General features: G+C 39.9%; 1 protein-coding gene, 1 long non-coding RNA gene and 1 other non-coding gene across 3 annotated transcripts; 1 reads left to right on the plus strand and 2 right to left on the minus strand.

Annotated features, from left to right (window-relative positions):
- Window positions 1-9,654: 9,654 nt before the first annotated feature.
- On the minus strand, window positions 9,655-20,283 carry LOC124970967 (histone-lysine N-methyltransferase SETMAR). Its single transcript, XM_047534581.1, has 2 exons — window positions 19,840-20,283; window positions 9,655-10,898 (listed from the first exon to the last, which is right to left on the minus strand). Exons 1-2 carry the CDS (start codon window positions 19,951-19,953, stop codon window positions 10,110-10,112), a joined length of 903 nt encoding a protein of 300 aa, XP_047390537.1. The 5' UTR covers window positions 19,954-20,283; the 3' UTR covers window positions 9,655-10,109.
- LOC124970969 (uncharacterized) lies at window positions 20,131-204,859 on the plus strand. Its single transcript, XR_007106240.1, has 4 exons — window positions 20,131-20,192; window positions 32,943-33,074; window positions 92,345-92,459; window positions 204,780-204,859. It is a non-coding gene; the product is annotated as an uncharacterized LOC124970969 (long non-coding RNA).
- On the minus strand, window positions 90,678-90,760 carry Trnae-uuc (transfer RNA glutamic acid (anticodon UUC)). The gene has a single exon. It is a non-coding gene; the product is annotated as a tRNA-Glu (tRNA).
- Window positions 204,860-288,358: the final 83,499 nt, after the last annotated feature.

Below are 288,358 nucleotides of genomic sequence, written 5' to 3' on the forward strand. Positions count from 1 at the left end.
TGCTCTCCCCGTGGTTTGGTGACTGGAGCCCCTCACGAGGTTCGTAGTTCCAACCTTTCCTACACATGGCTTGGTTGGGTTCCTTCTGACCTCATGTGCCCTGGACTCTTGTTGTCTCTCTTTTTTTTTATAAATCTAGTTTGAAAACCAGGGACCTGATGTATCTCATCAGCTTCCTCCCCTAACCCTCCCTTCTCCCCACACTCTCTGATCATTCTGAGAGATGGTCCCTGGACCAGGCCTGACTTGGGTTAGAAGTAACTGGGGGAGATTGTTCAAGATGTGCTTTCCTGTGCCCTCCCCCTAGAAAGCTAAGTTTACCTACTAACACACGAGGCCTGGGATTATATAGTTTCACATCCTCCTTCTCAGCCCTAAGCTGTGGGGCCTCTTGATTCTGGGGAGCTTTAGTTGAATTATCTGTAAAATGAGGACTATGTTGAGCTCTCCTGCAGGGGAAGGAAGGGAGGGTTACCAGGAAGGAGGAGAGCAGCTCCTGGTAGGCACTACCGCGTCCATCTTGATGGCCCTATTACTGGAATTTCCTTATCCTCTGTTTCCTGACTCCCTTCTGAATAACAGAAAACCAGTCGGGAGGAAGGCAAGGCTGAGAAAGATGAGCCAGGCCCCTTGCGTGGGCCTGTTGCAGAGCTGTCATTTGACATTCTGAAGGATCCTTCACTCTAGAATTCTGTAAACAGGGCCCAGGTCTGAAGCCGGTCACATGTGATTCAGGAGCGATTTTTACTTTTTAGTACTTTTGACAACGAGGACAGAGGCCTCACCACAGGATTGAACGAAGAACCTTGACAATAGCTGGTAATGTGGTGGGCACTTACTAAATGTGAGCAATGACCTCAGCTTTTGGCATTTGTTGGGATTGAGAACCTGAAATCAGCCTGCTTGCAGTTTCTTGATCTATATAAGGATCTGCTTGACACATGCTTTCTTGGCTGGAACCTGTGGATTTTGCAATATGAATTTGGAGCTTTGGGACTTTTATGTCCTATAATCCCTATAAGACTCTTGTAAGTCGGGTTTGTGAAAAGGGATAAATGATGACTTTCTAACCTGTAATGTTCCCATGAGGGGCATTATTTATAAATGAGTAAACTGAAACTGGGATTGGAGTATTCCTAGTGAATTTTTTCTTAAAGAAATAGTGCAAAGAACACTTATTATATATATTGTAGCAGTGTCCAGGGAAGAGACAAGGAATTTAACCAGCCTCAGAAATATGAATATATTGGCAAAAAGACAGAAATACTTAAATAGAAATTAAAAAAAGTGTTTAAAATGGGGAGAGAGGGACAGGAATTGTGAGTTAGTGGTACAGCCCTCGCCTAGTATGAGAGAGGCACTGGGTTCAATCCTAAGCACCACATAAAAATAAATAAAAAAAGGTATTGTGTCCATCTACAACTAAAAAAAAAAAAAAGAAAAGAAAAATTAAAGAAAGTAAAATGGGGAAGGAATCCATTTGCTCTTTGGCCAGTGGCAGATGACAAATGAATACTTGTCATAATTTAACCCATTGCAAATGACAGGTGCTCAGGCCTCCCTTGCTTGTAGCCTTACAAGTCTCCCAAGATTTTGAATTTTTTTAAAACTAATTTTTATTTGATATAATTATCATGTTCTGAAAACAAAACACTTTTTATTCATTTGGTAGATTAAAAAATAAAGATGTGGGTGTGTGTGTGTTTATCTGTCTACAAATCTGTTTTTATCAGGACTAGAGGAATACTCCCGCCTCCTGGACGTACGTTCAAAGCCTCTTGCTCCATATTCCTTTTCTTTTTTGATTTGTTCCTTCCACTTTCCTTTTCAAACACCCTGGCGTCCTTCCTCTCCCTGCCTCGTCACCCTAAGCACCCCTGCTTCAGGCAGGCGCACACTCGAATCGACTCGCTGTGTCTGCACTTCTGATCAGACTCTCCTTTGTGTCGTCGCTCCTCTTTTCTCCTTTTCATGTTGTCATCGCAGTGGCAGAGCCTGTGGTTGAGGTGCGCCAGCCTGGCAGGATGCCGGTGCACTTCCTGGCAATCGTGCCAGCCCCTGTGTTCTTTCTTCTTTTTGGTGCAACCAGCTAGGAAGGGGACGTCTCTCTTACGGAACTTCGAGTCAGTTTTTGACAGTCAGATATTCAGAGAGGCATGCCCTGGAGTACGTGCTGGAGCACGGACATCTCTTTCCGCTGGGAATACTGCGTGGGGGACGTCAACCTGTGCACAGAGAGAAGAGAAATGAAGCAGTTGCAGATGTCTATCTTTTTTAACTTCACCTCAGCTTTTGAGAAGAAAGCATCAAAGCGGTAAATGCTCCGTGTCTGAGGCCGTCATGTCCTACCAGAAGTTTCTCCTCTGTGTTTGAGAAATGCTCAATTCATCCAGTTACATAAGCAGAGTCTGCAGAGCCTTCTTCAACTCAAATGTTCTCTTAACCCTGAGTGTAGTGCGTTTCTTGGTTCTGTCCCTGTGGCCACTTACATACTTACTCTGTTTTTTTCTGTCTTTACTGGTTAAAGATACTGTTTTAGTCCTTTTCACCACTGTGACCCAGAGACCCGACAGGGACAGTAACAACATAGAGGAGAAGAAGTTTATTTGGGGCTCTCGCTTTCAGAGTTCTCAGCCCATATAGATGCTGCTCCATAGCTCTGGGCCCAGGGTGAGGCAGAACATCAAGGCAGAGGAAAAAGACAACCCCAGTACCACCTCCAGCTACACCCTGCCTGCTTACAATTACTACCCAGTTAATCCCTATCAGTAGACTAATTTCCTGCTCGAGTCATGTCACCTTTTAAAGTTCTTACATTGTCTCACAGGTGAGCTTTTGGGGACACCTCATGCCTAAACCATAACACTGTTACCTCTTACTGCATTACTCTGAACAGCCTCCTAAGGGCTCTACCTGAATCCTGTCTGACAGCTTCCCTCTGCCCCAAAAGCAAGTCCTCCTCCTTACTGCAGCCATATTTTTAAATATAAATACCGTGTCATCCTCCTTCTGCCCAGATTCCATCGTTGGCTTCCTGTGTACTCTCCTGAAGAACATAAGCCGTAACATGCATTCCTAAAAAGACGCAGCTCACAAAGAACATGGCGAGGCAGCAAGTGGTAAGCACCGTGCGAAGGGGTGGAGATTAAGTGGCGCTGCTGTCTGTGCTTCCCACGTGCCCAGCAGTGGTGCTGCGGGTGGGTCTCAGCAGGGCATCCCCTGGACGCTGGCTCCAAGTGCACAGTGCCAGGCACCTCCCATAGCTGCTCAGTGAGAATCTTTAGGAATCTGGAGCCAAGCAGGCTGTGTTTTCTTTAGCAAGCCTGCTGGGAGGTTTGGATGGGTGCCAGAATTTCAGAACAGCGGTGTTGAGGACGTCGTGCGCACTACCGCATCCCCTGAAAGATTTCCTCTTCTCATTGCCGAGAGTGCCTTCAGCCCTCGTACCCAAACCTCTCTCCAGCGGCAGACTGTAGCAGATGACAGGTCGGGACAGGGAAGTGGAGGCCCCACCCGGGGCTGCAGTGTGGAGCAACCCTGAAGGGCCATCTCACTTCAGAGCCCGTTGGGGGTCAGCTGGGATGAGAGCCCCCTCAACTTTGTCCAGTCTTCCTCCTTCCATTCCATTCCACAGGGGTTGATCCTGGCAGCATCCCATACTAATCACCTTCCTGTGCTTGTCCTAAGAGTCTGCTTCCTCTGGGGCCTGTTTAGGAACAGGAGAGCTATCCACATGGGCCAGGTTCTAGAAGGAGGACGAAGGAGAGACTGGGTAGTAGGAGAAAGGCAGGCTCCCTTATTTTAGGTACTTCGCAGCCCTGTAAACAAGCCTGGAGATGAAGTTTTAAGACATTCCCGCAATATCCAAAACAACATCAGGACGAGGAAAACAGAATTTTCTGCAAAGAAGGCAAAGGAAAGTACAGCTCTAAGTAAAAGTCACACACTGCAAGGCCCTCAAGGCCAAGTTAAGCCACCGGCTCCTGAAGCTTCCTCCAGAAGGTAACGCCATTGTCAAGGTGAAGGTGAAGGAGAGCTTGGGTTTTCAAGGTGGGCCTCAGAGAAATGAAGGGAAAGAGAGGTGAGGTGCAAAGGCAGGCAGGGACTGTCTGGTCAGGTTTAGAAGTCTGGTTGTCACCATGAGTGACGAGCAGTCATCAGAGACTGAAGAGTCCAGAATGCATTGTAGGGAATGGATAGACGGGAGATGTCACGGCTGGAGGCTGAGATGCTGTGAAGGAGGAATTGACAGGGGTGTAAAGTAGCCTCTGTTTAATAATTTGACATCCATACTTGGGCTCTTATACCAGCCTCGCCAGGGAAGTGGATTCCTTCCCGCCCTCAGATCCTTGAGGCAAGGAGGGTCTGTGGGAGAAGCACATGCAACATGTGGGAACATTAAGTCACAAGTATTTTTAGGGAAATTCAGCAAGAGCATCCTCACAAGGATGAAGACTGTAATGGGCTGACAGAGCTGGCTCCATGAGAATGTTCTAGGCCAGACTCTAAGGAAAAATGACTAAACAGACTCCCATGTTGCTCCGAGACTCCATGTTATGGAGGAAATAAGCTTCTCCCATGGGAACACCCCACCTCTGTACCCATCACTAATTACTTGGTATGACATGTTTAATAATATACAATGGCAACTCCTATGTAGTAAAGAATTGCTCTCTTTTGATTCCTATTGCTCCTAAACAATGTACCATGTGAACAGTGATTGTGTGGATGTTAGTAACCATTCTTTAGTTTGTACCTAGGTAAGGGTCAGTTTGACCCACTTCCCCCTCTGTCGATGATCTCATGATGTTAATGTGTAATTTCGAATCATAGCAACAGACACTTATGATTAATCTGATTTTTGGTATAAGAACCCCTACAACCCTGTGGTAGGGGCTGTTCTCCCAATAGCCATTTTTTGGGGCATTGTGTGAGACAGTCAGCCGGCCGGCTTAATAAAGACTCTCAAATTTGGACTTCTCAGTGGTGATCCATCTGTTCTTAAATTGTGCCCCATAACCAAGACCATACAGGAAGCTTGGGTTTTATGTGACTGAAGTTGGCAAAAGTATGGGATCTGTTTAATCATCTTTGCTCATGCCTGGGCATGCAGCTCACCCAATGGTGTTCTGATTGGCAACAAAATAATGACCTGATTCATAAGTCCTTATATATTTTCCCATAAAATTTGTTTTTCATGCCTTTCAGTGAAATTATAAATTGTATTGTTATAAATTAGATTTTTACGTAGTTGTTCTGTTCATGATCATACCAAATAACCATCTTTTTTGAAGCAATGTAGCTCTTTGATAGTTTTTTTTTAATTTAAGAAAACTTTGCTGAGAGAGTTGACAACCAACCATTAAAAAAATTTGTTTTTGTACTGAGGCTTGAACCCAGGGACATTTTACCACTGATCTATATCCTTACTTCTTCTTGTTTTTTTATTTCAAAACATGGTCTTGCTGAGTTGCTTACGGCCTTGCTAAGTTGTTGAGGCTGGCCCTGAACTTCCAGTCCTCTTGCCTCAGCCTCTGGAGTTGCTGTAATTACAGGCATGCGCCACCATGCCAGGCTGAAATCATGAATTTTATATATCACGCTCAAATATTGTAACAGGGTCATATATGATAAATTATTATTTCAGTTGGGTATTGTAGTACATGCCTGTAATTCCAGTGACTGAGGCTGAGACAGGAGGACTGCAAGTTTGAGGCCAGCCGTAGCAACTTAGCAAGACCCTCTCTCAAAATAAAAAGGGATAAGGATGTAGTTCAGTGGTAAAGCATCTCTGGGTTCAATCCCCAGTAGAAAAAAAAAAAATTCACACAACAAAAACATTTTAATTTCATCATATAAACTACTATCACTACTGTAATTTTCTCCAGCTCTATACTAAATATTAAATACTAATACTAAATGTATAAATATGCAAATATAAAAATAATATGAATTGTTTAATATTGCAAAATATTTCTCAGCCTCCATGTGCAACTGTGATGAATACCTTGCTGGTTTGTGAATACCTTTGAAATCACAAACAGGAACAGGAAGAAAACTGACGTCCTACATGTAAGAAGAATAGACACGGTCATTCAAGTGTCAGTCGTATCCATGTCCAGAGAATGGGTCTGGCAAGTGAAGAATAGACTTCTTTTCTTATCAAACCAAGCCCTTCTGCTCTTCCCACTCTGCCTGCAATCCAAGCACTGTCCATCTCTGATGGCTATTGGCCCATCCACAAATGTCACCCAGCATTAGGCACAGTTGTTTTGTTTTGTGACAAGCAAGTGGAGAAGCATTTGGATGGGGCCTAAAGTGTGTTAGTCCTGAAACGAACATTCAGAGTTACAGACTGCCAGTTTCCAAGTGAAAGGCACCCACGTGGGACACTATCCTCCTCCTCCTTCCCTTCCTCCTCTGCTTCCTCTTCTTAAAGTAACTCCTAAACCCACCCCCCACCACCCCATACCCCAGCAACTGCTGAGCTCCTCTATCAACCATATTGCCTATTCTGGATATTGCATATGAACACAATCATACTGTATATGATATTGTGTGTCTGGCATCTTTCATTTAGAAAAATGTTTCCAATTTATGCATGATGTTTTCAGTTTCAATGTTTTCAATTTATCCATCATGACATATATCATCATTTCATTCCTTTTTATGGTCACATAGTATTCCCTGCATGGATACCACATTTTGTTTACCACATTCATTCATCAGTTACTAGTCATTTGGGTGCTGTTCACTTTTTTGCTATTAGAATGATGTTGCTTGAAAATTAATGCACAAGTTTTGTTGTGTTTTGTACCAGGTATTAAACCCAGGGGCACTTAATCACTGAGCCATATCCCCGGTCCTTTTCTGTATTTTATTTAGAGACAGGGTCTGGCTGAGTTGCTTAGGGCCTCACTAAGTTACTGAGACTGGCTTTGAACCCGTGATCTTCTGCCTCAGCCTCCTGAGCTGCTGGGATTTCAGGTGTGTGCTTGGGCATGCACAAGTTTTTTGTGGACATGTTTTCAATTTTCTTGGCTATAGATACTGGGACTTATAGCAACTCTACTTGTTTTGATAAAGGGTTGAGCTACTTTACAAGGTAGTTGTCCAGTTATGTGACCCCACCAGCAATAAATGAGGGTATGCAGGTTCCAATTTCTCCACATCCTGGTCAACAGTTGTTACTTTATCTACAGCTAGCCTAGTGGGAATGAAGTGCTATCTCACAGTGGCTTAGATGTGCAAAGTTATTATCCCTGATAACTGATGTGCTTACTGGCTGTTTGTGCATCTTCTTTGGAAGATGCTATTTTTCTTGTGCCTTTCTTTTGATAGTAGACTTCAGGAAAGTTTCAGATTGACAGGAAAACTGAGGGCACAGTTCAGAGCTCCCATATACCCAGACCCAGTTCACCCTATTATTAACGTTAGTTACTGCACATTTCATTACATTCCATCTCTGTGGTACATTTGTTATGATTATAAGCCAATATTGACACATCATTATCAATTAAAGCCCAGAGTTTTATTCCTTGGTTTCACCTGTGCCAGTACCCCAGCCAGGGTACCACATGACATTTTGTTGTCATGTCTCCCGGCTCATCTTGGCTATGGCAGTTCTCAGACTTTCCTTGTTTTTGATAATCATGAACTCTGTAGGATGCCCATTTTAATTTATCATTTTTCTCATGACTAGACTGGGATTATAGGTTTTAGGGAGGAAGACTTCAGAAATAAAATGCTATCTTTATCACATTATATCCTTATCACTGTTTTATATTATTTTATGATAGTCAAGCAGAAGCATTTTTTTTAATGCTTTCTCTCAAAAGTGTTGCCATTTTAAAGAATATGTCAATAAAGCAAATGCAGTTAGCTTGGTGATTAGAGATGACTGGCGTAAAGGGTCTTTGAACTTAACCTTAGGCATGGGATTTCCAAGACTAGGTGCTATTTAAGAATAAATTAAAAAAAAAAATTCCTTTGTCTGGCAGAGGCATCAGGGTGCTGGAGGTTTTTGTGTCCATCTCTCTCGACTGGAAGATTGTCCTCTGTGAATATCCCTGAATTGTAGACAGTGGTACTCGGTAAGGGTGAAAGGAAGTAGGAAGCAGAGTCAACATTTTCATCCTGACAGTTTCCTTATTGTTTGTGAAGTGGCTCAGTCACCAGGAGAACTTCTGGGGAGAAAGGCCATTTTGGAGAAAAGGTTATGAGGTACTTATAGAAAGCTGAACTGTTTTGCAGAAATCAAAGGAGCCTTTTCAGGTTGGAAGGGAAGACTTTAGAGTAAGACTTTGACATCCTACCCTCGTAGTTGGGGCATTTTATGCATGTTCTACTCTCTTTCTTTAACAGGGAATCATTCCTGTTAATGTTATGTGAATATGTAAACCCTACCTCCTTGGAAAAAACTCAGCTTTATTAAAATAGGAGTCACGTATCATTTCACTAATTTAAAGCACACAACTAGCATAATATTATGCAGGAATAGGGTGTTATAACTAAGATGGAACTCTATGATTTCCCTTTTGAAGTGCAGGGTCTCTTCATGGTAGGTTTTCTCCACTGAAGAAACCAGGTTATTTATTAAATAATACTGTAGGGGCTCAAATAACTCTTTCAAAATGTCAAATTAACCCTCAGAGAAACTATATTTTTGCAATATTGTTGTTGTAAGGAAGGTAGAAATCTTTGTTTTCCAGAACTTTGCGATTAAACCTCCATGTCCTTCTGTGGTGTTGACAGGGTTATTTTTGTGTTATTAATATATGAAGTGAGGCTGTTTGAAATTTTGAAACATAACTTTACAAGGTCTAGAGTACAGCCAACTGTGGCATGAAAATTTTACAACGTGCTTCCTTCGATGCCTTTTAGTTATAACATGGAAGTCACTTTCATGGTTACATTTTTTGTCATTGGTGGTGGCTATTAGGGTTTCAGTGGGTATTTTAGTCAGCTTTTTCGCTGCTGTGACCAAAGGACCTGACCAGAACAACTGTAAAGGAGGAACGGTTATTTGGAGGGCTCACGGATTTAGAGGTTTTAGTCCATAAAGGCCAGCTCTATTCCTCAGGGCTCGAGGTGACGTTGAACATCATGGTGGAAGGGTGTGGTAGAGGGAAGCAGCTCGCATCATGGTGATCAGGAAGCAGAGAGACTCTACTCTCCAGGTACAAATATATACCCCACAGCCAACCCCCAAAGAACCACTTCCTCCAGCCACACCCCACTGCCTCTAGTTCTGACTCAGTTAATCCCATGCGGGATTAATCCAATGATTAGGTTAAGACTATAAACCAATCATTTCTCTGCCAAACCTTTTGCATTGTCTCGTGAGCTTCTTGGGGACACCACATCTAAACCATAACAGTGGGTGATAACTAATCATGCCCTTTCTTTAATGATGTTTAAAAATGAACAAGAAATAAGATGCACGACTCAGACAGAAAAAAATCAGCCTTATTACTGATAAAATCAATTGGAAAGAACCAACTTTAGATCTTAAGGCTTAGGTGTGCACTCACAAGCGTTTTCCTGAATCATGATTAGATTTGGTGCAAGTGTACAGTAACAGTAGCTTAAATAAAGGAGAGACTGTTTCTCACCAAAGGTATCAGATCATAACCAATAGCATTTTCTACAGTACCAGACACCTATGCTCTTCTGTTTTTGTTGATTTCTATTTGTGACCCTTTCCTCGGGTCAGTTTGGAGTTTAGAATGGCTGCCCTGGCTCCAGCCTTCGTGTATACATTCCAGCTTACAGGACAAAAGAGAGGGAAGGACACAACATTTTTGCTTCTGTCCCATAAGCTAGAACATAATCACCTAGCCACATCTAACTAGGAAGGCAAGTACTCTGGTTAGTCATTACCTAGGTAAAAATGAGGATTCTATTGTAAAAGTGGGGAGGAAGGAGATTGGTGGACAAGTTGCAGTCTCTGCCACATTCCTGAGTTTAAATGATGCAGCCAGGCTGACAACCACTGGCCTCCTGCAAGCTGCCTGGCACCAGCAGACGTCCCTCCAGGGAAGGTGCTGACGGGAGAGGAGGGCAGAAGTGGGTCCTGCCAGCCAGGCGTGCGGGTGGGAGCTGCCGTCCTAATGGCTGTCTGGCTCTCCTAAGGTGCGGAACAATGAACTGTCGTAGGGCAGGAAGGCGCCGCAGGACCTGGCGCCGCAGTAACAGGGTTTCCTCGGTTTCTCGTCATCTGGCCCTTCCTTGTCTTCACCGTCCACTTGATTAAGAAACCTTCCCGAGTAGTCGTAGGAGAGTTCTTCTCCTGGCAAAATGTCCTTGGCTGCAAAAAGTGCCAACTTGGGCACCATGGAGTCGACTCGGACGGGAATCATCAGGAGGTTGGGCTCACAGGAGTGATTGAGGAACCTTCCCGCGTTCCCCACGTGGGTGGGGTCCACGAAGGTCTCCATCACTGGCCCGGCACCGACGTGCTCCCGGACGGCGAGGATGTAGTTGGGGTCCCGAGCAGTCTGCGCGCGCGCTCTGCGCCGCGCCTCGGAGGGTCCCAGCACCTCCCCCGCGTACTCGCAGACGAACCTCCCCGCGGGAATGCGCTCCAGGGCGCGCAGCCCCCAGCCCTTCCTCTCGGTCAGGAACACCTGCAGCGGGAACTGCAGGCCGCGCTGCACCACCCGGTTGCCGCAGCGCTCGCCGCAGCCGCACAGGACGTTGCACTCGAAGACCGGCCTGGCGTGCTTGGCGTCCGAGCCCAGATCTCTGAGGCGCCCGCCGCCATCGTAGTGCTCCCCGCCGCGCAGGCAGGAGCAGGTGCCGGGGACGCAGGGGCCCGCGACGCACGTGCACCCGGGAAAGGTGATTTCAGCGGGGTCCACATCTGCTCCGGGTCCCAGCACGTGATCCGGGGTGTACTGTAAAGACAGACGGCGAGCGGATTTGCCAGGTCGTGTATTTCACACACACACACACACACACACACACACACACACACACACGTATATGCACACACAAATATATGCACATCTATAGATATATATGATACACAGCACACACGTATATGCACACACAAATATATGCACATCTATAGATATATATGGTATACATCGGGTATATATTATACATGATATCATGTGGCTTTTGGCTTGGAGACTTCCTAATTCTAGCCTACATAAAAGTTAGGACAGAACAAAACAAAGCTAACAAAACATAATACACTAAAATACTGCCTGAAAAGCTGTCTCTCCAATTTAAAAGATTTTGATTTTTAGATTTAAGGTGTGTGGTTTTATTTTAGGAATAAGGATAACAATGAGAAAAAGATACTTTCTCTCTAACCAGAAATTGAAAGCTCTGGAACTGATTTTGTTGCCCTTTTAACTTTTTTCCTAACTCAGGATGTTAGGAAAATCTGGGCTGAATTTCATGTTTGCATGCAGTTCAGTGTTTTGTCTTAGGGTTTGCTCTCTTTATCAGATAATGCATATACATGTTTTTTTGTCATTTACTTCAGGTCCTTTCTGGGGGTCAACTGACAAGTCAGTTGCAGACAAAATTTCAAAAAAGGTATTTTTCACATAGATATTAATAAATTCATTATAAATGGAATATATATGTAAATTGCTGTTATTAAAAGAGGGATAATATGAACTTATTTACTATTTTTGGTCTTTTAAAAGTACCTGCACTTTCAAAACATGTTCATAAAATGTCATGGAAAACCCTAAGGCTAAGATCTGTGTGAATCCCAATCTCTGGTCACTTCCTCCCTGTCATTGTGACACATATTTTCAAACCCTGAAGACTGAAGTATCCTTCAGGAGCCTGGCGTGTTTATTTATGTAGAGAATAATTCTTGCTTATATGGAATTTAACCCATTTATTTATACCTGCTTCCTTCCAAAAAGGACTTAATGAGATTTACAAAGAGGTAAGATAAATGAAGAACTGGTAAGAAGAGTGAGGTGTGCTATGGACCTGATAAATGTCCCCCAAAGGCCCATATCCCCCTAAAGCCTTGAGAAATGACCCACAAAGGCTTGGCCTCCAGCCTGTGGTGCTACTGGGAGGTGGTGGGACCTTTAAGAGGTGGGCCTCCTGGGGGAAGTTAAGTCATGGGGGGTGTGTCCTCACAGGTTATTGGGACCCCAGCCTCTTCCTGTCTCTCTTTTGCTTGTCACTCCCACGAGGTAAGTAGCCTCCTTTATAAAGTGCTTCCACCATGATGTTCTGCCTTATTACAGGCCAAAAAGCAATGGAGCCACTGAACCACGCACTGAAACCTCCAAAACTGTGAGCCAAAATAAACCTTTCTTTTTTTCAAGTTCATTATCTCAGATATTTTGTTATAGTAGCAGAAAGCTGACTAACACAAAGTGAGAGGGGAAATAAAAACAAGCCAGTACATCGATCTTAGACATACAATGTGTGTAACAGAAACAGGCTCTCAGTTCCACCTAAGTGCAGCCATTTCCAGGATGGATGTATGATTAGATGCAAGGCTTGCTCTCTCTGTAAGGGGTAATCTCACTGCCTAGAAACAGCACTGACTTTCCAGTATTGGAACCTGAGAAAAATTCCACCTGTGTCCTTCGGAACCATTCTTTTCCAGGAAGTGGTTTCCCGGGACGAAAGTCCATTGGCCTGCTGTCCCTTGTAGTTGGGTTTGGGCAGTTCTGCAAGGCACCGGCAGCACGGCCTTTCATTTGAGGATAGATTTTAGAGCTCCGGAAGGAATATGTGCACAGGCACATCCTTCATTAGTGGAGTCGGTGCTCCACTGATACTCCGCCTCCCCACCAGGCTTTGACAGGCACTGAAGAGCATGCAGTTCCACCCTGCGGGGGCTCCAGCGCACCCAGGCAGCAAAGTGCAGAACCCTATGCTTTTAAAAAAAAATGCTGCGCCAGGAGCGGGGGAGGATTGACATCTCCGGTGAGATGGGGAGGGTGCTGGTGGGGGTACCTGAGGGGGCAGGCTTAAAAAGTGACGCGGGGGTGTGAGTGAAAGGCCTGTGTGTGCTTCTTACAGCATTAGCTCAGCAGGGATGCTCTACAGGGATGAAGGCAGGCTTGGAGAAAGATGCCCCCGTCAGTCAAATTCAACCAGCGCCAGCCATCTCACATCTCTCACAGAAGTTACTTCTGGCTTTTTCAAGATTCAGAGTTGAAATGCAAATGGCCACCCAGGCATTGTAAGAGGGACTCTTCCCGCCGGCCTTTGCAGTACTGAGGATTGAACCCAGGGAGCTCCAACACTGACCTACCTCCCCAGCCTTTTATTTTATTTATTTTTTTTTAAGTTTTGAGTCAAGCAAGGTTTTGCTGAGTTGCTGAGGCTGGTCTTGACTTACGATCCTCCTGCCTCAGCCTCCTGAGTCACTGGGATTACAGGTGTGCACCACCAGATCTGACAAGAGGCACTTATAAAATGAAGATTTTATCATCTCTTTGTGAAGTTTTCATGAAGAATTCTTTTAAATTGATTTTTAATGTACTACAGAAATCACTAAACTCTAAAATATTTTTTGATATAGATAATACCTTTAAAATCAATTCTGACTTATTGCAGTGTTCTAACCAGAAGACCATATTATTTGTTGCTGAAAAATAGTTTCATTTGCTTATTTTTACTTACAAGTTCAGAAAAATGAGAGTTTAAATTTTTTTGAAAAGATATTGTATAAAACATATTATTTTAAAAGATTCTAAAATGTGGGGGCTGGGGTTGTGGCCCAGTGGTAGAGCACTTGCCTAGCACATGTGAGGCACTGGGTTTGATCCTCAGCTCCACATAAAAATAAATGAATAAACATATTGTTTCCATCTACAACTAAAAACCAATATTTTTAAAAAAGATTCTAAATATAATATTTTTAAGGGATGGGGGTGTATCTCAGTAGTAGAACACCTATAGCACGTGAGGCTCTGTTCAAAACTCAATTCCTGAAGTGGGAGTAGGGTGGGGAGGAAAGTGATATATATATATTTTTAATTCTGCAGTTAAATTTGAAGCACAATCTAACATGCTTTAGGGCCCTTGGGTTTCAACGACAGTTAATTCCAAATGAGCTGCAGGTAACTTCAGAGGATAAGACAGGCTTCTAGGTGCATTTCCTGTTTAAAAAGAAGACACTGTTTTCACAGATGTGATCACTGACCCTGACACAGGACGGGTGCGGATCATTTCACCTTCATTTGTCTCCATCTTCTCCGTAACGTGGACAGCGCTGCGTGCCTGGCAGCCCTGGGGACGTGTTTCTGCCTACCCAGCCTCCACTCCTTTCCTTTTGATGCCACAGCCCCAACTCTTTGTAGAGACATGCTTGCAGCTGTTTGGGGAGGAGGCCCCGCGTGCGCCCGGGAGGACGCGCCCACCTGCTGGCACGCGGCACCTCCTCCCCGGCCCTTTGGCCACGCGGCCCCGACTGGCTCCCTGGCAACCTGGAGCATGAGGCCACGGTCCACGGAGCCCGCAGGAACGTCCGCAAAGTCAAACTCCTGGAAGTTGCGGGAGCAGCAGGAGCCATTGTGGGCGCGCCCTCAGGATGGACAGGCCGGGCTCCCGCGCAGCGGCCCGGAGCCCATGGCCCTGAGCAAAGGGCTGCGGCTGCTGGCGCTCCTGGAGGCCAGGATGGAGACTGCCTGCTCTTGGAGGCCTGCTAGGTGGCCACGCTGGGCGGAGCTGGTGTTGGCACCAAGGGGTCTACCTGGGGAGAGAGGCAAGCAAGGAAGCATCACTAAAGAAAAATAAAGAAGTCGTTCATTCCCGGTCCACCGCCGATTCTTTCCCGCGGTCTCGTTGCTGCAGGCGGCAACATCTCTTCCCAGCAGAACCCTCTCTGCTTTGGCCTCTATGGTTCGGATGACGGTCCCCGTTGGATGGGGATCTAGACCTGGTTAAACAGAACATGGCTCGTTCTTTGCAACACTGCTCAGTTGATGGGAGGGCACGGGACCCGAGTTGGGACCTGAGTTGGACCCTGCGGCAGGGTCTTGGGACTGTGCTGAAACACGTGGAGGAGCAGCGTTGCGGAACCAGAGTGTCTGCCTGGCATCCTCACATCAGCCACATAGATGGATGTACTGAATGGGCAGCTGACCCCAGGAAGGGGAAGCTGGGGACTCAGAGAGAACGTGGCGGGAGGCACACCCGATGGCATGGTTAGAGGCTTGGATCCAGGCATGCCTACCCACTTCTGGACTTCCCTGTTACGTGAGGCAGTTCATTCCCTCTTTCTCTTGAGGTAGTTTGTGTTGTGTTTGTTTCTTGCAAACAAACCAGTCCTGACTGATACAGCAGGGTGGAAGTTGAGGATGGTTCTAGGCAATGGCTGGAAAACTGAGTCAAAGATGTCAGTGGCCAGAGAGCAGTGAGGTGTCCAGATGGAAGGAGAGACTGGAGCAGGGTGTGCTGGAGGCCACACAGAAAACTAGTGACTCCCAGGCTTGGCGGTGCATGCCTATAATCCCAGCTGGGGATCCAGCTTGTGGTAAAGCACCTGTAGGTTCAATCTCCAGTTCCAAAAGAAAACAAAAACAAAAACAAAAACAGAAAAGACAAAGAAAAGAATACTCATGACTGTGGCCGGGAACACTGTGAGAGCTTCCTAGTGCAGAATATGGCCTGTCCTGAAGGATACACATACAGAGCCAGGCCCGTAAGCATGGTAACTGGGCACATGACTTCAGATCAGCAGTGATAAGACAGGGATGATACTCACTCTTGGGGTGGTAATCATGAACTAGATAGAAAACATGGTACTCAGTGCTGGGCACTTGTTTTAAAATTTTAGCTTCTCCCAATTCTTCTAGGTATTATTTTTAGATGTAATATTTGTAACATATTTCTGGCAAATTAGCCCCTCTAAACAATTCTTGATCTATCTCATAGGCTGCTGTAAAGGAAAATAAAATGAAAGAGTCCATGTAAAGAGCTTACTCCAGTGGCGGGCACATAAGTAGTCAATAAAAAACACACAGGCAGTGTAGGAGGACGGTAAGGGAGAAGGTTCTGGAGTTACACTCTCCAGCTCCAAACAGCCAAAACTGGGTCTGGGAATTACTTTCCTATTACTTATCCATTTGGAGTGCTGAAAAGCCAAGCGCTGACCCAGCCCAGACTTCTTTCATTCATTAACAAACACTGCTTTAATACCTGCCATGGACACGTGCTGGGATGTGGAACCAGCCAGAAAGCCACAGAGGAGAACATGAAGAATGGGATTTTTATCATTTCTTGCACTGTTACAACAGAAGCTTCTTTGTGTGCATCCAAGTACTGAATTGCTCAGGCAAGAGGAGGGAACATGCCAAATGGTCAATGCAAAACGATGCCCTGGAAACTGGATCCTGGAAGCGCCAGGTGGAGGTTTCAAGTGTTTTTTTTTAAAAGAAAATTGAGAATTTAAAAAAAATAACAATAATTACCCAAGAAGCCCAAATGGAAACAGGAGACAGCATGTTGAAGAGTAAATCTACTTTGGTACTCTTGCCCACAGTAAGTTCCTTCTCTGAAGCAGATCAGCCTTGATTGACAGCTTGAACTTCGGGTTTGAGTGTTCCTGAGTGCAGGGCTACACTCCTCTGACCGTACTGTGAAGTTTGTGTCTTTTACACCAATAGAACAAGCATGGTCATGAGGTCTGGGATGGGCCTGATGATGGGGTGGGTTCCTATCCAGAGTCCTGGGCGCAGGGCAGGGGCTGAGGAGCTACTTCCTGATTGCTGGATTGCAGGTCTTGATAACCTTTAACTGGAAGTTTGGCTTTTGGAGTCACATTCTGTATCAAAGCCCCAGAAACTCGAATATGACCCACATGATATCCTGGGCTTAAAACCTGTGCCTCAATTCTGGATCTTAAAAAGTGCTGTGAAAATCTTCTTTCCTTTTTTGGTTGCGCTGAAACCCCAGCTACAAGAATCTTTGTACTTGGCCTCTAGTGTCATAAGTTTGTTTTTGCTCCAAGCAGTTATTAGGAGACTGCCAGCCACATAATTCTCATCAAGGTCCGCTTGAGACCTTAAAAACAACATTTGAAGCTGGTTTCAGAGACCTGAAAAATGACTACTTCTGACTCTTAGCTCAAGAAAATCAACTAATTTGTTTTCTCCTTGGCTTTCCACACTGATGACACGATGGTATGCTTGTTTCCAACTTGAACATTCGAATGTGCTTTTTGCCTTTTCCGCACAGTCCCAAAAGCAAATCAGACACAAAGTTATTTTTACCTTGCGTTTTTCATGCCTTAATTCTTAAGTGTGCATACTTCTGTGAAGAAAGGGTTTGGCAAAAACAAGCTGTTCTGACCTTTTATAAGACTGGTTTTGTGCTCCCTGAATATATGGAAGAAAATTAGCTGAGGTGGGCTGGGATGTAGCTCAGTGGTGGAGCGCTTACCTAGCATGTGCGAGGCCCTGGGTTCCATCCTAGAACCACAAGCAAAACCATTACTTGGACACACTGTAAGGCTTGTCTTTCAAGTGTATCAAGCATGTTTTTGTTTCTGGGTAAGACTCCACTCCTTGGGGAAAGGATCCTATCTTCTTGTACTCTCTATCCAGAGTTGTGCACACAAACAGGTAGCTAGAATATGGTCGGAGTGTGTTTCCATCTCTCGATTGTCATTTTTGCCATCAACAGCATGTCTGAGATCAATAACAAGACTTCCCATTGTCTTTTTCCTCCCCCATTTAAAAAAATACCTTTATTTTATTTATTTATTTTTATGTGGTGCTGAGGATCGAGCCGAGGGCCTCACATATGCCAGGTAAGTGCTCTGCCACTAAGCCCTGGCCCCAGCCCCTTCCTCCCCCATTTTAAAACAGACAAGTACTTAATTTAATGTGCATTTTGAAAACTATAACTAGCACATCAAACCCCATAATTTATGGACATTAATGATTATGATGATTCTAAAGACGATACATGAATTAATTCATTCTTGTGTTAATTTCATCCTTAAGATAAACTGAATTATTTTATTTTTTTTAGATGAGGTCTTCCTATGTTGCCCAGATGGTCTTGAACTTGTGATCCTCCTGTCTCAGCCTCCTGAGCTGCTGGGATTATAGGTATAACACCACCACACTCAGTTCGAAGTGGCACAAATACTTAGTTAAAACTAATAAAAGATCACTCAGTTGTTAACTCTTTGAGGGCAGGAAGAACATTTCTTTGCTCATTGTGTTCTCTGGGATTCAGCTCACCACCTTACATACATTTAGTTCTCAATAAATATTTGTGGAATCTAATTAATGGAATAGAACTGTCATCTATCGTGTTAAATGTCTCTAAGTAAAAATGAAAAAACCATAAGGGCAACCAAGCCCTTTCTACACCTCTTTGAAGCCCTAGGGTGGAAACTGTGATTCTCATCAGCTTATGGGCCTAGCCTAACAGTACCTGGCCCATTACAGACACTCCATTATGGTTACATAAAGAAACACATCAGTGTTCAGACCAGAACACTGCATCCAGCAACATCTGGTCTTCAATAATCTTTTAGGAATTAGTGTTTCACATGGTGCCAGCCATTTGCATTGTTGTTAACCATATCCTGCCAATACAAATACTGGCAGTTGTATTATTGGTCTATAATACAACTATAGATAAAGGTTTATCAACATCTATAAAGAATATTTTAAAAAAATTAAATCATTTTCATTTTACAGATGAAAAACTAAGGCTCTGAAATAACTAAGATAGCTAAGCTCTGAACCTCACTCTCTCAACATCACTTCACTTTGACATACTTTTTAAAAAAATTTCTTTGTCCTTGTGAATTCCTCAGGCAACTTTTATGCCAAGATCAGAGGGGTATGAAAGTTAGAGAAAGGTCTTTGAGATAGCAATAGTAGTGAGCATTATTGAGTTCTATCGGCAGACCAGGAATTTTACTGTAATTCTCAAAGTCTTTGGGAACAGAGGTACTATTATTTAAACGGAACACTGGAGGATTTTAATGCTTCACAAACGTAATTTGTGTTTGTCTAAGACCTCACAGCATGAGGAAGACCTTGGTTAAGACTCTAGGGGCTGTTTTTAACATTGGGAGAGATCTATTAATAGGCCTTAAGCCTTATGTCACACATGAGGCACCTGAGACCAGAGAGGTACATGATTTTATTTTCCCCGGATGCGAGAATGCAGTCAGTTGCATTCTGAGGACAGGCCTGGACAAAAAGCCAGGTTGTAAAGGATCTTTCCAAAGGACCTCGGGAAGCCTCTAGTTTTTCACATCAGGCAATTGCCAGTCTAGGGAAAGAAGAGGACAAAATCCTTGCTAAGGTCTTAAAGACAGGTTTATAGAAAAAGACCCAAGCCTGTGCATTTCTGAACTTTTCCCAGGAGTCAATAGCCGCGTGGTTGGGTAAGAAAAAATGTCTAGCTAAATCGCCTGCAGAGTAAGTTTGAGAAATGCCACCAGGTGGGGGCGCTGCACGCCTACCTGTCACAACCATCTAGCCCCGCTCCTATGACAGTGCGCCGGGCCCGCCCTCGGGGACTGCCCGCAGATCTCTTGGCCGTCGAGCCCCGCCCCTTCGCTCCATCGGTCGTCTAGCCCCGCCCCTGCCCTCAGCCCTCTCAACCGCCTGGCCCCGCCCTCGGGCACTGCCTTCAGCTCTTAGCCGCCCAGCCCCGCCCCTTCGCTCCGTCCATCAGTCGTCTAGCTCCGCCCCTGCCCTCAGCCGTCTCGGCCGCCTAGCCCCGCCCCTATCTGGAAGGGCGTCGGCCCCGCCTAGGGGACGGTCCTCAGCTCTCTTGGCCGTCGAGCCCCGCCCCTTCGCTCCATCCATCAGCCGTCTAGCCCCGCCCCTGCCCTCAGCTCTCCCGGCCGCCGAGCCCCGCCCCTACCTGGAAGGGCGCCGGCCACGCCCCCGGGGGCCAGGCGCTCACGGGCAAGTTCTCCAGGCCACGCGCTACGTCCAGCTCTGTCAGGGCCTCGGTCTCTTTCTCAGACGCTGCCATCCCGAAAGGCCGCTTTTTCGCCACAACTTTCGGGAGCCCTTAGCGGCCTCACGCGGCGCCACCTGCGCTGACACCCTTGAGCCCCGCGGAGGATGCTGGGAGCTGTGGGCCCCGCGTCCCCGCTGCCTCATGGGAGTTGTGGTTTTCCCGCCTCTCCCCTCAGCTTTCCTCCAAGTGCTTGGTCTGGCTCCGCTTGTTCTGAGCCAAGTGCAAACCAGCTCATAACAAAACCGTGTAAGGTACGGACAAGCCCTGGGGAGCACGAAATGGCGTGCTCGGAATTTTCCTGCGAGCGCTGGGGAGGGGCCCTGTCGGGCGTGGACCTGGAGAGGCCGCTGCTGCAGGTGTCCGAGGCTTGGCAGACGTTTGCTGGAGTGGAGGGAGGGAGAAATGCACGCCTGGGCTTTTGAAGGCCTGGCACTTGCTGGGAAGTTGGATGACGTGAGCTAGTGCTTGTGCCCAGGAGGCAGAATAGCCTTTTGGGGTCCCATGGGGATTTTGTGTCGGTAGAGCCCACTCCCTGATGGAGGTGTCAGTTCCCTGAAGCTTTCCCTCCCTCTCCCAGACCTGCGCAAAAAAGGTAGGAAAGGATTCCCAGTCTCCAGATTTCTGAATCCAGTGGAATATCGCAAGCCTTAGCTAATCTCGCGGTTCTGATGTCTTGCTTCTCCTAGGATTTTTTTTTTTTTTTTTTGGCACCAGGGATTGAACCCAAGGCCACTTAGCCATTGAGTCACACCCCCAAGCCCCTTTTACAATTTATATTTAGAAACAGGATCTCACTTGATTGCTTAGGACCTCGCTAAATTGCTGAGACACATTTAGAGCCTTCAATCCGTCTGCCTCAGCGTCCCGAGTCGCTGCACCGTGCCCAGCTGCTCCTAGAAACCTTCCCTGGTAATTCCTGTGGTACCAGCGTTTTGACTGCCATTCAGTCTTGCTGTCCTTTTTTTTTTTTTTTTTTTTTTTGGTACCAGGGATTAAATTCAGGGGCACTCGACCCCTGAGCCACATCCCCAGCCCTACTTTGTATTTTATTTAGAGACAGGGGCTCACTGAGTTGCTTAGTGCCTCACTTTTGCTGAGGCTGGCTTTGAACTCTCCATCCTCCAGCCTCAGCCTCCTTAGCCGCTGGGATTACAGGCGTGTGCCATCATGCAGTGCTCACAGTCCTGTTTTTAAATATATATTTTTAGTTGTATATGGACCCAATGCCTTTATTTATTTATTTATATATTTATGTAGTGCTGAGGATTGAACCCAGTGCCTCACACGTCCTAGGCAAGCACTGTATCACTGAGCTCCAACTGCAGCCCTCTTGCTGGCTCTTTCCTCTTAGTTTTGTCAAAAGACACAATTTACAGCAGGTTCAAAATCTTAATTAGCTTTATTTTTGATCCCAGAACTGGGCAACCCTTCATTCCATCCAACAGAATAAGCATTCTGATGTGCTGAGCAGAAGAGATTTGTTTTTACAGAGAAGGGCTGGAAAAGGGAAATGATGAACAAAAGCAGATTGGTTATTCAAAGTTACTTTGGATACAACAGAAAAGTAAGCAATTAGTTAAATCAGGTTACTTTGTGTGTTGTAAAGATTAAGGCAGAGGAAAGTCATTATAGATATTTGGCTGTTATCTCCAATCCCTGTTTTCTCCAGAAGATCAGATAAGCAGCTTAGTTTCAGCCGAGTGACTGTGCACCTTTAGCTGACTGACTCCATTTTCTTTTATTTTTTATTTTTACTGCCAACTGAACCTAGGGCCTTCTGCACACGCACCCCCAGCCCTTTCTATTTTATTCAGAGACAGGGTCTTGCTAAATTGCCAAGAGTGGTTGCAAACTTGCCATCCTCCTGCTTCAGCCCCCAGGGTAGCTGGGATTACAGAGAGAAGTTACTGCCACCGGCTCCATTTTTATTTATAGTCGAGTCCCTTGTGGCCCATTGCAGAAGCTTAGTTCAAACCAATGAACTCCTATAATTTTTTTTAAATATATTTTTAGTTGTAGATGGATATAATTTCTTTATTTTATTTATTTATTTTTAATGTGGTGCTGAGGATCGAACCCAGAGCCTCACATGTACGTGCTAGGCGAGCGCTCTACCACTGAGCCACAACCCCAGCCCCTGAACTCCTATAATTTTTATCAACAGTATCCTTTTATTGTTTTCCTGCCTGGCTCTTGAAAAATGTGAATGTCACTCAGGGTTGGTTATTTTCTCACCTTCCCTAAGCTTTAGTAAAAACATCTACTCACAGGCCTTCAGAGATAAAGCATCACAAGGTCAGTCTTCAAACCCGATATTTTTCCTCCCAGTTATGCATTTCCTCTCAATTAGTGGGTTTTCCTGTAGGCTCGTCAAGCTCAAAACTACCTGAGTTCTTTCACTTCATCCTCCAATTCTCATAGTCCCTGGAACTCCTTAATACGCTCACAGGTGAAAGCCTCTTACTGAACCACAGTGGGTGGGGGACAAGAGAATCACTTTGTTTTAACTTAAGCGATTTTGGTGACTCAAAGTTACTTTGGTACAACAGAAAAGTAAGCAATTAGTTAAATCAGGTTACTTTGTGTGTTGTAAAGATTAAAGCAGAGGACAGTCATTGTAGATATTTGTTATTTTGCTAGTCTTTGATATTTGATATTTGATCATGAGTTTGTATCTAAGTGTGTATATGGGCTACTGATTAGAATTCAATGCTAGGCTTACTCAGGGATCTGGTTTTGATATCTTTAATGTGGGGTAGAGCTGGGGGTAGTTCAGTGGTAGAGCCTACATATTAAAGGACGTAGGTCTAATCCCTAGCACTGAAACACACAAACAAAACCCCCAAAGACAGTAAAAAGTGAGGCAGAAAGTAAAAGGTGATAAAGCAATCTGAGATCATGATCCTCACTCCTGTTTTTCTCACCCACATCCACTTCAATAGCATAACATTTTTGGTGACTTGATTTTTCCCCAAATCTTTTCTGAGCATTTCAGTTAGTTTTCCTAAAGGAAGGGACTCTTTGAACTCATAGTTCATTATTTCCTCAGATAATAATAATAACGGTTATACCTGGCATTAATAGGTTTGGGAGCATACATTAAGATCAGATTTATAGGACTGGGGTTATAAGTGCTTGCCTAGCATTTGTGAGGCACTGGGGTCCAGCCTCAGTACCACATTTAAGATAGAAATAGAAGTTATTGTGTCCATCTACAACTAAAAAAAAGATCGGACTTATAAAGGCAGGTGTCTGTGAGTAGGTAATACAGTCTCTTAATTTTGCACTGAAGTTCACATCTGATATAAAAACTTTTTTTTTTTTGAGAGCAAATGTAAAGAGGAAGATGGGAAGATGATTCTGTAAGAAAAGAGCCAAAGTGTGAAGATGAGGATCTCAGGATCTGAACTCAGACATGCCTAAGTTCATGTTCAATTACTTTATCAGTTTCTGATCATGGATAACTTATAGCTTTCGTCTATTGAGTTAATCTGTGCTAAAGACTGTTTAAGAACATTATGCATACCAACCCACCTACTTACCTCAGTGTCCTTGAGACAGCCACCATGGAGTCATTTTAGATTCAACTAAGCATTCAGACTAACAGGACTATTATTGGTCACGCTTGGCATTAGGCTGACTCCAAGTTTATAGAGGAGGTGCCACAGCCTACCAGTAGAGAGGCCTCAGATGTCCCTTTTCTGTGAGAAGAGTGCTTGCAGCTGTCCACACAGTAGATCACAGAGCTACCTGGGAGCTTTTTTCTTTGTCCTTTTAGCAGGTGGCCCAGTTGCAAGGAGAAAAGATCCTCCTTAATGGGATCTGAGCATGAGAGCACCCTGAATGAGCCTGACCCTGTCGGAGGCACAGATTTCAGATGTCACCTCGTAAATATTTCATCAGAGTTGTGCAGTTGCTTTCCCTTGACAGGGGAGATGGTCACTGACACAATACAGTTTTCTGCTTTAGAGTCATAGAAAGGTTGTGGTCAAGGGTTATGGAACTTCAGAAGTGGTAAAGATTCTAACTTGGGAGACCATGAAAGCTTCCTGGGCAAGAGGCAATTTGCCATAGGCTTGAAGACTGGATAGGGTTTGGGTCAACTAGAAAAGGGCATTCCTGCTAGAAAAAGCAACAGGAGAAAAGGAACAAAGAGAAAAGTGGGTATAGGAAAGAGTAACTTCTGACTGACTGAAGATTCTGTTTGTTTCATTTTTCAGGAATTCTGAACCATAAGGGAATTTTGCAAACATTCCAAGAACGCGCTGTTGTTTCATTTTAGGAAAAACTTCTGAACTCTGATTATGTGCACAGCACCGTTTACCAGTTTGGGGACCACACACATGAAGAAGATGTGGGGCAGCAGGAACACTTGTAATCTCACAAACAAATGTCTACCTACGTACATAAAGTACTAAGGGCAGTACGAATCTTATACAAAATGCTGTCGTGCATAACTAGTTAGAGCAAATAAAAAAAATAAATTAAGAGGAATTATAGGAACTGCGAGGAAAAAAACCTCTCGCTGGTATTTTAGAGCATTATACCACTTTTGTTTTTGCCTTTTCTTGGTAGTACTGTCTACTGTTTGGAAAAATGTCTGGAAGGATCCTTTTTATTTTTCTGTGAAGCTGTCAGTGATGGTGCTTCAGTTTAATTTGTTTTTATCTTGCTGGCAAAGGATCCACACGCATTTTATAGTGTGAGATTAAAATAATGAAAGGCTGTTTGCAGGCTGATATAACCCACCTTCAGAATGCCAAGCAGTCTGTCTTTCATTGTTTCCAAGTCTAAAAACCTACCTTGCTTTCTGTGGACACCTGCTCCTTACTGACCAGGGGCCTTGATCTTCAGAATTTGTTCTGAAAACCATCAGAACTAGATGGTGAAAAACGTGTATCCCTCTACATTAATCAGTTGCCCAAATTGACTGCTGTGAATAGGCCTTGGACTTGAATATTACATTGGCTATTCAAATTGCTTTTGCCTTTTCATGGGCAGAACAGAAACTAATCTGGTCAATAATAGAGAAAGAAATTAAAGAAGAAGAAAGCAATGCAATAGAGTAAAACTAACATTCTATAGGTTGAATTATCTTTGGCTAGATTATGGGATGTGACTATATGACCGGTTATTATTTTTTTTCAACAAAAATGATCTATGAGATGTTTTAACCATTGCTCTTGGGGGCGGGCAGGGGGCAGGCTTTTGTGTTCTGCATGACTTTATTCTGAAGTCATTCTTTCATCAAAATTTCATAAGCATTATCTGAAGTTAATCTTCTGGGATATGCTCCATCACTAGTAATAAAAGGTCTAAAGTTAGCAGGACATATATGTCTGTTAGTGTCAATGGCTGCATGAATAGCATAGTTTGGAATATCTTGGCTTTCCAATAGGAACTAGCACAACTAGATATTAAGTAGGCACAGATAGGCACTGGATCCCCTTATCAAGTAAAATTGTGTAAATGAAATAATTTGGAATGGAACAATGCATAATAGTTGAACTTTGGGGAATTTCTCTCCAATTTTGTGCTTATTTCCCTGTGAGAACATGCAAGTCCCTCCCACCAATCTATCAGTGCGTTACCTGGTGGTCATGTTTATATTGCATGATTAACCCCTAACCCTGGCTCATGATTTTGACCTCTTGGTGACTCTTTTTATGAGGTGAGCCCAAAAAAGAGATAAGACTGTAATTTGGTAGCTGAGAGGTAGCTTTATTTGGTATATGTATGGAGAAGTAGATGAAAGTTCTTTTTTCTAGAGAAAAATTAAGCAGATAAGTAACAAGGAAAGGAAAGATTTAGTCCCTGGCAGCTGTCTCTTTCAGATTCCAGTCCCTTTTTTTCCCTTTAATTAATTATTTATTTTTTTGTTTTTTACAGACTGCATTTTGATTCATTGTACACAAATGGGGTACATCATTTTGTTTCTATGATTGTGCATAATGTAGATTCATACCATTCGTGTAATCATACATGTACATAGGGTAATGATGTCTGTCTCAGTCCATGATTTATCATACCCCCCTCTCTCATTTCCTTCTACATAATCTAAAGTTCCTCCATTCTTCTCTCATTCCCCACCCCTCAACCCCTTTTATATATATCATCATCCACTTATCAGGGAAAACATTTAGCCTTTGGTTTTTTGGGATTGGCTTATTTCACTTAGCATGATATTCTCCAATTCCATTCATTTACCTGCAAATGCCATAATACTATTCTTTATGGCTGAATAATATTACATTGTGTATATATACCAGAGTTTCTTTATTCATTCATCTGTTGAAGGACATCTAGGTTGGTTCCACAATGTAGCTATTGTGTATTGAACTGCTATAAACATTGATGTGACTGCGTCACTGTAGTATGCTGACTTTAAGTCCTTTGGGTATAAACCGAGAAGTGGGATAATTGGGTCAAAAGGTGGATCCATTCCAAGTTTTCTGAGGATTCTCCACACTGCTTTCCAGAGTGGCTGCACCAATTTGCAACTCTACCAGCAATGTAAAAGTGTGCCTTTTTCCCCACATCCATGCCAACATCTATTATTGCTTGTGTTCTTGATAATAGCCATTCTAATTGGAATAAAATGAAATCTTCAAGTTGTTTTAATTTGCAGTTCTCTAATTGCTAGAGCTGTTGAATGCTTTTTCATGTATTTGTTAATCACCTGTGTGTCTTCTTCTGTAAAGTGTCTGACCAGTTCCTTGGCCCATTTATAGATTGGGTTCTTTGTATTTTTGGCATAAAATTTTGTTTGTTCTTTATAAATTTTGGAGATAAGTGCTCTATCTGAAGTGCGTGTGAAAAGATTTTCTCCCACTCTGTAGGCTCTCTTTTCACATTATTGATTGTATCCTTTGCTGAGAAAAAGCTTTTTAGTTTGAGTCCATCCCACTTATTGATTTTTGCTTTAATTTCTTGTGCTTTGGGAGTCTTGTTAAGGAAGTCTGATCCTAAGCCAACATGATGAAGATTCAGACCTACTTTGTCTTCTCTTTGGTCAGGGTCTCTAGTCTAATTCCTAAGTCCTTGATCCATTTTGAGTTGAGTTTTGTGCAGGGTGAGAGATAGGGGTTTAATTTCATTTTACTGCATATGGATTTCCAGTTTTGCCAGCACAATTTGTTGAAGAGGCTATCTTTCTTCATTATATATTTTTGGCTCCTTTCCAGTCCGTTTTTGATTCACACACTGTATTTGTTTTCTTTTTTATTGGTCCTTTTTAGTTATATGACATTAAAATCAATTTTGATATAATTATATAAGCATAAAATATATCTTATTCTAGTTAGGACGCCGTTCTTGTGGATGTACATGATGGTGGGATTCATTGTGATGTTTTCATATGTGCACATAGGAAAATTATGTCAAATCAACAGACAGATTCAATTGTCTTTCTTTTTCTGTTCCCCTTCCCTTGCTTCCATTTCCCATTGTCTAATCTACTGAACTTCTTTTCTTCCCCTCACCCCACCTGATTGTGTGTTGGCTTCCACCCATCATAGAAAACATTGGACTTTGGCTTTCTGGGGCTGGTTTATTTCACTTAACATGATAGTCTCCAGTTCCATCCATTTACTGGTAAATGTCATGAAGTCATTCTTCTTTATGGATGAGTTATATTCCATTGTGTATATGTACTACATTTTCTTTATCCATTCATCTGCTGAAGGGTACCTAGGTTGGTTCCATAGTTTAGCAATTGTGAATTGAGCTTCTATAAACATTGATGTGGCTGTGTCACTGTAGTATGTTGTCTGGGTATAAACCAAGGAGCGGGATAGCTGGGTCAAATGGTGGTTCCATTCCAAGTTTTCTGAGGAATCTCCATACTGCTTTCGAGAGTGGTTACACCAATTTGCAGCCCCACCAGCCATGTATGAGTGTACCCTTTTCCCCCACATCCTCGCCAACATCCACTGTTACTTGTATTCTTGATAATTGCCATTCTGACTGGAGTGAGATGGCATCTCTGTGCAGTTTTAATTTGCATTTCTCTAATTGCTAGAGATGCTGAACATTTTTTCATGTATTTGTTGGCCATTTGTATTTCTTCTTCTTTGAAGAGTCTGTTCAGCACACTGGCAATTCCTTTTTTAAAAATATTTTTTAGTTGTAGGTGGACACCTTTATTTACTTATTTTTATGTGGTGCTGAGGAGGGACCTCAGTGCCTCACATGTGCCAGGTCAGTGCTGCACTGCTGGGCCGAACCCTCAGCCCACGGCATTCTTACGACAAAATTCTCCTTTAAGTTGAGGTGAAATCAGAATGATTTCTGTTACTTTAAAGACTTTTGACCAGTGAAGGTATGCTGCGCATTCATGATGACATTTTTACCATTATTATTATTATTATTGAAGAGCATGGTCTAGATAATTAGCTTTTATGCTCTGTAGGGAAGTTAGTTATGTCTACAAATTTGTGTTCATTGTAATGGTAAGCTATGCTTTCTAAAAAAATCACTTTGCCTCTCTCATGTGTTTTCATTAAAGAATGCCTCCCCCAAATAATATGGAAAGAAATTTACATCAGAAAGTAGTAAAAACTGTGAAGTTCGTATCTAATGGAAGGGAAAATAATACAGTAATGATAGTTAATAGTTACATTGCACATAATTTGTGCCCAGTATTGTTGAAAAATAGCAAAAGTGTAAAGTAAATTGGACAGAAAATAATGTCTTTCTTAGTAGCTGAAATTTTTTGTCAAAGTGTAGGGCGTATGGATCATTTAACCAAAAGAAAAAAATACGGCAAGTGATTAAAATAACTTGAGAATTGCGTCTTACAAAATTATGATCCTCTGTTATTGATGCTTTCCAAAAGGTAGTACTTTATGTTTTTGTGTTCAGGCTGCTAGTAAATATGCTTTCAGCAGAATAAAAAAACTCTTTCATCTTGTCCAGTGTTTTTATCTTGCATTATGGTTTTATGAAATCCATAACTTCCCCTGTTGATATGACAACAAAAAACATAAAGATAAAATCATGATCAGAATATTGTTTGTGTGAGTACATTAGCTGTCATATCCGGGGTTGATGGTTATTGAATATTCCATAATGGTATGCTGTCAAGGGGAGATGGTTTGATAATTGGTGAAGGGGTGAAAGAGGGGAATTGTGTATTTATTTAACCTCAAATGCCATCAGCAAGGAATTAATTTCACTCGTGAGAAACATATGAACAAGTTTATATTCAGATGCGAAGTCTCTGAGACTCAACCTTGGAAAAGCACAGCTTGGAGTTGTTTTCACATATTTTCATTTTCATTTCACCTTCTAGATAGTAAGCTTTTCATACTGCCTGGACATTTTCACTTGTAAACAGAACTTGTGAATTTTTTAAATTGGATCTTCCAATTTTTAATTTTTTTTTTTTTTTTTTTTTTTTTTTTGTGGTGCTGGGGATTGAACCCAGGTCTTGGGCATGTGAGGCAAGCACTCTACCAACTGAGCTACCTCCCCAGACCCAATTTTTAATTTTTAAATTGGATCTTCCTTCTCATCTATAATAAGACACCAAGTCAGCCTCATCTACATGTATTTTTTTGTTTTTTATTTGTTTTTTTTTTTTGTTTTTTGAATCCAGGGATTGAACCTCCAGGCTCTAACCACTGAGGCACAACCCCAGCCCTTTTTTTTTAATTATTTTTTTTTATTGTAAACAAATGGGATACATGATGTTTCTCTGTTTGTACATGGCGTAAAGGCATACCATTTGTGTAATCATAAATTTACATAGGGTAATGTTGTTTGATTCATTCTGTTATTTTTTTCCCTTCCCCCCCACCCCTCCCACCCCTCTTTTCCCTCTATACAGTCTTTCCTTCCTCCATTCTTGCCCCCCTCCCTAACCCTAACTCTAACCCTAACATTAACCCCTCCCACCCCCCATTATGTGTCATCATCCACTTATTAGCGATATCAATCGTCCATTGGTTTTTTGAGATTGGCTTATCTCACTTAGCATGATATTCTCCAGTTTCATCCACTTGCCTGCAAATGCCATAATTTTATCATTTTTTATGGCTGAATAATATTCCATTGCATATATATATACCACATTTTCTTTATCCATTCGTCAATTGAAGGACATCTAGGTTGGTTCCACAATCTGGCTATTGTGAACTGAGCAGCTATGAACATTGATGTGGCTGTATCTCTGTAATATGCTGATTTTAAGTCCTTTGGGTATAGGCCAAGGAGTGGGATAGCTGGGTCAAATGGTGGTTCCATTCCAAGTTTTCTAAGGAGTCTCCACACTGCTTTCCAGAGTGGCTGCACTAATTTGCAGCCCCACCAGCAATGTATGAGTGTACCTTTCTCCCCACATCCTCGCCAACTCCTGTTGTTGCTTGTATTCTTGATAATCGCCATTCTAATTGGGGTGAGATGGAATCTTAGGGTGGTTTTGATTTGCATTTCTCTTATTACTAGAGATGTTGAGCATTTTTCCATATGTTTGTTGATTGCTTGTAGATCTTCTTCTGTGAAGTGTCTATTCATTTCCTTAGCCCATTTGTCGATTGGATTATTTGCATTCTTGGTGTAGAGTTTTTTGAGTTCTTTATAGATTCTGGAGATTAGTGCTCTATCTGAAGTATGATTGGCAAAGATTTTCTCCCACTCTGAAGGCTCTTTCTTCGCATTGCTGATAGTTTCCTTTGCTGAGAGAAAGCTTTTTAGTTTGAATCTATCCCAGTTATTGATTCTTGCTTTTATTTCTTGTGCTATGGGAGTCCTGTTGAGGAAGTCTGGTCCTAAGCCGACATGTTGAAGCTCTGGACCTACTTTTTCTTCTATAAGATGCAAGGTCTCTGGTCTGATTCCGAGGTCCTTAATCCATTTTGAGTTTAGTTTCGTGCATGGTGAGAGATATGGGTTTAGTTTCATTCTGTTGCATATGGATTTCCAATTCTCCCAGCACCATTTGTTGAAGAGGCTATCTTTTCTCCATTGCATATTTTTGGCCCCTTTGTCTAGTATGAGAAAATTGTGTTTATTTGGGTTTGTGTCCGTGTCCTCTATTCTGTACCATTGATCCACCTTTCTATTTTGGTACCAATACCATGCCGTTTTTGTTACTATTGCTTTGTAGTAGAGTTGAAGATCTGGAATTGCGATACCCCCTGCCTCACTCTTTCTGCCAAGGATTGCTTTAGCTATTCTGGGTTTCTTATTCTTCCAGATGAATTTCATAATTTCTTGCTCTATTTCTGTAAGGTACATCGTTGGGATTTTAATTGGAATTGCATTGAATCTGTATAGCACTTTTGGTAGTATGGCCATTTTGACAATATTAATTCTTCCTATCCAAGAACATGGGAGATCTTTCCATCTTCTAAGGTTTTCTTTAATTTCTTTCTTTAGTGTTCTGTAGTTCTCATTGTAGAGGTCTTTCACCTCCTTTGTGAGATTGATTCCCAAGTATTTTATTTTTTTTGAGGCTATTGTGAATGGGGTAGTTTTCCTAATTTCTCTTTCTGAAGATTCATCACTCATGTATAGAAATGCCTTAGATTTATGTGCATTGATCTTATATCCCGCTACTTGACTGAATTCACTTATGAGATCTAAAAGTTTTCTGGTGGAATTTCCTGGTTCTTCTAAGTATACAATCATATCATCAGCAAATAGGGATAGTTTGAGTTCTTCTTTTCCTATTCGTATCCCTTTAATTTCTTTGGTCTGTCTAATTGCTCTGGCTAGAGTTTCAAGGACGATATTGAATAGAAGTAACCCGAGCCCTTTTTATGTTTTATTTAGAGATAAGGTCTTACTGAGTTGCTTAGGGCCTTGCTAAATTGCTGAGACTGGCTTTGAACTTGCAGTCCACCTGCTTCAGCCTCTGGAGCCACTGGGATTACAGGCGTGTGCCATTGCACCCAACTTACATGTAGTTTTGAAAGCAAAGATATGTGTATTTTTTAAATTTTATTTTTTAGTCATGTTACAGAGAAATTCAACCAAACATCTAATATACAAGTGCCTATACATTTATTTCAGAAGATACCTCCAAATATCACCTGAGAGTATAATCCTTCTTATAATTCAAGAATCTCTTAACTTTTAGAGCCCTAGCATCTTTAGCGTTCGGGTAGCTTTCCAAGTACAGTTTTGGCATTTGGAACCGTAAAGGGACACAAACAGCACATCCCGCCCCTTGTTGAGCAGAGAGGCAATAAGCACAATGAGGAGATAATAGAGTGAGGGAAGGTTTATTGCTTTGCAGCCAGATAGCTCCCAAAGTGACTGTCTTCCTCAACACAGGTGGTAAGGGGATTTTATCAGGGAAATGTATGCATATTCATATTAGAGAGACTCCGGTCACAGGTGAGGTGGGCGCATGCCTGGGCACGCTCAGCTCCAGACTGTACTTCTTAATGCATCCCATGTTCAGAAATGGCAGACAGAATATCTCCTGGGTGGAGAATTCAGCATTATAATGAGCTTAGGATGAGCAGGATTCACTCTAGGTCACCTACAAGAGTGCCTTGGAGTGCCTCCGTGATTTAGCTGGTTCCTTGTGGTTAACTCTGGACGGCCTGATCTGAAACACAAAAACAGCTAGAAGGGATATTAATAGTCATTGAAAGGGTGGCTGCCATCCCCCCACCAAGCACAGGAGTTTGAGGCTAACAGTTCCTGTCTAGCAGCTAACTAACACAAGGTGAAAGGAAATGAAACCAACCAACCAAACTAACAACCAATAGGAAACAAATGCAAAGCATTTTGCTCAAGTGTCCAAGACTAAGTTGGTGAAAATATTTCTGGAAAAATGATTTCTTTTTCTTTTTAGATATTTCAAGCAGGAAAAAGTTGGAGTACACCAAACCAGGAAAACAATTGGTGTAATAAGAATTCTATGACGAAAAGACCCTTTTGTTTTTCAGTATCTTAGTAATTGTTAATGTGTTTAAGTCAACATCACTGCTGTAAGTAGGTGGATCTTTACATATGAAGACTCTTTTTTTTTCTGTCTCTCTCCTTAGACCCACAGTCCAATAAAGCCCGTAGGCAGTTCCATGGGGTTGACAGGCAGTCTTATTACCTCATTGCACGAGATCTTCAGTGTCTGACTACAGGGTCTGAAATCCCCATTGTTAGAACTTTCACCATTTGAGGTAAGTACTGCTTTTTCCATCCTATGTTCTTTTAGAACTCCAGTATTCTTGGGAGTTTAAAAAAAAAAGATAAACACATTTATATTTTATCATTGCTTTCCTTTTGACAAAGTAACACCTGATACACTGTAAGACTTTAGAGAAATTGGTGAGAAGGAAAAAAATGACCATCATATCAAATTAATTCTTATTGAGCACTTGCCTCATTTTCTAGCTCTATCCTCAGATTTCTCTGAGGATAAAATTGTTTTGTATCCGCACTGTTCAATATAATAGCCACCATCCACGCTGAGTATTGAATACTTAAAATAGGGCTAGTATAATAGAGAACTCCATTTTAATTATGTTAAATTTAATTTAAATAGCCACATGTAGCTAGTAGCTGCTGTATTGGACAGCACAGTTCTAGACACTATACAAACACTACATATATTTAAAATTAAATTCTTGTGACAATTTCATCAAGTCTTATCACCACATGGCACTATATCTGGGGACTGAAACGCAGATAAATTAAGTAATTTTTAAAAAATCTCCCATGTGCATGAGTGGAAGAGTGAAACTTGGGCCTAGATCTGAAACTCTGGCTTTCTCAAGATAAAGTTGCTCACTGTGCTGCTAAGCCACAGCCATATTCAGAGGCTGCCTTTCTTTGGGCTGCTGTGGAGGAGGTAAGGGATTAGAAAATATAAAATTAAAAAATACATGCAATTTTTAAAATCTTATTTGAAAGTACAGTAATTTATGTAGTGAAAGGCATTATGTAGCTTGAGAGATGCTTTTCCTAAGGGCTGTGCCCTTGGGCTTCGAAAATACAATCAGGTTCATCTGCCTCAAAGGAAACATCGATCTCACTCCTTAATATTCCAGTTTTGGAGTCTGATGACAAGGAACAGTCCATTAAGCTACTGAGGTTTCTGCCTTGTGACATTCAACTGTTATTGCTATAATTTAACTAATTGCGAGCTACCTGGGAGAGGGGCTGAATGGTGTAAATCTACTGAATGTATGATTATGTCTCTCTTGGTAGTAGTAAAAATGCTGAGAAAATCACCAATTTATGAATGGCCATAGCAGTGATTTCTAGTTCTGTTCTCTTCATCGTTTTGTCCTTTTTAATAAGTAAATGGAGATAATATTGCTCTATGACTGTTTCACTCAGCCAAAATTGGTGGCTCTTTGAACTCTAGAACCTTTCAGCTTTAGCATAGAAGGTCAGGAGTTTATCTTTATGGGGAAGCGAACTTTATTTGCAGTAGTAGGAGGGATTTTTCAGTGTGGTTACAATTTTAACTCTTCCACTTTCAGTTATATGCTGTAGATCTAGTGGCTAATGAATGATTGGTCATATCATTCAGCACTGAATTCTGTCTCCTGATTCTGATTCTGGCTTTAATCCCCTCAGTTGGAAACTCTGATTTTTCATTAACTGTAAATTTTAATTTGCAATGATTTTTTTTTAAAACCAAATATTTTCAAACATATTTGCTTTAGTGAAGTTTCAGCTCTGGAGGATTAAATTTCATGTTTTGGAATTTACCCATGAGCTCAGTTTTGGAGAATATTGAATATAATTTGCCTTTTATACAGCCTGGAAATTACAGGGTTGCTGACACAGGAAACCAGTTCTCACTGTAGATGAAATATGTGAGTTTTTCTTTATCTCTTTGTCAATTAGGGAAAATTTTCCCCTGAAGAATGTTTTTGGTTTTTGTTGTTGTTTTCGGTAAGTTAAACAAGAAGTTCAGATTGTGCTTTCTAAACCCTTGATTTTATAGATATTTGTTGCTGGGCTTTTACCTTAATCAAACCTGGCAGTACCTGTTCAGGTGAGACAGCCAATTTTACCTTTGCTCTGGAACTGAATCCAGCCATCTGCTCTAGGTTTGGTTTTCAGACACAAAAGGGGAAGTACAAAGTATAGCCAACTTGGTGGTGACAGTGGGTGGGGAATGGAATTGTTGTGATTGACAGGGTCCTTTGGGACAGACCAAGAGATGAATCAAATACCATGTGATCTAATCTTCTAGATGCCTGTGTTTAGTTGGAATTTTAATTTCTGACTCAACCATCTTATTTCTGCTGCTTGGGTGAAGACTCTTTCCCTGACGCTTTGCATCATTTACATACTCTGGGGTCAGGCACTCTGTCAATTGGCACTGAAGTAGATATTTCACCAAACAAAACGTGTAACATTTGATCAATGTCTTGATGACGTGCTCTTCGTTTCAATCCATGTGGTTTTTTTTTTTTTAATGAGAAATAACTGTGGATAGCATTTGTACCAATACATCTCTCTAACAATTAATAAAAATTCAGAAATTTTATTTTAGAGGAATATAGTTATGTTTGAACGATTATAATTTTATTCTAAGCTCTCTGCAGTAAGTCATATTCCAGTCCTATTTTTGCAACCAATGAGTTGTTTTACTTTTCAGTTTTGTATTTAGGCAAGTAAATGAAGCTACTGGAAGGTCCTTAAACATAGATAGCTATTGGAAGCAATCTTGTAGCTAAAGAATTACCATGTTATGAGTGGGCGAGGTAGGTGAGGAGAGGTGAGAGGGCAAGGGAAAAGCCCTCAGAGGAGGTGCAGGAGACCTATGGTAGAAATGGAACACAGAAACACTTTTAATCCAGATGAGAAGCAGGGAGACAGCATGCATTTGGGAATGTGGCTTATACAACCTTACAAGACAAGGATATTTCTTGTTTGCCTTTTTTGAAAAGTATCAGAACTCAGGCAATTCAGTTTTCAACTCTGCACTTGGAAACTTAATTTGCCTTTCCCTAAAGGTCAATACAAAGAACCCATTTTCTGCCAAGGACCAAGAGAGCATGGAATCAATGAAAAAGTGGTAAAAAGCTACTTTATTTTCTTCCCTTGGAGAAATATAAAATGCTTACTCACTAAACATGAAACCAAGTTATCTATTATTCACTGTAAACCTTTTATGGAGCAAAATGAGGCATAAATTATTTATTTTGCATTATGAACTAAAGTGGTAAAAAAAAGGAAAAAGGAAGCCACTTTAGAGTGAATCAGAATGGGAGAGAAATGCAGAAGGTTATCCGGAGCTAGAGAGAGATGAAGGGAGGGAGGAAGCAGGGCTGGGGGAGAGAACCAGAGAGCAGGAGCCAGGAGTCCATAGGATGGGAGGACAGAGAAGAGCAAGCCGTCTGGATTGTTTCTAAGTCAAGAGCAAGAGCTTACATCCCCCACAATGGTCCAGCCTGTTGTTAATATGAAACTACCGTCAGTGTTAACACATCTAAAAATTCCCCTTTGAAATTCCTGATTTTATTTACACTTAATAATTGAGCATTTGCAATGTACTACTTACAAAGCCCCATGCTAGGCTTATGGGGATTATTTTTATTACACTTACTGGGCACAAGCTATGTGCTAGCCACTGGACAAAGCCTTTTATGTGGACCATTTCATCTTCACAACAATCCTGTGGGGTACGCAATATCACCTCCTCTCCCTACTCTGTGTGACGTGTAGAAAAAGTGAGTTTGTGGAGAAGTTAATGTTGATAAGACAAATTTTTAGTGTTCTGATTGGCAGTATTCTCTGATTTCCACTGTGTAAATCCACCTGGCTGATTTCAATCCACCAATGGTTTAACAACAGACTTGCAAAGTTTTCTGAATATTAAAACATTAGCATTGCATTGGCGTCAGTAGGTATGGCTGGAGTACCTTCAGCATACTTCTGAAGGTGGTTGTCCACATGCTCTCAAAATACGGAGAATCTTGTAGAGGATATAAGACTATATAATACGAACTAGAAAATAAGAGGACCCAGATAAAGGGGCATGGATGTTTAGAGCAGAGTTTCTTTTCATCATTCCTTGTTCATTTTCATTCGTTGTGAGAGAAGGTTCTGTGATGGGGCTGTTTTAATGTGTTTTGAGGAAGGGGTACGATTTGGAGATGTGGAAGTGGGGACAGGCGAACTGGAGGGTGGTGGGGAAAACATGAATAAACCACCTCAGTGTCCCTCTTATTCTTAAAATATGCCTTGGCTCTGCACGGCAATACCCTGCTCAACCACAAGGTGGCGGAATAACCCCATTTTTTTCTCTATTTAACTACAAATGATAAAATACCCATTTTATGTGAACTGGACAAGACAGTTTTTCCTTGTGGAAAAAAGAGGGAAGAGTTCAAAAAATGCTTGTAGGAATTGTGATGAGGAATTTCAGAGAAATAATTTCTTTTGCTGTGATCTGTTTAGAGAATTTACACATTTACAGAATCTTAAGAGAAATATATGCGAGAGGTCTAACTTGATAATGTATGAAACTCATGAGTTTGACAAAGATAAAAAATGCTGTCCAGAGATACAAAACTCAGGAACAAGTTTTATTTGAGAACTAAGAATCAGGTATGTCATTAAGTTTCCCTGTGATTTAAAAACTCAAACCAGAATAATTTAAATTTGTTCACTAGATTTGAATGGCCACACTGTGCCTGTCACTCTGCCAATGTGTGATTTGCTCATTATGACTTAATTATGACTTTCAGTATGTTTATATCTGCCAGTAGTTGCAAAAATGCAACTTAAACAGTTGGGGTACAAGTTTTAAAATGTCTTCTTTTTATCTGCAACACATTTAATTCAATGCTAGAGTCATTTATAATAAGAAAGATTTCCTTTATCAATGGTTCATTTAGGTATTCAATACATGTTTATTAAACATCTGTGTGTTGGCGGTTGTACTCGGTGATATATTGAGTGGTCATTTAACTCTCAAAGTGCTCTGGCTAAAACTTTATAACCACATGTTTCACCCCATGTAGGTAATAGTAACAAAGAAAATGGGTTTGAATTAAGACAAATGGTAGATCTGGTCACAACAGCGGAAGAAGGATTGGAATGGGAGGTGGAGGATGTGATTTCCCAGCACAGCTTCAAGCACAGAAGTGATGGAATTAAGACATATTTGATTGAAGAAAAGAGCAAAAGCCCCTGACTCTTAGGTTCCTTTCCTGTCTTTCCTCAAGTTTCTAAACGTTGGTGCAGTTATGTGAGAACAGCCCTCAATACATCCTGAGTGCCCGGTTTGCATCACAGTGGCCCGTGTTGTCCTCAGTCTTACAGAGCCTGTTTCCTCACCCATAAAATGCCAGTCTCATATGATAGACCTGAACACTTAATTAGGCAGGCAATGTAGGACATGCTTTGAGAGCAGCAAGCAACTTTTTAAGCGTCGTGACAGAGAGGAGATCTGAGGACTCCTGCTCAGCACCAACTGAGAGGGTTCTGCCTCCAGCTGCTCTTTCGCCTTCCGTTTCTTTCCCAGGTTTTCCATCACTACCCTTCTCTCCATCTCCTCCCCAACCTCCGACTCGTTCTTTTTTTGTTTTTGGCAGTGCTGGGGATTGAGCCCAGGGCCCAAACACTCTACCAACTGAGCTATATCCCCACCCCTCACTTGTTCTTAATGTAGTTCAGTTTTGGCTTTGGTTAGTTTAGGCTAGGATAAAGTCTAAAATAGCCCTCACTCTGAATGCAATGACATTATATCCCACCAGGAGCAAATTATGCTATGTACTGTATGGAAAAAGCTGCAAAATAATGAATGATGAGGTACAGTTGGTAGGAAGAACAGTAACACTCTTACAGCTTGAGGTCCTCTTGATTCCCATAGAAAAACAGTAAATAAGGAGGGAGTAAATAAAGGGAACTTTGCAAAGTCCCCAAACCATCTTCCTTGGCGGGTAGAAATTAGATTTTATTTAAAAATACTGTGCTCTACAACTTCTCGACTTTGAATGAGGTGATTAGGTTGCAATACTGAGCTAGGTTAGTTAGGGGGACTAATTAGATGTTAACCTTCTGGAAACAACTGGTTTTGGGATGGAGGCCAATCATAGTAATTCTTTCAGAATGCTTCTATATCCACTCAAAAGCTTTGAAGTATTTATTTTTTAAGTGAAAGCGCACACAAAATAATAATTTCCGGTTCTTAATTCTTTGCCTAAAGCCCAAGTTATTTTTGTACTATGCCAAGAGGAATGTTCAGTCCATGCAGTTTCCCCCCTTGTCAGGACTATTTGCTAACTGCTTAGCTACATGCACGGAAATTAGGAAACTGGCATGTATGCATCAGTGATGAAGCAATTAGGAACATGGTTTCTATTCTTTAATATTCCTCACCTTTCCTAGGTGTTTTCTTGTGAGGTAGTGCCGAATGGTCATAGATGTGGATTGAAGGCAATGGGGCCCTGAACTCGCAGGAGTCATTATTTTACCTTTACTTGCACTATAAAAATTTTCATGATGCTGTAGAGTTAGAAGAGGGAGCTCAAAGATGGGGAGGGGGTGGGGAAGCAAGTGTGGGTGCCAGAAGAGCAGCATGAATTACCCAAATATGTGAATTATCAGAGAGGCTCAGAAAGCATCTTCTTTCCCTATACTGCAAGATTTGCTAATTTACTTTACTCTTTGCTTAGTGGATGTAAAATTTTCTAAGCATAAACAAGCGGCTAATGCTGAGCCAACAAAGTGACAGAGAAGATCATTCTATGCTATAAGAATCCATTGTTCCCAAAATGCACTTAGGCCTCCTGGGTTGGGAGGGGAGCTCTCAGGGGCTCTGCAGGATATTTTTTTTTTTTTTTTTTTTGGGTGCTGGGGATCGAACCCAGGGCCTTGTACTTACAAGGCAAGCACTCTACCAACCAAGCTATCTCCCCAGCCCCTCTGCAGGATATTTTAAATATTCAGGGGAAACGCAATGGTACTCAACATTCGTGCAAATTGCTAGCTGAGGATAGTTCACAGTGTCAACACTGATCTCGCTATATTCCTTTCAGTGAGGCCATATCTTTGGGCAGCTGGGTGTTCGGTGATTGCTATGATTCAAAGCAAGTACTACTAAAAATGTGTGGCATAGGAAATGAGGGACGGCATCCAACCTGATTCCAAAGTTAGAGAAGTTGTCAGTTGACCAATAAGCACACATATTCCATTAGTAAGTAAATGCGGTTAAGAGTAAAATAATTTTTATAGTTTATGTGAATTATCCTTCCAAACGGCTATTCTTTCTCAGTCATAGATGGTTATTAAGTTGTTTGGGGCCTCTGGACAGTGTAGAAAATTTTTTCAGACGCTAAGAGTCACCATGAGCAAAAAAAAAATGCTTCATCCTATAATTTAAATCTTAAATGCTGTTTTTGGTGGCCTTTTTCTTTCTAAAAGCTTTTTTGTTTTTTCTCCTTTACCTAACAAATAGATATTTTACACATGCGATCACATACCTCTTTAAAAAGTATCTCCATTTCTTCACACCCTCTAGCTTCTCTCCTCCCTCCCCTTCCAGATGAGGCAGGCCAACCTAACGTGTGTCCTTGTGAGTTTTCCAAGGACGAGCTTCTATAAGACATCTACATGTCTTGGTGATTTATTAATACACAGACGGGGGTGGTCACTGCTTTAGGAAAATGAAGTCATATTATGGCAGTGCATCTTGCCTTTTCTGTCACCATATCTGGGAGACCTCGAATTCTTTCTCTGAAATTTTTATTTAGTAATTTTAATACTTTTTAATTTTACAGGTATGCCATGTATATTGTGGAAAGAAAGTTAACAGAGAGGCAAAGTTGAAATCACTTATAATTCTACCCCTTTCCCCCAAGTTAATTATCACTAATATTAGAACTTGCAGACTTCTTATGTGTAGTGTAAAAAAAGTCCTAATGTTTGATACACATAAATATGTGCTTTATGAATCAAAGATTAGTACATGGTTATAAAATTTGATTAATGCTTCAGGCATGGTGGCGCACACCTGTAATTCCAGTGACTGAAGAGGCTGAGGCAGGTGGATGGCAAGTTCAAAGCCAGCCTCAGCAACTTACAGAGGTCCTAAGCAACTTTGTGAGACCCTGTCTCAAACATTTTTTAAAAGAACTGGGATGCGGTGCAGTGGTTAAATACCTCTAGGTTTAATCCCTGGTAGCAGGAAAAAAAAATCACAGTTCTATTAATGTAAAATACCTAAAGTCCTCTCGTGTTCATTCCATGTCTCCAAGTTAATTTCTAGAACTTTTAAATTTCATGTATAAATATATGTAAGTACTTTTTCCCTCTTCTGAATGGAATCGTTTCATGTCAGTATAACCTATAAACTATCTCATTCTTTTTAATGGTTGCCTAGAATTCTGTTAGATGTTTCTGTTGTAATTTATTTGAATTTATTTTCCTATAGGTAGACTTGAGGTTGTTAGTAGCTTTTCATATTCCAAATAAGGTCCTAATGAATATTTTTTTATTTGTATCTTATATGTAAATGAGAGGATTTGGGAGGTCAGAATCCTAGAAATAAAATTGTTAAGACCACAGGTATTGTACATTTTACATTTTGGTGACTGTGACTGGTTTTCCAAAAAGGTGAACTGATTTATAGTTTAAATATGTAGGGGATTTTATCAGTGATATTGTTCATTTTTATAAATGTTTTCCTGGCTTCTGTTGAATTAACAGAAGTTGCATTAATTTTTTTCTCAACCTTATTATACCATCTGAAATGTCTCTCTATGTAATTGGGCCCCAATTTGTGAAGTTGACATTCTAATACTGTGAAAGTCATACACGTTCAGTAGAAACAGCACTTTAAATTTTGAATTTTGATCTTTTCTGGGGTTAGCAATATGTAGTACAGTCGTCTCTCATGATGCTGGGTAGTAGCCAAGTGCAGCTTGTCGTCAGTGGCACAGGGCACATAGTGCTCCTCTACAGTGTACTGTGTTAAGCTGTGATGTTAGGAGGTTAGACGAGTCAAATGCATTTTCAACTCTTGCTGTGTTTTCAGCTTTCAATGGGTTTATCTGTGTATAACTACATCATAAATTGAGGAGCATCTATATTCGATGTCTATGGTTCAAGTAAATTACGAAAATCATTTTTTTGGAATATTGTATTTAAAGGTTTAGTTCTGACCACTTTTTTAGACCATGGAGCTTAGCAAATATCATTTGACCAAGTTTTAGGATTCAGTGAATTGAAAGAACTGAAAAAAATTCATTATATCACCAGGTGTGATGTCACACACCTATAATTGCAGCTGCTCGAGAGGCTAAGGCAGGAGGATTTCGAGTTCAGAACCAACCTCAAATAACTTAGTGAGGCCCTAAGCAACTCAATGAGACCCTGTCTTTAAATAAAACCCAAAAAAGAGCTGCGGATGTGGTTCAATCCCTGAGTTCAATCCCTGGTACCAAAAAAATAAATTTTTTCATTATGTCTTTTATTTTTATTGTCAAAAAGTGCTTGATGACTCTTATTTGCAGTCATTATAATTGTTATAAATGAACATTAAGAATTATGTTAATGAAAGGTATAATGGATCTTAAGGAATCTTACAAGAAGGTGAAATATATTCTTGCCATATACTGGGCTGTGGGCCAAAGTAGTGGCTATTTCTCCAGTTATTTCTCATTTCTCATTAGTATGGGTGACAACTTTAGATTTATTTTCATGATATGCTCTGATAATCAACTTGAAACTTTTGCATTCTTGGAAATACCATACATTCCTCAAGTAACTACTGACCACTTACCAAATATGAGGCACTATGAGGTACTGTGGTGGGGTATGAATATGAGTAAGGGCCAGCATGTGTCCTTAGAGAGCTTATGACCATGACATATCTATGCAAGCATGCAGGATAAGTTGAAGAAAGTACTAAATACTGGAAAAGAAGTATTAATAACATGCAATTTGCACTCATGTAGAGATACTAATTTTCCTTGGGAAATTTCATTGTCAAAGATTAAACATAGCCATATGTATTTTTTCTTATTATAATCATGTATCCTCATTGTGAAAATTTCATAAATTCTAGAGAGTCACAAAGACAAAAAATCAGTTGTAATTTCACATAACAGTTACCACCATTAGTATTTTGGTGTTTGGTCTTAGCCACTTTGTTATTTTAAGTAGTTCTATTTGAAAAGTACTATGTAAAGGTATTCATTCTGGGCATAATTCTAGGAATAATGCAAATATGTTATGTGCAACCCCTTGCTATTAGTGATTTTTGGGAAGTAAATACTACTAACTGAAGTTACCATAAGCACAAGTTATTTTATGAACAATAATGATTTGGCTATGCTTATGGAGGTAACTTTACAGTTGTACCCAAGCATGAAACGACATCACTTGGTGGCTTAGGAACAGGAGAATCTCATCCATATAGAGTTCTAAGAATGTGATAAATTCTGCTCAGACACAGAAGTTAGCCTCTTTTTACTTGAGAGTACTGTCAGCTGCTTCCTAGAGTATTGTACATAGGACTGGAAATTTAGCAAATCTATCACATTCCTATAAAAGTTGTCACATAAATCTTTATATTTTTATGAAATTCCATTTACAGTTGAAGTAATATATTTCTTACCCTTACCTTTTCTCATTTAAAAGTGCATGGCCCATAACTCCAAATAGCAAATGCTTCTTTACATGTTTTGTTGGAATCTATGGTACCTCTTTTCCCTCTAGAAGATTTGTCTGCACCCCTCCTCCTCCAATTTGAAGTAATTATTGATACTAGTACAAATTCCTTGGTGGAACCTACCTTTAGACATTTTTGGTGTCAAGAATATATTTCACAGGAGCGAAAGATGGGTCAAGGATAAAATGTCACATGGATCATTCTCACGTACACAACGGGAAGCTGATGGCAGGGCTGGCTGTGTGTGCAAAACTTTCGAGAAGCAGAGCAAACCCATTTTTTTATCCTATCCCACCTTATCTTTCAGCACTTCCATTCTTAGCTTTCCATTGGTATTTTTTCTAGATTTCCTGCTATGATCTGAATGGTTGTGTCCTCCCCTTCCCCAACTGATATGTAGAAATCCTAATTCCCAAGTGATAGTATAGGGAAGGTGGTTGAAAGGAAATTAGGTCATGAGGGCAGAGCACTCATGAATGGGGGGATTAATGCACCTATAAAAAAGGCCCCAGAGAGATCCTTTATCCTTCCTCTATCTGTGGACCCAGAGAGAAGGCACTGCTTCTGAACCAGCAAGTGGCCCTCAGCAGACATCACATCCACCAGCCTCTGGAACTATATGTTCTTTATAAGCCATCAGTCTGTGGTGTTCTCTATGGCATCTTGAATGGACCAAGCCACCCACCCTGCCCTCTCTAGGTGGTAGTTAATACTTGTACTTTTCCCTTCATCAAAATTCACACACATACATACCATGGACCACTTTCTTCATTACTGTGTTGGAAAATAAACCAATGAACAGATCCCTCTAAAGATATTACTTAGAATATTTTAACTTGTTAACATTTGGCTTTTATTGAAATTTAATGGGCAATCTCTGTAGATACAAAGCTCTAGCCAAGAAAACACAAGGACACGGTGTTGAAATGTCTGATGAGTTGGAGACAGAGCCAACATTAAAGACCCTTCAGTTCATCCTAGCGACAGCCAGGTGGTTCTAGCTGAACATACACTTCTGTTTTGACAATAATAGAAGGGGAAATATTCTTTGTGTCTTTGAACACAAATAGGCACTTGGAACTTTTCATGAGGTTTTTGTTTATTTTATTGTTGTCTTCAGAAGTTGAACAGGGGGGCCGATTTCTTAAGAGATTTAAACTAAGAGGAGCAAACTGAGTTTGCGTATCTACAACCACCTTCCCCTATCACTAATTGCCTAAAGACACTCAGGGGAAAGTAACCCAATGCAGAGTATCCTTACCTTTTGGGTCTACAGTCTGAGCCCAAAATGACAAAATATGTATTCTGAAAAAGAGAGGCAGTCATATAATTCATTTTGTTCTCAGAATAAAGAAGTATAGTCCATGATCACAGATTGAGCCTTTAGGAGAGCAATAAAAATAGTTTTGACAGCCATTTCCAATAAAAAAATAATTTTTCATTGGGTGGAATATCCAATCATTGAAGACATTTTTGGATTTTTATTTGGCAGTGTGTTTGGAGATATTAAATCTTGAAAGGCAGTCATGGGAGAAAGGAATCTATGATTGATTCAGGACAAAAACCTGACACCTTATTTTAAGAGAAGGGTTTTATGACCATAGTTTCAAAATAAGATTTTCTTTTAGAATCTTTTTTCTAAATACAAATTGACTGAGAGACATTTCTCCTACCTCCCACTCTTGTGAGGGTATCATTATTTTTACTGAAAGTGCCATTTAGTATAAAAGGGTTGAAATTGTAATAACTGTGGTCTAAGAGCTATTCATGTTGCCATAAGGATTTTTTTGCTACTCTCTGTACCAAACAGTTCCATTTTTTTGTCTTTGCTCTGGTAAGGCAGAAATTGGGGAGTGTTTGTGTGAATCGACTTTGATTCTAATTAATGACTGTAGAAATTAAATAGGAATAGTCATGCATTAACTCCTCATTCATCCCCCCTGTCCATTTCTTTGCCTTAAAAAACAACATTTTAAAGTCTTGGTATTATATCTTATTGTGGCCAGGCATGCTTTCTGGTAAAACTGAAATAAAACCTTTTTGCTCCTATTCATTTGAATGTGATTTCTTTCTGGGGCTGGATAAGTACATTGATTTTATGTTTCATGGAGATTAGTGGTTTAACAAAATGATAATAGGGATTACTGATTCTCATTTTTCTACATTGTTATTGGATTTAGCTGTCTTTTTAACCCACGCTAAGTCTTTAAAGATGTTTTCTTTTTTCTCTAAACAACGTTAAATAAAATGTATAATGATAATGACAAATCAGGCATGTTAAGAAAACAAAATTAAGATTGTAGGTTTTTGCCAAAAGATTAAAGCCAGTTTCTAAGTACCTCTATAATCTTCTGTATTCTGGCTTGTCTCTGCTATTCCACTGAATTGTTCTTTCTTTGCAAAATGTTTTATGTTGTTGTTTGAAAAGGAAATATGTTCATATGGATAAAAACTTAAAAGAATATAAAAAAATGTGTGTTAAGGAGTTTCATCCACCTTCCCTGCCCCCCTGCCCTGTTGCTACTTTTCTTTGTTCTCTCGTCTCAACACTTTACTCTCCAGGCAGTAACTTTGATTAGTTTCTTGTAAATCCTTCCAATTTTCCTTTATGTAAATACATATATTTATTCTCCTTTGCACCTTCACTTTTAATACACCAAGTTCACTTAGATTTCTCTGAACCCTTCTAGTTGTTATTTCTTCCAATTATTTCTCTCACCCTTGAGTTGTAACTGTTTTCCCAATCTTTATTTTGGCTTTTTTTCTGGAGAAGCCTTTTCTATTCATTGCTGGCCCTGCTGCTTATTAAGTAGGTGAGTTAAGTAAACTTCCCATTCTTCTGGCTTTTTCTCTCTCCCACAGTGGAATCAACACTTTCCGTCATCCTTTCTCTGAATCTCTGAAAGTGTAGTAACCTCACAGAGAGTGTCCTGTACAGCTGTCTGTCTGTCTGTTCCTCACACTGCAAGTCTAGGTCTTTGCGTGTCATGCGTCTCCTGCGTGGAGGATACGCTTCCACGGGCACGTGATGGTCTTCATGATGGAGGCTCTTCCTACCTGTGCAACCTCTACCACACATGCTTTTCTGCCTGCCCGAAATTCTCATTCTCTGCTAAACCACTTGTTGTTAGGGGTTGAATTATGTCCCCTGCCTTCCACCACAGATTGGTCCTACTCAACATGTGTGAGGAGGACCTTTCTTGGAAATAGGGTCTTTGCAGACGATCAAGTTAAGATGAGGCCATTGGGGTGGGCCGTAATCCAGCATGACTGTGTCTTTATAAAAGGGGAAATTTATACACACACTCACACACGTGCACACACACACCCAGGGAGAATGCCACCTGACGGTTGCACTTACGACGCTGCAAGCTGAACAATACCCAAAGCTAGGTAGAAGCCTGGGATAGATCCTTCCTTAACTGAGACGATGGCTTTGCACACACCTTGGTGGTGGGCTTCTAGTCTCCAGAACTGTGATATGGTACATTTCTGTTTTTAAGTTACTCCGTTTGTGGTGTGTCATTAGGGCAGCCCAGGAAATTAACATATAAAACTTTTACATTTTATCTCAAGTACCACCTTCTTTATCAAGTCTTTATCACTTAAGAGATTCCTGCTTGTCTTCTTTGTTCTTTTCTCTATTGGATTATCTTGTTTTATTAAATAATTTAAATTAAGGCACTTTAGGTTAAATACCTCTAGACCATGAGCTACTCAAGGGGAAGCATTCTGTCTTTTCATTTTTAAAATCCATAATACAAAGGGGTCCATAATACAAAATGTGGACCAAGAAAACCCAGGTTCAATGAACTGAGTAGTCTAAAGCTTTTCTAAAGCCCCAGGTGTTCTTGATTAGATCCTAGGTTCCATGAGCAGTGCTTTTATAAAATGATTCTTGACATTGTTCTTTTTTAAAAATTTAAGGGAGGGGTGGGGGTTTGGGGGTCAGAAGGATAGTCGAGTGAAACAAACATTATTATCTCATGTATATATATGACTGCATGACCGATGTGATCCTACAATATGTACATCGGAAAAATGAGAAATTATACTCTATTTATGTATGATTTATCAAAATGTATAAATGCATCCTACTGTCATGTACAACTAATTAGAACAAATAAAATTAAAAAAATTTAATTGACAAATTTATAAATATTTATAACATGATGCTTTGAAATATGTATACATTGAGAGATGGCTCAATAGAGCTATTTAACATCATCATCAGCTCATCTATTTAGCATTTTCTGATGGTGAGAACACTGAAAATTATTCTGAATAATTTTCAAAATTGGAATTGCTATTTTTTTATTGATGACTAGTGTCCTCTCTTGTGTGTATGTTTTTACTACAGTTGGGTCACTTCTTTAAAGAATATAGCTTTAGGGATTCTTTAAAGTCAGCTCTATGATATAGTTAAAATTACCTTTAAAAATATCTCATAAAGTATAGTACATGCAGTTTTTTGGTGTGTATACCATCTGGTACACTAACTTTTATGCATTCTAAGGTTGAGAATCTTAGGAAATTGGCTTCCTAAATAAAGCCAGGAGCTGGGAGAAAGTGGTCTCATTTCAAAAATTATCTTCCAGCCTGCAGAGGTGGCATATGTAGCTTGGATCATATTACGAGTCTCCTCTCAGAGTATAAACACAAAATGGTTTTTTTTTTTCTTTTTTTCTTTTTGCATTTATAGCCTCCAGCTCTGCTGTGATGAACCTCTACCTCCCACAGAGAACGCAGTCAAGCTCAATTGCATAACTTTTCAGGCACTCTGATTAGAACAGCCTCATTCCATTTCTTTACAGCTCAGTCCTTTTCATTTAAAATCCTCAGTCTCATCTTTAATTTACAGATTTTTGGCCTTAACAACTCTGGTTACTGAGCCCCACAGAAAGTGTGGTGGCTTCCCCAGTCTCTGCTGACATGTGTTCCACACTTCAGTATGTTCAAGTCTGATGTCCTTTGGACAATGAAGGTGCTTTCAGGGTTTAGCTATGTTGCATGACTGATTCCAGTTGGCAGCTGCATGTCACATTCTTTTTGCCCTAGGCTGTGGGCATTCATCCAGAATGTAGCCCCTAGTTCTATCTACTTCCTCTTGCAGGCATGAACAGGATTCATTTTTTTTATACTTATTAGGAAGTAGTTACTTGTTAGAGGGAGTAGAGTTAGTCCTTTCCCAACTGGTAGTCATACTATATCTATCTGATGTTCTTTCCCCCTAAATCAATAATATTGTCAGCAAATCCATTGTCTAGTCTGATGTCTACCTGTAGTAAAAAAAAAAAAAAAAAAAAAAAATAGACCATTTTCATTCACTCTCATTCTCTCTCTCTCTTTAGCAATTGCTGATGGTCTGCTAGCTCTCCCTGCCTGCCTCTCCCCAGCTCTGTCACCCGCTAAACTGCTGTCTTTAGATGTGTCTGTTTTGCATATTTCTTATAAATGACATCATATAGTATGTCAGTAACCCTGTGTGTCTGATTTCTTGCACTTGGTGTTAACATTCTCAGGGTTTGACCATATTGAGGTATGCATCACTACTTCATTTTCATGGAAAACAGAACCATAATCCATTGTGTGGACACCACATTTTGCTTATCTGTTCATCAGCTGATGAATTTGGCTTGCTTCCACTTTTTGACTATAAATAATGCTGCTGTGGACATTCATGTTCAAGTTGTTGTGTAATCATCTGTTTCCAATCCTCTTTGGGTCCATGCCTAGGAGAGGAATTGCTGGGTCATATGGAAACTCTGTTTAACTTCTGGAGGAGCAGCCAAGCTGTTTTTCAAAGCGACGGCACCATTTTACATTCCCACTAGCAACAGATGAGTGGCCTATTTTTTCCACATCTTTGTTAACACTTGCTATTTTCTGTCTTTTTAATATGGCCATCCCAGTGAGTGTGAAATGCTTTATCTCATTGCAGCTTTAATTTCCTTTTCCCTGATGACTAATGATGCTTAGCCTCTCTGTGTACTTCTTTGAAAGAATACCTATTCTAATCCTTCGTCTGCTTTTTAAATTGAATTTTATTTTTATTGAGTTGTAAGAGTTTCTCATTCTTTTTTTCTTTAATTGAGACATAATAGTTGCACATTTTTCTTGGGTACATTTTGGTAATTCAATGTATGTATACATAAGCAAATCAGGGTAATAAGTATTCCCAGTTCTTTGAACATCCATCACGTTTATGTGTTGGGATTTTGCACTCTTCTCTCCGAGTCATTTGGAATACATCCTAGGTGACCTTAACCAGTGTTAGTTACTGTATTGTGCTCAAGAAGAGGCAGGGTGCCACTCCTCCCCTGTCTTGCTGCCCCTTGTTGAATACCATCCCAGCTCCCCCTCCCTTCCCAGGTCTGATGCCCATCTTCCCTTCCCTTCTGTATTTGTTCTTGTTACTGATCCTTCTTGGTTATATGGTTGCAAATATTTTCTCTTGTTCTATGGGTGGCCTTTCTCTTTCTGCATAGTGCCTTTTGATGCATACAGTCTTAAATTTAAATGATGGACAACTTACCTCTCTTTTGCAGTATTCTTGTGCTTTAGGTTCCAAAAAAATTTTTTTTTGACCCAGGATCTTATCAAGGGTCATTTATCACCTTTAGTTGTCATAAGACTTTGTGAAGTACAGTTCTCCAGCCTTGAGACATAGACGGACCTGAGTGGTGTCTTCTCTTTTAGCAGCAGTATTTTCTCTAGATTTCTAATTTGCCCTCTTTTTTTTTTTTAAGTTAAGGAATTTATAAAATTAATGAGCTTTTTTGTTGAAATCACATGCATATATTAAATACATAGAGCAAGTGAGAATATGATAACATCTTTCCTCATTTCAAAGCCCAAGCCCCCAGCCATTTAGAAGGCAACCACCATTGCCTGGTTGCTCTGAATTCTTGCAGAAAAATCTCTGCAGATAAAAGCATGGAGATAGATACACATCCCTCAGGATAAGTAGAATTGCAGCACGTATTCTTTGTGACTTGCCTCCGTACTTTCTAATTTCTTAGAGATAATTGTGCATCAGCACACATGAAAGTACCTAATTCTTCATCATGACTTTATAACATTCCATTGTATGGACATCTAATTGTTGACGGACAGGTAGGCTGTTTCCAGTCTATTAAAAATACACATTTGACCTCCTGAAAGGCCTTGACCTTTTATTTTTACATTTTGAAGGTTTGAATTGACAGAATAAAAAGGTTAAGAGCATTTGGATGATTTTATTCACATACCTGGCTTTTAATAAGCTATTTCAGGTTGTCATGACTTTCATGTAGTACTTCAATGTAATGCTAATCAACTTAATCTGTCAACTGAATGGCTGATGACTCATTCTGTGTTGAAATAGGAATGTCTTAGCTGTGCAGGTTGAATTAGAACAATTTTTCTCACAGTATCTGTGGTAAGAGAGTATTGGCTTGTTTTTTTTTTTTTTTAATTTAGTTCCTTGCAGACCAATACTTTTATAAAATGTAGAAAAGTAAATTATCTGATAATGAATTTTAAACAATGCATATAAAATACAAAGCCCATATGATTTAGTATAATTGTTTTTAAAATGTGGTGTGATATGCACATTTTTCTTTTCTTCTCCTCCCTCCCTCCCTCCTCCCCTCCTCCCTTCCTCCTCCCCTCCTTCCTCCCTCCCTCCCTCCCTCCCTCCCTCCCTTCCTTCCTTCCTTCCTTCCTTCCTTCCTTCCTTCTTTCTCTCTTTCTTTCCTTCCTTCCATTTGAAGTCCAGGTCTCATGCATGCTAAGCATGTGCTCTACCACCAAATTACACTCCCAGCCCCTCAATCATTTTTTCAGATGTGAAATGGACAAAAAACTTTGAGAACAGCTCATATAGAGAATTTCAATTAAATTTAGAACTGTTTGTTGTTTCATTACCATAGTTATACAAAATGTTATAAGCAAAACACTGTTTCCAAGTACTAAATTGCCTATGACATCCACTTTGAAAGAATACCATATACATCAAGATACAACATTTTCAATGTGACAAATAAATTGCCTTTTTGTTTGTTTAATTATCTAATCTCAGTTGAATTGATAACAATTCTATTTGTAGGAAATGATGGATTTCTAAACTGTTTCTATGGTCTGTTTTGAAGACACTCCAATTAGAGAAACCAGTCTTATGAAAATATTTGATAACTATTGGAGAAGAAATTTCAAAACAAGGTTAGCAAGTTCAGGATATTTCTTTTAAATCTTTGCTTTAAAGTAAGCAGGTGATCCTGTATTTTCAAAATTCATCTTCAGTTTTCATCCCCAGTGAATTCTAACAATTTATCCTTTAAAATCGTAACTAAGTTTATATGACTTCTCAATGAAAATATTATGTCTGAAGTATATGAATTTCTTTGGGATGGATCCCCTTCAAATGGAAAATGCTATTTAGAAGTTTTATCAAATGAATACAGTATTTGGTACAGCATCCCGGTCAGCACCTAACTCAGTGGTAGAGTACTTGCCCAGCGTGTGCACAGTCATGGGTTGGGTCCCCAGTATTTTTAAAAGGCCATCACCTCTTTCACTGGTAATTATTGGTAAATTATAGGGCGTGTCATAATATGTTCTTTCAAGCTTTTAAATTTTGCTCTTGTCCTTTGATCTCATCTACCATCAAAAAGACATTGAAGTCCTTTCTATGAAAACATTAAAATTTTAAATGCAAAAAATGTCAGACAAATAAGCAAGTCTGGGCATGCAATTAACATTTTTAAATACTTGGGACCAAACTGATTTCTTATATCTCAGCTAATAAAAACTTCCTTTTATAGTGCAAATGTTCTTTACAGAATTTTCCCTTTGATAACCAGTATATTTCAACATGTATGAATTGATGATGATGATGATGATGATGATGATATGATTAAGCCATCACTTTAATACCTTTAAACTTTGGTTGAACTTTTCTTTCCTTCCTTCTCTCTCTTTCTTCTGTACTAGGGATTGAACCCAGGGTGCTTAACCACTGAGCCACATACCCAGCTGAGTTAGACACAGGGTCTCACTGAGTTATTCAGGGCCTTGCTAAATTGCCGAGGTGGCTATGAACTCACGATCCTCCTGTCTCAACCTCTCAAGCTGCTGGGATTACAGGTGTGCTCTACCTTGCCCTGTCAGTTGGGCTTTTCTTAAAGGTAGTTGCCCAGAAATGGTGAACCCACAGAGGAAGCTCTTCCTGCAGCACCGCGACCTGGTTAACGGCCTACTTTTGTTAGTGGGGGTCTTGTACTACTGTTTGTAGCTCTTGTTGCAATCTGACTCTCTTTCCACAGATTATTATGCTGAGTGAGAAAGTACAACACAAAATGGAACATGTGAAGTCATTCTTATTTATACCAGTTCTGTTGAGCTCTTCTGGATATAAAGAATACAAGCGTTTTTATTTTTAGTTCAATTCAAAGGCCTACTGTCTTTCTGTCCTCCTTTACTATCTTGGATTGTATTCCTGCCTTTCCTAGCCCTGCTTCTTTTCCTCCTGTCTCCCTGTCCTTATTAGGTCTGAGCCTCTTTGGGTTCTTCCTCAGATCCAACCATGTCCTGAAACCTCTGAAACCATGATCCAAAATACACCTTTCCTCTTCTAAGTCGTTCTTGTCAGTTACTTTGGTTACAGTGATAGAAAGTTGACTGATACATCATGGATGGGGTAACCAGAATCCCAGTGAAGTGTATCTGTTTTAGGGAATTAGTTTCCTAGGATGTTTGTTTGGTTTGGTTTAAAAGACATAGATTTCTTTGGACAAATAAGAACTTTTTGTCTTATCCCATATCCCAAACTGGGATATGGGCAGAAACAAACCAATGTGATTTTCTCTGTTCTTTTTCCTGGTTGGTGCTTCTGCTACTCTTGACCCTTGCCTCATTTTTTTTTTTTTTTTTTTGTGTCTAGGTGACATTTGCTGATTTCAGCAATAGAACTCCAATGGAGGGAATAATGTTGGTTTCATGCTCAACCAGCCATTTGCCCTTCTCTTCTTCCTGAGAAGATTCTGAGTTTGTACAAATATCCACCCCTCTCCTTTAAAGTCTTTAGGGAAAGAAAGTTAGCTCATGCATAGTTATATCACATACGTCCTGGATGGGCTAAGGCAGTCATGATTATTTCAAATGGATCATTTACCAGTGATTGGCTTACTGGTGACACATGACTCATTTTGGCCAGTAAGGTGTGAGGTCACGTCTGTTGGGGCGGGGTTGGCGAGGAGTCCCAGGAAAGGTTTTCTTGTTCTTTTCCTCTTCTGCCGCTTTCTCTTCTTTCGTAGTTGTAGATGGACAGCATGCCTTTATTTTATTTGTTTTGTTATGTGTGCTGAGGATCAAACCCAGTGCCTCACCGGGGCTAGGCAAGCGCTGTACCACTTAGCTATAACCCCAGCCCCTCTTCTGCCTCTTGACGTTGTCCTGTTGGAATGTTACATCTGGAACCAGCTTCTACTATTCTACCAGCACAAGGATGAAGAGGAGAGGTCATCACGGGGAAATGAAACCTTGGTTACTCAAACTCTGGAACAGCTCTGCCGCTGCATGTCCTTGTGTGTGAGACTATACACATGACTTCAACAAACTGAAGCAGTCTGCACTTGCAGCCAAAGTCATTCTGACCACTGTATTTCTCCTGCTACATCTCTTCTACCTACCGTTCTAGCAGGACCACAAACTCTTTTTCTAATTTCTCCTGTCACCAATGTGGCCAGACTATAATAAAAAGATTGTACAGTGAGAATAACTGCTTATAAACCTGAGCCAACCTTAGGGTCTCCTCCTAGGTTTAGGAGACACAGAGATGGGGCATAGGGAACTCTAATGGGCATTATTCCTCCTCCTCCTCCTCCTCCTCCTTTTCCTTCTTCTTCTCCTCCTCTTCTCCTCATCCTCTTCCTTCTTCCTTCTCTTCAATCTCCTCCTTCTCCTTCCTCCTTCTCCTCCTGTTATGGGCCACAACTTAATAACAGACCAATCACCACTGAGAAGTTCAAATTTGAGAGTCTTTATTAAGCCAGCCAGCTGACTGTCTCACACAATACCCCAAAAAATGGCTATTGGGAGAACAGTCCCAACCATAGGGTTGTAGGGGTTCTTATACCAAAAATCACATCAATCATAAGTGTCTGTTGCTATGATTTGAAATTACAAACTAACATAATGAGATCATCAACAGAGGGGGAAGTGGATCAAAATGACCCTTACCTAGGTACATACTAAAGAATTGTTGCTAACATCCACACAATCACTGTTCACATGGTACATTGTTTAGGAGCAATAAGAATCAAAAGAGAGCAATTTTTATTTACATAGGAATTGTCATTCTGTATTGTTAAACATGTCACACTAAGTAACTGATGATGGGCACAGAGGCGGGGTGTTCCTATGGGAGAAGCTTATTTCCTTCATAGCATGGAGTCTCAGAGCAAAATGGAGTCTGTTTAGTCATTTCCCTTAGACTCTGGCCTGTAACATTCTCATGGAGCCAGATCTGTCAGCCCATCACACCCCTTCTTTTTTTTTTTTTTTGTTCAGTACATTTTATTGAGTACTAACTACATGCTTCACATCCACTATTCCTTTTTATTTTAGTTCTTTGTTTAATTGGTACATTATAGTTGTGCATAATGGTGGGATTTGTTGTTATACATTAGTACATGCACACACTATAACAATTTTATTTGGACAGTATTACTTCCCAGTGCTTCCCCCTCCTTCTCCTTCTCCCTCCCCCTCCCTCAGGTCCTTCCTCTCTTCCACTAATCTCCCTTTTTTTTCATGCAATCACCCCCCACTTTTCTTTTCCTTTTTCCTCTGTATCTTCCACACATGAGAGAAAACATATGACCCTTGACCTTTTGAGTTTGGCTTATTTTTCTTAACATAATGATCTCAAGTTCCATCCATTTTCCTGCAAATGACATAATTTTATTTTTCTCTATGGATGAATAAAACATACCACATTTTCTTTTTCCATTCATCTGTTGATGGACACCTAGCTGGTTCCATAGCTTGGCTTTTGTGAATCGTTCTATTACCAACATGGGTATGCATGAATCACTGTAGTATGATGATGACTTTAGTTCTTAAGGACAAATACAGAAGAGTGGTATAACTGGCGATGGTTGTTTCTTGCTCTGGAAATTCCCAGCAGGTTGGTCAGGGCTTTGTCAGGCCCGTATCACATTTGACCTTTGTTATAGTTCGCATGTGAGGTGTCCTCCAAAAGCTCACGTGTGAGACAGTGCAGGAAGGTTCTCAGGGGAAATGACTGGGTTGTAAAGAGTCTTAACCCAATCGATGAATTAGTCCCTGATGGGATTAATGGGTGGTAGGTGTGGCTGGAGGGGGTGGGAATTGGGTGGCTTTGGGGTAGATATTTGGTATCTGGAGAGTGGAGTCTCTCTCTCTCTGCTTCCTGATGATGTGAGCTGCTTCCTTCTGCCATGCTTTTGCGCCACGATGTCCAACCTGACCTTGAGCCTTGAGGAATGGAGCCGGCCTACTGTGGGCTAATACCTCCGAAACTGTAAGCACTCAAATAAACCTTTCCTTCTCTATAATTGTGCTGGTCGGGTCACTTAGTCGCAGCAGTGAAATAACTGACTAAAACACCTCCTTCCTCCTTCCAGTCCTGATTTCCTAATAAATATCGTGCATCCTGAACACAATCTCAGCATCTGCTTCTGTGACTGCAGGCCACCTTCCCGTCCTCTCCTGTCCCACATCTGTGTAGCCAGAAGCAGCTCATCTCCCTAGTCTATTCCAGACCTCCTTGAAAGAAGTGACCACCGAGAAGGGTTTAATTTGCAGAAATGCGTTTTTGGTTAGGAAAACTTCTCAGGGTGTTTTACAGTGGGATATTCAGTTTTTACACAGGGAACCCCATCTGCATTCATGGGGCAGAGTCTGGCTACATGACTCCAAAAAGACAATCGTGAAGTAGCCTGGTGGTTGTGTATCCTCTGGTTTGGACAGTCTTACTCATGATCATTTTCCCCAGCTACTTTTCTTTTTTTCTTTCTTGCATTAGTGGGGATTGAACCCAGGGGCACTCTACCACTGAAGTCCATTCCCAGCCCTTTTTTGTTGTTGTTGTTGTTGTTGTTGCTTGTTTGTTTTAATTCTGAAGTAGGGTCTTGCCAAGTTGGCCAGACTGGTCTGGAAGTTGTGATCCTCCTGCTTCAACATTCCAAGTCGCTGGGATTATAGACGTGTGCCACCATGGCGAGCCTCCTTGGTCATCTTATTACCCTGCTGGATGACTTCAGGTGAAAAATAACGTCCCCTTCATAGAACTGTATTAGATTAAGTGACATCGTGTGTGAAGAGTACCTAGGACAGCACTGTGTTGAGTGTCTGAACAGGGCTTAGGCACCTTTCTTCTCCCTTCCCATCCCCATTCTCCCTTGGCCTCCTGTGATTTTTGTATCTTGATGAAATCAGGTAAAAATGAACATCAAGAGCAATCCTGGAGAATGAATCAAACAGGATTATTAAGCCCTGAGCATCAGTAGAAGTGAGGAGAACAGTTCCATTTCTCAGATGGGGCAGAGATGGAGATTTTACAGGTATATCAAATGCGTGTGTCTTAGAGTGGTTTGCTTATTCATTTGTTTGTTTTTAATATACTGAAACCACACCAAGAGGCTGCTGTAGGGAGGTATCTGTCTTACTGATTATGAGCACTGTCTATGCTGAGCTTTCCCCAAAATGAATTTAGTTATTAATGTTGAGGTTCAGGTACCTACTGATTCTGACAGATGCAGACTGGTCTGTTATTTTAACTCCATATCCCATTTTCAAAGAAATCCCACCCACCAGCTTATGCTACCAAGGAGCATGATTCCCCTCCTTCCCTCCCTTCTTTCATTCTCCTTCCTTCCATATTTGCCTTTTATAAATAATGCTGCTATGATCTTTCCTTATAAATCTTTGTGTGGGTATATTATTATTCTCTTCCACCTAGGAGTGGAGTTATTGGATCATAAGGTATATTTAATTTTTAAAGAATCAACTAAATTGCTTTCCAAGTGGCTGCATCACTTCCTGTATTTATTACCTTTGATTTTTATCATTATTTAAGGATAGTTCCGTGGTGTGTGCTGTGATATTTACTAAGAAACAGAGTTATTAGCAATGGTGTAGAGTAATTATGCTGCAGAGACTGTGATGCCACACCCAAGTTCTCCCTCAGGTCCAAGGGGCGTCTGAGAGTGCCACTGTAAGTAGAGATGTCATGCTGGGGGTCATGACCCCCAAGGGCATGCCTGTATCCAGTGGCTGGTTGATATGTGACTTCTTACCCAAACTCAGGACAACTCTGAAGGACAACCAGCTTCAGAGCTCTCTGAGGTTCAGTCCAGGCCTTTGTTGGCCCCACATCACAGCCCAGCCCCTGTCTCATCCCTTCCCCTGAAGGAGGATTGACCACCCGGAGCACTTCCCAATAAGCTTCTGCATGTTACTGTTCATCTCTGAGGAAGCCAACCTTCAGTGCAACATATTGCTGTCGTTTAAACGTTACAGATTGCATTTACTCTTGCCTTATTAAGTAGATCCCCCTATTGGCAAGATTCAGTATTATATTGAAGCCCAAAGCCAAACTGTAATCCTTACAAAGGAAACAGCTTGCTATCCCAGTATCTACCAAGAGAGGGCAATGAAATGCTAGTTAAAATGGCAGCCACGAGGAGAGAATAAAGAATTTAATTATCACAGAAATTCCCAGCACTTTGTTCTTAAAAAGAAAATATTTTTTGTTGGTTCATCCTCTATCAACCAAAGCTCAGTAGGATATATAGGAGTAAACTTCATTCTACTCTAAGGCAGAATTTTGGGGAATCCTTTTTTAGGGACAACTGAGAATAGTCAGTGTTAATTTTTAATTCACATTTAAATTGATGATATAGACTCATTTGAATAAACTGAATTTATTTTTAATTTTTATTGTGGTGCTGGGTATTTAACTCAGGCCCTACTCATGCTAAGTATTCTGCCACTGAACTACACTATAGCCCTTAAAGTAGATTTTTAAAAATTCAGAGAAGGTTGCGTTTATAAAATCAGAGAATATCAGAGTCCAGAGTTTGTCTTGCTTAACCTCCTTTTGTGGGTAGGAATACATGGTGCCTAAGACTTGAAGGGGTTGGTCTAGCAGTGCTGAGGAAAACCTTGACTAAAATTGTCTAATTCCCCCCGACTATGCTTTGCTCCTTTTCTTCTGTTTTAGGAATTTAGTTAGTTCTAGTTTTTCAGGGAGCTTAAAAACTTTTATTCAGAGAGAAAAATACTGGTAAGACCCTCATGGAGGGTGACTGGTGATGGGGATGGGCATGGTCAACTGGTCACTCAGTCCCCTGAGTCTGGAATATTCCAGGACTGTTGTTTTTTCCTCTGCATTTTCAGTCATTTCTAATGCTACTTTTCTCAGTGTTTCTGATATGTGTAACTATTCAGATTTAAAGGTGTTTTCTCCTTGTTACCTTGACAACTTGCATAGGGCAGTTGGAGCTGGTGGACCAGTTTCCATTTTGCATGATTCTGTTTTTCTTTGTGTTCTCCACAACTCTTCTCCTGGGTGAAATGCTGTTGCTTAAAAATATAAAGCCCTCCAGGGAAGATCATAGCAAAGCGAAAATCTTTGTTAATGCCAGTACTAAATTATCTACTATTTTTGCTTGGCAAAACCGGTAAATATCCTGGCCTAGGCCTGATTTGTATTTAATAAAGGATACATTTAGGGAGCTTCTCGCATTCTGGTGTCCTTTGTTGAAATCTAAGACAAAGTTCAGTGCCATTTATCTTTTGACTACCTTCTCTCCATAAATTAAAATTCCCTTTACACTCAATTCCCTTTGCCTCTGTAAATATGGACCCTGGTTGTGGCAGAAGCTTACAGAATTAGAAGGTGTAATTGTAAGTGCCTTGCTTGCGTGTTGGTTTAAGTTTCTATCTCTCTATCAGTGTGCTTTAAAACAAGTGTGTGTTTGTGTGTATGTGTGTACACCTGTGCAAGAGTGAAAGCGAGAAGGAGGGAGAGAAGAAAGAAAACAGGAAGGAAAGAAGGGAGGGAGGGTGGGAGGAAGGAAGGAAGGAAGGAAGAAAAGAAGAAAGGAAGAAAGGAAGGAAGGGAGGGAGGGAGAGAGAGAGACTTTTTTCTCCTCTTGGTTTTCCTACCTTTTTTGCTTCCTGATTCCTACCTGGGTCCACGTTATCACTTGCAGTCCGTCATGTTTCAGCAATTAATTCTTTCGGCATTGCGGCTCCTTCTTAAGGACCACAAGGCCTTTGACTCCGCAGGAGTGTAGCATCAGTCTGACTTCCCTGATGTTCCCGCTCTGACCCCGGGTTATTCATCTGTTGTCCCTGAACTGTGAGTAAATGATCTAACTTTTCTGGGTCTTGGCTTCCTTGTATAGGAAACGTGGTTAAGAATACTCTCAGCACTGAACCGCACAAGGTGGTAGCTATAACATGCTTAGCACTTAACAGTCACTTACTATGTAGTATCATGGCTTCATTATCAGCTCTTCAACTTCAAAATTTTCTTTTTTCAGATTTTCAATTACACAGAGTGTAAATAACTACACATAGATTGTATTGTATGCCCTATATTTCCCAGAGCATCCCCCAAAGGGTGAGAATTTAATAGGGCCAAATCCTCAAACAGAAGGGATGCATTTCCAGTGCAGTTTCAGGCCCTAACCTAGTCAAATGGCAGTGCTGTTGTTCGCTCCTTCCGGCTTCCAAGATGCTTCACATAAGGAATTTGCCTTTTTGCCTTGGGCATAACTGTTGGGTTTAGGAAAAGGGGAGTTTGGATTGTCATTGTGACTGCTTTACCCATTCTTTCTTTCTTTCTCCTCCTTCTGGCCATTATCAACTCTTCTCTCCCTGTTAGTACTGCCCTATTTTCTGTGTATACTATGTAATTTGAAATATGGCAGTTTTGTAAAGATGACTTATTTGCATATGTCTACTACACACCCTTTAATTATGATGCATGACTAAACCTAGATTAAAATTTTATTTCTGCACTTAGGACTTGAAAATTCAGAACGCTATGGTTCCAGTACATTGTAGGCTTTTGATAAGTACATAATGCTAGTAATGGATTAATTAAGCACTCAGTTTTCTAAATTATGATCCAATAATTCTCTTATTATTTAAAAGGAAAATATTTCATTTTACTACTTAAAAATAAATTGGGAGTATTTAAAATATTTTTTGGGAAATACTATAATTTACAGAGTAGTTAGGTAAGCTTGGAGCATGTGGCAGAGAGTGTGGGATTTTAAAACCTGTGTGAAAAAGTGTTTCATAAACTATTAAGTGGTCTTTGTATATACTTGAAGTTGCTATTGTAAATAACTATGATAATTTTAAAGGAAGGAAAATGTGTCCCATAAATTTGTGATCTTTGAGCTAAAAAGGGTTTGGTACATTATCTTTAGGAAAATCAACACTGTATTTTCAAAACCATGACTCTCCCTACTCCTTCCAGATGTATAGGACACGTTTGTGTCCTATGTATTAATTGATGAGAGTTGGGGTCAGACTTGTTGGAAATTGCTGCTATAATGATGTGTGATATGAGGTAGTTAAACATCATTTTTATAGTCTGAGAGAGTCTGGGCTCTCCTTTGACATATCTCACCATTTACAATGAGCCTGCTTTCTGATGATGTACTTTGTAAAAGTATCTGTTTTATCACCCAATTAATCAAGCTCGATGGAAAGCCTAAGTGGTATTTTTTTCTCTCAGAAGAAAAGCACTTTAAAAAGAGTCAAAGGGCAGCTGAGTTAGGCATTTACAAGTCATACTGAGGAAGAATAAAATGTGCACCTCTCCTTGCTGTGCTTCCTTTATAAAACGTGCTCTGGTGCTGAGAATCATGGAAAGGTCCCAGAGCTCCTGAGATCTGCATCCCCCTAAACTCCTGAGATCTGCATCCCCCTAAACTAGCCCTTCCCATGCTAGTCAGAGTGGTGATGCTCGATGGTGAGGAAGGAACTCTGGCCTTTTGAAGAGGTGTACAGTCATTGGCTGGGGTGGCTCTTTCTTAAAACTTCCTTCCAGACTGCCTCATAGCTGCGGGCTCAGGCCCTGGGGGTGGGCAGGGCCGTCTTTACCCACCTGGGGAGTGTCTCTGGAAAGATGCTGTGTCAGCCTAACTGGAGTGTATCCTGGCAGCCTTTTAGGCAGGAGATTTATTTTTAAATTTAGTCCATTTCACAGGATTGCCAAAGTCAGATTGTAGTAGGTAGAGTTCAGTCTCATTCTTGGACCTTTTTTCTTATTTAGTAGGGGCCATAACCATTTCCCTCTTCTCTTTTGCCACTAGGAGGACATAAAATGGTAGACTCCTCTGGAAAGTGTTGTGTGCATAATACTAAAGATTATTTTCTTGTCTATAGTTTGCAGAGGAACAACTTTATCTTCTTTTTTAAGGGCCTTCCTTCTCTCACTCAGTGATGTAATAAATAAAAGAAGATAAAGTAAGATTAACAATTCGATTGCGATCTTCAGACTGAGGAAAAGGTAATAAATATGTAGAAAATGACACAGCCTTGTTCACTTAGAGTCCTTAAGTAACTATAACATAAGGCAAAATGAAATAAGGGCCAGAGAGGAATATTCATAATATGCTTTGAGAGCTCAGGGATCTCAATAAGTGAATCAGAGAATGTCTTCTAGAAAATGTGGTGTTGAGTTGGGCCTTTCAAGATGAGGAGGGTTTTACAGGCAAAAAGTAGACTGAGGGCATTTCCCAGTCAGTGGAGTGGCTGGAAGATGGCAGGAGTCATGAGAAAGCTTGGTGGGTGCTGGATAGAAATGGACCAGCGCCGATGAGTCAGGGTACGTGGTTGGATTTCCTAGGAGACAGAGCTGGAGAGCCAGATTTGGGGCTGCATCAAGGAGGGTCTTGATCTGCGAGGCCAAGAAACTTCACTAGATCTCTTATCATAGAATTTAGAACCAGTGGAAATATTTTTTTCTTTGCTTTTAAAAAAGCATCACACACCTTTACCTTGAATTATTTTGGAGTTATGCTTTTGGTTTCAGAGCAATACATTTTAGTGGAGCAGAAACCATTTGGAAAGGCAGTTCATGATGTCATTTGTCTTATTTAGTCATCTTTGGAAGCAGTGTCTTTTAAAACTGATCAAATGAGATTATCACACGTGGAGATGCATTAAAAAAGATAACATCTATGGGAACTGGGAGATCCTAATAGTCTGCAGGAAACCCTTGACCTTTACATTATCATATCTACATTTATTTAACACTTAATTTTGCTTTGCCTTTCCTCTACTCGATTCCTATTTAAAAAATAAAGACAACACAATAACTTTGCAGAAATTTGTAAACAGAGGGGAAAGGGGAAACACGCGCTCCTCCTTTCAAGAGCTACTACCATCATTTGAGCCCTGGATGAGGGCCCATTCGGAATTTGGTTGTTTTGCTGGCCTGGCCCTCACCTGCACTGTGATTTTCCTTGGAGAAATGAACTCCTCTCAGCCCACGTGGCTGGGTGGCTTCCTGTTGGTGGAGCCTGAGGGGCAGTTGTATTGCCCTGGTTGTGGTGATTGGTTTAGGGATGGGCGTGTGGTCAAGCCTGGCCATTTGGAGCAAGAGACTTAATCCTGTGACTTTCATTGGGACTTTTGAAAAAGAGTTACGCTTTTCTGTTGGGGCTGCTGAAAAAAGAGAACATGAGCCTAAAACTCCCGGTAGCCTTCTTTCTAGCTCTTGGGGAGAAAGGGAGCCACCTGGGGAAAGCAGAACCAAAGAGCCAGAGAAGCACAGCTTTCTGACGGCCTTGCTTGAGACGGCTCTGCCAGAAGTCAGCTTTATAATCCTGCGTGTTTTAGTTCTGTCTGCCGGTAATTATCTTTCTTGCTTTAGCTCCTTAGAATTGTGTTTCTGCCACTGATAGATGCACATAGAGAAATGCGTAAACTCAGAGGAAGGAGGCAGTCACTGGGAGTCACGTGCTCTGCGAAGTCAAAAGCTGGAGGTGGGACTTCCAAAGAGCCTTGCAGGATGGCTTGGTTGTTTTGCTGTATTAGGCCCCGCGCTCTCGATCACACCCTGGAGGTGGCGCTGAGAGCAGTGGACATCCCCCTCTGTGGCCACTTGCAGGTATCCTCCAGGTCAGTTTTTATGAATGGAGGGGCAGGCGCACCACCTTTCAGCCGTTTTCCTGGGATGAGGCATGACCACAGATACACTTTTGTTTATAGAAGTCGTGTGTGCCCAGATAAGATGGAAGCTGTGGTCGATTCTGGCTATTTTTGAGGAGCAGGCAGACTGTGTTACGTGCTTTTGCTTCTATCCTTTATTCTCATCCCAGGATATTTTCTCCTGATGAAACCCAGCTAATGTGAACAAAAAGGACATCCTGAAAGGTCAGCCTGAGGGCTGTTTATAGAAATGGAATGGGATACTCATGGGCTTTTAGGACAAAAAAAGCAGAAGCATTTCCTGTTCCTACCAGTTGTCTTTTTGAATCAGTGCTCGGGTGCCCATAGGAAAGGCACTGGTTGTGAGACCTTCGGGAGAAGTCTGTCTGTGGCATTGACGCTGGTCTCCTGTTACATACCAGAAAGCGAAGCAGAAGTGAACGTGGTGAGATTTTTGAAGCAAGCCTGAGCTCTGATGTCCTTCACGCTGCTGACTCTGGCATTGCTGTTGCCGGGGAGCTGTGATTGTAATCATGATCTCGGCAGGCATATCACAGCTCCAGTTATACCGCAGATGGTTGACACCTAAGCCAACAGAAAATGTGCATAATCCACGGGATAACAGATCCTTACAAATCCTCCAGAGACAGCAGGACATGCAACCCATTCCCAAGCTGTTTTAATTTCTGCAAATTCCCAACTAGTTAGACAGTAAAGGATCAAAGACAGACATTTAAGTAACAATGAAAAGGTAGGCTGAGTTTACATAGAGCAGCTTTGTGTTTTTAAACTGAACACACATCTCCTCCTTTCTTTCCCTTACTTGTCCTCTTATCTAGCTCTGAATCTCTATCCAAACATTGTGAGTCAAGTTAAGTCCTAGTTAAACAGAATGTCTCTCTTTCTCTGAATGCTTTTCATTCCACCCGTATGAAAAAATTACATAAAGATAAATACAAAAGCAATCAGGGCAGACTGGCACAGTGGGACAGTCGCTGGACTGGGATCTTGAGAAGTTCTTTCTTTCTAGCTTTGTCTTCATACTTGGTGGACCTTTGTTTCCCAATATATAAAAGGGCAGACTAGGGTCTCTGTGTTACTTTATTATTGTTTCTAATAACAAATTATAACAGATTTGTGACTTAACACACATTTTTTTTTTTTTTTGGATCTCAAAGTTCTATAGGTCAGAAGTCCAGTGTGATCTTAGTCCACTGAGCTAAAATCAAGGTGTCGTGGGTAGGACCATGTTCCTTCCGGGAGACTCTAGAGAAGAGTCCATTACCTAGCCTTTCCATTTTCTAGAGATCACTGTCCCTTGGCTTGTCCACTGCTTCTTCCATCTTCAAAACCAGCAATGGAGGGAAAAGTCCTTCTTATATCCCAACTTCCTGATCTACTCTTCTGCCTTCCTCTTCTGTTTTTAAGGACTCATGTGATTAGATTGGGGTCATCAGGATGATACAGGATAATCTTCACATCTCAAAGTTTTTAGCTACATCTGTTAAGTCCCTTTTGCCATGTAAGGTAACATATTCATATGTTCTGCTGATTAAGCCATGTGCATTTTTGTGGGGGACGTGAGCAGCATTAATCTGCCTACCAGTTAGTGAATCCAAAGCCTCTGTCATTATTAGATTTTGTTTGTGGAAGCTTAATATCTGTCCAGTACCATTTTACAAATTAAGAATATGGTGTAGGTGCAATCCACATTCATCCCAAACTCCAATAATCAGGGCTTCAGAATGAAAAATAGTGACATTAAAATGTATATTTACTCCAGTTTTAGGTAGTGAATTTAGGGTTGTTTCAATGTCTTCCTTTTGAAAATGTTTCTTCCAGCTATCCTTAATGTAAGTGATACTTTTACAATCTCAAAAGAATGTAATAGAAATTATTTATTTCCAAAACATTTTTTTTTTTGCTGTCCAACTTTGTGCTACTATTACTGAAAAGAAAGTTGAATGGAGAATTATTCCTTTCTTGGTATTTTGAGGCATGCAATTCCCTTCTTAGATTGTTCAGACCTGCTTATAAACCAGAAGGCAAGGTGCTGAGATTTGATAGGAAAAAGAAAAAAAAAAAAAAAAAAAAAAAGGAAAATAAAAACCAAACTACTGTCCAGAAAAGCCAGATAGCCTATATCTAATTCAAATATTACTTCATTTCAAATGAAATTTTCATAATGTATCTAATGATCACATCATCTTACACAATTGCAGATTTCCTGGAAATTGTTTTTACCTTATATAATATATTGGTCAAAAGGGGTAATATTAATTTAAATTTAAATTCCTGTAGCCATGAAAGTTCAGGAATATTAGAAAGAAGCATCGTTAGGGATAAGCAAGGTTCATCCACAAATTAAGATCCCTTTTTGAAGCAAACCAAGCATTAGTTATAGTGGAACTCATGTCTTTTAAACTCAAAAGCTTTTTCATAGCTTCATTTTTTTCTATTACATTCCAATTTGTTGGACATATAAAACCTAGCTCTTTTTTTTTTTTTTAATCTAGAAACCTTTGTGGAGAAGCACATCATAAAGTCTAATTGGTAGTAGATTGCAATCAAAGTTACATGATGTGAGTCAAATGTCCCCCACAGCTGACTTCGGAAGAGCAGTGGGTTAGTGGCATTTCAGATAAGAATGCACACCATGAGCATGTTTGTTTTGGGGTGCATTTTTATGTTTAAAAACTCAAAAAAGAGGTGCAGTTTCAGCTTATCTACTGATTGCCTTTGCGCTCATCGAGTCAAGCAGTTTGCAGTATTTATTCTTGGAGGGAGGGTTTTTTGCTTTGCCACTATTTCCCTATATCTGGTGAAAAAATGGATTTTTCCCCTTCATTGCAGGGGTTGGCTGGGTGCACATAGCAAATTGGTAAGAAAGTAGTTTGAAGGAAACTGCTTGAGGTTGTAACTTTCAATTTTCCTAGTTTTCGTTCTCTCCCTGAGACCTTTAAGTTTCATTGTACCTGTAAAAAAGGCAAAAAGGAAGGCTGGTAATGAGCTTGGCTGCCTTCATTCCCCACTCCTACCACTCAGGGTTTTATTTTTCAATATTCAAAAGTTCAGAAGTCTCAAAAGGTGACTCTATTTAGGAATTATTTTTCTACTTTGGGATGATAGACAATTTGGGCAGGTTGTGCAAATTGTTTTTAAACAGCCTGTGGGGAGTGTGTGTGTGTGTGCATTTGAAGAGAAATCCAAAACCACCTGCAAAACTATTATTTGCTACTTTTTTATTGACTTTTCAGGGACTTGGGTGTCCTAGAAGCAACACTTACATAGCCCAAAGAGAAGAAAGGGACATAGTTCAGACACTTTATTCTGTCTCCATTTTGGAGGAGATTAAGATCATTCTGAGAAACCGTTAACATTTTTTTCAGTGTTGCCATTTCTCTATTTACTTAGGTTGGTGACAGTGAGGACTATGAGGAAATTGGAATGGAAACTACTAATATGTATATTAGCATATACACATTATATATATGCATTCTACTGAGTTCCAACCCCAAATATAGAATATATAATATTTCTATTGATTTAAATTATGTATTATATCATAAATCAATATAAATATTATATATATGTATCATATTTGGATTTGGAGCTCAGTGGAAACCACAGAATTCCCTTGATGTCAGGTTTGCTAAATGTCAGAGACAAATAGCACCCACTCTGCTAGAGAACACAGTTTCTTTTCCCTGTCGACTTTTGTCTGCCAGTCCATTAGGAAGACACCTCCTGAGTCAGGGCCGGGAGACCTCCTTTCCCATGTGCACCAGTTGGTTCCAGGCATACCAGCAGCTTCCACTCAGGGAGACGGAAAGGGGAAGGGGAAGAAAGCCCAAGCTCATGATCTGCCATGGCCAGCGTACGGTGGTCTCTCTTTCTCCTTGATCCTAGTCAGGCTTCTTTGAGTCTGGTGACCCTCTTGGTGAGTCTCCGGGCTCCAGCGGGGCAGTTGGCAATGTCTGCTTTCCCACCACACTCCACACGTTGCTCTCGTGGATCCTTTCTCTGTCTCTACCATCTCGCCTTCTGTCCATCCCTGTCCTTTTTCTTCGCTGCAGCCGTCCCGTGTTAATAGGGTCTACTCTAAAAGATTGCATCCTCCTGGGATTCCAGGTGGAAGTGGAAAAACGTCCTCCCACTCTTGGGGCCTCAAAGCATAGTGGAGGGGAAGAGGTGTTTCTAGTTCCACTCTCCTGTGTGTGGGAGGAAGTGGCAGAAACCCTGGCGTTGCGGGAAACAGACTAGGCCAGAAGCAGCAAGCACCTCGGAGATGAGAACTTTATTTTATGCCCATGGGCCTAGAGGAAAAAGAAAACTCCAAATTCTGAGCCCAGATTCACAGTTTCTCACATATCTATAGGTTGTTTTAAGTCATCTTAGACCCATCCTATCCTTGGGACTTTTTCCTCTTAATCTCTGCGGCTGAAGGCCTGTGCAGGGTCTCTAACATAAAGCATGCGCACAGAACAGGTAGGAAGAAACAGCTCCTTTCACAGACATCTATTACGTTTCAGGAGGGAGCAGTCAGACTCCTAGGGCAGGTATTGACAATGCAAAAGTAGGGACCCAGGGTGACTTAGAGAGGGGAGGGGACATGACCACTCCCTAGGCAGGGTTCTCTCACATAACGTTTGCAATTTCATTCCACAACCAGGTCTGGCTTTGCCATCACGTTGGCACATCTACCTTCTACCTTTTTTTCCCTTGAAGCCCTTTAATCCAGCCTAGGAGTTGTTCTGAGGCCTTTTCCTTTTAGTGGAAAATCATTCTTGCCTTGTGTCCTCTGTCTTTTCTCTTATACTTCTTATAGGGGGGAAAAAAAGCTCTGTGTCTTGAATTAGTCAGGCTCAGGTTTGTAATAGAAAGGGAAACTTCTGGAATTCAGAAAACTCCCCTCTCCCTCTTAAGTTCATGATTCTCATAGTTAAGACTTTTACTGTCCTGAGTGCTGTCTTTCATGATTTAAGTCTGTTTTGGAAAGTCAGGGTTGAACGATGACTTCTTGTTTTCAGGTTGGCTCTGCCATCCAGTAGTGAGTGCTTCAGCCTTGGTGGCTAGGGATCATGGGGCAGCAGACTGACCCAGGAAGAAAGTCTGTCAGTCATTATTCAAATGTTGTTCCATTCAGTTAACACTACAAGTGTCAAAAGCCACGATAAGGACACCACCCCAACTTAAGAACATTTTTGTGTCGATTTTCAATTCACAAATTATTTTCTGATCAGATAATTCCTTTCACAACTTTGTAAGGTAGTTTTTAAAAATTCCTACTTTGTAGGAAGGGTTAAGACTCAGATCAAAGAGATATCCCCAGGAAATATATCTCACGAGTTTTCAATTCCAGACTAGAACTCAGTGATTCCAAGTACTCTTTGCACTTAATTGGAATCTTTGTTTCTTATACAGACTTGTATGGGTCAGTACATTTTTCTGCTTGATGTTCTTGTATGGCTAGTGGACTGCTCTTCTTCCTTTGGTGTTTGGCTGAGTCGCCGGGTCTGTAGAGAAGTTTGCTTTTCTAATTTTAGTCTGGATGTCAGCTGCTTGCTCCGATTCATTTCTTACTCTGTCTCCAATAAATCTAAGCCAGTTCCCTGCCACCCGCTCCCCACTGTATTCCAGATCTCCAGCTGGGCTTCTCACTCTGTGCTCCTCCTTCATGTAGTACTAATGTACTCTGGTAGATTATAATCAGATTTCCTGAATGATTAATGTAGTAAAGAGTGAACATTGCCACTTTGCAAAATCTTGAATTCTAATTTCAGAACCTAATTTAATAGCTTTACATAGAAATCTTTATTGGTATTTTGGGGCCTGTTGATTTCAGTTTAGCATATAGTTGAAGATTTGAATTAATGGTTTTTGCTGTACTTAGAAATACCAAGGATGTATTAGCTCTGAGTAGACACAAGTGGAAATTGTTGAACACATGGTCCTAAGTTCTACCATCTTTCATGCATTGGGAATTGCACAGTGAATTATTTAGTTGGCCTTGGCCCTCATCCCACTTTTGCTGCTAATTCACTGTTTCACCATCTGAGCAATGGGGCAGTGCAAACTATATGCTTACTTTGCCATGTGATGTGCTGTTGTTTTATTCTTTGCACAGAATTCATTTAAATAGAATGGTAGAAATTAATACTTAAAATGAAAGGGCATAGTTGTTAGGGATTCAGAAGCCCTGAAAAAAAAGCTGAACTTAACCAAAAAATTATGTGTTAATAAATATGTAATTAAAATAAATGGATGCATTTTCTACAGAATTGGTGCTATACTTCTTCAGGTTACTGTTATTTATTTCCTTATTCTTGTATCATAGGGGATCATGGAAATGTCAAATTGGGGGATAAGTTTTTAAAAGTGGTAATGCAACAACTTTCTTTGGTGTTTTGTGAAATATCTTCCATTAATAGGCATCAGGAAACAGAGAGAAATGCAAAGTGCTTATGTGACAATGGCATTTAAGAAGAGAGCTGAATGATTCCAGGAGTTTTGAATGAATCCCTGCATCACAAGGTCATATACCAAGGCCAGGACTCATGCAGTTGTGGCCAAAGATAGGAAAATCTCGTTAATTTCAGTGGACAAAGTAACAAAAGGATGTGGGGCATAGGAGAAGTAGTTAACACTATATTAACTTAATTTAACAGTATTTTAATTATTGTCTGTTTATGCCAACAGTCAGATGTCTTCAGCAGAAATAATACAAATCAGGAGTTGGTTCCCAGTATATGCCAGAACAGAGGAGGTCCTGATAATTACCACAAGTGTGAATAGACCCTAGCAAGATAGATAAAAGTGCACTAAGAGAGTGCGATCAAGATTTCAGTAAATTGGTTGTCAGAATTATTTAAGTCTCATAAGGGTTAGAGATTTGAAATAGAATCTGGATGAGAGAGATATACACTGTCACTTAAGATAAAGTAATTTAAAATAATTCAATTTGGGGAGATGCTGTATTTCCCTTTTTATCCCTTTAGACTCTCAATGTCTTTGCTGTTATGTTTCATCTTTTAATTTGAAGGACAAAATTTACTATCTGTTATGTACCATAAGATTGTGTATGTGGCAGTTATTCAATAACTATTTGTTAAATTGAGTGACTGACTGGATCAGACAGTAATTACAATGAAAATACAGGGATTGTGTTATTGTAATACCTTGTAGTTTTACATTTGCTTTGCTCACTTGTTGGCTGGCTAGGTTCAGGGCAAAAATTGATTGAGGTGATAGAACTTTTGGAACTGATTTTAGTTTCAATGTTTTAAAGTGATAGTGAAAAGGGATATGTTTACTTCTAAAAAAAATACAGGTTGTGGTCACCGAAATGCTTTTATAATTAACCTTTTCTTTTTTTTTTAAACCTCTCACTTTTTTTCTGGATTCAGTGGAGCATGCCTCTAATCCCAGCAATTTGGGAGGCTAAGGCAGTTGGGTCACAAATTTAAGGCCAATCCTGACAACTTCAGTGAGACCTCAGATCAAAATAATAAAAAAATAAATAAAAGGGGCTGGGGATGTAGCTCAGTGGTAGAGCATCTCTGGGCTCAATCCTTAGTACCGGGAAAAAAATCCCTCATTTTCCAAATGCATCTCTGAAATCTGCTATTCCCAAGTGGATCAGTTTAGACAATGCCAGCTTTCACTTGACATTATCAGTGAGTTATGCTTATTTGTGTTTGAAGCCATTTATACAAAAATCAGCAGTTCTTTTTTTTTTTTTTTTTTAAAGAAAGAATAGGCTTTGGAATTGATGTGATCTAGCTGCTTTTTTTGCCTCTCATTTGAAGCAAGCCTGTTGGATCAAATTAACTGCTTTGATCAGTGAGGTCAGCTTGGCCAAAAGGAGAGTTGTGAACCTGTGGACATTTTCAGTTGTTCCCCAGATAACCACACTGTCCTCACAGTGAACAGATTACTTAAAGCAATAAGCGCTCATTCCTAAGACTAAGACTATTGTTCAATGGTGATGTGTAGAAAGGAAAGAGCATTGTGTGAAGTGAGGGAGGGATTAACAAAGTCATGTAGAAGAGGCCGCCCTGTGCACGTGGAACAGAGATCCGCAGAGTCACCCTGTTGGAGGAAGGTACGAGGTGCTGGCAGATATGAGGGAGAAGACGCAGAAGTGGACATTTATTTTGCTAGGGTCCATGTTCTTTCACATTGAGTCTCCTATTTAATCTTCTTAACAGCTTTGAGAAATGAGATTTAGTAGGCCTATCTATCTTCTATAGAGAAGAAAACCAAAGTGCACGGAGATTAAATAACTGTCCTAAAGGCTAACTGTTGGCAATAGAGCCAGAATTTGAACCCAGGGGTGATTCTTATTCCCACATTCAGCCTCACACAATGGATTTTTTTTCTGGTTAGTGCTCTGTTCTTTGTAGGTTTCTCCTGAACTTTCTGGGTCTCTTGGGCAGATTTCCTTAGGAGGTTGAGCTCTCTGGTTATAAGAAGCGCATGTCTCTCAGATGCTTCCAGCACACACTTGTCCTCAGATTCCTCACCACTGTTCCTCTGCTCTGCCTCTCAGAATTTGGTCTCAGGCAGCTATTTTCCTCACTGAGCCTCCTTTCTGGTTTTGTCACTCTGGCTGCCTGGGTCACTGCTTCTGTGTTCCCTGTTTTCTAACCAATGTCCTTGCTCCTCGTTCCTGCTCTCTCACTATGTGTTCATTGTGCTAAAAGCAGAACTCTGTGACCCTTGGAGGCCTACTTATTCCTTCTTAACTTGCTAAACTTCTCCATCTCTAGCCTGGGCTGCCTTCTCCACTCTGCCTTGTCACGGCTCCTCGACATCATACTTTCCTGTGACAGGATGCATAAGACAGATGTTGCTGCCATGCCTGTTACCCTTGCACAGGTGCATCCAGATTTAGACAAAATCCAAGGTAAGCACACAGGACCACTGATTTGTATCCATTTGGCATTGCATTCATTGCCCTGATTTGCTGGCATGTCAGCAATACATTTGCCAATTTTATAATGTCACATTATAATTTATATAGGAAAATCAATTCACATGAATGATCAAATTTTCATCTTTACTTTAGGAGTTATGCTCTACTGCATGATGAAATAAGCCAGTATGTACCATCAAAGAATAAACTATAAAATGCCTTGTTAGGAGTATAAGACTTATAGTTTTAAGTCTTAAAATATATTATTTGTGTGACTAGTATCACTACAAAGTTCACTTGTACATATCCTGCAGCTTCTGACCTAGAACTTTTACTCGTTATGTTGTTATTCGCAGAAATATTCTTAGTATCATTTTTACTCATCACTGGGTAAGCACGTGTATCATGATCATTCACACATTCTTAATCTGTGCTAACTTTATTGTTAAATATGTATGCCCGTGTAAGAAAACAGAAAAAAAAGAAAACTATGCGTTGCATAGTTAAAATAGTTTCAACAACCGATAATATGTCAATGGTAAATCAGTGAAATTTCTAGCACAAATCTGTGAACTGTGCATGCTTAGTGTCCCAGTGCCCCAAGCGCTCCTTTCTCTTTCGTTGGAGAAAACCTTTCAGAATGATTTCAAGAGACAGCAAAGTGATTGCAGGAATATCTACAAAGAAGTCCATCACTATGCACTAACTTCAGTACTTGGGTCCTTTTGTTATTATTAGATACTTTGAACATCTCGCTGTTGATCTGCATGTTAGCATATCTTAATAATGTGGGTAAGATTTAGTCTAGATGTTGTGGCTTAACTTTACAATGCTTGCCAGAATTTTCCAGTTGTTCTAGACTTTGACTTTTGCCTGTTTTAATCTTTTTTATCATTTTCATTAACCAAAACATGTTGATATGCCATGTTGAAAAAAGATGAGGCTGAAACTCTTGACCTTTTATTATCTCCTTCCAGACAGTAGGATTGGGCTAGGATTTGTTAATAGTGTCTTGTGTTGGTCATCAATACTGTCTTATAGAAATAGGATCAAGGATTTTTTGTTGTCTTTCTTTGTGGTGGTACTATTGGGGATTGAACCCAGAGGCACTTTTACCACTGAGCCACATCCCCAGCCTTTTTAATTTTTATTTTAAGATAGGGTCTCACTAAGTTGTTTAGGGCCTTGCTAAGTTGCTGAGGTTGGTCTCAAATTTGCAATCCTCCCATCTTAGCCTCCCAAACTGCTGGGATTATAGGCATTTGCCACCATGCCTGCCATCTTGTGGTCTTTTAAAATTAGAACTTTAGTAGGAACTTGTCAACTGTAGGACCCTATATATAACTGTGTATGTGGAAAAAAATTGCATGTAAATTGTATGTAAATTTAAATTTGTATGTAAAAATTTATGTAAATCTCATATGGAGTAACCTGGCATCCTGATACATTATGGTCAGAATTATCTTTCAAAATACAAATTGAATTTGGTCACTTCTCTGATGAGAATCTTTCAATGGCTTCCTTTGCTCTCAAACTAAACATAGCACAAACCTTAGTGTAGTCTACCCTTTTCTGTCATCTTGTACCTTCCTTTTTCTGATCTCTGTCCTAGACATACTATCCTCTTTTCATTTTCTTGATGTCAGTATTTTCTGCCACAGGACCTTTTATCATGCTGATCTCTATACATGGTCTGGTGAGTCTTCTCTCAACCCTCATCCATCTCTCCTATCTCCACTCAGGAAAGACTTCTTCATACCCATTGGTCCAGATCATCCCTTCCAACTAAATATTACAACCTTTTAACATCTCTTTTATTTGTCATTATAACTTTCATTTTTATATCTGTGTATGTGCTTCTGTGATTAATATTTTCTTTCCCCCCTTGGTGTGGGCTCCATGTGGGCAGGGTGTTGTCTGATTTCTGTTCTTTGTTGTTTTTTTCCAAAGCTTTTCGCATAATCTTTTCTCAGTGGACGGATGAATGAACAGATAGAGCAATACAACACAGAAGTGGGGGCTGGTGGTACCTTCAGGAGCTCGTTTGATAGTTAGTTCTAGTTTGGAAGCACAACCACATGTTCAGTGCATCTGAAGAATGACCTTTGTCCACGTGGGAAGGTCATCTGCCACTGTGTACCCAGAATTTTGAAAACTGCACACTCAGTAGCCAGAGGGTAAGAGGGCGCTTCTCTAGTCAGTCACATTGGTCTGTGAGTTGCTCTTTCAATCAGGGGTTCAACTTTGGATCTTCTTGAATTGCTACGAGAGGCCACAATATGAATTGTCGATAGGATGAGAATTATCTTACTATAAAATGCACCCTCTTTGCTTAACACTTCTTTACCATCATGTACATGATCTTTTTTAATCCTCATGTTAACTCTGTGATAGAACAGAGCTGGTATCATAAACAAAGAAGACAAGTGTCTCATGTTGGCTATTGACTTACCTGCATCATGCTCTAAATAAGCAATAGAGTTGTGACTTAAACATGGACCTTCAATCCAGGACCTATACCACAAATAATGAGCTGTTTCTTCTGAAGCATAATATTATTTGGAATATATTATTTGGAAAAAATGGTAAGCAAAATTTCATGTTAGCTCCCTGCCCCACAATGAAGATAAAGCAGACATCAGAATAGGCTGGAGGTAGTAATAGCACACAGCACAGTTTCAGAAGTTGAAGATGCTTTGCTGTCTGCTGAGAGAGTACATTTTACAGAGATATTTGAAGAACCTTGTTTTGTTCCTGGTTATAATTCTGTCATTTATCCTTCCCCTATAATTCTTAAACCCCCAGATCTCTTTTCTAATTATCTAAATTCTCTCTTTAGTAAACCAACCTCTACTAATTATGTTTCACAGATTTCTGCTGTAGAGTTTTATGTGTGTTTCCAATGCTTAAATCTATTTTGTGATAGCAGTGGGATTGGACATCATATTTCTGTTTTGGTCCAGTGTCCTGAAAATTGTTGGTAGTTACTGAATATCTTATTTTTGGGTCCTTTTTTTTTTCATACTTCAAGTCCCTGAGGAAAAAAACCTTAAGTCTTTTCTGATTATACAACTAATATGCATCATATGAAAAAGTATGAGGAATAATGCATAAATAATGTACCTTCCATATCCTAGTGATTTGTTGTAATTCCAGGAAAATAAAAATTATTTAAAGATATTATTTGAAATAGCTTTATAACATTCTATCATATGGATATATTTAACTATTTATGTAATTTTTCCACTATCATAAATGGTGTTGGATGAACAGCTTATCCAGATCTCTGACTAATTTTCTCAGGGTAATTGCTTAGAAGTTGAATTATCAGGTCTGTCCTACTCTAAGAGGGCCAAAACCATCCTGTCTTGGAGGTCGTCCATACAGATCCTATGCTGTCAGTCAAAAGTCAGAAGGTGGACTTGGGTGTGACTCTGAAAACTTTCCAGGACTCTCCACACCCAGTAACACTGGAGGCAGGAGAAGCACGCCATCCCTCTCCTCTCTGAGAAGACTATAATACAGTCATTTAATGGAATATTATTCAGCCATATAAGTAAATGAGCTGCCAAGCCATGAGAGTGTCCCTTCTGCCCTTTCCCATCCTCCTAATAAGTTCATGCCTGTTACTCTGACTGACGTGTCTGCAATCTTTGACTTGATTGCAAGAAGGGGGCCTTTGCACTGCCTCAGCTTCCGGGAAGGTCTCAGCCTGTAACAGCAGGATGGTCAATGGCACAGCTAGCTGGAAAGAGGCAGAGGACATCACGGCGCAGTCTGGTCCTGGTCCTGCAGCGTGTTGGGCACCATCTGTGCGGTGCCTTGCCTTCCTTGAGTCTGTTTGTCCTATGTCACTCATGAAGGACCAGTTTTCCATTTCCCCAATATTTTGCCTCTGGATGGATGACAGACTCATAAAGTTGTCAGCCCACATCTGACAGCACATTGGTTCAGGTTCAGGCAGTTCTGGAATATGAGGTTTGCTCTGCTGATACCAAGATTGGGGTCCTTGTAGAGCACATTTCTATAACCCAGTGACAATCCCAGAGCAGAACCTCACTAAATTTCTGTTGAATTTAAGAAATAATAGATTCAAACTTCTTCTCAACAATTTTGTACTCATTTTTCTTGACTCCTAGTCAAATAATTTCATGGGAATAAACTCCTTTATTTATTTTTAAAAATATCAGGTTCTTGGGTATCAATTTTTCAAAATTATCTAAAAGTGAAATATTTAGTTGGAAACACAAAAGTACCAAAGCATTAAAAATAAACAGTCAAAAATTTTTTTTAAATCATCATGAAAACCGAAAAATGGGTCATAGACCTACATGTAAAATTTCTAGGAGATAACATAGAAGAAAATTGAGGTAACCATGCATTTAGTGAAGACTTTTTTGATATAACACCAAAGGTATAGTCTATGAAAGAATAATTGATAAGTTAGACTACATTAAAATTAACTCTTTTACTCTGCTAATGACACTGTTAGGGGATTGACAACAAGAAATCACAGTATTTGCAAGATGCAGAATTGCAGAGACATCTCTTATAAAGGAATGTTATCCAGATGTATTAGGGACTCTGAAACTGCAGCAATAAGAAAAGGAACAATCCAAATAAAAATGAGCAGAAGATCTGAAGATAGAAGAACCAAGAAAATACACAGATGGCAAACAAAAATATAGTGTTGTATGTTACTAGGAAATTACACATTAGAACAATGTGATACCAATACACATCTACTGGAGTGGCAGAAATTCAGAACATGGACAGCATCAAATGCTGGTGAGGATGTAGAGTCACAGGAACTTCCACTTCTTGTTGGTAGAAACGCAAAGTATTATAATCACTTTGGACAACAATTCGGTAGTTTCTTACAAAATTTTATACCACCCAAAAACCTCACTCCTCAGTATTTACCTAAATGCATTGAAAACTGTGTCCACCCAAACCTGCCCACAGATGTTTCTAGCAGTTTTATCCATAATTTAAAAACTTAGAAGCAATCATGCTGTTCTTCAATTGGCAAATGGATCAATCAACTATAATACATTCGGGGAATGGAATATTATTCAGCCATATAGATAAATGAGCTGCCAAGCCATGAAAAGACATGATACACTTTAAATGTATATTATGATGTGAAAGAAGCCAATCCGACAAGGAGTATGCTACCAATGAACTACATCCCTAGCCCTTTTTACTTTTATTTTAAGACTAAGTTGCTGAGGCTGACCTTGAATTTGAGATCCTCCTGCCTCAGCCTCCCAAGTCTTTACAATCACAGGCATGTGCCACAATACCTGGATAAACACAGGGTATTTTTTAGAGCAGCAGAACTATTCTGTATTATATCACAATGGTGGATGTATGTCATTATACATTTGTCAAAATGGGAGGCCCAACACCAAGAGTGAACCCTTATGGAAACTATGGACTAGGTTTTAAGGATGTGTCTGTGTGGGCTCAACAATAGTTAGAGAGGGACTACTCTGGTGCAGGGTGTTGATGTGCTGTAGGCTTCATATGTGGGGGACATGGGATGTAGGAGAACTCCACATTCCATACTGTTCTGCAGTGAATCTAAAACTCCTCTAGAAAATAAATATATTTTAAAAAACTGCTCCTTTTCCCTGTTTGCCTAGGCCCACTCAGAAAAGAATCCACTTTGCTATTTCTCATTTCCCTTTTTAGTTTTGGTAGTTGTAAGATGTTTGTATCTCTAGTCCTTGATTTCTCAGCTTTGGGAAGTTTTACTGACACCTTTTAAAAGAAGAAAAAAAAAAGTGAGGAATTTAGCTCACATATATTATTCCCTTGCCAATTTTGGTTGGGTATATGGTTTTTGTACTAGTTTTCTTTTTATCCTTCAAAATGTATTTTTGATATCTTCATTTTAATGTATTGCATGCCTGGGGAGAGGGGTGTGTTTGTCTTTCCTCCTCAGTTCATCATTGCTATGGAAACCACCTCAGAGATGAGGAGGCAAGGCCGGCAGGGAGGTACATGCCGATTCAGGGCAACCCGAGTAAGAAGACAGGAGGAGATGGTACTCATACCCTAGCCACACCAATTCAGAACAACCTGAGATGCTTACCAATATGAAAGGTCAGCAGCCAGCACTTGTTGCGTCCTGCTCCAGCCTTGCGCTGTCAGAAGAAACAGGAGGCCATGAGGTTCTAACGCCATCCAGAGAAGGGTCCGGGGTACCCTGTGAGAACATGACACTACTAGGTTTGGGCTTTATGGTAGGTCTTTTAAATGCAACACAATATAATAAAGCTTTGTTCCTAATTGTAATTTTTACCACTTATAATTTCTGTAAAGTTGTACAACAATTAATTCGGTCATTTATTGATTGCTTATCCCTCAGAGTTTTCTTTCAGGCCCTCCTTTCCTGGCACATTCTCCCTAGGCGATCCCTTTAATATACTCATGATCCCCAAATCTGCACTTCCAATCTAGTCTAGTAATTACTGTCCTGAGCGGGTGCCTCAAATTTATGAAATTCAAATTCCTTCCAGAACTCATTAACCTTTAAAATTACAATGAATAAGACCACCATCAAGCAATTGGTCAGACAAGAAAAGGGGGCGTCAACCATGACTCCGCCCTTTCACTCATCCTCTCCCCTCCCCGCCACCCTGTGTGCAGTCAGTCATCAAGTTCTATGGAAGCTCTCTGCTACGTCTTTTATGGTTTCATTCACTTTTCTCTGTCTCTGCTGCTGTCGCCCTTACAGCTGGATTATGGCAACTGCTTTCTGTCTGGTTTCTGTGCCTCTAGTGTTCCTCTCTTCAAATTCACTCAATGAGCTGCAGTCAGAGTGATCCTTGGAAAATACAAATCTGATTAATGTTACTTTTGCTTAAATCTTTTATACACACATACACATTATGTGTGTGTGTCTGTATGGATATATGGACACGTGTGCATACCTATCTGTAAATATATACATACAATGCCTTTTAATGACATACCTATAGACCTAATTAACCTCATCTCTTGCTAGGAAAATTTATTTTCCTTGACCATGCCATGCTCTCGTTTGCTTCTGGAATGTCACAGAGGCTGTTTGTTTTGCCTGCAATATTCCTTCTACCCCTCTTTAACTGCAAACTCATTATTGTGTTTTGCAATTCAGTTCGACTTGAATCTTTCTTTCGCCCCATCTTTCTTTGATCACTAAAGTTTGGTTCAGGTACCACTCACAGGTCAATTTTTACTTCTTCCATCAGGGCATGTATCAGGCTATAGTAAATCTTATTTGCACAACTGACCCTACTGGACTGAATTTTATGTATGTGATATATACATAAATGTATATATACTGTATTGAAACACACATACACCAGCATTTGTGAACATGTTGTGAATGAATACATACATGAGTGAGCATGAGATTTGGAAAGACTCCACTCAGCTAGATGGGGATTGTTTGTGGGAAGAAACAAATAACAGCAACCACATGAAAGAAAACTTAATATCTGAATGTAAAGTTCCCAGTTGCTGCTAATACTTAGAGGCAAAAAGACATAATTCGTGTCCCCTTTGACTTTTGATAATTTGGTTTCTTTTTTCCGTGCTAATGTATTTCTATAAAATAGAAATATTTTATGATAAGATTCATCTCTGTATTCAATTCTTGACTTTCAAAGTGAGGAATGGTGTGCCAGAAAGGATACTTGACTTGTTCTAGAAACAGTCAGGACCAGATCCTGGCCTGTTGACTCTGGGTTGCTGGATATGAACCCGACTCGCATGGAATGCTTAGCATTGTGCATCCTGTGCAAGATGACCCAAGTTCCCAATAAGGGCACCTTTAGAAAAATGGTCAGATTCTTTCAGGAAGAGTTAGAGTTAGGGTTAGGGAGGCAGGCAAGAATGGAGGAAGGAAGGACTGTATAGAGGGAAATGAGGGGTGGGAGGGGTGGGGGAAGGGAAAAAATAACAGAATGAATCAAACACATTACCCTATGTAAATTTATGATTACACAAATGGTACGCCTTTACGCCATGTACAAACAGAGAAATAACATGTATCCCATTTGTTTACAATAAAAAAAATAAAAAAAATGAAAACGGCTTATGAAAAATAAGACAATTGCCTGCTATAGGTCAAAACTCCCTCCAACAAGTTTTATGTCTTTACACCTCATCATTCAGTGAAGTAGGGAGATTTGAAGTAGGTGGTTTTCAAAACACACCAAGTCACATTGATGTGATAAGCCAGAGTGACATTTCTCATGATGCCACCTGAAGATCTCAGAATGAACGCTGGTCACGCTTCCACAGAAGTTGTAGCATTTGCCTCCCAATCTACAAAGAGTGTGCTGCTGCCAAACACCCCTTTGTGCCTGGGATCTAAGGATGAGACTTCTAAGTCAAGACCATTTGTTTTGGATTCACTGTTGAAAACCTGGCTTAGGAGTGGGTACAGGTATTTGCCTTGCTTAAAACCACAGGCTTTTAACCACAGTTGCACCTATGAGGTATCTGAATTCAAAGTTAGAGACTTCTGGTGAAACCTGCAGATTTTTTAAAACCCCTCTTTAAAAGAGGGAGGAGAAGGAGAAAAATAACCCAATGACTTTGTGGGAATTTGCTCAGCAACCAAGTGCCTGGCCATTTTATTTTGAGTACAGGTCTAAGAATCTTATTGGAATCCCTTTCTTTCTTAATGCACAACAGCTCATGTGGTGAGAACGTGTTAAATATTGCACGTTTTTGGCCTCTGAGATCATCTATGCCCTGGAATTTCTTTATACTATCATATGACCTGGACATGTTTATTAAAATGACAAATAAACACATACCTAGCTACATTGTTTTTGACTTCTTTTCTTTTGGTTGCAAGCAAGCATAAATTCTTCTTCATAGTACCCTGATTTCCTTTGAGAGACTGCCCTTAACTAGTTTGTGTAACATTTCTGGGAGTGTAAGTTTTCAGTGCCTCTCTTCTTCCATGGAACTGGAAGAACACAGAGCCTTTTTACCCTCTGTTCCCAGGTGACTGACATGTGACCAACTCTGGCAATCAGATTCACTTTCTCAGGACTTTGAATCTTGAGCAAGTGATTTAAGGACATAATGATACTTGGATGTCATTCATCCAGTGGCCTCTTGGTCTCAATGCCTTGGAACCAATGTGCTTGCTCTGTGTCCCACTTCTGGACCTCTGGAGTTCCAAGGGGTGCTTCGTGGTATTTAGCCGACTCCTCCAAGCTTCCATTGGTTCTGTGAGATTCACTCCCCACAAAATGTTTGTTTCTGACTAAGTTAATGATCAGTGCTGTTGCTTACAACCAGGCGTTTTGATGTCTCACTTTAGTAGCCTAAAATGGACTCCATTTACATCTACTACTGAAGCTCCAGGAGGAATATCTGTGAGACACTCACTAGTCACTAGTACCAATCACTAAACCGGTTCTAATGTCCTATACCCTTTGCCTCTTGACAGATTAAGAAATGCATATCTTTCCTAGAATTAATAAAATATGCAATGAATTCCTCTGTAATGAGGTCATGCCAAGAGGTGATATATTCTTTATGACTGTGGCATAAATGTGGAATTATTTTTATATCCTATATTCCCATGTAGCTTACATATTTACCTCCCTTTGCCAGGATTGTCCCTTGTTTGGAGAATAGCATGATATTCAGATAAATGTAGTGATTTTCCAACAGGAAGGGTTGTATGTTATCAAGGTATGGTGATTTCTTAGGAGAAGGCTGTTGTCCCCAATGCTGACTGCTCAAGAGGATGTCCCTTTTTTTGCAGGTGTAAGCAGGAAAGGGCATATCCCTGGGCAGTCAGGATGGCAAACACCTGTAACCTACTTCTCTGTATCATCTTCATGTTTTGTTTTTTACAGATTAAATCATTACCTGGTTTGGGTACCAGCAAGGGTCAGGGTTAGAAGCTGAAATAAAAGAGCATGCTTTCTATTTGAAGGAAGGTATTATTTGAGAAAAGTTCACCTATTATCTTGCACAGGTAGTGGTAGTCTTTCTCTGGTCATGGCATTTGAAAGCAAAAAGGGACCTGAAAAATCATCGGTGTGTCCTTATCTCATTTCATCAACAAGAACACTGACGTCTATAAAGGTTATGTGAGCTGGCTGAGCTCACATGTTACATCATACAAATATGATACAAATATGATGTAACATGGTTGGTTACATCACACTCCTCTTCCTTAATTTCTTGTAAGAAACTTATTCTACCTCTCACAATTAGGTGGTGCCTAGTTGTGAACAGTTCAGGCCTCTAGAGCTCCAGGCTAGAAGGATTTGCTTCTGTTCTCCTGCCTGGCGCTTTGTTTGGGAATTTTTAAAATATGGCTTGCTTTCTCCAGAAATGGATAATTAAAAAAAATAACATTCTTATACCTTATAGAATTTCTTTTTGTGGATATGGGGTTATTAAACTCTATGATTCAAATGTGCCCTGCATTGCATCACAGACATTTCCCCAGAGTTGTAGTTATTTAACTTTTAGGAATAATATAAAATATGTATCTAGTTTGTCCCTTGTTTCTGGTATATAAGTCCTAAAACCCTTGGAATCTCCAAGTGATAAGAGTGTCTTTTGTGTACTAATGGGACATCTGGTGTCTGGCAACCCCTAAATAGCTTCAGCATCAGGCTAGTCACCAGAAAGACCAAGGCCTGATTAGAGGATTGGAACTTTCAGCCTCCCCCCTCTAACCTCTGGGGAGGGGAGAGGGGCTGGAGATTGAGATAATCACTGGCAACCAAATGATTTAATCTGTCTTACCCAGCAATGAAACCTCTATAAAAACTCCTACATGGTGGTGTTCAGAGAGCTTCTGGGTTAGGCGACTCTTTGAGGTGCGGGGAGGTTGGAGCAGCTGCTGAGGGCATGGGAGGTGCCACGCACCCTACCCCCCTTTCTTATCCTCTGCATCTCTCTTATCTGTTCCTGAGTTGTATCCTTTATAAATAACTAGTAAATGTAAGTAAAGTGTTTCTCTGGGTTCCTTGAGCCATTTTACCAAAAATTACTGAAATGGAAACATGGGTCCTGAGGAAACTTCCCCTTTGCAGTTGTTCTAGTTTGAATCTGGCGTGTCCTACAAAGGCCTTTGGGTTCAAGGGGTAGTTTCCAGGTGGTACTGTTGGGAGGAGGTGTAAACTTGAAGATGGGGGGCCAAGTGGAAGGGGATTGTGAGACTCTGCTGTCTTCCCTATCTCTTTTGTACCTAGCCATGAGATACATGAGCTTTCTCCTCCGTGTGATCCCTCCATGATGTGCTACCACAGGCCCAAAGCAATGGACCCAACAGGTCATGGAAACCTCCAAAACCAACCTTTCTTTTTTGTAAGTTTTGTAAGGTTTTGCAAGGTTCTGCTCTTAGGTATTTAGTTTCAGTAATGGAAAGCTCACCGATACAGTTGTCAAGTCAAGGGAAGGTGAGGGTATCCTAGGTACCAGTAGTTGGGATTGGGATCTGAAGTGAGGGCAACCCAGTGGGACTGAACCCTCAGCCATGTGGAGTCTGACGCTAACTCTGGTTAGTTGGTGTCAGAATTGGATTAAATTGCAGGACATTCAATCCTGGGGAGTTGGAAGATCGGTTGGTGTGAGGAAAAACCCAACACATTTGGTGTTAGAAGTGTTAAAAATAGAAATAAGAGGAAAGATAGACAGACAGACAGACAGAAAAGAGCCTATGCCAAATTCTTGTAAAATGGTTTCTTTTAATATAATTAATTATCTTTAATTTATCTATTTGAAAAGTCTGATATTTTAGACATCACATTATACATAATAGTATATGTATATATTTCAGATTATACATAATAATTTGGCTCAAATAGTTGAAATTTATTAAATGTTTATTACGTGTCAGGCACCGTGCCATATGCTAAATGCTGGGCATGAATCATTTCTCATCTTACTCATAGCAGCACCATAAGGAAGGTAATTTCATAGATGAGAGAACCAGGGCTTGGAAAGGTTAAGTAGTTTGCCTTAAATTACCCAGTTAGTCCGGAGCGGAGCCAAACTCTAAGGAGAAACAACACGATTAAGATAAGTTGCAGGGATTTCTCTTCTTGGCTTTTGGCGCTGTGGGTATTGACGGAAAGGTGGATTGCCAAAGGATTTCAGAGAAATGGAATTCACGCAGCCAGATGCTAGCATCTTAGGGCCAGGTGGGCAGTCGAGCCCTGTGACCAGTGGGGAGACTGCAGGAAGAACTGGCTTCTCGCGAACCCTCGGTTTTAACGAGCCAGTGAGAAATCGGCAGCGCCGTTGTGTGTGTTTGCAATGGCCTCGCATCCCTTGTTTTCTTTCTCTGGAGTTTACCTCACTGGAGGACAGTGGTTGTCTTGACCTAAATTGCTCTGCAGACCAGTCGGCAGTTTCCTGATGATGAAGGTCACGTGGCACCATGGTTACGGGCCCACAGTCTGGCATTCAGTTTCAATTCTCACTTACTGCCTTAACTGTTGGCGATCCTTCGACACCATTCACCTTTCTGAGCCTCAGTTCTATGAAATTTAGAAAGAAAGAGCAACCTCACATGCCTGGGCTCTTCTCGGTGCTTGACAACCATCTAGTGATGGATGCCGAGGCATCTGTGGTCACTGCCGCTGCCACTGTCCTTTACTAACTAAAGTAGTCCCTTTAAAAGAATGCGGTGTCAGGGTTCCTAGAGTTTGCAGTGTGGTTTGTAGGATTCGGGACCTTGGAATGCTGGAGCAAGGAATAGCGCATGTCCTTCCTCAGAGGAGCAGCTGTTTGAATTCCTCCGTGACTACTTTCCACCCTCAGTGCCCTTCCATCTGAGTTCGTGGAGCAGGAAGCAGAGCTGCGTAAAGGGAAGAGCAGATCTGAGAACAGGGCCTCCGCTGGTAGTTAGAGATGGTGCTAATTGGCCCCATGGGGTCTACTTTCCACGACTTAGTTATGGAAACAGCAGTGTTACCCTGAGTATTCTGTCCCCTGCCATCTGCTGCCAGAGGGTGTCTGCTTTCCTCTAGTCTAGGAGAGGGCAGTTTGGGCCCAGAGTCAGTCAGGTGGATGCAGTAGGAAATCCATAACAAGCAGAGGGTGAAGCAGATGGCATGGAGGGGCATGGTGTGTGGACAGCTCTGTTCCGAGTTAGCGTAGGGGCTGAGGAAAACTTTGACTTGAGGAAAGTTAGTTTAAGTCATAAGATCAACTGTAGATTTGGTGACGAGTTCTGCTTCCTCAGATGTTGAAGTATAACACCCGAGAGCACGCCAAGACAAGCGTATGAGGCAGGTTTTATCTAAAGGTGGTGACACAGACTTCTCCTGGGGGGGACGAGGGGGCCGTGACTGCTGTTCTGGGATCCCAAGAAGTGAGCGTGCCCTGCCCTTTTATAGGCTAAAGTCCCCTTTGTTCTCCTGCTGTCTCCCCGCTTCTCTCTTTCCTTCCTGACCAGGCCCAGGAGATGCTGGTGGGAGGGCCAGAAGGTGGGAGGCAGATGGGCAGGGGAAGGGCCAAATGGAGTGACCCAGGCAGGTAAAGGCCCGGGGGACATTCATTAGCAATTCCCTGTCTGCGGCCTTTGGGGAGGGGTGGCATGGGCAGGTAACCTGGTGATCAAAGGGCTCTGGAGACAGGGACATTCCAGTCTCTCAGGGGCGCCTCCAACCTCCAGGATCCAAACTGGCCTCTGTTTCCTGGGTTCGACCTGATCACCTATAATTTTGGCTTCAGATGGACCTTTATGGTCCATTTATTTAAGGTGAGTTACAAAGGCGTTTACACAGCCTGCAGGCTCTGACTACTTCTCCTGCCTCCTCTCCCAGCACACCAGCCTCTGCTTCCAGTTCCTGCCGGAAGTGCTTTTCCCACCCTAGGTCCTTGGCATCTCTTGTTTTCTGTGTTGGAACTGTAATTCTGACTCTCCTCGTGGCTACGCCTACTCATTCTTTTGGCCTCAATCTAATCATTACTTTTCCAGAAAAGTATCACTCTCAAATATAAATGAGGTTCCTATGCTCATCCTGGTTATCTTCAATAAAATAATGAAAATGAGGTAGAATAAGGAATTAATTGGTCTTTCAACTAGGGAGGCCAGGAAAGCAGCTGCCCTCAGGCATGACTGGATCCAGGAATTCCAAACAAGGCCTCCTGCATTCTGGCTCTGCTCTTTTCCTCCCACCTCTTACCTCTGTCACTCCTGGTTCCCATTTTTTCCACCTGAGGACTGATTTCCATCATGAGACAGGGCGAAAGGGAGGCCTGACTGGAGACCATTTCATGTCTTTCTTTCCTGTCTTGGTTCAACCTGGGCGAGGCGAGGGTGTGGAGCCCTACCTTTGAGGTTATTCTTCCAAAGAAATGTGGAGAACAGGAGGTAGAAGTTGGGGGCAAGGAATAAGGAGGAATGTGTACTGGATCAACAAAGCCAAGAGCCTGTACTGTAGCCTCCCCTGTGGTTTTTCTCTTAAAGAATCCAGTTCCTTTTCTTTCTAGCACTTGACCAATTTGAAATTTGTGTTTTTATTTGGTAAATATCTGCTGTGTACTCCTCCAGGTTGAAAATCAGTTCTGCATTGTCATGGCTGTTTTCCCAGTGTCTGTGGGTGGAGCTTAGTAGGAGCTTGGTATTATGTGTACAACGAATGAATGAACTAGTCAAGGAATGAAAATGTGGGAGAAGAAGGTGATGTGACTAGATCCTCACATACAAAGAAGCTTTAGAGTGCTTCCTGGAGAAGCTGACCATTTCAATGATCGTAGACCCACGAACTGAAAGCAAGAACTTGGCAGTGGTTGTTAAGTGTGGTGCCTATACCAGCAGCATTAACCTCACGGGGGAACTTGCTGGAATTGCAAGTCCTCAACTCCAAGCCTTCATCTCCTGCATCAGAAACTCAGGGAATAGGACCCAGAAATCTGTTTCCCCTACGGGGTGATTTTGATACATGATAATGCTGGAGAACCACTGGAGTATGTGACGAGCTGGCAGATTTGGCTCCATGGAAATGTAACAGGCCAGGCGACATGGGCAGTGACTAAACAGACTCCATTTTGCTCTGAGACTCCATGTTACGTAGGAAATGCTTCCCCTGGGAACGCCCTGCCTCTGTACCCGTCAACAGTTGCTTAGCATGATATGGTTGGCAATACAAAATGATGAAATGGCAATTCTTGTATAATGAAAAATTGTTCTCTTTTTGATTCCTATTTTCCTAAACACTTTACCATGTCAACAGTGATGTCAACAGTAATTGTCTAGATGTTAGTAGCCATTCTTTAATTTGTACCTAAGTAAAGGTCATTTTGACCCGCTTCCCCCTCTGCTAATGATTTTAGATCTCATGATGTTAGTTTGGATTGATGTACTGACTTATGGTATAAAAATCCCTGCAACCCTATGGTCAGGGCTATTCCACAATAGCAGTTTTTGGGGCATTGTGTGAGACAGTCAGCCCACTGGCTAATAAAGGCTCTCAAATTTGGACTTCTCAGTGGTGATTGGTCTGTTCTTAAGTTGCGCCGCATAACAGAGTACAGATAGGAAAACGTGAGATGGTTACTCATTTGCAGCTTATGAAAATTACTGGTAGGAGATTCTTCCCTGGTCTTCTGAAACTCCTTTTTGAGCTGAAGCACAATGGTTCAGAGCTTCAGCTTTCTCCAGGAGCTGGGGACTGAGTCCAGGGCCTTGTGCATGCTAGGTAAACATTCTATTACCAAGCTACATCCCTATCCTTTATAAAATTGTATTTTACCATTGGGTCTCTTTAAGTTGCCCAGGCTGGCCTTGAACTTGTGATCCTCTTTCCTCAGCCTCAAGAGTAACTAGGATTATAGGTATGCACCACCATGCTTGGTGGTTAAGAGCTCTTGAACTAGGTTGTCTGGTTTATAATTGTGTCCTTTCTGCTTATTGAGTAACTTTATGCTTATTGAGTTGTATAAAGTTTATAAGTTGACTGAGATAATCAGCTTATAAAGAGAAAAGGTTTATTTTGAATCTTTTTTATGGGGGGTTGGGTACCGGGGATTGAACCTAGGGGCACTCAAACCCTGAGCCACATCCCCAATCCTAGTTCATATTTTATTTAGAGACAAAGTTGCTTAGCACCTTGCTTTTGCTGAGGCTGGCTTTGAACTCTCTATCCTCCTACCTTAGCCTCCAGAACCACTGGGATTATAGGCATGCGCCACTGTGCCTGGCAGGAAAGGTTTATTTTGGCTCACAATTTGGAGGTTTTAGTTCATGGCTGATTGGACTCCTTGCTTCTGAGGCCGTGATGGGAGCACATCACAGTGCAACTCACCTCATGTAGGTTAGGAAGAAAGAGAGACAGGAAGGGTTGGGGTCCTGAGATTCCCTTCAAAGGAATGCTTCCCAGTAATGTAGTTCCCTTCCACTAGACCTCCTAAATGTTCTATCACCTCTGAGTAGCACCACAGGCTGAGGACTCAGCCTTCAAGACATAGGTCTTGGGGGACATTCAAGATCCAAACTAGCAGCTTCTGATTTGTGATGTACAAAATAACTCTAGCAGGTAGTGCCTAACTCATGGAAATACTCTGAAGATTAAAAATGATGATGATGATGATGATGATGCATAACATTTATTAAGCTCTCACTAGATGTCTAAATACTGTGCCAGGCTTTCCCCCAGTGTTACTTACCTAACACATGCAAAGTGTTTAGCACAGTGCCTGCTGCCCAGCTAACCTAACACATGCAAAGTGTTTAGCACAGTGAGTGCTGCCCAGCTAACACGCATTGAATGTCTACTATTGCTGCTTACAGTGGAGAGTGAAACATCCTGTTTATTTGGAGTGAGTCAAGAGCTTCCCTAGCTGAGGGGACCATGAGGCTGACCAGACCTGTGTTTGACCGGGAAGAGTGTTCTGTGTCCTGCCTCCTCTCTGTGCCTGCTCCCCGGTTCCTGCCCTCTGATGGGCTGTCCATCCTACATGTTCCTGCCTTCCTGGCTGCCCTTCATGCATAGCTGTACAGTAAGCCCCGAGCACTGTAAGCCTAGGGATGTCTGACAAGGGCTTTCTGACCATTTTGATTAACTTTTTTAAGGTGAGATTAGTTGTAGGTGTTCTCCGTTTAGGCTTTTACTGAGTTTTGCATTTTTGAGTATTTTGCACTTCAGGGATTTTTCTTCAATGTAAAGAGCCTACTGAAAGCTTTATAACCTCAGGTGACCTTTTCCATTCACTGCTTATGATCAAGGTCACTCATATGTGGATCTGACAAACCCACAGACTTTGGCCACTTGAGCTCTGGTCACAAAGGACTTGGATGAATGAATAGCCAGAGCTCTTTTCCAGTATCTTTATTCTGCTGGACTCTTACACTGCAGGACCAGGCAGCTGTTCTGCCTGGTCAGGTGGGAGACCAGGAGCTGGATGTTACTGTACGTGGCCACTGTGTTTCCTGGTGTGAGCGCTCACTGGGTGTTATGTGTGCGAAGCCCAGAGACCCTATTCCTGGGGAATGTTAAGAGAGTAATAGATGCCACAGTGGACTTCACTTGCTTGAAACAGCCTGGGGCCGGGGATATCACAGCACAGGAGGAAGTGCATATTAACTTGAAGCAGACTGAACACCTGAGGCCTGAAGAGTTAGCCTGACATTGGGTTGCTGCGACAAGGGTCCCTGGGGTTTCCCCGCTCAGTTCCAGCAGCTGCTTGTCTGAAGTTAGCCATCATCAGAGATCAGATGAGCTGAGGGTAGAGACTCTTCGTCCAGAGGTGAGTCCCCAGGGCCTCTCCTTCCTTTCTCCTAACGAGCCCTGGTCTTTCCACTGTGATTAACTTGGCACGTGGCTCCTTCTTGTACACAGCTAAGCTTTGCCACTGTGGACTAAGGAGTTTTTGTCACAACCCTTGATTGTATGTGACAAAGCCAATTTGAACAAGTTTAAGAAAAAATAGAATTGATTGGCTCAGGTAACTGGGATGGATGATGGTGCAGACCATGGAATTAAAGAAAGAACTGCAGGACACATTTTTTTTTTTTTTTTTATTTTTTTATTGCGGCGCTGGGAATTGAACCCAGGGCCTTGTGCATGAAAGGCAAGCACTCTACCAACTGAGCTATATCCCCAGCCCCTGCAGGACACATTTTACGATGGTTTTCTCTTCCATTCCTGTTACTCTGCTTTCATTCTGCTCTCGTCTCAGGTTTCATATCTGGTCTAATGTTAAGAACCTTGCTTCTTTTTCCTAAGGTCCACTTTTCGTCCTGGAGGAGGATCTGATTGACCTTCCTTGGTCTTGGATCCACTGCCACCCTCGTCCTAAGCCCATAGGAGTGGGTGGGCTGGCGTCCAGCCTGGCTGTACTAGTTATCCGTGGCAGGAGCCCATTTTGACAAGTGGCGTTCTTGTCGTTCTGGTTGTGAAACAGTTTGAGTAGCATCCCTGAAAATGTGCTATTCCGATGGACCCAATCTGGGTCATCTGTCTCTTCTGTGAGCCCAGAGCTGGGGCGGTGGGACACATGTCATTGCTGTGTAGATGGGGGAAATGTGCTAGGGAGCCCAAAATTACTGCTTTGAAATACACCTTGAACATTCTGTGGTTGAATTTAACATAAACCGGTCTCTGGCCACACAGTTTGCAACTAAGCATCCCAGATAGGCCGGCCGTTGCCTGTTGTAAGGGTGAGCTGTTCTTTTCCTCCCCTTTCCTAAGTAATGCCAAACATACTGCTTTGTTCTAGGATAGAAAAGATTATCTTCACCAATCTGGTGGCATGAGGCCCCTCTGACTCTGCCCAGGGCCATCACCACCAACCTTGCTCCTGAGATGGCAGGTGGCCCCTGCAGTCTCCTTTCCACTGAGCTCTTCCATCCTCACCCACCCAGAGTCCCCCATGGCCTCCTATTGTTGGTTCCTTTTTCTACCTTGATTCTTCCTTTCCCCTCCCGTTCTTTCTTATCCTTACTCCTGTCCTAATGGACTGCTCATGGCAGAAGATCCGGCTGGAGGGATTATGATGCTTATTTAACAGACAAAGAGATGGGGGCTGAGGGTCCAAGGTGACTTGTTCTGGGTCACCCAGCTGGTTGTTGGCAGATGGCCAACTTTCAGTCAGCACCTCTTGATCCTGAAGCTTGGGTTCTCTCCTCTTGCCTGTTTTCTCTCCCTGAATGTGCTTTTACATGTAGACAACATTGCCACTCTCCCAATATTTCGTCACAACTGGGAGAGAGGAATATATGTGTGATGGTGATTGAAGAATAAATTTAGAGATGTGAACCATGAGTTGATTCTAGAAGAAAATTCAGGCCTTTGATGGGGCAAAAGAAGAGAGGAGTCCATTCCAAGGGACCAAGAGCGACCTGAGTTAAGTAGCTGAATGAGAAGTGACTTGTCTTCTGTCCTGTGTCACAAAAGCAGCCTGGAGAAGTGGTAGCAGAAACCAGCCTCAAGGAGAGAAATGATGCAAAAACGAGTCAGCAAAGTGAGCAGCTGCTATGCTCCCAGGACTGTCCTGCGTGTCTTAACTCTTATGGTGACCGCATGAGTTCCATTCTCTACTGCCGAGGAAACAGGGCACAGGGGGTTAATTGACTTTCCAGAGTCACTCAGTAAGACTTTTTTTTTTTTTTTTTTTTTTTTTTTGGTAAGAAATAAAGTTTACATTGAAACTTGAACCTGTCTGACCCCAAAATCCATTCTCTGTCTTCACCACAGGCTTTGCCCTGGAGGGTATTGCATGAACCTGGTAAGGTCAAACAGTCGGTCCCAGGAATCTGCCCAGAAAAAGCAAAAGTCTCTCTGTCTGAACAGATATTTTTATTTTAAAAAGGTATGTCTTTATTAGGTTTGAACATTAATCATCAGTTCATAAATATTGTGCGGTTTCCTTTTAAACATGCAAACCATACAGACAGACTCAGAGCCAAATGTGGAAGTTTCGCTGTATCATCCCTGTCCCATCATTCTGAGCAGATGATTGTGCATGTCATCTATCTCTCAGACTGTGGCAGAGGGGGAAGGGACTCTGTCACCAACTTCCTGTGGGCACGTTGCTTATTATCTCTGCACCCGGTGTCTGCACGGGGAAGCTGGAGTTCTTGCCTCCCTCCCAGGCTCAATATTCTCCGAATCTCTCCTTCTGTGCCCTGTGGCAGTGACTCAGGAATCCTGTGGGTAATAAATTATGTTCTGTAATAATGAGCTCTCTCCTTCTGTTCCATCTGCTGGGTCTACTTTTCATAGCAAACCTTGATGGGCTGAGGATGAAAAACTATTTAGAAATGAGCTCCGACCCCTCCAAGGTGCCAACATTCGATCCGGGAGAGAGTCGGAACAAAGCGTGAAGGCCGCTGGGGCCAGCTCTGCTGCCTGCATAACTTACAGCCCAGCCCTAAACCTGGGCAGCAGCAAGTCACTGTAGCATTTGAGAGTAATCAATGAAGCTACCTGTGTTTGCTGAACATGATCAAATGCTGGCGTGGGTGAAAGACATCAAACACCTAAGGCTTCCCTCTCAGAGCTCATGAGAAAAATAATGATGAGCAGCATCTCATACTTGGTGTTGATAGAAAATTCAAAAAGTTTTCTGGGCGTGTAGTCGATGGTGATGATCAGGGAAGGCTTCTCAGAGGTGGTGCAATGCCATGAAATAAAAATGTACAGGCTCAGTGTGGAAATCTTGGGTAATTAAAAAAAAAAGAATGAAATTAAAAATTGCCTATTACTCCATCAAAGGTAATTGCTATTAGTATTTTGGTACATGCCCTTTCAGTTTCTTATTTACATCACATAATCAAAATGAAATCTTATTATACATGCGGTTTTGCAATGTTAGATTTTTAGCAATATATGACATTTTCCTGTGTCAATAAATCTTCAAAATCATACAGTTTTTATGATGAAAATTGCTTTTTTTCTCATTATGAAAGTGTTAAACTTGCAAAAAAAAAATCAGAGGATTTACAAAACATTACAAAGAAGGAAAGAAATCCATAATTCTATCCCCTAGCAATTATTACCATTTTCATTTGAGTGTGTATAACTCTGACTTTTCCCCAGGTGGATGTGTGTAAAACATACATGTGTAATATATTACATGTTATACTCATAGACATCTGATTCATATCTCACGCCCAGCTGGGGAATGTAGCTCAATGTCGGAGGGGGTGCTCAGCATGCACAAGGCCCTGGGTTCAGTCTTATCCACAGATGTTGAAGCATCCTGAGGACAGAGGTTGTGTCCTAGCTTCCAGGACAGCATGTAGTATGCATTCACTTGGTAACCATTTATGGAAGGAGTGAATGGCAGGTCCATGCTCTCATGGATCTTGATCAGGACACAGTAGGAGTGCCGTCTAACTGCTGGGAGATGAGACCGGACGTTGAGACCTATGGATGCAGGCCTATGAAGGTTTTATTTTGCTGCATTGAAAACAAAAAATCTAAAGCAAGCAAGCAAAACAAAGCCCCCCAAGCTGTTTGCTTCTTTTTACTTCATGAAAGGTTGCATTTCGGGCCACATTTGACTGTTAGAATTTACGGCAACTGAAACCACCTCTTCTGTCACTGTCCCCTGTCTATAGCCGGCTGGCTGTCTTGTTCCTCTGAGTGGTGCTGGGTGCGTCTTTGGCATCAGTGTGTGTTTCTTGATGAGTGTGAAGACAAGAGGAGGAAGGTGATGGGAAATTACCTACTGAGAGGCCCTGGGTGAAGAGAAGGCGTTGACACTCCCCCGATGTGACCAGGTGCCAAAATGATTTCATTAACATTTCCCTGCATTATCTAGTTTCACTAGACCTGATTAAAGAATTTGTAGTGAAAAATGTGTCCAGGCAGACAGTTAAGTAGCTCAACCCACTTCGTTGTAGCGTTGCTGCCATAGTCTAAGACTCCAGTGCACACCCTGCCAGGCGCTGTAAGGGTTGTGAATGCAGATGAACCAGAGTAATTCGGATCTGGAGATTTTAAACTTGCATGTTGCTGTAAGGTATCTGCAGAAGTCAGGTTGGAAATGTGGACTATTTGGATTGGTTGACCTTGGATATCAGCTAGTCCAGTCTTCTCATTTTACAGATGACACCATTGAGCTCCAGCAGGGACAGCTGCCACTCAAGATCCTACAGCAAGGCAGTGGTAAAACTGGAACGAGAGCTCAGGTGTTCCGAGTTCCAGGTTGATGTGATTTCCAAGCATCTGCTGTGAGAAAGATAAAAATCAAAAGCATCCCCTTACGACACGTGACCATCATTGCAATGTGAGATGTATGCGAGAGAGGAGGAGGAGGAGGAAGGGCAGGAGGAGGAGAGAGGACAGGAATGGAGGTCAGGGAAGCAAATGAAAAGGAAACCTTCCTAGGTTCTTGTTCTGTGGTTTCGGTTTCTAGGGAATAAAATGAGAGTCACACAGTGATTTAGAAAGTGAAGCTCCCTTGAACTTCTTTGGCACACATGGAAAACATGCAAGGTTATAGTTTTGGAACTGAACTCCAAATGCTTTTGGACATCAGTTGGCAGCTTACTACCTTTTCTTCTAATCTAAATGAATTTAGCAAAGGAACTCAGTCCGAGTCACAGGAGACTAATTAAGCAGTCCTGCTTGAACTGCGGCTAAATCCCCTTGTATGCAGCTTAGCACACGCAGGAGCTGAGCTGTGTCGCTGGTGAAATATGCTTGCAGAATTAACTTGGCTTCTTAGTGATGGCGAGGTGGGATGAAAGGAAAAGCACACATTAACCATAGACATTTTCTAGAAACAAAGACAAGACATAATAGTGACTTATCCAAAGCCCCTTTACAGGTTTACTTTTTATTCCTATGTTTATCCTTCCTTCCCAACCTGCCTGTCCCATCCTGCCTCTCAAGCTGGGCTACTGTAGTGATCTCAGACAGTTCTAGACTTCATCTCTTTCCACTCCAGCCTATGCTAAATATTGCCTCCCTGTTATCTCCTTAAAATATCCCTTTGATAATTCTAGTCTCTGGCTCAAAACACCTCAGGCTTTCCACTGCTGAAAGCAGTGGTTCTCAACTTTAAAGCTGGCAGCAGGGTGGGGGCGCTTGTGAAGAAATGCAAATTCCCAAACACACTCCCCGGAGAGACTCCGATTCTGTGGTTCTGGGGTGATGCCCAGGGATTTATATTTTTAACATGTTCGCAGTGTATTTCTGATGTAGGCACCTCAGGAACAGCACTGAGGAAAAACTGGCCTGCAGGGCAAAGACTGCCTCTTTAACCCGAGGAGCGACCTCAGATGATGAAAATCCACATCCATGGCAGGCCAAAGGGGGGAGAGATTGTGAGAAAGATCCATCTCCAGAAATAGGAATCGAATACATTAGATGGCCATGATGGTCAGAGAATTTGCAATTTATGGATCGATAGAGAGGAATTTGAAGTTAAATCAATAATTGTTTGGCTGGGGTCTATGGCCGAGTGCCACAGGGTCAGAAGAGAGGAGTGGGGGTTCTATCCACTTAGGAGCTGAGTAACTTTTTGGTTAGCTACTTAACTTTCCAGAGCCTCAGCTTTTCTCCTCTGTAAAATGGGAGTACTAATACCTGCCCTACCTCTTGATTGATTTGTGAGGATTAAATATGTGCTTTGAAATTTGGAAAGTATTGAATAATATAAGGTGCTTTTTATTTGTTTATATTAATAGAATGATTCATCTTAACTTTCACCTCTGACAAGTGGCAAAAAAAGAATCTTGCTCAGGAGAGTAATTGCAGATAAACAGGCTAAACCTTGGGGAAGAGTGTGTGTTGACATTAATCTTGCTACTGCTTTTTGCAGAAGAGAAAAAAGACACGTAGCAGCTGACAGAATGTTTTGGATTACCCCAGGGATTTGGGCAGTTTGGAGATCTGCTGTAGAACTGCATACTGGAATCTGACTTTCTCTCTGAGCATGAATTTGGCTGAGTTTAATAGTGAGAAAGCTTAAGCAAACCTACACATGCTGAAACCCAAAAGGCTAATGAGAATAAACAGCTTATGTAATTAGACCTTGTGCATTTCCTTAAAAAGAAATCATGAAACATACACAAAATATTGTCTTGGAAGGTGTCACAGTTACTTGGTCTAGTTTTCAATTTGGAAACTATGCTCCTTACCTACAGGAATCATGAGAACAAGAGACTTCCGGTTTGTTCATGAACTGTTGCCCTCACTTGAATCTGACATTTCACGCTCTGGCCTGGCCCCCAGTCACGGGAGCAGGCACTTAAGCAGGAAGGATTTGTTCTGTTCTGAACACCCTCGGCTTAGGAAGACCTTAGCTGGCTTAATTGTGATCTCTTGATGAGCCAAAGCCTTCTAAATGGACTGTGTTTTTGGCTTCAGACATGTTTTTTCTTCCCTGTAGTTCTTGTTCACACAGAAAACAATGAAATGCTTTGTCTTTAAAAAAAATCTATTGTTCTCAGAGGACTGTGGTATCTTCAGCAAAAAGGACATGCTGAATTTTTTTGCCTCCGCCACCCAGATTTAACAGATCTTTGCATTTTGCCATTATGAAATATGTTTATTAAAAGTCTGTTTTCTTTATCTTCTATGCTTTTCACCTTTGCCCCAAAGAATCTTGCTTAGGAGGGTAATTGCCATTAGAAACTAATCCTGTGGGGGAGGGTGTGTGTTCCTATTTATCCTTCCTTTTGCTTTTATTATACATATTATATTATTACTTTGTGTATGATTAAAACAGTAAAGATTTATTTTATCACAATTCAGGAGGCTAGAAGTCCATGGTCAAGGTATTCATCAGACAGGGTTTCTTTCTTTTAAGACTTAACTCAGTCTTGCCGTAGGCTGTTTTTGCGAGTGTCTTCTCTTCATGTGTATTTTATTAAAGAAATTAAACATACATGTAGTTCAAACTCCTAAGAAGTTCTTTCTTCCCACCCCATCTGCGTGTCTCTCCCTGTCTTTGCACACATGACCACCAGGCTAAGTTAAGCAAATAACATGATGGCAGATGGAATGTTTTGGTCATAGGATTTCCAAGTGAGGTTCCTACCCAGGTGCGGAGAAGTGACCAGAGGTATCCAAAATCAGACATTACCTATCTTTCAAAAGTCACGCGAAGTTCTGTTTTTCCTCTACATTGTTTCTCAGATGCTATAAACCTTCATTTTTTCCTCATTTGAATTTCAGTAGCAGTAGTTCTAGATAAACCTTATTTTTTGAAATTTTTAAATTATTTTTATCCCTTATTTTTTAATAAGTAAGATGTTTACATGGTCCAAAGGTCTAAATGATTCTGAATAGTACATGTTGAGAGATTTCTCTGATCTTGGTGCCATCCGCCATGTTCCTCTATCCCCTTATTCCTGGGGTTAATTAATAATTTTCATTAATCTCTTACTTATACATTTCTTTTATGTACATAGAAGAAAATGTGACTATATATTCTCATTTATCTGCTTTATTAAAACTTAAAACATTATATTTTACAGTCAGCATTCTCTACTGTTTTTTATGCTTGATAATATATCCTAGAGATCTCTCCACATAAGTACATGGATTCATATCAGTATATGGACATCTCCCTCTTTTTTTCCAAACTCATTATTTTATAGTTGTATAATATTTCATCCATCACATATCAATATGTAAAAAGATTCTTATCTTTACTTTCCCTTTACAATTACATAGTATTCCATTGCATGGGTCTGAGATATTTTTTCAGTTATATGATTGGTGTTTTTCTGTGTCTTGTTTTAGAAATGTTTGCTTATTCCAGGATTGCAAAGATGTTCTCTTCTGAAGCTTTATTATATTTTGTTTCACATTTAAGTTTATTATCCCTTTCAAATTAATTTTGGTCAGGGTGGAAATTAGGGGTCAAGGTTCATCCTTCCCTGAAAAGCTATCTAATGATACAACACCATCCACAAAGGGATGCATCCTCTAAACTGCAGTGGAGTGTTTTCTGCAAATCTATGACCATATATGTGTGAATTTATTTCTGGGCTCTTTATTCTATTCAAGGGTACACATACCACATGGCTTTAGTCATTATAGCTTTTTACTATGTATTGATATCTGATTGTGTAAATCCTTCATTTTTTTCTTTTCCCAAATTGAATTTGCTTGTCTTGGTCTTTTGCACATTCCTGTACAAATTACATTTTGTCTAGAAAACCCTACTGAATTCATTCATGTTCAAAACCCTAGAAAAACTAAGGATAGTAGGAATATACCTCAACATTGTAAAAACTGTATATGCTAAACCCAAGGCCAACATCATTCTAAATGGAGAAAAATTAATTGAAAGCATTCCCTTTAAAAACTGAAAATCTTCTTCATCAGTCCTATTCAACATAGTCCTTGAAACCCTAGTTCAAGCAATCAAACAAAAGAAGGAAATTGAAGGGATACAAATAGGAAAAGAACTCAAACTATCCCTATTTGCCGATGACATGATTCTATATTTAGAAGACCCAAAAAACTCTACCCCAAAATTCTAGAACTCATAAATGAATTCAGTAAAGTAGCAGGATATAAAATCAAAACCCATAAATCAAATGCATTTCTATATATCAATGGTGAATCTACTGAAAGAGAAATTCACAATAACCTCAAAAAAAAAAAAAAAACCTAAAAATCAGTCTAACAAAAGAGGTGAAAGACCTCTACAATGAAATCTTCAGAACACCAAAGAAAGAAATTGGAGATCATCTTATAAGATGGAAAGAACTCCTGTGCTCCTGAATAGGCAGAATTAATATTGTCAAAATGACCATATTACCAAAAGTGTTATACAGATTCAATGCAATTCCTATTAAAGTTCCAGTGACATTCTTCATAGAACTAGAAAAAGCAATCATGTAATTAATTTGAAAAAATAAGAGACCCAGAACAGCAAAAGTAATCCTTAGCAAGAAGCATAAAGCACAAGACATCACAATACCAGACCTTAAACTATACTACAGAGCCATAGTAACAAAAAAAGCATGCAGACCAATGGTGCAGAATAGAAGACACAGAGACAAACTCACATAAATATAGTTATCTCATACTAACAAAGGTGCCAAAAACATTCACTGAAGAAAAGAGAGCCTATTTAACAAATGGTGCTGGAAAATTGGAAATCCATATGTAACAAAATGAAATTAAATGAGTTCTACAAAACCTTTAAAGAAGAGCTCATTCCAATACTCCTCAAAGTATTCCATGAAATAGAAAAAGAGGGAACCCTCCCAAACTCATTCTTTGAAGCCAATATTGCCCTGATACCTAAATCAGACAGAGACACATCGAAGAAAGAAAATTTCAGACCAATATCATTAATGAACATCGACACAAAAATTCTCAACAAAATTTTAGCAAATTGCATACAAAAACATATTAAAAAGATAGTACACCATGATCAAATGTGTTTTATACCAGGGATGCAAGGTTGGTTCAACATCCGGAAATCAATAAATGTCATTCACCATATCAACAGACTTAAAGTTAAGAATCACATGATTATTTCGATAGATGCAGAGAAAGCATTCAATAAAATACAGCACCTCTTCATGCTCAAAACACTAGAAAAAATAGGGATAGTGGGAACATTCCTTAACATTGTAAAGGCCATCTATGATAAGCCCATGGCCAATATCATTCTAACTGGTGAAAAACTGAAAACATTCCCCCTAAAAACTGGAACAAGGCAGGGATGCCCTCTTTCATCACTTCTATTCAACATCATCCTTGAAACTCTAGCCAGAGCAATTAGACCAGAGAAATTAAAGGGATACGAATAGGAAAAGAAGAACTCAAACTATCCCTATTGACTGATGACATGATTATATATTTAGAGGAACCTGGAAATTCCACCAGAAAACTTTTAGAACTCATAAATGAATTCAGTAAAGTAGCAGGTTACAAGATCAATGCTCATAAATCCAAAGTATTTTTATACATAAGTGATGAATCTACAGAAAGAGAAATTAGGAATACTACCCCATTCACAATAGCCTCGAAAAAAATAAAATACTTGGGAATCAATCTCACAAAAGAGGTGAAAGACCTCTCCAATGAGAACTACAGAACACTAAAGAAAGAAATTAAAGAAAACCTTAGAAGATGGGAAGATCTCCCATGTTCTTGGATAGGTAGAATTAATATTGTCAAAATGGCCATACTACCAAAAGTGCTATACAGATTCAATGCAATTCCAATTAAAATCCCAATGATGTACCTTACAGAAATAGAGCAAGCAATCATGAAATTCATCTGGAAGAATAAGAAACCCAGAACAGCTAAAACAATCCTTAGCAGGAAGAGTGAAGCAGGGGGTATCGCAATACCAGATCTTCAACTATACTACAAAGCAATAGTAACAAAAATGGCATGGTATTGGCACCAAAATAGACAGACAGAGCAATGGTACAGAATAGAGGAGATGGACACAAACCCAAATAAATACAATTTTCTCATACTAGACAAAGGTGCCAAAAAAATGCAATGGAAAAAAGATAGCCTCTTCAACAAATGGTGCTGGGAAAACTGGAAATCCATATGCAACAGAATGAAATTAAACCCCTACCTCTCACCCTGCACAAAACTTAACTCAAAATGGATCAAGGACCTTGGAATCAGATCAGAGACCCTTCATCTTAGAGAAGAAAAAGTAGGTCCAAATCTTCAACATGTCGGCTTAGGATCAGACTTCCTTAACAGGACTCCCATAGCACAAGAAATAAAAACAAGAATCAAAAACTGGAATAGATTCAAACTAAAAAGCTTTCTCTCAGCAAAGGAAACTATCAGCAATGTGAAGAGAGAGCCTACAGAGTGGGAGAAAATCTTTGCCACTCATACTTCAGATAGAGCACTAATTTCCAGAATATATAAAGAACTCAAAAAACACTACACCAATAATACAAATAATCCAGTCAACAAATGGGCTAAGGAAATGAACAGACGCTTCACAGAAAAATATCTACAAGCAATCAACAGATATATGAAAAAATGTTCCACATCTCTAGTAATAAGAGAAATACAAATCAAAACTACACTAAGATTCCATCTCACCCCAATTAGAATGGCGATTATCAAGAATACAAGCAACAATAGGTGTTGGAGAGGATGTGGGGAAAAGGTACACGCATACATTGCTGGTGGGGTTGCAAATTAGTGCAGCCACTCTGGAAAGCAGTGTGGAGATTCTTTAGAAAACTTGGAATGGAACCACCATTTGACTCAGCTATCCCACTCCTCGGCCTATACCTAAAGAACTTAAAATCAGCGTACTACAGAGATACAGCCACATCATTGTTCATAGCTGCTCAATTCACAATAGTCAGATTGTGGAACCAACCTAGATGTCCTTCAATTGATGAATGGATAAAGAAACTGTGGTATATATATACAATGGAATGTCACTCAGCCATAAAGAATGATAAAATTATGACATTTGCAGGCAAATAGGTGAAATTGGAGAATATCATGCTAAGTGAGATAAGCCAATCTCAAAAAAACAAAGGAAGAATGATCTCACTAATAAGTGGATGGCAACACATAATGGGGGGTGGGAGGGTGGCAAGAATGGAGGAAGGAAGGACTGTATAGAGGGAAAAGAGGGGTGGGAGGGGTAGGGGGAAGGGAAAAAATAATGGAATGAATCAAACAACATTACTCTATGTAAATTTATGATTACACAAATGGTATGCCTTTACGCCATGTACAAACAGAGAAACAACATGTATCCCATTTGTTTACAATTAAAAAAAATAAAATGAAACCCCTATATCTCACCATGCATGAAACTTAATTCAAGGTGCATCAAAGACTTAGACACTAGAACAAAAACCCTGCACCTAGTAGAAGAAAATATAGGCCCAAATCTCCATCCTGTCAGCTTAGGCTCTGACTTCCTTAACAAGAATCCTAAAGCAGAAGAAGTAAATCAAGAATTAATAAATGGGATGGATCCAAACTAAAAAATTCTTCTTAGCAAAGGAAACAATAACATGAAAAGAGCCTACAGAATGGGAGATAATCTTTACCACATGCACTTCAGATACAGCATTAATCTCCAGAATATATAAAGAACTCAAAAAAACCAACCCCCCCCTCAAATAACACAGTCAATAAATGGGCAAAGGAACTGAACAGGAACTTCACAGAAGAAGAAATACAATCAATCAATAAATAAATGAAAAAATGTCCAACATCTCTAGCAATTAGAGAAATGCAAATCAAAATTACTCTTAAGATTTCATCTCCAGTCAGAATGACAATTATCAAGAATACAAGTCACAATAAATGTTGGCAAGGATGTAAGGAAAAAGGTACACTCATTCATTGCTGGAAGGACTGCAAATTGGTACAACCACTCTGGAAAGCAGTATGGAGATTCCTAAAAAAATCTTGGAATGGAATTCACCATAGCTAAACTGTGGAACCAACCAAGATGTCCTTCAACATATGAGTGGATAAAGAAAATGTGGTATACATACACAATGGCATATTATTCATCTTTAAAGAAGAATGAAATGATGGCATTTTCAGGTAAATGGATGGAGTTGGAGACTATTATGCTAAGTGAAATAAGCCAATCCCCCAAAACCAAAGTTTGAATGTTTTCTCTGATATTTGGATGCTAATTCACAATAAAGTGTGGGCAGGGGCTAGGGAAGAATAGAGTTACTTTGGATTAGGCAGAAGGCAGTGAAGGGAGGGGAGTCAGTATAGGGGTAAGAGGAATAGTAGAATGAATTGGACATTATTACGCTACATGCATATATGACTATATCATGTACAACCAGAAGAAAGAGAAGTTGTACTCCATTTATGTATGATACATCAAAGTGCATTCTATTGTCATGTATAACTAATTAGAGCAACAACGAAAAAAGAGGGTTGGGGTGTAGCCCATTGGTAGAGGCACCCTGGGTTCAATCCCTAGTACAACAACAACAACAACAACAAATAAAAACAAAATAAAACAAAAAACAGTCACAACAAAAGAAAATAGATCTGAGAGAACTTCTCAACTCTTTAATGAAGCCATTCTTATCCTTATAGCAAAGCCAAAGAAGGACATCACACACACACACACACACACACACACACACACACAAAACCAAACAAAAAAACCTACAGACTGATATCTCTTATGAACACAGAAGCAAAAATTATCCACAAAATATTAGCAGCCTGAGTTTCGCAGCACACCTTTTTCTTCTTTTCATATTTCTATTGCTCTTATGTTAAGTCTTTTGTAGTTGTCCAAGAGTGCTTGAATTTTGTTCTTTTTTGTCTTCAGTCTCTTTTTCCTTTTGGTTTTTAGTTTTGAAAATTTCTATTGCCAATCTCTCAAATTCAGAGATTCTTTCTTCAGTTACGCCCAGTTTACCAATGAGCCCATCAAAGACATTCTTCATTTCCATTATTGTGCTTTTGGTTTCTAGCAGTTCATAGATTTTTTCCTTCTTAGATTTTCCATTTCTTTGCTTATGTGATTCATCTGTTCATTCATGATGATGACTTTTTCCATTAAACTCCCTAGCATATTAATCATTGTTTTAGGAGATTCCTGGTCTGATAAATTCCAATACTTTTGCTATATCTCTGTGTGGTTCCATCTCTTCAAAGTGTGTGTTTTCTTTTTCTTTTTTTTTTTTGCCTTACAGTAGGCCTTGTAATTTTTGTAAGATGTCAGGGATTGGGAAACATTCTTTAGTCCTATGAGTAGGTCTCAGTCTTTTTGTGAAACTGTGTCCCTGAACTGTGACCTTTATAAATGCTTCTCAGTCTTCTCCGACCCTTTAGAATGGCTGCAGGGGTTGGAGTTAGGTATCTCTCTTTGCCCATGTGGAAGCCTCCAGTTGGCTGGCATTGGGTATTTCTTTTCCTCGGGTGGTTTGGCTCTACTAAAAATATTTTAAAAATATAATTTAATAGTCACATGAATGTGGTCTCTTTCAAAAGAGTCATGATGGACATTAATATTTCCAGACCGAAGTCGACTGTGGGTAGTTGAAACTGCAAAAAAAACCTCTGCATGATGGGGTGGGGTTGCGGCTACTCTAGATGATAGTTTTCTCAACATGGTGAAGAGCTACAGATAACCCTGTGCTTAATATTAAAAGCCTGAATGCTTTCTCTCCTCTGAAAGGATACCAGGATGCCTCTCAGCTGGTTGGCTCTGAAAAAAATCATTTTTCTTGAGGGCAGTTTTTATTAAGAACAAAATGCTTTGCACATTTTCAAAATGGTTCCTTTTCAAAACGTCTCACTGTTGGAAGCATGAGGGCATTTTTTCTTCAGTCTTCACTGTGAGAATTTGGTAGAGCTTCTGTAGATAAAATTTACAGAAGCATGGCGGCCCCCTGTGACTCGGTTTCCCTGGAGTTCTTTTTTTTTTTTTTTGTACCAGGAATTGAACCCAGAAGTGCTTTACCACTGAGCAACATTCCCAGCCCATTTTATTTTTTATTTTGACACAGGATCTCACTACGTTACTTAGGGCCTTGCTAAGTTGCTGAGGCTGGCTTTGACCTGGGATCCTCCTGTCTCAGCCTCCTGAGCTGCTGGGATTATGGGCGTGTGCCCCGTACAAGGTCCCCTGGAGTTTGAACTGTTACACTTGTCCACACTGAGCCTCCAACAATTTTCAGTTACAGTTCATGTTTTCCTGTTTGGGCACTGGTTCCTGCAGAGGTTTCTGCTCTAGTAGATTGTGCTTCTCTGTGTCCCCCTGTGTGTCCTCTGATTTGGTGGGCTTAGGTTTGCCTGGTAACCTCACTTCTCTGATGGATCTAAGAAGAGTTGTTGATTTTTCAGTTTGTCCAGACTTTTGCTTGTTGTTAGGATTGAGTGGTGACTTCTCATCTCCTTACATGGCAAGGTTGGTTTATTATCCAAAACTCAATTGGTATAATACATCATATTAATAGAATAAAAGACAAAATCCACTTGAAATACCCAATATGCATTCATGATGTATTTTTTTGACAAATGAGGATTTCCCTTATCCATGGATATTATGTCCCATGACCTCAGTACATGCCTGAAACTGTATATAGTACTGGACCCTATATACAGCTTTTTCCTATACATACATGAGTATGATAAACTTAATTTATGTTTTGAATTTTACAACAATAACTAATAAAATAAAACAATTATAAAAATACACTGTAGAGCTGGGCTTGTGGCTCAGTGGTAGAGTGCTTGCCTAGCATGTGTGAGGCACTGGGTTCATTCTCAGCACCACATAAAAAACTAAACAAAATACAGATATTTTCTCCATCTACTAAAAATATTTTTAAAAATACACTGTAATAGTTATGTGGATATGGTTTCTCTCAAAACAGTCATGACAGACATTAATATTTCCAGAAGTCAAATGTGGGTAGCTGAAACTGCAAAGTGAAGCTTTGAATGATGGGGTGGGGTTGAGGCTACTGTGGATGATAGTTTCCTCAACCCGTTGAAGAGCTACAGATAACCCTGTGCTTAATATTAAAAACCATCCTTTGAAAGGATCCAGGATGCTTCTCTTGCCACTTTTATTCAACTTTGCCCTGGAGACTGGTTGGTGTGATAAGACAAGAATAAGAAATTAAAAACATATGAATTAGAAGGCAAGAAGTAATACTATATTCATTCACATACAATATGATTTGCATGTAGGAAATCTTAAGGAATCCTCCAAAAAGCTACCAGGATCAATCAGCAAGTTTAGCAAGGCTACAAGGTACAAAATAAATATGTAAAAATCAGCTGTATTTCTATATGCTGGAAATTAAAAATTCAAAATAAAATTAAGAAAATAACATTACTTACTTTGAAATAAAAAAGAACAGAATATTTAGGCATAAATTTAATAAAATGCAAGAACTATATACCAAAATTTATGAAGCATATTGTTAGGAGAAATTAACAAAGACCTAAATAAGTGGAGAGATATGCTGCATTTATGACTTGTAAATTCATTTTAGTAAAAATGAAAGTTCTCCTCAAGTTGAGCTCTAGATTCAATGTAATTTTTATCAAAAATCCCTACAGGCTTTTGATAAAAATTGAGATATCCTAAAATTTAAATGAAAATGCAAAGTACCCAGAATAAGCAACAACAAAAACATTAAAACAGAAGAACAACGTTGGAGGATTTAGGCTACTTGGTCTTCAAAGTTTACTATAAAGCTATGGTGATCAAGACAGTTTGGTGTTAGCATCATAGCCCAGACATAAACCTACACATTTATGGTCACTTTTCTTTTCTTTTTTTTTTTTTTTGACATAATTGCAAGGTGAGTCTATGGAAAATGAGTCTTCAATAAATGATGCTGGGATGATTGAGTGCCTGTATTGTCAGGGTTCTTCAGAGAGACAGTACCGATATGATATATGTATGTATCCCATTGGTTATCTCTACTATCTATCTATCTATCTATCTATCTATCTATCTATCTATCTATTTATCATGTATTCAGATAAGATGGCAATATGAAAAAGGAGGGAAAAAGAAGATATACATGTATATATTTATTGGGGAACATGGACTCACATAATTGTAGAGGCTGAGAAGTCTCACAATAGGCCGTCTGAAAGCTAGAGAATCTAAGAAGCTGATAGCCACATCCAAAGGCTTCCGACCCAGAGAAATGCATGGTTTAGCTCAGACTGAAGCTAAAATCTGCAGAACCTGGGTGCCGTGAGTATAAGTTTCAGAGTCCAAAGGCTGGAGAACCTGGAATTCCGATTTCCATGGGCAAAAGAAAAGGGTATGCTAGTTCTCGAAAAGTGAGTTCATTTCTCTTTTGCCTTTTTGTTATATCTGTACCACGACTAGTTTGAACAGGTACCTGGTTTTCAAAGTTTACTTGTAAAGTTACTTTGAGGGCCCATCTTCCCCACTCAGTCTACCTAGTCATACACTAATTTCCTCTGGGAATACCCCAACAAGTGCTCCTGGAAATAATGCTTTACCGCTATTCAGATTTTCCTTCATTCAGTCAAGTTGATGCCTAAGATTAATCATTACAGTAGCTACATCTGAAAAAACAAACAAAAAGACCCTTGACACTTGCTTCACAACATACACAAAATTCTATTTAAATTGGATCTGAGATCTACATGTAGGAGTTAAAAGGACAGTACCTCTAGAATTAAAGAAGGGTGAAAAAAATGTGCGACCTATTAGGCAAATATTTCTTAGGGTGCACACTAAAAAAAAAAAAAAAACAAAAAACCATGAAGACTTCTGCTCCATAAAAAATGGCATTAGGAAAATGGGGGTGGGGAGCAAGAAGAATGGGAGAAAATATTTGAAAATTTTATATCTGTTAAAGGACTCTTATCCAGAATATGAAAAGAACTCTCAGAATTAAGTAATTGAGGGGCTGGGGAGATAGCTCAGTCGGTAGAGTGCTTGCCTTGTAAGCACAAGGCCCTGGGTTTGATCCCCAGCACCCAAAAAAAAAAAAAAAAAAAAAAAAAGAATTAAGTAATTGAAAGATATGCCATCCAATTAAAGAAATGGCCAATAATTTGACTAGAAATTTCTCCAGAAAAATTCTATGAATAACAAAAGATGTTCAGCATCATTAGTATTAGGGAAACACAAATGAGCTATCACTATACATTCATTAAAAGATATATAATAGGAAAGACACCCAATATGTTAAATGTTATTGGGATTATGAGGAAAAAATCTCACACATTGCTGATGGAAATGGGAAATGTACAACCCTTTGAAAAATTATCTGAAAGGTCCCTAGAAAGTTGAGCAGATAGTTACACGCCAGGAATTTCTTTTCTATACATCTGCCTAAGATAAATGAAATCATGTGTTCACACAAAGCCTTGTATTTGAATGTTCCTGTTTATTCATAAAACCTCCAAAGTGTAAACAATTCAAGTGTTCACCAACGGGCAAACAGATAAACAAAATGGGGCTTTTTATATAGTGGAATGTCCTTCAGCAATAAAAAGGAACAGACCACTTGTAAATGTAATGGCATGGATGAAGTTCCAAAACATGCTCAGTAGGAGAAACTAGACACACGTTCAAGAGGACATTATTGTGTCATTGTGTGTATGTGAAATCTCTACAACAGGCACAATTCTAGACATGGATCATTGGCAGAGACAGAAAGATCGCTGGTTGCCTGGACCTGGGAACAAGAACAGGGATTGATGGCAGATGGACACTAGGGAACTTTCCGAGTGATGGAAATGTTCTACAGCTTGATTCTGCCTGAATGTATTAAAACTCATTTTACCTGTACACTTCAAGTGGGTGAATTTCATAGAACTATAAATTATACAGGAAAAGTTCTTAAATAAGGATAAATCTCAGAAGAGGGAGTTGAATCAGAGGGAGAGTGACTTGGGTTTCTTTATAAATGATTGTTCATAAATGATTGTTTCTTTTTCTTTCTTTTAAAATGAGTAGGGTATGCTACTTGAAAAACAAAAACAAAACAAAGCAAAAACCCCAGGGTAGTTCCTGGTGGTGGTTGGAGGGATAATTTCCCCAGCACAGATGCGCGTTACCGCTCCACCACCGCCACCGAGTCTCTTCCTGGGTTGCAGTGAAGAGTGAGACTCAGCTGGAGGGGCCTGGAGGAGGCTTCTGGGGGAGGCTTCCCTTCGGTTTTCCTCTAATTACTCCAGCTGAGCACACAAGAAGAAAGGCAAAGCCACAGGGAGGCATATTAATTAAAATGTCTTCTTTTGTTGGGCCAATGTGAGACTTCATTTTTCAGAGGTTAGAGCTATGGTTTTCTTGATTTCTGTCCATCTCCAGCATAGTTGCATAACGAGCCCATCCCACATTTTAGTTTTTGGTAACAGTCACTTTGCCAATTGGGGTTCGGAAAGAAAAAGCATCTTCTTTAAAATGAGACTGTTGGGAACCATCCTGAAGGCGAGCTCTTACAAATCAGTAGAAGCCTTGCTTCAGGAGCCATCTCTGGAGAGTTCCCGCTTCCTTCTGGGGAAGAGCTCCCTTAGACGTGGCAGGAAAGATCTTGGTCCTGGAGCTTTTTGGTGTTTAACCCTGTGCTACTCCATAGGCGGTGTAACCAGAGACCTGAAAGAACCCCACTCCCCGGTTTTATTTCCACTGTTTGTTTATACCTTCAGTGCCAATTAATAAGGAACGGGAGTAACATGCCTCTCAGGGCATACAGGGAAAACATGGCTTTGATCTTATCTGCTGTAATTATTGAATACATCTTCTCATTTGACCAATGGCCCCATTTCTCTTTGCACATACAAAAAAGCCTGAAACAAAACTCAAACTCAGAGTTATTCAGGGGCATTTTTTATTTGATATTTTAATTTAAAGAGTCCTCTGTTGATTCCAAGATCAGAGGCTTGTATTTCCAGGGCCATATGTTGCTTTGGTTCCCTGCGTAGATACCCCATGGATCGCAGTGGGAGGCAAAGCTGAGACACTGGCAGATCGCGCTCTCTTCATTGGATTGCACTGCTGTGCTTTCCTTGGCTCTTCTGAAGAGTGCAATCTGCATGTATTAAGGCCACTTGTTGTGCATAAATGTTTACTAACATGTTTGGAGAGACAATAGCAGCTCTTTTACAGGCATTTCTCAGTTTACTTTCCCAGTACAAGACTTGCTAAAGATTCTCTTATGAGTGACATGCTCTGTCATCTCCTGGAGTACAACTGTAATCTATTTCCCAAATCCAACCTTTCTGCCAGGTGTGGTGGCACATGACCTGTGATTCCAGAGAATCAGGAGACCAAGGTGGGAGGATTGCAAGTTCTAGGACAGGCTGGGCAACCTAGTCACAACAAACGGAAGTGCTGGGAATGTAGCTCAGATGGAAGGTGCCCCTGGGCTCCATCCTCAGGGTCACCACCAAACAGAACCCCCGAACTTTCCTTCTGTTCTTTTCCAGAGAAGCAGGGTGGTTTCTTCCGTCCCAGAAGCTCATTCCTTCCTCAGAACCTTTCCCGAGTCTATTTCATCTGTCACGCTCTGTCATCTCTAAACCTTATCTTTGGAGCACAGTTTAAAGTTTAACCTTTTATGTGAAACCGTCTCCTGTGGCTCAGCCTAAAATGTCTTTCTTTTCTGAATTCCTAATTCTGTGTTTCCCAATTCTGGCAGACAGCGATGGTTGATCAGTGTCTTCTCACCGTAGATACTATTCCTCTAAGAGCAGCTGCATGTGTCTCAATTGGGCCAGTCAGGCTGGAGTAGAAGTTGGCTGTGGGGTCTCTGGGAAGGACTGTGGTCCCTTCCAGCTGCCATGTTTGCAGTGGCCAGTTAGGACAATTAGCCAAGCTAAAAGTAAAAGTTAAGTCTTTATTGATTTATTGGGATGGCAAGCAAGAGGCAAAACGTGGAGCTGGCTGCCTTGTACTGCTCCCCACCCTTGGATCAGCTTAGAGCAAGGGTGCATGCATATAGGGGACTTGTTGGATTGCTGAAGGGGCCTGAAAGGAAGACTTCTGCTGTTTTATGGATGCTGGGGAGAAGGGGTCCTGGTTAGGGAAAGGGGGAGGGGCTAGGAGTAGAAAAGCACTAAGTCCAAGTGGAGAAAGTGCTTAGCAAGGCCCCCATAAGGCCATCTTGATGGAGGTGCCTGGAAAGTGTCTCAGCCACAGCCTCTGGGAAAGAGGCCTCTGAACTGGAAATGCCCAGCTAGGAATGCAGATGTGGCTATAGGTATGGCTGGCTGGGCAGGGTGTGGGGGTCACTGTGCTGCAGCGTCCTTCTTGACTGCCTCTCCCTCCAGAAAATTGGAATGCACTGGGGTGTATCATGCCGGTATGTGGAAGGAGGCCCCCCACCCCATGAAGCCTGCCAGGCAGAGTCTTGAAACTGGCTATGGTTAGACCGCAATGATCCTGTATGGAATTTTGTTTCAGAGCTGGGCTGCTCAGTAGGTGCAAACTTTTCTCCTTTCTCCCTTAAGCTGGAATGTGACTGTGTGGGTGGAGTTGTAGCAGCCAACCTGGGTCCGTGAGGGAAACATCAGGCAATTCAGAGGCTCTAGAGCAAGTTAAACCTGAACCCACAATTGCTTGCCCTGAAATTCCCCTTATGTGAGCAGAAATAAGTTCTAAATATTTGTGAAATAAAAATTGTGGGAGGCCACGGGTTTAGATTAGGCATCCATATTGGGCATAGCAGAGCAAACGAGGAGTTTAATGATGGTGATTGAGCTTTGGCTGGTTGCAGAAGCACTATGGCCACCTACCTGATTAGCCTGCAAACAAGTACTAGTTAAGCTGTACCTAAATGACTGGTTGACTAGGCTATAGCCAGTTAAGTTGTTTTCTATGCCTTGCTTCTGTTCCCTGATTAGCACTGTCTGATCCTATGGTTGGTTGGAGTTCTGAGAACCTTTTGCCGGATCTGTGGATTGTGTTTGTTTTCCTTGGTTCAAATGAACTACTAAATTTACTTGGTCTAAGAAATTTTTCTTTTAATATACATAAGCTTCCATTGGCATGTTTTCCTTGTTACTTTTATTTCTAATGGATGCATCATTTAATTGTGGTGGTTTTTACTGCTATACAACTGACATGACCTAAATTTTTCCATGTGACTTTTTGGTGCCCCAAAGCACCCATCTCTTTATTCTTCTTTTACCACACTGCTGCCCTGTGATCTTGGTGTGCTTCAGAGGTGATAAGCAAGGCAGAGGAGATGAATACCAAAGGATTCTGTGTTCTCTTCGTGGTGTTCAAAAAGAGTGATACGGAGCAACACTCCCAACTTTAAAAACCTTGAAATTAGGCCTTCGTCTGGGTCCTGGTAATAGTCTGTGATGACACAGAGCACAGGCGGAAGGCGTTTGCCTTTGGAATATTTGGCACTGGTCTCTGTGTTGTACTCAGGTCCTGGTCTATTTGTTACTCTTGTTTCCTAGGAGCAATTACCTGCCTAGAACCAAGCACAGAGTGATTCTACTAAAAACGCTTTCTGTTCCCTCCAAATTATTCCACTTAAAGGTAGGCCAATTCCTTTTTGGTAAACAGCAGGTCCTGGTGTCTCAGGACAATATTTTGCAGGAGCAACATCTGGGCTTTAGGCAGAATTCTTGCCTCATTGACTAGTATTATATAAGCTTCATCAGTTTGTGCTTAAGTTTTTTGAGAACCTTGGAAATGTTGATTTTATTGACCTTCCCTTGGCTTATGTACAGGAATTAGTTATGCCCTAGATTTATACCCCTGGCTACTCATATGGAAGTTGTACCTTGTCTCCTGATACCACTTCCAGAATCCAGGCCATTAGAGGCATTGTCTCGATAGATTAGATAGCTCTAAAGGGAGACAATATACAATATGTTTCAGACTCTCCTTTTTAATGTGTATCTTAATGACTTGGTATTATTCCTGGATGAGCCAAATTCATGCTGCGCTGCAGCAGAAAATAGACAGATAAGCATTTGTTCAAATGCTGATGATATAGTTCTATTTTCTCAAATTTAGAGTAGCCTCCACAGACAGTGGCCCTATGATCTAATTATTTTAAATAAGTTGCTTCTAATGCTACATCATCAGTTTTGGCAAAGGTTCACTACTACTTAATTGGCCAAGGTCTAAAAATCCTATGCAAAAATGTTAACTCACTTTGTACAGGTTATATTTTACCACTAGCTTATCTTGAAGGGTTCATTAGTAAATAACATTACTTGAGATTTTGTATTATTTTTCTTATCAGGAGTGCTAGGAATAAAACTCTGGAGCCCACTTACGCTTAGTAAGTTCTCTACCAACTGAACTATAGCCCAGCCTGAGATTATGGGCAATGTATTGAGCTTTTAAATATCTGCTTACATGATTTTTTAGGTTGTAATTACTGCAGACATATTTTATATCATAGAATAATTTTGACCACGATGACAATAAGAGCTAAAATCTATTTGCTATGCAAGGCCATGTGACAAACAGTTATGTGCATTTTCTCCTTTAATTCATACCACGATATAAGAGCATGTAAAACTGCGGGGCCTCTTATTATTATAAATCGTAGTAAACTGGATTCTTTCCTTGTATTGGTGATTAAATTGAGCGCATTGCACATGCTGAGCAAGTGCTTTACCACTAAGCTACATCTCCAGGCCCTGGACTATTTTCTGAGGAAAGACTTGGACTTATCCATATCTGCAAATATTACCGTGGTTCACCTACATGTGCTGGGTGGTGGGCTCTTCTCCAGGGTTATGCCTGATGGATATGCTTCTTGAGTTTCATAATAAAACTTTAACCCTACTCTTAGATGAACATGGCACATGATTATGGCTTTAGCTAGTAACTTAGAATTAAGTGGACTTAAATTCTCACTTGCCCAGGCCTTGCCAGGAGCTTGGCTAAGAGGAATGTTATTCATGAAAGAGCACCCAACAGGCATGTGGCCTGACCAATATACCCTTCCATTCTTCCCTGTCCAATTTATAATAGCCTCTAGTCTCATGTGGCTGTTTAAATAAATTAAAAATCAAATGAATTAAAAGTTATTATAGGTGCTCAGTATCTATGCATGACTGGGAACTTTTAGATTGAACATCACAGATATAAAACATGATATTGCAGAAGTTCTATTTGAAAGTGCTAAAGTAGACAGTGTTTCATATCTGGAGCACATTTAAAAAATACTTTGAATCGTGTTGTAAAGTGTTGACATTGGCCTATGCTATGGTTTATTCTCATAATAATAGCTAAGGTGTATTGAATGTTCTTATGTTTTAAACACTACACTAAATACTTTTTATGAATTGATTAATTTTTAAAATAATTTCACAAAATAGGCATTATTATCATTTCCATGTTGTAGATGATGGTAAGAAAACTCTGAAAGGTGAAGTTACTAGCCTGTGGTTACCCAGGAGACAGCATTTGAGTTCTGTAGGTTTGGTTGAAAACTGTGTTCATAACCATCATATCATACTATTTCTAAAATCACTATGAAGTTGCTGTAGAATTCATTTTTGGAATATGAGTAGTAACTGCATTCCGTTTACCACTTTATTTCTGTATCCCTGTTTCTCTGGGATGTAGCTATTAATTCCATCTATGTCATTACAGAGCTATGATAGAATTCTGATACTAACTGAAGTTAGTCCAGGCTCCACAAATTAAGGGCACAGTCCCCCCAAAAGATGACCATCACTTCACACAACTGCTACAAGTTTAGAAGTCCCTAGAATACCTACTCTTCTTAGCAACTTCTTCAAGCATTCCTATGACCCCTCTCGGGCCTGATAATTTTCTAGAATGACTCACAAATTTAGAAAAGTCTATACTTAAAATCATACCAGTTTTAATACAAAGACTGTCTATCAGGACCAACCAATTAAAGAGACAAAGAGTGTGTGGTCTGGGAGGGTCCTTGATGCAGAGTTTCCATATCCTCTCCCCTTGGAAACAGGACCCATCAGCCTCCTGAAACATTCGTATGTTCACCAACCAGGAAGCTTATGCAAGCTTTGGTTTCCATAATTTTAATTGGGATTTCATTTCTGTATTAGTCAGCTTGACATTACTGTAACAAAATAACTGAGGTAACTTAAGGTAATCTTGAGGAAAGATTTATTTTGAATCACACTTTTGGAGGTTTTGATACCGCTGGTTATTGGTGATGAGCTCTGCTTCCTCAAATGTTGAAGTCTGAACATTAGAGAAGTACACCGAGGCAAGGAGTTAAAACAGGTTCTCCCAGGAGGGAAAAATAGGGTCATGGCTGGTATTCCGGTACCCCAAGAAGTGAGAGTGCCGCACCCCTTTAATAGACTGAAGTTTCCTTTATTCTCCCGCTCCCCCCACCTCATCTTTCTCCTCCTGCCTACGCGACTAGGCCCAGGAGATGCCCAGGAGATGCCAGTGGGATGACCAGGGGGGCAGGTGGGCTGGAAGGGCCCAGGTGGAGCGCTAGGCAGGAAGGGAGTAGCAGCCCAGGGGGCAGTGATGAGTAGCCCTCTGTCTGCTCAGGAGGTGCTTCATTAACAACCTTTTTGGGAGGGGTGGTATCAAAGGGCTCTGAAAACATGAACGTTCCAGTCTCCCGGGGTGATTTCCAACTTCTTGGACTCAGATCATACTTCGTTTTCTTGATTCCACCCGATGACCTCTTCTACACTAACTGCCTTTCTTTCTGGCTTCCGTTTCAGCACATGGTTGGCTAGCCAGTTGCTTTGGAGCCTGCAGTGAGGCAGTACATTGTAGAGGGAGCACGTGGCAGAGGAAGCTGCTCCCCTCATGGAGACTGGGCAGTGGAAGACGGGAAGAGACTAGAGTTCCAATGTGCTCCTGATGGCATGCCCTCAGTGCCCTAAGACCTCCCACGAGGCTCCATCTCTCAAAGTGCCAGGCTGTGAACCAAGCCTGGGAAACATGGGCCTTGGGGGACATTCCAGATCCAAATATGGCCATTGCATCAGCCTCATTAATGGAAGCCTGGGTTGTGTGACTGCATTTAATCTTCAGTCCTCTCCCCTCCCTGGAGACTGGGCTCCAGCCTCCAACCCTCCAAGACCACAGTTGGTCTTTCCAGGTACCCATCCCGGGAGTTATCTCATCAGCATAAGTGAGTCTGATCCGAGGAGTCTCATGAATGGCAAAGACTCCTCTCTCAGGAAATTCCCAGGATTGAGAGGTTATCTCCCAGGAACCGGGACAAAGCTGGACAAATTATTCACTACACAACAGTATGTATTTCTTAGGGTTGCCTCAAATTTTTTCTGAAATGAGATGGAGGATTTATTTATTTGTGTGTGTGTGTATATATATATAATGTTTATAATGTTCATGTGTATATACACACACATGTATGTGGGGGGAGAGAGAGAGAGAGAGGGAGAGAGAGAGAAAGTATCTCTGTGTGGGAGATACTAGAGAACTACTAACCATTTTTAATTGGATTTCTCAACTTCAAGTTTGTCTTAAAAAAAAATCAGACTTTAACAACTTATTTCACAGTTGCGGCAGTAAACCCAGAGGAGGGAAGTCCCTTGCCCAGCGGTTTGTGTGGTGTTGAGACTGGAAGCGGGCCTTTCACTTTACATTCAGTACTCTTGCCATCCTCAGTCTCCGGCTGCTCCTGGGATGCTGGTCGTGACCTTCCTTCTCATTCTTTTCCCGCTGCCTTCCTGTGCCTGGCAGCCCAGGCCGCTCTCAGGAGACAGATGTGGCAAAGCTCAGCATGAGCCTGGGTGGTTTTGTGGCTCCTGCCTTTGTGCGTAGGTTGTTCCCTCAGCCTCGGAGTCCAGTTCTCACCCGCCGGCCCTTTCTTGAGCGTTCGTAAATGTACCAGCCAAGCATCACCTCCTGTGGGAGCCCTTCCTCGGCCTCGCTTCTCCGAGTTTACCTCTCCTCCCTGTGTCTTCACATTATTCAGAACAGGCCTCGGTCTCAGTGGCTGTGTCCTTCTGTCCTTTAATTCTTTTACACGCATCAGATGGACATCTCACGTCTTAACGGGTTTCTCGATTCACTTATTAAGAATAATCCCATTCTTCTCTTTGTCTTCCCAATCCTGATAGACCATGGTCACTGGCCAAGACGTTCCATTCGGGAATCTGGACTTGATAGCAAGTCCTTTGCTTTAGAGCTTCATTATGCCCCCACACTTTGACCTTTCACCTGTCTGCCTGCCTCTCGCCTCGCTTCTTCCAGTCCATTCTCACGTGCTAGCTCTCTCCTTTGAAAAGGTGGAGCCGACTGTACCACTCCTGCCTCAAAATCTGCGGCTGGTTTCTCTTCTCAATGAGACAAAGTGCGGACATCGCGTGGTGGCCCGCAAGGGCCCGTGCAAGCAGCCTGTTTCTCCTTCATTTTGAACCTGGATTCCTTGCTCACTAGGCTTTGCCTCTTGATTTTTGTTTCTCAGACCCCAGGTTGGTTTCTTTGAGCAGACCACACCAAGGTGTGGTTTGTGGTGAGAATGTGGTGGAAGGGAGGCACATTTGGCCTCTCTCCTCCTCCCATATTCTTCCTTAGCTTCCCCTAAACCCATTCCGAATGAAGGTAAAATCAAGCTAAAACAGCCTGCTTCCTATCCGAATGCAGTCTCAAGGCAAGTTTTCTGGTCTTTTCCTTCCAACAGGGTTCTGCAGGATCTTCAGGGTCCAGGTCTGTCAAACCTGGGTTGCACTCTCATCTCCTCAGAAGGGCATTTCTCGATCCACTGGAGCACCTGCCCAGCTCTGTGGTGCCACCTTGTTTCATTGAGTCGGTATCACTGAATCCATCATCTTATTTGTTTGCCTCTTGCTGACCTCACTAGAGTGCGCGCTCCAGGGTGACAGCAACTGAGTATGCTTCGACAGTGCTTATTTCCCAGCATCCACATCACCCAAGGCATATACTTGACCCTGAGTATACAGTGGTTGCATGTCTTCCACAGGCAGAAAACTCTCGGGAGGCAGGTCCTCTGACTTATTTTTCAGAGCTGTGCTACACGTTACCAGCACAGATTAGGAAGTCAGTAGAAGCTCATTTAGTTTTATGGAATTAAATTTGGCCTCTGTCATTTATTACCTATGCAACCTTGGAAAAGTCCCTTAACATCTTTGAACCTCATTATTCTTGACAAGATGAAAGGAGGATGGTGGGTACAGTACTCTACAAATATTGAGGACTGGTATTTTTATCCCTGGTCACTTTTCTGCTGAATGGGCCCATGGAGTTTAAGTGAGTGGTATATTCCTTAGTAATGTCAAAGTTACTCCTCTCTGAACTTCTCAGGACTGAGATGCCTCTTATGGTAAATTCTCAAGAGGTTAGAAGGATGCTGTAACAACTCCTTTGCTCCTTACTGCTTTTAGCAATGAAAGCCTACTTGGTAACTTGGAGCTGCCTACAGACATGTTGCTGTTGCCAACACATAGTTCTTATTTCCCCTGTGCTTCCCTGGTGTTTCCATTAGCCATGTAATATACTTTTTGCCAGCTAAATGATTAGCGCCCAACTGTTCCTGTGTTAATGCTTGTGTTCAGTTCATTAAAAAAAAAAAATACTCTCAATAAGGATTCTTAGTTCATTTAAAAACTGTTTAAAGCACAGAAAAGACTTGCTTCTTATTTCTTAAAACTGTAATCATTCAGCACAGGAAGTTTTTTTCTAGGGTGGAACCAAGAATCTTCACGATTATCAATGGTGATTTGGAAAAGTTAGATCTGAGTGCAGTTCACTGGTGTAGGCACAACAGCTACTGCAGCTTTATTTAACCATGTGTTCCAAAGTGAAGGGTGAAGAAAATTGATTTTGCAGATGCTCAGATGAAAGCAACCACTTTATATTAATCAAAAAAGGCAATTTGGGGTAATCTCAGTTCAGGGAAAGGGTGATTTTTAGATCAGCCAAAGAATAGGCACAAAGTGGGAAGACTGGAGTGGGAAGGTGTTCTCACTGATCCGAAGGGTAAACAGGATCAGGGTGAGCACCAGGAGATAGTGTCCACCCGGGGAAGGTAGGGTCATTTAATTTCATTTTTGTCCCCTCACTTGTACTTTTGATCTTTAGTCCAGAGTCTCCCATGATCTCACTTGGCTTGTATGTTTTAACTTTTCTCATTGATTTTTTTTCATCACAACGTATGCATCTTCTCACTGATCGCTTCAACCATCTCTTAGCTAAGCTGAGACTGTCCAGTGGCACTGAATGTATGAAGTATGATCTTGCTAAGGTATTGTACTTGTATATTTATTTGGAATCCTCTGGGAATATTATTCAAATGATGATGATTTTAAGCTTCAGTTTTAGATATTTTAAGATGCCTATGCTTTCAAAATTTCTCTGGGATCAGTCCCCATAGACATTCACCAACAAAGTAAGCCTTGAGCTGGGTCAGTGGACAGTGATTTGTGAGTAGTCAGAGAAATGCAGGCAGGTGCCTCGAAGGGAGTATTTCTTCCTCTTCCAATTTCATATCCTCCCAAACTGGCTTTACACTCTCTGTCCCAGATTGGGAGATACAAACACAATGTGAACCCCCAGCTTATTTTAAGTGTAGTATCTCTTATCTGAAATGCTTAGGTGCAGAGTTGTTTCCCATTTCAGATTTTTACAGAATATTCTCATATACATAATGGGATAATCTTGGGAATGGAACTTAAATCTAAAAATGAAATTCGTTTATGTTTCACAAATTCTTATATATATAATCTAAAGGTAATTTCATACAATATTTTAAATAATTTCGTGTATGAACAAAGTGTAACTGGTATAGAATTTTCCACTTATGGCATCACATGGGTGCTCAAAAAGTTTTATATTTTTGTGTTTTTGGATTAGGGATGCATAGTTTATATATTCAGGGACTATTACTAATGAATTAATATTTTGGGCTTGATATATGAACCACTATTTGATCTCATTCCTCTATTTACCAGAACTGTCTTAAACAAATTACTTATATATCTTCAACTTACAAAACATCAGATCAAACTCATGAAATTATTGTTTTTATGGGTCATAATGGTGGAGGATTGATAATTTATTAAACTTAATAATAATTGCTAATATTTATTCCATGTAACATGTACTAGTTGTGTTTATTCAGATTCATAAAAGCAAAGCATTTAAGACAGCCTGTGGTGCAATAAGGATGCACCATGTGTGACTAGTCAAAATGCTTTACATGAGTGAGCTCACTTAATCCTCAAAACACTTTTTGAGGTCATTGTTCTTATTATCTTCATTTTATGGATGAGGAAATGAGGCTCACAGAGGTTAAGCAAATTACTCATGGCGAAGCAGCATTAAGAGATGAGCCAGGATATGACCCTGAACAGTTCTTCCTCTAGCCTGTGATCTTTATTTTATTTTTATGTTGCATTTTTTATTGATGCTTCATAATTAACACAACAGTGGGATTCATTGTTATATAGTAATATACTCACGGAAAATAGTTTGGTCAATTTTATTGCTCTTTACCTCCCCACCTCCCTTCCCCCAACCCCTATCCTCTACTCTACTTCCCCATTTATGTTTATGAAACACTTTCCTCCCATCTTTCTCTCTAGCTTCCACATATAAGAGAAAGCATGTGAACCTTGACTCTCTGAGTCTGGCTGATATTATTAACGATGTTCTCCACTCTATCCATTTACCTGCAAATGATGTAATTTTGTTCTTCTTTATGCCAGTCTGTGTTCCTAAACACTTCATTACACTGCCTTGTGTAGTCCCAGACCATGGCCATTGTAACCTCCTTAAATGAATGTTTTTTTGGAAAACCGTTGCCAAGAATTCTGTCCTGAATGAGGTTTTTTTTTTTTTTTTAATGGTAGCAGGTATTGAACCCAGAGGGGCTTCACCACTGAGCCACATATCCAGCCCTTTTTATGTTTTGAGACAGAGTCTCACTCAGTTGCTAAGGCTGGCTTTGAACTTGTGATCCTCCTGCCTCAGCCTCCCAAGTTGTGCGCCACCAGGCCCGGACTGAATAAAGTTTTCTGGAGAAATGAAAATATATACAAAAAGAAGTTTTATCATAGGTCAGGGTTGGGGAGGACTGAAGATTATTAGGGTAGTGAAAATACTCTACCTGATACCGTAATGGTGAATATGTGCCGTTGTAAGTTTGTTCAGACCTATAGAATGCGTAACACCAAGAATGAACACTAATGTAAACTCTGGTGATTATGACGTGTCAGTGTTGATTCATCTGTTGCAACAGTAGAACACTCTGGTGGGGAGATGTTGAGGGGTCATGGGGCAGGCTAAGCATGTTTGGAGGGAGACTAGGGTTACTTGGGAAATCTTGGTATCTTCCTCTGGGTTTCACTGTAAACCTAAAACTTCTCTAAAATAATGGTTGAAAAATGTTTTATCATGAGGGGTCAGCATCAACCTCACTAAAAGATACCAACATTATACTATCACAGTGAAATGCATATTTAGGTCTGGGTGCATGATCGGAAAATATTGTTCAATTCAAAGATTATTTTGACACTGCAAGGTTCAAAGGAAGTTTGAGACAAATTAGCAGTGGACATGAAATTCAAAATTAGAGGGAATTCATGAGTCCATAAATGTATGTGTCCATATGTACTCAATCAAACACAGTCAGATATGCTGTATTTCATAACAGTGATTGCTCTACATAGCTGCACTTGACACTGGAGGCAATTTTGATTTTCATTTAGTAGGACCTCCACCCAACCTAACAAAATTCTGTCATCTTCAGTTTTAAGTCCAAAATTCTGTTCACTGGTTCATTGAACACTTATTGAGTATCTATGGTTGCCAGGCACTTGGACTTATATGCCAATAAACAAAACATAGTCCCTGGCCTTAGGAGGCTCATAGGATTATAAGAAAATCACATGTTTGAACAAGAATTCAAATGTCTGAGCAAGAAAATCAATGTTTCAGTCCAGTGCAAGTCTTAGAATAAAGGAAGAAGGGTTTACTTGGATGCTTCCTGATGCGCAGGTGTATGGTCTGTGTTACAGTACAACTTAATTCTTTCGGCAGTTCAGAAGATCAATGACCCACCATCTTATTGTATAGTCCCAACACATCAGCTGCTAAAAGGTGCTAATAACATATTGGCATGTGTTACCTGCAGGGTGAGTTTTAGTTGGTATCTGATTTTGGAGTAGATCTAAATTTTTACTAGAAACATGTAGAATTATATCAATGTAATATAAAGAAGAAAGCAGAGTGTAGCTCAGTATATCTCTAGCAACTTTCCTCAAATTATGAATATATGGCATTATATCAGTGAACAATTTGCCTTTTCACATTTTTGACCCGTGTTGTGGTTTAGATGTGAGGTCTCCTCCAAAAGCCCCTGTGGCAGACAATGTAGAAAGGTTTAGAGGTGACGTGATTGGGTTATGAGAGCCTCAATCCAACTAATCCCCAAGAGCGATTAACAGAGGGGTAGCTGAAGGCAGGGAGGGGGTCCTTCGGTGGGTGACTTAGGGTTGTGTATTTTGATCTTCTTGCTGATCATCATGTCCTGACCTGCTTTCCTCCCTGACACCCTTCTGCCCTGATGTCCTGCCTCATCCCAGGCTCCAAGGAATGGACTGAGCCCTCTGAAACTGTGGGACGTAAAATAAACTTTTCCTCCTCTGATTGTCCTTGTCAGGTCTTTTGATCACAGTGAAAATGTTTAGTAAAACAGTGTTTTAATAGTGAGTGTGCATCTCATGGAAGTTACCTTCTCTGGTTAGCGTGTAAGGTAGAATTTGGGGTGTTATCTCCAAATACCCAAAATAATTGGTCTTTTATTTTTAAATTTTTTTAGGTGTTGATAGACCTTTATTTTATTCATTCATTTATATGTGGTACTGAGAATCGAACCCAGTGCCTCATACATGCTAGGCAAGCTCTCTACCACTGAGCCACAGCCCCAGCCCTGTTCTTAGTCATTTTTATTTTTCAGTATGAAGGAAATGAGATTGGCTAAAGAACAGTAGATCCATGCACTTCACCTCCCACTCACTCTTGGCCACATACTTACTGAGTAAAACTGCAGGCTGAATTACCCACATTAATGACATTATTATTATCATGGTTATTTTTTACTGAGTAAGATGTATTTGAATTTGTGTAGGCTTAAAGAGCATATAATAATAAACACTGTATTGATTTGTCTCTGCTCTTCATTTTGTATTTCTCTTCCAGTTCAACTCTTCCCCATTAACTGTAATAGCCCGTATGACTTGAGTCACATTGAAAAACATGGTAGAATTGAACCTGCAAATACAAATTTGATTCCCCATTTGGTGGTGTTGATCTTCAGGTTCTGATTATGTTCTTGAGGAATCTTGGTATCTTGTGACATGTCTCATTGCCCATTAGCATAAGCCTTTAGCTCAATCATACCATCCTAGTATCTTGGTGCCAACATCCTATGTTTATTAAATATGGAATTTGCAATATCTTGAATGCATTCTTTTTTTTTTTTTTTTCTTTTGGTATTGGGGATTGAACCTAGGGGCAGTAATCCACTGAGCCACATCCCAGCCTTTTTTTTTTTTTTTTTTTATGTTAGAGACAGGGCCTCACTGAGCAGGTAAGTGGCCTATGGCCTCGCTAAATTGCTGAGGCTGGCTTTGAACTCGAGGTCCTCCTGCCTCAGCCTCTGGAGCCGGTGGGATTGAATGCATTCTTAATATGTTCAGCATGGTCAGTCATCTTCAAGAGGCCATCCATGAGGAAAGGAAAGGAAAAATGAACCAGGTCAAGGTGGTTGAGAGAGCCAGGGCAACACTGGATGCCTGTGGTGCATCCAGTGTGGCTCCATCCAGTTGAGTTGGAGAATGCCCGTTTTTGTCCCCCTCCCACAAACAGCCTTTTCCAAGGCTGAGGACTACACAGAGCAAGAAGATTGGGGCTGGGTTGTGGCTCAGTGGTAGAGCGCCTGCCTAGCACGCGTGAGGCACTGGTTCCATCTTCAGCACCACATAAAAATAAATAAATAAAATGAAGGAATTGTGTCCATCTACAACTAAAAGTAATTTTAAAAAAATTACAAGAAGATCTGTGTTCAAACCGGCATAATTTATATAACCCCAGCAATCCACACATACCTGCAATTACCTATTACATATAAATACTTTTTGTTCTTGTTTATCACCAGGCTATATTCTCACGATTGCAGCATTTATTACAATTGAACCATTTATAATCATTCTAAACATTATAATCATGACATCTCTCATTACTTTTGTCATTCCCCTTCTAAATATTAACTTTCACCTTCTACAGTTCTCATTAATTTTGGAGTGGCCTCCAATGTGTACTATCTGAATTCAAAGAAGGGAGGTTTTTCTGCTTGCCAAACTCAAAGCTGAGAACATTGTAGACTCTCAGTAGATACCTGTTGAAAAGAGAAAGCATGAAAGCATTCTTAATAGTTACTGGACTGAAGTAGGATGATGTAGTTCATATCCAGCATTAGTTGTCATTAGGTTCAAAGAAACAATGAAAAGTAAGTCCATCATCACCTCCTACAAGTGAAAGACCATTATTTGCCCATTATTGGTTATTTTGAGTGTTCATGCCAACATTTTGAACATGTAAAAATCTGCCTCTACAGTGAGGTGGGATTATATATGGTGTTCAGATCATCTCTCTGTCAAGTTTCAACTGTGGATTGCTCTGTCATCAGACACCATGCCTCCAAAGCTTGCATATGTGATTTCCCTGGGAAAATTCATTGATATAGGCCTGGGGTTATAGCTCAATGGTAGAGGGCTTGCCTAGGATAGGTGAGGCCCTGGGTTTGATCCTCAGCACCACATTAAAAAGACAAACAAATAACAACAAACAAATATATAAAATAAAGGTTAAACTCTTAAAAATATTCATTGATCTAAAAGGAGCATAACATTTAAAAGCCCTAACTTTTTTTTAAAAAATTTTTTGTACACAAATGGGGTACAACCTTTCATTTATCTGGCTGTACACGAAGTAGAGTCACACTGTGTAACCATACATGTACATAGGATAATGATACTTGTCTCATTTCATTATATTTCCTTCCCCCTGCCCTCTCCCCACCCCTCATTTCCCTCTACACAATATATTGTTCTTGCATTCTTCCCTTACCTCTCCCCCCATTATATATCATCATCTACTTATCAAGGAAAACATTCAACCTTTGGTTTTTGGGGATTGACTTACTTCACTCAGCAAGATTTTCTCCAATTCCATCCATTTATCTGCAAATGCCATAATATTCTTCTTTATGGCTGAATAATATTCCATTGTATTATATTGTGTATATATACCACAATTTCTTTATCCATTCATCTGTTGAAGGGCATCTAGGTTGGTTCCACACTCTAGCTATTATGAATTAAGCTGCTATAAACATTGATGTGGCCGTGTCATTGTAATATGCTGATTTTAAGTCCTTTGGGTATAGGCCAAAGCGTGGACTAGGTGGGTCAAACGGTGGGTCCATTCCAAGTTTTCTAAGGAATCTCCATACTGCTTTCCAGAGTGACTGCACCAATCTGCAATCCCACCAGCAATGTCGTGCCCTGTGCGGACTCAGCCATAATTCTTTACTGTGAAACTATGTGACTGCATCATGGGTCTAAACCATCTCATGACAAAATTTTACCAACAGTCTCCTTGTATGACATAGGATGATCATACCTTGTACATGCAAGGCAAACCCTCTTATCGCTGAACTACATTCCTAGCCTGATATCTTTTTTTTTAATCAGAAAGCAGTTTATAGAGCATTTTGGATTTGATTTTAAAAAGCATATGGGAAAATATCTAGCATATTTTTTAAAGCCAGATAAAATTGTTAATTGTAAATATGGAGAAGTGAAATTAGAGTTAATTGATTATGATCTGAATATGAGGCTGTAGAATATTAAAGCCACCTTCAAGACCATCTTGAAACCATACCTCTCACTCAGTGTGAGAATCTACTCTCTAACGTTTTTTCTTTACTGATTCTTTGCTGGGGTATCACTACTGATAAATTAGTCCATTACCTTATGGTCTAACTCCCATTTTTTTAAAATGAGGATTTGATTTGCATTTAGCATCCTCCCTTTGGTCTTAGAAATGGTGAGTCATACAGGTAGGTTTAAAGAGAATTGAGAAATCATATTGATATTGATTTTTAATGTTTCTTTCCCAGTGTTTGTAATGGATCTTTTTTGTCTTTAACATCATGAGATTTTAGGTACAGATCCTGTTGAAGAACTGAGCTTGTAGCACTTTTCTAATTAGTTAACTCTCAAACTAAATTAGGTCTGAATCAGCAATCTGCAATAAATACATTAAGATTATTATCTGGTGAGTGCTATCAATTTTACTTCTGTCTCTGAGTTATTAGTCTCCTATTTGTTTACATAACAAATTCAGTAGGAGTAATTATGTACTAAGAAAATGACTCTGTCACTTTAAATAAACTGCTCAGCAGCTAAAACATCAGGACTATAATTAAAGACATCACTCATAGCTTCCAATTTTAATACCTAAAGGAGAAGGACATGATTAGATTTTAATGAACTCACTTTTGTTTTACTGTATTATTTTTATTTTAATCTGGATGTGATGATGTCAAAACACCAAAAAAATGTTACTTACTAATTATCTTTAAGTCCATACAGTGGGACTGTAGTACATTTAACTGTCCTTGCCTCTGATATCAACCTTACAGTTTCTAATCTGCTCCTTCAACATAAGCACAATTCCTTCTGGTACCTGGAATGGAATACTTCTTTGGGCAATTGAGGCAAATTCCCAAACCAATAAATTCCCAAACCAATAAATTCCCTCATTCCAGTTGAATGGTAGCAGGAAGTAAGTCTTCACATTCTAAACTCTCAAACAAATTATGCATTGGAGCTTAGTCCAAGATAAACCCTGGGATAGCTCTGCTTTAGTAACAGAAGGAGCACTTGGAAACTCATGACCTGGGCCACCTGAGTTGCTGAGTTATCTGTATTGAGCCTCAGTCTCCTCATCCGTAAAATGGTGATAAGTTAATCTCCCTGTGGGGTCATTGTAATAAGTGTTCTCCATTAAGGATGTGAACCTTTTAATTCTGACCATGAATACTATCTACTAGTGAAAGCTGAAGTGCTCTGAAACTGAACCTGAGTCGCTTCCCTAAAATAGACCATATCGTACACCACAAAGCAAGTCATAGTCAATACACAAAAACAGAGACAATTCCTTGTATCCTATAAGATCATAATGGAAAGAAATGAGAAATCGCCAACAAGATTAAAAACCAGAAACCATTTTATCATGTGGAGTTGAATAATACGCTTTTGAATGAGGAATGTGTCATTGAAGATATCAGGGGAGAAATTTTAAAAAAATTTTAGAAACAAATGATAACTGAGATATCTCAAAATCGCTGGGACACTCTGAAGGCAGGCAGTTCTAAGAGGAAAGTGTAAAAAATTGAATATTTACTTAAAAAAAAACAAAAATATCCCAAATTAATAATCTAATAATCTAGGATCTCAAGGGCCTAGAAACAAAAGAACAAACTCATTACAACACCAGTAGAAGACAAGAAATAATTAAGATCAGAGCCAAAATTAATGAAATTAATAATGAATAAAACACATAGAAAGAATCAATGCAACGAAGACTTGTTTCATTGAAAGGATAAACACAGTTGATGAACCCTTAGGCAAACTAAGAAAAGACAGAGAGAGAAGATCCAAATGAACAACACTACAGATGAAAAAGGAGATATCACCACAGACATCATTGAAATCCAGAGGATCATTAGGAACTCTTTTGAAAATTTATGCTCCAATACACTTGAAAGTCTAGAAGATAGGGACAAATTTCTAGGCACATAGGACCTACCCAAAGTGAACCAAGAGGGTATGGAAAACCTATACAGACCAATACCAAGAAATGAGATTTAAGTGGCAATTAAAAGCCTTCCAACAAAGAAAAGCCCAGAAACCAGATGAGTTCTCAGATGAATTCTACCAGAACTTTAAAGAAAAATTGATGCCAACTTTCCTCAAATTATTCCATGAAATAGAAAGGGAGGGAACACTGCCAAACTCGTTCAATGAAGTTCATATCATCCTGATACCAAAACCAGACAAAGCAAAGACACATCAAGGAAAAAAACAACAGACCAATAACCCAGATGAACATAGATGTAAAAATCCTTAACAAAATGTTAGCAAGATACGTTAAAAATCACAGTAAGAAGACAGTACACCATGACCAAGTGGGTTTCATCCCAGGGATGGAAGGTTGGTCTAACACCTGCAAATCTATAAATGTAAATAGAATTAGGGACAACAATCCCATGATGATCTCAGTAGATGCAAAATGCCTTCAACAACATACAGCACCCATTCATGTTCAAAATGTGGAAGGAACTAGGGAGAGAAGGAACTTTTACCTCAACATTTATAATCACTATGTATGAAAAACCCAAAACTAACATCACACTGAATGAAGAAAAACTGAAAGCATTTCCTCTAAAATCAGGAATGAGAAAAGGATGTTCACTCTCCCCACTCCTACTCTATATAGTTCTTAAAACTCTAGCCAGAGCTGTCAGGCAAGGAAGGAAATTAAAGGGATAAATGGGAAATGAAGAAGTCAAATTAGCTCTGTTTTCTGATAACATGATCCTATATCTAGAAGACTCTCCAAAAAAACTTCCACCAGAAGACTTCTAGAAATGATAAAATCAGCAAAATAACAGGATATAAGATCAACATACATAAATCAATAGGTTCAATACTCCAATAATGATCCTGCTGAGAAAGAGATCAGGAAAACTATTCTGTTCATCACCATAACATAAAAAAATACGTGGGAATAAATAAAGCTAACCAAGGAGGTGAAAGACCTCTACAGTGAAAATATTGAATACTGAATAAAGAAATTGATGAAGACCTCAGAAGATGAAAAGACCTCTGGTGTTTTTGGGTAGACACCTCTCAAAATGACCATATTACCAAAAAGTGACGTACAGATTTAATGCAATCCCCATCAAAATATCAATGATAATTCTTCACAGAACTAGAAAAAAGTCCTAAATTTCATATGGGAGAAAAAAGAATAGTTAACACAATTCTGAGCAAGAACCATGCAGGGGACATTACCAAAACAAATATGAAGACCAACATAATAGAGCCCTCACTGTCATCTGGACAAAGGAGCTAAAATAATACACTGGAGAAAAGGTAGCCTTTTTAGACAAATGGTGCTGGGAAAACTGGATGTCCACACATAGAAGAATGAAATTAGTAGAAGAAGGAAATGAGATTTCTATCTCTCACCCAGAAAGCGAGTCAAATCAGAGTGGATCAAAGACTTAGGAATTAGACCAGAAACTTCGCCACTGCTAGAAGAAAACATAGGATCGACACTCTGACATATTGGCACAGGCATTGACTTCATCAATAGGACTCCTGAAGTTGAAGAAATAAACCAAGAATCAATAAGTGGGATGTCATCAAATTTAAAAGCTTCTTCATAGCAAAGGAAACATGAGCATGAAGAAAGAGCCTACAAAATGGGAGAAGATCCGCGCCAGCTGCTCCTCCAACAGGGGATTAAATCCAGAATTTATAAAGAGCTCAAAATACTTAACACCAAAAAAAAAAAAAAAAAAGAACACTCAATTTAAAAAAAAGGAGGAAAGAGCGAAACAGACATTGCTCAAAAGAAGAACTACAAATGGACCAAAATATATTGCTAAGTTCAATATACTTAGCAATTAGGAAATTATCAAAACTACATTGAGGGCTGTGGCTCAGTGATAGAGTGCTTGCCTGGCATGTGTGAGGCACTGGGTTTGATCCTCAGCACCACATAAAAATAAGTAAATAAAATAAATGTATTGTGTCCATTTACAACTAAAAAATTTTTAAAAAAAACCCTACATTGACATTTCATTTCACTCTAGTTGGAACAGCAATCATTAAGAGTACAGATAATAATAAGTATTGTAGAGGATCTGGAGAAAAATTAGTACAACCACATTGGAAAGCAGTATGGAAATTACGCAAATGTTAAGGAATGGACCCACCATATGACCCAGCTATCTCACTCCTTGGTATACATCTAAATGGAGCTAAAATCAGTATACTACACTGATATAGGTATGTCAATTTTTATAGCAGCCCAATTCTCAATAGCCAAGTTATAGAATCATCCCAGGTGCTCATCAACAGAAAAATGCATAAAGAAAATATGGTATATATACACAACGGGCTTTCAGTCATGAAAAGAATGAAATTATGTCCTTGGTCAATAAGTGGATAGAACTGGACAGCAGCGTGCTAAGTGAACTAAGTCAGACTCAGAAAGTTCAGAGTGGAATGTTTTCTCTCATATGCAGAAGCTAGATGGAAAAAAATGGGGTGGAGGATCCCATGAAATCAGAAGGGTGATCAGTGGCATAGAGGAAGGGGACTGAGGTAGAGGCGGGAGGGATGAGGAAACTGTGGAATGAAATGGACCAAATCATGCTGTGTACACGTACAAATATGCCACAGTGAATCCCACCTTTATGCATATCTAGCAATAAGTAAGTAGGAGAAAGAGCATTAGAGTAGAGGAAGGGCAACAGGGGAGGGAGAGTGTAGGACTGGGGATTGAAGTGGGGCAGATTATATTCCAGGCATGTATGATGATGTCAAAATGAACTCCACTTTTATGTCCAACTATAATGCACTAATAAAAACATTAAAAATCTTCCCATTGTCTTACCATTTGCCATCATGTTGAAATTTGCACTATAAAAATCATTTCTTTATTATTTCTCATTGAGCCATCTCAGATACTTTATAGAACATACAGACCCCTAGATCTTGCCCCTGGCCTCCAATATGAAAACCTTTCTACCGAGACTGAGGAAATCTGAATTTTAACAAGATGTCTTGGCAACTTGTCAGCATACTAATGTTGAGAACACCCAAATGAAGTGAAGGAACTTCTGTTAAAATACCAGTGGTATGATAGTGTTATTGGCCCTTAACATTTTAATATTAATGAATATATTGAATTACTTAAGATTTCAGGGAGCGGAGACTAGGACAGGCAGAAAATAAAATAAAAAATGGGGGTAGGAGGATGGGCAGAAAGGTAGACAGAATAAGCCTGAGCGCTACTGACATAACCTAACATAGTTGTCTATTGGTATCCATGGGGGATTGGTTCCAGGACCCCCTTTGGATACCAAACTATGTGTAAATTCAAACCCCATATGTAAAACAGGTATTTGCATATAATATATGCACATCCTCCCATATACTTTTATCTCTAGATTACTTACAATGCCTAACATGATGTAAATACTATATAAATAGTTGTTATAATGTATCATTTATGGAATAATAACAACGAAATCTGTCCATGTTTGGTGCAAATTGTTTCTTCAAACACTTTTGAACCAAGTTTGATTGAATGTGCATTTACAGAAGCAGAGGACATGGAGGACTGACTGTAGCCTGAGTGATTGAGAGCCAGGAAAAGATGTTGGGACCAGGTAGCATTAAGGAGTTTCTAAGGCAAATCTTCTCTGCTTTGAGGCTGATGTCCAAGGTATGAAAAGAATGTAAAAAGTTGAGAATGAGAGCAAGAGTGAAAAGAATATGGGCATTTGGGGATTTGGGGGAGAGTAAATTACAAAACAAAGCCTGTTGAATGTATACTTGGTCCTTGGGAGCCTTAGAGTTTCCTTATCATTTAATAGAAGTGCGGGTCTGAAGTCCCAGATTTCACCCACTGAACTCAATTTTCTCTTTACCTTAGACACAGGGAATGGGGAAGAGAAAATTGTGTGACCAGTTTTCAACAGCTCAGGGATGGATAATACTCTGAACTTAAATTTACAATGCACAGATTAGTGATTTACAGAGCCCTGTAAAGGCCAATAAAATAACCTAGGAGATTTCAGAATAAGCCTAGTGTTTTAGTCAGTTTTTTGTTGTTGCTGTAACCAAACAACCAGAAAAGAACAATTTTAGAGGAAGGAAGTTTATTTGGGGGCTCACAGTTTCAGAGGTCTCAGTCCATAGACAGCTGACTTCATTCCTTGGAGGCTAGGATGAAGCTGAACATTATGTTGTAACTGTGTGGTGGAGGGAAGTAGCTGGGGACATGGCACCAGGAACCAGAGAGGAAGTCTAAGCTCAACTCACAAAATATATACCCCAAAGACATGCCCCCCATGACCCACCTCCTCCAGCCACACCCTGCCTGCCTAGAGTTACCACTCCTTGAATCCTCTAAACTTTTCTGCATTGTCTCATACACAAGCCTTTGGGGAACACCTCACATCTATACCATAACAAAAAGGGGTTTTGTTTTTGAAAGAAACATGACCATTCATTTGAGAGTCTGAATTAATGTATACAAAGCCCATCTACCCTATGCCTACTATACCCTATAACATTATTTATACCTTGTGTTAATTAAAACTTAGAGAACTCTGAAGAGCCAGTCTCTTTTTGTTTAATCTTAAATTTTTTTTAAATTTAGAGATAGGGTCTCACTATGTTGCACTGGCTGGCCTTGTACTCCTGGGCTCAAGAGATCCTCCTGCATATAGGTGTGTATCATGGTGCCAGGTTTAGGAGGAAGACACGTGAATGTGAATTTCTGAGGCAATCTTTAAAATTTTCAGAGCCCTAGATAAAAATGCAAATGGAAGCCATTCACTGTATGTCTAAAAATTTCTAAGTTGAAGATTGGACTGTTAAATACGTTCTATTCTTTTCCATTAACAAATATTGTCATGACCTGGAATGTTTGGATTCTGGGCTCCTCAGGGTACCATTCAGAAGGAGTCAGTAGCCTGTGCTTCCCAAGCCCAGTCCACCTGGAGTACTGAGGGCCTCACAGGCATGCATGTGGATACTTCAGCCTACACTGTCAGAGAATTCTGGAGTCCTAGCTGTTTGGAGCAGGTCCAAGGGTACGCTCATTTAATTAGTATCAGGTCCATCTAAAATATGGAACCCAGGATAGATGACCCTCTTGTATAGAAATAAAAAGAGGTACTAGGCATCTCATGAATCATAGAATTAGAAACTGGAAGGAAATTTGGAGATCATTTGGTCCAGACTTTCATTTTATAAAAAGCAATTGAGATGCAGAGAGTTTATGTGCTATACCAAGGTCACACCCATAGCCAAGGGCAGCGCTCAGACAGAGCTCAGATCTTCTTCCTTTTCTTTCTGTGCAGCTGCTTTATGTATGGTGAAATTCCCACACGGAAGGGTTACTTTGTATGGCTGCTTTGATTGCAGGGTGTTGTTCAGGCAGTCTTCTCAATAAGAACATTCCCTAGGGCAAAGAGTGATTTTTTCAGCTGCCCCTTGGAGGCTGTGGTTCCATCCTGGCCTGGTGCTAATCAGGAATGAGGAAGGGGGTGGAGGTGGGGAGGAGGGGGTCCCTGGAACAAGTCCTAATTAACAACACAAAATGAAGGAAAGCATGAGTTAAAGGGTTTTATGTACCAAGCACAAGTCGGAGGACCACCCTCAACTGGGGGCACCAGAGGAAGAGACCCCGGTCGGCACCTTAGTTTTTAATTCCAGTATTCTCTGTGAAGAAAGAAATCCCTGTGCCATCTTGTGATATGGATGTTACATAAAACACATATTTATTTACTCTGTTTACTTGATTCTCTAACCCACAGAACTAACTAAATGTATTAAATGTATTAGGATTTTTTTTGTTAGGAACTACTAGTTTGTTTTTCCCTGTATGCTTGAGGAGAAATACATTTTAGTAGAATTCTTCCACCCGGAGAAACCGAGTTTAATTTCCAGACTATGTTACCATAGTCGAATCCTGCCTAATACTAGCTACATACACAATTTCACGAGAGTCACAGTTTCTTATCAGTCAAGTAAGGAGCTTAACCGAGATGTCATAGAGGTGAGGAGAGTGGACTCTGAAACTCAGTCTTAGCTGTGTGACCTTAGGCAAGTCGCTCAACCTGGCTGCGTCTCACTTTCCTCACCTGTAAAACAGCTCATGATCCTGTGGATCTCAGAGTTGTTATGCAGATTGAGTCCCACAGTCTTGGTACTGACACTACCTCTCCGTTTCCCCGAGCCAGAAATCTGGGAATCATCGTTAACAACTCCTTAACTACCCCTTAAGTCTAGTCAATTACTAAATATTGCTAATTGAATTTCCCAAATATTTTGAATTACATCAACATTGAATTACACCCTTACCTTGCTGCTGTTCTCTCTGGAGTCTGTTCCCTACAGAAACGTTCTCACTGGCCTCCCAGCCTCCTTCCTGGCCACATTAAACCCATAGTATTGCCTTGATTATGATCTTTCTAAAATATGTGTTTAATAACGTCACCCTTTGAGAATGACTTCAAGGTATTTGAAAGGGCAGAGTGTGCTTTCTTTGGCCTGGAAGGACGTCATGGTCTGACCCATCTCATTTGGACAACACCCTCTAGATGTTTCAGATGTACATCAGGATTTGCTTTGTCCTGAACTTACCTGTGCTCTCACCTGCCTTTCCTCTGTTGAGCATGTCCTCCCTGGTCCATGGCTCCATGTCCTCCCCACCTCACAAGTGCATCCACCTGAAACACGAGTCACTCTTCAGAACTCAGGTCAGTGTGGAGTCCTCTTGGGCATGAGCAGAGCTGGGTTCCATCTCCTGTTGCTGCCACATCATAGGGTGGTTTATTTTCCCAGGTACATTTGGTTTCCCTTAAGAGCAGAAATCACTTCTCATATTGCATTGTCCAGGAGAGTATATAATAAAATCACTTTTGTTATTTTCAATTCATTTAGATGAAATCATTTGGCCTGAATCATTCTCCTGATTCTTACATTTGTTTGGTAAGAATCTATGAAACTCAAGTCTTACTATCAACTAACCAACACTTCAAAGCTGATTTACCCTTTACTTTTTGCTTTATCTCCTGTTCTGGGGACCTACTTCTTACCGACTCCTGTGTGCTGACCAACATTTTGTCAAATGCGGGATGAGGGGACTTCCTTGTGAGTTAGAGAATCCCAGAATAGACTGCAAAGCATCTGCAAATATTCCTTGTTGCTGACTGTGGCAAAATCTTTAGTAGTTGGCAAAAATTGTGCATGGTGATGGGAGCAAGGTGTTCATTCAGTGACAGGTGAAAATAGGATATCTTCTCTCTCTCAGGATATTTGAGTCCAGGTTGAGTATCCCTTACTGAAAATCAAAAATCTGAAGTGCTCCAAAATCCAAGACTTTACAGGCACTAACAGGCTGCCACACGTGGTACATTTCACTCCTTACCTCATATGACAGGTCATAGTCAAAATGCAGTCACACTAAAAATTTTGCATGAAATTACCTTGAGGCTGTGAGCATAAGGAGTATATGGACATAAATGGGTTTTGTGCTTACACTTGGATCTTGTGTTAGTAAACTGTTTGTTGCTGTGACCAAAATACCTGATACGAACCACTTAGAGGAGGAGAAGTTTATTTTGGTTCAGTTTCTGAGGTCTCAGTCCATAGTCAGCTGACTTCATCGCTGTAGGCCTGAGTGAGGCAGAACATCATGGCAGAGGGAAGCTACTTCGCTCCTGGCAACCTGGAAGCAGAGAGAGGGAGGAACACGGGCACAATATCATCCCCAAGGACACGCCCCACGCACCTACTTCCTCTAGCCGTGTCTTACCTGCCTACAGTTACCATGCAGTATTCCATTCAAGTTATCACTCCATCGAATGGGTTAATCAAGTCCATCCAGTGGATTAAGCCACTGATTGGGTCACAGTTCTCATGATCTAATCATTTCACCTCCTACTTAACACAGGAGCTTTTTAGGCACATCCAAACCATAACAAGATATGTCACTGATTTGTGGAAGCTAAACCACAATAAAGGAGGGGAGGAAGAGAAGTTCAGTAGATTAGACAAAGCAGAAAGAAAGGAAAGGAAGGGGGATAGGAATAGGAAAGGCAGTAGGAAAAACCTACATACACATATGAAAATACCTAAGGAAATCCCACCATCGTGCCCACCCAGAAGAATGGGGTCCTAATTAGAATAAGATATAGTCCTTGCTTGTATAATTTTATCAGAACAGATTCTGCAGTCATGTATAACTAAGAAGAACTAATTAAAAAAATTCATTTTTTTCTTTCTTGTAAAAATCTTGAGATATATTCCATGTATCAGTGTCTGACGTAATCTGCTTCTGTGTTTATTCTTCCTATAAACCATGAAGAAAAGCGGCTATTCTCCCTTTTGTGTATGGTGTAAGGAGTGAGTCAAAGTTCATTTTTTTTTTTTTTTTTGCTAATGGGTATCTAGCTGTTCCAGCACCAGTTTTTGAAAACACAGTCCTTTCTTCATTGAATTACCTTTTCATCCTTGTCGGAGTTTAGTCGACTCTGTATGTGATAGTTGAATTCTTGACTCCATAGTCTGTTTCTCTGATCTGTTGTCATCATTATGACTGTAGCACACGTTACTGTGGTGTAATAATAAGCTCGAAAGCAGGCAGTGGAAGTCTTCCCACTGTTCTTTTTCAAAATCAAAACGTTTTTAAAAATCAGCTGCCCTTTCCTTTAAATCTTCCTCTTCCCTGTAAATCATTCTTACAGGGTGAATTTGGTCACTATAAACTTAAAGCACTATATATTTGGTCACTATAAACTTACAGCAGTGTGGTTCACAATGTGGTCACTGGTACTTGTTAGAAATTTAAATGCATAGGCCCCACCCCGGGTTTTTCATTCAGAAAATCTTGGGGACTCAGCAGCCTGTGAGTTGTTTTGTTTTGTTTGTTTGGTTGGTTTTGGTACCAGGATTGAACCCAGGGTGCTTAACCACTAAGCCATATTCCCAGACCTTTTTATAGTTTTTATAAATTTATATTTATTTATATTTTATTTAGGGTAGGGTCTCCCTAAGTTGCTTAGGGCTTCGCTAAATTGCTGAGGCTCGCTTTGAACTTGCAATCCTCCAGCTTCAGCCTCCTGAGCCACTGGGATTTCAGGCCTGCTCTACTATGCCCTGCACATAATTTGAGTTTTTTTTTTTAATTGTTCTTTTTAGTTATACATGACAGTAGAATGTATTTTGACATATCACACATACATGGAGTATAACTTCCCATTTTTGTGGTTGTACACGATGTGGAGTTAGATTGGTCGTGTATTCATATGTAAACACAGAAAAGTCACGTCTGGTTCATTCTACTGTCATTCCCATTGCCATCCCTCTTCCCAACTCCCCCTGTCCAATCCCATGAATCTCCTCTCCTCCCTCCCAAATGCGTATTGTGAGTCAGCTTCCCCATATCAGAGAGAATATTTGACCTTTGTTTTGGGGGGATTGGCTTATTTTACTTAGCCTGATAGTTTCCAGTTCCATCCACTTACTGGCAAATGCCATAATCTCAGTCTATATGGTTGAGTAATATTCCAGTGTGTATATGTACCATATTTTCTTGATCCATTCATCTGTTGAAGGGCACCTAGGTTGGTTCCATAACTTAGCTATTGTGAATTGAGCTGCTATAAACATTAATGTGGTCACGTGATTTTAAGTCCTTTGGGTATATGCTGAGGAGCAGGATAACTGGGTCAAATGGTGGTTCCATTCCAAATTTTGTGAGGAATCTCCATTCTGCTTTCCAGAATACTTGCACCAATTTGCAGTCCCACCAGCAATGTATGAGTGTACCTTTTTCCCCACATCCTTGCCAACATTTATTGTTACTGGTATTCTTGATAATTGTCATTCTGGCTGGAGCGATATAAAATCTCAGTGTATTTTAAATTTGCATTTCGCTAGTTGCTAGAGATGTCAAATGTTTTTTTATGTATTTGTTGACCAATTATAGTTTTTCTTCTGTGGACTGACTGTTCAGTTCCTTTTCCATTTATTGATTGGGTTTTTTTTTTTTTTTTGGTGTTGAGTTTTTTGAGTTCTTTGTATCGCCTGAAGATTAATGTGCTATCTGAGGTGCTGGTGGCAAAGATTTTCTTCCATTCTATAGGCTCTTTCTTCACCTTGATTGTTTCTTTTGCTGTGAAGAAACTTTCCAGTTTGATACTATCCCATTTATTGATTCTTGACTTTACTTTTTGTGCTTTAGGGGTCTTGTTGAAGAATTTGTTTCCTAAACCAACACAATGTAGATTTGGGCCTACATTTTCTTCTAGAAGCTGCAGGGTCTTGGTCTAATGCCACATCCTCGATCCACTACGAATTGAGTTTTGTGCAGGGTGAAGATAGAGGGGTCTAATTTCATTTTGTTACATATGGATTTCCTGTTTCCCTAGCACCTTTTGTTGAAGAGGCTCTTCTCCCCATTGTGTGTTTATGGTGCCTTTGTCTAGTATGAGATAACTCTATGTGTGTGGGTTTGTCTCCTGTGTCTTCTATTCTGTATCACTGGTCTTCATATCTGTTTCTTTGCCAGTACCATGCTGATTTTGTTACTATAGCTCTGTAGTATAATTTAAGGTCTGATATTGTGATGCCTCTTGTTTCACTTTTCTCTAAGAGGATTTGTTTGGCTATTGTGGGTCTCTCACTTTTCCAAATGAATTTCATGACTGCCTTTTCTATTTCTATGAAGAACTTCATTGGGATTTTAATAGGAATTGCATTAAATCTGTATAGTGCTTTTGATTGCACAATATTGACAATATTAATTCTGCCTAACCAGGAGCATGGAAGATCTTTCCATCTTCTTCAATTTCATTCTTCAGTGTTCTATAGTTTTCATTGTAGAGGTCTTTCACCTCTTTTGTTAGATTGATTCCCAAATATTTTATTTTTAAAAAAACTATTGTGAATGGGATAGTTTTCCTAATTTCTCTTTCAGCTGATTCATCAGTGATGTATAGGAACACAATTGATTTATGGGTATTAATTTTATATCCTGCTACTTTGCTGATTTCATTTATGAGTTCTAGAATTTTTCAGGTTAAGTTTTTTGGGTCTTCTAAATATAGAAACATGTCATCAGCAAATAGGAATAGTTTGATTTCTTCTTTGCCTATTCATATCCATTTAATTTCTTTCATCTGTCTAATTGCTCTGACTAGAGTTGCCAGGACTGTTTTGAATTGAAGTGGTAAAACAGGGCATCCCTGTCTTATTCCAGCTTTTTTGAGGAAATTCTTTTAATTTTTCTCTATTTAGAATGATGTTAACCTTGGGTTTTGCATTTATAGCTTTTACAATGTTGAGGTATATTCCTACTATCTCTAGTTTTTCTAGTGTTTCAAACATGAATGGATGCTGTATTTTGTCAAGTGCTTTTTCTGCATCTAATGAGATAATCATGTGATTCTTGTCTTTAAGTCTATTAATGTGATGAACTACGTTTATTCATATGCATACGTTGAACCAGCCTTGCTTCTGTGGGATGAACCCCACTTGATTGGGGAGCACTATCTTTTAAATATGTTTTGTATGTGATTTGCTAGTATTTTATTAAGAATTTTTGCATCTATGTTCATCAAGGATTTTGGTATGAAGTTTACTTTCCTTGATGTGTTTTGGTATCAGGGTGACTCTAGCTTCACAGAATGAGTTTGGAAGGGTTCTCTCCTTTTCTATTTCATGGAATAATTTGAGTATTGGTGTAAGTTCTTTGAAGGCCTGGTAGAACTCAGCTGAGAATCCATCTAGTCCTGGGCTTTTCTTTGTTGGTGGGCTTTTGATGGATTTTCAATTTTATTGCTTGAAATTGATGTTTAAATTTTCTATGTCCTCCTGATTTAATTTGGGTAGGTCATATGTCTCTAGAAATTTGCTGATGCCTTCAAGATTTTCTGTTTTCTTAGAGTATAAATTTTCAAAGTAGCTTCTGATTATTGTCTGTATTTCAGTAGAGTCTGTTGTGGTATCTCCTTTTCCATTATGAATTTTAGTATTTTGAGTTTTCTCTCTTCAATAGTTTGGCTAAGGGTTTATTAACTTAATTTTTTTTTTCAACAAACCAACATTTTGTTTTGTTAGTTTTTTGGATTGTTTCTTTTGTTTCAATTTCATTGATTTCAGCTCTGATTTTAATTATCTCCTGTTTTCTTCTGCTTTTGGTGTTGATTTTGTTCTTTTTTTCCTAGGATCTTGAGATGTAATGTTAAGTTATTTATTTATTGACTTTCTATTCTTTTAATGAACGAGCTCAATAAAATGAACTTTCCTCTTAGCACTACCTTTATAGTGTCCCAGAGATTTTGATATGTTGTATTGCTATTCTCATTTATCTCTATGTATTTTTTAATTTCATCCCTGATTTCTTCTACTATCCATCAGTCATTTAGTAGTATTATGTAGTCTCCAGGTGTTAGTGTAGGTTCTATTTTTTATTTTATCATCGAGTTCTAATTTTACTCCATTATTATCTGATAGAATGCAAGGTATTATCTCTACTTTTTTGTATTTGCTAAGAATTCCCTTGTGGCATAAGATATGGTCTATTTTAGAGAAGAAACATGTGCTGCTGAGAAGAAAGTGTATTCATTCGTTGATGGATGAACTGTTCTATATATGTCTTTTATGTCTAAATTATTGATTGTACTTTTTAGTTCTATAGCTTCTTTATTTAGTTTTTGTTTGGAGGATCTATCCAGTGGTGAGAGAGGTGTGTTACAGTCACCTAGTATTGTTGTGTTGTGGTCTATTCGATCCTCGAATTTGAGAAGGGTTTGTTTGATATACGTAGATGCTCCATTGTTTAGGGTATAGATATTTATGATTGTTTTGTCTTGCTGATGTATAATTCCCTTAAGCAGTATGAAATGACCTTCTTTGTCTTTTGTGATTAACTTTGGCTTGATGTCCACTTTATCTGATATGAGGTTAGAAACACCTGCTTGTTTATGAGATCTTTGTGATTGGTATGTTTTTTTCCCAACCTTTTGACTTTAGTCTGTGGATGTCTTTGCCTATGAGGTGAGTCTCTTGGAGACAGCATGTTCTTGAGTCTTTGTTTTTTAATCCAATCTGCCAGTCTGTGTCTTTTGATTGATGAATTTAGGCCATTTACATTCAATGTTATTATTGAGAAATTATTTTTATTCCCTGTCATTTTGATTTATTTCTGGCTTTTAATTAGTTTTCTAGTTTTTTAATTAGTTTTTCCTTTGATTAACTATTCTTATGGTGTAGTTCCTCCCTTTGCTAATTTTCAATTTTATTTTTCATTTCTTCTTCATGAAATATCTTATTGAGTATGTTTCATAGTGCAGGCTTTCTAGTTGTCAATTCTTTTTACTTTTGTTTATCATGGAAGGTTTTTATTTTATCATCAATTCTGAAGCTTAATTTTGCTGGGTATAGTATTCTTGACTGGCATCCATTTTTCTTTTAGAGCATGGTATATATAATTCCAACACCTCCTAGCTTTGAGGGTCTGAGTCGGGAAATCCGCTGAGATCTGAATTGTATTCCCTCTAAATGTAACCTGTCATTTTTCTCTGGTAGCCTTTAACAGCTATCATTCTGTATGTTAGGCATTATTATAATAATGTGCCTCTGTGCGGATCTCTTGTAGTTTTGTATATTTTGGGTCCTGTGAACCTCCTATATTTGATTTTCCATTTCATTCCCCAGGTTTGGGAAATTTTCTGATATTATTTCATTGAAAAGGTTGTACATTCCTTTGGTTTGTATCTCTGAGCCTTTATCTATCCTGATGAATATTAAATTTGGTCTTCTTGGGTTATTCCATATTTCTTGAAAGTTGTTTTCATGGTCTCTTAACACCTTTTCTCCATGGTCAACTTTGTTTTCAAGTTTATATATTTTGTCTTTATTGCCTGAAACTCTGTCTTCCAAGTGATCTAGTCTGTTGGTCATACTTTCCATTGAATTTTTAATTTGGTTTATTGATTCCTTGATTTTGAGGATTTCTGCTTGATTTTTTTTTTTTTTTCAGAATCTCTGTCTCTTTACTGAAGTGATCTTTCCCTTCCTGTGTTTTCTCTCTGATTTCACTACTTACATTGTCCTGTACCTTGCAGATCAGGTTAACTATGTACATTCTAAACTCCTCTAATATTTCTTCCACTGTTGTGTCGATGGATTCTGTTATTAGGGTATGTTGGTTTGTTGGGGGCAGTTTGTTCCCTTGCTTTTTTCATGTTGTTTGTGTGTCTACCCACCTAACAGTGTGATCTGAAGCAGGACTTACAGTGTACCTGAAGGTTTCCAGGACCTCACTTACTGAGAAGCTGCCTATCTGCTTTCTTGGTTTCACATCGCAGAGCAGCAAAGAAAGCAACCTTCTCTGTTCCACCATCTTGAAACCTCCATGATCTGAATTTTAACGAGTCTTCCTCATGATTCTGGTGCCCACTAAAACTCGAGCATGACTGATAGCACCTTTCCTTTCCAGGTTTGGCAAACTTTCTGTACAGAGGTAGACAGTAATACTCCAGGCTTTGCCGGTCATGGTCTCTTCATAACTCATTTCCATCATGGTAGCTTGAAAACAGACATCCACAATATATAAATAAATAAGCATAGCTGTGTCCCAGTAAAACTTTGTTTATAATATCAGTTGGTGACCAGTGTTGTTCTGCAGGCCATATTGCCAACCCCTGTTGGGATTCCTTCTCAGCTCTCACATCCTTGATGTTTGTTTCATTCCTCTTGGAGATCTGTGTTCATCATTTTAGATCCTCCTTAAAACCTCCAAAGAAGACTGACTTGGTTCATCAATGCTAAGCAATTCTTTTATCAGTGCTTTTTTGATGCTAAGGTCAGATTCTCACCTCGCTTTAGCTGGCCCTCAATGCCTGCTGCTATTTACTTCAAAAGCTGTTGTTTGTCATTTAGCCTCATTCGTGAGGGTGCCACCTGTCTGAGCCCTCACATTTTTTTTTGACGTATTCTATAGGAGCTTTTCAACCTCTGTAGATTATCAGCCCCAAAGAAGATATTTATAATGGTGATTATATTAGTTTGCTAGGGTCACCATGAAAAAGTATCCCAAACCAGTGGCTTAAAAAAACAGAAATTTGCCCCACATTTGTGGAAACTGAAAGTCCAAAATTGAGATGACTGCAAAACTCTGTTTTCTCTGATAGAGGTAGAATTCTTTCTTTTCTCTTCATTAATTTTTTTTTTACATTGACCAGTAAAAACATTGTAACTGTCCTGTGCAAAATGATGTTTTGACATATGTACACATTAAGTCTGGGTGTGGATGTGCACACCTGTAATCCCAGCTACCTGGGAGGCTGAGGCAGGAGCATCACAAGGGCAAGGCCAACCTGGGCAACTTGGAGAGTCCCTGTCTCAAAACAAAAACGTTGAAAGGGCTGGGGATGTGGCTCAGTAGTAGAGCACCCCTGCATTCATTTCTGTTCCACAAGAATAGAAAAAATGCATGAAATATGCACATATTATAGAATGGTTAAATCAAAGTGATTATTGTATAAATCACCTCACGTGCTTTTTTTTTGATGTACTTAACTTATCCTCTGTTATCTCTTTCTGGATATAAATATTGTTATTAATTATAATCACCATCACCATGTTATAAAATAGATCTCTTGAGTTTATTCTCTCTATCTAACTGAAATTTTGTATCCTTTGACCAACATCCTCTCAGCTTTTTGTCCTTCATATTCCCTGGTAACCACGATTCTACTCTGCTTCTATGAGTTAAACTTTTTAAGGAGTCCACATACTATAGAGATCATGTGATATTTTTCTTTCTATGCCTAGCTTCCTTGACTTAATACCATCCCATGTTGTTGAAAATGACTCAGTTTCTTTTTCAAGGCAGAAGAGTATTCCACTGTGTGTGTACACTGCCACATTTTCTTTATCTGTTTGTCTGTTGATGGATACTTAGACTGATTGCAGTTTTGGCTGTTGTGATTGATGCTGCAGTGAACATGCAATGCAGACATCTCTTCAACATGCAGATCTAATTTCCTTTGGATATGTACTGATGAGTGGGATTGCTAGGTCATATGGTAGTCCTCCTTTTAATTGAGAAACTTTCATACTGTTTGCATAACAGTGTACATTCCCATCAACATTGTATGAGGGCTCCTCTTTATCTATATACTTTCCAGCATTTGCTGGTTTTTGTCTTTTGGAGAATAACCTTTCTAATAAATGGGAGATGATACCTCAATGTGGCTTTAATTTGCATTTCCCTGTTGATTTGTAATGTTGAGCACACACCCCTTCACCCTGCCCATGACATACCGATTGAGCATTTAAATGTCTTCTTTTGAGAAATATCTATTCAGGTGCTTTGCCCATTTTTTATTTGGGTTCCTTATTTTTTTGCTGTTGGGTCATTTGAGGTTCTTATGCATTTTGAATATTCTGATCCTTATCACATATTTTCATTTGCAGATATTTTCTCCCATTCTATGCATGTTCTCTCCACTCTCTTGATTGTTTCTGCTGTGCATAAGCAGTCTTTAGTCTCAGGTATTTCCAGTTGTTTATTTGTATTGCTGTCTATGCTGCTTTGGGGGTTTATATCCAAACACCCATTGTCCAGACCAAAGCCGTGCAGCTTCTCTCTTCTGCTTCCATCTGGTCACTTTACGGTTCCAGTGTCAAAGTCTTGACTCCATATTGAGTTGATTTGTGCGTCTGTTGTGAGATAAGGGTCTAATTTCATTCTTCTACACGAGGTCTCCAGTTTTCATAGTACCGTTATAGGAGACTCTCCTTTCCCTGTTGTGTGTTCTTGATACCCTTTTCAAGAATCAGTCGACCTTGATGAGTGAATTTATTTCTAGGCTCTCTGCTCTGTTCCATTGATCTATGTGTTTGATTTTGGTATCATTCCATTTTCATTATTGTGGCTTGGTAGTATACTTGGACATTAGGGGGTGTGAGGCTTCCAACTTTGTTCCTTTGCTGAATATTGCTTTGGTTATTTTTAAAAATTTATTTGTGTATATGTGTGGTTACATAAACAATTTACGATTACATTTTATTTTTCTGTGAAAAATGTCTTTGGGATATTAATAGGAATTTTTTTCTTTCCTCTTATAGCTTCTGGTGTTTCTTTGGTAGTTATTGTTGTTCCTTATCTTATAGATGCATCTGGTCCCATGGACCCTTCTCCCTGTGTCTTCACATTATCTTCCCTTTGAGTATTCCCCTGTGTCTGAAATTTCCCTTTTCACCAGGACACTGGTAATATTGAATTAAGACTCACCCTAGAATCACCTTAACCTGATCTTATTCAAACCCCAAATTTTTATAAAGTGGCATTGAGAAGTTCTGGGAGTAAGGAACCCAATGTCTTATTGGGGGACAAATGAAACCCTTAATGAAGGAAGGGACTAAGTTCCAATAGTAGCTCTTCTAGATAGAAACTTCACATGTGAATTTTCAAGCATTAATCTTTTCTGCTTCTTACAAGTTGTAACATTTACCTCTGGGGAAGGTGCACAGAGATTTCTTTGCCCTCCTTCAGTAAAACAGACAACGGTTTCAATTTGATAATCTATTTCGTTTGTTTTTGGTAAGAGGGAGAAAAAAAATGATTATTTGCACAGAAAATGTTAGGAGAGCCTCAAGGTATCAGTAAGAATTTAACAAGTTCCTGGAACAGTATCTAATATAGTTGCTGATACACAGTGTGTGCTTGGTAAGTGGAAGAAATATCCAGAGTTGAGGTGGAGATTAACATTCATTCATCCTTGTTAACTGTAGCCTTTATTTGTTAAGCTCTTACTGTGCCAAATGCTTCACATGCATCTCCCTAAATCCTTACCACAACACTGGATACTAACACATCTTCCTTTTGCAGATGAAGTTTAGAAGGGTAACGTATAACGTTACTTGCTCGGTGTCAGAAAGTGGCAGAGCAGGGACTTTAACTCGGACAAACTAGTTTGGAAGCTCATTAAATTTTTTTTCTTTTATTTAACTATAGTATGCACACAGAAAAATGCATGTATTGTACGTGAAGAGGAAACCTGTGTTTCTAACTACTGTCCTGTTTTTTTCTTATTCTGCAATTCATCTGCATAAAATATTTATTGGCCACCTACCCTAGAACAGATTAATGATGATTAGTGCAGAAAATAGCCTCACTCTTGAGCAGAGCTGGTGCTAGGGAGGGAAGATCTTGTCCCATCTTTTGTCACTTCATAAAAGGTCAGAACTCCAGGCTAAAAAGTTTTATATTCATCCTTGGGCAAATCAGCATCTCTGGAGATTTTTAAGTAGGTTAGAGACATGATTAAATTAAAGTTTGGGGTGCTTTGGGCAGATTGGGACAGTAATCAGCAGAGATTTTTATATACTAGTTCCAAAATCTAGCATTTTAGATTTAGAGCATACCATGGTCACAGTTACATTTGGAAAGGAAGGCATTCCCAGTTCTTGTGAGTAACCATCTCATTCTGGTTGAAGGAACATAATCTGCCACCCTGTATACTCTCTAAAAGTAGAGGCTCTGTCCATTGGATAATGGTCACTGCCAAGCATCCAAGAGAGTTTTAAACTTCTGTGAGCCCCACATATACTGTTGTGAGAGACTCTAGGCAGAACTGTTCACAGAGGCTCTGGCTTCCTGTTATTGGAAGGTTGCCTTTATGCTGGGCTTCATTTTTTATTTTTCTTAGTTGTCGATGGACTTTTATTTTATCTCTTTATTTTTATGTGGTACTGAGGATCGAACCTAGTACCTCACACATGCTAGGCAAGTGCTCTACCACTGAGCTACAACCCCAGCTCTATGCTGGACTTTATGAGAAGAAAATGATAAGCAGATGCCTTTTCCCAACATCTAAATAGTCCTTACCAAGGGACTGACTGCTTTTCTTTCTTTCTTAGAAATGCAGGCCAAATCCCAGGGCTTGCTTCTTTGACCTTTTAGCTTATAGAAGAAATGAGCAGAGTGTATTGTCTGTTGGCCACTGTTACCATCAAGCTATCCATCAGACAACCTCTGGTTCTGAGAGTGTTGCTGACTTTTGCTTGGCCTCTCACTGTTGGTTCTGAGCACAGGTTCAGCATCCCTACCCCAAAATTATGAACTCCAGATGCTCCAGAATCTGAAACCTGTTGTGCACTGACGTGATATCACACATGGAAAATTCCATGTTGAACTTAATGTGATATCAAACTGCAGCCACATTAAAACATCGTGTAAAATTACCTTCTGGCTTTGTGTTTAAGGTGTATATGAAATGTGAATGAATTACATGTTTACATTTTGTTCTCCTCCTGAGCATATCTCATAATATACATGCAAATACTCTGTAAAAATCTTTAAAAAAAAACAAACAAACTGATACTCAACCTGTCAGGGTTGTATGTGTTCCATGACAAGGTGGCCTCAGACATGGAAAAAATATGGCTATCCCCCTTTTTTTAGAGAATAATTCAGATAGAAAAATTCAGGATGGAAATAATTCAGGATAGACAAAGATAGGAAGACAGCTCTCTGTTGGAAAACTGACCCTAGAAATTAAGAAACAGAATGTAGCACAGCCACAGCCTGATGTCCATTTATGATCTGGAGTAGTGGGGTTAGAGCAGCGTAGATTGGGAGTCTGGAAAACTTGGTTCTTGTTTGGACTGCACCTCAGCTTAGACTTCAAACAGGACATTTATCTTCCTGAGTCTTCAGTTTCCTTCCACACAAAGGAGCTGAAAGACTTTTGTTTTACAGAAATGTTTCATAAAGTGGATCCAAGGAAAGAGCCCTGGGATACCAATACAAGAAAACCAGATATCCCCAAAGAAAATGAAGGAAGGTCCTGTAAAAGTGATTATTATTATTTTTTAAAGGTTCAGCAAGAATTTTATTGCAAAAACCAGTTGAGGTTTACAGGACCTAATACCTTAAGGCCAGATGGTGACCTGGAGTGGGGAGGTCACCATCCCCACTCCACATACAGGAACACCATATTTTGGAAAAAAAACACAAACGCACAAGGAAACTGGAACATGGGGAATTCTGCCCTGATTCCATTCAGAGCCTGTCCTGGCAATGACTGTGGACCTGCCTTGCTGGGGGGTCGTCTTGGAGCATTTGAAGACAGGGCTTGAGGATTTTCAGGTGGTGATTTATTTTTTTAACATATTGTTTTTTAGTTATCGATGGACCTTTATTTTATTTTATTTATTTATTTATATGTGGTGCTGAGAATCGAACCCAGCGCCTCACACATGGAAGGTAAGAAGTCAGGCACTTGACCATGACCCAGCCCCCTGTAAGAATTATTTGAGAACTATCTTGATGGCTAAATAGCTTTTCTTATATCTCTAAAAATATCATAAACTTCTTCTCCCGTCTTCCTTCTCTTCTTTCTTCCCTCCTTCCCTCAGTTCCTACCTTTATTCCATGAAAATTTGCATAAAAAGGAAAGTTTAAAAATGCAGGAAGAAGATTGAGTCCATGTATTGGTGTGATGAAACGGAGAGAGAATTGTTTGTTAGTGTTTGTGAGCTTCTATTCCATGAGCTAACTGCAGTGGCTTGGAAGCCCTAGCAATCTGCAGGGAGGAGGATGGAGGCTGCATTTCCTTGGTAAATAACAGTGAATTTTCCCAGATTGCTCTTCAGTTCAGTACCTAGTGACTTTACATCAGGCATTTCTGCACCGGGCATTCTTCCCCTTTCAGCTGACCTACTTGAGCTAAATAATAACTCACAGTTTTGGACTGCCAGTGCGGTCTCCAAAGTGGTGAGCCCGCAGCTTTGTGAAGCCGTCCACATTTTTCCTTCGCCACCTTTTGGACCTCTGTTTATATCTCCATCGTAACTTGCCACATGCTGCTGGCTTGGCTGTTTAAGTAAACATGTAGACCATGATAAGCTCCTTGAAGGCACAGATTGTGTTTTTCTCCCACTGATAATTGCAGAGGATGCTGAGTTCAATACCTGGTGCCGGTAGATGCTTCTTGAGTTGAACTCAATTGGATTGAATGCTCCTGGGTTGTCTAGCAATTAGACATTAACTGAAGAGAAATCAATGCTTTTTGGTAGTATATTCAATTTCTTTGTTCCAGGGACTGGGCAGGGCTGCCAGGCCCAGAGAGTGCAAACAGAGAATATAGTGTGGGATGCTTGCCTGAAGTATAGAAGTATGCTTAATGCCCAGAAGGATGAAGTGCTTTTAGCTTATGGCCGGGTAGAAGTGCTCATTTCCAGAATGTGGGTCTGTTGCAAAAAAAGTGATTACTAATAGATGTTTCTCGATCTCGTCTGTGTACCAGGGACATATAATCCTGATTGCCTTACGCTGGGAAAAGGAATTAATGGAGGAGTGTATAGGGATAAGCAGAGGAGGGGGAACTGGAACATGAATCATCCTGAGGATGAGCAGTAGGATGCTGGGAGGAGAAACTCCTTAGGCTGATTACAACAGGACGATCCACAGTCGACACTGGCGTCCCCTTGATACAAGCAATTCTGAGAAAGTGACTCTGAAGGTAAAATAAAATGACCAGAAACTATGGATAAAACCATTGATTTAAGATATTTTTTGGAAAGAAGCAAACCACTTTTTCTAACATAAAGTGGACAGAGGATAATGACCAAAATGTTGAGAAATACTCTTCTACAGCTTATGCATAATAAACAGTCCACTTGGAAGGCAACCTTGAGTGAATTTCAAGGGCTAATACCATGCCAAGTGGGGAGGGCAGCTCAAGCCCCCCTCCCTGAAGTGGCTACTAGTTCAAAGGGAATGAAGAGCACCCCCAAGGCATTGGCCCAGTGGGGAGGGAGAAAAATGAGGATGTGGGTTGGAGATGTTCGCAGTGCTAAACAACGTACTGTCTTCCCTGAATTATCCCGTTCACAGTGCTAAACACCAGGCATTTGAGTAGGGGGTGGGCACACTGGACAGGAGATTAGCCACTGATTTCAAGTCACCAGGATGAAGGGTGAGAGTTGCTTCCTGGACCTGGGAGGGTGCCGGAGCACTCACACAGGCAGGTAAATGTGTCTAAGGCTTCTATCTGGATCAACTCTGAAAAACACAAGAGACTCTTGAAATATTTTAGTGCTAGCATTCATTTGCACATGAAACGTGCAATTTATAATGAGTGGTCTTAATCACTCAGGTTTGCACTTATTTTACCTAGATGGTGGGGAAAATGAACTCATTAATTTATTTAAAAAATTTATTGAGCATCTACTCTCTACTGGATGCTTCTATGCACTAGAGATACAGGGGAGAAAAAAACAGAATACCCTTCCCCTCAGAGAGCCTTCATTCTAGTAAATCATTAGATTATGTACTAATTAGTGCTGCAAGGTTAAAGCCCAGTAGGGGGTAGAAAGAATGTGCAGGTGTTGGCAGGAGACAGAGAGGATTTGAGGTCTGCTGTCTAAAAGCTGTGTAGCCATGTGCAAATCACTTCTGCTCCCTGGTCTAAAGATGTTCTGTCAAATGAGAGAAACAGGCTAGCTTAAAATTCCCACGAATCCCATTTTCTTCCTTTCTGCAGGATCCTCTGTGTCACAAATATTAGAAGCAGATTACTTCATGGTGGTCAGAAGGCAAACACACTTGGCCATTTTATATTTTATGTCTCACAAGCCAAACTGCTAGAGTTCTCTGTTCATAGTTGCAAATAAGAAACAAAATCCATGGTTGGACTGTTGGCTCAGCTTTGGTCATGTGTCACACCCAGAGAGGTCACCGCGTTTAGGGGAATGGGATCCCAGGATGAACCTGCTGTTTAGCTGTATCCATGGATGGAAGGGACAGGAACAGCCTCTGTGGCGGGCAAACCCATTTTGATCTCCTGTTTAATTTGGGGTTACGGCAGTTCCTTGGGGAAACGGATAAGGAAAGAACTAAGAGATGTGAAGCAGGCCAGATCTGCAGATGCCCACTGCATCCTGTAGGGGTTTTTATGCAAGCAACAGAGACTGACTGGCCGATTAAGCAGGAATTAGATTATTAAATCAGTGTTGGAGAACTCAAATTCGTTGTAAAGACTGGGAACAGATGAAAATCATGCCATAGAGCTGATCTTCAGCAGGAATGTGGCTTTTCTTTAATGTACCGTAGCCAGGAGGGAAGGTGCAGTTTCTCATCTCTTTTCTTTTGCTTCTAAAGCTCCTAAGACAGCATCTGATATGTGCACATCACCTGCCTGTGGCAAGGGATTCAGAGGAAGCAAGTAGCTAGCATCTTAGCTCTTAGAAAAGAGGATTTTTTTTTTCCCCTGCCTGACCCCCAGTAAGACCTATTAAATGGAGATTCCTCAAACATAGGAAGGGGTTCTGAACAGCCAACATCTCCTACACCTTTATGTGTTTATGACCCCACGGAACATCTTCCTCTGCCTCCGAGCCCTCCCTTGGTGCTTGGCATGGACGTTAGCCTCCAGAGTGAGGTATCAGCCCCTCCATCACAAGCACGCTTCGCGTCGGGAGCTGCGGGAGTCAGCTGAGTCTCAGCAAGACGGTAGGTCCTCAGTGTTTCCCTGGACTGACACCAAGGACCCCTTTGAGCGAATGTCACCCATGTTCTTCTCTGTTTTTTTTTTTAATGCATTAAAATGTTTATTTTACTTGAAAAATGAAATCATGCTTTATTTGACTGAAAGTTTCATTGATAATGAGGATTGACTTTACATATTATATATTTTTTTCTAGAGAATTGCTTTATTTTATCTGTATATATATATATATATGTTTATTTAATTTTTTATTTTTACAGACTGCATTTTGATTCATTGTACTCAAATGGGGTACATCATTTCGTTTCTATGGTTGTGCACAATGTAGATTCACACCATTCTTGTAATCATGCATGTACATAGGGTAATGATGTCTGTCTTACTCCACCATTTTTCACACCCCCTCCCTCTCATTTCCCTCTATGTAATCTAAAGTTCCTCCATTCTTCTCTCACCCCCACCCCCACCCCCATTATATATCGTCATCCACTTATCAGGGAAAACATTTGGCCTTTGGTTTTTTGGGATTGGCTTATTTCACTTAGGATGATATTCTCCAACTTCATCCATTTATTTGCAAATGCCATAATACTCTTTGTCTTTGTGACTGAATAGTATTCCATTGTGTATATATACCATAGTTTCCATATCCATTCATCTATTGAAGGGCATCTAGGTTGGTTCCACAATCTAGCTATTGTGAATTGAGCTTCTATAAACATTGATGTGGCTGTGTCACTGTAGTATGCTAATTTTAAATCCTTTGGGTATAAACCAAGGAGTGGTTTATAACTAGGTCAAAAGGTGGTTCCATTCCAAGTTTTCTGAGGATTCTCCACACTGCTTTCCAGAGTGGCTGCACCAATTTGCAACTCCACCAGCAATGTATGAGTGTGCCTTTTTCCCTACATCCTCGCCAACATCTATTATTGTTTGTGTTCTTGATAATAGCCATTCTAATTGGAGTAAGATGAAATCTTCGAGTTGTTTTAATTTGCATTTCTCTAATTACTAGAGATGTTGAACATTTTTTCATATATTTATTAATTTCCTGTATATCTTCTTCTGTAAAGTATCTGTCCAGTTCTTTGACCCATTTATTGACTGGGTTCTTTGTATTTTTGGTGTAAAGTTTTATAAATTTTGGAGATTAGTGCTCTATCTGAAGTGCATGTGGCAAAGATTTTCTCCCACTCTGTAGTCTCTTTTTTTACATTATTGATTGTACCCTTTGCTGAGAAAAAGATTTTTAGTTTGAGTCCATCCCATTTATTGATGCCTGCTTTTATTTCTTGTGTTTTGGGAGTCTTGTTGAGGAAGTCCGATCCTAAGCCAACATGATGAAGATTCGGGCCTACTTTGTTTTCTCTTTGGTCAGGGTCTCTGGTCTAATTCCTAGGTCCTTGATCTGTTCTGAGTTGAGTTTTGTGCAGGGTGAGAGATAGGGGTTTAATTTCATTTTACTACATATGGATTTCCAGTTTTGCCAGCACCTTTTGTTGAACAGGCTACCTTTTCTCCATTGTATGCTTTTGGCTCCTTTGTCTAGTATGAGGTAACTGTATTCATGTGGGTTTGTCTCTGTGTCTTCTAGTCTGTACCACTGGTCTGCCTGGCTATTTTGGTGCCAATACCATGCTGTTTTTGTTACTATTGCTCTGTAGTATAGTTTAAGGTCTGGTATTGTGATACCTCCTGCTTCACTTTTACCCGTGTTCTCTTCAGATAACCCTTTGGAAGTTTGCCAATATAAAACTAAAAAGTTCATCACCCCTTCTCTCCTGAGCCCCAGAAGTCTTCTTTCTCCTCCCAGAGCTCACAACTGCGTCCTTCCTTGGTGACCACAGAGCAGTTTTCAGTCTTGGTTAAGTTGTACTCACACGTTAAGAAGAGCTGTAATTTTGGTGTGTTCTGGAACTTGGACGTGGTGGGTGCACAGCTACTGGCAAGTGAGCATCCTTGACTTTCTTACACTGCAGTTCTTAGAAAAATACCCATTTTATTTTTTTCTTTCATTATTTGCTTTTTAAGTTGCTGGGAGTCACATCCAGGGGCTTGTGCATGCTTACCACATGCTCTACCACTGAGCTATATCCCCGGCAAATCTTTTATTTTAAAATTCTGACTCTGTGGACTTGTTTTCCAGAACAGAGAGCACACAGTAGGCATGAATAAATGTAAATATTTTAAATAACTGAATGAGGCAGTGGTGAGTCCTGGAAAGAAACCGTGTCAGGGGGATAGGTAGAATTGTTTCGGTCACTTCATAGCTGTGTGATCTTTGACAACTCACTTAATGGTGATGAAACTCATTTGTTTATCTGTGAAATGGAGATAATATTCTCTGTCTTGCAGGTCTGTGGCAAGGATCAGAAAAGATAATATTCATAAAGTGGTTAGTGCATGGTTGGGTGAATAAACGGAAGAATGAATGAGAGCCATGAGAAATTCCACTGACGACTGGGGAGCTTCCCAGTGGCTCCTGATTGGTTGGGAGTCCCAGGGATTAGTGTCATTCATTGTGATCCTTAGTGAAGGAAAACAGAAACACTTGATGCCGGGCCCAGAATCCCCCTCGTGCCTTCCCACAGAGGGCCAGTTCTCCATGAGTTGCCCCCCTTTCCGTCTAGGTACCTCTGTGCATTCTACACAGTTAGCTCAGGAGTCACCTCTCCCTCTGAGAAACCTTCCCTGACTGCTCAGTCTGGGTTGGCACTGTGCCCTTCCATTTACATCAGCCACAGCACGGTCACGAGCACCCGCCACACGACCCGATCTTTGGAAGCTAAAGCAGTGAATGGACAGGTTGCGGTGCGAATGATATAATCAGGGCTGAGAGCCTGGGCCAGTGGTCTAGCAGGCGCCACTTTCCTCAGCGGTAAGATGAGGATGGAACTTGGACACCCTGCCTCCCACTAGAATTATTTTTTTTTACACATTTCTTTTTAAAGAATTGATATTGAATTCTTTTAATATATATTAAATTGTTTAGAAAAATAATTTCAGTAAACAATACCTAAGAACACCATATTCTTTTAAAATCAAATTGCTTAATAAAATCCTGTGAGTCTGATGTTTGCTCTCTAAAAAACAAAAACAAACCAACCAACCAAAGAAACCCAACAACCCAATACCTAAGAAATCATACTGATGGGCTCTACCATACAAAAATAGTGTATGTTTGACAGGACTTATACACAGAAGTTGGGTGGTATTGGAGTTACATTTAAATAAGAAAACAGCATTGGTCTTAAACTTGAATCTATAGGAAAAGATGAAAATAAACAAAGATGGCAAAAATAATTTTTTAGAGCTTGGCCTGCAATTTTTATTTAGAGGAAATTCCTTTATTATTGGACAATGACTTCTAAAGGAATATTTTAAAGTATTTGACCAAGTATGTTTCCCTGTGAAGGGGAAATCTTGGGTTAACTGCACAAACAACTTAATAAAAAATGCATTTGATCCATTTCAGGTGTATAACCTGATGTTTTGATATACAGTTGGCCCTCCTTGTCTGTGGGTTCTGCATCCATGGATTCAACTCTCAGGAGATCAAAATATTTGAAAAAATTGCATCTATACCAAACACATACAGACTTTTACTTTGTCATTATTCCCTAAACAGTACAATATGACAACTAGTTACACAACATTTATATTGTGTTACATGTTATAAGCAATCTAGGGGTGATTGAAAGTATATGTGAAAATATAATTTAAATACTACACTGTTTTATATAAAGGACTTGAGCATCTGTGGTCTGTTATGTTTGGGGGTCCTGGAGCCAATACCCTGTGGGTATTGAGGGGCAGTTATTCATATCCACCTGATTTCTGAGGATCAAAAGTGATTATAGCTATAACCTCCCAGGGTCCCAAGAGCTTGCTGGGAATATTCAGAAGACCAGGTGAAGGGTCAGATGTCTGCTTAGCTTATGCCTATAGCTAGCTTTTTTTTTTTTGAAGGTCTAGATACTTTATTAGAGCATTATAATTATACATAGTATCTGGGTTTATTTTGACAAAATCATACATGCAAGGAATATGATTCCCATCCCCACCCTCCCACCCCATGTTTCCTTCCCCCACCTCCTTCCTCTACTGATCTTCCTTTTGTTCCTTTATTTATTTTTTTTTATTGTTATTTTCTACATGTACCTGAAAGGTAAAATTCCCTTTGGTATATTGATATATTCATGTAATATGACTTTGATAGATTCATTCCACATTTCTTTCCCTTTCCCTTCTTTCCTCCCCCTCTCTCATTCTCCTTCTTCTGTGCTGCTGATCTTCCCTATATTTTTATTATATCTGATTCTGCTATCACCACCTTCTTGCCCTCTAGCTTCCACATAGGAGAGAAAATATTCAACCACTGATTTTCTGAGTCCGACTTATTTCAGTTAGCATGATTCTCTCCAAAAGATCTAAAATCAGCGTTCTATAGTACTACTTCAGTGTTTATGGCAGCATAATTCCCAGTAACCGAAGTATGGAATCAACCCAGATTTATCATCAATAGATAAATGGATCAAGACAATGTGGTATATGTACCCAATCGAGTTTTACTCAGCCACAAAGGAGAACGAAATTACGGCATCGGTTGGTAGAACTAACTTTTATTATGTTGGGTGGGGATTGCAAATTGGCAGGATTTTTATTTCTGAGGAAAAGGCAAGCTGGACAAATAGAGTAAATTTTCAGGGAGAGAGGCTCAGGAATTAGAGGAAATTCTAGAAGTATGCTCTGTGTACTCACGAGTCCACCAGTAACAGTGACCTCACTCAGTAGTGCTTTGGGGTTGAGTTCTGAGGTTTGGTTTTGAAGGGGTGAGCCTGGGTAGGGAGAGTGGGCAGAAACAATTTGTCATTACTGTCTTCCGGATGGCACCGGCTCTGCAAAGCTTTGGTCTAGTCAGATGTAGTCAATGTGACTTTCAGATGCAAAAGTGATTTGCAGTGAAGCCCATCTGTGAGGTGGTCTATGGAGTAGATCCCTATACTGACACTTACCTCTCAGATCAATCCTTCCTTTTCCATCTCTCACTCCTTTGTCCCAGCAAATCTGTAAATGAGACTATTTATTTCAAACACTGAAACTTCCCCAGTTCTGTGTTCTCTACCCTGCACCCTTTCCCTAATGTAATTTTCTCAATGAGTCTCATTTTTACTTACCTTTAAGGCCATGGGCGGATCTTAGGCAAATCAGTTATTCAGATCTCTGTGTGAACTTGTTTCACGAAGGCTTGATTTCCATCCAGTTAATACTTGAATTAGGAAACAAAAATCATTCCCCCCATCAACAGGGCTTCAGAAACCATCTAGCAAGTAGAGGAGACTTTTGAGGGTGACAGATGATGGTGACCATGATTTAAATGGCTGGTCACCATGATTACCTGGGAAGGCCCGTTATGCTGAATTGTCCAGTCCTAGTAGTCCCAGTGCATCTTTTTATCAGGCCTAGATGAACAGGCATCTCTGTTGCTTTCTTTCCTTATTAAATATAAAGTTGGGATAATTACAAGCGCAATTTCTAATCAGTAGACATTTGTTCAGCAGTAGAATGCACTGCCGTCTTTCTTTGGTATTTAAACCTAGAAATCAGTAGACCAAATATCCAGAAATTGACGTTTAAATATCTAAGCTCTCCCACGAAATCCACGGTTACAAATGGGGGCCTCCTGAAGCGATGAGTTTCTCATAGAGCAAATGATGTAGTTGAGACCCAGCATCAACCAAAGCCAGGGGAGCTTTACTGGCCCTCCAGCTATCCTCACCCTGCTTTCCCTCTAGGCACAAAGTAGAGCCGCATGTCCCCAGGCCAGGGAGCTAGGTTGTGTGCGGGGAGCTCCCAGTCTTCCTCACCCCAAATTGTGGTATTATGAGCGAATTTTAGAAATAGTAGTATATAACCTTAGACTTCAATGGTGCCAAATAGGGGGCAGTTGCTTCCTGTTAGGGGATTTCTGTAGTACGTCCAAAACTTCAGGAGCACAGAGATGTGTGATTAGTCTGAGAAATAAATTCTCAGTGAAGTGGTTCGCAAAAGAAGCACATTGCCTCCAGAAGTCCCTCGCTTCCTAGTACAGTTGTTACCTCGTTCTACGGGCTCAGCGAGCTGGGCGGGGATTTGGTAGAGGGGTTTTAGGCATTGAATAATGCTGGGCCAGGTGTACTGGCGTGGTGTCTTATGCTAAGTAGGTCTTAAAATCAGTGCTGAAGGAAAAATGGTGTAGAGTCAGAATCACTCTTGAAAATCCCTTGAGAAGACACCATTTTGGGGAGACCTGAACTTTTTCAGCAAGGTGGATGATTCTCCCTTCCTTCCAGCCTTGGAGGTGATTGCTGTTTCTTTAGCTGAGCACCAAATTAAGTAGTTCATAGGCCCCTCACTAAGAAAGTGAAATAGCATTCTTAAACCTGCAACTATTATGGGACAGAGTACGCATGTGATGAAAGTTCTAGAGACTTCCAGAGTTCCTGAGAAACTCATGAGTAGAATCGGGAAAAGTGAGTGACTGAGCAAACATGAGATTTCACCCTTCCTATCTCTGGTTTCCATCTTGCACCAGGGCAGAGGTTGAACTAAATGGAATGATAGGTTAATTTTCATATTCTTTAAGTTGTTGGTTTTTTTCTTTCCCTCACTCTTTTTGAATTTATAGCAGATAGAGTTAACTTTGGCTAAGTAAATGCAGCTTTGATATAACATCTGTGTCAGGGTCCTTTTAAACATGAGGTTTTGTGGTTTCTACCTGTGAATCTATGGTAATCCAGTTTAAGAAATTGTTAACTCTTAACTGGTGCAGTGGCATATGCCTCTAATTCCAGTTACTTGGGAGACTAAGGTAGGAGCAGCCCAAGTTTGAAGCTGACCAGGGCAGTTTAGCGAGACTATCTCAAAATAGAATAATAAAATAAGAGTTGGGACTGCAGCTCAGTGGTAGAGTTCCCACCAGGTTCACTGTGCCCCTGGGGCCTACAATGGCTAATATAGTTACTATCTGGCCTGATACAAGAAGCAGTTTGATCATCATTTTATTGCTATTATCATTTTATTTTATTGGGTTTTTTTGGGGGGAGGGTACCAGGGATTGAACTCAGGGCACTTGACCACTGAGCCACATCCCCAGGCTATTTTGTATTTAATTTAGAGACAGGGTCTCACTGAGTTGCTTAGTACCTCGCTTTTGCTGAGGCTGGTTTTGAACTCATGATCCTCCTGCCTCAGCCTCTTGAGCTGCTGGGATTATTGGCATGTGCCACTATGCCTGGCTATTTTTTTGTGTTATTATTATTATAATTATTTTATAAGGCTATGTGTATACATATTCACTTGCATATAAAATGTCTTCCTGTGAGGCAGGAGTTTTCTAGATGATTCTGAGGAAATAGTTCATCTGCCTAAGCACTCTGACCCAGGTTACTAGTAATTGTTTTTCATCAACTACACTGAAGCAAGGAACTTTTATAAAAACAATCCATGAAATGCTACATATAACCATATCGAAACTGCCAATAAAAATCAACCCCATCTCTTGGGTGAGAAATTCTGCAAATGATTATGGCTTAAGAGAAAGATATTATCTAAACTCTTGTCTCAATGGTAGCCTTTCTCTGCCTGAATGACTAGGGGAAAATTTAATTCTGCATTCAGAGATTTCAGATTAGATTAAAAGAAAGCGTTGTTCAAAGGAGTGGTTAGGAGCCATACCTATGTGTTGAAATGTTGATATTGAACCTTGTGATTAAACTTAAAAAATGCTTCATTAAAAAAAAGTGCCAAAGGAGGCTTATATTTCATCTGACCTCAATTTCCCTGAATAGGGCTGAGTGAGATTTCCTAGCATAGTGCAGGCTGCTTATCTTGAGGTGGAAAAAAAAAATGTCATTAGTTGATTCCTGCTGAGGCATCATATTTAGAAGCCTCATGGTTAGCTGGCTAACTTATGATCAGGGAAGGGGAAATCACTGCTTATTATAGGACTATTTCCATCTCTGATTTGGGTCCTTATTGGAGTGATCATTCTGCTGGCTTCAGAGCACAGGAAAAAGAGGTAATGGTGGTTCTTTTTATCTACATCCTATATCACGACTGTAATCAGAAGCATCCGGTTCCATATAGCAGTAAGTCACTCACTATGTGGTCATAGTTTATTTTCTAAAATAATTTTTATGTAGCCTTGGCACATAGCTTTGGTCATGTTCAGAAAGGCTAGGAAAAGTCTATAAATTCTGGCAACAAGCAATTTTTTCAGGTGAGTCATTTATTATGTCTGTGCTAATACCCAGCTGGTAGCCGAGTTAAGAAACTTCCTTTGTCTACATCTCAGATTCCTTGCCTATAAAATGACAGATTAGGCAGATGATTTATGTGGGTCTTGATTTCTGGTCTTCCAGGAGCCTTGGTGCTATCTGCAACTATCAACTTTTCTAGGCCACTTTTTCATATGCTGACGCTTTGATTTCATTGCAAAGCTGGAAAATACTAGACTTCTACTGCTTGTCTTTTCCCCACCCCTCTCCCTACTGGAGGCTCTCTGACGCTCCATCTCCCTCTCGTTCCTGCACCTAAAGGCCACTTCCCTTCGGCTCCCTCTCATTGTCCCTGTCCCTTCGCTCCCACATGTTTGGCCGTGGCCTTTCCTTCTCCTTTCTTTCCTCTCATCTGTTCTCCTTTTCCACAGGTTTGTTTCAGAGCCCTCCTGGGTACACTTAAGATTTTGTTTTCTCTCTGCAGTACTAAGGGTCCTCAGGTGAAATACCTTTGTGGTTTCAGGCAGAATGCTGGATGTGCTTAGGACCTGGGAAGGTCAAGTACCTGTCTGTTGAAATGAGTGGGGCTTCACAGTGAGACCAAATTGGCAGCACAGGGAGACCCAGTGGATTTTCCCTCTCAGTTAGCCATCCTGAAATCAATCATAATATGCCTTCCTGAAAATTGAACTCAGGGAATTGGAATCAGTGCGGTTCTTTGTAACTGTGCCTAAAGCTGCAGAAGGGGAAAGAGGAAGAGATGAATGGGGCTGGGCAGCCTTTGAAGGGAAGTATCTGAAAATATTTCTCCCCTGCTGCTTGTCCTCTACCCTTATTGCATTGTATATGGAACAACTAGAAACCATTCATCAAGAGACCCCAAACCCCAAAACTCCTGGATCCAGGTTTAATTATATATTCCATTCATTTTTGATGCACATATGAAGAAATCATAGAAGACTTGAGGCAACAATTGTCCATGACATTCATATCTGTCATGAGTCAACCCTGCATTTCACACAGAGACAGATGTAATCCAAAAGTAATATAGGTGTGGACTGGGCAGGCACTGTAATTGCTTATAGCCCAAGGTGGTCGTATAGGATAGGAAACAAACTTATTCTGTTCAGACCAGAGTGATTAGAGATGAGCTGCAGGAAGGATTTGCAGAATGTCAAGAAGGAATTTTTGATAAGCAGATTTCCCCCACAAAGTATCAGAATCATGTAGTTTCCATTTCAGGAGGAGCTGGAAGGAAGACGTCTTTGGGGGCTTTATTTGTTCATTCAGTTAATACCTACTGAGTACCTACTTATTGTCAAGCACTCTCCTGTTCTGAGGCCCAGCATTGAACAGGCATCTGGAGGATTCGGGTATCACATGTGTGACTATAATCAATGCCTTTTAAGATTGCTCATATCTTAAGGGTAATTTCATGGCCAGGTATGGGTGGCACATGCCTTTAATCCCAGTGACCCCAGAGGCTGAGGCAGGAGGATTGCAAGTTTGAGGTCAGTCTAGTGGTAAATCACCCCTGGGTTCAATCCTAAGTGCCAGGAAAAAAAAAAAAAAAAAAAAAAAATTCCATGGTTTGTTAGGGTTTTAGGAATAGGGATTTTAGTTAGCTAAAAATAAATAAAGCTGCCACACATGATCTGTTTCTCAAGAATTAAAACTAAACTTACTTATAACAGAATTTTACTAAACATAATGGCCAGACAACTTTGTCTCTGTAGATTTTGCATGCTATAGGAACATCATTCTAAATACCAGTGATAAACCTCAGAAAAAAGTTGGCTGGTTGTGCTCTAGAGTGACTTCAAAAGAAGTAAGCATTCACCTATCTCATTAGTTTTTTTTAAAGTTTAATACTGAAATCCAGTTGAATTCCTAATGATAAGACCTGTAGGGAAAATTGAAAAAGAAGGGAAAATTTCTTTCTGGTCCCTTCATCCCATTTTTGCCTTTCTTGCCCAGATCTAGAATTTTCTTCTCTTATTTGATTTAAAACTTGATGGTGCCCTTAGGGCCCAAAGCTCCCAAGGTTCTCTTTTATCTTCCTTTACCTTCCTGAAGTGTCTCAGGCTCTCCAGAGTCATACATTTCTATTGCTTCTCATCTCCAACACAAACATTCTTTTCTCTGGACCTGCTTCCCGAGCTATCAACTTAGATCAGGGTTCACCTTAAAGAGGCAACACAGCCTGGTCTGATGTTTCTTGAGCTTTATTGAACATACACATCAGTGTGGCTCTTTTTAGGTTGTGGATTAAAGATTCAGCAGGTTTGGGGCCGGACCTGGAATCCTGCATTATGAACAAGCTTCCAGATACAGCTGCTCCTGTTTCATGAATCATAATTTAAGTAGCAAGAGTTTGATAGTTTAGAAATTGTGAATCCTCTCACTTTGTGATCTTGGGGAAATTACCTGCTTCCTTGGGCCAAGTTTTCTCTTATGTAAGAAAGGAGACAGACACATCAGTTCCCCCTTTCTCTGCGTGCTCTCAAATCTAAAATTCAGCTAGTCTACATATATGAAATGATTACTTTTTTCATAGAGAGGATTTTCAAATATCATTTGACCACATTAGATGTCAAAATAATTGAGAATATCAGATATGAAATGATTACTCTCATTGAGGCCCACCCATCGAAATAGCAGCAGTGAACACCCTGTTCAGACGTAATTGGTATTATTCTCACCTGAAATCCTACTATCTGACCTCATTATGTTCCTTAGGAAAAAGCAAAGCTTGTTTTTCCTGCAAGGTACACTTGACAATCTTGTAGTCAGGATCACCTGGGAAAAGTTATTGTCATGCAATGTGACTTATTTATCCCTGGTGCACTCTGGGGGCAAATTTGAGCCAATGTTGCTGCACTGGTATGTTCTTGAATCTGGCACTTAGCATCTCTCTAAATTTAGTGGGCATTTTCTGCTTTAATGAATATCTAACTGTGTAAATATAGATGTTGTTTGGTCAGCACTTTTCCTAGCAGTATTTTCCAGGGATAATTTGCCTGCAATAAACTCCTGAGGCAAACATGCTTCCCCTCTACCAGTCTTGCACAAACAGCTGATCTAGGCTCAGGGACATAAATAACCTCTGTGCAGAGATGCACTTACCTCCAGTGTCCCAAACTTTATCAGAGCAAGAGGTGACTGTCACATTTCTACTGCTTGAATCTCTGTGTTCTTAGGACTAGAGAGTGGCAAACATTAGCCTCCCTTGTTAGAGATTGTGGATCTTTTTTAGAGCTGGAAGTTCTTTGAGAAGAATTGGTCTAGTGATTCTAACCTAGACTTCCGGGTGGTTTAGTTTGCAAATTCCCTCAATTTAAAAAAATGGGACTTCTCTGCTCACCTAAAAACACTTGTGGCCTTCAGTGCCTCCAAGTACCATTGAAGCACTGTAGGTGTGTTCCAAGGAAAGAGAGATCAGTTCAGCTGCCATCATCAATGTCAACTTCCTGAATGAGTTGGCATTTAAATAAGCCTTGAGGGATCGTCAGATGAGGCACATCCTGTTCTTTCTGTCCTGAATGGCTGTCTTTCATTGTGGTCCCTTTTCCTCTGGGAAGTGGCAGGGTCATAATCCCAGTTGCATTTCGGGAGGGTCATCTAAAAGACCATCTGAATTGGATTTCAGCTTCTTCTCTCTCTTGGCCATTTCAGGAGAACTTTTGTTTACACACATGCCTGATTCCAGTACATCAGTGCTTACTGATGGTTCCCTGCACACTAGAGGAAAGTGAGATGAAAGGTCAGCACAGTACCCTCGCGGCTGCATGTCTTTGAAACCAGTACACATTGCTTTGCAAAAGACCAGGGCAGAAAACACAGTGAAACAAAATGAGGATGTGCCTGTGACTAACTTGACCTATTCTCACAAATCTCTAAATACTACTCTCATTATGTGCTTCTAATGCCACACGTAAGGATGGATGGTTTTAAAGGTCAACAGGAGAATGTATTAAAATAGTCCCTTATTTGCTTATCAGGTAAAAAATCCAAGAAATGCCAGCTCTCTGTTCTTTAGGGTCTGTATTTTTTCCCTCTTCCCTATTTCTAATATGTCTCTTTGACTGTAGTCTTCACAGATTGCTAACCATCGGAATTAGGATAAATTTCAGCCCAAGGACGGGGATCAGGTTAGAATTAGGACACAGAGCCAAGAGTTTTAAAGTAGGTAAGAATTGTGACCCTGCAAGAGGTGAGAGAAAAATGAATTGAGAAATTTCAGAAATGCCTTAGGTCATTTATGACTCACTTAGTTTTGACTTCTGCCAAGGTGATGTGGTCCTTTGGAGTATCTGAGTGGCTAGAAGAGAGAACAGTTCTTGTTTTTGAAGTACATATGCCACATGCACTGTTCAGATAACTCAATAAATTCTAGTCTGTCTGAAGAGTAGGCAGAGTCATTGCAGAAATGGCCTGTTATCTTTCAGAAAAAATAGAGAACTTGGAGGTATCAAGCGTGAATGTTTTACTCGTCAGTCTATCTTCTACATCTTGAAATTATGAAAGGCTATTATGCAATTTAACTTATTGTGCAACTGTTTGTCAAATGACTGACCTATTTCCTCCAGGAAAATAACACCAAAATATGCTGGTAAATGATTAACAACTGACCCTCTCTCCAAAATGTCTGTGTGTGTGCATTGTGTATTATATGTATATAAACATATGTAAGTTTACTTTGCATTTTATTAACATATATAGGGTGCAGAATACAATTTACAATAAATAATAAAATATATAATACTCTCACTATAAATTTTATATAGACAGTTGATTCTCACAGAATGCTCTTGTTGATTTTTTCTAAATTCTTGGAATCGTAGCTAAGCTATGACTGTTCTTGATGAATTGGCGAAGTTCTGTCTTGAGCATTGGTTGATATTTTCACTTACAATAAGGAGTAATGTGGAATTTAAATAGTGAAAATATTTGTTTGAAATTTATTATTTTGTTATGATGTCAGCAATTTCTTTGCTGAACTAGCGATGAATTAGTAGCGATGTGGAGATTCATTGGTTGTGTATTCATATGTGAACATAGGAAAGTTATGTCTGATTCATTTTACTGTCTTCCCTGTTCTCATTCCCCCTCCTTTCCCTGTGTAGATAATAATTTTTGAATAGTTATAAGACTATTTCCTGACTTTTGGTGTAATGGTCTATACCATTATAGTCTATATCAAACATGAACTAAAATTTTATGTATAATTTGTATTGTTAATGGTTTCACTATTAGCAAAAAAATTAATTCAGATCAAATTCATGCCATTTGCTGATTTCTGTGATCTAAATACATTGTCAATTTCAAGTTGTCAAGGCAAATCTATCAACAGAGTTGGGAAGAGATGTTCATCACCATACTACGACATAATAAATCCAACATACACAAAAATGCACATAAATAGCCTTAAGAGCATCACACAAGCTGGCTACAAGTTTAGGGTTTTCTACACCAGCCTCAGATTTTATAATTCAATAATTATGTATAGCATTTAGGAAAGTTCTTATGATTATATTTTATTATAGCAAAAGGAAAAAAATTAGGACCAGCCTAAAGATTGAGGTTCAGGTAAAATCTGGGAGGAGTGCAAAGACGAAACCTCTTGTCATCCTCTCCCTTTGGAGTCTCAGATAGCATTACTTCCTTCCTCTACAACTTATGAGTGACGGTATTCAAAGAGTCTTGCCACCAATGAAGCTCACTGAAACTCTGGGGTCCAGAATTTTTACTGGGGCTTGATCACATGCTGTTTGTTGACCTGTAGTCTGCAGCCGCTCCTGGAGGTCTGACACCTTTAGTCTCCCTTTCCTCTGGAGTTTGGAACTGATAATAATATATCCCCACCATAAATCACAATAATTGACAGTTAATTAGTCAAAGCCCCAGGCAAACAGAGATGCTCCTATGAGGCAGAACATTCCAGAAGTTTAGAGATCAACTCCCTGTACCCAAGGGTAAAGATTAGACCTTTTTGTGGATAAAGTTAACTTCTCACCATACAGATTTTGATGGGGATTATGTTGAAACTGTAGATCACTTTAGGTAGTACTAGCATCTTAATATTAAGTCTTCTGACTGATGTAAACAGGGTATTTTTCCATATATTAGGTCGTTGATTTCTTTTTACCATGTTCCATTGCAAAACACTTAACATATTTAAGATTATCTGTCTGTCTATCTATCTATCTATCTATCTATCTATCTATCTATCTATCTATCTATCTAATCTATCATCTATTTTGTGGTATTTGGGATTAAACCCAGGGGCAATCTACTACTGGGTTACATCTCCAGCCCTTTATAAAATTTTTTCTTTTGAGGCAAGATCTCATTAAGTTGTTCAGGCTGGCCTCCACAATCCTCCTTCCTCAGCTTCTCCAGTTGCTGGGATTATAGACATACACCAAAGATTTTTTCTTAACTTATCAAGTCCCAAGTTTTTAATTCAGCAGCATTATACATATTTAGGGGCTTTGAATTTAACATAAGTGGTATATCTGTTGCTCAAATTAAGTTCTTATAGGTATTCCACATCTGGGATGATGGGATAAAATGGGTCAACTATTTTATTCCTTTCTTATTTTGGGGGAGTACCAAGGATTGAACTCAGGGGCACTCAACCACTCAGCCACATCCCCAGCCCTGTTTTGTATTTTATTTAGAGACAGGGTCTCACTGAGTTGCTTAGCACCTTGCTTTTGCTGAGGCTGGCTTTGAACTCACCATCCTCCTGCCTCAGCCTCTGGAGCTGTTGGGATTACATGTGTGTACCACTGTGCCTGACGTATTTTATTATTTTTGATGCTATTCAAAGTGAGAAGTTTTCTCAATTCTTAATTGGAATTGTTCATTGCTAGTATGTTGACATACAATTGATTTTTGTGTATAGAATTAATATACTTCAACTTTACTGAGTTTGCTTATTAGCTCTAATTGGCTGTGTGTTTTCCTAGGATTTTCTGTGTGCACAACCAAGTCATTTGCAAATAGAGATAGTTTTACTTCTTTCTTGTCTTTTTTTTTTTGTTATGAAGCTGAACCTGAATCTTTATCTTTTTTGCCAGCCTTTTTTTTTTTTTTTTCAGGTTGCATTTTATTTATTTATTTTTTATTGTAAACAAATGGGGTACATCTTGTTTCCTGGTTGTACATGGAGTTAAGGCATACCATTTGTGTAATCATACATTTACCTAGGGTAATGTGTTTGATTCATTCTGTTATTTTTTCCTTCCCCCCACCCCTCCCACCCCTCTTTTCCCTCTATATAGTCCTTCCTTCCTCCATTCTTGCCCCCTTCCCACCCCCCATTATGTGTCATCATCCACTTATCAGCAAGATCATTTGTCCTTTGGTTTTTTGAGATTCACTTATCTCACTTAGCATGATATTCTCTAATTTCATCCATTTACTTGCAAATGCCATAATTTTATTATTTATGGCTGAGTAATATTTCATTGTATATATATACCACAGTTTCTTTATCCACTCATCAATTGAAGGACATCTAGGTTGGTTCCACAATCTGGCTATTGTGAATTGAGCAGCTATGAACATTGATGTGGCTGTATCTCTGTAGTATGCTGATTTTAAGTCCTTTGGGTATAGGCCAAAGAGTGGGATAGCTGGGTCAAATGGTGGTTCCATTCCAAGTTTTCTAAGGAATCTCCACACTGCTTTCCAGAGTAGCTACACTAATTTGCAGCCCCACCAGCAATGTATGAGTGTACCTTTTTCCCCACATCCTCGCCAACACCTATTGCTTGTATTCTTGATAATCGCCATTCTAATTGGGGTGAGATGGAATCTTAGGGTGGTTTTGATTTGCATTTTTCTTATTACTAGAGATGTTGAACATTTTTTCATATATCTGTATGAAAAATTGCTTGTAGATCTTCTGTGAAGTGTCTGTTCATTTCCTTAGCCCATTTTTTGTTTGGGTTATTTGTATTCTTGGTGTAGAGTTTTTTGAGTTCTTTATTCTGGAAATTAGTGCTCTATCTGAAGTATGTGTGGCAAAGATTTTCTCCACTCTGTAGGCTCTCTCTTCACATTGCTGATAGTTTCCTTTGCTGAGAGAAAGCTTTTTAGTTTGAATCTATCCCAGTTATTGATTCTTGTTTTTATTTCTTGTGCTATGGGAGTTTTGTTAAGGAAGTCTGATCCTAAGCCGACATGTTGAAGATTTGGACCTACTTTTTTCTTCTATAAGATGCAGGGTCTCTGGTCTGATTCCAAGGTCCTTGATCCATTTTGAGTTGAGTTTTGTGCAGGGTGAGAGGTAGGGGTTTAGTTTCATTCTGCTGCATATGGATTTTCAGTTTTCCCAGCACCATTTGTTGAAGAGGCTATCTTTTCTCAATTGCATGGTTTTGGTACCTTTGTCTAGTATGAGAAAACTGAATTTATTTGGGTTTGTGTCCGTGTCCTCTATTCTGTACCATTGATCTACCTGTCTATTTTGGTTCCAATACCATGCCATTTTTGTTACTATTGCTAAAGTATAGTTGAAGTTCTGATATTGTGATACCCCCTGCTTCACTCTTTCTGCTAAGGATTGCTTTAGGTATTCTGGATTTCTTATTCTTCTAGATGAATTTCATGATTGCTTGCTCTGCCACAATCAAGTGGGTTTTATTTCAGGGATTCAAGGTTGGTTCAACATCAAGAAATCAATAAATGTCATTCACCATATCAACAGACTTAAAGTCAAGAATCACATGATTATTTCAATAGATGCAGAAAAAGCATTTGATAAAATACAGCACCTCTTCATGCTCAAAACACTAGAAAAAATGGGGATAGTGGGAACATTCCTTAACATTGTAAAGGCCATCTATGCTAAGCCCATGGCCAATATCATTCTAAATGGTGAAAAACTGAAAGCATTCTCCCTAAAAACTGGAACAAGGCAGGGATGCCCTCTTTCATCACTTCTATTCAACATTGTCCTTGAAACTCTAACCAGAGCAATTAGACAGACCAAAGAAATTAAAGGGATACGAATAGGAAAAGAAGAACTCAAACTATCCCTATTGACTTATGACATGATTATATATTTAGAGGAACCCGGAAATTCCACCAGAAAACTTTTAGAACTCCTAAGTGAATTCAGTAAAGTAGCAGGATATAAAATCAAAGCTCGTAAATCTAATGCATTTTTATACATAAGTGATGAATCCTCAGAAAGAGAAGTTAGGAAAACTACCCCATTCACAATAGCCTTGAAAAAAATAAAATACTTGGGAATCAATCTAACAAAAGAGGTGAAAGACCTCTACAATGAGAACTACAGAACACTAAAGAAAGAAATTAAAGAAAACCTTAGAAGATGGAAAGATCTCCCATGTTCTTGGATAGGCAGAATTAATATTGTCAAAATGGCCATACTACCAAAAGTGCTATACAGATTCAATGCAATTCCAATTAAAATCCCAATGACGTACCTTACTTCTTTCTTTATAATCCGTATCCTTTTATTCTTTTTGTTGATGAATTGCCCTAACTAGAACTTCTAGTACAAGGCTGAACAGAAGCAGTTAAGGGTGAGTGAATGTTTTGTCTTGTTCTTGATGTTATGGGGAAAGTTTCATTCTTTCAATCAGGATGATATTTTCTGTGGATAGGTCCTTTATCAAGTTGAGGAAGTTCTATTTCTTGTTTGTTTTAATAACAGTTGTGTTTAACAAGTGTCTTACATAATTCCTAAAAATGTAACCCTTGTTGCTGTTGAGCCAGCACATGCAAGCTCTGGCACACCACCGTCAAACTGGTCCTTATCTTTTACTGCAACATGCCATCTTACATGAGGGAAAACAAAGTCTTCTAGATGCAAACTACTGGAGGGAGAACATGATTGTAATTGCTAACAAGTACCTTAAAAATGATATAACTGGAAAAATTCTTTCACATAACAAAAACCACTTACCACATAATTGTTGACAACACAAAGTATATATCATATCGAGTAGGTTGATTACTCTGAGACTAAAATTTTTCAAGTGTCAACTCTATCAATTTTGTAATTTTAGTGAGATGACTACTGTGTAAAATAAACATTTCTGATCCAGTATCTGGAATCCTGGCTGTCCTAACTCAAGTTTAATTTGCAAAGGATACTTTTGTAAAAAATAACATTTTTCTAGTTGTCAATGGGCCTTTATTTTATTTCTTTATATGTGTGCTGAGGATTGAACCCAGTGCCTCACACCTGCTAAGCAGGTGCTCTACCACTGAGCCACAACCCCAGCCCTTGCAAAAGATATTTTTGTTGAACACGTATCTATTTTGATCAAGGAAGTTTCTGTGCTTTTAAAAATATTAACCACAGAGTAATACCTAGCAATAACAGTGAAAGCAGACTGGGGGTGTGGCTCCATGGTAGAGTGCTTGCCTGGTATGTGTGAGGCACTGGGTTTGATCCTCAGCACCACATGTAAATAAATAAATATCCATTGACAACTAACAAATATTAAAAAAAAAAGCAACAACAAAGGCATCAGTACTCTATCTGTGAGAAAGGCCTCACTAAAAAAACACATTTCAGATGTGTTGTTATAGTTTTGCCTTATTTCATGTGTACATAAGAAAAAAACAATGAGAAAAAAAATGTTTTCTGCTTTCTTTTATTCCAGTCATCATTAGGAAGTTTAATCAATTTAAGACATTTGCAGAAAAAGTAAATCTGAATATCCCACTCTGTCATGAAATCAAAATACATTAATGCAACTCTATAATGTCTAAACCTATTATTTCCTTGGGACGTGGGGGAAAAGGCATCACTAGCATTGGAATCTGTCATTTATGGTCTCCATGTGTACTTGACTGTTTTCTGTTGCTAGGTTTTATTATGCCATCAATTTAATGACATGAATTAGTTAGACAGAGGCATTTGGGCTTTATATCTCCACCATCTACTTTTCCAAGTTATGTTCAGTTATTGAGACATTTGCTGGTTTTATATTCTTACTAAAACTAAGTTGCCTTTTAGGTACATAGCAGGGACCTTGGGAGAAATTTATTCATCCTCCTTAGAGTTTACCATAGACAAAAGAATTGTGGGCAGAGCCAGATTGATCCCCAGAATTTAAGAAGTCAGACATAAATTATCCTCAGTAAAAGGATTTTGAGATGCTAAAAATGGCTCTGACGGTTCTCGAAAACAGTTTGTGATTATAATAGTGGCCTCAGTATCTAAAGAAAAGAGGCAAACTGCATGGGATGCCCTTGGTAGTTTAGGCTTGTACAGCTAAAGCAGGTGTATTCTGAGAGGGTACCTTTCCACCTTATTCTGACGTCCTTGACTTTTTCTCACATTGGCGGACATGGCTTCCTAGCAATGCTCTTTACACAAAGTGATCCTGTTTTCTTTCTTCTTGTTTTTTTTATTGATGCATTGTGATTATCCCTAATTGTGGGATTGACTGTGATGTAGCCACGCCTGGACAGGGCATAATTTGTCAATTTCACTCCTCAGAGGTTCTTTTTTGTGGGTGTGGCAAGTTGGCACAGAGAAGATTATCTGAACCAGTCTATGAGAATCTTTTCCCCTAGACAATGATTTGTGAGAGAATCTGGCACAAGGAAGTTGTAGGCTGCAACTCCACCTGCAACGTGTACTTCTAGATTCCCATCGATTTCGCTTCTAGGGACACCATGGCCAACTAAAGCAACACCATCGGTCTGTGTGCATCAGACTATTCAGATGGCTCTTTTGACCCTGCCGTCTATTACAATATCCGTGGTTACCTGGCCTTTGGAAGTGAGTGCCATTACGAGGCCCCTCCCACTCTGGGATCCAGTTATTCATATGATATGTGGGCAAAGTTCCCACTAAGTAAGTGTGTGCCTACAGTGATGAGAATCGCGAGGTTCTTCCTGGATGTTGGGGCTCTCCTCACAACTTTTCTATCCAAGTTTCCATGAAGCATGTGCCCCTTGATCCTCTCAGGGTGAGTGAATAGGTCTTTAAGGACAAATCCACTGTGACAGTCTAATCTCCCTAAGCCTTTAAATCTCCTCCTCTCATCCTAGGCAGTCCCGGTATTTCAAATTCATAAACATGGGGCACATTTTGGTGCATATTCCAGCCAATCCACCAGTCATTCTCCCTCCTTTCTCATTACCTGAGTTGTAACATTAAATGCACAATCTCTTGCTTGGTGTCCTCATGTCAGTAGATTTGGTCTGATTCAAGTTTACGTTCTTCCTACCATTATCCCACACCCTTAATCTCCATTCCCACATGTATCCCCTAGATTTCTGTCTGTGTACTTCAGGAAATTCAAGTAGTTCTCCTGCAGTATAGCAGATCTTCTCCTGGGTCACACTTTGTTCCTTTTTTTGGCAGAGGAGTACTGGGGTACTTTACCACTGAGGTACATCCCCAACTTTTTAAATTTTGAGAAAGGGTCTTGCTAAATTGTCAAGGCTGGCCTCAAATTTGTGCTCTCCGTCTCAGCCTCCCAGATCACTGGGATTACAGTTGTGTGCCACCACATCTGGTCTGTACCTTTCCTTTAGGGTCCTCCTGGGTCTTGTAGTTACAGATTTAGAAACAGACAAGGATGATGGGGGTGGATCCAGGGGAGAACTCGCCCTGTCTTGCAATCTGACTTCCTTACGAGAGGCCTTTGCATTTCCTCAGGCAATCTATGGTCAATCTCCTCAGAACAAGGGTGCATGTGTTGGGGGACAGTTGTGCCGAGACCGCTTCTACTGGCGATGAAGAGCTTAGGGTTCAATGTCCCCAGTTTCATAAGAGTCCTGCCATCTGTTCCCATTCCAATTTTAGGATCCCACTGCTTCTGAATTAATGCCCTCACTTTAGAAGTGGGCACCCCGTGAGGTTGGATATTCCATTTACATTGTAATCAGGCACTCTCTGGGTGAAATTCTGGTTTCGATGTTCATCCAGCTCAGCCCTCTAGATTTGTGTCACTATGTTTTTGCATTCTTTACATTAATTTTTGTTGTTTGAGCATCATTATGTACCCATGACCTTTTTTTTGTTTTTCATTTTTTCATTCTTTTTAAAAATGCTTTTATTAGTGCTTTATGGTGATACACATTAGTGGATTTCATTTTGGCATAATCATACATGCAAGGATTTTAATTTCCTCCATTCCAATCCCCAGTGTTTTCTCTTCCCCTCTCTTTCCCCTCCCCATTTCCCTTCCTCTACTCCACAGGTCTTCCTTCTATTTATTTTTTTATTGTTTTTTAAATTGGTACTTCCTCCTTCTCCCTCAATCTCCTTTCTCTACTCCTCTGATCTTTTTCTATTTTGTGAGATCTAGCTGACCCTCTTTCCCCCTTGCTTTACTCTAGCTTTCACATATGAGAGAAGACGTTCATCCTTGACTTACTGGGTCTGGCGTATTTCCCCTAGCATGATGTCCTCCAGTTCCATTCACTTACTAGCAAGTGCCATAACTTCATTCTTTATGACTGGGTAAAACTCCATTGTATATATAGACCATATATTCTTTTTCTATTCATCTGTTGATAGGCATCTGGGTTGGTTCTATAATTTGGCTATTGTGAATTGTACCGCTGTAAACATTGATGTGTCCAAATCACTGTAGTTTGCTGATTTTAGTTCTTTTGGATAAATTCCAAGGAGTGGGACACCTGGACCATGTGGTGGTTCCATTCCTGGTCTTTTGAGGAATCTCATACCACTTTCCAAAGTGGTCGTGCTAATTTGCAGTCATGCCAACAACATGAGTGGCCTTTCCCCCAGCATCCTTGCCAGCATTTATTATTTGTATTATCGATAATTGCCATCCTAACCAGGATGAGATGGAATCTCTGTAGTTTTGATTTGTGTTACGCTAATTGCTAAAGATATTGAACATCTTTTTTTATTTATTTTTATTGGTAGTGATATTTGAACCTGAGTTGCTTTTACCACTGAGCATATCTCCAGCCCTTTTATTTTGAGACAGGGTCTCACTAGGTTTCTTAGGGTCTTTCTATGTTGCTGAGACTGGCCTTGAATTTGTGATCCTACCTCAGTCTCCTGAGCTGCTGGGATTACAGGCATGTGCGACCACGACTAACTGAACATTTTTTTCATTTTTATCATTTAGTAGTTGGTCATTTGTATTTCTTCTTTCAAGAAATGTCTTTTTAGCTCTTTTGCCTGTTTATTGATTGGGTTACTTTGTGTGTGTGTGTGTGTGTGTGTGTGTGTGTGTGTGTGTGAGTTCTTTAAATATCCTGGATATTTTTGAGTTTTTTAAGTATTCTCTTTCCTTGTTGGAAAATTAGCTGGCAAAGATTTCCTCCCATTCTGTAGGTTCTCTTCATGTTCTTAATTGTTTCCTTTGCTGTGGAGAAACTTTTAAATTAGATGCTGTCCCACTTCTTGATTCTTGGTTATATTTCTGGAGCATTAGAGGTCTTGTTCAGGAAGTTAGTGCCTACACCAATATGTTGGATTATTGACCCTGTTTTCTTCTAGTGGTTGCAAAGTTTCTGGTCTATTTCTGAAGTCTTTGATTCACCTTGAGTTGACTTTTGTGTAGGGTCAGAACTAGGGGCCTAGTTTCATTCTTACCCATATAAATATCTAGTTTTCTCAGCACCATTTGTTAAAAAAGGCTATCTTTTCTCCAACATATGTTTTTGGCACCTTTATCAAGTATCACACGACTGTAACTATGTTGGTTTGTCTTTGTGAAAACAGGAAATAAATAAGATCAGAGCCAAAATTAATGAAATTGAGAATAAAAAATGATACAGAGGATCCATGCAATACAGACTTGTTTCTTTGAAAGATAAACAAGGTTGATAAACCCTCAGTCAAACTCACCAAAAGAGAGAGAAGACCCAAATCAACAAAATTAGAGAAGAAAAAGGAGACAGCACCACAGACACTTCAGAAATCCACAAGATCATTAGGAACGATTTTGAAAATTTATACTGCAATATACTGCAAAATCAGGATGATATTGACAGGTTTCTGGACACATATCACCTGCCCACATTGAAGCAGGAAGAAATAGAAAACCTAAACAGACCACTATCAAGCAGTGAGATTGAAGCAGCCATTAAAAGCCTTCCAACAAAGAAAAGGCCAGGACCAGAGGGATTCTCAGCTAGAATGCCACCAGACTTTTAAAAGACTAATGCCATGGTGCCTTCCTCAAATTATGCCATGAAGTCGAAAGGTGAGGATCGCTCCCAAATACATTCTATAAAGCCAGGATTACCCTGATGCCAAAACCAGGTGAAGACACATCAAGAAAACGAAGTTACAGACCAGTATCCCTGATGAACATAGATGTAAAAATCCTTAATAAACTGGATACAATGGCTCACACCTGTAATCCCAGTGACTCAGGAGGCTGAGGCAGGAGGATTGTAAATTCAAAGTCAGCCTCAGCAACTTAGGGAGGCCCTGAGCAACTTAGTGAGACTGTCTCAAAATAAAAATTAGCAAAAGGGCTGGGGATGTGGCTCAGTGGTAAAATGCCCTTGGGTTTGATCTCTGGTAACTACCGCCAAAATTTAAAAAAATAAAATATTAGCCACATTCAGAATAAACACAGCAAGAAGAGAGTACAATATGGTCAAGTGGGTTTTATTGCAGGGAGCCAAGTTTGGTTCAATACATGCAAATCAGTAAATGTATTTCACCACATAAAACAGAATTAAGAACAAGAATCAAATGATCATCTCAATAGATTCAGAAAAGGCCTTTGACAAATTCACCTCAGGGCCGTTTATGCCTTCAACCTGTTTCAATTAGTTATTATTATTAAGTATTCAAATTTGTCAGTAACGAACCCCTTAAAATTGGCTCCCTTGCCCTCTGGAACTCTTGAAAGGAATTCTTACACTTCTCTAACAGTGTATTTCTAAACTAATTATAACTTTGGTCTTCCTCAAGAAGTGGAATCAATTACCCTTTTGTAAGTATTGGTGACCTTCTGTCACCAAGGGAAGAGTACCAAGAGATCAAAGTGTGAGAACACATGAGATTCAAAGGGGTCAAAGCACTGCTGCTTTTGGTGAGTCACTTTATTTTTTGGATATTTAACCCAGAGGCACTTTACCACTGAACCACATCCCTAACCCCCCTTTTTTTTTAATTTTAAGATTTTGAGACATGGTCTTGCTAAGTTGTAAGGCTGACTTTGAACTTGTGATCTTCCTCCCTTAGCCTCCCCAGCTGCTGGAATTATAGGCATGCCCAGCTGGTGAGTCCTTTTTGATATTGACAGGATTGAAAATATATTTCTTTTTATGATTATGAATTCAGAGTTTTAATTTAACTTGTTTCTTATTTTCTTTATATTGTAGCTTTAAACCACCAAGACTTTTGCCCTTTTTGAAATCTGATACCTTTTCATATGTCAGTTGTAGTCTTCCCTGAGAAGTGGCTGTATTCTCAGTCTTGTTAGGGAGTGGAGGGGGGAATATCGTGTATTCTTAATTCTTATTGTGAAAGTTATTTCAAGTGAGCTTCTGCTTTTTTAAAAACAGTTTTTTAGATGTTGATAGGCCTTTATTTTATTCATTTATTTTTATGAGGTGCTGAGAATTGAACCCAGTGCCTCACACATGTGAGGCAAGAGCTCTACCACTGAGCTACAGCCCCAGCCCTGAGCTTCTACTTTTTGCAACCAAGATCTTAACAAATACAGGCTTATTAACTAAAGATGAGTATAAGAAATCTGACAGATGGTTGAGAGGCTGAGGCTTACTGAGATTTGCGAGAAGTTCTAAGGAAAAAAGGAACAAAATTCTATCATTGTGTTTGAAGAAAGAAGAGTAAGGAATGGAATCATTGTGCATCACTAACAGAAAAAAAAAGAGGAAAAGTTAATAGGGGAGAGAAAAAACTGTGAAGGACTATTATTTTCAAACTTGAACAGTGGTGGAGAAGACAGAGCTGAAATCCACAAAGGAGCACCTAATTTTAACTGAGTTTAAAATTATATGGAATATACAAATTATGTCTCTGGGTACAAAGGAATGGCTGGATTATTATCAGCAAGGAGCCCTGGGATGCAAGAGGGAAACTAGAAAGGGAATAGAAGTATTTGTACTTTAGATTTAAAAACAGTTTTGAAAGAAAGTGGGTCAGCATGGCATTGACCATAGCAAGATGGTGGAAGAACTAGTTCTAGGAACGATTTGTGCTTTCATAGAAGATGCATGAGACCCAGGCGTGGCTTAATAATAAGGGATCATGACAGAAGAGCCTTCTGTATTTATTTTTTCCAATGGTTACAGAGGTCTTTTAAAACATACATTGGGCACTTGAATTTCAGGAAGGAATTTGGTAATATTTCTCATGACATTCTTAGGAAGATGAAGGAGAAAGTTGGCAGGTTAAAGGTAAAATTTGGACAGAAGTGTAACTGGTTGCATGTACCAATGGGCATTCATCAGTGGACTGACGTCTATTGGAATACTTAGTTGAAAGACTGAAAGAAACATTTCTTCCAGTACAGGATAAAGGTAATAAAGCCCCAGTGCCTTTTCTGTCTTTTCATACCAGCCCTGTCCAATGGAAATATCTGCAGTGATGGAAATGTTCAACGTCTGCGCTGTCCACTGATCACGTGTAGTTATCTGGGCACTTGAAATGTGCCTAGTACATCAGAAGCACTGAATTTGTTCTATTTTATTTTTACTCATTGTAAGCTTAAATAGCCACATGTGGCTGTGGCTATTGAATAGCATAGCTTTGTACTATCTCCAAGTTTTTCATGAAACACATGGAAAGTATCTATTTTACTAAGAGGTATTTAAAGTTTCATTTGATAAAATCATAAAACTGTTTGCTAAGATGATCTTTAACTGTTTTATAGCTATTTCCAGATGAGAAAAATGAGGCCTAAAGGAATTGAATTTGTTCAGAATCATAGTTATCAACAGAACAAGAAGTGAGAATGATGGTCGTTTGAATTCCCATCAATGTATTTTTCATGTATCCCATATTATAGAAAATAACTCTTTATGGATATAAAAGTGTGTATAAGGTATTACCTTCCAGTGGCCAAACACTAAGCATTTTTCCTATATTTTTTGACATTAAATAAACAGGTAGAATTTTTAAGGCAATACAGTGATTCTTTGTAGATAGATATTCCTAAATATGGAATCTTGAGATTTTCTCTTTTGGTTGTCAAGGCCAAAGCTAATTAGTATTAGCTTCCAATGAATAAACGTGTATCCTTTCGGATAAGCCTATTTTTAGGTCCCCTGAACTTCAGTGTTGATTTCCTCTTTTTTGTTTTCTTCATCCAATTAAAAAATATATTATTTAGGACTTCGGCACCGTGCTAATGTATTTCTGAAAAAAAAGAAAGAGGTGACCTGCTGCTGTGTAAAATTGCAGCAAGAAATCAACAGGGAAGGGATTAGAACAATTAAAATCTTAGCTTCACAAAGGGAGGAAATGAAGTCTGATTAATGAGATTTGCAGTCTGTATTTATAGGAAGGAGAACAACATTGTGTTTCAAATGTTATTTGTACCAAACTGAACTCATTATCTTCTCCTACTCCTCAAGACACAGGAAAAGTCTTCCTTCTAATATGAAATTAAATAGGCATGTGCATGCTTTTATAGTTTCCTAAGGATGGAAATGTACAGTCTTGATGCCGTTTTAAAGAAAAATCTGTTTATTCTGTCTCCCCATGGGTAGGGAGGTGATCTGTAAAGCTAATGTGATCATAAGTGGGATTTTTATTTTTCAGAATGAAAAGAGAAAAAAAGAAATCGATGTAGTTTCTGAGTGGTTATTGCTTTATCCAAAGTTTCTTGTTTAATTTATCAGCAGGATTCTCAATCATTCTTATGAATTAATGAGCAGAGCTTCCAGAAAAAGAGTCGAATCTGAAAAGTGCCAGCATGGATATAAAGATGGGGAAAGCAGTCTACACCCCAGAGAGACGATCCTCCCACTCTGAACCCTGCCTTCTCCCGTCCCATATACACCATAAGCCAGAAAAAGACCTGACAGAGCGTGTAGTCCACTTTCCACAAGGTACAGAGAGGATTGAGCTGCCAGCAGTGGAAGCCATTTCCCCATGTTTGTACAGAATGTTAGGACAAGGTTGGGACCAGAATGGTGGTCTCGTAATGGCCAGTTCAGGGGTCTATCCCCTCTGCTGTGCGATTTTTCTACTTCTGCTTACCACAAAAGTTTGAAAATGCCTTCATTCTTCCTTCCAACTGTTTGATCAATACACCAACGACTATACAGGCGATTCATTCCAAGCCTTGTCAGCTGTTACAGCGGAGAAGACGGAAGGCTGTTTCATGGAAGATGGCTTGCTTTCTACAGATAAAAACTGGAAACAAAAACAAAAAACAAAGCGAAACCAAACCCAGCAAAACTTTTGGATGCCATTTAGCTGCTCCCTCTCAGTCTGATCTTCAACAGTATTTATTCAGTGTCCATTAAATGCAGAAAATATGGAATTTAGCTCTGTAGGGGTTTAGGAATAGTGAGATGGCCTGCCTCCATTAATATAGTCTCTGCTTACTGTGGTGTTCCTCCTGCAGCCCAGTCCTCAATTCTGAAGATTTGGGTCTCAACTAGATGTCAGCTCTACAAGTACACTATCATTTTTTCAAAGGTAGTTACTTTTACTAAAAACAAAACAAAACAAAAAAACCCTATAATTTCCATTTTGAGAAGATTGAGATCCAAGAATTATGCATGGAACCTAGTACATAGTAAAGATTGACATATGTTAGTTCCCATCTTTTGGAATTTATCAGCTGTTTGATCTTGGATAAGTCATTTAATTGTTCTGACCTCAGTTGGTTCATTGTTATAAATTATGTTCTTTATGAAATTAGGGGCCTAGAAATAAAACTAGCTACGTGGAATCCATAATGCTAGGTGATGGGTGTAAAAGAAAAACCTCAACAATCAAGTCTAACTCCTTGAATAGACAGTTGAGGAAGCCACCTCCTTTATGATTTTGCAAGTAGCCCAGGGTCACAGCGTTACTGTATGTCACCTGATCCGAAGTCTGTTCCAGGGTTTTTACATACTGTATGTTCTTTTTCTAATTAAGTTGTTTCCTACTGCTATCATCTGCTGCTCACCTGGTAAATGCTAGGTGTGTAAGATTCTTTATCTCATGTCCTCACAATAATTCTGCTTCTTCTTAATAAAAAAATAGAAGTTCACAGAGTTTTGGCAGGATGCCCTGGTCATATCATTAGTGAATAGAACCAAAATGAGGATCCAACAACGTCTGAGGTCAAACTGTGACTGTTCCTGGTGCCACAGGTTTGGTGCCTTGCTGAGTGTGGGGCTAGCATCCCAACTAGAGTGACCTGCTCAGAAGGTGCCTTGCCCAAACATCCTCCTTAGAGCATCCTGGAAACCCCTCCTCCAGACACCTCCACCTGAAACCTGCTGTGGGAGAGGGACCCTTTCCTTTTTTTGACTGGCTCTTTCACCTGAGTGTCCCACAGGTGTAATTGTGACTCCAGGTGGCCGGGCAGTATCATGATTATTTTCTCCCCAGGGAAGACACAGAAGACGATATTCCAGGCTGGTGTTGTGCAAGACCATCGCAAGTATCCTGTAATTTTAGCTGCCTGTGATTACCTCTTTGAAATACCTTTTTCTAAAGCTTGTATCCTTCACCAAATTATAGGAAGCTAGAATTACAAATAGATTTTGAGACCTAACAAATTTTTCAGGTTTTAGGTATTAGTATTAGGTTTGCTCTTCCAACAAAATTTATTGTGCCCTACTAGATGCCAAATGCTAGGCTTGTCACTGAGTGTGCCAATATGAATAACATACAGCCTTTGATTTCAGAAAGCTCACAGTTCAGTGGCAAAGACAGTTATAAATACATAAGTTATGATGCAAAACTGGCAACTTTGTATTAGTGGTATCTGAAGATGGACTTTTTGTGACTGGAAGTGTGCAGGCAAGACATTATTCAGGAGCATTGCTCTCTGACTCAGCGTTCTCTCCTTTTTTTTTTTTGTAAGGAAGAAACTTTTATTTATTTATTGTTTTGCTGTTTTTATGTTTTTTTTTAATTTTTAAATTTTATTTGTTCTAACTAGTTGTATGTGACAGTAGAATGCATTTATACATTTTGATAGACCATACATAGAGTTTCATCTCTCATTTTCCTGATTGTACATATTGCAGGATCACATCAGTCATACAGTCGTACATGTTCATGAGGTCATAATGTCTGTCTCACTCTACTATCATTCCTACCCCCATACCCCTTCCCCTCTCTTCACTCCCCTCTACCTAATCTAAAGTAACTCTATTCTTCCCTAGCCCTCACCCCTTATTGTGAATTAGCATCTGCATAGCAGAGAAAACATTCGGCCTTTGTTTTTTTGGGGGGGTTTGGCTCATTTCATTTAGCATGATATTCTCTAACTCCATCCATTTACCAGCAAATGCCAGAATTTCATTCTCCTTTAGAGCTGAGTAGTATTCCATTGTATGTGTATACACCACATTTTCTTTATCCATTCCCCTGTTGAGGGGCCTCTAGGCTGGTGTGCCTACACAGGGGCTGCTTGGTTTGTGAACCAGGAGAGTCTGCTCACAGCTTGGTGATGTCAGCCCAAGCACGGGAGGGTGGCAGCGTGGCCGGATTGCAGCTTCTTTCTGAACTACAGCTCCCGAGTGGATAGTGTCAATAGAGCTGTATAACCTGCAGGAAGTCAGCAACGAGGGGGAACTGTCTGAGCATGTGCCAGTGGGTTCCTGCTCCGTGCAGTCACTTCTGTTAAGTTCTGTGTTTGGCCATCAGCTAGATACTCTGAGAAAGCAGTGGTGGGTGCGGGGGTGGGGCTTGTCCCGTGGACCCAGAGCCTGGCCTGCAGTGCTGCAGGGAATGAGAACAGGCCCTGGGAGGATCTTCTTTGTGTGACTTCATAGAATAGGTACCATCGTATCCAGGCCTCCATGAGTTCATTTGTAGTTGAAGAAGTCGGAGAGGAGAATTCCAGGCAGTGGAACCAAATTCGAGTGATGAAACGGCCCACGGCCTCCAGGACCAGAAAGAATCCCCTGTGCCTGGGGACAGAGGTTGTGTGGAGTACAGGTTATAATCAGGTTATGCAGGCCAGAAAGGAAGATGGTGCTGATGAGGAGTCAATGAAGGCTTTAGGCAGCGGAGGAAGTGATCTGAAGTGTGATTTAGAGGGACTGCAGGCAGTGATGCAGAGGATGGACTGAACAGCAAGAGAACGGCCTGTGAAGAGAACTGATCGGCCTAGGCTAAGGCAGAGACGGGAGGCTGGGGCGAAAGCTTTGTCTGCTCTGCAGGTCAAGGAAGGACTGAGAACGATCCCATGGATTCTAGCTTGGTCTGTCATTATGCTGGATGACAAATGGAGGACACTGATTGGATTTGGGATTTGGAGGTGGAGAGTAGTGTATCAATAATGAGTAGAATTTTGCCTGTGCTTAGTTTGAGGTGTTTGTAGGATGTTGGATGAAGATATGAGCAGATGGAACTGTAGCTCATGGGATGGAGATTTGACAGTCATTGGCTTAAAGTGGCAACTGAAACTTAGGAGCAAGATCATCCATCCAGAAGATAAGGAGTAGGGACTGGAGTTGTGGCTCAGTGGTGAAGTGCTTGCCTGGCTTGCGTGGGGCGCTGGGTTCTATCCTCAGCACCACACAAACAAATAGAGGCATTGTGTCCATCTACAACTGAAAAATCTTTAGAAATTAAAAAAAAAATAAGATATGGGGTAAAAAGAGAATAACTGAAGCCGGACTATCAAAGTTTAAAGTATTGTAGAAGAAAACCCAGCAGTAGCAGGGTGTGGTGGCACACACCTATAATCCCAGTGGCTCAGGAGGAGCGTGAGTTCAAAGCCAGCCTCAGCAATGGTGAGGCACCAAGCAACTCAGTGAGATTCTGTCTCTAAATAGAATACAAAATAGGGCTGGGGATGTGGCTCACTGGTCAAATGCCCCTGAATTCAATCCCTGGTACCAAAACCAAACAAGCAAACCAACCAGCAGTAATGACGTTGATGTTGAACTCTTAGAGAAGAAGTAGAGGAGAATACCATCCTAGAAACTGAGGAAGAATCAATGTATTTAATAAGAGTCACAAATTAATATATTTATTTCTGTTTCAGACAGAGCAGAAAACCAAAATAAAATCAGGGGAGAGAATCATATGTAAGTCACATTTTTTTTTTTTTTTTTTTTTTTTTTTTTGGTACCAGGGATTAAATGCAGGGGCACTTAACCACTAAGCCACATCCCCTTTTATATATTATTTAAAGGCAGGGTCTCCCTGAGTTGGTTAGCACCTTGTGCCACTATGCCTGGCTGTAAGTTATACTTTTGAGTTCTAACTCCATGTTCCAAAATCTTCCATGATTTCTCAGCGAGTTCTCATGTCAGGTTCATGAATTAGGTATTATTGTCCTCATTCTTGATAAAGAAATGAAAACTCAGAGAGGTAGTAAATGTTACCCAGTGAAGAGGAGAGGTTGATAGAGTAACCAAGGCCTTCTGACTCCATGTCCAGAGCTCTGTCTACGAAGCTACCTCTTTGTTCCTAAAGTGGATCAAGAAATAACCAAAAAAATAATTTGCAGAAAAGATGCAGAAGTAACTGCCCTTAACTTTCTGCTCACTTATTTATAATTTCTTGAGGGTTAATTGACATGTATCATAAATTAAAATTGCTCCCCAGCAATAAGTTTTTATTTTGTGCCATGAAATCTTTCCTTTCACATCAGTTTTATTCTGTAACTCTTCCCCTGTTTTGAAAAATGGGGAATGGAAGACTGTGACCCAGTTAATCTTTGCTTTAGTTAAATTTTCACAGCTAAGCTTTGATCTTTCCATTATTACAAATTAAGAAAGAATAAATTCATTAGAGAAGAACTAGAAAACATAAATAAAAATTTAAAAATATAAAAATAATCCATAGTACCCCTACTTAGAGAGAATTAAAATTTCCAGATTTTCTTTTAGGCATGGTAACATTTAAGATTAAGTCATTATATACAATTTTGTAAAGTTGTCAACATTTCATGTCAGTGAACTTAGATTTCTATCATTATTTCTAATGACTTCAGGCTTTTATATTTTATGAGTCTAAGTATAACTTTGTTTTTTTCTCACCCAGCATTTATTAGGTGTTCTTTAACTGTGTTTTATACAAAACCCCAAATAGATTTTTTTTGTCCTTTGCAATCCTGCGTATTTGACCTCATTTTCCTTCCAACTAGTAGCAGATTTGGACTCATGATTTTATAACTGCCGATTACTTTAGTATTGAGCTGACCTGATAGAAATTGCTGGAATAGTCCAGCGAGAAGTAAATAGTTGTGTAATACTTATTTCCAGCACGATGCCCTACAGTGAAGCCCCAGATAAGAAGTGATTAAAGTACAGACCAAAGAGTCTCTGAGTGAAAAGCACGGGTCACTGGTTTATTGCTTTTCATATAAAAGTGGGAATAAAAAGGAAAGAAACTCAGGGATAAAGTGTAAATGAATTTGACTCACTGACCCTTGAGAAATTTGGGATTTGAGCACTGAATCTTAAACACCTTCAGAGAATCATTGAGTTCAAAATTTAATAGATCAAATGAGGACATGGGAAGATAAGACCAAAAGCATCTTCAGACCTCCATGTGTGATGGATATCTTTTTTGAAAATTTCACGGAGTCTATGGGAAAATTTGTGGGAAACCAACTCTATCTGTTGGTAGCTGGAAATTACTTATTCTGAACAAAGGAGAAGGATGAATCCAGGGGAATAATAATCACCGTTCTTACTTACATTTCTGAAACACATGTAAGAAAGGCAGTCCTTGATGTTAGAGAAATCAAGTAATGTAATAGAAGACAAATTAAATTAGTAACCAGGAGAGCTGGCTTGTCCTCCTCTACATTAACTTTCAGTGACCTTGTATAGGTCACCTTTCCTCTTTGTGTTTCAGTATCTTCATGTGTATTTGGACACGATGCTCACCCTGGCTTGACCTACCTCATGGACAAATATTGAGAATCAAATGACATAATTATATAAGGGGTTTGGAAACACTTTGAAAGGAATACAGCTCTACAGATGAGGTGGTCATGAAAAATAAAAATAGCCTTCATTTATTTACATTCAATCAGATGAATGGCAGGGTTTCTTATTCACAGAATTTAGTGTTTAAACACCAGAGCCGTTTTCCTTGTTAGAGCTCTGCAATTGAAGATCAGCTAGTCCAAAGAGTAAATCTGCCCAGATGTAGTTATTTGTTCAAACACTGGAGTTTTAGTGTTTTTTAAAATACATTTTCATCTTTAGAAAATTTATAGCATCAAGGGGTTTACAGCAAAACATAAGACCATTTCATTCAAAAATCAGACTCAAAAATGGAAAGAATGTAGTTAGCTAAAACGTAAAGCAAAAAAATCAACAAGGAAATGAATGAACAGTCTGCTCAGCTAGGCCATGGACTAGATTCTTTCCATAAACAAAACGTGTCTGTGTGATGCACATGTACAGATTAGGTTCAATGATTTCTTCAATATTTGTCATGTAATATTTAAAACAATTTTTTTTTAGTTGTCTATAGACCTTTATTTTATTTATTTATATGTAGTACCAAGGTTCGAATCCAGGGCCTCACACATGCCAGGCAAGTGCCCTACCACTGAGTCACAAACCAGTCATAAGTCATGTAATATTAACCAAGAAGTTAAACGCTTCTTCCACCCCATCCTCCTCCAGTTCAGCCTTTTCTTTTCCAAAATAACTCCAGACCAGTCGAGGTAACTTCATCAAATGGTTTAGCTTGATAAAGATCTTGTTAATCTTTATGTTGGTCATTTAATGTTTTTCTAAGATTTAAGGTATTACGAAATGCAAACAGGAGTTTAACAAGTGACAGCTGGTGTCTTCGTTACTGAGGGCTGTATATTAAGGGTGGTGAGTGAGAACATGTGAACATTTATACTTTACTTTTGATGCTACTGGATTTTTTTAAAGCATCTTTCCTTAACTGTGGAAAATTACACTTCGAATTTAAAGGTCCTTTCATTTCATGAGAGTCTAGACTCATTTCCTCTTTCTTTTGCCCCAGGGGTTTGCACTATAGGTGACATGGGGTGCGACAGACAGAGAATATAAAAGCCTTGATTCTGCCTTTGAGATCTCGGCATGGTACCTCACTCATTCAAAAGACTTTATGTCCTTCCCCAATGTGAGTAATTTTCTCCTTTATTCATTGGTAGTATCTGTCCTAGATCAAGAAGTTCAAGGTGTAACAAGGAAATCTTGGTCTCAAATTTAGATATTTAGTTTCTCAATTTAAGTCAGGGATGTCTCTCAGTCTCTGCCCGAGAAATTAAGCTTATAAAATTTCCACCAAACAGCAACAGATGAAGTTGGATCTGGGAAAAGTACATTCAGCTTTTTTTAATATTAGCTTTTATAGAAGGGATGGCCTTTAATGATTGCACTTATCTATATAGGATACTTTGAAAATATCCATGTTCCACAGGGCTAAAGGATATTTAGAGAAGGAAAATATACTTTGTACTTAGCTTTTGGTGAGGTGTTTGGATCTCTGGAGTAATTTTCAGTGACTTGTTCCCACCCTCCCACCCTAAATCAAGGTCATAAGGACCTTTTTCCTGATCCTGATCCAGGAATGGTGGTAGATTCAATTGTCCCACATAAAGAGAGACTGTTGTCTCTGTGTTATTTTAAGAGTGGTATATCTTCCAAACAAACCTTTCATGTTTTCTCTTAGTCTTGGCCACTTTTTAGCATTGTTAATTTAAAATTCTCTTTTTAATCAGCTTCACTAAAATCTATCTTCTCAACTGGTGATGAGAACCAGAAGGGAATAAGTGGACGTGAGGTTGGAAGACCTCATCCTGCCACACACATTAGATATTGTCCTGCAGGTTGGTGTTCAATTGATGGACAGTAAGATTAATCCAGATCCTGTGGGGTAGCAAGAACCAGAACAGTCTCATAATTACTTGAGCTTGTGGTAAACATCAACAGTTTTGTAGGAAACATCAGTAACTCTTAGGGTCTCAAAACACACCTGGTTCTCACTTTATTGGCTAGCAGGGCGGAGGGAATGAGAAGACATCTCAAGTTCACTCTTCTCTTTTCTCCAGCTCTTTCCACTCATGCTGGTCATGGGACCTTTTAGTTCCTGTCCCCATGTGCTTCTTCCTTTCACCATCAAAACCCCAAGCTTGGCTTCTTCTTACCCAAAGTCACCCCAGACTAGCTCAGGTGTCTTCCTGAAGTGCGTTCACTTGGTAGGGGTCTCATCCATCTTTATGTGGGTCATTTAAGCAAAAAATCTTGGAGGAAAAATTATAAATTGAAAAGAGGGAGGAGTAGGCCCTAAAGGTAAACATCTCAGTACCTTCTAGTGCCTGTCTTTACGATTTCTTTTCACTGTTTTAGTTACCATTAGAAGTGCCATCCACTCTGGACACATGCTAACACATTTTATTGGAGGGGACCAGGTACACTAGCTCACGCTGAAGTGGAAACAACCATGGATAGCTTCGGTGGTCATCCCTTCAGCATCTGCATGTGTCCACAGCTGTGTGGATGCATGGAAACATGCAAGGCTATGTTCCATCCACCACGCAAATGTCATGCTCTTAGCATACCAGTTCCGTTTGTAAGCTTCCCTAGCAGACTGGCTCTTGGCCTGCTTGGAGTGCATTCTGATTTGTTGTATTTACCAGAATGATTGACAGAGTCTAAGGCAAATTTGAACTAGAGTTAATTATGGAACAGATCTATTTGTCTCAAGTTAGAAATAAAATATAAAATGAGGGGTAATAATCACATATGTCTCTTCAAGACAACTGCTGCTTTCTTTTTTGCTCATGCCTTTCCTCCCGTCTACCTACAGGCATTTGCATTTTCAATAATTGCTATCTTAATATCTGTACCACTTGGTGACCTGCTTTCTCCTTAAGATAGTTATACAGAATCTCCAGAATTTCTTGCACGTAAATTTTAATGAATGAATAATAACCTAGGCCAATGCATTTAAAGTATTGGGTTTTTTTTTTTTTTTACCTGTGCCCCACACTAAAAATATATTTTATTTTAAACTTGGTTTTATAATTTAGAATTTTTCCTCCATGATTTTGCTTAAAATTGGCTACACTTCCTGGAGAAACACTTTAAATGACCCACATAAAGATGGATGAGACCACTACCAAGTGAACGCACTTCAGGGAGACACCTGAGCTAGTCTGGGGTGACTTTGGGTAAGAAGCTAAACTTGGGGTTTTGTTGAAAGAAAGAAGCACATGGGGACAGGAGCTAAAACGTCCATGTCCAGCATGAGTGGAAAGAGCTGGAGAAAAGAAAGAGTGAACTTGAGATGTCTTCTCATTCCCTCCGCCCTGCTAGCCAATAAAGTGAGAACCAGGTGTGTTTTGAGACCCTAAGAGTGATTGATGTTTACCCACGAAGCTGTTGATGTATGCATACACATACATACTTACAAAGAGAGGTTTCATGAAATAATTCTTACCCTCACAAGTGGTGATTCACTTCCTTTATTTTCTGTTCCATTTTTTTTTCTATTTCATGCTATTTTTTTGTATCCATTTTATTAAGAAGAAAACCTGCTGACTTTGACCAACTATAATATTTTTATCCTTTATGAATTATAACTTGTGACTAGAAAAATACTGTTCTCTCTTTTGCTATTCTAAAGTTCATTCCCCTATTGTTTGGCTTTTGGGTTATTTCCAGAAATTGTTTCTTCTTCCTTCCATTCCTTCCCGGGCCTTCCCAATGTGTTTCTTGATCTTCTTTTTGTTATTACAGAACATACTACTTCAAATGTTACACCAAATAACATTATAATAATCTTATAATAATATAATAATATAATAATGATATAATAATATAATATAACAATAATATAATAATAACATAATAATAATCTTAGGTGTTTGGTAATATTTTGTTTAAGTAATCCTAAGAATGGAATTACTAGGTTGAATATTAAAAAAAAATGTATGGGCCCTTTATATTTGCACTTGAATAGAGAATATTTCTTCCATGAGAGACTGAATGGCTAATCACAGAATGCAGGCAATTCAGATAGGTGAATTTTCAACACAGAAAGACCTGTTTACAGACATCTGCTAGTCACCTACTAAGAGCTGGCTGGGCGGGATGGTATCATGTGAGAAGGATCAGAGTCAGAGCCCTAAATGTGGGTCTCAACTTTTGCATCCTTGGGCAGTTCTGGGAACCTCAGCGATAGTGCCCTCCTTGGGCTGCTCTGAAGACTAATTAAAGTAATACACATCTGAAAAATGTTAGTTACTGCTTTATTGTTTCTGCTTCTTTCCCTAAGGCTAACTCTAGACACTGCTCTCCTAAGGAAAATTCTCTTTTCCACTTAATCCTTTGGGGTAGCAGAGAAAAATCTGGCAAATCATAGCACAGGGACAACTTTCTCCAAGTTGACAGACTGGGAATGATTCTCAACTCATACTTTAATGACACCTGAAGCACTGGCTGCTGCTGATTGTCCCCATGTGATGCTCCTTTGTTCCCCCCACTGGGGTGCCAAGCTAAGAACTGGCAGAAGAATGAACTGAAGAAATAACACAGCAGAAAACAAATGAAGACCCACAAAGCCCTGTAGGTGATATTGACCTTCTTTCTGAATGCATTGGAGGGACATGTGAATATTTTTTTTCTTTAAAATATTTTGCCTTTGTCCTAAAACCATCATATTCTGGGGAAATGTAGTTTATTTACCTGATGGTATGGTTTTTTAATTGTGATTCTAGTAGATGTGGCCCATGCTTACCTGGGGTAATTTTAATTTATGTCACTGCTTGGAGTTATTGAGGGTTCTGATACAATTAACATCTATAGTTAATTGAGGAAGAGACATTTTTGCCTCAAATCAGGACACTGTCTCATTGTGAGGACAAATTATCTTTAAAAGTTCAAGAACAGTCAATTCCTGATTTTTCCTGGGGTTGACTACTTTGTGGATTATCTAGCTTCTACTTTCCCCACAGACTACATTTCACTTGTTATTTATTGATTATTGGCTCGACTTTTTGTTGGCACTGGAGAAGATGATTTTGTAAAAGAATTCACTGAAAACAGTTGGAATTTCCTAGTTTATTTTTCTGGTAAAACACGGAATTATAGTGGAGTGGTGACTTTTAATGAGGCATTGGTGAATTTCAATTATTTCATGAAGGGTAGGTGTGAAGATTAAATGTGATAATGATTATAAAGTTCCAGGTTTAAGGCCTGATGAAGAGATATTCTTGTCCCTTAACTGAAAAAAATAAATGACTGCACACAGAAATACCTTTATTTTCAGTTCTTTGTTCTTTTATCATTTGGGGAAACTGTATCTTCTAATTACTGTTAAAATCCTGTTTTGGTGCCTAAGAGCATAGCAACTCAAAATCAAGATTTCTGAACTCATTTTGTTCCTTTTGGCCCTATAATGCCATAAGAACCCTGGGAAAATTCTCCTGAGGAGACTTTACAAGGAGGTTCACTGAAGTATCATTTTTTTTGAAGTGAAAAATCAGTCAGTGAAGGAACAAGGAAAACATGACATTCATGTGATGGATTATTGCATAACTATTAAAATAAAGGAAATAGGTTTGTGTATTGTTCACTTGAATAGAGCTCTGACACACAATTTTGAGTGAAAATTTCAAGTTTCCAAATTACAGAAATAGTAATTTATCACCGGTTAATCTAATGCATAAAGTTTTATAATCATTATTATGAATAATGGTTTTCTTGAGCTAGCATACTTATATTTTATATAAAGCATTAAAACACTTTAAAGATGTTTCTTTGGTAAAAGAGGTTGGTAGAACAGAACTGGAACGTGGAGATATCAATTTTTTTGCATATTTTATTTCTTTAAAAAAATTTTTTTTAGTTGTCAGTGAATCTTTTATTTATTTATTTATTTTTATTTATAAGTGGTGCTATTGAACCCAGGGCCTCAACATGCCAGGCAAGCACTCCACCACTGAGCCACCACCCCAGTCCCGTGTATTTCTTTTTAATAAAAAGTGTTCATAGTTCAGAAATAGACATTCAAATGAAAAGACAAATAGTCACAGTCTCCTAAAAACTACTACCCACCTTTACAAATGCCCCTATTTCTGTCAATATTATTATATTCCAATTTACCTAGGCTTGAAAATCTTAGACTGATCTGAAGATCAGTCTCTTGGTGACTTGCTCTTGGTGTGTCACATCCTTTAAAATGTGCCCGGGATCTGGACCTTAGTATTCCGATTCACACACTCATCACCCTCATCAGTCAGGTTCTCTGCAGAGAAAGATGGCACACTTACGTTGTATCACTGAGGAAGTTGAATACAGGGATTTTTTTAAGCAAGAGGTACACATTGCATTATTACAAACGGTAGTGACTGTGTGGTGCAACAGATCTCAAAAACGTCTTGCTAACCAGCAGAAGCTTTGTACCCTTGGGTCCACACTGCTGATTCTCCCTCTTCCTCGACGCCCCCAGTCAGGAACCACAGTTCTACCTTCTGCTTCTATCAGTGTGACTTTTTTAGACTCTGCATACAAGCGAGATGGTGCCGTTTTTGTCTTTCTGTGTCTGGCTTATTTCACTGAGCATAATGCCTTCCGGGCTCATCCATGTAGTCACAAACAACAGCATTTCCTTCCATTTTTAAATGTTCCATTGTGTATTTGTACTACATTTTCTTTTTGGGGGTGGTGGTGCTGGAGATTGAACTCAGGGGCACTCAACCCCTGAGCCACATCCCCAGCCCTGTTTTGTATTTTACTTAGAGACAGGGTCTCACTGAGTTGCTCAGCACCTTGCATTTGCTGAGGCTGACTTTGAACTCGCGATCCTCCTGCCGCAGCCTCCGGAGTCCTGGGATGACAGGCTTTTGTAGAGACTGCTGCAGTGACCGCAGGTACAGGGATCTCTTTGGTATACTCATTTCGCTTCCTTTGGATGTTTACACAGAAGCGGGATTGTTGGGTCTTGTGGTATAAATGGATTTACATTTGCAAGAGCAGTAAGACATGGGAGACGGACAGGGAGTAAAGCAGTGAGGGCCAGGGGAGGAAGACAGCTGTATGTACATATGGAGCGCCTGACTAGCAGAATCCTCTACCTCCTGGAGGATGTCAGCCTTTAGGGATCTGGGGTGAACGCCTCCTGACCGCTCTTTTCCAGTTCCCTGTCCGTGCATTCTACCAGATAATGTGATGGGAAACCCAGAGCAGGCGCGAGGCTGTGGTTCATTTCCACAGGTCAGGGGCTGGGACGCAGAGTGGAGAGTGGATCTGGAGGCTGCAGTGCAAATACCAGCACCTCTCTCATCTCATCAGTGGAATGAAAAATGTGTGAGGGCAGTGAAGGATCTGTTTGGGTTCTTTCAGGTTTTCCAAGCCTCAGTGGTTGATTCTTATTTTCCAGTGATGTGATATGGAGCAAGGTGCTTAGCCTCTCAGTTCCGTTGCCTTACCTGTAGAGTAGACATAATCAGAGTGGTTTGTCTAAGGATGATACTATGTCATTCTTGTTCAGCCCCTAGCATAGAGCATGATACGTAGTAAGTGTGTTCATTAAACATTAGTTTATTCTCTATGATGGCAAAAATTATTCTTCAAGTCCAGGAAAACCAAGCTGCACTTACCGTACTATTCATTTATAGCACATTAATCAACAGTCATTAATTATTAACATCTAATACAAGAAGTGAGATAGAGAGCCAAGGAGCATCCTAGGATTTGACATTCTGCACTTCCTTCAAGTCCAGCAAAAAAAAATTACCTTCTTTTCATAAAGTCTTTAAGTTCTGAAGCCCCATAGACCTTCACCTTCTCCCTTCTTAGAGACCAGATCCTAGACTGTGCGATTATAGATCACCTTGTACTGGACTCCTTGTACTCTTGTATGAATTTTGGTCTACTTGCCTAGGTCACATACTTTCAGAGGACAAACATAATCTTTTTTAAAAAATTCTTGGATATGCCTGTTAATTTATCCATTTTTCCTTCCTTCCCTCCCTCCCTCCATCTCTTCTGGTTTCTTTCCTTCTTTCTCCCTTATCTTCCCCCTGCTCTCTTCCTTGACTATATCAGTGAAGCCACATTACTTTATTGAGGACTTACCAGGTCCTGTGCTGGGTGCCCATGGATGGACATCACATGGACTCTGAGCTTACAGTAGAACTTACGGTAGAGTGATGGAGGTTGGAAATAAACAAACTAACCACAAACCACAGTAAAGCAGCCATGTCAATGTATATAGCAGCTCAGTTCACAATAGCTAGATTGTGGAACCAACCTAGTACCCTTCAACAGATGAATGGATAAGGAAACTGTGGTATATATACACAATGGAATATTATTCAATCACAAAGAAGAATAATATTATGGCATTTGCAGATAAATGGATGGAATTGGAGAATATCATGCTAAGTGAAATAAGCCAATCCCAAAAAACCAAAGGCTGAATGTTTTCCCTGGTAAGTGGATGATGCTACATAATGGGGGTGGGGGTTGAGAGAAGAATAGAGGAACTTTACATAGAGGAAAATGAGGGGAGTATGAAAAGTGATGGAATGAGACAGACTTCATTACCCTAGGTACATGTATGATTACACAAATGGTGTGAATCTGCGTTGTGCACAACCATGGAAATGAAATGATGTATCCCATTTGAGTACAATGAATCAAAATGCAGGCTGTAAGAATAAAAAATAATTAAAAAACAAGTATTTCTTGAATAATGTTCTACCGTATAGAACATCGTGAGCACTATAGAAAACCATAGTTGAAGTTCTCTTTTTTGGACCTGAGTAAGATGAACTTTGTGGAAGGGCAAGACCTTAGCAAGGAGGCTTTGATGAATGGCTGGAAATGAAGAATTCACCCTCACCACTTATTGTAGGGGGAGTCGGCCACGTAGGCAAAGGAAGGCTGGACTCTGCTATTACTGCCGTGGGATTTCCATATGCTACAGAACGTTAGTCTAGAGGATTGTACTTCAGTTAAGAGTTTCTTGAAGGCATCTCTGGCACTGACCTGTTTATCACAGCTTTCCAGATCAAACCTTCTAGAATTAAGCTCTTTCTCGCATTGCTCATTGATATTTCTTACAAGCTCCTGGTCTTTCAGAATCAAGTTTGGAATGACATCGAGGCACCAGTGAAAGTCTTTGCATACATTTAATGACATTAAGATGCGTGGACCAGAAATGATGATATGCAAATCACATCTTAAGTAAAACTCAAATGTTTGGCAAAACTCGTATTTTCCACTTGTCTCTGAAAAAATCTGTATCAAAGTTCCGTGGATTCAAGATAATGGAGAGAGTCATGTGATTATGTGTTGAACATTAATGATATGATTATTATAACTAGAAAATAATTAGGGAATGAAACAGTATCAAAGGAAAACAGAGAATAGAGAAGGAATCAGCAATTGACACTTTCTGGATAATATTCTGAGGCATATAATTTTCAACATAAAGCACTTCTGCAGCCATGAATGGAGAAAGAGTGGACACTGTACTGTTGTCCATGATTTATGAAGCGATTTCTTTTTCCTATTGGTGATATCAGTAGTCAACATTTATGGGCTATCTGTGTGTCAACTCACACATGTTACAGCATCTAGTCGATTATTGAGACAATTCCACATTAGGGAGAGGTTGGTTGAAAAATGAGGACAAGTGACGAACATGAGCAATTCCTCAGAATTTGGCTGTGAGTGAAAGAAAAGATAAGAGAAGATGAAATCGTGTAAGAGTTCTGCTTCTCACCTCTGCAAACACAGGCGCAGGTTGTTCGCGTGACCCAACCAGTATCCCACGGAGTCAGTACAGGATTTAATGTGGGCTTATTGGCTCCTAGGGCAGTACCATTCCCTCAAGTCAGGAAATGTGGACCGGCAGGCTCCTTGTTGGACTTCTGAGAGACGGCTATAGAGGAGGGTGAGGTTGTTCCTGGAGCCCTGGATCAGTAGGGTGAGAAAAAGTCATCTTCCTCATTTTTATCTTATCCAGCACCCAGAAGAGCATTTGAATCTCAGTAACCCTCAGTTAATACACACAAGAACAAAAACATTCACAGGGTGTTTACTGTGTGTCAGATGCCAAAGCTTTGTAGGTACACCATCTTGGTTTATCTTTCCAACAATACTACAAAGGGGGTAATATTATGTTCATTTTAAAGGTGAAGAAATTCAAGCCCAGGGAAGTACAGGAACCGCCTGCACATTATATCAGTACTAAAACAGAACCTCGTCTTTGACTCCAAACCCCAGGTTATCACCCCTACCACCTCTTACAGTACCTTGCTGAGGGAGGGAGGGCTCAAGGTCCTCAGTTGTCTGTTTCCATCCATCTCCTGATGGGGAAGCAGAGAAGATGCCCAGCCAGTCACTGTCCCCCAAGTCCTGTACCAGGGCAGAGTCTCATCTGGTCTCACATAGCCTCAGGACTCCTGGAGAGTAGGCGATTTTGCTTTGCCCAGATCTGCAATGACTGAAGTCTGCTTCATTGTCACAAACGGGTTAAACAAATCCATTTTCTCAGACTCTAGTACATCAGACGTGAAGTGAATGCTACAAATCTGCTTAATGGGTCTTGAACGTGAACAGTGTATTGGCATATTTAAGACAAACTGCAATTGTCAGAAATTCCTTTGTGGTTTCCTCTCTAGCCTGTGAATGGAGGTAAGTTAACTCTGTTTTTCTGGCACTTTTAATCTTTACTATATAATTTTTTTTTTCTTTTGGTTTGAAACCATGAAGGATAAATTATCTGCTGAATGCTCTTGGCAGATGGAGGAAATATCCCAAAGGTGTCAAAATAAAATCCCGTATCAACATATAGCTAGCATGATCATGCAATTTTCAAGGATAAAGAATACTGCACCTAAAAAAAAAAAAAAAAAAAAAAAAAAAAAAATAGAGACCCAGAAAGCTTTCCAAGGAGACAGCTTTCCTTGCTTTTGAAATCCATCAGTCATTGCCACACAAAGGGCATTTCTGGTGTTAGGAGATGGAGAATACAAGAGGAATATTTTAAAGAATCCACTCAGAAGCGGAAGATTAAAAAGCAAAGTTTAGGTGGAGCAAACAAATTATATTTCAGGCTTGGCCAGACTTGAATGTATAATGTGTGTTCATCCACGTCTGTTGCCTTGAAATGTGCGTGTGTGCTGGTCCGTGAGCTACCTTGTTACAGGCATCAGCTGACTTAGGAGTGAGAGTGCTTCTGAGTATTTAGGATATTTTGTAACCAAGCTGGTTTGGCAAGGGCAGTACCTCAGCACCTGCTGTGAGCAACGCTGCCCCAGAAGCTTCACCTTCCATCTGACGCTCTCCCGCTGAGTTATTCTAACGTCCACTGCCCGGTGAACTTCAGCATTCAAGATGAAAGCGGTGTGAGGCCACTTTTTTTGTAGTCTGAACCCTGGGGTGAAGAGGAGTGATTCTTCTAGACGTTTTGGCAGAGGCTTTGTTTTGAAAGGCAAGAGGCCAGGAAAGGCCTGAAAAATCATGGCCATTGTTTCTGACAGCAGCCGGGGTGTTGATCAGATTAAGCAAGACCAGCAGGCCACGTTCTGAGTGAGCCCTGAGAATTCTTGGGAATGTATCTGCCTTTGTGTGTGCACGTCAGCCAGCGCTGGCCCTTGGCTGTTGTCAATCTGATGGATAGCTGGAGCCAAAGCTTTAGGTGCAACAACAGCTGGAGGCGGGGAAGGGTGGCACTTTTGAGAGAATTCTGGTTTAATCCAGGGCTGTTTTCCTTGAAAGGGGTTCGCGGAGGTTTTTATAGAATAAATGTGGCACATTTTTTTCTTCGGAGTCAATTTTACTAGAGGATTTGGGGTGAAAACAGTCTTCCTTGAAACGAAAAGGATCAACACGTGTCTTATGAATTAGAAGGCAAAAACTGTGTGAATTTTAAATATACATCCAGGTATCTTAAAAGAAATAATAAACTTGAAGTTGAGAGATTTCATGCTGCCTCCCCCACCCCCATCCCAGTGAATAGGTAAAAGCTGTAGTGTGCATTTACCAGCCCTGCATTGGACATTTTTAAGCGATTAGGTATAATCCATCACGAACCCAGAAGGAATTAAGGACGTTTTGTTGATTAAACCAGAAGCTTTAAACTGAAACTCAAAGTTGAAAATTGTCAGTCCACAGGCTGACACACAAGCCAAATTTAATCAACAACACATTCAGTGTGGTCTATGCAGTGTTAATTTTTAAAAGTTAGTTGCTAGTATTTATAAATCAAATTCCTCCTAATAATCTGGTTTCTCTTAAAAAAAAAAATGGTGGTGAAGGGTTGGCAGCCGGAAGCCCTGGGTCTTGCGTGGCAATACTTAGCTAGAGTTGAACAGTGCCGCTCGGCGCACATGGTGTGTCCAGCTCAACCCAGCGCCAAGCCAGCCTGCTTCCCTCACGAGCTTACCTGCCTGCCCTCTGTAGACACTTCCTGTGACCCCACAGTCCCATCTCCGTAGCGTTGCTCTCTCTTTCTCAGTTTGGCCACATGGCTTCCTGATGACCTTGGCTCTCTTGGTAATCTAAGAGAGAGATCTAGATTTCTTTCTATTCCGAGGTCTCGCCCTCAAGTCTTGATCTAACAGTACACAGACAAGCTGCTTGCTCATGACTGTGAAGAGTGAACCTGGATATTTGCTACCTTGGTATCAAAGACCTGCTCCCCTTTCATCCACTGTTTGACTAGGCAAAGATAATCCTTCAAATATTATTCATTTAAAAATTTATGACAGAGGCAGGCAGCACTTTTGGTGTTGGGGAGAGCGTGCTTGACGTCTGTGGTGTTGGAGAAAGACGCTCCGGCCTAGGACTGAGTTGGTGATGCTTGGCTTCCGTCTCTGATAGGGCTCTTGCCTCCTGTGCCTTGTCTATCTCACAAGCTTTCTGAGAAGCTCAAATGTAATAATGTAAATGAAGCAGCTTAGATCATAAGAATATTACAAATTTAAGATAGCATGTTCCTATGAAATTCTAAATTGTTGGGCTATGTCCAGCTGATTGTCTGCATTGTGAACAATATAATCCCCATTACATTTATGTGCTTAGCTGTTGCAGTTTCTGACGGTGACATAGTTTCCCTTTTTAAAGATTGAACATTCCATTGCCACAAAATATACCTGTATTGGCCGAGTTGAACCTTAAAATGATAAAAGAATATCTTGCTATCCCTTGTTCAATGAATACCAGAGTCATCTACTACCAGATCCACTAAGAAATAATGGTTGTATAAAAATGTGTTTGATTTTTATAGGCCCGGAGGTCACTGGGATCCAGCTTTGTATTCATTAGTTGCTAACACCATTTTCCTTTCATGCATTATGGATTTGTGTGAGGGTCTTTTTCTTTTCAGGCAGTCAGGAATACGAATTTGTTTTTTATTGATCTGCTTATGATAGTTGGTATAGCAGCATCTTTTAGCAGACATGCTGCTAGTCATATCTCATTTTACCTTTTGTAAAAATTTTAGTGTTTCTTGTTGGTGGCAAAAGAAAAAAATCAGTGTTTCTCCTTGAACAATTCTGAACAAGTCATTTGATGTTTTCTGGCTTAGCTCTAAATCTTGTGTGGTGTGACTTACAAAAAAGAGAGAGAGAGACATTAGGGATTCTATCATCAATCTCATTCTTCAGAGCTTTCAAAAGAAAACTTTCAAAGGCACTAGGTTTTCTGTAGCTGTGGAGGTTTCTGGTATTTACATTCGTGGAGATGGGTTGGACAGTAATCCTTTTTAACCAGAAAGCAGAGCACCTTTAGTTCTGTTACTTGTGGTGTCCTATGGTCAGGATGTTTTTAGCCATTGTAGAGTTTTAAACATAGAGTTTAGAATCATGGATAAAAGTTAGTTGCTGGTATTCATAAATCAAATTCCTCCTAATAATCTAGTTTCTCTTAAGAAAATGGTGGTGAAGGGTTGGCAGCAGGAAGCCCTGGGTCTTGCAATGGCAATACTTAGCTAGGGAAATAGGTATGGAATTCCATACCTATTTCATTGAGGAACCAAGAAAGTGTTAGAATTTGTTTTTTATGTAGATTTAGCTCACCTAGTACTTTACATGGTAGATGATATAGAATTAACCTAGACTCTGTTATATTTAGAAACACCTTACTAATGATACACATCATACACATACATGCACATACACATACACACACCAACTCTCAGTTGGTTATGAGGTTCTGTGTTTCTTGAAATGTGTTCTGTTGACCATTGGTTCTATGGATGCTTTCTCAAAGGAGGTCCTGGGTTGAAAGGAGCATTAACCTGACTTGGAGTCAGCTTCCATCTTGGTCTCTTTTTGAATCTAGTTCTCTATTCTCCTCTGAGAATATTTGGTACCAAGAAATTAGTAGATAACAGGATCAAGAAGACAAGTGCCATTAGCTCCCTAACTGTAGATAATATGGTGCTAACAGCCTTTTAACCTCACTTTTCAAGACTTATTGACAGTTATTAAGAGCACAGGCTAGTTACCCTTAACTATGCCTAGGGCAACCACATAATCTATTGTCTAAACCAACACTTTAGAGAATGAAAGGGGGGTGCTTTTGATCATTATGCTTGACAAAAGGCATAACTGGGACTGTGTTGGGTAAACTGGAGCATAGAGTCAACCCAAGTCTAATGAGCCTGTCTCAACCTCAAAGCCCAGCTTAGCTTACATCATAATGTTCCCATAATGCCTTTCTGATTTCCCCAGTTGGAAGCCATTTTTCACTACAATGAATCCCTCTTTTATTAAATGTATCATGTTCTACTTTGTCTTAATAGTTACCTAAGTACATCCTGTATGTCCCCTATTAAGGCTCCAAGTTTAGATTCATGATCTATATTTACATCCTCTTTCTGTCTGTCTCCAACACCCATGCATAGAACCCATCAAATAAATAAATAAGTACAAATAAATATTGTTGCATGAGTGAATGGATGAATAAATATGTCAGCACCAAAAGTCTGATAGCTTTCTCAACTGCTACTCTTAACAAATGGTCTACCCTCAAAGCTATTTCACCACCACATATCCTTCATAAACCTTAAGTACTACAGGCAATTTTGACTCTCTTTCTTATTTATTTTCAACATCAGTTCTGTTCAGGTGTCTTTTGGATTTGTGTCTTCTTCATTTCCATTGTCAAAATCCAGGTCCAAGGCTTTACTCTGTTTTTCTTGGATGTACACTAGCTTCATAGCTCTTTACCTTGTTGTGAATTTAATTCTCTTTGTGAATGTATACCTGCCCAATCTACCTGTAATGGAATTTTAATGTTTCTCCCCTATTTTAGAGCATAGAAGCCTTTCCAATAGCTCATGTGCTAAAATTAGAACTCCTTTAATTGGCATTGAAGGCCACTTTATTAATGGAGTATAATTTATAGATTCAACATTGTCTTTTGACTTTTTTCTTCTTATTTAAAATTAATCCTCCTCATCTGATTCCTTTATGTGAAAAACCAAGTTCTTAAGGGTAGAGATATAGCTCAGGGGCAGAGCCTTGCTACTTGCCTAGCAAGTTCTAGGCTGAGTTTAATCCCCAGTACTGAAAAAGAAGGGAGAAAAAAAGAAGAAGGAGGAGGAGAAGGAGGAGGAAGGAAGAAAGGAAGTGAGGGAGGGAGGGAGGAGGAGAGAGGGGGAAGAGGGAAAAGGAGAAAGAGAAGAAGAAGAAGAAAAAGAAGAGGAGGAGGAAGAGGAGAAAGAAATAATAATGAAGTTCAAATCTGGTTGTTTCTTAATTTGCCAGCCACTTATTCTGTTTTTCTTTCCATACTCTATCTACCACTGAACTGTGCTTGCAGATCTCAGATTGTTTCTTACATATTCATACCTTTGCGTGTGATAGTTATTCTGCTTAGAAAACTTCTTTTTATTAGTACTTGCATATTCTAACTCATTCTTTTAGACTTACCATAGTCATTACTATCTTTGTGATCTTTTTTCTTTATTCCTTCCTGACCTCAACACTCTTAAGAACTTGCTCTCTGTATTTTCTGTTTGCGAAGTTCCAGTACAGTATGTATCACAGTGAATTATTGACTAGTCTGCTTCTCTTTCACATTGAGAATTTCTTGAGACCAGGGACTTATATTTTGCATTTATTGGGTCTAAGAGTGACTAGAATATACTAAGTTCTTAATAAATATTAATTGATGGTAATATATGTGTTAGGTCTCACCTTGTTCAATCTAATTTAATTTAATCACCATAATCCACATCTGACAAAGACATTTATAATACCTCCATTCTATATGTGAGGAAATGGAGCAGCTCAGAGTAGTAACTTTTGCAAGGAGTACAACTCTGGATGGCAGAATCAGGGCCAGAAACCAGGCTATGAATTTGCAAAGCACTACCTATATTCATCCATATCTATTGCTAAACCTTGGCACATTCATGGAAGAATTTGAAAGCACAGACCCAAATCTACTTTCTGGTCACTTCTTCCATGAATATATCACTTGTGTCATTAAGTCCATCCGTTTAACCTCAATGGCCTGACATATAATTTTCCTCGTCCATCTCTAGACTTGACTTGTGTTCTTTTTTAAAATAACTTTCTGCCCCACCCCCTTATACACAAAATCATAAATTTTATAAATTACTAAAATTCTGGACAGTTCCTAGAACTTTAACAAAAAACTCTTGACTTTGTGTGATATGTTCTCATTTTTCCCTACACGAGTCTCTGTAAGATTAGAGGCAGGCTGGACATCTGCATGGTTAACCAATTTGAAGACAGCCTTGTCAAATTCTCTTCACTAAGGCAAAGTTAACTACTGTTCAACCAAGAGAGGACGTTCCACAAAACAGACCTGATACATTAGTAAATACTACAGCAAAAAGAAGGAAGTAACAGGGAAATGGTGATGTTGGTGGTACTCACAGTTATCCAGAGGACATTGGAAGACCTTGCTGAGTAGGTGATATTTGCATTGAAATCTGGAGGAGATAAAAATACTTGACAGTTGTTCAGAAAACATTTGTTGGGTGAATAAATGCTGTTTCAGTGCAGGTGGAGCTCAGAGGGAAAGGAATCTAGAATATTATTTTTGCCTATTCCCTAAGATTCAATGTCAATTTCGTGGTGCTGCAAGAAGCAGAATGGTCAAAAAGTATATGAAAAAATGTTCAACATCTCTATCAATTAGAGAAATGCAAATTAAAACTACGAGATTCCATCTCACTCCAGACAGAATGGCAATTATCAAGAATACAAGCAACGATAAATGTTGACAAGGATAAATGTTGACAAGGGAAAAGGCATACTCATACATTGCTGGTGGGACTGCAAATTGATGCAGCCACTCTGGAAAGAAGTATGGAGATTCCTTAGAAAATCTGGAATGGAACCACCATTTGACCCAGTTATCCCACTCCTTGATTTATACCCAAAGGACTTAAAATCAGCATACTACAGTGATGCAGCCACATCGATGTTTATAGCAGCTCAATTCACAATAGCTAAGCTATGGAACCAACCTAGGTGCCCTTCAACAGATGGATGGATAAAGAAAATGTGGTATGTATACATGATGGAATATTACTCAGCCATTAAGAAGAATGAAATTATGGCATTTGCTGGTAAATGGATGGAACTGGAGACTATCACGCTAAGTGAAATAAGCCAGTTCCAAAAAAACCAAAGGCCAAATGTTCTCTCTGATATGTGGATGCTGACACACAATAAGGTGGGAGGGGAGAATAGAAGTTCATTGGATTAGACAAAAGGGAATGAAGGGAGGAGATGGGAATGGGAAAGACAGTAGAATGAATTGCACATCACTTTCCTATGTTCATATATGAATACATCACCAGTGAAACTCCACATCATGTACAACCACAAGAATGGGATCCTAATTAGAATAAGTTATACTCCATGTGTGTGTAATATGTCAGAATACACTCTACTGTCATGTATCTCTAAAAAGAATGAATAAATTTTAAAAAATGAAACAAAGTGACTCAAAAAAGCAAACTGATCCTGCCTGAGGGTGGGGTGTGGAAGGAAGAGGTGAGAAGGGATGGTCTGGCGCAGGCTTAGGGAGGAAACAATGGGAGACGCTCAGCTCCTCTGATTCAGAGGCTGCCTAGGGGTCCGTCTTCTCAGTGACAGCCAATCTGTACCTTGCTGACCGATCTATCCCGTCCAGTCCTCCTTCTTCTCCCTTGGACCTTACCTGCTTAGGAAGCTTTGTTTTACACCTTCTTAGGATCACATAGGCATGTGCATTTTTTCAAGTCAAGCTCCTGATCATTAATTCCCCTTTAGAAACTTTTTCAGGCTGTTAACAAAAATGAATTATTAGTAATTGCTAGTAACAGCTGATTTGTCTGGGATTATCACTGAAGTATAAAATGCAATTTAGAATCCCATCATGATTCTTATTCCATTTCATTCACTAAATATGGTGACCTTCTAATTTAGAAATTTAAGATACTTATTAGATAAATGTTAAAATGGTGCTGGTATAATTGTAATTATCTTTTCTAGTTTCCTTTCTGTTTGATATTTGTTTTGTTGGATTTGGGAGATGGGTGGGGAGGTAACTGCCATTTCCCCCACTACCTTGTATGAAGCTGGACATTAAAGAGAGTTGTAAAACTAAAACAATGTCATTCTAATGACTGTTTTACTTTTGAGGAAAATATAGTTTTTTCCTCAAAATATTTTATTAATGTTAACAGATAATGGTTTATTTTTTTATTCTTTTTAGTTATACATGAAAGTATAGTATATTTGGCACATTACACATACACGGGGTATAACTTATTCTAATTAGGATCCCATTCTTGTGGTTGTACAAAATGTGGAGTTACCTTGGTCGTATATTCAAACACAAGGCTAGGGAAGTTATGTCTGATGCATTCTACTGTCTTTCCTATTCTCCTCCCTCTCCTTTTCCTTTGTTCCCCTTTGTATAATCCAATGGACTTTTATTCTTCCTCTCCCCGCCCTTCCTTATTGTGTGTTAGCATCCACCTATCAGAGAGAACATTTGGCCTTTGTTTTTTTGGGATTGGCTTATTTCACTTAGCATGGTAGTCTCCAGTTCTATCCATTTACCAACAAATGCCATAATTTCATTCTTCTTTATGGTTGATTAATAGTCCAGATAATGGTTTATTATTATTTTTAAATGAATTAAATATTTCAAATTTTCTCAAATTTCATTTCTAGTACAGTAAGTATCAGTAGGTGTAACTCTGAGCCAAGGATCTTTAGTGACCTCAATTTTTAGGAGTCCTCAGACCAAAAAGTTTGAGAATTGCAGATTAGGGATGGAGCATGTGGGCATTGAATCAGACCAACTGCTTGTTCCTGAACATCAGGGGACATAATTGAGAGGTGTACCTGTGCAATGCCAGATACTTCACCTGTGAAGCAGGAATGGCCGTCTTTCCTCCCTTCTAGGGCTGTTTTGAGATGTGACTGATTGAAGGCACAGGAAAGCAGAGCATGGTGCCTCTTGAGCTTTCAGTGAATCGTCTCTGTTATAATTTGCCCAGCTCCGCATCTGTGAGATCAGAAAGCTGAGGTTATCAGATGAAGCGCCTTGCCTGGGGTTACACAGAGGCTCTGTGTTGGAAGTTGACTTCTAATTCTCACTACCTGACTCTGGTTTCCCAGTACCTTCATCAGCCATTGGCTCCAAAGATACTCAGAGTAGCAGAATCATCACCTTGTGATTTCCCTCTGGAAATTCAGGGGGGAAAATGATGTTCTTTTCTATTTGATGTTTTGGGAAGTTAAATTAATCATGATATTCCTTGCTCATATAGTTATGTGACACTTATAATTCTCTACCCACTTTCAACCTGATTGTCTTTAGCTCTATACAAAAAACAGAGAAGGTGATTTTGTCTGCACTTAATAGATGAGGAATTCTGGGACTCGGGGAAGGTTAAATGACTTGCCTAACCTTTCATGACAGATCAGGTGCTAGATACCAGGGCTGCTAACTCCCTTGTGTTGTATTATGCACCTGCTCAGCATTGTAAATATTATCTAATCTAACCTCTTAATTTCACAGGGGAAAATGAGTTCTAGAGAGTTGAATTGACTTTCCAAGGGCACAAAGGACCTAAATGAGGTGGAGAAGAAGCTTAAATAGTAAGTGTGGTTTTGGGATTCCTTTTGTATACTCCAGTTTAATGAAGATAATTGTATTTTCTTCGAATGTGGGTTGTATACACACAGCAGAGCTATTGTTTCAGTGTCTTAAATATCACAATGCCAGTGATGTACATTTTGCCTAATCAGCGAGATTGTTTAATGACCCTTGTTCCTGTGTTCTCGGTGTTTAAAACCTCAGCCTCATTGAGTTGTGGATCTTATTGGAGGCAATTGGCATTAACTTGCACCAGGAGATGCATTGATTGCTTCTCAGGACTGAGCTTTACCTCAGATGCTTGCAAGTTTCAATTTTATGTACTTTTCATGTTAGAACTGGTAGTCTGTGTATTTGTTTGGAGAGAAAATGGAGGAAAGGAATGATTGGTATCAATATTAAATTGTTGGAGCATTGTCTTTTTTTATAAGACAGATATACAATTTAGTATCTAAAACTAATATTTCTGTCCCCTGTTGGCTTTATATTAAAACAATTGCATGCATCACATTTGTAGTGCTTTATTTAAAAACAAATTAAGAGGACAAAGTAGAACAAAAAACCCAAAGTCTCTTTAGCATTATTTTTTTCCATGTGTTGCTGTATGACTTCAGTCCTGTCTGGGATGGTCTAAGAGAAGGGCAAAGAGCATGGGGAGGATTCAGTGACTGGGAGAATGAACTCTGGTTCACTTACGGTTCTGGAGACTTCAAGAACATGACAAAAGAGACTGCTCATACCTTAACAAGACTCATGAGTGTCTCTTTCAGGCTAACAATTTGATGCTTCTTTAACAGATGTGCTTAAGTATGTGTTCATTTAGAGTTTGAGCTGTGTGTGGGGTAAGGATGAAGAAAGACCAACAATAGTGGCAATCTTTAACTTAACCTTTGTTGTCTAAGTGTTATCCCCCAAATTTATATTGTCCACTCAGCAAAATCACTCTTTAAACTCCTCATATCTACCCTCCCTAGAAAGCAGACATTTCAGATATGTCTTTGTGGGACTCACAGAGCACCCAGAGTAGCTTATTAGATAATTCTTTTTAGTCACATACCTTGTTTCCTACCTGGACTCCTGTGAAACCCATGTTCTTAGTCTCATCACATTTTTAATAATAACTCGGTGCCCCAAAACTGTGTTTCTTCTCCCCTATATGATGAGCCCCTTATTACTTGAGTGGTCAGCTTATCCCTAATCTATTTCTGAGTCTTTGTTAGAGAATTAATCTTTTGTCTCCTATATTAATATACAGAGATGGATAGGCAATGTCTATTTCTTGAATGAACGAATTAAGACATATAATGTACAATTGTCTTTTCACTGACTGATGGACACTGGAAGATTTAAGAATTTTTTTGAAACATGGCCTGTTTATATTGAAAATGGGGAAAATTAGGATTGACATTTCTGGAGAATAAAGGCTCTCTCCTCATAGAGGTTAGCTGTGTTTTTCTAATCTTTAGGGATTATAACCATATGCTTTTGCAAGGTACTAAGAACTTTAACAAGAGTTACTTATTAAGCTCTAATGTAACCTTGTAAAGTTTTAATAAGAGCAAGGTGATCATGTTCCCAACATGCAGAACCATATTGCTAATTAAACTTGACAGCAGTTCCCTGGATCACACATTGTGTAAGTGCCAAAGTCAGGAAGAAATTTACATGTTCAGTTTCTCAATCGACTTCACATCCCCTTGCCTTGGTTCTGAAAAACCTTTTGTTTTTATGAGTCATATAATTTCAGCATATATTATTCTAGGGATCTCTGTCTGGGAGAGTTTCATTGCATGCAACTTCTCATGCACATTCTCCATAGTAGAGGTGAGTTATTTCTTCTATGAAGACATCATTCCATTAGCTTCTAAGTGAAGGGACACTTACAGGCAGGTTGGAGCCATAAGCTGGTACTTGCTAGCTGACATTTCTCTCTTTGGTAAATAATGTTTCTTGCAATAATTCCTCCTGTGTACCTTCCTCCATAGTCTGTCTGTTGGATCAGATGATTTAAAAAGACCCTTGACTTTTATGCTCTTGCATTTTCTTGGACTTTACTGGCAGAATAATTAAGAATAAGAAGCAGGGAGTTGTGAATTTGTCCAGGTTTATGGAAGAGGTGTTTTTTTACTGCAATGACTTCCAAAATAAATAGACTGGGGTTAAAATTTACTCCTCCTCCTCCAATTTAAATTCATTTAAAAAGTGCCATTTTAATTCTGCCAACTTCCATTCAGAAATTCAAGACCCTGCAGTTGCCCCATCACTTTTCTGCAGGCTCTGGGATTGGATCCTTTGTCTCTGAATTTATACTTCTAGAGTGTCCTAGGCATTTCCAAGACAAAAAAAAAAATCTCGATAGTTGTATTTACAGGTGATGATTAGCTCTCCTTAATGTGGAATGATTGATTAAAATCCTGAGAACACATTAGACTCTTCGACAGAGCTATTTCCCTGGTGAGGAACACATAGTAAAGTAAATGTAAGCTATGAGAGAGTCCTCCAGTTAACAGTGGGAGAAAGATCTGTTCCAGAAGATTGACAAATCTTAACTTAGAAATATAGAAAACTTGAGAAACAAGGAAATACAATGCCTCCAAAAGTATATAACCCTGCAATGATTGAATCCTCAGATATTGAAGTGGACAAAATGCCAATGAATTAGAAAAGTTGATGGTTGAAATGAACAAGGAACTAAAAGATCTAATGAATTAAGAGAGATAATACAGGCGGTGAAAGATAATTTCAATAAAAAGATAGAGATCCTGAAAAAGAACCAAACAGATATCCTAGAACTAAATAATCAATAAGTCAAATTAAAAATTTAGTGGAAAGTATCACTAATAGATTAGAACATGCCAAAGACAAATTTTCAGGTCTTGAAGACAAGATATACAATCTTATAAACTTAGCAATAAAGTAAAGATGATAAGAGACCATGATCAAAATATTCAAGAAATCTGGGACAACATGAAGAGCCCAAAAATAATGATCATTGATATTGAAGAAGATAATAAGATTAAAAACTAAAAACATGCATATCCTTTTTAGTGAAATAAAATCAGAAAAATTTCCAAGTCTTGGAATTGAGATGCATATTCAAATTCAGAATGTATTCAGAACTTCAAGTAGACAAGATCAAAAAAGATAATCTCCAAGACACATTATAATTAAATGTCTAATATACGAAACAAGGAGAGTATTTGAACAGGTTTAAGAGGAAAACAACAGGTCACATTTAAAGGTAAGCCAATATGAATCACCATTGATCTCTCAGCCCAGACTTTTCAAAAGCCAGAAAATCTTGGAATAATGTATACCAAGCTCTGAAAGATAATGTTTATACCAACCAAGAGTGCTTTATCCAGACAAGCAATCCTTCAGAATTGAAGATAAAATAGAAACCTTCCCAAATAAGCATAAGCTCAAATAATTCATGACCACTAAACCAGCACTACAGCAAATATTTAAAGAAATATTTTCTGCAGAGGTAATGTAAATCAAACTTCAAAACCAGCAAATGAATGAATCTCACTAGAAGTGTAGCTTAGAAAGGAGAGCCAAATCTGAATAAAACATTAGAAATAAATCAGAATGACAGGAAATCATCATCATCTCTCTCTACTGAATATAAATGGTCAAACTTGAAACTGGCAGAATGGATTAAAAAATAGGACCCAACAATATATTGTTCACAAGAGACTCACATGAGAGGAAAACATATTCATAGACTGAAAGGTTGGAAAAAAATATACCATAAAATGGAGACTGAAAACAAGCAGGAGTAGCTACTCTCAGGTCTGAAAAAGCAGTCTTCAAGTCAAAATCAATCAGAAGAGACAAGGAAAGTCACTTCATACTGATAAAAGGGTCTATCCAACAAAAAGATGTAATGATTACAAACATTTTTGCCCCAAATATTGTTGCACCTAATTACATAAAACCAACACTACTTGATATACCCAGAAACTCTAATAAAATAATGTAGGTGATTTCAGTACACCCCTCTCACTAATAGCTAGGTCATACAGATATAAACTAAGTAAAGACTCTTCAGATCTGAAAAATACTGTTAATCAAATGGACCTAATAGATATCTATAGAATATTTCATCCATTGACAACTGAATTAGTTTCTTAGCTGTATGTGGAACTCTCTCCAAAATAGACCATGTTTTAGGAAATACAAAATATTGAAATAATTTATTGCATTTTATCAGGCCATAATGGAATGAAATTATAAATCAATAACAAGATAAAAAACAGGAACCATTTTAACATAAGGAACTTGAATGATACACTTTTTGGGGGGCAGTACTAGGAATTGAAGGTAGGAGTGCCTTACAACTAAGCTGTATCCCAGCTTTGATTTTTATTTTGGGAACAGAGTCTCAGTAAGTTGCTTAGGCTAAGATGCTGAGGCTGGTTTTGAACTTGTGATCATCCTACCTCAGCCTCTCAAGTTGCTGAGATTACAGTTGTGTGTAAAAGTAATGCACTTTTAACTGAGGGATGATCCAAGAAGAAATCAGGGAAGAAATAAAAAAATTTAGAAACAAATAAGAACAGAGATACAACATCATTATCTCTGGGACACTGTGAAAGCAATTCTAAGAGAAAAGTTTATAGCATTGATGAGCTTTTATTGAAAAAAGAATATCTCAGGTCAACAACCTAATGTTACATCTCAAGGCCCTAGGGAAAGCAAGAACAAACCAATTCCAAAAGGAAATAATTAAAATTAGAGCCAGAAAATAATTAAAGAAGTCAGAAAATAATTAAGATTAGAGCCAAAGTTAATGAAATGGAGAATAAAAAGAATACAAAGGATCAATGCAAGAAAGAATTGGTTCTTTGAAAAGATAAATAAGATTGATAAACTCTTAGACAACCAAATCAAAAGAAAAAAAGAAGTCCCAAATCAACATAATTAGAGATTTAAAAAAAAAAAAAAAGGAGATAACACCACAGACATTGCTGGAATCCAGAGGCCTTTAGGAACACTTTTTTTGAAAACTTATATTCCAGTAAGTTGGAAAATCTAGAGGATATTGACAAATTTCTAGATACATATGACTTGCCCAAACTGAACCAACAGGGTGTAGAAAACCCAACCAGACCAATATCAAGAAATGAGATTGAAGTGACAATTAAAAACCTTCCAATGAAGAAAAAGAAAGCCCAGGACCATATGGATTCTCAGCTGACTTTTACTAGACCTTTAAAGAAGAACTGATGTCAATTTTCCTATAATCATTCCAAGAAATAGAAAGGGAGTTAACATTTCCAAATTCATTCTCTAAAGCCAGTGTAACCCTGATACCCAAACTAGACAAAGACACATCAAGGAAAGAAAACTAACTACACACCAATATCCCTGATGAACATAGATGCAAAAATCCTTAATAAAATAATAGCAATCTGCATTCAAAAATGAATTAAGAAGAATGTATACCATAATCAAGTTTATTTTATCCATGCAAAATCAATTGAACATATTTAAGTCAATAAATGTAATTCATCACATAAGTAGAATTAAGGACAAAAATCACACAATCATTTCAAGAGATGCAGAAAATTACCTTAAATGAAATCCAGCACTCATTCATGTTAAAAACACTGGAGAAATTAGGAATTAGTTTCTACTAACTAGAAACTAGAAACTTACATCAACATCATAAAGTCTATATATGACAAACCCTAAAGCTAACATCATACTAACTAGAGAAAAATTGAAAACATTTCCTCTAAAATTGGGAACAAGACAAGGATGTCCACTCTCCCCACTCCTGTTCAACATAGTGCCAGAGCAATTAGTGAACTAAAGAGACTTTTCTCAAAAGAAGAACTGTAAGTGGCTAACAAATATCTGAAAAAATGTTCAACATCCTTAGCAATCAGGTAAATGCAAATCAAAACTTCACTGACATTTTATCTCACTCCTGTTAGGACAGCAACATCAAGAATACAGAGAGCAATGATCGTTGATGAGGATGTGTGGAGAAAGGTAATTCATGCTTTGTTTTTTGGGTCTGCAAATTAGTGCAACCACTCTGGGAAGTAGTATGGATATTCCTCAAAAGACCAAAAAATGGAACCACCATATGACCCAGCTCCCCAGTATTTATTCAAAAAAACTAAAATCAGCATACTGTAGTAATATATGCATACCAATGTTTAAAACTGTAATTCATAATAGCCAAGTTCTGGATCCAAACTAGGTGTCCCTCAACAGATGACTGGAAAAATAAAATGTGGTATATAGACACAATAGAGTTTTAGCCATAAAGAAAGATGGCATTATATCATTTTCTGGTAAGTGGATGGAACTATAGAACATCATTCTGAGTTAAATAAGCCAGACTCAGAAGGTCAAGGGTTGAATGTTCTCTCTCATATGTGGAAGCCAGAGAGAAATAAGGAATTTAAAAAGGGGGAATCTCATGAAAATAGAAGGAAGAACAATGGAGGTCAGGAGGAGATGGGGAGGAATGGGAAAGGGGAGGAAATGTAGAATAAATGTCAATGAATTATGTTATGTGCATGTATGAATATATTGCAATGAATTCCACTTCTATGTATAAATTGAGTGCACCATTTAATAAATTGATTAATAGAAAGAAGACCAGTAGAGCCAAGAGGGGGGATCAGCAGGAGGGAGGAGGGGAAGATGGTAGTTCTGGGGACTCAAAAGGAGCAAATTATGTTACATGTGTTTACGAATATACCAAAATGAACTCAGTGATTAGGTGTGACTATAATGCCCTATTAAAAAGGAAAAAAAGAAAAAAAGTTCCATTTCATCAATGGATCCTTTTCTTTTAAATAACATTACTTTTTATTTTTGTAAAAATGAGTCATATTTACCATAAAAAATTAAGCAAAGTATAAAGGACAAATAAAAAAGTCAAAACTTGTCCCAAATATGACCAGAGAAAACTCATCATCATATAGTCAATACCATACAAAGTCCCTTTCTGGAATACCTGGGTGCCAAAGATGATGTTATACTTGGGTCTGGTTATATTTATGGTTTAGCTCTCCCCCAGATTATAAATTCTTGGGGGATAGGAGAAGTGTCTCATTATCTTTGTATAGTATCTAATAAGGCATTGACTACTTGGTAGGTTTTCAAAGAAAACTTTTTAAAATAAAGAAGTCAGTTCTACTCTAAACCCTAATTTGGGATAGAATATGCTCTCCTGGGAGCAGATCGTAGATGGAAGATAGTGATAGCAGAAGATTGGGAGAATCAGATGAAGTGACAAGGCCTGTAGACTTTTCTTTGTCTCACAGTCACACTGGGACAACGTTCATGGGTGTCCTAGTGATGAGCTCAGGCCCACCAATGTCGCCTTATAAGCTTGAATGGAACGTCTCACCATGGGCACTGAGTGATGGCAACAGAATTCAGGGTTTGATTGCTGAACTTTCACTGCCTTCGGATTCCAGTGATTTTTTAGTAATGTGTGTGTTGGCAAAAGGACAGGGGGACAGGGTATTAGCTCAAATGTCATGTTTAAAGGGTAGGCAGGCTGTCCATGAGGTAGCTGCCAACAAAGTTTGAATTACAATATTAATAACAAGTCAGTTTGTGATCTCTTAATCAAAATCGAAGCATGTGAACAAAGCTGTGCCCAGCAGATGGCCCAGGATTTCTGCTTTGTCAGTCTGGCACGTTTAGCCACAGGGCACACTTTGATCCAACAGAAGGGCCTGCCACTGTCGCCAGTATCTAGACCCAGGAGATACTTAGGTATTTTCTAAATAAACTTCTTAGCACTGTGCCTGGAGGAAGGGCTCTTAAATACATGGAGCCCTGCTAGGCAGTGTGCTGGTCTGCTTGTTCAACTGCTGGGCACTTATAATAAGAGTTTCAGGAGATAGATGTCATCATCTAAAACAGACTGACTTCACTTGGCCTATTTCCCATCGCCTGAGAGACCCTCTTTTCCCATCTTTCTTTTTTTTTTTCCCTAGTGAAATTTTATGTTTTCTCTCCAATCTCCCCAAACAAAATATAATCGCTTTCTCTTTTTTGAACCTTTATTCATTGAAGGTTCATAGAGATAATACTGTGCAATACTGGGCAATTGAATTGATTATTTAATAGTAAATTTAACATGTTTACAATAAGCCTTTTCTACTAATCTCTGTCATTCACATTCACAGCAGCAATCCTTGTTTCTTAGAACTCTGGTTGTCAACACAGTAAATCTGTTGGAAAAATTTATTTTATCAATTTTTATTATGGAAAAATTTGTAGCATTTTATTTTAAAATGATTTTTTTATTTTTGGTACTGGAAATTGAGCTCTGGGCCTTGTGCATGCTTGGCAACTTCTACCATCCCCAATCTTTCTTATTTATTTATTTATTTATTTGTATGAGGGATTAAACCCAAGGATGCTTAACCACTGAGCCACATCCCCAGCCCTTTTCAATATTTTAGTTAGAGACAGGGTCTTGCTGAGTTGCTTAGGGTCTTGAAGTTGCTGAGGCTGTGTTTGAACTTGCCATCCTCCTACCTCAGCCTCCCTCATTGCTGGGATTACAGGTGTGTGCCATTGCACCCAGCTTATTTTTTTTATTTTGAGACAGTGTTTTACTAAGTGGCCCAGGCTGGCATTGAACTTGTGATTCTTCTGCCTCAGTCTCCTGAATAACTGGGATTATAGGTATGTACTACTATACCCAGCCTGAAGATGATTTCACATACTAAAAAAGTAAAAGTGTTATAAAGAATCCTATATATCCTCACCAGATCTCTAAATATTAATATTTTCCTTTATTTGCTTTCACAATATCTATGTGAGTTTTTTTTTTAAAAATCTACTTAGTTGTTTGAAATTAAGTTGCTGGAATAATTGCTTCAGGAAAATTTTAGGGAAAAAAATATCCTTCATATCTACAGTCCCTGCATTGAAGGTTTTTGCTGCATGTTCAACAAATATAAATATTGCTAACACTATTAGTGGTTAACAGTCTTTAAGTGCTGTGAGCCAGAGAACGTGCTTTACATACCGTACCAGAGTTCTACCAGAGAGACGGAGTCAAGGAGGATGTGTGTGTGTGTGTGTGTGTGTGTGTGTGTGTGTGCGCGTATGCACATGTGCACATGTGTGTGCACGCGTGGATTTTCTTCCTCTAGCAACCTCGGTTCCGCTTTTATTGTCTTTCGGCTGACTGGATCAGGTCACCTGGGTTAAAGCAATGATCTTTTGTGTTTCATGATAGCCAACTGTAGATGTTGACCACTTCTATGAAATACTTCTGCAGCAACAGCTGAAAGTGTTTGGACTACTGTGTGTTTATAATATAGCCAAGGTGATGCATAAAAATAAAGATCAAATATTATCCAATTTATTACTCAGATGCCTGTGGCAGAGGTGTTATTATCTGTATTTTGTGACTGAAGAAACTGAGGTGAAGTCATTTGGCTGGGATCAAATTAATGAGGAAGAGGCGAAGTACAATCTGAGCCCGTGCTCTTCTGGCTCCAGAGCTCTTCTCTAAGCTACTACACTAGGGTATTTCCCAGAGACTGAAATTACTGCTTCTCAGTTCTTTTCAGCATCTAAAAGAACTCAGAAGTGAGGAACCGATAAATTCATTTAGACCTTAGTTTCAATGTACTAGGAATGGTACTGGGCATTGAAAATATGACGTGCATCCCCCTCAGGCAGTGGAGCAGGTAGGCAGATGTTTCTCCATCAAGAGACAGGATGAACCCTGGCTTGGGCAAAGCAGGTACTCTGAGGTTTAGAAAAAACTGAATTTTGGTTCTCGCTTTGCTCTGAGTAGTGTTCTGTCCTAGCGTGCTCCTCAAATGGCAAGTAACAGCTCTCTTCTCAACTTTGATTTCTTTGTCTGCAAAATAGAAATCCGAAAAACAAAACAAAACAAACTTTATAACTGAGGTCTTCATTTCAAGAGGGCTGAACTGATCTCTGTAGGAAATTTGGGTTATCATTGGGCTAAATGCTTAAAGGATATTGCATCATTGAGTTCTTGAAACGACTCTTATGAGGTAGTCATTATTTTTCCCATTTTGCAGGTGAGCAGAGGTAGAGAATTTAAAAACTTGCTCATAGTCAACAGCTAGCAAGGGGGAGTCAGGATTTAAACCCAGGTAATGTGGCTTTTGAGTACAGATTCTTAATATCTGTGTTATATTTCTCTGAACTACATACATAGGGAAGGTCTTAGTGAAATCTGAATGCATAACCCCTGAATTACAAATACAGTGCTACAATTCCTGAGCTACAGTCTTGGAAATAGCTATATAACATTGTCAAATACAAATATGTAATTTATAACATGTATGCTTATTTCTGCCAAAAATACATTTTACATGTGTGTATGTGTATACATCACGTTAAATTTATACTCTTCTTTGCCTTACTTTTCATGACATTATTTGGGCACTTACTATAAGTAAATGCCCATCAGAAATGAATAAAAATCTGCATTTTGACCTGTGTTTTAGATTCTGCCTTGGATTTTGAAGTATGGTAAACTGGTAGATAGGACTCAATTGAAAAAAAAAAAAAGTGAAAGTATTCTCACGGGTGCAGGGGTTGAGTCTGGGAGGGCAGGAGGTGAGCTTGGCCCTATGCTGAAGAAGTGGAAGGCTGCTGATGTGACTTCTGAAGGTCATAGTTCAGTAGACCTGCTGAGGCATATTGCAAATTTAAGGGTGTAATACTTTGGTGTCCAGTTGTGGCCATCATGAATAAAAATCTGAACTTTGAGAACAAAGGAAATGGAACGTGCATGTGTATTTGTGCAAGGAACACCCAGGTGGTTATTTAACACTAAAACTGTCAAAACTGGAAGGAAAGTATTGCTGTTTGTAGTATCCACTGAACTACGGGTAAAAGTTATCCTTAACTCCTGGAAATACAGAACTTCTGGGAATAAATACTCTGTGAAATCAGCTGGATTCGAATTTTTCAGGTGAGGAGACTGAAGTCCAGGGAACACGGACTTGCCCAGAGTTGCATGCAGGCATGGCCAGAGCCAGGACTCCGCACAGTGTTCCCTGAGTGCCCCCAATTCTGAAAGAGACAACGTATGTGATTTTGGGACAATACTGTAGTTACTGCAGCTGCAGCATCTTCATCTGTACGTTTTCAGAGGTGGAACTAGATCGTAATACACATGCCACTGTCACCTCCAGGACCCATGCTAGACACCATGAATTGCTCCTTGATGATAGGTAATAATACTGTGTTGAGGATTTAAGGTAAACCCGATGCTCCAATAATCATGCTAATTATTATTTCATTAAATTCTCACAATGATTCCATGAGGTTGATTTTATCATCCTTATTTTACAAATAAGAGTACCGATGTTAGGGAGGTTTAGTAGTTTGCTACCAGCAAAGAGTGCGGCAAGATTTTGATCCTAGGAAATCTGCTGCCAAAGCCCATGTGCCCACGTGCTGGGCTCTACTGCCAGGATGGCATACGAGCCTCTGCTGTTCCCTCCTTACTCTCATCACTGAATATCGGTTATGTGCCCAGTGTCAGTGGCTCCAAATGGTCTCAAAATCATTCTCATCTTGTTGCCACGGGCACCCGCTACCCATCAATTCAGCTACAGCGGGCATGTGACATGAGCCTCTTTATTATCCCTGGATTAGATGATCTCCAAGGACCCTTCCAGCTCAAAGATTCCAGTGTGGTTTCAGGATTGAAGGAAGGAATATTTACAAAACCTGGCATACAGGGCAGTTTAGCCTTCTGAGCTGGTGTCATGACTACCATTATTTCTTGGATTGAGTTTGAACTCCTGTGGTTAGCGTGGGAAGGGATAAAATGAGTGCAAATTGCTCATCAGGGACTACAAGGTAGCTCCAGTAGAACTGCTCTTGGGTCCAAGTGACAAAGAATATCACACGGAGGAGGCCATTCTCCCTGCGTGTGCAGGAACCCATCCATTGACAGCATCTTTGGAAAAACATTGCTGTGTTTGTGACAGACACCTTCTGCAGGGACTCCTTGAAGAGATTTAAAGGGTACAAACACTGGATCTCCTCTATGTAGGTTCAGCTACTGGTCCTGCTATTGACGGGCTGATGACCATGGGCTAGGTACCAGACCCTCCTGTGTCCTGGCTTCCTCATCTGTAGAAATGGATAACCACAGTACACAGGGTTTTTGCACCGATTAAGTGTGTTAATATAGGCAAATCATGTAAAATAGCAACTGGTACATAAGAAGCACCATGTGAGTATTGATAACTTGATTGTGGCTCACATCTTTTAAAATCTTTTTCTCTAATAGAGTTAAAAGGAGCTCTATATCACCAGTCATTTCAGTAACAAATGACACACAACTGATGTGAGTCTAGTTACCTGATGTGTCAAGCTGACTTTTTTTATATTGTTTGTTTTGTTATATTGTTTGTTACACTGTTTGATATGTGGAGATGGGATGGTGTGTTCATAGGCAGTGGATAGTTGAGCATCTTGACCTACTCATTACCCTGGCACACACCAGCTGGTATTTTCTTTGCCTGGAATACCAGCACCCCTTCCATCTGCATGGTTTGTCCATATATTTAACTTGTATGCCTGTTTGGATTGCTTCTTGCAGTTCTGCTTTGAGAAGGATTCCCAAGTTCTTATTTGGGTTCAGTAGGAAGCAGTGCCATATGAAATCAATAATGTCTTTTATTTTTTCTTTTCTTTTTTCATGGTGCTGGGGATTGAACCCAGGACCTTGTGCTTGCAAGGCAAGGACTCTACCACCTGAGCTACATCCCCTGCCCTAATGTGTTTCTTTGGTTTAGGCAAGCGGAATGCATGCAAGCTTTCCCACAGGGCTATCCACATAATTTGTGAGGCCCAGTGCAGAATGAAAACATGAGTATCCTTGTTCAAAAGTAGGAAAAAAAAATGCCATGATAGTACTAAAACATAAAGCTTTTCTCTTTCTTCCACAGTCTGTCTGTCTGTCTGTCTCAAGTCTCTTCTCTCGACTTACTGTAGTGTTTTTATTTGCTATTTAATATTGTTCTAAATAAGAAAAAAATTGAAACTTTAAATTATGGGCACGAAGCTTTACCATTTACCTTTTAAAGGCAAATATAAGAACATTTAATTTACATGCAGAATTACCAAAGTTATTCAATTTGTTTTTCATAGCTTGTACATAAGTAGTTATACCTACCAGAACAGCAAAAAAAAGTTCCGAATGAAATCTGTTGTTAAAATTTTATGTCTTAATACTTACACACTTTACTGACACTTTCTTCCTTCAGTTTCTGATGAGCTAGGAGGGACTAAAAGGAAAAGAAACTCTGCATTGCTCTCTTTGCATTTTCTGCTTGGTTGGCATTTCAGTATGAGGGGTTAATTAAGAGAAATGATGCAAATAAGAATGGATATGATGGAGTTCTTCAATTCATGTTTCCTACAGTTTCACCTTGCTTAGAAATACTGTCTTCTTTTTGTGCTTGACACAAGTTCTGGTTCAAATAGAATTGTGCTGTCTCTGGGCTGTCCGCATGCCCAGTTGTAGTCATAACGCATTTACCTTATACTCATTCTGAGTCTGTCGAACAGCCACACATTGTGGGTCCACTGGAGTTCTGGGCTCAAGGGCAGCATGAAGGCTCTTGGGCAGCAGCAAAAATCGGAGAAGGCCACATTCATTGTACGCTCCATGTATCTCTTTCATTCAGACACATTCTCTGTTGTCCCAACAGACTGAACTTGAAAAATAGAAGTTCAAAGACAAAAGTATTAAGAATCGCGAGGTAGTGATAGCAGAGCACTGAATAAGAAGAGGATCCCTCTGAGTGCAGGGCCTGTGTGATTGCACAGGTCACCTGCCTCCAGGAAGTGGCCTCCACTTGCATTTGCAGGTATGCCCTTCACCTCCCTCTTCAGGCCTCAAGGCCCAGCTCCCTCTGGGCAGACTTTCTTGATTGTGACATCCCATGTTGATCACTACCCTTCTGGATTTCTATACATCTCACCTTTATTTGCCTGTTAAAAGCCATAAACTACCTTTATGATTACTTATCTCATCCTCTGGGTTCTTTCTTCTCACAAAATTACAAGCTTCTTGAGAACAGGGTCATAATAATAATTTCCTTTATCATGCAAAGTTGGCCTTGCCAAAATTTCGATCTGATTGTTTCCCTTTTTGGGTACTGAAGTACAGTACTGGGTAGATATTATTGTTACTCTTAGAACTTGGTAGATATTTTTGTTATTCTTCAAAGTCTGTTACCCTAGACTTAGAAGTTACATTATTGGTGCTTAATTGTTAACTTTCCAGATGTGATGTGGGGGCAGATACTTAATAATTTTAGGACTTGATTTTCCTTATATTTTATTTTAAGAATTAAGTACTATAAGCCCTCTAAAATGTAGGCATTCCTGCTTTATGACAAATAAAGACGTATTGGTGATTATTATTATTTAAAAATACTATCATCATTTGTTTTGGTCCTAAGAGTTACTATTATCCCCAATTTCAAGATAGGGAGTATGCAACACTGAGAAAACACACATTATCTGTCTCCTCCAACAGTCCATAACTCACAGTAACTGATTCCAAAGACATTGAAATGGAGGAGATGCTGGACAAATAATTCAAAAGAATGATGTTAAAAGTGATCAATAAATTCAAAGAGAATACAAATAAACAGCTAAATGAAATAAGGAAGACAACACAAGATACGGAAGAGTAAATCAGGAAAGGATAGAGATTCTGAAAAAGACCCAAATTGACATCTTGGAAATGAAGATCTCAATAAGTCATAGAACAAACTCACTTGAATGCTTTACTAAGAGACTAGATCAAGTGGAAGAAAAACGTCAAGGCTTGAAGGCAAGGTTGATGAATCGTCACATTCAGAGGGTGAGAGATAAAAATAAGAATGAGCAGAGCACATGACCCACGGGACATGATTAAAAGATCAAATGTACCAATGTAGGTGTAGATGAAGGAGCAGAGGTACAGGCTCAAGAAACAGAAAACCTCTTCAGTGAAATAATATCAGAAAATGTCCCAAACACTGGGAAAGATATGAACATCCAGGTATAGGAGATATTCAGAAACCCAACTAGATGACCAGGAGAGAAACTCTTCTCATCCTTTTATAGCTAAACTGTGAAAAGTACAGAAAAAAAAAATAGAAAGAATATTGACATCTACCAGATAGAAGTGTTAAGGCACTTATAAAGACAAACCATCAGGATAACAACAGATTTCTTAGAAGACAAACTCTGAAACTCAGGAAGGCAAGGAATGATATATTTCAAGCCCTGAAAGAAATTAATTGAAAGCTAGATTACTATATCCAACAAAGTTGTTCTTTAGGATCAAAGGAGAACTGAAGACCTTCCAAGATAAGCATAAACTGAAGTAATTCCTGGCCATTAAGTCAGCATTACAGAAGATACTTAAAGGAATCCTACACCCAGAAATAGAAGGAAGATGAACAGTCACGAGAGCAGAGGTTAGAATAAATCTCACCTGAAGAGAAAACACACATGGAGTGAAAGATCTTCTCATGCCTTGAATGATGCTGTCTGATAAGACGGCTGTTAGCAACATGCAGCTATTGAGCACTTAAAATATGGCAAGTTTGAATTGAGACGTACTATTCCTATAAAACACACAATGGACTTCAAAGATTTAGTATGAAACACAGGATGTAAAATTCCCATGAACATTTTTATATTGATTACATTATATGTTGCTTAGCAACAGGAATAAGTTCTGAGAAATGTGTTGTTGGGCAGTTTTGTTGTTGTGTGTGTGATCATCGTAGAGCATACAAACTAAGCTGTGATGTTCCCAGGTGACATGATCTTGCAGGATCACCATTGTATAGGTGGTCCATTGTTGATCAAACTGTCACTATGGCTTTCCCCTTTTGGTTGGTAGAGTTAGCTCCTCACCTGTGGGACTCCAAAACTGAGAGCATATTTGTATCCTGGAGGCTCTGTGGCTTATATCATGTTATAAAATGAATATCTTGAATTATACCTAAGTGTTATGGATACAGTGATTTCCATGAAAAAAAAAAAAAAAGAGAAAGCAGGAAAGCTTAGAGGCTCATGAGCATTGAAAGAGGCAAAAACACATAAATGGAAGAAAAAGAGGAAAGAAAATATGGAAGAAGATAGTTACTTAAGTCTGACTTGTTGGAGAAAGCTGTATGAGAAAAAAGAAAATTCATTAGACTAATGGGCTTATATCTCAAGAAGGCCCATATCACACACCCTGAACTGAAAGCCACCTTTTGCCTGCTAATTCTTGGTGTAAAAAAGATTGCCTAGTACCCAGTATATACAACTTTGGGTGTTATTGCCAAAGGTCTATCACTGAGGTGAATATGAGCAAGTTGTGCCTTGTGACACAAGGAAGCAAGATCATTTGTGGGAAATGTGCCCAGATTACTAATCATCCTGAAAATGATAAATGTATAAATGCAGATTTGATAGCAGTTTCAGAAAAGTAACCTCTTACAATTAGTGAAGATTACAATCAGTCAGGAAAACTTCCCTTCCTTCTAATGTTTCTAAGTGCTTCCATACATCTTTACATACCTGTAATCACCAAGAACTTATTTTATCAAGTTGTAAAAAACATTAAAATAATGGTCCAGCTTTACAAAACAAACAAAATACCACTATATAGCACATCACTGTATTTTTAATATTTAGTTCCAGTATATTATTAAAATTAACCTCATCCTTTTCTTTTTGCTTTTTAAAGTGTGGACACTAGAAAATTTGAAATTACTAATATAGATCACATTATACTCCCATTAGACATGTCTGCACTGGAGACTGATTGTGGGGGGCTGGTGATTAGGGGCGAAGCCATCTTTAAGAACACATTCCACTGAGTGAGCTAATAAAGCTGTTTGAATCCCTTGCTCATCATAATCTTTAAGATTTAATTTTCACGACCACAGGAGGGAACTTTGGATTTTTACTTATCAATGTAAGGAAGTGTTTTAAGCTGGTAATTGGTTTGCATCTCAGATGAACCTAATTCTCCTCAACTGGAAGTCGAGAGACTTTCTCTTCTTCCACGTGGTGTTCGCTTCTTAAATAAGAACACAAGCCTTAGATTTGAGTCTCAGCTTCCTCACCAAGCTGTGTGACCTCAGGCAAACTATTGTGCCATTTGGAGTCTTAGTTTCTTTTTCTAAAAAATGGGGTGTTTCATATGTATAGAGCTGGGTGTCTCTGTCTTTGGGTTGTACTCTCTCTATCTTGTTTTGTGTTCTGTAGGAACGATCTATCTACCCTGCCAGTAGGCATCTTTGCCCCTGATTTCAGATTGGGTTTGGACAGCGGGGATGGACACTCCATGGTGTGGTATGAAAGCCTTAATGGTCAAAATAAAGTACCATTCCTGTGTCCAAGTCTGGGAACCAAGAATAGTGATAAGAGTGCCCTGCCTTACAAATATACCAAATAACCCATTGGAAGAACTCCTGGAGATTCTAATGCTCAGAGAAAGAAAGCTTCCTAAAGAGACTAAAGCCTGGTTCTAGTAAACTGGAAATTGAAGCTGCTCCTGGCCATTTTGACATCTCTGTGTTGCTGACTCATTTTATAGAAAAGGGGTCACTGTACTCGTGGACAGATCCTGATTGACCGGGGAAAATTGGGTTATTGATATGCAGTGTGTGAAAAGAAGACTATGTCTGGGCCTCACCGTGGGCCTGTGGTACTCTGCCCAACAGTCCTAGGCCATGGGCAATGACAGGAATGCGTTAATGACAGAACCGCCCAAGAACCGAGATCCTTCAGGAATGAAGATTGGGGTTGCCATATCTGTAAAGAACAATCTCCAGCTGAGAAGCAGGCCAAGGGTACGGGGAGCATGGAATAGCGGTGAAGGAAGGCTGGTTGCTACTGGTGGCCGTGCTTATCAGTTTAGACCTCATGCTCAAATATAGAGGCCTCAGGAAAGATTTTAAGTTACATTTGATGTTAGCTAGTTATCCCGACCTCCCTTTTGTTCTTTTCATATTGATGAGAAGATGGTAGTTGCTTGGTTGAGGTGTCATTTGGGAAGATGACCGAACCAAGATCGTCTCATCTGGATCTGGTGTTTTTTCAATTGGATGAAAATCAAGAATGGATGAAGGGGTTTGGTGCTGGAGGAGGACTAGACTGTGCTGCACGTCTTCTGCTTCCTTTCCAGGTCTGCTGTCACTCCTTCCCACCCTGCTCTGTGGCCAGGAGGCTGAAGGGTCGCCTCGGTGGTATCCCTTGTCCTCCTGTTCCCCCTGTGTTCAGCCAGTGGAGGGGAGGGAGAGAAGCAGTAGACCACAGGACCAGCGCACGGTGGTTCCCAGTGTCTGTCCCTGGGTTTCTCTGTTTCATCCCAAGGGTGGGCTGCGGTGCTGCGTGGAGGCTGTGGCTCCTGCTGCCGGGTGCTCCCTCCTCTGACTTCCCAGCGTTGATGCTAGCCTCAGCTACTCCTGCAGTCCTTGGAAGACTGCAAACTCCGCTGGGATCCTGACTGATGTGACTGCCTTGCTGAGTTGTTGGAAGGACTAAAGATAATGAATGCAAATCACTCAGTACAATGACTAGCATTTAGCAGGCACTCAAAATGATGTCGTTCCTCCCAAATCCTTTCACATCAGAAATTCAAATGATTGCTTAAAGAATTAGCACTACATTAGGACATAAATGAGATAATGTATGGAACATGCTTTATTAAGTGCAAGTCACTATATAAATGCAACATGTAGATCTATTAAGCCTCTGAACTTTAAATGTGTGTGTGTGTGTGTGTGTGTGTGTTTAATCATCTTGCCTTAGCCAGATGCAATAATTAAGTTTTTCCAAGAAATGGAGTAGGATAGAAATTCAACTGCAGATTTCCATGCAAATCTCATTGAGTTAAACACTTTGTACATTGTCTCCAGGTTCTAGGTCTTTGGTTTTAGTTTCCCATTCCCATTTCCTTTTCTCTCTAGGCCAGTGAAGCATGGCATCAAGATGAGCAAGACAGAGAGGTAATTGCTTCTCTGTCTCATTGTAGGAAAAAGAAGCAAAAAGCAGTGAAAAACAGCGTCTGAAACGTGGCAGAAACTACGAACTCTGCACGGTGGCTTTCCCCAGTGCCTCTGACACGGGAGTGGGGGTGAGGCCGGGCACACAGGAGTGGCTTTCCTTCTGCTGTAGAACTTGACACACCCAGCTCACAACTGCTGGGAAGACTGGGGGAGGGCGGAGAGCTGCACCCGGGCGCAGTCCTGCCTTTTCATGTCCACGTGGCAAGTGACCATGAGGTGCCTCTCTTTCTGTTTCCATTCTACACCAGTTGAATGACACTCACCACTTTTTGTTGTGTCCCATGCTGTTTTATTTTCCTTCCACACGAAATAGTTTGAAAAAATGATCTGAGCAAAGAAACTTAACACTTGCTCATTAAAAACCTGCAATGTCATCTCAGGACCACAGAGAGTCCAGAGTAGAGTGGTCGAATACATACATGCTTTTCATAGCCTGGATTCAGTCTCTGAGTTTCCCACTTCTCAGGCCATTACCCCAGCCTCAGTTTCCCTGTCTTACAGATAGGGTTGATAATGGTATCTTGTTGGAACATTTAAGTACGACCATATCTGAACAAACCCTTTATAAAATATCAAGCTTGTGTTCTTATTTTAGGGGCTTTCTATTTCTTAGCTAATGATCTGTTGTAAATGAATTTTACTTTCATAAAACAATATTTGTCTTGAAATAAAGACCAAGAGACACTAAGTAATTGAGGCATGAAGCTTATGATGACTCTGTCTGCAAAAGCAGATCTTCTGGTTGAGATAAAATACATGGAACAGGATCTAGAATAGTGCACGGCCTCTGGTAAGCCCTCAATATGTGTTCATTCTCTTCTTTAATAAAGCATTGAAATGCAGATTTTTCTTTTCCCAGGATACTGTCTATAACTAGAACAGAAAGAATTTTGGTGGAAAGTCAACAGATGATAATAATAAACCGCAATCTGTAAAGTTGCTTTTACTTACATTACAGCTTGTGTGGTGCTCATAGCAACTTTAGGAAGATGGCAGAATGGGTTCTGTTATTATTATCCTGATATTGCACATAGGGAACCAAGAATGTTCTGCATGGTTAAGTTTCTGACTCTCCCAAAGTCTCGTGGCTAGACTCCTTGATGGTAACTTTCCCCTTCCTTGGTGCCTTTGACAGCAAGCACAGTGAGAACAGCTACTGGTTTCCATTTCCTGGGCTCTGGTTGTGCTTGGCCCAGCAGGTCTTTCTTTTCAGGAGCTTGGTGACTCATATTGGTGACTGGAGTTCAGGGGCCAACTGAAGCTGTGGAAATGGTACTGTGAGGGAGGCAAAGTCTGTTCAGGCTGAGGTCTAGGAGGAGGACAGTTAGATAGCCTTATAGGAAAGGTAAATATAGAATAGGGTCTGATTGTAAGCGAACTGACCCATGGGACAGAAGCCGTGGAAGGGCCGATGTAAATTGCTGTGGCATCATTACTTCCTGGTCAGGAATGGATTCAGGGTCCTCCTCTGACTTCTCCACAAAGAGATGGAAATAGGCATTCCTCAGGAGAGGAATTGGGAACTTGAGGATGGAAGGACCTCAGAGGTCATCGTTGCATTTGACAGGTGAGAATTCCTAAATTCATACAGCCAGCTAGCTGGTGCACAAGAGCTTTACTTATTCCACAAATGCTTCTATAGCATTTACTCTAGGCAGTGGTCCAATGAACTACAACAATGATTTAGTTACTCCTCCTAAGAACTCTAGGAGGTAGATCCTGTAGGTTCACATCTCTTATTTATAATGCTGAACTTTGAAAGATTCTGAAAAAATATAAAGAAACTTTGGTTGCAAACTCATTTGATGGCAAAACCTGATCTGAAGTGATGAGAGTCTATTTATTATAGTCTTTATCTAACCCACATAGTATTTGTAATCATACATTTTGCTAAAATATGTTAATGTATTCAATTATGAGATCTTGCCCAAGACTCTGCAGGAAGTTTTAACAGAATATCTAGTGTAATATCACACCCTTAAAAAGTCCAAAAGTTATACATTTTAAGAACCGTGTGACCCTGATGGTTTTGGAAACCTACAACACTATCCCATGTTATAGGTGAAAGAAACCGAGGCAGAGAGGTTATAAAACTTGTACAAGGGTGCACAGTGACGTGTCTGGGTTTCTAGACCAGGAAGCCTGGCTGGACGGTCAGTGCCTTTCCCAGCCTGTGTCCTGACAACCACCATACAGTGCTCTTCTGACATGAGCAAACATGGATTAAGTGACAGTCATTCATTCTCTATCTAGATACTCTGTGTACATGTGCTATCATGTAAGTTAAGGAACCCCTTAGTCTTTATCCCACCCCAACCCTTTAATTTTGTCATTATCTTTTGCCTCTACCAATTTGTTTACCACTGAGCACCAGAATGTTTTTTGTTTTTAAATGCAAATCTGATGCATATCACACCTTCTCTACCAACCTCTTCTTCAATGCCTTCCTATTGAATTTACAAGAACCCAAAACCTCCATTTGGCACTGTTTGACTGAGTCTTTCTCTCCAGCCTCAGCTCATGCCCCCGTCCCCAGGGCTTTCTCTGCTCCTGGCACCCACACTTTGAATACATCATGGAGTTTTTTGCTCCAAAGCCATTGCACATGGCCTCTCCTTTTCTAGGAAGATTCTTCTTTTCTAGCACTCCACTCCTGTCTTGCCTTGGTGACCTCACTTTCTTTCCGGGGCCCAGTTCAAAATTGTTTTCATAAAGTGGTCTTTTAAATTCATAAAAGCAATGATAACTTCTGATTTCATTTATTTGTGTGATTATTACACGAATACCTGTCTTCCCTCCATACTGAGAACTCTGTGAAGGAGTTGTTTCCATTTTTGCTCACTCATGTGATTCTGTATCCACAGTGGTGGCTGTAGTTTGTGCCAGGCTAGCTCAGATGCTGGTAAGGATGCGGAATCAAGACCCCCAGACTCCGGGAGTTGGGTAGAAGCAGGCTTGTGGCAATCAGCCTGCAAACTCATTTATTGCAGGAACAGCTATGCATTTGATAGGTTTCTTGCCCAATCACAATGTGCCACGGGGGAACAGACCACCAGGTTCCTATACGGGTTCCCTTGGTAACACTGAGTCAACTTGGGGCAGTTGTTTACTTTCCTAGGTAGAAGCGAAACGCTCCTCCCTGCAAGTTTACACACTTGAGACATTACCTGCTGCCACTCAAGAACTAGGATTTCTCCCAACAGGTTGCCACCCAGTAAGAGAAGAATTTGCTAAATAAAACCAATGAGTGACTTTTAGGCAGAATACAACTTTACTTCTTTGTTTTGTTGAAATACTTGTAGGGCTTGAAGAGGTTTGTTCAGTCAGTCCTTGGCAAAACTAGTACCCCCATCTTCTTCAGTATCATAGAGTTGCACTTTGAGGTGTCTTAAAAGTGAATGACTCTCTGGAGGATTTCTGTGTTCATTGCCAGAATGGCAGTTTCCAGGGGCTTCTTTTCCCGCTCCTATTGAAATAGAAGGGGCAGTTGAAATGAGCAACAGTAGGGAAAAAGTGCACTGCTTTCTTAGAAACTCCGGGTGGCAAACCATGCTGTGTTGGATGCTCTAGTGAAGGCAATATGGCACTCATACGGAGGGCATTGTCTGTCCATCTTTATGCCTTATTGAATTTGGCAGGTGTACTAGTCAGGGTTCTTTAGGAAATATGATTATAAAAAGGGGGTTTATTAGATTGGCTTAGACAACCAGAAGCTGGATAGTCCACAATGGCTGTCTGCAGCTGGAGAGCTGGAAGAACTAGCAGCTGTGCGGTCCAAGAGGCAGAAGCCCCAGAACAAGAAGGATCAATAATGTTACCCTAGTCTGAGACCAAGGCTTCTGGAAACTCCCTGGAGAATCCCTGGCAGAGTCCGTTTTGGAAGAGTGTAGAAGCGAGAAGTCCATGTCCTAAGATGATCCAAGCAGCAGTCAAGAACCTGTTCAAAAAGAGTCAAGCTTGCATCTGCATCTTCCTCCTTGTTCTTCCAACTTTTATTCCATCCAAGCCACCATCCTATTGGGTGGTGCCCTGCTTAGGGAGTGTCTCCACTTCGGTCACTATTCCACATGCCAGTCATTCCTAGACAAGTCCTCATGGACACACCCAGAAGCCTCTTAATCATTGGCATCTCTTAATCCAATCAAGTTGACAATTCACAGTAACCATTATAGCAGACTGGAGTTCTTTGGAGGAAGCCGTGTTACCTTTTCATTGGATTTTAACACAAATATATTTTCTGGGATATTTTAATCAGTCTTTTTGCTGCTGTTACTGAAAGACCCGACAAGAACAATTTTGGAGGAGGAAAAGTTTATTTGGGGGCTCACGGTTTCAGAGGTCTTGGTCCATAGACAGGAGGCTCTATTCCTCAGGGCTCAAGGTGAGGCAGAAAAGCATGATGGAGGAGTGTGGTGGAGGGAAGCAGCTCACAAGATATCAGAAAGTAGAGAGAGACCGCACTCACCAGATGCAAAATATGTACTCCAAAGGCAAGGCCCCAATGACCCACCTCCCCCAGCCACGCCCTACCTGCCTTTAGTCACCAACTCAGTTAATCCCATCAGGAGATCAGTTCACTGATTGGATTAAGGCTGTCATGACCCATCATTTCTCCTCTAAACCTTCTTGTATTGTCTCACACTTGAGCTTTGTCGGGGACATCCAAACCATAACGTGGGATTATTCAACAGGCCTACAGAAATGGCCCATAAAAGCATAGTATGTACTCAGAGTGATCAGTCTTTACAATATGTTTTCCTAAATGCTCTCTTTGCAGTTCTTTCTCTCTAGTAAAAGGAAAAGCATTTTTTTTTTTACTTACAGGTTTTGTCAAGTGCAGTAATCTATTACTAGGGAGTAATTGCTAGAGTAATCTCACCTCTTTGGTTTCTGACAAAGCCTCCCAGATTTAAATCTCAGAAATTGAAAATAAAATGCAGTATTAAAGTTAATAACTAAACCTAACTCTCTGGTAAAGGGGCACTAGGTCAATGGTTAGAATTACTGAGTGTTTTTGGCTTCAAATTCTTTCTTTTGAATATGTGTTGAAAACTTATCTTCTACCGAATGTCTTTTGAGGAAACTTGCTTGTCCTAGTTTGTTTCAAACAATCCCATTTTCTTCAATTTTGTATTTTCTTTTGTGTGATTAGACATACCAGGTCACCATATTATCTTGAGGAACTCATCCCTTATGTGATTCCTCATTCCCTCCTTTTCCTCTGCCTTGGGTTCCCTTTAACCCATTCAGCCATCTGTCGGAACATTTCCCTCCCCATCCTGGAAGGATCTAACCAGTTCCCTTGGTTTCTTGACCTGGTCACCTTCTTTATCATGTCCCTTCTTGGCCATTTCAACTGTCGCTTCTGGATATGGGTTTTCCATACCCAGTTACCCAGAATGTCCATTTCTTCCTCTTACTTCATTTTTTTTTTAACCATGTCCCAAGATAATACTGCAGCACACAGTGTTTTCTGACCTTAACAAATATTTTGAGAGCACTTGTTACGTACATGACCCTTTATAATGGATGTAGATACAGGCAGTCTGGCAGACTGTGTGTGCACACCTGCTGATGGGCGGTATAGCTTAGTGACTGTGGATACAGGTTCTGGTGATGCACCAGATTGGAAACTTGGCTTGTGCAGCTGCTATCTGTGCTGTCTTGGATTTTATTTAACTTCTGGATGCCTCAGTGTCCTCCTCTATCAATAGGGAGACAATTATCTTACATGATATTGGAGAAATTTAATGAATTACTTTACACAAAGTGCTTACAATAGAGCCTGACACAGAGAAAACACCCCATTCTACTTAGATATAGATCTAGTCTCTAATCCTTATTCTGCTACTCAAAGCCTTGAATTTCTTGTTTCATAAGGTGATATAAACAGAGGGAAGAAGAATGTAGGATAATTTGAAGCCAGAGTGTTCAAGGGATTTGTTTTGTGGTGCTGGGGGCCTCGTGTTTGCTGAGCAAGTGTTGTCCCCCTGAGCATACCCCAGCCTGGCCACCATTTATTGATGTGTGACTTGAGAAAGTCAACTTCTTGGAGCCTCCGTGTTGATATCTTTGAAGTTCTCTATCCTCAGCCGTCTCTCAAATTCCAGTCCACCTGCCACTCTCCTGCACCTCTCCTGTCACCTCACTGGGCCACTTGACTTTATTGGTCACGAATTCTCCCTCCCTCTCCACGATGACTCTGTGTATCCAGTAAGTGCTCTGCACCTGCGCTGTGTGATTTGCTCCCAGAACACCTGTGTGAAGCATAGGGTGATATTCTCACTGATGTTTTGAAGTTATGCCAATGGAGACCTGGAGAGGTGACCACAGTGGCCCAGGTTAGCACGGTTGTAAATTGTGCAGGTAGGACTTGAACCTGGCTCTCTGTGTTCTTTCTTCTGTTATACATGGAATCTCCAAGTGTGGCTTTTTGTTTGACCTATGTCCTTCACTTTTCTTGAATCCTCCTGTGGTTTTCATCAGGTCTGAGCCTCTCACCGTGAGCCAACTGTCCTCTCCCGACTCCCGCTAGATGCAGCGAGTGGCAGCGACAGGAGGCAAAGCTGTATGAGTAACTAACCTCCAGTCCTCGCATGGTCCCCCGACTCCATTTTTGTCTGGGTTGGCTTACAAGACTCAACCTTCAGTCCATCCAGAAAACTCTCTCTCCAGTGAGGGCTTTGGGTTCCCTCCCAGTTCAGGGTAGCTGGTGTTGTGACTCTGGTTATTCCCTGACTGTTCTGCACATGCCTCTAGTGGCTCTCATTTGGACTTATTTTATTTTTAATAACTGAAATGAAAGCTATTCATGCTTGTTGTAACAAATTATGGAACCCATGGTAAGGAGGAATTCCACCATCCAGAGATAAACAATGTTAATATTTTATTATTTAACCTCCTGGTTTATTACATACTGAATGAATTGATTTGGCTTCTGAGTTTTGAGAGCAGGATTTTCCCACAGAGAAAGTTCAGATAAGCCTTGCATAATGGGGATGATTGAATTTACAGCTTGGGACTGATGAGAATTTTGGGGGGTCAGAAGGCAGACTCTGGTGTGCAGAATAAGGCCCCCCCAAAGATGTCTATATCATAATCCCCTAGACCTGTTAAGGTGTTAGGTTACATGGCAAAGGAAAATTGATATTGCAGATGAAGTTAAGGTTGCTCCTCAGCCCACTAGAAAATAGGGGTATCCAGGATTATGGGAATGAGGTATTGACCAGGGTATTGACCAGAGTCCTTAAAAGTATAAGAGGAAATTGAAAGAACCACAGAGATGGTTCCATGAGGAAGAGTTGGTCCAATGTTGCTAAATTTGAAGGCAGAGGAGGGTAAGAGCCCAGGATTGTTGACATCCTCTAGAATCCAGGAAGGTGAAATAATAGATTTTTCCTTAGAGTCTACAGAAAGGAATCCATCCTTACCAACCCCTGGAGATAGCCCAGCAAAGCCTGTTCCAGGATTCTGAAATATAGACCCTCAAGATGATACTTCTATGTTATTTGAACCTACTAAGTTCATGGAAATGCTTACAGCAGTCATAGAAAACTAATATATCCAATGTACATAAATAAACAGAGCTATCATGAGGAGTCAATGCATGAATAGAGCAAAATAACTCACTAGAGAATCTAGAATTAGTAAACTCTTAGTAAAGTTGAGCCAACACTGTTTTCACTTTTATCTGTACTTTTTTTTTTTCCTTTCCACATTTTTCCATTTCTCTCTGTCATTGCCACACACCATGGCACTTTCCAGCCACTTCTGATTCTTGGTTGCTGTGTGCTGACTCAGGTCAGCAGGTAGGCATCAGCAACCCCTGGGTGAAGAGAGGTGCCATCACTCCTTGCAGGATCTCTTTCACCAACAGGCGCTGAGATTAGGTGGCCACTGAAGCCTCCCAGTGTATTGGTTAATGCTGTTCATAAGGCAGTGGAAGGGGGAGGCCTCAGCATATGTCAGTGGTGTGGTCTGAGGGTGTTTCTCAGTCTCAATTTTCTTCTGAGTGAAATTTGGATGATTATAATATCTGTATTGCTAGGGTGCAGATGAAATAACATTATGCATAAAATACTTAATGTGGTGCCTGGAACAGAGCAAAAGCTTAGTACCTGTTAACTGGTATCATTATTATCATTGCTATTATTGCAGGAGTTGCTTATTTATCAGTTTCTCTGGAATTCTGGGTCAAGAAGGTTGGGTACAGAGATGACAGACCTTCAGTGCATTATCTGCGTTAGGCATGATGTATCTTATAAATAATACATGATGCTAGGAACAGGCATGTTCTTGATGCTAAGAGACTGTGACAGATAAATGGAGGGCAGAGGGTAGAGATGTCTTTAAAAGCAGGAACAAAAACATATACCTGAATAAAATATTTAACTGTTTGCTACAGCATTTGGACAGATTTCAAACTGAAGCCAGAGAGCCAATAAAAGAAATGTCATTTGACAAGGTGGTGGATTGTCATGGGATTTTTGCTACGGTCAGTCAATTTTTCAGTTTCTACTAATTTTCTGTTTCCTTTGATTATTACTGGACCCAGCATTGAAATGTTAAGACATTTTATCATTTATGTGATATAGTCTTTAAATTGAAGCTGTGCTCTTTCAGGGAAAAGTATGATTGCTTTGAAAGCTGAACTAGGGATCTGTGTTGAAATTATGCTCAAATGCAGTCCTTTTTATCACTGTTGGCCCATGTACATTTATTTTAAAGTTATTTATCTTACAGAGTGTCAACTAAACAAATGGCATTGCTCAAAAGGTCATGCTTGAGTTTTCTCTGATGTGATTCATTTTATCGGACTTTATTATTTCTCAGACACTCTTTTTGAGTGTGTTACTATTGATTGTTTTGGAAATTGATTTGGTAGAGACTAATTTCGTGGAGGATGGCAGTTTTTAACCTGCAGAAGAGACAACTGTAGAGCTTCCAAATTATTTCAGAGCCAGTGATTATGATGTAACTTTACTTTTTGTTGGAAGGATTTCATAGGTGTTATTTTTTTCCCTAAGCTTATGCATATTTCAGATTTCCCATGCTTGGAAAGGTGGGATCATTAACCGACACAGATTGTGTAGGGGCAGGGACACTTGTTCAATATTTTCCTATGTGTCCTGGGAGTTGCTTGTCCTCCATTTTCCCTTCAGTATTGAATAGGACTAATTTCCTTCTACTTCTGAAATCTTCTCTGTGACTCAACTCTTTCTCCAGTTTCAAGGCCATGTCCCTGTGGATAGAGGAGGGCAATGGAGGCTTTTCAGAGGAAGAAGAGATTCTGGAATTCTAGCCTACCTTCTAAATTGTGTTGCATATTTGTACATTCCCCTTGGCCTTTTTGATCCTTATTTTCTCATTTTTCAGATGATAATTGCTCTACCTGTCTCTTAGAGGTACAGCAAGAAGCAGATTTTATGTGCACAAACAATAGACTGAAGGTCCAAATGAAATAATGTGTTGTTAAGCAGTATTTGCAAATCAGCATCTAGATGAGGGATTTTGCATTTGGTGGGGGAGCATGTTTGCTTCCCCAGTAGTTTGGTGTTAAGTAGTGCCCCTGGAAGTATCCAGGAGCTGCACTTTTTCTGAGAATCATCTGATAGGAGGAAGAAGCTTGTGTGTCCAGACCAGAGATCTAGCCCTGACTCTCCAGTCAGTTCCAGGAAGAGGAGGATAGGTAATTATGACCCCCTTTACTGTGGTCTGAATGTTTGTGTCCATCCCCAAATCCAAAGGTTCATGTCCTAATCCCTAAGATGATGTTAGGAGTTGGGATCTTTGGGAGGGGAATGGGTTGTGTACTCACCCTACCTTCACGAATGGGGTGAGTACCTTACAAAAGAGAACGCAGCTGTGCACAGTGGCCCACGCCTGTAATCCCAGTAGCTCCGGAAGCTGAGGCAGGAGGGTTGTGAGTGCAAAGCCAGTGTCAGCAACGGCAAGGTGCTTAGCAACTCAGTGAGACCCTTTCTCTAAATAAAATACAAAATAGGACTGGGGATGTGGCTCAGTGGTTGAGTGACCCTGAGTTCAATCCCTGATAGCCCCCAACAAAAACAAAACAAACAAACAAAAAAACAAAAGAGTCCAGAGAGCTGCCATGTGAGAATCTAGCTAAGAAGTACCGTCTATAAACCAGGAAACTAGATTTTCTAGTGCTTTAATCTTGAACTTCTCAGTCTGCAGAACTAGGAGACAATAAATTTTTACTGCTTTAAGTCAACCAGTTTGTGGAATTTTGACATGGCAGCCCTAGGAAACAAATACAGGTTGCTATGCAGATGACTGAAACAGAAGGTGAAAAACATTTTCAAAATTAAAGTACCACATGGCTGTTAGTTGATTCTCTTTTGTTTCATATCACTCATTATACAAAGTGCAGTATTGAACTCACATTGGACCAGTGTACTACTTATACTGCAGGGACAGAAGGAAGGAAAATGAAGGGAGCCAGTCTACATTCCTGTCGTTTCATTAGCATGGAATGAAGCCAGCATGGTGGCGCAGGCCTGTGATCCCAGGGACTCAGGAGGCTGAGGCAGGAGGATCACAAGTTCAAGCCAGCCTCAGCAACTCAGCAGGGCCTTAAGCAACTTAGCAATACCCTGTCTTAAAATTTTAAAGAAGCATAAAAAAAAAAGCACAAAACAAAACAAGCAAAAATCCCCCCAGAACAATAACAAAAAAAACAAACATGAAAGGGAGAGAAGACAGCGTGAACACATGAGCAGTGGTCCTTGATGACTGACATCTGCCATCACTAGCAGACATAGCCTCTGTTCCTGGTATCAGGCCTGGTCCTTGAGGACTATCAGTGTGAACGGGAGGAAAGAAATGACTGAGGTTCTTGCTCTTTCCTAGGTATTTACATGGCGCATCTATTTAAAAAGATTCCAGCCCTGACACGTGCTTCTCTTACCCTGAGAACATTTGTAGGGATGTATGGCTGGGCGTGGGGCTGCAGTAATATTTGATTTGGGCTATTTGTCCTTTAAAGCTCCTTGACTCATGCACTTGGCTGAGCATGGACAGCAGGAGAGCAGGAACGCTGTGCATCATCGGCAAGACCCCTCACGTTTTGCTGCTGCCCCTGAGGCTCACACCACGTCAGTCCTACACTGAGCCCTGTTCCAGGAGGGCTGCGAAGTCAGGGAATGAACAGAAGGACAGAGGAATTGTGGTAACTTGCACAGCCTATTGGATAGAGGTGTCTGGGTCTGCCTGCGATGGACAGGTGGTTTCCAGGTTTTTTTTAAAATATTTTTTTTAGATAGACCTTTATTTTACTCATTTATTTAATGTGGTGCTGAGAATCGAATCCAGTGCCTCACACATGCTAGGCAAGTGCTCTACCACTGAGCCACAACCCCAGCCCCAGTTTCCAGTTTAAACAGTTTTCTTCTACTGCCTTCCTTCCCCCAAATGTGTTTAGCCTTAGAATAGGGTGCATTTATACCTCTTCAAATTCTTTGAGTTCTGGTATGGAAGGTAGATGGTCATGAATATCAGCCAAATGGAATTGTCAAACTTTGAAGACGAGTAGGTAGTTTTATCCCAACAACTGGAGGAATTAGTATTTCCTGTGTCTCAACAACAATACTTACTTCCCCAAAGACTATTATTTAGGGATAAATGGTTTCAGGCCCTGACATGAGTGATTTTATATACATCATTACATTTTCACAGTAGCTTTGAAATTTCATCCCCCCCTCCCCCATCTTCCAGACAAGGACCCTGATGCCCAGAGAGCAGTTGCTGAGGAGCTGAGGGAAAGATGAGCGATTTCAGTGGTTTAGAAACAATATATTGCTTTGGTTGTGTTTTTAGCCAGGTTCTAAATGGATCACTTCTCAGTGCTTCCTTCTAAGCCGTCTTTTATTGTGGAGGTCATGGGCGGACATCATCCACCAATGTCCTGGCTTCCACCCCTGCTGTGGAAGGGAGGGCGTGGCTCACCTCCTCACACGACCCAACCTCATCAACCACTTACAGGTAGAAGTTCTAACAGCTGTTGCATGATTTGCCTTGCTCCATTTTCTTCTGACCTGGCAACCAGTGATACTGCTAGCGTGTGTCCTAGAAGTGGAATGACCTAAAGCAACACCCTCAGCCAGCCTGAAATGTCTGCGTGCTGTGAGAAACAAATCTCTCCTCGAATGCGCCGAGCTGTTCATAATAGCAGCATGCCCGATGCTGTTCTGACCCGGGCCAGTTGTGGGATAGTGTTTCATGTTTCAGCTACCTTTTCTCCTGGTTTTCAGACTTGTAGCTCTTAGATTACAAACCCCTGTGCAGGAATGACATGGTCTTCTTACTCTATGATTTTGTCCAGCACCCACTTAGCAGCCTTGGTTAATATGGGATTTTAGATGGTACAGACTGATAAGCAAAATTCATTTAATAAATACTTATTGAGTTCCTGTGAGGGACTCAGGGATATAAATTAGGCAGGTGACCTGCCTCAGGGAACTTACAGTCTAGCAAGGATGGGCTATATTTATATATTAAGTATGTGATGATAAAAGGTATACCGTTTATTTATTTGTTAAAACATATTTGTTTAGGTCCATGACTACTGAATTGGTCAAGTGCTAGGGATTTAGTAGAGCAAAAGAAATCTGGTAGTTTCCTCATGGAGTTAGGCCTAAAAAAAGGAAGTTGAGTTAATCATACAAATATGTGTGAAATTATAACTGACTACAAAAATAAAGAAGAGCGACATGATCTTATTAGGGTTTATAACAGATGCATTTATTTGTGGGGTATAATGAAGATCTCATAGCAACTTTGTGGAAATGCTTTCAGCGTGGCAATCATGCCGACCCTGGTTTACATTCCGATTCTGCTACTTTGATCCATTGGACCTTTCTCAAATCATTTAACTTCCGGAGCAGATATTAATGCTTCTTTCAAAGGACACGCGTGAGATTAACAGAAGCTTCTGTCACTGTCTGTGACATGCCTTACATGATCCTCTTTCCCCAAGAGATTGGTTTCCTATGACCAATGCAGAGAAGGAAAGGTAGAGCATGGGTCTGTCTGGAGGGCTAGGAAAGGCTTCATGGGCTCAGTGGCCTTTTGACTCAGACTTGAGGAATGGAAAGCCTTTCAATAAGAAAAATTGAGATTGCATGATGAGATCACAGTGGTGAGGAACAGGCAGCACTACTCCGTGGCTAAGATCACAGCGCTCAGAATGAGCCAGCTCCAGTCCAAATCTAGGCTCCATCATTCTTAGCTCTGTGGCCCGGGGCAAGGTGCATCTTTTCTCTATATAAAAGTTTCCTCACTCATAAAACAAGGACGATATTAGAGCCTATTCTGTAGGATTATGATAAATATGAAATGATAAAGCTACATAAAATGTTTAATACAGATCCTGGTAACTAAGGAAATATTCAGTATAACTAGAAGCCAATGTTCACTTTTACCAACAGGGAAAACATAATTTCTGGGTTGGTTTTTGTAGTGCTTTAGATTCAAACTCCTAAGGTTTTGTCTTTTGCAAAGGACTGATGTCACGGAGTCCAGCCTGAGATTTACCATTTCCTTACAGTATTAATACCCACCAATTAATAGTGAAAGTCACTACACATTTAGTACCTAATGATCTGCATCTCCTCAGTATGGATGGAGTGGCGTGGCAAAGGAGCTGTGTGATTCAACTTATGCGACTTCCTTCTTGCTGGCTCTTTGACCTCCCTGTTGGGCTGCCTAAGAGGGTTGACTCTATTTGCAAAATGCATTTAGAAATGTTACCATCTGGGAAAGCCTGAGCTCCAAACTCTCCTGGCAACCACAGATGTAAAGATTGTCAGAGCGGGTCTCTAGCGAACATGGACTCTCAAGTCCTTATCTTAAAAATGGGGAACAGAAGGGTTAAGAAGGCTCATGAGATGACGAAGGTCACACTGCTGAGGACATAGCAATGAAGACCTTGGGAAAGGCCTCTGCTCTTACGGAGTTAATGGTGCAGTGAGGGAGATAGACAAAATGAAATAATAATAATAATAATAATAATTCCAGAGGTGACCAGGGCACACAGTGAGCCTGGGGGAATATTTTTTTATAAGGTGTTCGGAGAGTTTCCACTGAAGAGGTAGCATTTAAGACGAGACTTGGAATACCTAAAGGTACTGGCAAAAATCTAAGGCAGCAGTGTTCCAGACAGAAGAAATTCAATTTCAAAGTTTGTAAGGGAGGAATATGCTTAATGTGCTTAAAGATGAGTGTGTCAGAAGCCCAGTGAGCCAGGGTGACATCGGTTTGAGATGAGGTCAGAGAGAGGTGGACAAGGCAAACTTTGTAAGGTTTAGGCCACTCTCTGAGGTTCAAATTGGATTCTAAGTACAAAGCAAAGCAAGCCTACTGGGAAGTTTCAAGCACTGGAGTGACAAAATTTGATTAATGATTTAAAAGATCATTCTGCTGTTTTGTTTTGTAGGGAATAGACTACTGGAAGATAAGAAGAGAAGCAGGGAGACCAGTTAGGAGTTTAAATTTCAGTGAACAGTTTATTTCAATAGTCTGGTTGAGAGATGATGATAGAGTGGAGGAGAGGAAACCAAAGGGACAAAGCAATTGTATGTCTTGGAGAAAGAATTGCCCAGGTGTTAGCCAAGTGCAGTGGTGCACGCCTGTAATCCCAGCTTCCTGGGAGACCAGGCAGAAGGATCGCAAGTTCAAGGCCAGCCTTGGTACCTTAGTGAGACCCTGTCCCAATATAGAAAATAAGAAGGGCCGGGGATGTAACTCCGTGGTGAAGCACCCTGGGTTCCATCCCCAGGACCAAGACAGAGACGGGGAAGGGAGGGATTGGCAGGATGTTGGGAGAGAGTGAGGTAAAGGGAAAGAATAATCGAGGGTGAAGCCCTGCATTTTCCCTTGAGCTGCTGAATTTAACAAGTGCCATTTACTGAGATGAAGAAAATTGGGAGATGAGAAGATAAAGGGGACATAAGAGTAAGAATATAATATTAGGTAAAATGAGGAGCCAGGGTGACATCTGGTGTGACCAAGTCAGTGCCTGGCTATACAAGCCTTGAGAGTCTTGCCACCCACTCATTGGTTATAATACCAAGCAGTAAAACTTCATGCCGCCACATCCCTACCCAGTGTCCTTGCAGATCCTGCTGGTAGACTTCACGAGTCTTAAGAAAGGAGCCTGGGTACGTATGGCTCTAGTGTCTTTCTCGTTACTGTGCTCCAGGTAACCACACCACCATGCCTTTGGAGTTGGTGTGCAAACGACATCTGTTTGCCTTCCCCAGTGTGTTATATCAGCATCTTTTCTTCCACAGCCTTGTCAACTGACTGTTGTTTACAACAAAATATAGACTGTGTGAACTACAATTCATTTTAGCCTACTATGCTCTTGCAAGGCTCTGCAAAGATCAAGGTGGGGGAAGGTTAGCATGTGATTTGATCCCTCCCGAAACAAGCTTACAGCTTCGCTAGGGTATCAGAAGGAAGTACAGGACAGCATATGATTTAATATTCAAATAGGTGAGCAAAATAGTATATTTAGAAGAGGACAGGATTACCATGGGCTAAAGAATTCTGAAAGTACCGTGGAGCTATGAGGCTTGCCCTGTCCTTGAGGAAGAATAGGATTTGCCTGGGAAGAGGAAAGGGTGGAGCACCTGTTGGGATAAACAGTCTGAATAGAGAATTTAAAGTGGGGAGTGGTAAATAGATGTGAGGGAAGGAAATCCTTCATAAAGATTTAAATGGTGGCCATAGTCTTATTCTAACTTCAGGACAAGCCTCTAAATTAGTGGTTGGCTTAGATGATACCTTCAGGGCCAGGTGGTTTTGATAATAAAGAGCACGGGTTTCCATCTTTTCTGATTCCACTATAAATTTCCTTGCCATCTGCTGCCTAAGACAGTGCTGCGCCTTCTGTTTTTGTGACAACAGCATGTCAAATTTGGTTATAGTTTTTTTGATCTAGCGGATGAACCTCCAAACTTTTAGTGACTTAATGCAATGAAAGTTCATTTTTTGATGATCTAATGGTCTGATGCAGACATTCTCAATCAGCTGTCCTGAATGACTTTCTTCCAAGGAGTGAGTGAGGGATTCGGGCTTTTTCCGTGGCTCTCCATTTTCCATATGTGGCTTTAAGGCTTTCCTGGGGCTGGCTCCATTTTATTCAGTCAGAGGAGGAAAGAGTCAACGGAATTGTGGAAAGGTGTTCGTGGGCTCTGCCAAGGGAAAAATCACTTCTGCCCTTCTCCCATTGGTATACTCGGTCCTACCCAGATCGTACTGCTCGGGAGGCTGGGCATGTAAGTGAGCTGCGTGACATGAAGGAAGAAATGAGTCAGGTGACCATGTCTCTCACCAGGTGCCACTTGTCATGAGATTCTTCGTATGGGAGTCCCTGAGCCTGAAGTCCATTCGGCTCACCGCTTGGGCCAGGGGTCCCTCCTTCATGGCTCCTCCCCTCACCTAACCACTGGAGAGCGGAGCTGTCTGGAGGTAGATCCCTCCCCTCCTCCCTAGCGAGTTCTGTTCGCTTTCAGTCCTCCAGCTCTGACTCTGAACTCATTCTCTGCCTTTATCTCAGCCTTGTCCAGACTCCTCTTTGAACACAGACCTTACCCCTATCCTTTAGACTTGACCTCTGATACCCATCCTTGAAGACTCTGCCTCAAGTTCACTGGGCTTCTTATGAGGAGTACCACATCCGGATGCTTGCAGCTTTGGGTGTGACGATCTGTCTAAGTCTTCACATCTGTGAAGCTGAGTTTGATAGTATTGCAAAGCAGCCTTTGCATGTAAGAGAATTTTCAGCATTTGGAAATTATAATGATTTGGTCTGATCTTTTAGGAAAGAGCATTGTTTATATGGAGTTATTAGCTGAATTTGAGCTAGTCATATCAAATAGTAATACTACCTATGCTTCCCAATTATATTATGTTGGAGAATATCATGCTAAGTGAAATAAGCCAATCCCAAAAAACCAAAGGCTGAATGTCTTCCCTGATAATGATACATAATGGGGTGATGATACATAATGCGGTGGGGGGTTGGGGGGGGTACAAGAAGAATGGAGGAACTTTGGCTTATATAGAGGGAAATGAGAGGCGGGAGAGGGGTATGAAAGATGGTGGACTGAGACATCAGTACCCTATGTACATGTATGATTACATGAATGGTGTGAATCTATATCGTGTACAACCATAGAAACGAAATGATCTACCCCATTTGTATACAATGAATCAAAATGTAGCCTGTAAAAATAAAAAATAATAATTTTTATGTGCATGATCTCATTTTATCCTCATAGTACTGCTACAGAATAGGCATTATTATTCTTATTTATCAGTCAGGATATAAAGTACCAGTAGGATGGGTGGATGGAGAGATTTATTGTAGGGAATTGGCTTACACAAGCGGAGGCTGCTAAGGCAATTCCTAAATCTGTGGGCAGACTGTCAGAAAGGGGAATCTGTAACTCCAGGGCATGAATTGAAGGCACAGGAAGAATTTTTTCTTCAGGGAAGTTTCATTTCTGTTTTTAAGGACTTTCAACTGATTCAGTCAGGTCCACCTAGATTATCTAGAATAATCTCCTTAAAGTCAACTGACTGGACTTTACACACATACTTTACACACAAAATACCTTCACAGCAATACCTACATTAGTGTTTGATTGAATAAATGAGGACAGCAGCCTAGCTGAGGGGAGACATGAAACTACCCATCACAAGCCATTTTATCATTATGGAAATAAAAGCTAAAGGTAACTAGTTGCAGGGTTGGTTGTTTGGGCTTTATTTATTATGCTAAAATATTTCCTCACATATTTTTAAGTCCTTAAATTTCATGTAATATTCACAGCATAATCTAAAGAAAATATTTGGATTGTCTTACCAAGAATGATCTAAATGATGCACTATTCAAAACAGAATAGTGAAGAAGAAAGTCATTTATTGCAAACAGCCAAAAGAGTATGAGAATGACTTATTGTCAAAGAGTCTCATCATGAATAATGTCCAATATGGATAAAGTCTTGATATGAAGTAGGTTGTGACAGTGGCATTAGCTTCTTTAATTCTTTGTGGAGGATTGCAAGAGACACAAATCCTTAACATTTAATTCTAGCCCCAAGGCTGAACAAGTTATTGGTTTAATTATAGAAAGCTGAACTTTCATCTTTCTTTAATTGAGCATGGGGTAATTTGTACCTGTGATCAGTAGCCAAAATGTTATAAAATAACTTAGGAAGTCTCATACTCTTGAACTGTAGAAAAATACCAGTTCTTTGGTAGGCCAGTAAAGTCATCATTTTAGGCAAGCGTTTCAATTTGTTGGTAATTATCCTCAGTGTTTCATGACTAACATGGTTTGGAAAGCGTCCCTAGCAGCGCCATTTCCCTTTTTGGTGACTGCCAGTACATTTAGGAAGAAAAGGTCAATGAGGTGGCAGATGCTGACTTTGTGGGCCTATGATTTGAATGACAATCAGAGATCAACAGATCATCCGGTCTCACAGCAAGGAGAGGAGGGGGCTTGAAATCCTGAACTCTATGTCAGTCCTTGGATGCATCTGAACATAAGAAGTCAAGGACATTTTTATTTCTTTCTCTTCAATCACAGTCTAGGAAGACAAAGCCATTATTGTACGTTATGTGTAACCACCGAACTCATGGTCTTTAGTGAGAAGGCACCCTGGAGGTCCAAATGACTATTGTGTCTGTGTCCGCTGTAAATCTTGATGGTGGAAAAGAGTGTTGCCACTGATTTATTGCAGCCTTGGAGATAGTTAGCAGCCCATGTGCCTAGTAACAGTTGTGATCTAGTCTTGAAGAAATGGACTTGATTGTACTGCAAGGGCAGAAATAGTCTGTATAACCTTGAGGGCAAAACAGATAGGATGGTCCATTTTTATCCCTTTCTGCAGAAATTACCTTTTTTCTTTTCTTTTCTTTTTTTTTTAAGGCTAGTTTACAAATGTGGAGTTGAAAGAAGCACATGGTTTGACTAGGATGTGTTTCCCTGGTGGTAAACAAAGAGTGACTTAATGCTCAGTTTCTCAACCCAGATCACACAGCAGACAGCTCAAGAGTCCGCGCTCTTTACTGTAGGTGAACAAAATGTGGGATAAAGGAAGAAGGGAGGATGGGAGAACAGGAGCCTAGGAGAGGGCTGGGCAGCTGTTGGAGTCATAAAGAACTGGGAAAGGGCAGGTCCAGCCCCAGTTAGTGCCTGGGGAGAACCAGCTGGCTTGTGGCCACCTCATTCCTGCAGGTAGAGTCTGAATAAAGTGAGAGAAGTGCTCAGAGAGACTCTGGAGACCTGGTGGTAAAAATTTACCAGGAAGTCTAGGAACAAGAAGTTTGGAAAATAGGAGTTTCTCCACCAGAAACCCAGCAGAAAACAGAAATCTCGCCTAAATGAAATTTCTTTTTTTTTTCCTTTTCCTTTATTTTGGTGCCAGGGATTGAACCCAGGGGTGCTTTACCACTGAGTCACATCCCCAGCCCCTTTTATTTTTTATTTAGAGTCAGAGTCTTGCTGAATTTCTCAGGGTCTTTGCTAAGTTGCTGAGGCTGGCTTTGAACTCACAATCCTCCTGCCTCAGCCTCCCAAGCTGCTGGGATTATAGGTGTGCGCCATTGCACCCACTATAACTGAAATTTTTAAGAGAAGTGAATAAAGGCATAATGTAGAGATGTGTTAGAATGGACAGAGGCACCCAGAAAGAGGTGACGGGGTCCCAAGGATTAGCAATGGTGAAACCCATGATGCCGCTTAGGCCCAAATTGCAAGGGGTCAGCACGAGGATCCGGTGTCCACAGTGCCCCAGGAGACCTGTCACTTGGAAGCTCTAGACAAGAGTTGAACCTGTGAGGATCCAGCCATTATCAGCTCTCCAGTGCTGAGCCTGGGAGAGCTCTGGGGAGCAAAGTCCCAACCCCTGTTCCTTCCCCTCTTCTGGTCTTTCTGCTGTTTTTCTGCCGGCCTCTCCACCCAGAGGGAATGGGGCTTGTGTGATGCAAAAAAGGGCAGAGACTGCAGGAAACATCAAAAAGGATTTGGGGACAGGAGGGGGCAGGACAGAATGCTGAAGGATTTTAGGCAAATAGTCCATTCCTTTTTAGTTTCTATTTTGCACCTTGCCAAAAAATTGGGGATAATAACTCGACCATTTCCTGGGGTTGTTGAAAAAAGATCGGATGACTTAATAAGTTGACTTTGTTTCACTATATTTATGTTGCATTTTATAGTCAGTAAGTCCTCCCTCATATCTCTTACTTCATTTGCGTCTGAAAACTAGACAGTAAGGTATCAAGTTAGGTCTTATTACTCCCCTCTTACAGCTAGGACGACTGAGTTGGGGAAGTTGTTTCCCCAAAGTCACAAGGCTAGTAGATCTTTTGACTCAGAGTAGACCATAATTTCTCCTACCACACTTTGAATGTCACTTAACTCAGCATTTTAGAGCCTTTTGAGGACTTGATGTCTTTGTGAAGGCATAGAGTGCCAGACAAGGAGCTGGAGACGGTACCACGCACGTGGTCTAAAAGAGCCGAGTCAGTGATTCAGGCTCCCTTCTCTACCTGAGCAGGCTTTGGGGAAGAGAACACGGAGAGGAAAGAGGCCCTGATTCTAGTTTCCATAATTGGCCACTGCTCCTTCTTACTTAGCAGAAAAGGCAAAGGAGAGTACAGCTCGTGGGTGCCCAGGAGCAAGCTGGAGATGCCTCCCTGTAAGCCTTTGTCTTATAAGAGGCCTTCCCTTCCCTTCCCTTCCCTTCCCTAAGTTACGGCGCTTACCCGTGACTATGCTACTGACCAGCCACTTCTTCTCCACTCTTGTGTCTGGCCCATAAATATGCCAGGTGTCTGAGACAACTCAGGTACAGGTCACATCAGAGAGCTGCTCTTTCTACTCAGTCCACTTCTCCCTGACCAGAATCTGTGTGCTCAAGCTTGCCCTGGGGTGTGGACCTGAAAGGAAATAAGAAGTCAGTCACCTGGAGTGTTCGGGTCAGGAACAGTTGCATTGACTGAATGCAGTTGGCTGAATGCATTGGCTGAATGAGGGTACAGGGAGGTACACGCTCTTCCACCACTGACGCAAACTTCAGCCCAGTGTGGGGTTAATCCTGCAAAGTCTGAGTACATGGCCCAGACCATAGCTCTACCTCTGCTTGAACATTTCCCGTTATGGAGAACTCCGTGCTCTCTGTCTCTGAGGTCAATAAAAACACGTTTCTCTTCCCAAACTGAAATTGGAATAGATTGCTTCTCTGATTCTAGTTACCAAACGTCCAGTAACAGAGTGTTAGCGTTTTTCAGCAGCAGCGTTGCACACCGTTGAATCGTATTAAGCTTACTACATACTAAAATCATTTTCCAGCCTGTCATTTTTATATGATAAACTGCTGCTAAATAAAATCTTAACTTCTTTAGATTTTATATCCAATCTTACGTTTATATGTCTGTTAAACTTCCTTTAATTGAGACTGATTTTATACTGTCATGACAATCTTATTTATTTATTTATGCATACATACATACATGCATACATACATACATGCATACATACATACCAGGGATTATACCCTGGGGTACTCAACCACTGAGCCACATCCCCAGCCCTTTTTTGTATTTTATTTAAAGACAGAGTCTCACTAAGTTGATGAGGGTCTCGTGAAGTTGCTAAGCCTGGCTGGCTTTTAAAATTTTTTCAAATTATTTTTTATTTGTTCTTTTTAGTTATACATGGCAGTAGAATATATTTTGACCTATCATACATACACAGAGTATAGCTTCCTATTTTTGTGATTATACATGAAGTGGAGTTACACTGCTCATGTATTCACATATGAACATAGGAGAGTTATGTTTGATCCATTCTACTGTCTTTCCTATTCCCCCTCCCTTCCCCTGATAACCCCCTCTTCAATCCGGTGAACCTCCACTGTCCCCTCTCCAGGCTTATTATGAGTCAGTATCCACATATTAGAGAGAACATTTGGCCTGTGGTCTTTGGGATTGACTTATTTTACTTAGCATGATATTCTCCAGTTCCATCCATTTACTAGCAGATGCCATGATTTCATTTCTCTTTATGGCTGAGTAATATTCCATTGTGTATATATACCATAATTTCTTCACTCATTCATTTGTTGAAAGGCACCTACATTGGTTCTATAGCCTAGCTATTGTGGATTGAGCTGCTACAAACATCGATGTGACTGTGTCACTGTAGTATGCTGATTTTAAGTCCTTTGGGTATATACCGAGGAATGGGATAGCTGGGTCAAATGGTGGTTAATTCCAAGTTTTCTGAGGAATCTCTATACTGCTTTCCAGAGTGGTTGCACCAATTTGAAGTCCCACTGGCAATGTGTGAGTGTACCCTTTTCCCCCACATCCTCACCAACATTTATTGTTGCTTGTATTCCTTGATAATTGCCATCGTGACGGGAGCGAGATGGAATCTCAGTGTAATTTTCATTTGCATTTCTCTAATTGCTAGAGATAGTGAACATTTTTTCATATATTTGTTGACCATTGTATTTCTTCTTTTGTGAAGTGCCTGTGTTCAATTCCTTTGCCCATTTATTGATTATTTGTTTTGTTGGTGTTAAGTTTTTTAAGTTCTTTATATACCTGAGATTAATGCTCTATCTGAGATGCAGATGGCAAAGATTTTCTCCCATTCTGTAGGCTCTCTCTTCACATTCTTGATTGTTTCCTTTGCTGAGAAGAAGCTTTTTAGTTTGATAACCATCCCATTAATTGATTCTTGATTTTACTTCTTGTGCTTTAGGATTCTTATTGAGGAAGTTGATTTATAAGCTGACATAATGGAGAGTTGAGCCTCCATTTTCTTTTAGTAGGTACAGGGTCTCTGGACTAATGCCTAGGTCCTTGGTCCACTTTGAGTTGAGTTTTGTGCAGGGTGAGAGATAGGGGTTCAATTTCATTCTATTACATATGGATTTCCAGTTTTCCCAGGACCATTTGTTGAAGAGCCTATTTTTTCTCCAATGTACATTTATGTGCCTTTGTCTAGTGTGAGATATGTATATGAGTTTGTTTCTGTGCTTTCTGTTCTGTTCCACTGGTCTTCATGTTTGCTTTGGTGCCAATACCATGTTGTTTTTGTTACTATAGCTCTGTAGTATAACTTAAGCTCTGATATTGTGATGCCTCCTGTTTCACTTTTCTTGCTAAAGATTTCTTTGGCTATCCTGGGCCTTGTATTTTTTCAAATGAATTACATGACAGCTTTTTCTATTTGTATGAAGAATGTTGTTGGAATTTTAGTAGGAATTGCATTAAATCTGTATAATGCTTTTGGTAATATGGCCATTTTGACTATTAATTCTGCCTATCGAAGAACGGATCATAGTAGGTTGTGAAATGAATGAGTTGGTAGCAATGGGCCTGGAAAAGTGGATTATAAAGAGTCTATGAATCAATTCATTCTAGGGACATAACTTGAGCAATTGACTATATTTATTTTTCCCCAACTTTATTGAGGCATAATTGACAAAATTTATATTTTTAAGGTGTACACTGATATTTTGATGTATAAATTGTTAAATGATTATCACAAACTAAATAACATATTATCTCAGATATTTACTTTTTTGTGGTGAGAATACTTAAAATTTATTTTATCAAAATAAATTTTCAAGTACATAACACTTTATTGTTAACAATAGTCATCAGGACCTATTATTTTTAGGATATTGACTTTCTTTGCTTTTTAATTCATATAAGATTAATTTTTAAAAAATATTTTTTAGATGCTGAGAGACCTTTATTTTATTCATTTATTTATAATATGGTGCTGAGAATTGAACCCAGTGCCTCACACATGCTAGGCAAGTGCTCTATCACTGAGCCACAACCCCAACCCTAAGGTTAGTTTTTATGACTTCTTCATATATGCTTAAAAGAAATCATAGACCCATTTTAGAATATGGATTATGATATATATTAGATGGAACATAGTTCCTACATGATTTCAATTGTTTATGCTAATTTTTTCACTTGAACTCACATGAGTGAAGGGATGTTCTTTAATGTTTTCCATTGCCATTGTATTTAGGTGAATGTCTCCTTTCTAACAAAATTTAAATACTTTTATATTATGCTACTCATTTCAGGGATGCTCAAGTTTCTGTCTTAATTATAGATTATTAAGTTAATCCCTTTATCCTCTTTAATGCTCCTTTTACATGAATTCAGCTTTGTCTTGTATTAATATCATGACTTTCATATTCTTTTAATTTTCATTTGCTTGATAAAACTTAGCCATCATTTCACTCTGAATCTTTTTGAATCATTTTGTTTTAAATCTGCCATTTGTGGCAGCCTTTACTATATTCTAAAATGCCAAGAATTGTACAAGGCACTCTTTATTGAATAATAGCTATTCATAAAAAAACAAAAATTTATTTTTCACCTGAAACATGAACACAAAATGTTCAACATTTGAGTTCTGAAATGTTGAATGCTAAAGAATGCATGTCTCGAACTACAGGAAATATTTTATTTGGAATTAATTTTTTGAGCAGAGTTGAAAGTATTTTTCTTTAGTATTTGAGTTCATGCCATTTATATTTGTTGGCATAGTAAGTAAACATGCTTAGTTTTTTAATGTCATTTTATTGCATGTTTTCTGTTTTTATGTTCCTTTGCTGTTTCCTTTGCTTTATGTGTTTTTTTTTATTAGTTTGTGTATAAATACAATGAGTCAACACTGTAAATTTGGTAGGTTTATACTATTGGTTTTTCCAGGGGTTCTGTTTTTATCTTTTAAAGAATGTATTTTATTCATTTTCTAAATGTATCAATTTTAGAAAACAATTGACCTTCATCTATCAAATGTAAAATAACTTGTGCATTTGCTGCAGTTCTCTTTTTAAAAATTTTTTTATTTGTTCTAATGAGTCATACATGACAGTAGAATGCATTTATACGTTTTGTTAGGTCATACATAAATGGAGTATAATCTCTCATTTTTCTGATTATACATATTGTAGAATCACATCAGTCATGCAGTCATATGTACATGAGGTAATAATGTCTGTTTCTCTCTACTATCCTTTCTACCCCCAAACCCTTTCCCCACCCTTCATTCCCTTCTACCTAATATAAAGTAACTATTCTTCCCTAGCGCCACCCCCCATTGTGAATTAGGATCTACATGTCAGAGAAGACATTCGGTCTTTGTTTTTTGAGTTTGACTTATTTCACTTAGCATGATATTCTATAACTCCATCCATTTACCAGTAAATGCCATAATGTCATTCTTCTTTAAAGCTGAGTACTATTTCATCTTATGTATATACCACATTTTCTTTATCCATTCATCTGTTGAAGGGCATCTATATTGGTTCCATAGTTTAGCTATGGTGAATTGAGCTGCTATAAACATTGATGTGTCTGTGTCACTGTAGAATGATGATTTTAAGTCCTTTGTGTATAAACCGAGGAGTGGGATAACTGGGTCAAATAGTGACCATTCTAAGGTTTCTGAGGAATATCCATAGTACTTTCCATAATGGTTGCACCATTTTGCATTCCCATCAGCAATGTATGAGTGAGCCTTTTTCCCCACATCCTTGCCAACGTTTATTGTTGCTTGTATTCTTGATAATTGCCATTCTGATTGGAGTGAGATGAAATCTTCAAGTAGTTTTGATTTGCATTTCTCTAACTGCTAGTGGTGTTGAACACTTTTTCATATATTTGTTCATGATTGTATTTCTTCTTCTGTGAAGTATCTGTTCAGTTCCTTAGCCCATTTATTGACTGGGTTATTTGTTTTTTTGGTGTTAAGTTTTTTGAGGTCTTTATATATCCTAGAGATTAATGCTTTATCTGAGGTGCTCTATCCCTGATTGGCACATCTTAGAATGGTGTGTGTGAATTTTATTTCAGTGTGTTAGCCACTTGTGTATTTTGGGAAGAATGCTAACATGGTAGATATGAGAAGTTAAAACTGGAGATGGACGAGGGGACTAGTGACATGTTATTATAGAGATTAAATGAAGGCAGTCAGAATGAGAAGATCAGGACTACATAGATAATTTAGAAATGCAATTTTGATTTCACCTTTGCTATGGGACTTTATTCTTTGTAAACAAATGTGGTTTATCCATATATACAACTTCTGTATTGTGTCTTCTCATGCCAACACTCCTCCTCTCTGTATGTTTGATTAGATCTGAGTCCTTAAAATACTTCTGTGTTATATTCTAATTTGAGCATATTTGGGTGTCCCTGTTTTCCTCTCTTTGGTGATACGCCTCTCTGACTTGTGTCTCCTTGGACATTTTCGGCCGTGTTTATTTTGGAACCTTGTTATCTTCATATTCTGTAGCTGCCAGAGTGTCCAGATCAGTGTGACCTACTTCCACGTGACTCAGTGTGTGCCTTCACTGTGGCCTCTTCTTTCTGCCTTGCTGACCCCAGCATCAAGTAGAAAAAAAAGAGCTTCCCAGTTCTGCTTTGTTTGGATACTCTGGTAATTTGTTAACTTTTTATTGTTTTATTTATTTTGAGCAAGTCTCCTCCACTTTCTTGAGATAGAGACAGACATTCAGCACCGGATTTTCATGTTAGATTCTCCTCACAGTGGGACGGTATGAGATTTCTGTGCTCCAAGTGGGTCTTGGTTACTAACCCAGTTTTCCTTATGGATTAATTTATGAGTATCATGCCAAAGTGACAGAGTGAGCACGTGGCTTCTCCTGCTGCCTTTGATCAGTGGAATTATAGAACCCACATGCAGATCTTCCCTCAGAACCCACACCACTTCTCTGTCTCCTCTGCCCTCCACAAGTCACCAGAAAATTCTCAGCAGGACTTGATGAGAATGTGATCTAGGGAACAGGTCTTTCCTTGAGCATCTGCACTGGCAGTGTTTTTTTTCCCACAAAATAGAACAATGATAAACAGTTTGTAGAAGACCTGAAGAAGCTATTGTGCATAAAAGTACTTTATGAACATCTGAGCACTAAGTCTCTGTGTGTGAGTGACAGCTGTCTCATACACATGTTCCTCTGTCTCATTCTTCTCATGATCATTAAGTAACTTACTTGTGTGCCAGGCATTGGGCTATGTGTTTTCCACATGTGGCTTCTTTTAATGCTAAAACAACCTATTGATGAATATTATTTATTCCATTTTATAAACTTCATATTTAAAAACCTTTAGAAGATAAAGTCACTTTGTGCGTGTCACACAGACCATGATAGAGCTCAGAGTTACACCCAAGGCATTCATTTCCTAACCCAGTACATTCAACCCCCAAACACACTTTCCCCAGTCCTTTAAAATGCCTTCCAAAGTTCTAATACCTTTATGCCATTAGTGCTAGCTACAGTATATGGAGAACACAAGTTGTCTGGTGTACACCTATTAATTGACACTTGCAGTTATATAATGAGAAACTTAAGATTGCCTTCTAATTGAGAAAGAAGAATAAAATCATCATGTAAGACTTTGTTCAAAGGAGACTGCACATTTGATCCCATATCTATACTCTGTCTCAGTCCATGTGAATTCCATTTCATGTTTCTTGAGCTGCTGAGAATTCGGGGTTGGTTTCCTTATTTAAAACTTACATGCTTCAGTCTCAGCAGGAACATGTCTAGGGTTGTCTTACTCAAAGAGCACGATTCTCTTTCTGTCTCTTAAATAATTTCAAGTTCTACTGTTTCAGTGCATTTCTCCTTGTTTAACTTGATTTCAAAGAGCTCCAACTGTATTGCTTTAGGCATTAATATAAAGAAAGGAATAGAAAGCAAGTGTGCCCATTAATGAAATAACCCATTGTGCTATATTTTCATCTTCTGGGGACACTATGAATTTTTCTCTCCCACTTAGGAATTTATGTCCTTGATAAGTTCTACATAACACAAATCACTCAGATCAGAATCTAGCATGAACTCTGGATTCCAGTTTTATATTCTGAAAATGGAGATAATTGTATATTAACTTCAAAGGATAATTATGAGGGTTAGATTAATAACTTACTGCAAGGAAAACATGTAGTAGAGTAGCTAACCAATGGCGAGGCTTCAAAAATGTTAATACTGTGATTATAGGCAGGTTTAATACTCAGAACTTCAGCTGTAACCTAAAAAAGTTTATTGTGGTCATCCTCCAGATGATAAACATCATCATTGTCATTCAATTGCTGGATTTTAATTAGTTTTTACTTTGTTCTATAAACACCAGTCTAAGTGCTTGAGGTTCTAAGTGTTGACATTCGAAAGTACAACTTTTCTACTGCTGCCATGATTACCACATGCTTAGAGCTTAACACACCAAAATGTTATTATTATAGTTCAGTAAGTCACAAGTCCAACACAGGTCTTATGGGGCAAAAAATCAAGGTACCCTAAGGACTGCATTCTTCCCTGGAAACTCTAGGAGAGAATCTGCTTCCTGATAATTTAGGTTGGTAACAAGATTCAGTTCCTTGCTGTTGTAGGACTGAAGTCCCCATTTCCCTACTGTCGACTGACCACTGTCCTCAGTTTCAAGAGCTTGCCCACATTCCTTGGCTCATGGCTTCCTCCTCCAGGCTCCAAACTCAGCAATGGGGGGTTGAGTCCCTTCTTTGCTTTGGGGTCCCTCCTGCCACTTCTCTATGTGATTTCCCTGCCTTTTTTTTTTTTTTTGCCCCATGCAATTAGATTGAATCTACCCAAATAATCCAGGACAATAATATCAATTTAACAGGGTGAAATCTTCATTCCATTTGCAGCATCCCTTTTGGCATGTAACCTAGTACTTTCACAGGTTCTGGGAATTAGGGGACATGGACACTTGGTGGGAGGGAAGCATTATTCTCTCTTTCACACATTTGCTGTCTCGCTGAATTCTCCTAGGGTCTCTATTTCATCATCCCCATATTATAGGTGAGAAAAAAGAGGCTTAGGTTAAATAATTTGCCAAAGATTGAATTAATAGTAAATGATGAAGCCAGAATTTGAATCTAATCAGTTTGTCTCCAGAATATGCCTAGTTTAGACCTACAAGAGGTTGAGCTATAAGATAGGCTGTGGTGCCAGTGCCCAGAACCCCTTTATGTCCTGGAACAACTTGGAAAAAAAAAAAGAGCAGTGTGTATTCAGAAGCCTGGGAGATTTTACTCTCCATGGGAGGTCAGAGAGCCAAAAAAGTGCCTTCAGGTCTATCTCAGAGATGCATGTTCCTGACCAAGTCTTACTGACATAGGACACAAACACCTTCTTGTAGCTGATTTCACAACTTTTCCCTAATTTCAGATCTTTCCCATTTTAATATTTTCACCAGCAAATATTTCACAGGAAGTCAGAGGAAACATTATTAGGTACACTTACTTACCTCAGCAAGTAGTATGACCGTGTCTATTAATCATTTATTACTTACGCTATGCTGAGTGCCTTACCTCACTTGGTGACATTGTGAGATCAGTGCTATTAACTGCTGGATGTTACAGACAAGGAAAGGAGATACCAATAAGTGAACTTGTTGGGATTTGACTGTGTAGTATAAAACTTCTATCTTCTGTGGCCCCTGTAATCTTATCTTCTCAGATGGAGATACCTGAATCTTTTCTGCTCTTGACAATTTTCACACTTTACCCCTGATGGAAACATCTGATATCAGGAGTCTTGGGATGTGGGCTGCTCTCCTCTGTCCAGAGGAACAGCACAAGTCTAGAGTCTCTAGAGCCAGGCAGAGGAGAAAACCATATTTAAAATGGGGAGTTTTCACGTTGTCACCCAGTTTCTCTGTATTACTTGTATATAAGTGCAGGGTAGAAGAATTTTGTGTTGTTTAACTTGGAGTAGGTTAGATTATAGACTCCTGAAGTTAAAATAAGGAGCCTAGAGCTTTCTCATAATGTAATTAAGTCTTTATTATAAGTTCCATGACATGGAGAGAGAGAGAGACAGAGAAAGACAGAGAGAGAGAGAGAGAGAGAGAGAGAGAGAGAGAGTAATTTCCTTAAATTTGTATAGATCTTTATTGTTTTCAATAGATTTTTACATGTTCTCTTCAGTTCTCAAAAACATCCTGAGTGGTAAGATGGTAAAAATATATTCTTATCATGATAAAATGGTGGTGCTGGTGGTTGTGGTAATGATGAAAATCTACCCTTTTATCGATAAGATGGTGGTGGTAGTGATGATGAAGATGAAGAGTGCTTACTATATGCCAAGGTCAAAACTCCACCTATTTTGTCTCGCTTAGTTCTTTCAACATCTGCTGGGGTAGATGCTACTGTTGTTCCCATTTTAGAGATGAAGCTAATTGAATTCTTGTAAGCCTGGTTTTTCAACCCAGCCAATTTAATTCCCAGAACTGTGTCCTAAACTAAGACTCAATGGCATTGTTTCCATTCTGTAGCTGAACCAATTAAGACCCAGAGTGAATCAAGTAGGGTTGGTTAAGGTTTCCCAGCTGTCAGTTACTTGGACCAAGTTTCCTGCCTTCTATTTGGAAGCAGTAACTATACAGCAGAATTATGTAGAATCAGAGAAACTTCCATTCAAAGCATGCTGCACTGGGCACTATATATATGACCTTGGGTAATTCATCTAATTTTTAATTTACTCAACTCAAACAATGGGGAAGGCTCAGAGATGGGTCCTGGATCTGAGAAATGCAGTAAGGTTCTGGTGAACTTGGCAGATGTAAAGCAATCGTATCTTGAGGGTTGGAGGTCTAATAATCTTCATGCCTTCTCCTTAGCTGTTCCCTTAGAGGAGCTTCTCGTGAGCACGATTTCCTATTACTTCTTCTACTAAGGATAGGTTCCGTCCTGAAAGATGAGATTCCAAAGGCATTTCTGCAAAGCTGAGCAGAATCTGGTGTTAAGGAAATGGGTGAATGCTGAAGATGGTTCTCTTTGTGATGTTGTCAGGTTGTGAGCTTAGAGTAGACTGCTGAAATATACAATTGGGTAGTTTTCCCAGATTGGTCCCCTGAGTAAACATTGGTGTGCCCCAGAAAGAGTTCTGTTTCAGAATGATTTATGGTCCATGGCGCTGTGGTGTGATCTGAATTACCTTTGAAAGGAGAAGCAGCTATCAAATGCATTTAGAGGATAAAAATAGGCAGATGAGAATAAATTCAGAAATGTCCTAGGTTTCTCCCTGTTTTCCAAGGAGATTTTCAGGGACACACCTAGGGAAGCTCTACTTTCTGATGCCTACTAGCACTGAAGCTTGAATTGTCTGCTTCCTGATGAGGTCTCTCTATGTCCCCTCCTGCTACCCTTTCCCCTAGAAAAGGAAGAGAGTAAAATAACAAGACTAGAAGTCAGCTTAGAAATGAATGGTGATGTCTAGCTTTCACAGTGGACTTGAGCTAATGCACAACTGTTCAGGTATTTTAGGCATCTCAGGCAGAAGAGATGATCAAGTCAAACATACCCAACATTTTCTGCATCAAAGCGATTTCCCAAAAATCCATTCTGAGGGGGAGAAGAATCCCAATAGTAAAGTAGGCATATAAATAAGCTCTAGAATCAAGTGAATATACATATCTTTAAATCCTACTTATGTCACTTAATACCTATGAACCTGTGGGAAAGTTACAATATTTCTCTAAACCTCAACTTCCATATCTGAAAAATGGAAATAATAGTAATACCTATTATATAGGTTTGTTATAAAGATTAAATTAGAAATCCACATATATTCCTTAACAGTTTCTAGTCTGTAGTATGCACTCAGCATTACCTTTTGTATGATTATTTCAGCCCTCTTATCCAAATCCTATTGATCTATTAAGGTTGGCTTGTTGGAGTGGGGCCAATTTTTTCTATCTTTCTTGTAGGTTAATATTTACAAAAGGTCGACCTTCACTCCAAAAGGCAGATCTGTAGCTAGGCCTAGCCAAGATAATTCCCAAAACTAGGAGCAGAAAGACAGTCTTAGCTGTTGACAAGCCCCTTAGGTAGCTCCTGGCCCTGTCACCAGAGACAGGAGGCTCAGAGAAAACCATAGGCAACTGCTCTCACTTCCAGCCTGCTGCCAAGGCAGGCAGAAAACAGAATCTCAAGCCAGCTAGACTGCAGGTGCAAAAGCCACTGGAGACAGGAGCCTGGTCCAACGCTGCCCGGCACAGCTGTTGAAAATGAAGGTCAGCCAAATTCATGAGGCATCACCTCAACTGCACTGGAAGAGGAATAGGGGAAAGTGGACGAAGAGAAGTTGATGTTGGATGTGGCTCTTCAAGGTGGTCAGCCAGAGTGCTTTAATTATGGAATTGGACTAAATATGCTTTTATGTTGGGGGACCCTCAGAGTCAGAGAGGGAAATGAACTGTCCCATTCCACATAGATAGCAATGTAGAGTCAACCTTTGGTCTGGATCTCTGGACTCTGATTTTTTCCTATATAATATTGCAGTGAATGCCTCTTGTCAATTTGAAGGATCAAAGTCATGCAAGAATTTACTGAGCTTCTTAATAGTGAATTTTTGAAAAATGATAAAAAGCCATAATTCGTAAGTGAATGCTTTTCTATATGATCTTCTAAATCTCCTAAGTAGTTTAGATTTAAGTTGCCCAAATCTAAATATTTTGCAGCTTGAGAATTTTTTTTAAAGGACAATTGGGGAACAGATACAACATCTTTTCCAGTATTTTGCCTTTGCATGACTTTTGAAACATATAACACATTTTTTAAAACTCTCTTTTATATCAAGGAAAATATGTGCTTTTCTTTATATATGTAAAGGTGGTAATATTAATGGATTTGCTAAGTGTACAGTACCATTATTTCACTGACTCTATTGGAACCAAGGATGAACATGTGCATGAAAGCAAGCCCAGGTGGGTAGTGCATCCCTGGCCCACCAAAAAAGCTGAGCTTAGTGTGTCTGACTGGGGATGGAATGCTTAACCTTAGATACATCAGTATTACTTTCAACAGCCGAACTCTAAGCAGTCTCCTGAAACATTGCGGTTAAAACATCTCCCTGTCCCATCACGCCATGTTGAATCTCACAGATCCATTATAAGACATTGTAACTTCTGGAGCCAATGAAAGTTCAAACTGCAAAGAACAGCCAGGAAAACAAATACACTGTTTTGTATACCACTTTCCAAGCACATTGGAGAACAGGTAAACAATTTCCAACTTACTTGAAATCAAGAGAACTAAAACAGGGCATTTATGCTATTTCCTTTTAAACTTATCAAATGGCTTAATAGAGGTTTGGGGGAATTAGTACATGCCGGTCAGTGCAGCATGTCTTATAGAAGGACAATGCTTTACCTACCTGTGAATTGCATTTGTATTTTTATCTTTTCCAGTAGTTTTTAAAAGTATAAAGAGGTGGAATTAATTTTAATAACATATTCAGTAATCTATTTTAGCTAAACCATTCTATCCAAACTATGATTATTTTAACATATAGTCAGCATAGAAATCATTGTGAATTTTTTACATTATTTTTACGCTAAGACTTCAAAATCTGGTGTGATTTGCATACTTACCAAGTGTTGGTGGGACTGGCCACATTTCAGTGCTTAATGGCTTGTGTTTGACTGCATGGCTCTAGAGCCAGACTAGGTCCTCAATGGGCATTCCAGGGCTTGCTAGAACTGTCTAGGATGGATGCATAGAATCATTTGGTTTTCTTAGTCAATACTATTAAGACAAACAACTCAATACCTACTCAGCACAAACGAAAGTAAATATTTGGTCATAGATTTTCCTCAGTACTCAATGAATTCATTTGCTCAGCTATCTGGGGTGGGTGTGTTTTAATCAGTGTTTTTGCTGCTGTGACCAAAAGACCTCACAAGAACAATTTTAGATGAGGAAAAGTTTACTTTTTGGCTCATGGTTTCAGAGACCTCAGTTCATATACAGTGGGTTCCATTCCTTGGGGCCTGAGGTGAGGCAGAACATCAAGGCAGAAGTGTGTGGCTGAGGAAAGCAGGTGGGAACATGGTACCAGGAAGCAGAGAGAGAGAGAGAGAGAGAGAGAGAGAGAGAGAGAGAGAGAGAGAGGGAGAAGAAGAGAGCACTTTGCTTAACAAGGACAAAATATAAACCCCAAAGGCCTGCCCCCAGGGACCCACCTTCTTCAGCCATACCCTACCTGCCTGTAGTTACCACCAAGTTAATCCCTATCAGGAGATTAATGCACTCATTAGGTGAAACCTTTTATAATCCAACCATTTAAATTTTAAACTTTGTCGCATTGTCTCACACATCGGCTTTTGGGAGATTCCTAATATCTAAACCATAACAAGATGTGCAAAGGAGGTGAGCATGTTCTTAGAGGCCCACTGAAGGTAGTTCTTTTTCTGCTCAGAATCTTTTCTTCTGACACCCCCCATGGTAGCAGACAGTCGCATGAGCAAAGGGGCTGTTGTCCCTGACCATGGCTGCTTTTGAGGCTGCGTTGTTACATAGACACACTCGCTTCTGTAGATGCTTGAAACCTAACTGGGGGAGATGTACACACATCCTCCTGCTTTGTCGCATTATCAAGTCTTCAAAGGTTATTTCTAGGGGTGAATCTGTTCGTTCTATTAAGACCAGGCGAGAGAAAGTGATCTTGTCACTTCTGAAATTGTTTAATGCTGCTTTTGCCTCCAGGCTGAGGGAAAAGACCTGCTTTGTTTTTTTTCCCTCTCCACAGAAGGCTAGTTTTGTCAGTGGTTACGCTTTTATTGTTGACACTGTACCTCTGTATTAGTGTTAGTGCAAGGCTCATAAACCTTAGCAACTTCATTACTCACCAATTAGTTTCAAATGAATTTTACTGTCTTGACTGTAATGGTGCTGTTCATGGAGTAGACTCCATGTTCATAAAGGATTTCACATCCGACTGCCTGGAAGGATAGTACAGAGTCAGAGCCACTGATTCTTTAGCTGGGAATTATGCTTTCAGCGAGGCCCTCAAGGTCTCTAAGGACAAATTGCTTCCTGTCGTCAGGGCTTTCCAAGTCTGTGGATTTCACCTTCCTTTTGCTTAGAGTCTGAACACAGTATGGAAAATGCCCTGGAAACAGGATCTGAAGATTTGGGTTTCCAGGTTGTCATGAAAATTGTGAGATAGTGGACACTAAAGTGATTTATGAAGTGTCAGGCGTTCTGCAGATTTAAGAAAGGAAGGTCCCCAAGGATGGTGTATAACCGTAAATAACACGCTTACCTGAGAGTCGCTCTTAATTGTAAGAAAATTGGGATGCTAGCTCAGATCTAGCTCTTTAGGGGTAACCCCATTCTGTTTTGGCATGGCAGTGACTTAGGAACAACGTCGTAATAATCCCCATTCATTTTCTTCTCTCTCCCCAAATTTATGACATCATTTCCTTTCTAGGCTGTTTTCATGGACATTTCATCCTGGTGGTACTTGTATTAAAAATTAGAGAAAGAGGAGCATTGTTATCTGTTCCAAAGCCAGGGTAGGTTGGCCTTATACATTCTTAGTCCCTACAAGAAAAACCTCTGAATTCAGTTCACTTTGCAGATTTCTGATTACCCTGAGCAGATGTGAATTTATATAGAGCTCATTATCTTGCCTTTCCAGGAACTCTGTTTCAGAGATAACCCCCTTTGTTTCTTTCCTTTCTCCTTTCTTTCCTCCTTTACTTCCTGCCTCCCTCTCTTTGGTATTAAGGTAATAGCATTTGATATTAGGATAACTTGCAAGTTTGGGTCCTTTTAAATGACTAGATTTCTTCAAATATTAATAACATTAACCTGTAAGATTTTTGACTGTTGGGACCCTGCCCTTTTCTTGTCTTTTTGTTCCCCAGAAACTAGTTCATTGCCTTATACACAGTAGGTGCTTAATCAGTGTCCACTGAATGAACAGTGAGTAGTAATAAACAAACCTTATGAGGATCTAAAATGGGTTGAGAACCCTGCAGAAACATTCTCGTTTGCTCTTCACAGTGACCCTATGAGGCAGGAAACATCGCCCCATTTTATAGATGAGAAAACTGATTGAAGGGCCATATAAGATTTCCCCAGGGCAATGCAGTGGCATGATACTTGGGTTTGAAATTATGTCAGTGTCACTCCAAAGCCCATGCATTTTTGTGCTGCATTTTTGAACTGTTAAATGCCTGCCTTCCAGTCTTAAAATAAATAGTTCTTCCTCAGATAATGTAACTTTAGAGAAATTTGTTGAATCCACCTTTTCTCCTCTAAATCCCATTCTTCTATTAAATTTCTTTGTAACTTTCACAAAAATAACCAACACTTACTGTTTGTGTCCCAGGCACTGCAATTAGTGCTTACAAGCATTTAATTCTCACAGGACCACATGAAGCAACTACGTTACTTTTTCAATCATGGTGTGAAGGTATTGTGACCCGAAGACAGTAAGCACCTTGTCCAGGGCAGCACTAGCTCCTGGACTTGTCTTGGTTCTGTCTTTCTGGCTCCAGAAGAAGGGATTCCCTTTACTGTTTCATGACGCTCTTTCACTTGTTCTGCTTTTGTATTCAGAGTCTGCAGTTACATATTCATTTGGTGGTGATTTGTGGAGAATTCCCATGAGATTGCAAGCTCCTTGAGAGTTGGGCAGCTTGTTTTTGTCTTCTGCCTCGTCCAGCTAGGGCTCATGGAGTATTTGTTTAGTACTCGGTCAGTTCTCAGACCCGGATCTGACCATCAGCCTGTCTTTCTGTGAAATGGAGAGAGATGATGGTTTGTACCTTCAGTGTTTTGTTAGCAACCTCATTTCTGTGCTCGAGCAGGCATTTTTTGTACCCTCGGTCACATGCCCTCCATCTACCACTGATTTCAGCTGCAGCTGTGCTGGACAGTTACCATGCAAGATGGCCACATTCCATCTTCTGTCCCTTCCGCTCCTCCATGCTTTTGCTTCAGGGCTTTTCCTAAAGCCTCTGTAGCTCTCAAAATCTACCTTTTGGGCAGCACAGAACAATGGTGGAGTTAATGCCCCAGGGCAAACTTCAGCCAATGGACAATGGAAGAAATGTCTCAGTCTCTTGTCCTTCAGAAGGAAATTCTTGGGTGCACTCTACCCAGGCCCTTGAGAATTAGCTCCCGGCTGCATTGAGCACCAGTTACCCACAACAGCTACAAGAACCTCCTGTTGTTTTATTTCTTTTTCCTATTTTTCTGTTTGTTTTGCTCCCCTTCCCCATTCCCTAACTGCTGCTTCCTGGGAGTCTCTTCAAAATAAACTCCTTGCACACAAGTCCTTGTCTCTGTTTGTGTTTATTTGTTTATTTGAGGGTTAGGGTAAATGGAAAACTAAATACAATACATGCTTGTTTCTTAATGGCTTTATGCCAGAAATTACATAATGTCACTTAATGTGAATAAATTATGTGATTAGAGTAATTAGAGGCATTATCTCATAGGAAATGGAGCTTTGAAGGTCTTGGATAGATAGGGGTAAGGTGAGTGGACAGAGTTTATTTCCAGAATTGCTCTTTCCACCTTTAATACTTCATAGTATATAACCAGTTTTACTGATGAAAACATTATAATGCTTAGAAAGGATGCTAGAATGAGTCAGTTTGCTGCAAACCGAGATGACCACACATTCACTTTACTTCAATTCTTAGGTACATTATTGATTTTGGTGTAAAAAGGCTAACTTGCATGTATTCCTAAGTCTGTGGTCCATAGAACTTGTCATTCAATACATTTTTATGACTCTTTCCCCTTGAGTCACTGTCAGGGATTTATTTTTTTTTTTAAAAAGATGTCAGATATGATATTCATAATCACTGAGCAGTCACCTTACCAAAAAAAAGTTGAGAGAAGAGCATGGCAAGAGGTGTCATGAGAATTATACTAAAGGAAACCCTTCGTAAGGATAAAAGACAGGGAGGTGAAATCCTAGCATATATTTGGTCGGCAGAAGGATTTATGTCTGCTGTTTCTGGGCTCATAATAACCAATGTATCAATTGTTTGAAAACTTTTTAATTAGGAGGATCAGCAGGATATGTGGATGAGTCATGAGATAAGACCTTTCACCTTAAGGAAATGAGGACAAACTAACCATCAGCAGCAATCACCGCATTCATTTCAGAGTCCAGTGTAAATGGTGCTATTCTAATGAGCAAGGGCAAAGGTCTAATCCCGGTGTGGGCCAAATCAGGCTGCCCGGTTCCTTCTTACTTGCTAGCAGCTATCTCACACATACACACACACACACACACACACACACACACACACACACACATACTCAGGGCTAATAGATTATGCTGCAAAGTACAATTTAAATCTGACCTTGGCGCTTGCCTGATGAAGACCATTTGCTGGTTTCCCACTGTATTTAGCATGAAGCCTAAACTCTAGCTCCTGCCTGTAAGACCCTGACCAGGTTGGGCCATGCCTTTTATTTCCATTATAATCATTTCGAGGGACTGTTTCCTTGGCTTCTTGATTCAGCCAAACTGCCATCTGACTTACGCAGGGTGCCCACGAGCATTCTCGTGCCTTTCTGTGAGCCCCCCTGGAATGCTGGACTTCACAGGCTTTCCCTGGGCTTGTTAGGTGGCTGCTTTCTGTAAGTCTCATATTAAACATGATTTCAGAGGGGTGTCCCATCCCCGTTCCCCTTCTCTGCTCCCAGTGTTGTGAGTCACAGTTCTCTGCTTATTCCCTTTATGTACTTACAACAAGTTTTTTTAATTTCTTTGCCTGTTCATTGCCTGTTTTTCCTATGAAGAGTGGATGTGGACCAGGCGCGGTGGTGCGTGCTCGGGAGGCTGAGGCAGGGGGATTGTGAGTTCAAAGCCAGCCTCAGCAACTCTGCGAGGCCCTAAGCAGCTCAGTGAGCCCTTTCTCTAAATAAAGTATATAAAGGGAATGTGACTCAGTGGTTGAGTGCCCCTGAGTTCAATCCCTGGTATCAAAAAAAAAAAAAAAAGGGAGAAAGAGTCAATGTGGTGCCTGACACCTAACAGATACTCCATAAACACTTGTTGATTGGATGTTAAAGTAGAATTCCCACTGTAGACTGGTAGGCTAGTACCACCTTTTGTACATAGGATGGGTTTGGAATAATTTTTAAAAAATTTTCAGACTTCAAATCTAAGCTTTTCAAGCATTGGTGGGTGATTCTTGGTTGGTCCTAGGTAGAAAACCACTAGCCTTGTTTGGAAGTTTGTGTTGACATACTTGGTACGGGTCTGGTGTTGGTTAGAGGTATCTTGACATCCATGGACAGCCCTTTGGTTCTTGAGTAGGGCTCCTACCTTCCTGTTAGTTCAGTGGCCCATTGATATAGTGGGATGGAGAGAAGAGAGCATAATTTGAAAATTGCATGTCCCATCTTGCTCAGTTTTAAAATATATTATGATTTCTTGAGTTCTTTGTGACTTTGAGGTTTACTGTTTTGAACTGATTTTGCCAGGGTGACGTTCTAGCACTCTGGAAGGCACATTATAGATACTTAAAAATCTTGATGGTACTCAAGCAACCTATGGGGAGGTCTGTGTGGTGAGACCAAGGTCTACCATCCATACATGTCATCCATACATGTCAGCCATCTTGGAAATGCATCCTCTAACCCAGTCAGGGCTTCAGATGACTGCTGCTTGTAGATCCCTAATTCACACCAACTGTGAGATAATAATCATGTAGTTGTTTAAGCTGCTAAATTTTGAGGTAATTTTTATATTACAGTAAGTAACAGAGACACATAGGTATCAAAGCAATGACCAAAGCAAAACCTCATCAGAAAGCAGGCATTTGGTCTTAGGTCCATTGTCTTTGTTATTCATTACCTTGCTCCCTATCAGTATCTTAGTGACCTTGCTTTATTCTGAAACTGGTAATATAGTGTCTACTATGTTTTTTTCAGTGTTTTCCCCAGTCTGCTGTTGGTCTCTGTTGAGGGTTATGTTTTGATATTCAGAAATGTGTTCATTTACAGGTGAACTAGGAAGTGCATCTTTTCCTTTCAGATTTTTTTTCCAAAAAATAAAAAATACACAAAACTTTTTGGTTTTCCTTTCTAAAGCTTTAGTACATACTCAGTTTTTGAAATGTTGTTATTTTTTTATATTTAAATCTTTTAATGTAATTTATTCTGGCATTTAAGTTACTCTTGTAAGTGGCAACTGTAAATTTCCCACCACCTCATTACTATAAAATCAACTTTGTTCTCTTACATAGTATTATGCATGCAGTATAGAATTTAAAAGACTGATAAAGTTATAATTGATTTTGTACCCTTACCCCCTTTATTTACTTAGTCTTTCACTTTGTCAAAGAAGAAAATTTACATTGGTCTAATCTGTATTAAGTCATGTGATTGCTGTCTGCTATGTTATTTCTATAAATTCCTTTCCAGTTAAGTTTCAGATGGTTCCTTTTTAGGTTTCTTATAAGTAAAACAGTCCAAGGTCTACAACTTCATTTATCTTGTTCAAAAATCCTAACCTACTTTCTGGCTTAAAGAATTTCACCTTGACCTTCTGTCTTCCTTTGGGTTTGTGTTTGATCTACTAGTCTGAACTTGCGGAAATGTCAACAGTCAATTTTCTTTTAATTAATTTCCTTACCAGAGCTGACATTCTGTTGCCCTCATTTATGAGTCTATCAGTAAATTCCCCAACAATGTTCTTAAGAAAGAAAAAAAGACCCATCAATTCTCTTGATACCTTGCTATAAGTTTCATGCAAGTTCAAAGCAAAAGATCCATTTTGTGGAAGAAATTTTAGTTGTGACAAAGTCATCTTATGATTTCTGTAATTGGGACTTGACCCATGATGTTGGGTTTTGAACTCTTTCCAAGCAGCTACCCTTGGGCACAAGCTGGTAACTGCCTTCTGCCTTTTCACCTGTATTGAATCGCACTGCGCTGGCATCCATTGGCGTTTCTGCAGTAGATATTGCTGGCAAATCATGCTGCTTTTTTTTCCTAAAGGCAAGCCCTTCTTCTATGCATGGTAAACCTCTATCTTTGGTTCTTTCTACTGAAATATTTCAACTTGAAAAAAGTCACTAATGCTTTTAAAAAGCATTCCCACCTTTATTATCAGAGTACACTAGTCACTAAACCATACCAGCTAATGTTCTGAGGGTGCCTTTGTGTTAGGGGCAGAGCTCTTTCAAAAGATTTATATACTCTTATCTTCTTATTACACTTACTCCATCTTGTGCTTTAATAGTTAAAGCAATGTTCCATCCTGTTTTATATCATCTCACAGCTATTCTATAATAGTCACTCCCATAGTTTAAACTATTCAATGGCCATTTTCACTGACCTTATCATATTTATTTAAACCAGCTACATTTTCTGCTACCCCTGGGCCTTTGAACATGGTGCTACTTTTTCCTGCAATGTACTTCCTTTTGGCTTCTCTCTTCTTTCACTGAGTTAATGGCTAATCATCCATCAAATCCAATTGGAAGTATTACTTGCTCATTATTTTTTTGTCTTCCAATCCTCATCCATTTATTTGCATTGTGGTCTCTCTCAAGACCACAAATTCCATGACAGCATGAACTGAGTGGGTCTGTCTGGTTTGACTCAGCATTATAGACCTTGCACCTAGCACTATGCCTGGAATACACAGCACAAGTATGTGTGGATGAATGAATGAGCGGTTCCTGATTATACATATGGAAACCAGGCCTAGAAATCTTAAATGGCTCTATCAGGGTCTTACAGCAACTGAGTAGCAAACATAGACTCAAACCTAGGTCTTCTATTGCCTATTTCATATGATCTTTCTGTTAAATACAGCTCCTCACACTTCTAAGTCAACCCTAATTTTAATTTCTCTTCCATCTCAAAGCACTTTGGCCTTACCCTGGCAGGTGACCAGGATAACCAATCCACACCTGGAGTGTGGTTGCGTCCTCAAAGTAGGTGATAGGTGTATAGCAGCGTCCCCGCCTGTGTGAGGGTGGGAAGTGCGGAATGGAAATCATCTGTCTGCGCTGGCTTTTTATTTTACTGTATTGTGGTTTTGGAGAAACATATTGAGCTTTGGGAGGCATCACAAAGAGACTCATCAGATCAAGGGCTGTGGAGGAAGATGGAAGCTGTTTAGCCTGAAGTTTGTAAGATGTCGCGTCTTAGACTCAGCCAAGATAAGTGTCTCAGACTTATCTTCTACCCATTAACTGTTATCAGATCTTCTACGCATTAACTGTGAGACTTTGAAGAGTCCCTATCCTTCTCTGGCATTAGTTTCTGGCCTAATAATTGACATGTGTGCATGTTGGGGGTGGTGAGGACTCTAGGATTATCGGCAGAACTTCTGATTGCAAGTTTAAAGAAAAAGACTCCCTTTCTCTCATGTTCTTTAGTGAACTAGAATGTGCTGTGAGTCAGGAATCTGGGATGGAAGCTTGTTCCACGATGCAGCTCAGCTCTTCTGAGAGTTCAGGTGGACCAGTCCCACCTGTGTTTGAATTATAGCAGTTTTGTGGCCTCATGGTAGGCCATTTCTAACAAGAAAGAATCAAATCCATGATATGTTTATTTCCAGTTAGAATAATGACATGTTAATACCTGGAGGGACTTTGGGAGTCAGTAACTGTAGCAACTTACTTGATATATGAGAAAAGCTGAAGCTCAGAGAGAGAAAATGGAGAGGTGGGACTCATAACTGAAAGCTTTGGACTCACAATTCAGCTTTCTTTCCACTGTGCTGAGCAGCTTATTTTATACTCCATTGTTATTTTCAGCACACTTTAAAAGATCTTAAAATCATCTCAACTATACACAATATTTACATCTGGAAATCTTAATGAAGGATTAGAGTTTCTTTTTTTAATCTTTTCTGATAGAAATACCCTTTTTCTAATTATAAAAACAATACATGCTCATTGTAACAAAATTCAAACCGTTCAGTTGTATAAATTAGAAAATGAAGGATTCTCTGCAATTCCCAGCCCTCCAGAAACAATCATTGCTAACTTGGTTCAAAATCATGTAACACCCTATTTGCATTCTGGTCTTTCTTAGCAATATTTAATGGACTCACGGACAACATGTGAGCATCTTTTCTTGTTAGTGCCTTTAATTTATTCTGATCGACTGGGTGGTAATCTCTTGTGTTACTGTATTACACTTAAGCCATCCTCTCCTGGTGGATAGTTACATTGTTTCCATTCTTTATTTTAGGTAATGCTTCAGTAAACATCCTCTCACACAGGTCTTTGCATATTTATGTTTCCTCCTGACACATTTCTGGAAGCCACACTTAAAGTTGATCATAGTACTTGGGCACAGAATATGTATGTAGCACAATACAGTTAGCCAATTGGTATGGTAGGCAAAGATGGAGCTCTCAAGCTGGGGTGATTTTAGATATAAGGCCAGAGTACAGAAACCTCTTCTTGGTATAACTTTGCAGTTTTGTAATGACGGTTTTGTGGGAACATCTCTTTGCACTGACTTTCTGTTCAGTGGATTTTCTAAGTTCTTTCTAGTTGCTTTGTAAGTAGTTGCTTCACTCAGCTAAAGTTCACTGTAAATGGCTTTAATCAGTTCAGAGATGCCTAGAGTTTATATTATTCCTTCCATCCCACAACAGTTATTTTCCCTTCAGCTATGTTTTTTATGAGACTATCAGGCATTGGGAGAGTCTACCAATTATGTGTCAAGGAGTGAGAAAAAGTGAAAAAATATTACTTCCTGCTAAGAAATTGTCATTTGTGATTTGAAAATAAGCTGCAGACATCTCTGAACTGGCTTCCTGCCCAGGAGAATCACCAGGAAGGGAAGAGGCCCCTTGGGTTTGGATTTTCTGTTCCCTGTGGAGCACTTAAGGTGTACCTGGGCTTTCAGAAGGTTATAACTTCCCTGCATTGTGAGCCCTGCCTGAGCCTGTGTGGTCCTTGTCTGTGATGAGGGATTGCTGTTTCTTAGCATGAATCCAGAGACTCATGTCGTCTGACAAGGAGACACCTCACTAGGTGACTTCTTACCCCTGGAATTTCTCTGCAGTGCCTCTGAAGATCATCTTTTTTGAGTGACTGCTTTTATTCTTTGGAGTGAAACCTGCATTCAGACCCTCTGTAAATGAGATATAGACAACCTTTCCAAGTGCCTTTCCTGCCTCCTCTAAACATATCCTGTATTCTAGTCTGTCCTCAACTTCTCTCTTTCTTGGCTGATGCCATTTTCTCCCCCCAGTAATGACATTCATCTAGAAAAATGTCACCACTCCCACAGCATCTTCCTTCCTAAATGCCTCTGACCTCTTGCAGCATTTTAGCTGTTCTTTTTTGTGTGTGATACTAATCATTTTCCATTCTATGCTATAGTTTGCTATGTGCCTGTCTCATTTCTCCTAGGAGCATCTCAGCTCTTTGAGAGCAAGATTGATATGACTCAGACTATCCTTTATACTCCCCCAATGCCCGGGGCTTTACCTGTGACACATGAATGTTATGCAGGAGGATGAATAAACTAGTATGATCTTTAGTTGAAAAACTCTGTGCCAGTGATGTTAGATGAGGAAACTCCTTCTACTCTAGGGACAGTTTTAATTATTAGGTCATCTGAATTGGAAACAGTGCTGTACCCAGGGTATCTAGAGTCAGCAACTTTCTACCAACAATGAAAACATCTGCCTGGCTCATACTCAGATGAGGTTCCTAATAGGTTAAGCACAAATGCATTCTTAGGTTTTGAAATTCAGTGATTACAAAATTACCAGTATACCATGACTTTAAGTTGTCTCTTTTTAAAAGCACTGTGTTAAACCCAGCCATGCTTCCCTAACATCATTCTTTTATAGTCTTTTAATTTGAGGATAATTTAGCTAAATTTGTTGTTGAAGTTTAATCACATGGAACAAGTGTTTTCTGACTAACGCTGAGGTCTCTCAGTGTATTAGACTCTGTCCATCCTCAGATTGGTCAGGGGCACCGTGTGAGGTCGTGCAGAGTGTACCGTCTGGTGTGAGAATGTTCCGTGATGTGACGCTGGGAACACAGCCCTCCTGAGCTGGGGACTGTGCAGTTGGACAGCTGCAATGAGCTGATAGGGACTTACACTTGCTTGGAATTCTGCACTCAGATTGCTGGGCTGCTATAACAAAGTACCACCATTTGGATGGCTTAAGCAACAGAAATGTATTTCATGGTTCTGGAGGCTGGAATCTGGCAGTATTGGTTCCTTCTGAGGGCTGTAAGGGAAGGATCTGTTCCAGACCTCTCTCCATGGATTGTAGATGGCTGGGTTTTGTTTTTTCACTGTGTCTTTTCACATCAGTTTCCCTCTATGTGTCTCCACTGATGTCCAGATTTTACCTTTTTGTAAGGACATTATTCATAATGGATTAGGGCATATGCTAATGACCCCATTTTAACTCGATTGCCTCTGTAAAGATCCTGTCTCCAGATAAGACCACATTCTGATGTATTGTGGATTTTGACTCCAACATATCTTTTTGAGGGAATGCGGGGAGGGGAGAAACAAATCAACTCATGCTAACTCCATGTTCAGGACCATGGAGAGTTCATGTTGAATTCCAGCTCTGCTACTTCTAGCTGTGTCCCGATCAAAGGGGAACATGTGGACCTGTATCCCAAGCCACGTTTGATAACAAATTGGGTTAGTCTGAAATTAAGGACAGGGCTATAGGCAAGAAAGGATAATGTGGTCTCAATCAAGACACTGAGGCAGAAATTGTGATTATGGATTAGAAAAGGCCTTACTCCACTTTTTTCTGATAATGGAACTGTGATAGTAAGGTTGACTTTCAGCACAATCTACTGCAGGAAATATGCGTGTAAGGAGGGGATCTTGTACAATCTGGATTATTTCAAAAGCTCTTCTAGTTGAAGAGCTGCCCAGCTCTGAGGGGTCACACACCCACGGACCAGACGTCCTGCTCCTGGTAGCCTCCACTTGTGTCATAAGAGGCTTGTAGTTTTCAGAATACTGTAGCTGGCTTTTGTGCAGATATGACTGTGCCTTTACCACCTCCAAATGCCATGTAATGTAAGTATAAATTTAATAATACATGCAGATGCATTAGCTATACACAAACTCTCCCTTACTTGACCAACAGATAGTGTAGTGCCATGCAGTTATCTAGAATTACCTTGGCCAGGGAGTCCAGAGAAGTCTGTAACACACACAATGAACACATGGAGACATTTGGAATATAAATATATAAGCATACATATAAATATACACATATATATTTACATAATGTACATGTTTTGTCCAAAGGATTACATGATCTGAGAGGGAGAAAAGAGATTTTAAGTTATGGAATAAATATACACAAATTTGTATGCGGAGTTATATATTTTAATTTTCTCTTCCTATTTTAGTACCTCTAAATGGTTATCAAGTAGTAGTATTCATCCATTCTTAAGTATCTTCACAGGGACTGTGTGAACAAAGCAAGTAACCAGACTGTACACATATCAGCCTTGGGGCAAACTAAGGAAAACATGAAGGAGATGATGTGTGAGCTTCTCTTTGTTCATCACATTCTGGGGTAGCACACAGCAATATAGCATGGCTAGAAGTCATTCTCTCTCTCTCTCTCTGTCTCACTATATATATATATATATACATATACATATATATAATGTATATTACTCTCTCTATATACATTATTCTTTCTCTCTCTCTTATGTGTCTATATATATCAAGATATGTATATGCATGCACGTGCGCACTCACACACACACACACACACACATACACATATATATATATATTCACGTTCTAGGCAAGTGCTCTACCACTGAGCTACATCCCCAGTTCTTCTTTGGGGCTTCTGAGTTGAACTGTTAGGGAAGCATCAGCTCCTTCTCGCTGTAGTGCAGAACCAGCCAGGGTATAGCAATAAGATGAATTGGCTCCAGCACCATGCTGCTAACTCAGCATTTATGGTTGGGGTAATACCAGACTCTCCCTGGAATAATGAGCAGATTACAGACTGAACCTTGAGGTTGCAACTGTGTGGTCTTGAAAACCACTGGAAACCTGCAGGACTTGACTTTGTAAAATTAATAACTATCCTTGGGCTACCAAATACCTCAGAAACTTCAAAATATTTTCTAGGGAATTTAGTGACTCCATTTTCAGTTCATTCCTGAAAGGAATCAGCTCACTGGGCAAGTTCCTGAAAGCTTTTCACTCAACTGGTCCGGGACCTCCCTTGTGGAATTCCTGATGTCAAAGAATACTTTTTTGGTTACACCTTATTATCCTGGTGGGGATTTGGGGCACACCATTGGTCCTCCAAAATCTGTCAAAAACTTGGATCATCACCTTGGCCAATGAGACAGCCTTGTCCATCTCAATTTACAGACTTCTCTGGACTCCTTGGCCAAGATAGTTCGAGATAACTGTATGGTATTAGACTATCTGTTAGCCGAGCAAGGGGAAGTTTGTGCTATGGCTAATGCATCTTGCTGCATTTATATTAACAACTCCTTTCAGGTGGAGACCAGTATTGAAGAGATCAGGCAGCAATGAGCAACCTGGCTACAACTGACCCTTGAATACCCCACAACCCTTTTGGCTGAGATGGGGATAGGCCTAACTGACTGGTGCTCTCGCCTCTTCTCTTGGATACCAAGAGATATTAAAGTCTATTTTACTGGGTCTTCTCTACCCATTTCTGACTACCCTGTTCATCATTGCTGCCCCTGTGTTTGTCTCTCTCCATTTATTGCTCTGTTGCTATTCCACCCTTTGCAACCATGCAATGAAAACCCAGAAAAGAGAATGGCAACAAGAAGTAAAAAACTTTCATTCTAAAGACCCTCTTCATCTCCCTTTTCAGCAGGAAGTAGCTTGGAGATGTCATCACCCACTTTCCATAGAAATGGAAGCTAGAAATTGACAGTGGGGAAATGTAACAGGAGTTCACCAGATGCTTTGACTATATTCCTTGTGACTTGAAAATTTATATATTTTTTCTTTTTCCCAGTCATCTATTCCCTGCCTTTCTCCTCCCTGATCTTCTTTTCCCTAGTCTTCTCCTTCCTGATCTCTCCTCCCTAGTCTCATTTCTCTGAATCACCTCTTTAAAAATCCCATGCTTGCCATTGTGGGCAGAATCAGGCTCTGGAACAAGAGTCTCCTGTGTTTCTCCTTTGCTAGCAAAGCAATAAAACTTCTTCCTTTTTCTCAAAAAAAAAAAAAAAAAAAAAAGAAAGAAAGATAAAGAAAAAGAAAGAAAAAATAAAAAGAAAAAAAATGAACAGAAAAGAAAGAAAAATACTGGCAAGATTTGCCACATTAGCATTCGTGACAGGGGAAGCTGGCATGACTGGGGGACCCAGATTCAAGACTTGCCACCATTAACCAAGATTAGATCTGTTGAGCATTAAGCCATTGGAGGTTCCCTTGGTACTTTACAGAAACCCAGTTTCTTTTCTTGCAGAACTGATTTATAGATACGTTTTGGCCACATTCATCTTTCCCTTTCAAGGCAAGTTGTTAAGCACAGAGTACAAAGATGGGTAGTTAGCTGGGGAGTGGTCTTCAGGAAGAGTCTCCTATCCCATCCTTCCAGCCTAACCTGCCCCAAAGTCAGGATTGGAATCCAGGTGGTTCTCTTGCAGACTCACTGCTCTCCACAGCACTCTTTAGCTGCTGGCCTCTTTTTTTTCAGGAATAGTTTTGGAGTGTGTCAGAAGTGGGTGTGGTATGCATGTATGAAGAGTTATTCTTTGTGGCAATAACAGCTGTGCCACATAATCCTCCTAAATAAAGACAAGATCTACACCAGTGTCCAAAAGTTACCCTCTCCTCTTTGAGCAGTTGCAAAGGAATCTTGAAGACATATGATTGCAATCTTCATTTTTCTATGTATCAGGACTGTGATTTTATTAAGACCGTTTAAGTTTTATAACTTTTTAAGTTTTTTTCTTTTTGAAGAATAAACCTTATACTATATTATGAATTAAAAATTTTGCGTGTTTCTTAAATAATCTTGAATTAAGTGCTTCAAATTCCTCCCAAACCTGCAAACTTAGTTACTACTGAATACAATAAAAAATACAGGCACATATCCCAAGGCACATATCCTTTTAAAAAATTTATATACAACATGTGTTTCAAAAATGTGCTATGGCACAAAAAAATAGAGATAATACCTTGCATTCTATCAGATCAAAAGAGAATGAAATTAGAAATCAATGATAAAATAAATAATAGAAGCTACTCTAATACCTGGAGTAAATAATACATTATTGAATTACCAATGGATAGTAGAAGAAATTGGGGATGAAATTTAAAAAATACTTAGAGGTATGAGAATAATGACACAACTTATCAAAATCTCTGGGTCATTATGAAGGCAGTGCTAAGAGGAAAGTTCATTGCACTGAGTGCATTCTTTAAAAGAATAGAAAGTCACCAATTAAATAACCTAACATTACATCTGAAAGTTCTAGAAAAAGAAGAACAAATTAATACTAAAAGCATTAGAAAACAGGAAATAATTAAAATCAGGCCCAATGAAATTGAAACCCCCCCAAAATTTCAAAAAACAGACAAAACAAAAAATTGGTTCATTGAAACACTAAATAAATTCTATAAAACCTTAACCAAGCTAATGAAGAAAAAGAGAAAACTCAAATCACTAAAATTCATGATGAAAAAGGAAATATCACCACAGACACTATTAAAATACAGACAAAAATCAGAAACTACTTTGAAAATCTATATTCTAATAAATTAGAAAATCATGATGATGTTGACAAATTTCTAGAGTTATATGACCTATCCAAATTGAAACAGGAGGACATAGAAAATGTAAACGGATCCATTTCAAGCAATAAAATTGAAGATACCATCAAAAGTCTACCCACAGGGCTGGGGTTTGTGGCTCAGTGGTAGCATGCTTGCCTAGCATGTATGAGGCACTGAGTTCTATCCTCAGCACTGCATAAAAAATAGTAAACAAAATAAAAGTATTGTGTCCATCTACAACTGATTAAGAAAAAAATATTTTTTAAAAGTCTACAAACAAAGGAAAACTAGATGGATTCTCAGCTGAGTTCTACCAGACCTTCAAAGAAGAACTTACACCAATGCTCCTCAAATTATTCCATGATATAGACAAGAAGGGAACCCTTCCAAACTCATTCTATGAAGTTAGTATCACCATGATACCAAAACCAGACAAAGATGCATCAAGGAAAGAAAACTTCACACCAATATCCCTGATGAACATAGATGCAAAAATTCTTAATAATCCTGGCACATCACATACAAAAATATATTTTAAAGTTAGCGTACCATGATCAAGTGGGATTCATCCTAGGGGGTGCAAGGTTGGCTCAACATACTGAAATCAATAAATGTAATTCATCACATCAATAGACTTAAAGACAAGAACCACATGATTATCTCAATAGATGCAGAAAGAGCATTTGACAAAATACAGCATTCATTCATGTTCAAAACACTAGAAAAACTATGGATAATAGGAACATACCTCAACATTGTAAAAGCTATATATTCTAAACCCAAGGTCAACATCATTCTATTTTTTTGGGGGGGGGGTACTGGGCATTGAACACAGGGGTGCTTAACCACTGAGACATATCCCTAGCCCAGCCAACATCATTCTAAATGGAGAAAAATCGAAAGCATTCCCTCTAAAAACTGGAACAAGACAGGCATGCCCTCTTTCAACACTTCTGTTCAACATAATCCTGGAAACTCTACCAACAGCAATTAGAAGAAAGAAAGAAATTAAAAGGATACAAATAGGAAAAGAACTCAAACTATCTCTATTTGCTGACGACATGATTCTATATTTAGAAGACCCAAAAAACTCTACCAGAAAACTCCTTGAACCCATTAACAAATTCAGCAAAGTAGCAGCATATAAAATTAACACCATAAATCAATTGCCTTCCTATATACCAATGACGAATCAGTTGAAAGAGAAATTAGGAAAATTGTTCCATTCACAATAGCTTCAAATAAAATAAAACATTTGGGAAATCTGTCTAACAGAAGAGGTTAAAAATCTCTATAATGAAAACTACAGAACACTAAAAGAAGAAATTGAAGATCTTAGAAGATGGAAAGATCTCTTGTGTTCTTGTGTCAAAATGGCCATACTATCAAAAGTGTTATACAGATTTAATGCAATTCCCATTAAAATTCCAATGACATTTTTTCAGAGAAATAGAAAAAGCAGTCATGAAAATCATTTGGAAATATACAAGACCCAGAATAACCAAAGCAATCTTTAGCAAGTAAAGTAATGCAGGAGGCATCACAATACCAGACCTCAAACTATATTACAGAGCTGTAGTGACAAAAATGGCCTGGCATTGGCACCAAAACAGACACAAAGACCAATGGAACACAATAAAAGACACAGAGACATACCCTCATAAATACATTATCTCATACTAGACAACTGTGTCATAACATACATTGAGAAAAGATAGTATTTCAACAAATGGTGCTGGTAAAACAGGAAATCCATATGGAGTAGATTGAAATTGAATCCCTATATCTCACCCTCTAAAAAACTCAACTCAAAGTTGTTCAAGGACCTAGGCCTTAGACCAGAGACTATGAACCCACTAGGAGGAAATAAAGGCCCAACTCTCCATCATGTCATCTTAGGAACAGACTTCCTCAATAAGAATCCTACAGTGCCAGAAGTAAAACCTGAATCAATAAATGGGATGACATCAAACTAAAAAGCTTCTTCACAGTATATGAAACAATCAAGAACATGGGGAGCCTACAGAACGGGAGAAAACCCCTACAACCTACACCTCAAATAGAGCACTACTTCAACATCTCTAGCAATTAGAGAAATGCAAGTCAAAACTACACTGAGATTCCATTTCACTCCAGTCAGAATGGCAATTATCAAGAATACAAGTAACAATAAATATTGATGAGGATGTGGGGAAAAAAGGTACATTCATTCATCACCAGTAGACTGCTAATTGGTACAACCACTCTGGAAAACAGTATGGAGATTCCTCAGAAAACTTGGAATGGAACCACCATTGGACCCAGCTATTCAACTCCTCAACACATATCCAAAGGACCCAACATCAGCATGCTACAGTGACATAGCCACATCAATATTTATAGCAGTACAATTCACAATAGCCAAGCTATGGAAGCAACCTAAGTGCCCCTCAACAGATGAATGGATAGAGAAACTGTAGTATATGTACACAATGAAATATTACTCAGCCATAAAGAAGAATGGAATTACAACATTTGATAGTAAATGGATGTAACTGGAGAATACCATGCTAAGTGAAATAAGCTAATCCCCAAAAACCAAAGGCTGAATGTTCTCTTTGATATGTCGGTGGTAACCTATAACAAGAGAGGGTAGAGAGGGGAAGTAGAGAAGTTCATTGGATTAGACATAGGAGAACAAAGGGAAGGGAAAAGGAATGGGAATAGGAAAGACAGTGGAATGAATTGGACATCATGTTCCTATGCTCATGTATGAATACACAACCAGTGTACCTCTACATCATGTACAACCACAAGAATGGGACCAAAATTGGAATGGGTTGCACTCCATATATGTATAATAAGTCAAAATATACACTACTGTCATTATATCTAAAAACAAATAAAAATTTAAAAATAATTAAAAAATTAGAAAACATGCTCTGGCAAGCTAGAATCAAACTAACAGATCATGAATAATAAGGAACCTTCCCCAAAATATGTAAATGGGCACCTTACACTTTTATAGAATTAAAAAAATTCATACATGTTTCAGGCCACATGTCTTAGGTACTTTCAGTTTTATGGTCCTTGTTGGTTGGTGTTTTGCTTGCTCCCAGTCAGGGGTAGTCATGCACAACTGCACGAAAACATCTGTTGCATGTGAAAATAGCTACACTTGTCAGTTCTGAGTAGAGAGGAACAAAATTGAGTCCAAATTAAATTGCACATTAACTGCTTTTCCTGAAATTGAAATGTTTGTGTGTTTAATAGGCGAATTGCACAGGACGGTTCTCAGAAGCTGAGTTCTTGATTGAAGCACACTATTTTTGACCCATAAGAAAGGAGTTTCCCAGAGGCCCTGTGACTAGGCCCAATTTCCACTATATTGGCCCAGGACACAGACTACTGGGCAAAAATTACCTAGGGAATATCGTTTAAGAAAAGCCAACTCTGTTTTCACAATATTCCTTTAGCTTTGAAATTTTTCTGTGATCTTTTCGTATTAAATTTTTAGTATGACTACCCTCACAATCTCTATTACTGAAAAAATAATCCACAGCCAGTGAGCACTGATAATGGGCTAAGCGTACTGTCCAGAGATCTGCACTCTCATTCACTTATTGGCGTGTTTTCCATTGCGTTCCCTGCCCCGTCCTGGGCTGCTCTGAGTGGGCATCGGCGGAGAACAGCGGGCCCCACTGGTCCTGTGGCTCACGGTGCTTCATCTTAGTAGGGAAGATAATAAACAGTAAACAACCAACCAGAGAACTTCCGAAGTCGCAATGTCATGAGGAACATAAAATGGGGTAAATGGATGAAGAGTTTGGGGAGTGCGGAGGGGAATTTTAAGTAGGATAACCCAAGAAGGCCCTTCTGCAGACATGAGGAGGAACTGAACGTGGGCAGACCTATCTGCAGAGTCTCAGGAAGACAGAATTTCAAGGCCCAAGACATGAGGCAGGAAAGGGTGTACCATGCCCTGAAGCCGGTGGGCTCATTGGTGTGACCTAAACCTTCACGAACTCCCATTTCCTTATTCGTAAACACAAGTTTGTCAGCATATTCATAAAATTTAATTGAGCATTTATTATCAGGCAGGTGCTGTTTAGACACTAGGATATATAAAATAAGCGACATCACTGCCCTTGTGGAACGGACATTGTGGGAAAGAGGTGGGGAGACAGACAACAAACGAATGTAAATCAGGTTGCGTGGTGATAGGTGCCTCAGAGGGACAAAGAAGTGAGCAAGGAGACAGTGCAGGAGGGTGGGAGGTGGGTTAGTAGGGAAGTTGGGGAAAGCCTCTCTGTAGAAGTGACATTGTTTTTAGGGACCAGAAGGATGAGAGGGAAGTAAGCAGAGGGAGGGAGTAGGGGAGCATTTCAGATGGAGAGAACAGGGAGTGTTATGGTGTGGCTGTGAGGTGTCCCCCAAAAGCTCACATGTGAGACAGCAGGAAGGTTCAGGGGAGAAATGATTGGGTGGTAAGAGTCTCAACCCAATCAGTGGATGAATCCCTGATGGGATTAACTGAAGTGGTAGGTGTGGCTGGGGGAGGTGGAATCGGTGGCTTTGGGTATGTATCTTGTATCTGGAGAGTGGAGTTTCTCTCTGCTTCCTGATGACGTGAGCTGCTTCCCTTCACCACCTTCTCCCACCATGATGTTCTGCCTCACCTGGAGCCCCGAGGAATGGAGCCGGCCTTCTATGGACTGAGACCTCTGAAACCAGGAGCCCTCAAACAAACCTTTCCTCCTCTCTAACTGTGCTGGTCAGATCATTTAGTCACAGCAGTGAAAAAGCCGACTAAAACAGGGAGTGATCTTGGTGTGTTCAAGGCACAGTGAGGGTGCCGGTGTGGTAGGATCTGTACCAGAGAGGAAGGCTGAATCCAGGTCATTCTGAGGAAAACCAGTGCAGGGCGTGGTGCAGGGCTGTGATGGGGTAAGGGCATCTACAACCAGGTGTTGGGAGAGTGGAGGGTAAGGAAATCAGGAGCCTAGCATAGGGCCCGCACTCCATAGGTGCTTATCTCCCTCCTTTCCCTCCTCCCTTACTTTCTTCCCAAAGTCCCTCAGCGTCTGTTTCCTGATTCATTTCCTTCCTCCTTTCCACGTCTGCTCTGCTCAAATCTCAGTGTCAGATGCCTTAATTGTGGTGATCTGTTTCCTTGTCACCTTCAGGCTAGACCACAGGCTCCTTGAGGACAGGAAAGATGTCTCCTATTTCTCTCTAATTGCCACATCGCTCCAGTGTCTCCAAAATGACTGGAACGCAGCATGATTTGTTGAATTGACATTCAGAAATGGAGTGGATTCCTCTTGATCGTGACCCACGATCACGACCATAGCTCCAGGCTATCCTTGCTTGGACTGAACAGTCCTCCGAGGTTGGCCAGGGCTGTAGGAGTGTGGTTGTTCACATGTCAGCAACCTGGTTCATCTGTAGCTTGGAGCCAGGGCCAGTTCCAGTGGGATTTGGGCAAGTCACTTAATCTTTCTGAAAGTCTGTTTTCTTGTCTGTACAGCAAAGATAATGATCCACAGGACTCTTGGGGGATTGAATGAGATAACACATACGAAGCTCTAAGCAGAGTGCATGGCTCAGATATTCAATAAATATGAGTAGCATTGAAGGTGCTGTGTCGGTTTCCTTCCTTCTCCCTCAATCAGTCAAAGCAACTGTAGAAGCTAGGGGAAAGAGGGAGGAGCCTGCCCCTTCCCCAAGTGGAACATTCAACCCTTCAGTTGTAATTCTACGAGTCTGGTGCTGGGCAGAAGACTGAGGAACCTAAAGCTGGCAGCACCCATTCAACCTTGACTACAGGTCTGAGCATGAATACTTGAGTTTTTGAGGGTGAAGAAATTAATTTATCTGTTATGGTTTAGATATGAGGTGGCCCCCCAAAAGCTCCTGTGTAAGATAATGCAAGAAAGTTTAGAGGTGAAATGATTGGGTCATGAGAGCCTTAACCTAATCAGTGCATTAATCCACTTGAATGGATTAACTGAGTGTAGGTAGAGTGTGGCTGGTGGGTCACAGGGGGTGTGCCTTTGGAGTTTATACTTTGTCCATGGTGAGGAGCGCTGTCTGGTCCTCAAGTTCTGAGCAGCTTTCCTCTACCACACTCTTCCACCATGATGTTCTGCCACCACACCTTGGGCCCAGAATAATGGAGCCGACCATCTATGGACTGAGACCTCTGAAACCATGAGCCCCCAAATAAACTTTCCCTCCTCTAATTGCTCTTGCCAGGTTTTTTAGTCATAGAAGTGGAAAACTTACCAAAACATTATCCTTATGGCAAAGAGGGTAATAACTTGCCTGAGGTTGTACATCCACTAAGTACATCCACTAAGTGGCTTTGGGTAAAGGTGTGGCTCATCCTGAAGTCCTTAGGAATGGAAGAAAGCATGCTCTCTAAGAGGCAGGAGACATGCGGCAAGTCCTCTACCACTTACCGGGCCACCTTGGGACATGTGTTTATCCTTTCTCAGGAGGATGGACTACCTTCCTGATTCCCTACCCCATGCCCTCTCTGTCGACCTCCTTGTGTTTCATTTCCACATTCACCAATGGAAGAGAATATGGCTGTCCTGCATTTTCCCCACACCCAGGTCCTGATTCCTGACCTGGTTCTGTAAGGTAAATTCTGCTGAGAGATCTGTATGATTATTCCAAGGCTTCAAGCTCCACCAATACTTGATCCGGGCATTTAACACGGCAAACTGGTTCAGGAGTCACTGTGTGTGTCTCCTTCCATAGAGAAGGAAACTGTACATTTCAAAATCCTTGGCTCCCGCTCCCAAGCCCTTCTCCCCACACTCTTTCCCAGCCTTCCGTTTTCCTTTCATCAGTTACCTTCCGCTTTCAGTCCCATCTGTTCTTCTCTTTGCTTGTTTTGTCTCCTCTGGGGACCTGGAAGATAGAAAAATAAACATCTGAAATACAGATTTGTTGCCTGGGAGAGATCAGAGGATTGTTTATTTCTTTTCTTTTCTCTCCCTTAACAGCATGATCAAATCTTGCTTTTTTTTTTTTTCCTGATAACTTTTCCAGGCTGGGTAGTTTCTTTGCTAATTAAAAGGTTGGATAATGAGCATTTAGTATTCTTGTGATTAAGACCGCCTCTGCCTCACAGGTCAGCACCACCTGAATTAATTGGCACCTTCTCAGTGGGGTTCAGTGTTCCAGTCTTATCCTACCAAGAATGGCATTCAGAGTGCTCTGTAATCCAGCCTCTTGCAGGTTCTCCCGTCACTGCCTCTTGTCTCTTGACTGGGTGATTTACCCTTTGCCACCCTCTTGCTGTGTGATTTGCTTCTTTGCTGCTACACTCCCTGTTTCTCCCTGGAATGGTAAAGTCATGGCTGTGGAATCAGGAGACAGTCTTCACTGAAATCATTGCTACTGGTTCTATGACACCAGCTGTTTAACTTCAGCTCTTCCACTGATAAAAAAGATGCCATAATGGCTTACCCACCCCCTTAGACAGTTGTGAAGATGAAATAAGATAGTGAGTGTAACTCCAGTTACTTGGGAAGCTGAGGCAGAAGGATCACAAGTTGGAGGTCACCCTGGTCACTTGGTGAGACCCCATTTCAAAATAAAAAAATAAAAATTGCCCGAAGTGCAGCTCAGTGGTAGAGCATTTACAAGGTCCTGGGTTTTATTCCAACACTGCAAAAAAAAAAAAAAAAAAAATAGTATGAGGGGTTTAGTGGAATAGCCACTCTATATTAAATGTGAATTGTCATAACTTTCCACTCATACCTATTCAAATTTCACTGCTTCTACACTGCTCCTCAAAATATCCAAAATACACTTCTTACTTCCTATACTAGAAGCCTTTTGGACCATCTTCTAGTCCAAGGTGATCTCTTCTTCCTATATTTTTATTTTTATGATTCGTATGGCATTACATGATTGGTCCAAGTTTATGTTCACAGTCCCTACCCACACTGTGGGCAGAGACTTAAGCCTCTAGCACAAAGCTCAGGCACATTTCTCTAGATTGAAATGGTTATTGTATGCCTCCAAGTTAAGGGAATTTCATTTTGTTGATGTTGTCTTGGATTCTTTAGCGATTTAATTGATTTATTGAATGATCCACTTACTTTCTCATTATGCTGAGACACTGGTGTCCTGGGCATCTTGCTTCCCAGAGTGTAATCAGTTCAGGCTACTGTTTTAAACCAAGCACCAGGCTATTTGGTAAGCAATAGTAAGGCCTGATTTGTACCACTAAAGTTATATGCCTTTGGAATGTTAAAATATAGGATGTTTTGAAAGAACCTTTAGGGTAAATTGCAAATCTCATTATGTGCAACTGCAGTTCAGGCTTATGAAGAGATGCTTGGTTCCTGATTTTTTCAGAAGCAATCTTATCAGATTTTTTAAAAGCTGTGAGAAATTTCACATACATTTTGCCTCACAAATACTTATAATTAGGTCAGAATTCAGGAAAGTGGGCTTCTATTTGCATAGAATGACATTAATTCTGCATTCTCTCCTAGCAAGGTTGAAAGAGGATTAATCACTTATTCATGCAAAACCAACTTGCATGAATCATTTATTTATCTTGTTCTGGTAATTTTGCCGAGCTCATTTTTTATATGCCTCAGGTTGCAAATAAAGCAAAAACTCAGAAGGTGATTTACCTTCCACAATAAAGACATGATGGCCGTGTAAACAGCATGCTTCCTATAGGAAATCAATAGGTAACCATGGAAATGACTCCACAATGGGAAATTCTAGTTTCTTATGAACAAATCATCAAAAAGATCAATTGTAAGATGAAAAGGCTTTGGCTGCACCCTTACCTTTCACAAAGACTTTCAGCCTATGTGAGGGAGAAAATGTGCACATTGGTGCCAGCAAAGAATTATCTGAAAGCTTCATTGAGAAGACACCACTTCTTACTTTCTGAAGTTGGGACTGGAATTTCTTTAGCACTCTTATTTGAAGTCTAACGAAGAAACTTACGTCTAATGGCAAGAGAATGTTCCAGAGTACCAGCTGCTTGAATTCTTAACCTAGTCTAATTTTAAGCAGCGGGGAGATCTTTGACAATCGGTTAGAAGGAAAATTCCTATAACCAATTAAATTGAGTAGAGTTTATCTGAGCAATTATAAACAAAGCAAAACAAAGTAAAACAAAAACTACTTGTGAATCAGGCAACCCTCAATACCAAAGCAGGTTCAAAGGACTCCAACCAACAATGTGATCTGACAGCATTTATAGAAAACAGAAGTGAGGCATAGAGACATCTTAATTGGTTATAGGTTAATTGGTTATACAGCTTCCTGCAGTTAATTTAAAGCTCAGCTCTGGTGACTAAACTCCATATTAGTTTGGTCTGCTGCTGCTTAATACAGGAGCCCTGTCCAAATTAATGGACTTTTACAAATTTTATTTTACACATCTCACTGGTCCTTGACTTCCTCATCTGTAAAATAAGGGGCTCAAACTAGCTTAGGCCTCTGCTTTAACCCAGGGATGGTGTTAATGCTGCATGTGGAGCATCATCTCACTTTCTTTTCCCTGGAAGACATTACTAATCAATTTTGGCATTCTTTCTCACTGATCCTAGACAGTGTTAGAATTTTGATTTACACGTTTCTCCAGACAGCTGCTTCCTATAGTTCAGATTTGTCAGGCGTACACATCCATTTGCCTGCCTGTTATTTTTATTTATTTATTTATTTTGGTACCAGAGATTGAACCCAGGGGTGCTTAACCACTGAACCACATCCCCTGCCCCTTTTAATTTTTATTTTTAATTTCAAGACAGGGTCTTACTAAGTTGCTTAGGGCCTCACCAAGTTGCTGAGGCTGGCTTCAAACTTGCGATCCTACTGCCTCAGTCTCCCGAGCTGCTGGGATTTAGGTGTGGGCCACTGTGCCTGAACCTCTCTGTTATCTTTAAGGTTCATTTAGCCCTGGCATTATAAGAACTGAATAATAGGTATGAGAACTAAATGTTTATTCATGTCTATTCAACTACACTTGTGCATAGAATCCAGATAATATTAACGATTAAGAATTGTAATGATTTTGCCTTTATTAAGACAACAGAATTATTTGATATCAATGCAGTCAAAATATTTATTTTAATTAAAAACTTACTATTGAACTACATATTGATGAAAGTGAAGTGATATTTACAGCACTGCTGCTGTCCATTTACACTGTTGCACATAGCAAATCTGATTGCCATTTGCGTGCCTGGTCGGTTTTGTTTTCAACAGTAGAGGGCAGCACAGCTAGCTCTTCTCAGGAAGCCATTCATACATGGCCCTGGGCCTTTGAAGGAGGTTTAAAGATGTGGGCTGTGGTAAGTTGCCCTGGAAGAGTATATTCACATGTCCAAAAAGCTACCTTTGTTACATCTTCTAGATTGCCATGTTGAATTTTTCTCTTGAGGTTTTCAGAAATCACCCTTATCCTATTTGTTTCTACACATTTTTAACATTTCCTAGCGATCCCTTTATTTTCTACCTTTTCTATTTTTCTCCTGTGGCTATTTGTCTCACGTGAGAGGCAGTGTTGTATAGAAGTGAAGAGGGCTTCGCTTGTGGCCTGTGAATGTGTGAACTTGAATTCCAGCCTTCTCGGGCCAGCTCTGTGACTTTGAACTGGTCAGACTCTGAGAACCTCAAGAAATCTCCTTTTTTTTTTTCAGGACAGGGATGGAAATATACAATCTCCTCTATTATCTGTCCTTGTTGTAAATATTAAGTAAAATCAATACATGTGAAAGCACTATTAAAATACAAGTTTAAAAAAAATGAAAAACCATCTCTTCTATGCCTTCAGTGTTAAGAACAGCTTTTAATTCAAATGAATTACACAAATGATGTTTATGATATCTTTTTAAATGATAGCATAGAATATGTCTCTGGGTAGCTTTGGTTGAAGGGTATACTGGGATATCCTTGGCATGGATCCTTTTTGGGAGGTGAACTGCAGAAACTGAGGTAGTTCTAGGGTCAGGCCGTGAAATGGGACATCAAAGATGCACAGGGTTTATGTGAATATTCACTTTATTCTGAATAAATACTAATACTGATCTCCCAAACCTATCAGACCTAACATCTCATCTTTCAACAGCTATTTGGTAATGACCTCTTTATTCTCAAAGATAATTAATTAGTAGATAATGCAATCTATCTACATTCATAATTTTGCATAGAAAATAAGTCAATATATTGTCCTAATTTTAATATCAAGTTTTAGCAAATGTAAAGTAATTAAAATTAATACATTTCAGTATGTAAGTGCTTGGTCATAGTTACACTAAAAGATATAGTGAAGTAATCAATTACTTATACTTAAAGGAAGAATAGAAATAAGAAATGCAAGTAGATACAGGAGCCTTGCAACCTAGGACTTAAATCCCAAGAATTATTGGTGAAGTGATTTTCAGGACAGTTAACAATTTTGCTCAGGTTCCAACTAGTTTCTCATCTTGATTTTACAGTCCCTAAAGCCTATTTTGGGAAATTTGTTGCATATTATAACTAACTACAAAAAATACTTAGGGATTATATGTAAAATAATGCTAGCATCTAGTCTCAGATATGAATGAAGAGATTTTTCTTCTGCATAAATGTCCAGAGGAGCAAAGTGCAACTGATCCTATGTGGACTAACTGGTGCATTTGTTATAGGATGTCCCTTTTCCCTGATGACCACACTCTAAATGCTAGTAAAAGTGAGATGATATGGGAGGAGGCAGATTTTATTGTTGTAACAACCAAAGATATCATCAACGATTTCAAAAACATTCCAGCAAGAACACTTCAGTAGAGGCAGAATCATTTCCAATGAGAATCAATGGTCTAAGTAAGGAGTCCATATAGCAACCTGAATATTTCAAGAGTGAAAAACATGTAGTCCAGGCCCTGACTAGTTGTACAGGGGATGGACTCTGATGTTCGGAGAGCAATAGAGTGCTGGAAGCATAGCTGGCTTCTAGCCGATAGCTGAATGGGTGTTGTACAGGTAGCAAGAGCAAGACAGAATTTCAGTACTCAAGCAAGCAGCCCAGGGTTCCTTCGTGGGCACTAATAGAGAACAGGCAACCCAGAGAGAAATCTAATTAATAGATAAGACTGAGGGCTTCGGGATGAGGTTAAGGGGAAGGTTGTAGCATGACAGATACATAGCTGCCCTGGGCTTGTGATCCACTGAATCCCAAGATAATGGCAGCAAGGTTAATTCTGGACTCCTACCTACTCGTGGGCTTAAGTCTAATTATCTTGATCATTCTTAGTCCCAATATACTCAGGCACCCCACAAGGCTGAAGCCATAGACCTAAAGCATAGTGGAGCCTCTTCCTAAAAACTTGTAGCGAAGGCAAAGAGTGAAAAGTGTAGAAGTTACAGAAATACAGGTGTTGGCTCAAAACTGAGAAGCGCTTCAAGGGGAATGGTCTGCCTTGTACAGTGGTGGCCCACCATGAATGGCAGTAATAGTCTCTTATATTTGCAAGAAGAGATTCCTTATCTATTGTCAAGTTTCAGTACATTATCTTAAGTCACCTAGGTCTTCTCTTGCCTATTAGTCTCATGTTGCCCTAGTCATTTATTACTAGCAATCTAGAGAGTTCATTTACAATGAGGTGGTAATATCTGCACATTATTTTCTAGAGGCCTCCGTGTTTGAAAGAAAAGGCCATTGATTATCCCAGTAGCCTGAACTGGTTTTCCATATTGGCTGTGCTTCAAAATCACCTGGAGAGAGATGGGGTTTTTTTCTTCGTTTGTTTGTTTTTGTTTTTGATTTTTGGTACTGGGGATCCTGGGACTGAACCCAGGGGTGCTTAACCACTGAGCTACATCCCCACCCCTTTTATTTTTTTCACTTTGAGACAGAGTCAAGCTAAGTTGCTTAGGGCCTCACTAAGTTGCTGAGGCTCCAACTTGCAATCCTCCTTCCTCAGCCTCCAGAGGAGATGGGATTACAGGCATGCACCACCATGCCCAGCCCCACCCGGAGAGATTTTTAAAATAAATAAATATCTATAAAATATAGATGCCAAGAAGAACACACTCATGCCATTTAGATTCAAGATAATGATTATGTAAAATGTATTTTTAAATTTTTAATTTCAACCTTCAGATAGGTGAAGAACAACTTTCTTAAAACATAGATTCTTTCTTAGAATATAAATATCTTTAGCTGGGAATTCAGTTAATCATATTCCAGAACATGTAGTTTTGTGCCAGACACAAAATTTCTGCACAGTGAATGTTTCTTGAAAGTTTAATGTAAAATTTTAGGGAACTGGAAACAATGGCACATGCCTGTAATTCCAGTGACTCTGGAGGCTGAGGCAGGAGGATAGCAATTTAGTGAGGCCTTAAGCAAAATAAAGTATCAAGGTTGGGGTTGTGGCTCAGTGGTGGAGCACTTGCCTCGCGTGTGTGAGGCATTTAGTTTGATCCTCAGCACATAAAAATAAATAAATAAAATGAAGGTATTGTGTCCATCTTCAGCTAAAAAAATATTTTAAAAATAAAGAATAAAAAGGACTGGGGGTGTAGCTCAGTGGTTAAGTGCCTCTGGGTTGAATCCCCAGTACTAAACAATAGCAACAACTCCTAATGTTACATTTTAGGTACTGTGGTGTGCGCGTGCACATGTGTGCAAATACATGTGTGCATTTGGGAGCATCATGGGTTTTTTCTAACACTTCAGTTTTCAACTTCACAGTGTCTTACTTCCTACACATCCAAGTCTGATCCTGATCCTATCTCCTTAGCAAGTTAACTCTACTTCTATCTGTCTAATTATTGTGTCCCCTTTCCTCCAATTTCTGTGTTGAATTCCTAACCCTAAGGTGATTATATTTGAAGCCAGGACCTTTATGGAAATAATTAAGGTTCAGTGAAGTCATAAGGGTGGTCCCATAATCCAGCAGGATTATCAGAAGGGGAAGAGAAACAGAGTTCACTCTATCTGTACCTGAGAAAAGGTCATGTGAAGGTACAGCAAGAAGACAGCCGCCTACAAGTCAAAAAGAGGCTTCCCTAGGCCCCATCCCCGTTGGTACCCCCAGCTTGGACTTCAGTCTTCAAAACTGAGCCAAACACATTTCTGTTGTTTAGGTCAATCCGTGGAGTTTTGTTATGACCTTCTCCTATGGTCTGAATGTTTGTTGGGTATGTTGAAGCCCAGTCCTCAGGGTGATGGTACTGGGGGGTGAGGCCTTGAGGAAGGGATTATGGCTTGGGGATAGCCCTTGTGAATGAGATTGGTGTCCTCATTAAAGGGAACTCGGAGAGCTCCTGTGCCTCTTTGATTATGGCAGGACATAAGGAGGCGGCGTCTGTGAGCTAGAAAGCAGGCCTTCATTAGATGCCTGGTAGGCCCAGCCCCTGATCACGGACTTCTGAGCCTCTAGAACTCTGAGAACTAGGTTTCTGTTGTTGATAAGCTACCCAGTTTATGATATTTTGTAATAGACAGCTTAACGGATTATGACATAGCTCAGGCAGACCAATACATTATCATCTACCTATCAATCAGCTCTTTCTGGTGGGCAGCACTTTCCTGGCAGATAGTGGCTTCTTTCCCATTAACTCAAAGGTATCTCAGAAATAACCAAGTTTTTGTAGTTATTTTTAATAGCAATTCCTGGCACTACAGTTCCTGCTATTGTATGGCAAAGAGAAGTGGGTGGCATAAAGCATCCGATGACCTAGGTATTTTTCAGTGCCTGGGGTTGAGTGACAGGCAGTTTAGTAACATAGCTGCTGACATCAGGTGCAGCTAATGAGACGCTGCTTTAACC

The sequence above is a fragment of the Sciurus carolinensis genome, chromosome 19 (assembly GCF_902686445.1).
Source record: "Sciurus carolinensis chromosome 19, mSciCar1.2, whole genome shotgun sequence".
Classification (NCBI taxonomy): Eukaryota; Metazoa; Chordata; class Mammalia; order Rodentia; family Sciuridae; genus Sciurus; species Sciurus carolinensis.

Bases quoted from the DNA above. Each gene is read 5' to 3' on its own strand.
- LOC124970967 (XM_047534581.1), bottom strand. From the start codon at position 19,953: ATGGCAGCGTCTGAGAAAGAGACCGAGGCCCTGACAGAGCTGGACGTA. The intron at 10,899-19,839 runs GTAGGGGCGGGG...CTGTCTTTACAG, and splicing joins CGTGGCCGGCGCCCTTCCAG to TACACCCCGGATCACGTGCT.